This window comes from Astatotilapia calliptera, chromosome 14, assembly GCF_900246225.1.
Source record: "Astatotilapia calliptera chromosome 14, fAstCal1.2, whole genome shotgun sequence".
Taxonomy (NCBI): domain Eukaryota; kingdom Metazoa; phylum Chordata; class Actinopteri; order Cichliformes; family Cichlidae; genus Astatotilapia; species Astatotilapia calliptera.
The window spans coordinates 15,302,867-15,574,664 of record NC_039315.1 but is presented as its reverse complement, the minus strand read 5'-3'; the positions used below and the strand labels follow the sequence as shown (position 1 = coordinate 15,574,664).

At 41.1% G+C, this 271,798-nt stretch overlaps 14 protein-coding genes across 30 annotated transcripts; 9 read left to right on the top strand and 5 right to left on the bottom strand.

Annotated features, from left to right (window-relative positions):
- The first annotated feature begins 19,593 nt into the window (after positions 1-19,593).
- Positions 19,594-35,899, top strand: relb (v-rel avian reticuloendotheliosis viral oncogene homolog B). 2 transcript variants are annotated; one of them, XM_026192089.1, is made up of 11 exons: positions 19,594-21,191; positions 21,285-21,359; positions 22,107-22,276; positions 25,704-25,979; positions 26,749-26,915; positions 27,014-27,105; positions 27,506-27,637; positions 27,760-27,864; positions 29,209-29,424; positions 31,820-31,891; positions 33,449-35,899. In XM_026192089.1, the coding sequence occupies exons 1-11, from the start codon at positions 21,158-21,160 to the stop codon at positions 33,871-33,873; spliced, it is 1,764 nt and encodes a 587-aa protein (XP_026047874.1). In that variant the 5' UTR covers positions 19,594-21,157; the 3' UTR covers positions 33,874-35,899. The 2 variants fall into 2 exon arrangements, with proteins under 2 accessions (XP_026047874.1, XP_026047875.1); XM_026192090.1 differs by having other exon boundaries at positions 19,884-21,191; positions 21,288-21,359.
- A 6,688-nt stretch (positions 35,900-42,587) lies between these two features.
- On the top strand, positions 42,588-51,535 carry rabgef1l (RAB guanine nucleotide exchange factor (GEF) 1, like). Of its 6 annotated transcripts, none has more exons than XM_026192289.1 (9): positions 42,588-42,734; positions 43,555-43,743; positions 43,910-44,082; positions 45,688-45,866; positions 46,497-46,578; positions 46,692-46,824; positions 46,980-47,071; positions 48,045-48,301; positions 49,147-51,535. In XM_026192289.1, the coding sequence occupies exons 2-9, from the start codon at positions 43,571-43,573 to the stop codon at positions 49,570-49,572; spliced, it is 1,515 nt and encodes a 504-aa protein (XP_026048074.1). In that variant the 5' UTR covers positions 42,588-42,734; positions 43,555-43,570; the 3' UTR covers positions 49,573-51,535. The 6 variants fall into 6 exon arrangements, with proteins under 6 accessions (XP_026048074.1, XP_026048071.1, XP_026048072.1 ...); XM_026192286.1 differs by having other exon boundaries at positions 43,552-43,743; XM_026192287.1 differs by having other exon boundaries at positions 42,588-42,751.
- A 1,948-nt stretch (positions 51,536-53,483) lies between these two features.
- On the top strand, positions 53,484-56,668 carry LOC113036158 (low affinity immunoglobulin gamma Fc region receptor III-B-like). Its single transcript, XM_026192293.1, has 6 exons — positions 53,484-53,530; positions 53,622-53,657; positions 53,784-54,074; positions 54,589-54,861; positions 55,155-55,421; positions 55,519-56,668. The coding sequence occupies exons 1-6, from the start codon at positions 53,506-53,508 to the stop codon at positions 55,548-55,550; spliced, it is 924 nt and encodes a 307-aa protein (XP_026048078.1). The 5' UTR covers positions 53,484-53,505; the 3' UTR covers positions 55,551-56,668.
- An 11,735-nt stretch (positions 56,669-68,403) lies between these two features.
- LOC113036157 (low affinity immunoglobulin gamma Fc region receptor III-B-like) lies at positions 68,404-71,027 on the top strand. 2 transcript variants are annotated; one of them, XM_026192291.1, is made up of 6 exons: positions 68,404-68,450; positions 68,542-68,577; positions 68,704-68,994; positions 69,506-69,778; positions 70,070-70,342; positions 70,480-71,027. In XM_026192291.1, the coding sequence occupies exons 1-6, from the start codon at positions 68,426-68,428 to the stop codon at positions 70,782-70,784; spliced, it is 1,203 nt and encodes a 400-aa protein (XP_026048076.1). In that variant the 5' UTR covers positions 68,404-68,425; the 3' UTR covers positions 70,785-71,027. The 2 variants fall into 2 exon arrangements, with proteins under 2 accessions (XP_026048076.1, XP_026048077.1); XM_026192292.1 differs by having other exon boundaries at positions 70,440-70,547.
- A 17-nt stretch (positions 71,028-71,044) lies between these two features.
- On the bottom strand, positions 71,045-77,269 carry otol1b (otolin 1b). The gene is made up of 6 exons (XM_026192284.1): positions 77,243-77,269; positions 75,819-75,952; positions 74,932-75,347; positions 74,754-74,843; positions 72,958-73,029; positions 71,045-72,880 (listed from the first exon to the last, which is right to left on the bottom strand). Exons 3-6 carry the CDS (start codon positions 75,332-75,334, stop codon positions 71,976-71,978), a joined length of 1,470 nt encoding a protein of 489 aa, XP_026048069.1. The 5' UTR covers positions 75,335-75,347; positions 75,819-75,952; positions 77,243-77,269; the 3' UTR covers positions 71,045-71,975.
- An 8,906-nt stretch (positions 77,270-86,175) lies between these two features.
- sptssb (serine palmitoyltransferase, small subunit B) lies at positions 86,176-89,534 on the bottom strand. 5 transcript variants are annotated; one of them, XM_026192391.1, is made up of 3 exons: positions 89,285-89,534; positions 88,043-88,309; positions 86,176-87,972 (listed from the first exon to the last, which is right to left on the bottom strand). In XM_026192391.1, exons 1-2 carry the CDS (start codon positions 89,416-89,418, stop codon positions 88,066-88,068), a joined length of 378 nt encoding a protein of 125 aa, XP_026048176.1. In that variant the 5' UTR covers positions 89,419-89,534; the 3' UTR covers positions 86,176-87,972; positions 88,043-88,065. The 5 variants fall into 5 exon arrangements, with proteins under 5 accessions (XP_026048176.1, XP_026048179.1, XP_026048175.1 ...); XM_026192394.1 differs by adding an exon at positions 88,859-88,922 and having other exon boundaries at positions 86,176-88,309; positions 89,100-89,337; XM_026192390.1 differs by having other exon boundaries at positions 86,176-88,309.
- A 1,974-nt stretch (positions 89,535-91,508) lies between these two features.
- Positions 91,509-108,921, bottom strand: nmd3 (NMD3 ribosome export adaptor). Of its 2 annotated transcripts, none has more exons than XM_026192775.1 (16): positions 108,840-108,921; positions 107,440-107,523; positions 103,985-104,119; positions 103,725-103,821; positions 103,177-103,257; positions 102,534-102,662; positions 101,694-101,784; positions 99,024-99,102; positions 98,505-98,601; positions 97,890-98,007; positions 95,282-95,427; positions 94,782-94,894; positions 94,613-94,685; positions 94,339-94,445; positions 92,236-92,306; positions 91,509-92,028 (listed from the first exon to the last, which is right to left on the bottom strand). In XM_026192775.1, exons 2-16 carry the CDS (start codon positions 107,481-107,483, stop codon positions 91,895-91,897), a joined length of 1,515 nt encoding a protein of 504 aa, XP_026048560.1. In that variant the 5' UTR covers positions 107,484-107,523; positions 108,840-108,921; the 3' UTR covers positions 91,509-91,894. The 2 variants fall into 2 exon arrangements, with proteins under 2 accessions (XP_026048560.1, XP_026048559.1); XM_026192774.1 differs by lacking the exon at positions 108,840-108,921 and adding an exon at positions 107,876-108,014.
- Positions 108,922-109,422: 501 nt separating this feature from the next.
- Positions 109,423-163,061, top strand: ppm1lb (protein phosphatase, Mg2+/Mn2+ dependent, 1Lb). The gene is made up of 4 exons (XM_026191499.1): positions 109,423-110,390; positions 151,946-152,162; positions 160,135-160,296; positions 162,384-163,061. The coding sequence occupies exons 1-4, from the start codon at positions 109,992-109,994 to the stop codon at positions 162,722-162,724; spliced, it is 1,119 nt and encodes a 372-aa protein (XP_026047284.1). The 5' UTR covers positions 109,423-109,991; the 3' UTR covers positions 162,725-163,061.
- Positions 163,062-165,517: 2,456 nt separating this feature from the next.
- Positions 165,518-168,419, top strand: LOC113035784 (ADP-ribosylation factor 6). The gene is made up of 2 exons (XM_026191500.1): positions 165,518-166,194; positions 166,777-168,419. Exons 1-2 carry the CDS (start codon positions 165,880-165,882, stop codon positions 167,083-167,085), a joined length of 624 nt encoding a protein of 207 aa, XP_026047285.1. The 5' UTR covers positions 165,518-165,879; the 3' UTR covers positions 167,086-168,419.
- Positions 168,420-169,760: 1,341 nt separating this feature from the next.
- On the top strand, positions 169,761-185,913 carry kpna4 (karyopherin alpha 4 (importin alpha 3)). The gene is made up of 17 exons (XM_026192163.1): positions 169,761-170,040; positions 171,682-171,726; positions 171,908-171,997; positions 174,747-174,776; positions 174,969-175,021; positions 177,342-177,437; positions 177,673-177,758; positions 178,420-178,506; positions 178,589-178,758; positions 179,882-179,926; positions 180,065-180,196; positions 182,709-182,837; positions 183,410-183,514; positions 183,606-183,677; positions 183,872-184,034; positions 184,120-184,214; positions 184,820-185,913. The coding sequence occupies exons 1-17, from the start codon at positions 169,972-169,974 to the stop codon at positions 184,913-184,915; spliced, it is 1,563 nt and encodes a 520-aa protein (XP_026047948.1). The 5' UTR covers positions 169,761-169,971; the 3' UTR covers positions 184,916-185,913.
- Positions 185,914-187,567: 1,654 nt separating this feature from the next.
- Positions 187,568-193,248, top strand: trim59 (tripartite motif containing 59). 2 transcript variants are annotated; one of them, XM_026192165.1, is made up of 6 exons: positions 187,568-187,659; positions 188,235-188,311; positions 190,385-190,689; positions 190,793-191,014; positions 191,101-191,310; positions 191,494-193,248. In XM_026192165.1, the coding sequence occupies exons 3-6, from the start codon at positions 190,435-190,437 to the stop codon at positions 192,094-192,096; spliced, it is 1,290 nt and encodes a 429-aa protein (XP_026047950.1). In that variant the 5' UTR covers positions 187,568-187,659; positions 188,235-188,311; positions 190,385-190,434; the 3' UTR covers positions 192,097-193,248. The 2 variants fall into 2 exon arrangements, with proteins under 2 accessions (XP_026047950.1, XP_026047949.1); XM_026192164.1 differs by lacking the exon at positions 188,235-188,311.
- Positions 193,249-193,462: 214 nt separating this feature from the next.
- smc4 (structural maintenance of chromosomes 4) lies at positions 193,463-213,055 on the bottom strand. Of its 2 annotated transcripts, none has more exons than XM_026192158.1 (24): positions 212,848-213,055; positions 211,347-211,498; positions 210,144-210,334; positions 209,416-209,607; positions 208,215-208,391; positions 206,040-206,204; positions 205,523-205,650; positions 205,137-205,277; positions 204,497-204,647; positions 202,525-202,689; positions 202,210-202,443; positions 201,923-202,108; positions 201,672-201,833; positions 201,293-201,518; positions 201,091-201,167; positions 200,366-200,518; positions 200,071-200,197; positions 199,609-199,798; positions 196,431-196,575; positions 196,029-196,202; positions 195,575-195,757; positions 195,074-195,306; positions 193,947-194,130; positions 193,463-193,828 (listed from the first exon to the last, which is right to left on the bottom strand). In XM_026192158.1, exons 2-24 carry the CDS (start codon positions 211,486-211,488, stop codon positions 193,664-193,666), a joined length of 3,891 nt encoding a protein of 1,296 aa, XP_026047943.1. In that variant the 5' UTR covers positions 211,489-211,498; positions 212,848-213,055; the 3' UTR covers positions 193,463-193,663. The 2 variants fall into 2 exon arrangements, with proteins under 2 accessions (XP_026047943.1, XP_026047944.1); XM_026192159.1 differs by lacking the exon at positions 212,848-213,055 and adding an exon at positions 212,758-212,838.
- On the top strand, positions 211,497-265,916 carry ift80 (intraflagellar transport 80 homolog (Chlamydomonas)). Of its 3 annotated transcripts, none has more exons than XM_026192161.1 (20): positions 211,497-212,164; positions 213,981-214,041; positions 214,264-214,485; positions 216,278-216,388; positions 216,522-216,590; positions 225,414-225,523; positions 226,520-226,609; positions 226,689-226,826; positions 242,024-242,203; positions 243,614-243,732; positions 244,358-244,432; positions 245,002-245,165; positions 245,256-245,320; positions 258,302-258,437; positions 258,579-258,726; positions 260,361-260,532; positions 262,761-262,850; positions 263,016-263,188; positions 263,416-263,539; positions 265,323-265,916. In XM_026192161.1, exons 2-20 carry the CDS (start codon positions 214,005-214,007, stop codon positions 265,431-265,433), a joined length of 2,334 nt encoding a protein of 777 aa, XP_026047946.1. In that variant the 5' UTR covers positions 211,497-212,164; positions 213,981-214,004; the 3' UTR covers positions 265,434-265,916. The 3 variants fall into 3 exon arrangements, with proteins under 3 accessions (XP_026047946.1, XP_026047947.1, XP_026047945.1); XM_026192162.1 differs by lacking the exon at positions 211,497-212,164 and adding an exon at positions 213,128-213,849 and having other exon boundaries at positions 258,305-258,437; XM_026192160.1 differs by lacking the exon at positions 211,497-212,164 and adding an exon at positions 213,129-213,849.
- A 3,226-nt stretch (positions 265,917-269,142) lies between these two features.
- Positions 269,143-270,352, bottom strand: c15h3orf80 (chromosome 15 C3orf80 homolog). The gene has a single exon (XM_026191814.1). It carries the CDS (start codon positions 269,928-269,930, stop codon positions 269,283-269,285), a length of 648 nt encoding a protein of 215 aa, XP_026047599.1. The 5' UTR covers positions 269,931-270,352; the 3' UTR covers positions 269,143-269,282.
- Positions 270,353-271,798: the final 1,446 nt, after the last annotated feature.

Genomic DNA, 271,798 nt, shown 5'->3' with positions numbered 1-271,798 from the left:
CACACCCCACTTTTCAGTTATTTATTTGTAAGAAATGTTTGGAATCATGTATGATTTTCGTTCCACTTCTCACGTGTACACCACTTTGTGTTGGTCTTTCACGTGGAATTCCAATAAAATTGATTCATGTTTGTGGCTGTAATGTGACAAAATGTGGAAAAGTTCAAGGGGGCCGAATACTTTTGCAAGCCACTGTATGTGGAGTACTGTGCAAAGTCTTTAGCTGCCCTTCATTTCTTCACACATTTTTGTTTTCTCCTCAACTTCTCCAGTTTCCTCAGATTTTTAAGGACTCTCCACACCATGTTGAGATATACCATGTTTTCAGTTGATAGCGCCGAGTCTCATTTTCTATGTACAAAAAAACTGTTTACTGTTTCTACTGTTATCTTTAGCATTTTTATTTTGTAGATTTGGCTAAAGAAAGGAAACTAATTGTGTTTTTGTGACATGCTGCTAGTAACAACGTGCACAAAGACACAATTTGAAGCTGGTTCTCGCTAAGCTGTTATGTATAGACACAGCAGTGGTTCATCCTTGAGTTAGTTTATGTTTACTAGAGTTAGGTCAGTGGTCAGGTAAAGGTCAAAGACTGGGCTGGAAATGAATGAAAAAGCAGCCAATGTCAAAGAAAAACTTTGAAAGATGTTCAGAAAACCCAAAGGACTGTTGCTAAACACAAAAAGTGTAAGCTAGTCCGGCTTTTTGAAAGCAGAACATATAGAAATGAGATCTGGCTTAAGACTTTTGATTGGAAGTAGAAAATATGATTCAAGAGGAGGAAACTTTAAAATGTTAAACATAATTATAAATTAGGCCTAATTATAGAGTTTCTGATCTAAATTAAGGTTTGTAAGGACAAAGTGCCCTTTCTGGCCTCACTGTTATGCATTATGCAAACAGATAAAGCGCCGAGGGTTTGATTTAAAAAAAAGCTCGGTTCGTGCTGTCCCAAGGCGGGTTCCCGTCTGTGAGGACCTTCCGCGCGGAGGGGGATTGCGACGCGTCCAGCAGCCAATCAGCGCGAAGCCTGCTGCAGAAACACAAAAGCGGAGCACACTTAGTTCCACACATGGCTTCGGGACGGTTTGACACTTCTCCCCGGGATCAGACAGACACTCTGAGCCGCTGTGCAGTCTAACTGGTGGTTTAAGGAGCTGTTTCAGAGTTCAGGACGAAGGTCTGGACCGAGACAGGGGAAAAAATCCAGTCATCTGGTTTGGCGAGATCTCAAGGAAGAATTCAAGGACACGGCGGTGGAGTTTAACGTCCTTAAGGTGGTTTAACACTCGACGCGAGCCATGATAGACATGGACATGGTCAACGGTACCCCTGGCGGGTGGTTGTCTTTTGTAAACCTGTTGAATCTTGTGCGTAAAAACGCTGACATCTTCCTGAGGCGACACGACAGACCGCAGCCACTGGTCCCCAAAGATAGGTATATTTACCTGCAGGTAACCACTGCTCTAGATTGACTGTCACTGGTTAAACTAAGGGCTGACTACAGGGCAGGAGGCTTGGGGGGTTTTGGTGCAGTGCTCAAACAACGTACCACAGATTCATCCACCAGTGACAAAAACAAAACAGAGGAAACCAGAGGTGTGGACTCGAGTCACATGACTTGGACTCGAGTCAGACTCGAGTCATTAATTTTATGACTTTAGACTTGACTTGAAAAAATGTTCTAAGACTTGTGACTTGACTTGGACTTTTACACCAATGACTTGGGACTTGAATTGGACTTGAACCGGTTTACTTGAAAAGACTTGACATTTTACCCCAAATATAAAATTTAACATGCATATTATATAGAGATTGAAAATGTGACGTCATTCAGGGGTAAAACCGCAAAGGATTCTGGGAACTCGTGGCAAGAGGTACTAGCGCACACAGCCTTTCAATTGAAATCAGTCACACAGCGATAAAAAGAAACACAAAAATGTCAAGAAGCCTTGTATTATTAACTGCAATAGCCGGTCGCATGACAGCCACGGGAAGCCGACGGGTAAAGAGATCGGTTGTTATCGGATTACGTCGTTGAAGAGAAATTGTTCGAGCCATGTTTCTGAAGTAACAAAGAGGCGACTGGATTGCAGCCATTCAAAGACCAAATATAACGTCCCAGAACCCTCCAGCTCACAGGTTAGTTTTGCTCCAAGCATTTACACAAAGGTCAGTCTTCTGTTGTAGTTAATGCGTCATTTTCATAACATAATTGGTGATATAGGTTACAAGCAAGTCTGGCGCTGAACAGAAATTGTCGCGCTATGCTCCTTTGTTTATTGTGCATAAATAGTGAATTGTCCTGACACAATATTGCGTTTCGCTTCTGTTATTATGGTACACTGACAAAAACATATACTTTTATTCACAGGGTAAAACAGTTGTTTTGTATCACTAATTGCCCAGTGCGATTACAGCATACAATATTATTGTCACTGCTACATTTCTGTAATGCTACCAGAAATTATTTCCACTGCTAATTAATTACCGTTGAGCTCAAAGGTCCTATTAATAAACGGTTAACGAATGTGTATTTATGACGACGATTTGTGAGACTGGTAAACTTATGATACGTACGATGGTCTTTCGTTCTACACGGTGCATTTCAAGGTCCTGCACCCATCCGTCGGTAAACTGTACCTGGGCTTGTTGCAGTGACCTGAAGTTACTAAACTTCACGAGTGTATGCACTCACTCCAAGAAGCGTATAATTATAAATATGTATATAAATATGCTACGATGAGATAGCTGACTTCATCTAACTAGCAAATGTTGTCCAGGCTACGTTGGTGATGCAGTTTTTTTTAATATGTATGATATTTTTGTCATGCGATTTTTAAAGCCGGTCCTACAACCGCATCCAAGAATAACATGCAGCTTATCTCAGAACTGTCGGTGAAAATTATTCTTGGAGCTAGGTTTAATTGAGCTGCATTTTAAAGAGGTGCAATTTCACAATTTGTGTATATTTTCTAAGTTCACTATTTTGTCATGTGTTGAGAAAAACACAGATTTAAAAATTACATGGTCTAATATTTACATTTAGCATATAACTGCAACATGCTTTTTTTCGTTTTTTTTTTAAAGACTCGAAAGGACTTGAAATTCAAAATTTCAGACTTGTGACTTGACTCGGACTTTTACACCAGTGACTTGAGACTCGACTCTGACTTGCCTGACATTACTTGAGACTTGACTTGAGACTTGAGGATAAAGACTTGAGACTTACTTGAGACTTGCAAAACAATGACTTGGTCCCACCTCTGGAGGAAACTGTTCATGTGAGGTGGTAACCGCTCAGATTCTGACACATTGTGTCTTGTGACCCGTGGTCACAAAACGCAAATAAAAAAAGAGATGAGTGATTTTTAAATTTACTTTGACTTGTATTTCATTGCAAACAATATGAACACAAAATATTTCATGTTTTGTCTGGTCAACTTCATTTCATTTGTGAATATACATCCTTTCCTGTCATTCAGACCTGCAACATACTCCAAAAAAGGTTGGGAAAGTATCAATTTAGAGCTAGTAATCGGGTAAATTTGTTAAATAATGATATGATTTGAAACAGGTGATGTTAACAGGTGATTGTAATTATGATTTGGTACAAAAGCAGCATCCAAAAAATGTCAAGTACTTTAAGAGCAAAGATTGGCTGAGGATCGCCAGTTTGCCAACAAATACGTTAGAAAATTATTGAAATGTGTAAAAACAATATTCCTCAAAGAAAGATAGGAAGAGGTTTGAATATTTCACCTTCAACAGTGCATAACATAATTATAATATTCAAGGAACCAGGAGGAATTTCAGTGCGTAAAGGAAAAGGGTGCAAGCCTAAGCTGAACAACCGTGATCTCCGATCCCTCAGGCGGCACTGCATCAAAAATCGTCATTCATCTGTAAGTGATATTACCACATGAGCTCAGGACTACCTTGGCAAACCTTTGTCAAGCACCACAATACGTAGTTACATCCACAAATTCAGTTAAAACTGTACTGTGCCAAAAGGAAGCCCTATGTTAACAGTGTCCAGAAGCGCTGTCAACTTGTCTAGGTTCTGGAAGGCATCTGGGACGGACCATCGCACAGTGGAAACGTACTGTGGTCAGATGAATAAGTATTCTTGGGGAGAAATGTCTGCTTTGTGACTTCAGTCCCTAAACATCTTTTAACTCTCTGGGTTTGTTCAAAATCACTACCCTTTCAGCTTGTTCGTGGCCAAAAATGCCAAAATGTCTGTAATTTTTTATTATTTTTTATGTTTTTTGCTATTTTCTCTGCATAAAGCCTTTAACTAACTTCAGTTCTTTTCATAAATATAAAATAGTTATTACTTTTTACATTTTAACCCTTTAAACACCAGTTTATTTGTCCACTGCATCAGTTGGAAGACAACCTCAAATCTCACAATTTTATATATTTGCATTGCTACTGGAATTTCTTGTATTATTAATAGTAGAGTCTGGGACATGTAATTGATTCACATCAACATTGATTATAATGCATTGTTATTTTTGTGCAGGGAGAGCAAAAACATAAAAACTCCCTCTCAGCTTGTTCGTGCCAAAAATTTACAAAATGCTATAAAATGAATATATATAATATATATGCTATTCACCTCAGGACCAAACTGGATTTAGAGTTTGGTCCTGAGGTGATGCTATAAAATTAATATATATTAAAGCATTTTTCTACTTTCATTGACTTGATTTTTTTGTTCCAATCCTGGAGGTGCACCTTCTTCTCATTTTGTTGGTGGGGTGTGGGTCACACTCTGGTTCAGACTACTGTATCCTGAGATCAATGGCAGAAGTGGCTGAGAATCGGGGACAAGGGTGTCTTGCAGTTGTTGAGGTCACCGGCATGTGCCCCAGCTCTTCCAGAATCACTCTTCATTTCTAGGTTGTAAACTCATTCTAAACTCCTGTGTTGAGTTTAGAATAAAAGCAATCTTACCTAAATTGCATGATTTAGGGCTGTCAATAACAAGTAATCAAAAAAGGTGGTTATAATGGGTTTCAGTCGGCCAAAAATGGCCACAATAGAGCCAAGAGGAACAATTTGATGTGTAATGTATATCAGTGGTCCCCAACCTTTTTTGCGCCATGGACCGGGTTTAATGTCAGACAATATTTTCAATATTTAAGGTGTCGCATGTGAATACAACAAAATAAAATGATACGACCGAAACAAACTCGTAAACATAATAATAAACGTGAATTGACTGTGTAATTGTGTAACTTTATTAGCAGTGTCCTCTGAAATGCGCCAACAACAGAGTAACATCCTCCTCTCTGCCCCTTAATGCTCTCTGGTCGCTATGGTAACGCGTAAATATATCTTTCAAAATAAGACACGACTACAACACGGGAAAAGACCCAGGGAAACCGAGCTAACAATAAAAACCCTGAAAACCATAAATTTCACACCTGAACCTCAACGCTTGCGGCCCGGTACCAAACGACCCACGGACCGGTACTGGTCTGTGGCCCGGGGGTTGGCGACCGCTGGTGTATATTATTGACATATTTAAGGAGCTGAAATTAAAAACAAAAAACCCCATAAAGAAACAGCACAGCTGCTGCCCTAAAGTGGTGTCAGATTTTTATCACATTTGCACTTTCACTTTGGATTCACCATCAGTTTGTATTCATTCACAGACCTGATTCAAGAATCTATCACAGAAAGTGAGCAGGTAGCACCCTCCCTATCTGGACTACCTGGACCACCTCCTCCACCTGCTGGCCTCCCCTGCTCGACACCAACCCCCATCCACAAACCAACGCAGACATCCAAGCTGGTGCTGGTTGCAAGAGGCACCTCTTCTAAGGTGGGTGTTTGTGTTTTGTTTTTTTAGGTGGTGTCAGCTGTAGGCCGTAAAAGTTGCCTGTTTGGGGTTACAGATTCTTGGCAAAGTTTGTGCTCATTACTTCGATCCAGGTTCTATTTAACTAGATAAAGTCTTAATTAGTATACCTGATACTTAATTTATAAGAGCCAGAGAAATAAATGTCAGTACATGCACCTATTTTGTAAATACTCAATCACTTTGGCTGCTATGACTGTATAACAGGTAGGAAACTGGAGTCTAAGCTGTCTGGAGAAAGGTTATGACTAATAAACAATGATAACAATAATGATGGCATTCTTATTTTTAGCCTTTTCTTATCTTAGCTGGGCAACATAAACATTAAAACAGTTAATGGATTCAGCTAAAACTTAAAACATTTTATTTATGAGAAGAAACTGTTAAAATCTGCTTTTGGCTTCTCTGATTGTTTTTTTTTTAGGTTTTCTTATCATTTGTTTATGCAAAGCAGTCACACAGATGGGCAGGTTGTTATGCTCTTCCCTCGGTTTATTATTAGCAACAGTAGTTTTATTTCCCATATTGTCTTTGTGCTATTATTGAAAGGCGGTTGATATAAAACACGTTCAGAGGAAGCGTCTGTTCCTCCTCCTCGGCGGTGGCTGCAGCTCTCATAATGAGGCTGTTGTGAGGATTGAATGTCGGTGGTATGAAGTGCTGCATGATTCATGTGCAGCCTGCAGACGGTTGGCTATTTTGCTGTGTGGCACAGAGCAGCCGTTAGGCAACTCGGCAGGTCAGGCTTCTACCAGAAAGCACGTGGTTTACAGGCAGCGGGAGCTCAGAAAGGCTGTTTGTATTTAGATGGGTAATAATGAAGGGCACTAGAAGACAAGTTTAGCCTTCTCTCAGTGAATGAGCTGCACAGGTTATGTCATGTCTGTTCCGATTATAATCTTTTCATGCTGCCTTTTCTGCCCAACGTTTATGGTGCGAGGTAAATATGTTTAAGCCAGTTTTAAATAATCTTGCTTTTCTCTCTCCCCCCCTCTCCAGGAGCCAGGCCTCCCTGTCCTCTTGTTTGCTGAGCTCGAAGAACTCCGGCATCCCGTCCTCTCAGAACCGGGGCGAGATGGACGTTCTGGACAAGCCCAAGCTCATGATAGTGGAGGAGCCCAGAAAAAGAGGCAGGTTTTGCTATGAATGTGCAGGCTGCCCGGTGGGCAGCATCCTGGGAGTATCCAGCACCAAAACCAGGCAGACTGGGCCTACAATAGAGGTAGGAGTTTTGTTTTCAATTCAGATTCTGAAGAGGGATTTACAAGATCTCAGAGGCAGTTAGGCACTTTTAACCACAGCTGATCCTGTTTACTCTGTTCACTTGACCCCTCCTGTCTGAAATGGGTGGAGACAGAAAAAATGTGGTTTGTCTGAATCAATTAGAAAGTCCCCACAAATCCCAGCTCAAGTGCAGTGAGATACAAGGAGGTATATCCCCCAGCTGCTTACTAACAAACACTCCCACACACATCTACACGCCACGATCATTCACACATCGACTTGGTGGTTACCAGGTTATATAAAGTTTAGTCAAGGAAATGTCCAGTTGCATAATGGATATTAATAGAATTGAACAATGGTGTTAACCTGTCATTATTTTTGGATGAAACTGGTACCTGAGAGGACTTAGTTTTGCTTTTATTTATTTTTTTATTGTAATGCATCAGGAAATCTGTAATGACCTTCTAACTATTGTTAAAAGTCTCACAGGTTGCTCAGATAAAAGACTGACGGAGTTTTTGTGTGTGTTTCAGTGAAAGGTAACTCTCTTATAATATTTGGCGTCCCTTCCTAATATGTTTCTATTGTCTTCAGTCTTTCGCACCTGATTGATAGATCCCCCCCCCCCCGCCAAAGTATTATTATTATTTTACATTTTGTAATTTTATTCATAACTTTATTACTCCTATTTTTATTTAATATTATTATTATTTATATTCTGAATAGAATAAAAACTTTTCATTCATTTACTGTATTTAATCATTAAATACATGTACCCATAGGTATTTATTTATTCGTTGTTTGTATTTGAATTGTGTATTTCCTTATGGGGTTTTTTTTTCTTTTGTTTTTCTTTTCTTTTCTGCTGTCTCACCCATTTAAGTTCTTGCTTAAATCTATTTAAAAAAGAATATTTGGAGCTCATCACAGCGACCGCTCAGGTTGGACGGTTCTGGGACAAAGTAAGAAAGATGAGACTGAGTTTGTTTGGACATGTGCAGTGAAGACGTGCAGGTAGAAAGAGGCTGTCAGAGAAGAAGAAAGCACAAAGAGGTGTGTGGATGTGATGAAAGAGGACTTGTAGGTGGTTTCCAGGTGGTAACGCGCCCTAAAGAAGAAAACTGTTGTGACCTAATTATTTTGTGTCATGATCCTGGTTCATTTTGACCCACTGTTTTGTGTTTATTCTGATTTTGGTATTAGTTCTTAGTAGTGATGTGACGTTCTGTGTCGAGGCGTCAAAGCTTGTGTTGAGTAATGGAGGGGGCGTTTCCGCGATGCGCGTAACGAGGCTTTCTTCGTTTATGGACTGAAGCTGAAAATGATGACGTCCGAAGCCTCGCTGCCCGGCTGTACCACGTGACTGGTTCAGGAAGTTGTTCGAACTTTGCCGCGAGATATGACAGCGATATAAACCCCTCAGACTTCATTCTAAATGTGGGTGTTTGATGGAGAGTTGCGGTTAGTGAGAGTTTGGAGACAGTTTGGAGGTTTAGGAGAGTGAGGAGAGAAAGTCAGGAGAGAATGGAGCCAGCTAAGAAGAGGAGGATGTCCTCCCCTGTGTGGGAACATTTTGATCTTATTTCTCCCAACAAGGTATGTAAATTTCTACAGAAGATGTATTTTCATAATACTGATGGTGCAATACAATTTATGTTAAGCTGTCTTGACTTTTGTACAAGGTGAAGTGTTTGCTATGTGCCAGGGAGCTGGGATATAACAACAACACCTCATCCATGCTTAGGCACTACAGAGCTTTGCATGAGAATAAGGGGAACACCGATTGTGGAGCAAGACCAGGTGAGCCATCAAATGCAATGATAATATAGCATGCAGTAATGTTACTAAATGATATAACAATATTATACAACTGTTATAAGTTACGTGTGATATTTATATTTGTGCTTTATCTTTATTGTCTTTTCTCAGGAGAACAATCTCAAATAGATGAAGACCTGGTCAGCATGGTGATTGAGGACTCCCAGCCATTTAGCATTGTGGAGGACAAAGGATTCAAAGGATTTGTTAAATCATTAAATCCTAGCTATGTTCTCCCCACTAAAAAGGTCATCAAAGCAGTGGAAATTTAGTTTTTACAGAATAAAATGTGAACAGGCAGGACTGAGGCTCAAAGCCTCAGTGTGTAGCTGTCCATACCTCAACGTTACAAAAGCACAACTACTGTCCACACCCCAACCACACCTCACCTCACAGTAAATGATCATTTCCATTTTAAGCATTTCCAAATAATCATTTCCCATACTGCCACTATAAATATACACAGTATACTGCCATCACTACAATATACATGTTTTACACACTCCTTTTGTTGTTGACATTTACAGGCTGTGTGCAAAATGCCACACTCTTCAAATTCATGCCAGCTATTATTTTTACGTCCAGTAGGCGTCCTACTAGAGCAAATCTGTGATCTATGTCTGTGAAGGTTCCTTCACAGACATAGTAGAGCAAATGAAGCTTCAAGACGCTTTGCACTGGGGTGAACCAATTGGATGAAAGGCTTCAGTGCTTCATGAAGCTTCATCTGCCCATCACTAGTTCTTAGGATTTGGTTCTTGTGTTTAGTGCTTGAGTGTTGTATCAGCCCTACCTGTGTCTGTGCTCTGTTTGGGTCCTCAAGTTTTGTGTTGTAAAACAGTCTGTGTGTTTGCTGTTTTACTTTGTAGGTCTGTGTCTCATTATGCCCATTAGTTCCAGCTGTGTCCCCTCCTGTGTGCCATTTCCTGATTGCCTGGTGTGTGTATTTGTAGGGTCTGTCTGCCTGTGCTCCTCGTCGCGTCGTCTGTGTTTCTCTGTGAAGCTTCTGCATTTCTCTGCATCATTTTGGTATATCTCCGTGTCTCTCTGTTCCTCGCCTCGTGTCCTCTGTTTGTGTTAGTTTTCCCAGTTTAGGTTTATGTTCAGTTCTGCCCTCACCTTGGGTTTTTCACTGTAAAAAAATCTCCACCTGCATCTTCACTGCCATCTGCATCTTGGGTCCTCATTCATTCCACCACACGACTGCTGCCCCAGCTGTAATATTTTGAATAAAAGTATTAAAAGTTTTGATTCCTCTAAAAAAGGTTATATTTTTAATCTTTGTATTTTGGATCATTTTGAAACATTTTCTCATCGATTCTTAATTAAGAGGCTTCTTCGCTTCTTAAGGCGAACAGGAAGGTGGCCTTGGAGTCAAATGTCCCATGAGCCTAGGTGCTGACCATTACGGGGTCCCTAATGTAATAAAACCTGGGACTCCCAGAAGTGAAGAAGCTTCTTGTTAAAGACTCCCATGACCTGGATGAATGAGAACACAAACATGTTCTAATGTTTCTTGAATAATAAAGAGCTTTGCGTGTTTGGTCCTCAGACGACATCGAGATCATCTTCAGGCGAGAGTCGTGGAAGGCGAACGGGGAGTTTGCCCAGACAGACGTGCACCGACAGATCGCCATCGTGTTTAAGACTCCGCCCTACGAGGACCAAGACATCACAGAGGAAGTGGAAGTCAACCTGGCCCTGTGTCGCATCTCAGACCAGATGGAGAGCGAGCCCGTTACATTCAAGTACCTGCCTCGCAATCCAGGTCAGTCAGCACTGGACTTCCCTAACATCCTCTTCTGCCACACCAACCATCTGCACGTCCTCCTTCACTACATCCATGAGCCTCCACTGTCTCTACTCCCTGTAGATTCACTTTTCCGCCGGTCTCCCTCCTTCTTCTGGTCATAAAGTCCACTGTCCTCTCTCCTATACATCTCTACACTTCCACACTTATGTCATCAGGACCAGCCACCTTTCTGTTCTTCCTCCTCTTCATAGCTGTCCTCACTTCCTCCTCACTGCACTTTCATGTTCATTAACTGTCCTCTGTCTGTCACCCTCTGTCTTATTTTCTCTCAAAGTACTCCTTCCACCTTCTCTTCACACTCTCCTTACTTGTTAGTACATTTCCATCCTGCTGCACATCTATTCCAGCTCGATCACTTTAATAATAATTCAATTCTGTTTTATTAATTCTGTGTCAAATCACAACAACAGTTGCCTCAAGGCGCTTTATATTGTAAGGTAGAGCCTACAATACAAGTCCATATCTCCTTCCTTACAACTCACTGTAAGGCTCTTTGAATACTTTCCTGTACGTCCTCATTCCACCAAGTCTGCTTGTCCTCTTTCCTCTGTCCACAGGATACTCCAAACACCCTCTTGGCAGTGCCCTTCAGCAGTTAAGTACTTTAGTACTTTCCCAGTAAACTGGTAAGTCATCCTTGAGACTACCATCTGGTGCTGATCAGCTAAATTTGCCAACTTGCAGATGTCATCCTGAGTGCACCTTCCTCCACTTATATACATCACGTTATGGTCCTCCCTCTTCTTAAAGCATTCACCATGGTCCTCTCCATCTTTTTTGGCAGGATCAGGGAAAGTTAATCACTAAAACATTATAATTTTGCTTCCTCATTCAGTGTTCAACGAGCAGCTTTGACTTTGTAGCTTTAAAATGAGTGTTTTTCTGGAAGTGGTTTCAGATTTGCCTCATTGTCTTGCATGGTGGCAGCTAACATGGGTGGTTTTATTGGTTTTTAGCAGTCATTCTCTTGTATCTGGAGAATACTGATCAAAGAGAAAATGTAGAATCACTGTCTCATACTGGAAGATTGTTCCATTTTGGTGGAGTTAGATTTTCATAGTCTAACTCCACCTAGGGTTAACTCACCAGATCTCAGTTTTGAACTTGGTGGGATCAACCTACACACTTTGCAGTTAGGAAGCCTTTAAATAAAATCCCCTGCTTCACAAATTAAACAGCTACCACCTACAGTGTGTGGCCAGCCAGTCAATTAGATGTTAGGTGGGCGACACTAATGTGAATTTTCGTTTGCTGTCTGTGCTAACTTGCTAAGTTGGACACGAAAAAGTGGTTTAGAGCAGCGCTCACATCAGCAAGAAGTCAAGTCAGTAACAACCAAACTGGGAGTAATGATTTGGTTGATATTCGCTTCACTGAGGACACTGATGTTGCTGCTAAGCAGATGATGGAGACCTGTCACATCTCTTTGAAACAACAAAGATGTCAATCATCAGCTCGTGCAGCCAGCTCTTAAACATTTTATCATTTGATTTGTGAAATAATTGGAAAGTGAAAATTAGTGGGGTTAATTTGTGATTCTAAATGTCCCTGGGTGTGTATGTGATAGGGCTGCCACAAACGATTATTTTGATAGTCGACTAATCACCGATTATTTTTGCGATTAGTCGACTAATCAGATCATGCATCCATTGGACGTACAACTTATTACACCAGCAGCATCTGCTCTTATATAACTATCATTAGCTTACAACTTTAAGTGTGTAAGGTATGTGCTAACTAAAAATAAAGACAAGATGATAGTTTATTAAATTTTAATGAAATTTGCAGATTGTTTCAGTGAAGTTTAATAAACTCCTTGCTATCTAAAATATAACAGGACACTGGAGTAAATTCTCCAGCATCTCACACTTCTGATAATCAGCTGTCTGCTTGACATTTATTCAGCTGTGTAAAAACTATAACTTTAATCTCAGCCAAACCGATTTACTCAGGAACAAATAAAATACTGAAAAAAAGCCAAACAATAACATTTTTAAGTTATCTAAGTGACTCATGTTTAACATGTTTAACCTGAGTAGCGAAAGACGGCGGTGGGTTTGAAAGCGATTTGCTGGGAGTCCGGTGTTCTCACCGGCTCTAGTGAGCCTAGCCCCCGGCTAGCTATCGAGCTAGTGGGTAACAGACGTCTCCGAAAACGTCGGAGGGCTTTTGAAAATATGTGGTGTCTTGATAAACTGAGCAGATATTTGAGGTTTACACAGCTACATTCTCGCCTGAAAATATGTTAAACATTTATTTTGACCCAGAAAGAATAATAAGAGTAATATTAAAACTAACCAGCTGCCGCCATTGTTGGAAACTGAGCAGGGCCGCGCTATGAATTCTGGGACACAGCTTCTTCTTCTTCGGGGTTTAACAGCAGCTGGCATCCTTGTACATGCAGTGCTGCCATCTTCTGTTTCAGTCCGTTATTACACTCTTAAATCCCACTACTTATTCCTGCGTCTGTTGTGATCTTACAAAGCTTCAAACGACGCGTCGACTATTAAATCAGTCGTCGACGATTTTGATAGTCGACGTAATCGTGACTAGTCGACTAATTGTGGCAGCCCTAGTATGTGAGTGTGAATGGTTGTCTGTTTAAGTGTGTTAGCCCTGTGACAGGGCTAACACAGGGTGTACCCTGCCTCTGGGAGAGGCTCCAGCTCCCACACAACCCTGATAAGGATAAGAGGAAGAAAACGGATGGAGCGGAAAGATGTATCAAGTATATTCTACACTGAGTGTTGGTGAATTCATATATTCACTTAAACTAGGAGGACAGGTGTGGATTATACTAAGCCCACTGTGTAACTTTGCTATATACTAGATGTACCCATTGAACGTTGCATTTGGACTTTCCAACAAGGGGAATTCTGTATGCAAGAAGGCTTAGTTATCTCTATATCAATTACAACAAAATGAAACTAAACGTTCTCGCTTGTGAGAAGAATAGAAAACTAAGCAGTAATCGACCACAAGGGACGCTTGTACTTAAGATTTCTCACTTTAAAATAACAGGCTGTGGTAATACTGGTCTGTATACATGGGCAGGATGTTGTGCAACTGTTGCTTTAAAAGCATGTAGTAACCAAATCAGGTGACAAGCAAATCTTGTATTTAAAACAAAGACAGATGAGTTTGCACTGCATTGTGAGCATATTTGTTTCTCTAGAAGAGACGGTCTGACTGGACCTCTACTGTACCTGAGCTACAGGGGTGGCTGTAGCTCAGGTGGCAGAGCAGGTCAGCCACTAATCAGAAGGTCGGTGGTTTGATCCCAGGCTGCCTCCTGGCTGCATGCCAAATATCCTTGGGCTGGTGGTGGTCAGAGGGCCCGGTGACGCCAGTGTCCTGCAGCCTCGCCTCTGTCAGTGCGCCCCAGGGCAGCTGTGGCTACAATGTAGCTTGCCATCACCAGTGTGTGAATGTGTGAATGTAGTGTAAAGCGCTTTGGGGTCCTTAGGGACTGAGTAAAGCGCTAGTGAACCATGTTTCACGTTTGACCCTTCGTCTACAAGTCATTGGGTGAATGGGGATGATCTGTGCTTTGTGTGCACATCTTTGTACGAAATCTGCTTACCTGCTCTTTAATCATTTGCTGTTTTAGCTGTTTGCTGGTTTCATGAGCTTTAACCAGAGATTCTGGTGTTTTTTGGCAAAATACATGTATATTTAAAAATTGATTCAGGCTTTAATTAATTGATATTGCATTATTCAAGCTAAAATCAATTTGAATCAGGAAATCGATTTTTATAAACCCACCGCTAGAAACAAGCCAGCAAAATATGTAGAGTACTGTGCAAAGTCTTGAGCTGCCCTTCATTTCTTCACACATTTGTTTCTCCTCAACTTTTTTCAGTTTCCTTAGATTTGTAGATTTGGCTAAAGAAAGGAAACTAATTGTGTTTTTGCGACAGGCTGCTAGTAACAATGTGCACAAAGACACAATTTGAAACTGGTTCTTTGCTAAACTGTTATGTGTAGACACAGCACTGGTTCATCCTTGTGTTAGTGTATGCTTACTAGAGTAGGTCAGTGGTCAGGTATGGTCAATGACTGGGCTAAAAATAAATGTAAAAGCAGCCAATGTCCAAAGAAAAACTTTGAAAGACCTTCAGAAAACCTAAACGACTGTTGCTGAAGAGATTAAAAAAAAAAACATTACAAGAAAGTCTGGGTCTTTGGAAGCAAAATGTATAGAAAGTTTTTTGATTAGAAGTTTAAAAAAATATTATGATTCAAGAGGGCGAAGCCTGAAAGTGATAAACATATAATTAGAAAATAGTGCTAATTATAGTCTGTTCTATATTGAGTCATTAGTTGCTGTGGGTTGATATTTTGGAGTCTAGCCTTATGGGGGTGGCCAGTACACTGAAAATAAAAAAGGGAAGTTTTAAAATTATGCGACAAGAATACTTCAGAGGGAAACTAGGTGTAGGAAGACTAACAGATTAACAGTAAAAAGGGTACCAAATCCTTTGCATAGTTTAAAGACTTAATAGTTCTGTGGACCTAGGCTTTCGGTTTCCACATAATCCAAGACCACCTCTGTGACATGTAAAACTGAGGTCATGTTTGGCCTGCTGCACAAAATATTGGATACAGTAAAACAAATTTACACTGGCAAAAGAGACACTCCAAACCTTTCTTTTAACCCTCAGCTAACCTTTTTTTTCCTAACATCACCTGACCATTTAAATCAGATTCATGTCAGTTTGGCAGGTGTATGATGTTAGTGTAACCAGTTTCTGCTTCACCCTCTGTAACAGGCCGGCCCAAATAAACTCCTTGACTCTGCATTTTGTTGTATTTTTAAAGAAGACAAGGAGTCTCTGGTTTGTCTTGATGCATGCTCAGCCATCCAGGTATGCAAACCGCAAAAGTTTGATTCTGTTCATCTGGACGTAGCATTTTCAGTGGGAGAAAAGTTTCGTCACTCATCCATGTGACTTCTTCAGTCTCAGCTGACTGTAGGTTTCCCCAATCTTATAAATAGTACATTTGCACAATAACTGAAACCAGCACACTGAATGAACAATGGGCTGGGAGGTCAGTTTTTTGATCATTAATATGCAAATTGTGACGTTCATTGCTCAACAAACACTGATCAATGGTCATGAGTACCATTCACAGAGAGTTGGGGAATGGCATTGTAAGATGTCAAAAGATGTACCCTTGGGCCCCTTCCATGATTCAGAGATGTTTTTTCTATTTTTATGTAAATGGCCTCCTTGACTCCGCCCTCAAACCAGCGTTCCTCCCTGTCCAGGATGTGTACTTCCTCATCATTGAAAGAGTGTCCACTGGCCTGTAGGTGTAAATAGACTGCAGAGTCCTGGCCTGACGAGGTAGCTCTTCTGTGTTGTGCCATCTGCTTTGCCAGAGGTTGTTTGGTTTCCACGATGTCTAAATCCTGGCAATCCTCCTGGCACTTAGCAGTGTACACTATATTACTTGTGTCGGGGGACCCGATCCTTGGGGTGGACCAATTTTTGGCACAGCATGTTTTGGGGTTTGCTTAGGCAGCAGTTGTCCTTCTCTCCTAGATGAACTGGAGCTTTCTTTAGGCGCCTTCCCAGATTTGACAAATGTCCAGCTAGGATCACCACATTTACTCAGGCCTTCTTGATGTGATGTTCTTCTGCTTCCCTGGCTGCTGTGTCTATGGGGATGGTGTTCGTTCTATGCTGTGGTGTCCTGATGACACCCGGTTTGTGCTCCAGTGGATGCATATTAATGATCAAGGACCTGACCTCACAACTTATTGTTCATTCAGTGGGCTAGTTTCAGTTATTGTGCAAATGTACTGTTTATAGGGTTGAGGAAACTTGCAGTCAGCAGGGGTCACTGCGTTCAGCAGCTAATGACACTGCGGTCAGCGTTTTGGAAAGCCATAGATGCAGAAGTAGTTATGCCAGAGTTGGTGCGCTACTGCCTTAGCAGACTGATTAAGGCTGATTAGAAAGGCCTGAGCCATCTTTGGAAAGTTGTTTATGACCACAAGCACATCCACTGATTTGTTTGCTGAATCCTCCAAAAATATTTTTGTGCCGTTCCTTGGTGGCCCTGGTGACCTGCTTCATCATGGACACCTTTTAGTACAGCAGGATGCACGGTTGACGGAACAACATACAGGTAGGTCTTAAAGACTCGATCCAGTAAACTATCTCTTATGATCAACTTGTCCCAAGCCTTTAGAAGTTTCTTTGTATCGGCTGCTTCTTTGGCCCACTCTTTCCTTGATGGTCTCCGCCCACATTCCACATAGGAGATCACTCTGCACAGCACATCATCATGTGTCCCACTAGGTCATCTTGTAAGAAGGATTCAGATTCAGACCAGTTCGGTGTAAGCACAGACTGAGAGAATTGAGACAGGAGAAGAGAATGTGGCCACACTTTTGACTCATGTTTACTATGGCCCTGGAGAACAGCTCCCACCTCAGCCTGTGCAACAGCTGCACTGAAAAATGACAAACTGGTCACCGCCTGGGGTCGGAACACTTGTACCCTCTTCCATATAGGGTTGCCTCTACAAGGGATGTAATGGATGACCTTATTCCATCAGCATTGACAATGTGTCCCAGGAATTTCATAGACTGTCTCAGAAAATGGGACTTCTTTGGAGCCAACTTGAGATTGTAAACCTGTGGTCTCTGGAAAACCACTTGCAAGTGCTCCAGTGCCACTTCTTCTGTGGCAGCACAAACCAGGACATCGTCAAGACAACATAGCACACTGAGAAAGGTCTGATCTCTGAAAATGGCTAACGTCATCCTCATGAAGGTCGCTGGACTGTTGCACAATCCTTGTGGCATATGATTATATTCGTATAATCCAAATGGTGACGTAAATTCGGTGTACTTACGGTCCTGCTCATGCAACTCCACATTATAATAACCTGAAGTCAGGTCCATTGTAGAAAATAATGCGTTTCCTCCTATAGCAGCCAACGCATTGGCCAAAAGCGGAAATGGCTGGGCATCTTTGACAGTTGTAGCATTAAGTCAGCGGAAGTCATTACATATTCTCAACTCACCAGAATTCTTCCAAACTAAGACCAATGGTGATGCAAACACACTGCAAGATTTCTGAATAATTCCCCGTTCCTCCATTTCATTCTGTGGTAGTTTGTCATAAATTTGTCTTAGTTGGTGGCACATGTTGGCATGGCAACCGGAATGGTTTGTCATCCACAACTCGAATTCGATGTAGGCAAGCTCGTCTCTTGAGAAGATGGACACAAACTGTGCTATGAAGCCAACTAGTTTCTCTTTGCCAGCTGGTGAAACTGCACGTGAATCAATTTCAATATCAGATAGCCCCAGATTTTGTAGCACTGCATGTAAGGGGCTACCACAACTTGTCACTTCCTGTGAAGATGCATTTTAGGCTCACTGGCTTGTCAAAGGGGTTCAACACTTTTACAGGGACCCATCTATCACTTTTTAGATATGCCACAGTTCTTCCAACCATAACCGATCTTGGCCTGGACCTTGAGCCTGTGGGTTCTATAACTACAGCAAAGACCACCTCCCCACTATTGATTAGCTGCAGCCTGCCCCAAACTAGGTGTTCTGTCGGTGGCTCCAATGTGACAGCTCTCTTTAGCTTGACAGCTCCAATCTAATCACCAACGTGCTCTCGAACCACCACGCCTGATATTGAACTCAACAGATTTTTATTAGCCAGTTCTTCAGCATTCAGGGCCTTACTGTGTTCCTCTCCTAAATATAGGAGAATAAGGTCCTCACTCTGCCCTGCAACCACCAGCATTGCCTCAACAACTTTGCAGCCATACATCTCAACGGTAATGTCACACACACCTGTTGGAACTGTCCTTGAACAACTACAACCAATCAGGACGACATCAGTGGGTTGGAAGGTTGAGGTCTCCAATGCTACATGACATACCCACATAGCAAGCAGGTCTGGCCCGGATCTGGTATCAAGTCGGCACTGCTAGCTAACTTCTGGCATGATAAGACGTATGTCATCCAGATACGGGCCAGGCCTGGTATAGATGGCACTATGTGATGGCATGCCATATCTGGCTTGATTGTGGTTTGGTTTATGTGGCCCAGGCCCACAGAAAACAGGTCTGGCCCTGAAGAAGATCTGGCATCAAGCTGGCACTTCTGACTGACTGGTGTTTTGTCAACCAGATGTGGGCCACGTCTGGCAATGATGGCACTATTTATGTTCCTATTTTCCTATTTAAATTAGAAGACCAAAATGCCATGCTGCAATACTATACTGCTATGGTAGCCAATGTTTCAAATGCAGGTTTGACAGGTTTTTGAGTGTACATTTCATCCAAAACCTAGTGAGGGTTTACTCATCTTTGCCAGTGGGAGGCTGTAGCTCAGGAGGTAGAGCAGGTTACAAACTGATCGGAAGGTATAGTGGTTCGATCCCTGGCTCCTCCAGTCTGCATGTCAAGAGTATGAATGTAGTTAGGAAGCACTCAGTTAAGCGAAAGTGTGTGATTAGGTGAATGTGGCATGTTGTATAGAGCACTTTGAGTAATCTGGGAGAGTAGAAAAGCGCTATATAAGAATCAGTCCATTCACTGTCTGAACAGAGTTCAGCATGTTACTTTTGCACTGTTTTGCATGTTCTGGCACATGTTGTTATTGCATGGCTTGATTAAGTTACACATTAGGCTGACATCTGGGGCCAGAGCTGAAACTGTTCTGGGCCAGCCCAGGGCCAGCATTGTCTCTACAACTGGCCTATGGCTGCACACCACCTACAGATGGCCCACATGCCGCAAAGAATGACGGCCCTTTCGTGGCCCAAATCAGGTTTGCCAGAGGTAATCCACACATGGGCCAGCACAGGACAACCAGTGTGTATGCAACTGGCCTTGTGCTGTGCCCATGTGTGGGCCACCTCTGGCAAACCAGTCCCAAAAAACATATGTATTATACAGTGTTAAACAAATGAAGAGTACACCAACTGGTGTACTAAATACTTCATACACTGTGTTCGTCAGTTGATAAAACAAGTTTTATGTATCGATAAAACATAACTACTCTAGATACAACTCACCTCTCGTATAGCTTTAACAGACTGGGAGTGATTACTGCAGCCAGCCTCAAATAAACGGCCACAACAACAACTGTATAAAAGACTTTTTTCTTCTTTACAGTCATTGTGCCAAACCAGGAGGGAGGGCGCTGTTTCCCCATTGCACTGACAGTTGAGGCAAGTGGAAACACTGTTATGTTAGGAGCACACCGGTGACAGGTGTAGGTGATGCTTGGTGTCATGAAACACTGATGGGTCTACTTTTGACTCAAGTAAAGACATGTGACCTCCAGGAAATGCTGTGTGCCTATAAAGTTTTAGCTAAAAACAGTTAAAAAAACAAACAGCATATTTTGCCTTCAAAATATGAGGACTCGCAGCTTATCCTCTCGTTGCAGAGCTCAGGCTGAAGCGTGTGGGTCATGCCTGCAGCTGGCTTGCTTTATTTTTGTTTTTTAATCTGCTCCCTGCTGAGTCACTGCTTCCCCTAAACGCCCCGCTTTCGATTTCCATTTCCTTTAAATCGTCTGTCTTCTGGGCGACCAGCAGGTGTCGCTGCTGCGCCTCGTAACTTTTCAGCAGTTTGTCAGAGTTTTTAAGTTGAGAGGAGAAGAGGCGCCGTTTCTAATGGGAGGGGGTTTTGTTTTTGTTTTTTTTGAAATTGTAACTTTTACTTTGCTCTTATGAAATTCCCACTTCTCCCTGATTGGAGGAACCGGGAGAAACGTGATAAAGACATGATGTAACCAGGAGAAATGCATCAGAGGGCGTGTGGCTGAGAAAGAGCTGGCTTTTTGACTTCTTTGTGCTAAAAATAGGTGCATTAGCTCTGGGATAGAGGCTAATTTGAATAGTTAAAAACCGATTTGCATATGCGCTGAAGCCGATATGAAAACAAGACGAGCCGCCGATACGTGCGGTCAGTTTACATATATAATGAGGGGGGAAATCGGCTTTTAAGGGTAAAATGCCTTTTCTGGCCTCACTATGATGCATTATGCAAATCAATAAAGCGCCGTTTGATTAAAAGTTTGGTTCGTGCTGTCGCGGGGGGGGTTTCCCATCTGTGAGGTGACGTTACGCGCGGAGGGGGATTTCCACGCGTCTAGCAGCCAATCGCGAAGCCTGCCGGAAACACAAAAGCGGAGCACACTTAGTTCCACGCATGGCTTCGGGACGGTTTGACATTTCTCCTCGGGATCAGACAGACACTCTGAGCCGCTGTGCAGTCTAACTGGTGGTTTAAGGAGCTGTTTCAGAGTTCAGGACGAAGGTTTGGGCCGAGACGGAAAAAACCCAGAGTCATCCGGTTTGGAGAGTTCTCAAGGAAGAATTCAAGGACACGGCGGTGGAGTTTAAGGTCCTCAAAGTGGTCTTAAAGACTGTACGCATGCCATGATAGACATGGACATGGTCAACGGTACCTCTGGTGGGTGGTTGTCTTTTGTAAACCTGTTGAATCTTTGCGTGTGTTTGTGCGTAAAAGCGCTGACATCATCCTGAGGCATGTGATTTTTCACAGCAGAGGAGACAACACCCCTTCCCGGGATTGACCCGCAGGACGACAATTATTCGAGCCTCAACTCTATAGATTTCGGTGAGTGGTGGGTCTTTTTTGTTTTGTTATGTTTTGTTTTGTTTTGGCTCTGCGTGCATCTGCCGGAAGCGGGGAGGCATTACGGTGACCTGAGATGACCTCTGGCAGGAGGCGTGAACCATCATCAGAGTTCCTGCTTGTTTAATCTTAGGTTGTCTTATTTCCGATGTCAGAGAAGGAGAACTCAACATTTGGGACATTAAATTAAACGTGAAAAAAGTCACAACAGCTGATTTCTCTTATCTAACTTTGAAAACTGTGCTGCAGATGCTTGCTTTGTTTAATGTTTCATGATTTCTGACAAAGTGTCAGACATGACAGACCACAACCACCCCAAAAGGTATATTTACCTGCAGATAACCACTGCTCTAGATTCACTTTCACTGGTTAAACTGAGGCTGGCTACATGGCACCAGGCTTGTTTTTTTGTTTTTTTTTATTGGTGCAGTGCTGAAACAACGTGCCACAGATTCATGCACCAGTGACAAAAACAAAACAGAGGAAACGGTTCATGTGAGGTGGTAACCACTCAAATTCTGACACACTGTGTCTTGTGACACGTTGCCACGTCTTAAAATAGATTGCAGTAATATACTATTAGGTTTGAAAGATGTTAATGGAAGTGTTTCTGCTTTCAAATCCAAAAACATAAAGAAACAGCACAGCTGCTGCCCTAAAGTGGTGTCAGATTTTTATCACATTTGCACTTTCACTTTGGATTCACCATCAGTTTGTATTCATTCACAGACCTGATTCAAGAATATATCACAGAAAGTGAGCAGGTAGCACCCTCCCTATCTGGACTACCTGGACCACCTCCTCCACCTGCTGGCCTCCCCTGTTCGACACCAACCCCCATCCACAAACCAACGCAGACATCCAAGCCGGTGCTGGTTGCAAGAGGCACCTCGTCTAAGGTTTGTTTGTTTGTTTTTTGTTGTTGTTTTTAGGTGGTGTCATGCAGGGTGTTGATTTTTCTGGTTTCCAGCTCATTTCACAGTTTCATACGTTACCCAGAAAGACTGCTGGCAACACCCAAGGGTGCCAAGCAGAGAGGTGTTTATATCAGCTGTGGGCTGTGAAAGCTGCCAGCCTGCGGTGAATAGGGGCATAATTTTTTACAGTTGTTTTTTTTTTTACAATTTTTTTTTCTTGGCAAAATTTGTGCTCATTACTTCGATCCAGGTTCTATTGAACTAGATCAAGTCATAATCAATATACCTGATACTTAATTTATAAGAGCCAGAGAAATAAATGTCAGTACATGCACCTATTTTGTAAATACTCAATCACTTTGGCTGCTATGACTGTATAACAGGTAGGAAACTGGAGTCTAAGCTGTCTGGAGAAAGGTTATGACTAATAAACAATGATAACAATAATGATGGCATTCTTATTTTTAGCCTTTTCTTATCTTAGCTGGGCAACATAAACATTAAAACAGTTAATGGATTCAGCTAAAACTTAAAACATTTTATTTATGAGAAGAAACTGTTAAAATCTGCTTTTGGCTTCTCTGATTGTTTTTTTTAGGTTTTCTTATCATTTGTTTATGCAAAGCAGTCACACAGATGGGCAGGTTGTTATGCTCTTCCCTCTGTTTATTATTAGCAACAGTAGTTTTATTTCCCATATTGTCTTTGTGCTATTATTGAAAGGCGGTTGATATAAAACACGTTCAGAGGAAGCGTCTGTTCCTCCTCCTCGGCGGTGGCTGCAGCTCTCATAATGAGGCTGTTGTGAGGATTGAATGTCGGTGGTATGAAGTGCTGCATGATTCATGTGCAGCCTGCAGACGGTTGGCTATTTTGCTGTGTGGCACAGAGCAGCCGTTAGGCAACTCGGCAGGTCAGGCTTCTACCAGAAAGCACGTGGTTTACAGGCAGCGGGAGCTCAGAAAGACTGTAATCTGATAAGAGAGGCACTGTAGTGACCGCACAGATGGGTAATAATGAAGGGCGGTAGAAGAGTAGTTCAGCCTTCTCTTAGTGAATGAGCTGCACAGGTTATGTTGCTGGGTTTGAAGAGGTTTTGCAGCTTGTGAGGGAGCGTGGCACACCTCTTTGTGCTTTTTTTTTTGTTGTTGTTATAGAGGAGGTGGGCTTGGGGAGTGGAGAGGACATTTTGGAAGAGCTGTAATCTGACTCCTGCTTTCAGTTTGCCATCCTTTCTGTTTACAAGCCAAACCCACCGGAGACGAAAGGTTGCATTTTTCACCCCCGTGTCAGTGCTGTGATTGGCTGAAGGGCGTAAGGCTGAGCTGACTTCCTATTTCCGTTTGCTGGCTCGGTGTAGCAGGCTTTTGTTGAAAGGTCCAGTCCTTTTTTTTTTTTCTTTTCTTCTTTTGGGGAGGGGGCTAACACGATTGCAGGGGTGCATACAAACACTTTGACCAAAGACGTCTGGGGCTCGACAGGATATTATGAAACATGATCTCATGCAGAGGTATCACCACATCTCTGCAGCGATGGTTTAATGATTCACAGCAACACGTCTGACAAAGGAGGCGACTTCTTTACTACTTTTCTTACCTGCAGGTTTGATCATTATCATTCTTATCTTCTGTTTTTTTTTTTTTTTTGATTAGCTACAGCAGATAGACTGCAGTGAGTCGGGTGAAACTTGATTTGTGATAACTTTGGGTTCACGGTGATGTAAGAGAAAGCAATCAGGCGCCTCGATGAGCAGAAACAAATGAGCGAGGATGGCACTGCAGAGAAAGAGAGAAACTAAAAGCAGCAAAGACAAAAAAGAGATACAAAGTCTTGAGTGGGAGCGGAAAAAGCTCGGTGGTCTGCGGTGTAACGGAAAAAATAAGACATCATATGCAAGAGGAGGAGTCGCAGAGCACGAGGTTAACTCTGCTCACTGATAGAAAGCACATGTATGGAGAGAAAACAAAAAGAAACACACGCCATGAGTCAGTTCTTTCACTGCATGCTTCATCTGTAGTGTCATCACTGCCCAAGAGACATGAGGTCGTTTTTCTTCATTAAAACTATGAAGATGTCGAGGCGGGGAAAAAAAAGCTCTTTCAGCAGTAAAACCGCAAAACCGTGTAACATCATTAGACTGTTAATACAGACACACTGGTGTGTAAAAAGTACCATTGTAGTATTTTAGCTTGTCAAAGTGGAACTACTTTCAGCTGCTTTATATAGAGTGTCTCAGTTTAACATGGGGGTTCCCAAAATGGGAGCTGAGCTGCTACAAAAAGATGCAAAGTAATCATTTAGAAATATTCTGAGATATTAAATTGCATTTGTTGCCATTTTTGACACTTTTCTCTCATTGTATTTTTTTAATGGTGAAATACTGAAACATCACACTTGGTTTTTAAATTAAATAACCTAGACGTTCGGAAGGGAAACATTTTATTAAAAGGATTTTATGAAGTTGTGCTTTGAAAGTGAGTCAGTGCTTCGAAACTGTAGATATTCTTATAGGTTGTAACTGGTTGCGAATGCCTGCGTATTTGACTTGGTGACTTCATCTCCTTTACACATCGAGTGAATGAAATGTGACTTGTCAGGTCTTTACTCCTCAGCCGTAAAAGGCTGATCATGTATTGTCGTCACCTCACCGAGGCCGGTGACGTGGGCACCTAAGTTTGTGAATGCGATAACTTGAGGACAAGATGACGTAGGATTTTGTAATTGATACCACAGGTGCGTCTGCTGGGAGTCTGAGGGGTAGCACTGGCAGTTGCCAGTACTTTTATTTTACTGCAGAAGTTCAGTTTTTCTTCTTGGAAGAGTGTTGAGAAAGGTCGATAGTTGATGATCGGAAATCTAAAGGCATAGTTCAACTGGAGAGATGTTTCATGCTGTCAGCAAACTGACTCACCGCATTTGTACATCCAAAGCAAGAAAACCTCTGAGTGTAAATTAAGTTTTCATGAGAAACATCAAGTCGAGCCATCTGACTTTTACATTTCCTGCTAAAACAGATGGAATAGGGAAAAGAAACCGTGGGGGCATGAGGTAAGACCAGAGCAGAAATAAAAAGCATCGAGATCACAAACATGATAAAGAAATGGTTAAAACATAAAATAAACACAAACCAGTGGGGGAAAATTAAAAAAACAACAACTATTGTTTCTTCTTTCAGATGCTTTGTGGATTTGCTTTGAAGTCTTTCGAGTACAGAAATTATCTTTACTCATTAGATCAGGTTATAAAAGACTCATCTAATGTGCATCACCAGCCTTTAGGGACAGTCGTGAGGCTTGGTTGGTTGTTGCATGTTGTCTGCATCTTTTCATTTCTGCCAGAAGTTTCTAGTGCGAGGTAAATATGTTTAAGTCAATTTTTTTAAATTGCTTTCTCTTGTCCCCCCCATCAGCCAGTCCTCCCTGTCATGGATATGGCATCGACTCATCCTTCCTCTGGGCGAGGGTCCTCGTGTTTGCTGAACTCGAAGAACTCCGGCATCCCGTCCTCTCAGAACCGAGGCGACACGGACATTCTGGAGCGTGTTCTGGACAAGCCCAAGCTCGCGATAGTGGAGGAGCCCAAAGACAGAGGCATGAGGTTTCGCTATGAATGTGAAGGACGCTCGGCGGGCAGCATCCTGGGAGCATCCAGCACCCACACTGAAAAGACCCTGCCTACGATAGAGGTAGGAGTTTTTGTTTCAGAAGGGGAGTTTACACGACCTCAGAGGCAGTTAGGCACTTTTAACCACAGCTGATCCTGTTTACTCTGTTCACTTGACCCCTCCTGTCTGAAATGGGTGGAGACTGAAAAAAATGTGGTTTGTCTGAATCAATTAGAAAGTCCCCACAAATCCCAGCTCAAGTGCAGTGAGATACAAGGAGGTATATCCCCCAGCTGCTTACTAAAAAACACTGCCACACACATCTACACGTCACGATCATTCACACATTGACTTGGTGGTTACCAGGTTATATAAAGTTTAGTCAAGGAAATGTCCGGTTGCATAATGGATATTAATAGCGGTGAACAATGGTGTTAACCTGTCATTGTTTTTGGATGAAACTGGTACCTGAGAGGACTTAGTTTTGCTTTTATTTATATTTTTATTGTAATACATCAGGAAATCTGTAATGACCTTCTAGAAACCTATTGTTTAAAGTCTGCCCCTGAAAAATGTCTGAGGGGGAAAGAGACAAAAAATCCTGGAGCAACAGATAGAGAAGGTTAATCGGCTTTTATTTCAACTCTTTTCAAGCCAAGTTTCTCAGATGTCAGGGTTATCTGCTTTAGTTTGGCATATTACAACAGCTTTGGTCTGTTGGTCAGGGAAAAAATTAAGAACTTTAGACAACTTTTTCTGTTTTCTATCAAGAAAATCACATTAATAGGCATCACAGCTCTGAACTTATTCTGGATTTTTGCTATAAATCTTGTTCTTTTCTTTCTTTCAGATTCAGGGTTCCATCGACGGCTTAAAGAAAGTCAACGTCACAGTTTCTTTGGTGACCAAAGACCTCCCACACCGGCCTCACCCCCACTGCCTCGTGGGTAAAGACTGTCCAAATGGTACAGGGATCTGTTTTGTCACATTCAACCCTCGCAACAACCGACGTCACAGGTGAGCATTCGCCTTCGATCCCTGCCATTTTGATACCTTAAAATTCGTGGTGTGTCTTTACATTTTATTTGAACAGTTCCCCTTGTTTTTACACCCAGCTTCGCTAACCTTGGTATTCAGTGTGTGAGGCGGAAAGAGCTGGACATTTCACTTCAGAAGCGAAGAAGTCTAAATATCGACCCATTTCAGAGTGAGTGGGAGACGTATGCCAATACACCGCACCTTAATCTCCACGTTATTCTTCATTCAATAATACTAAGTGCAATAATCCTTTCTGTCATCGTTGTATTTTTACTCAGTTGTATATAGTATTTGTATTTGTATTCTATTTTTATCTTATTGTATATTTATTTTATTTTATTCTACTGTATATAGTATTTTATTTTATTCTATTCTGTACAGCTGTGTACTGTATTTATTCTTATTGTATTCTAATTTTTGCCTCATAACTTTTGCACTGTCCACTTCCTGCTGTGACAAAACAAATTTCCCACGTGTGGGACTAATAAAGGTTATCTTATCTTATTCACATATATAAAGGCAGTTTTTTCTGTCCTCACTGACCCATTTTGTCTCTGTTCTCCCCTCAGCCGGGCATTCGAAGGGCATTGAAGACATGGACATGAATTCAGTGCGTCTGTGCTTTCAGTGCGAGCTCGAGTGGCAGGACGGCAGGAAAGACCATCTCAGCCCGGTGGTGTCGAAGCCCATTTATGACAAGAGTAAGACATAACCAGACAAACACACCGAAAAGCCTTGACCGCAGTCAACCAAGCGCGCCAAAAATAAGGCAGCGTACTTCCCTATTCTCACGCTTTGTCGTGCATGTTTTTTTTAATTCCAGAGGCAACAACTACATCACAGCTGAAGATCACCCATTTGAACCTGTATGAAGGTCCCTGCACTGGCAAGACGGAGGTCTACATGTTGTGTGACAAAGTGCAGAAAGGTAACAGGAAAGTTTTTTTGAAGTTAGGTTCCAGGAGTAGATTACATAAAACAAGTCCAGTTTCCACTATTCAGAAACGCGACAAAGAGCCTGATTACAATCTAAGTTTACTTGTAGGGCTTTGGAGCTTTAGTTAACTTTTAAATGAGATTTTTGTGTTTGTGTTATTAAAAAAAACAACCCACACACACCCACATTTTTGTAACTTAAAGTAGAGTCACATTGTGTTTTTCTTGACTAAGAGAAAGCATGTGACGGGGTGCCCAGGAAGGTGGTGCGGTGCTGCATGAGGAAGTCAGGAGTGTTAGAGAGAAGTGTGAGAGCGATGCAGGATATGCATGGGTGCACTGAGACAATAGTGTGTGGTAGGAGCGACAGACTGGTTAAAAGTGAATTTGAGAAGCTGCTTTTGAGAGCTTCTCAAGCTGGCAGATGAGATCTGACTCTGTGGAATATTATGTTTGCGTATGATGTGTCGGTCTACACGGGGAGCTGTGGGGGTTTCCTGTGTAGAGAAAAGGAGTGAAGGTGAGAAGGAGCAAAGTAGAAAATGTGTTTTGGTGAGGATGATGGAGGAGGTGAAGGTGGTTGAGTTTAAATACTTGGGGTCAACCATCCAGAACAACTGGGGTGTGAAAAAGAGGTGAAGAAAAGGGTACTGGGTTGTGACAGAAGGATACCAACATGAAAGTAAAAGTTAAGAAGGCAGCTGAGAGATCAGTTACATTGCATGAAACGTATGAAAAGACCTGGAAGAAGCTGAGTTTGACATGCTGAGATGTTTGGAGCTCATCACAGCGACCGCTCAGGTTGGACGGTTCTGGGACAAAGTAAGAAAGATGAGCCTGAGTTTGTTTGGACATGTGCAGTGAAGACTTGCAGGTAGAAAGATGCCGTCAGAGAAGAAGAAAGCACAAAGAGGAGGTGTGTGGATGTGATGAAGGAGGACTTGTAGGTGGTTTCCAGGTGGTAACGTGCCCTAAAGAAGAAAACTGTTGTGACCTAATTATTTTGAATTAAAGTATTAAAAGTTTTGATTCCTCTAAAAAAAAGGTTTTATTTTTAATCTTCTTTGTATTTTGGATCCTTTTTGAAACATTTTCTCATCGATTCTTAATTAAGAGGCTTCTTCGCTTCTTAAGGCGAACAGGAAGGTGGCCTTGGAGTCAAGGGTCCCATGAGCCTAGGTGCTGACCATTACGGAGTCCCTAATGTAATAAAACCTGGGACTCCCAGAAGTGAAGAAGCTTCTTGTTAAAGACTCCCATGACCTGGATGAATGAGAACACAAACATGTTCTAATGTTTCTTGAATAATAAAGAGCTTTGCGTGTTTGGTCCTCAGACGACATCGAGATCATCTTCAGGCGAGAGTCGTGGAAGGCGAACGGGGAGTTTGCCCAGACAGACGTGCACCGACAGATCGCCATCGTGTTTAAGACTCCGCCCTACGAGGACCAAGACATCACAGAGGAAGTGGAAGTCAACCTGGCCCTGCGTCGCATCTCAGACCAGATGGAGAGCGAGCCCGTTACATTCAAGTACCTGCCTCGCAATCCAGGTCAGTAAGCACTGGACTTCCCTAACATCCTCTTCTGCCACACCAACCCTCTGCACGTCCTCCTTCACTACATCCATGAGCCTCCACTATCTCTACTCCCTGTTAGAGATGGCACGATACCACTTTTTTATGTCCGATACCGATACCGATATCATAAATTTGGATATCTGCCGATACCGATATGAATCCGATATAGTGTTTTTTAATCAACAAAACTGTTTTTTAAAATATCTTGCTGCATTTTGCAAGTCTGCAAGTTCATACTCAAGTTTAAAACAACAACTACACTAAAGCTATTCTGTTATACCTGTATACAAAAAAAATATTTCATAGTTCAGCAATACTGATCAATCTAATAAACTTAAACCTACACCATCCTCCCTATTCTGGTATTTTAAAGAGTACTTAGCATATATATTAAGCAACCTAACTAATAGGGTTCCAACTCCCAGCAACAACAAAAATAAATAAATAAAAAATAGGGAACCACCCCTCACACTCCACCTCATGATGCTTAATCGACGTAATCAACCTTAATTTGATGCAGTGTGAAAAAAAATGCACAGAAATCAATTATTTTTCAAGAAATATTAAATAGATTCAACATCTTTCTTCAACAAAATTGCAGACTGCACAGATGGTACCTTCCCAAAGGAAAAAGTACTATAGCTTACTAGGGTATATATATTAGACTTAATAGTCACTATATACAGTAATTGACTTTTATTCATTTTACATCAAATTAAAACTTTGTGTGTCAGATAATTATTTATTAAAAGCTAGACATTTTAAATGAGAATAAGAAAGAAAAGTATGTCTTTGTGCCCCCTTTTCCCTGTTAATGCCCTATCGGCCCCCCTGGCTAAACTTTGCTAGATCCGCCCCTGCACAGTTACCAGCCGTCAGCTACGTAGAAAAAGATCCTGGTGTAGAAAGTAATATTAAATAAATTCTAACAACAGCTGATCAAGCTTAAACGTGCTGCTGTTGTTCAGCCGCTGGTTTCCTCTTTCTGGTGCAAAGTGGGCCAAAAACAAACAAGAGAGACGGACTCGCGACAGAAAAGCCGATCAGCTGATCATTTAAGCAGTTTCACGATTGAAGTAGCAGCCGGAGAGCGAGAGGCAGTCGCTCGTTAAGCTTAACGCAGGAATGCTTTACAAACATTCAGAGATGGACTTACACACTTGCTTTACTTCTCTCGGGATAACTTTGTCGGAGATGAAATGCCGGGTTGCTAGCGAAGCTCCACATGCTATCCAGACCACAGGTCCCGCATGCCACAGCCGCTCTATCACGTGATGCATACTGCTCCGACATGCTAACGTTCTGAGGTGAGTTACGGCGTGTTGCAAGTTTTGTGAGGTGCTTTCGTGATATTTAATGGATCGGATTACATTTTTTATTTTTCTCCGATATCCGATCCAGTAATTTAGGTCAGTATCGGACCGATACCGATACGTAATATCGAATCGGTCCATCTCTACTCCCTATAGATTCACTTTTCCGCCGGTCTCCCTCCTTCTTCTGGTCATAAAGTCCACTGTCCTCTCTCCTATACATCTCTACACTTCCACACTTATGTCATCAGGACCAGCCACCTTTCTGTTCTTCCTCCTCTTCATAGCTGTCCTCACTTCCTCCTCACTGCACTTTCATGTTCATTAACTGTCCTCTGTCTTTTTTCTCTCTCAAAGTACTCCTTCCACCTTCTCTGCACACTCTCCTTACTCATTAGTACATTTCCATCCTGCTGCAAATCCTTTCCAGCTCGATCACTCTGTTTAACCAATCAAAACAAACCTTTATCTCCTTTCTTGGTGTCCAGCCTCACATACAACTCACTGTAAGCCTCTTTGAATACTTTCCTGTACGTCCTCATTCCACCATTACGTCACCGGCCACCACCATCTTTCCTTCGGCATTCCTTGATACCATTCCTACTCAACACTTCCTCATCACCTCTCTTCCCATCATCTACATGTCCATTGAAGTCTGTCCTACTCTTTCCCCCCTTGGGGACACTCTCTGCCACTTGATCCAACTTGCTCCAGAACTCCCCTCTCTTTTCTAAATGACATCCAACCTGTGGGGCATACGCACAGATAACAATGAAAACCACCCCTCTGATTTCCACCGTCACACCCATGATCCTGTCTGACACTCTCTGCGCGTCCACAGCACTATGTACACCACAATAGAACATTTTGAATCCACCTCCAGCGCTCCTGGCCTTTCCACGTGGTCTCCTGCACACGCAATACAGCCACCTTCTTTCTCTCCATCATGTCAGCCAGTTCTCTCTCCTCTTTACCAGTCATAGTGCTCACAAATTAAAAAAACAGATGCAGCAGATTATTGCTAAACACTGACAGCGTTTCATTTCTCATTTCAGACCCGTACGAGGTGAAGCGGAAGACAAGGCTAAAGTCAGAGGTGAACCTCAAGGAGAAGCCCTGTGTGACAGGTGAGGTTCAGACTGTCAGTTTGATCTTTGTGTTTTTACAATTCAGCATGTGAACTGTTTGACTGGGGTGTGCCACCTCTCTGGCTCCATGTTTACATATTCTCACTCAAAATATTGTGACTTAATACAACAGGAAAAGCACAGCAAACCAACATTTTAAATCTAAACTTTTTGGATTTCATCATGCAAAAAGCATAAAGTGCCTTTAAGTGAATACAATTATTTTTATTTTAACTTGACACTCAGTCCAGATTAAAGCTATTCACAATCATGTTCAAACTGCTTGTTAAATGATAGCCAGTCTTCTCAAAATCCAGGTTTAAACTGTAGTCTATCTGCCTGACTTCAAGAACCGCAAAGCCCCTTTTCCACTGATGCAGGACCAGTCCATAATCTAGAACCTGTTCCACATATTTCCCCTGAAAAAGGGCCGGTGGCATTGTGGCCCAGGTTGGTGCCACAGAATTGCTGACACCAAAACTGAAACAAAATTAAGTGTGCAGGAATTTCACCCATGACTAGCAGATGCATTTTTTATTTATTTTTTTGCATGGAAATTACTCCAACACCTGCTAGTAGCGTTTGGGTCTCAAAGCTTTTTTTTTCCTGAGAAAGCCCCCCACACCAGCTCCACACCAGCACTGCATTGGTGGAAACGAGGTGCAAGTGAGCCATTCATTTATTTTCCTCTGGAAAAAAAGGGCGTCTTGGTCATGCTCACTTGGGTAAATTACAGAAACCTCAGTGGAACAGTTGAGTTGGTGTTTGTGCCATTAACCACACCTACTAAGAGTCAACACGTCTGCTGTGAAGATGCACTATTAGACACATGGCAGCTTCTGTAATTGGGACGAATCACAATGCCCTTCAAAAAAAAAATCACACTTAATCATTTTCTGTCTACTCATCACTGCATGATGAAGAACAGATCACATGCTAACATGACATTTGCCAAAAATGCCAAACTCGACCACTGGAATACACAGACATGACAAAAGAGGAAGTGGTCAGCCACAAATACTCCTTATGTGACATGTCATTTCTATGACTGATTATCACATGAAGATAGACTAGTTTTATGTGTTATACATATATAGATACACCAAACAAGATAAAGATGGTGTGTAATAAAAGCAACAGGGTAAACTGTACAAAAGGTTAAAACTAAAGAGCAGCAAGTTCCACCTTCATGAAGGCTAGTTTTGGTTGATGTCGACTCAGCTGTGGGGTTGTTTTGGAGGTTTTTCACACAGTTATTTCCATTTCATAGCCTGGTCTGACTGATATAAACAAGGCAAAACAGTCCTTGTGGCATAAAGTACTACAGATTAACAATGAGACAAACACCTTTCAAAATGATCACACAGCTGGCTCTGCACTTCTCCTCCCGTAATCTCAGTGAAGACCTTTTTCAAGACTGGCAGCTGTGTGTGTGTGCTTTTTAAAAAAGGTTGAGAATCACATGTCACAATCCAGGTACAAAGACCTCCGTCTAATAACTGACCATTCATCATGTTTCTAACAGCTTTGTTTTCTCTGTAACGTAATCTGTTTCAGCCAAGAGCGCACCTGCCTCAGATCAGGTCATCCAGTTCCTCCCAGAGGCCCAAAACATGATGTCGCCACAAGAGCGGTCGCACCCTGTCCTGCCCGGCACACCTGCTGCGGCGGAACCGCGTTACTGCAATCCAGTCGATTCAAACACAGACGAGGCGGCCGTTTACAACCAGTTGGTAGACATGCCTGAATTTTGGGAGGTCTTCAATAACCCAAACTTCTCCTCACTCGTGCCTGGCAACTTGGACATCACTGCCTCCCCCTTTGCTAATGTGGATATGAACTTCAACCAGAACTCCGGCTTCCTGCAGGACTTTTCCCATTACAGTGACTTGCAATTCAACATGCTCGTCAGCGAGAGCCAGAACCCGCAGTTGGAGCCCCAGGATAGCACGGTTCAGGTGAAAACGGAAGAGGAACTTTGAGGATCGTGTAGCACAGTTTACAGCTGTTTCTGTCATCTTTTAACATCTTGGTCACTTCCTTGCTGACAGTTTTATGTCACTGCCATGTGAGCACATTAAGCTAGTTTACCGCTTCCCCTTGTTTCTAGAACTTGTGCTAAGCTAACAAGCTATCGCCTGCTTTGTTTTTAGTATGAGACTGGTACTGATTAGCGCAGCAGAAAACTGAAACCATCCTTCAAAAGTGGATACAAGTGCCAAAATGCATATGCTTGTCTCTCTAGAGTCAAGTTTGAAAAATCCCATCAGCCACTTGAACTTTCATCACAGAATATCATCCATTTAATACATTTCAGAGGTTTTCTCTTGATTTTTAATGGATTTGACTTTAAGTCAAAGGTATAACTCCTACTTAAGCAAAATAACACGTTACATGCTGCTCCGCTGGTCTGATGACAGTTAAGGCTGCGCATAGCTCTGCAGGCCGAGAGATTCCACTTTAACCCCTTTGATGGCACTGGTTCAGAGCTCCTTTATCCTTGGCTCAGTGCTCTCATGCTGGCACACGTATCCAGTTCATCCCAGACAATGGGTGAGAGGTGGGGCTCGCCATTTACCGTCACACCACTTTAGAATCGCCGGAGACCCACGCACAACTGTGCTGCTAAGCTGTTTGTTTTATTGGCTTACTCATGTCTAAACACAACAAGTTAGTCAGTACTAAACACTTAGCTAAGTTTCACACCAGTGATCATCAGTGTCTGATCTTCTGTGACAACTTACAATTTATTTTTTTCCATCTGAGTGTTTTCTGTTTGAGCTGGCACTCAAAGCAGTTTTTTCACTGTAAGCCACACACACACGTCAGATTCTATTAAAAGTGGTCCAAGGAAGGAACAATGGTGATGCTGTGGCCTCTTTCAGCAGGATAATACACCTTGCCACAAGTAAAAAAAGGTTCAGGAACATTTTAAGCCATTGACTTGGCCTCCAGATTTCCCAGATCTCAGTCTAATCGAGGATATGTGGGAGCTGCTGGAGGTCTGCGCCTCGATGGGTCAGGGCTATTTTGGCAGCAAAAGGGGAACCAACACAGCATTAGGCAGGTGGTCATAATATTGGGCCTGATCAGCAAGCTGTTTGTTCAGCTTTTTCAGTTCGTTCACTTCTCATTAGCACACAGGGACCTCCCACCACCAGTCCCCTATATTATGTCGTCTGTCATTATCAACTTGAAATGCTGTCAAATGTAAATACAAACTAGTGAATATAAAAATAACAAACGCTTCGGCTATCTTGAATCAGAGAAGAATATATGTGGCATTTTTGGTGCTTGTATCCACTTGTGAACAATCTTCCTGTAGTGAGTTATCTGCTGCGCTTGCTCTGCTAGACTGCAAAACCATTATGGAGCAGAGTGCCTTCTTTCCTGCTGCTGCTTTGCACTTTGTTGCCCTGTATTTAACCCCGTACCTTTTTTTTTCTTTTGCTCCCAAAGCCTTGCTGGTCAAGTCTTCGGGAACAAGTTGGCATTCCTTATTTTCCATAAGTGCTGCAAGCATTAATTTAAAGCCTACATTCAGTGTGGAGTTTAAAAGGAGAACTCAAACTTCTCCACAAAAGCTGTAAACTTCCATAATTGCAGTCTGTTTTAATTGCAAGGTGAGACTAAAATGGCACGTATTAAATGTTTGTGCGACATTTGTTTTGTTTGCTTAGCTGAAGCTGCCGGCAGCATAAAAGGGTTTGGTTTTTTTCTTTTAATCACCAAAAGTCTCAAGTACAGTAGTTGGGGATCAATTCTTCTTTGTCCCTGTCTGTTATTGCTCTCTGTTGGCTGCCACAGCCACTGGCTTGTTTAATATTTAATCAACATAAATGTAATAGAAAACAGCCCTTTTCCTATTTCTGGCTTTCTTTGTGTCAGTTCCTTTTGTTTGTCAGTTTCGCTCTTGTGCTAAGCATTCAAATTTCCAATCGCACCTTATCACATGTCTGCCCACAGTGTAGTGCAGTAGTCGGAGAAAAATAAAATGTCTGTGTGTAACTTTTGTTGTGTCATTACTTCCTGTTGAGGCAGAGTGAGAGGCAGAAATAAAAGATTAGAGTGCGTTAAAGGGGATGTAGGCGCTGCGATTCAGCTGCCGCCCACACACATTCCTGAGCTGCTCTCTCACTTATAAAAACAATGATTCTTGGCAGCTTCGACATCTCCGAGATGCTTTTCGGCTTGTCACGTCGTAGTTTTAAATATCTTCAATGCCTCAAGAGAACCTTGAAGTACTTGTTTGTCCAACCCATTAGACAGAAGCCCAGAGGATATAAATCACCCTATTGTTTATGGCTGTGAGACACCTTGAGGTCGCTTTAGTCACAGCCTCTCAAAAGAAACAATAGTTATTTTTTTCCCTTTCTTTTCTGCCTAAAACATGACTATCACTTCTCACAGTAATCCAGTCTGGGAACATGCCCTATTTGTGCTTTCCTCTTTAGTTTTTGTGGACTCTGGTGAAACACCCACTCTTTTGTAACTCCGTTGCTTTTGGGGAAACTTGGCGATTGAGACACACAGGGATGTTAACCTTACTCATTTTATTATTAATACATCTGCTGCGTGATGACAGTGAGCGGAGATATACTTAACATGTTCACAGAGGCCGAGGGGCTTCACAAAGATCCAGTATATGATAAATAAGGAATTATTGATTTTGAGCTGTCATGCAAACAAACTCAGGTAGAGTCCAAGAATAAAAATGTGGAGCATAAGTATGCCAGAGAACTAAGGCTTTACATTTTGGGACATAATAACAATAATCTTGGCCTTACCACGTCCTAAAACACGGTTAATACACCGAAAAATGATTGACACAGCATTAAGTATTACACAGATTCATTACTTAACAAAAGCCAAGATGCCAAAGCAGTGCGAGGAAAGACTAAGTACACCCTTACTGCCTCCGTAGGGATTAAAAGGAAAGGATTCGCCAAGTGCTGCTAATAAAATAAACTCAATTAATTGTGAGGACCTCTATGAACCTCTATGTCAGTTTGCTGGTCTGCAGCATTCAGATGTGTGTTAATACACCACTGAGAGGAGGATAGACATCAGCAATGATCGTAGAGAAGCAAATGTTGCTTCCCATCAGTTTGGGGATGGTTGTAAGGCCATTTCTAAATAATCTAAACTCCATCATTCAGTCCCCCAAAGTCAGACTGTGGAGGAAAACTGCAAAAAATGCGGAAGGGTTACATCTCAGACTCTCTGTTAGTATGTTTAGGTCACGTTTAAGCCTTAGGTCACGAACAGTGGTCCAAACTGATTTATTTATTTAAAGTTATTGCTACTAAAAGCGGATTTCCAGGCTTTAAATCCTGGGGTGTACTCAGTTCTTCTCACTCTGCCCCTGCATTTGATCAAATAAGTAAGGGTGCAGTGTAACTCATTCATTGGAGTTTGTATTTGCCTAATTTTAAGACTTATTAAGCACCAGCGATTTTTATTAATGTTCCAATAGAACTGACAGCGGGTGTCCTTTTTTTAAAAAGTACTAATATTTTCTTAAATCAAGCCTAGAAGGCTTTTTCAGCAGTAGCATTTAATATGAATATTTAGTTTTCATCCCTTTATAAAGTGGTTCCCATTGTTGCTTTCAGTGTCTGCCCTTTTTAAATGATCATGACACAAGTTATTAAGACATTTTTATACACTTGTGTTTGCTGAGTGGTAAAGAGATCGTTGTAGCTGTGCTTTAATATCCGTATTTGACTGTGTGCATCCGTTTTCTTCAGGTTAAGTAAAGCAGAAGTTAACGTTTGTTGGCCCCATCCATCACCCTGGAGCATACTCCAGTTACAGCCTCTGGGAAACTCCACACTGAGCTCATCTCTAAGACCTTTGATCCTATGTAAACAGAGAGAGATGCACTTTATTTCCTGTGAAAGGGTGCTGTATAACCAGCTGCTAAGACCTGTCTAGACTTGTCCACTGGATCTGTTTGCCTTAGACAGTAAGGGCTTTTTAAGATTTTCATCTTGTATGAAGGAAAAGCTTTTTTGCTTAAACCCAGGATTGATCAGGCAGCTTCCTTTGGAGGATGAATTCAATTTTAATCAGTTCATCTTTAGGTGATTTTTTTCTAATAATCACATAATTGTTTGTTTTAATGTCTGAATTCACACAGCCGAGAATTATAATCTCGAATCTGAGAAGAAGAAACCACTTAACGCCTGGCACCTTATCGCTTACTCCTAAAAAACCAAACATGTCCTTATCATCGGCGGTTCTTCTAGTGAATGGCCCCTTTTTAAGCCACCAGTAACTCAAGAAAAAAAAAAGTGCTGATCTTAATCTTCCCTTTTTTCCTCGGCCTAATAAACCACCAGTTTCTGTCTCTGGCTTCAAACAGAAATGGTCTGAACTTTACATTTCTGGGACATGCAGATATCTCAGTATGTCTGTGGAGTATCTGGTGAGTGCTGAGCTGAGAGAGTGAGTCATGTGTTGTGGAAAGACGAAAAAGAGGAGGCTGAAGAGCTTCAAGTTTAAACTTTCAGTGGTATCTCTCAGATGAACTCATGCTGACTTTCCATTTAATTGACTTTTTTTTCCCTCCTGTAGTTACGCCACAGCAATTAGATGTACACAACTGATTACGAGAAACTGATGCAATGCGTTCCTGTAAGTGAAAAATCCGTTCAGTTTCATTTATATAAGGCCAAATCACAGGAATGAGTTTCTCAGTGTGCTTTTCACAATATTAGAGAGAAAACTCAACAATCAGACCTGTGAGCAAGTGTTTGATGACAGAAGTCTGGGGGGGAACTCGTTTTTAGATCAAGGTCAAGTTTACTTGTGTAGCACATTTCAAACGACACAGCTTGGCCATAATGTTTCCCAGGCAGCCAATAATAAAATGACAAAAAACAAAACCAATTACCTGATGTCAAGGTTTAGCTCAACTTAAAGGCCAGAGATTAGAAATGAGTCTTGTGCAAAGAGTTAAAAAACAGTTCTAACATGAAACGGTGAGACAATCGGAGACAAAAAGCTCAGTCACTTCTATTATATCTCTATAAGCCTAGCTTTTGGAATATAGAGGATCTGGTCTGATCAGTAGATAGGAGTGTGAACATGAGTGAGATCAGACAAATACACAGGTGCCACCCACTCAGAATTTAAGAAATCTCTGCTGACAAGACGAAACCCTCCCCCTCACAGAAGCATCTAGAGCATTTAAAATATGCTGAGTGACAAAAATGACAGACTGTGACTCTGAGAAGAGCCTGATTTTATACAGATGCTGAAAGTCACTAAAAGAATGCCAATAGCGAAGACAAAGAAGCTGTGAACACCTGCTTGTTGTGTGAGAAACATGCAAGAAAGTCTCTGTCAGAGGTCCAACACAAGTCACATCCCGGCACCACCCCCAGGCAGCACAGGTACCCCGAAAGTGGGAGCCTTAAGTTAGACACCCCTGCTGTAATGTTTTTAGCACCATGTCAATCAGCTTCAGTCGCTCGTTTTGAAGTTTAAAGAGTTATTTTGCCAATAATGATTTGAAATCGCTGAATATGACTGACTTTCTGTATTTAGGCACATCACTTCCTGTGTGGAAACCTTATGGGCAGCAGGGGTCGACTCCTCGGCTGTAGAAACAAGTCAGACTGTAAAGACATCCATGAGAAAATTACCAAACTATGACATCAATCAGCAGCTTCAACTCTTATTAAATACAACACTGTTTTTTCATGGTTAAATTTGGAGTAAAATACCATGGAGCAGTTTATAGCACATCTGGCTAATTTTATCTGGGTTGTTCCACCCTCTAAGGTTAAGGTCACCAAACCAGAAAATCTTAGGAAATGAAAGCACTTAGTCAACAAAAACAGAGCTAAATTACTTCCTTAAAAACAACCGTCAGATTTCCCTTTCACAAAAAGCATCTGCATTTGGAATAAAATACAAATACAGTGCTGAATACTCAGGTCACTGCACTACAGATAGCAAATCCGGTCAAAGTTGATGACCCCAACTCGTATTCATTGTTTTAGACGTGAGAATAAAACACTTTCTGGGGGAAAATGTAGTTTTGATGCCTCACAGTAAGAATTATTCTGATCACTATTTTGTCCAGTGATTACCAGGACTTGGGAGAACATAATATATCATGCAGTTATGGTGAGGACTTAAGGCTTAGACATCACAGGTTTAATCACGGATGATGCACCATGCTGCCCCACGTATGTGAAGGAAATACTGGTCACACCAATTTAATTAATCAAGGACCGGCCGTGAGTTTGATCCAGATCCAGCTGGTGATGCGGAGTTTTATGGTCAAACATCCATAACTTCAATGTCTGGTTTAGCTTAAAGTGAGTGAAGCTGAATGTGACGGATGCTCCTGTGTGACAGCCTACCAAAAAAGGAAAAAATACCGAATATGGCACTTTGTGCCTCACTTTCAGACCTTGTTTTGTCACTTTGCCTCTCCTGAATATGCATCAGGGGGTAATTCCAGGCAGATGCTGCATAAGCACCGAACCTTTCTGTTTACAGCTGGCAGGCATCGTCTCTGTTGCCTGGTTACAACACCCACGGGAGTCCCCACACTAGTAGGGACTCGCCACCTTTCCCACAACAGCACATTTCAACCACAAAGCTACTGAAAGCTACTGAAAGCGAAACCAGGCGAGAAACGGCTGCTAATGTTTTCAAAATTCTGACATCTTTTTTTCCACTGGTCACCTCGAGCTCCATAAAAGGACCTTTGCTCCCCCCTGATGCTTTGACAGAGAGACGTGCGGTTTGTTGCATCACTTGTTTTGATAGTAGCACTTGTCAAAGTCTTCAAGAATAAAACCCCGAGAAATAAACAGTTTTTTTAACAGACTGTCAGACTGTCAACGTTTAAGAGCTTTTTTCGGGGGAAGGGGGGGGGGGGGGGGGGACGTAAAAACATTTTTTTAAAGGATGGAAATGATTAAATTAACTGTAAGGGGATTATAATAAAGAAACAATTGGCTCCGTATGTCCCAACGTCAAGTAATTTGAGTCACTTTGGCGCCATCTAGTGGAACATGTCTACATTTTGAGAAAAGTGTCTTTCATTCAAATTGTTTCTGTAGAGGCTTCAGATGAAATACAAAACACTTTCAGTGAATGAAATACAGTCATTTTAAAAAGAAATGTCTCCACGCAGAGCACAGCTGATATTTGTACTTGTTTTACAGCCACATGACCTGGACACCTTCTAGTCACTAGACTGATGCAAACTGCTGTACATACCATAGTAGTATAGCGTCCAATGTGAGACCACCTGTCTGACATCTAAATCCTGGCTGAAATTGGGTCAGAAAACAGCAAATATACAGCAGTAAAAGAAAAGAAACACGGTGCTTTGGTTTCCCAGAGTTCAGATCTCTGCCTGATTTAAATTCTGTGATTCTTTACAGATATTTACAAATTCTTTACAAATATTTTTGGTCTTAAGGCCTGAAGTCTTAAGGAATTTATTTCCTATTAAGTTTCATGGGAAACTGATTCTTATCAACTGTGACTGTAAGGATTATATATTATATGTCATCCTTTAAGAAGATTATTTTACACTGTAAGAAATAACAAACAGCACTCAACATTCAGAGGGCGATTGATCACCAGTGATTGTGTCATTTTAGATGAACAGCTTGTGCCGTTCACAGGGAGGTGCAAGTTTCTACAATGCATGCCAAACAAGTATGGCCTAAAGATCTTCTGAGTTTATGATGCATGCATCCCCTATGGAATATAATTATATGGGGAGACAGCAAGGGGAAGAAGTTCAGAAGAATCTGGGGGAAAATCTTGTTCTGCAGTTGTCCAGTAGATTCAGGAACACAAATCACAACATCGCCACAGACAATTTTTTCTCTTTGCGAGAATAGAAATGAGGTGAAAGCCCTTTTTCATGCTTGCTGGAGGCTGTTAACCATTTTATTCACTCAGTGATTTTTCTTTTCCTGAAATAACTCAATACCAATGAAGCCACTCTGAGGCTGAAGTAGGAGTATTGCTTTGCTGACTCATTCTTAAACAGACCAACAAATTATACAGCTTTCAAACAACAAGCCCGAGCACATGCAAGCTACTTGAAGGCACTCTAAACAAGGAAAGGTAATTGACATGCACAAACCAAAGGAACTGTTACTGACCTGTTGTACTTAAAATTTAGAAAGCTAGCATCCTTTATTTTAAACCCATTGTGGTAGTTCACAGAATTATAAAAACAGCCTCAACTGATAAATATTTCTGAAAAGACTAGCACTCAGAGAGAACCCTCAAAGTCACAGGAAGAACATGCAAATTGGATTTGAACCCAGGACCTTCTTACTCTGTAGTATTAGTACTAATCACTGCAGTCATAAAGGACTAAACCTATTCACACGACTGTCTGCTCTCCCTCTGGCATGAAGATTAAGAAATTATGAATCAATATTGTTTTCACAAGTCAAGAATATTGAATAAATAACACACAACAGACATATACTAATGCAAATACCTTTGTGTGCTTTTTAGGTAGGCCTATAGTATTGCTGCTGTTATTTTAAATTATTTCAAATGCTTTACTATTTTATTTTATTTTATTTTATTTTTTTTATTTTTTTTATTTTTTTATTTATTTTTTATTTTATTTTCCTTCATACGGAGGTAAACTTCTTGAATGTTTACTCTAGGTGGCGCTAAGCTGTTTAAAGTTATTTGTATACTATGTTTTTTTAAAAAGCGGAGAAGAAGAAATAACAGCTAGAAAATGGGTTTGGGGCGAAGCTAGCTGTTAGGCTAATGTAAATATTCACCAAGAGGAGACTGGAGAGCAACTGAAGATAGCGTTACAAGAAAGCTTTGCGTACGTTGACACGAAATGTACGTAGTAACGTAACGTTGACCTGGCTTGCAGTCTTAGCGATCTATGATAGCTCAGTAATTAGCTTGTGTTATCACTGGTTACATTGCTGGCTATAGATTAGCTTATTGAATTGTCATTCTGGACCGTAACATAGGCTAAAAGGGTCTGTTAGAAACTCCAGGAAACATTTGTCGCTAAGAGACAGCGGTGTTTGGAAAGGGTAAGCTTCAGAGTCCTACACCGACTATTAGCGTGCTAATCACAGCTTAGCTCATAGCTGGGGGCATTCCTTTAGTACAACCCAGCAGTCGGCAAACTTTAATGTCAGAAGAATTATTTTTTTAAAAGTTTCTGACCAAAATAAAAGTCGGTTTGAATCCTTAGTACACATTTAAGGCGTATAATGAAGCTGTCGCGGCTTGTTAAGCAGAAATTCGCCTCTCAGCATTACTAATAGGAGTAATGTATTATCAACAAAACACAACGATTATGAAATGAAGGGAAGAACATTAGCATATACAGAGCTGCTTTGAAATAGAGTAGCCTTAAAGCTTTGCAGGCCTCTTGGAGTGTTATGTGTTTGTGCAGTTGACTCAAATTAAAGCTCGTCTTCACTAATAATTATAAGTAAAACGTATACTACAGTAAGTTTCACAGTAGTAAAAATAAATATAAAGGAGTTTAAGTCCAGCTGCAACGACTGAATGACGTTCTCAGCCTTTGTGTATAAAAGAATGTATTTGTAGTATATTTAGATTCAGCAAAGCACAGTGGCTGTTCAACTTTTTAAAGTTTTATCACTTCTGTCTCCACTCAGTAGTCCTTCCTTTTAAAGAATGATGAGCCAGCGGCGTGGGATCCATCTGGACCAATCAGAGCTGCTATGCAAAAAAGGATGTGGTTTTTATGGCAACACTGCTTGGCAAGGCCTGTGCTCAAAGTGCTGGCGAGAAGAAAATCAGCGAGAAAAGCAAAAACAGATTCAGGAGGACTGGGCACTCGCTGAAAGGTTTGTTTACCTTCTTGTCTCCTATGTGAGACTACTCAGACAAACAAATTTGTTAGAAGCTGTTCTGTTCTCTTACCGCTAGATGTACTCAGCTTCCTCTTACAGTAGGCTGTCCAGCTGCGCAGTATTACAGTTCTATTATTCTTTTTAATTTTTTTCCTCACAGGTTGCAGAGAGAGGAAGAGGAAGCCTATGCAAGTCGACAACAGAAGACCCAATCACAGCCTTCCATTACACCTTTTAGCAAGTTTGAGGAGAGAAAGACTAAAGAAAAGTCCAGCAAAGTCAACACGGTCACAAAGTTTTTTATTCCGTCCACAAAAACACCACCAAAAAAAGGTACGTACTGTAGCAAACAGGCAGCTGCTAGAAACTCTGGTAGGGCTTTATGTTGCAGCTCAGTAATAACATCCCGATAAGATAAAATAAATCCAAAAAAGGATAAATATTCTACATTTAATATCTGCTACAAAAATAAAATATTTAGCACAGAGACTAAGAATCAATCCTTAACAGGAGTCCTTTGATTTTATGCAATCCATGTTTTTGTTGTTACTGTATTCTTAAACATCTGGTTGGTTAGCATTAATTAGCTGCCCCACTCACAGAGAGCAGCATGATCAGAAATTAAGTAAAAGGAGTCATTTTTAAAGCTGAGGAATTAAGAAAAAAAGAAAAGAAAAAAAAACAGGAGAAAAAGAAGAAATTTCCAAACAGCAGACAAAGCTCCTCCATCGGTCGGTCACAAGTTATTTTGCTGCGACTCTGGTCTCGTTTCTTCATTCCACATTTGTCTTTACTGTTCTTTCACGTAGTAATGCTGCTCCTCCCAGCTGTTGTGCTACGTGGCATGCTAGCATTACCCAGCATGTGGTTTGACAGTGTAATTTTGTAAATGTGTCATTATTTGTCACAGCGGTTTGTGCGTTATGTCTGCCCTGTTGAAGAGAGTTAATGTTAAAGTATTAATGGTTTTCTTTATGTTAAATTTAGTGGAAAATGTTTAGAAACTTCAGTGAGAAGAATATTCCCTCAGCAAGTATAAAGCTATTCAGTTAATAGAGTTTCCCTCTCAATACGCGCTTCAGCACTCTTTAACAGTCAATAATATGTTATATATGCATGAAAATATACTGCCAAGCATTATATTGAGGCAAAATCATAAAGTAAAACTTTGGTTGTAAATACAATAACAACTATTTCAGCTTCTCCTCTTTCAAGAGTTGCCACAAAATCTGATTAAAATATCTGAAAAACATGTGCAGTGTTTGGATTAAAATGTTAATATAGTTAATTTAATTATTGAAGTAGGCTGATAATAATGAGGTAAATTTGGCAGATGTTTTCATATTATGCTGTTATAAGCCACCTTCAAGATTACTTTAAAGTTCTTGAAGGTAATAATGTAAAAATTATGTTTAATCCTTTAATTAGTGGATGTGCATTTTCTCTAATAATGAAAGTAGAAGCTTATAAAACCAAACATCAAGATGCATGTTTTGTTTTTTTTTATCTGGAAGCACTTTCTAGTTTCTGTAATAAATTGATACCACAGTATTACCATGTTGTTACTGAGCTGCATTATGAAGTGCTATTATAGTTTTAATCTATATTTTGTATCTTTATAGTGTTAAAAGTTTACAATGCTGTTGAGAAAATGAGGATATAATGAAAATGAGTTTGTTTCAGTAAAAGTATTTCTTTGCCTTAATGCTTTACAATTTACCCGTTTAGCTGGAAAATCACTACACGCACAGATTTGTGTGTGGTGATCTTTGCCTTGTTGAAGAGACCTGTTTAGTTTAACCTAAATACAATCTGGTTGGATAAATGTGTTCTTTTTCTGGTACAGCACTAGCTGCTGTATGTGGTTTTGAGCTATTAAGAATACATGCTTGAAGTATCTGTAACTGATTAAAGTGACAATAAATTATCATTCTGCAGATGCTGCACCTTTTGACCCGCAGTCCAGCCCGAGCCCCAGCTCATCCACAAGCCGAAAGTCATCTGTGGACAGTGATATCGCGACACGAGAGTTTATTGATTTTCTTAAGCCTCTGAAGTCTGGCAGGGAGATCTTCAAACAGTGTCGGGCCTTCACTGAGACCATGGTCTACAAGCGGGTGGGTTTTGATTAGATATACAAGACTCAAATAACTCAAAACTGTTTGTGAAAATTCAGTTTTCATTTCATGTTCATACTCAAATTCACACAACACTGGTGTAGCAGTTATAGTTAACCACTTCAAATTGGCTTCAAATCAAATGATAAAGGCAGTATTTTGGTGTTGTAAGGAAAGATTTACTTTTTTTTTAAACCCAAAAGTTGGGAAATCCCTGCGTTACAGCAGGTAAAACATGAAAAACAAATACAATGTTCTAAATCAAAGAAGCTCAGATTGGTATGAAGAATGAGCTCGATTAAATAGAAAATACAAAAAAGTGAATCTAAATGAAATACAGGTTAGAAAAAAAATTGAAGGTCTTTTGTGAGAATCTTGAGAGTTGATTCAAACTGAAGTGAAATGGCAGCAGCGATGATGGGAGCAGCAGATAAAACAGTCACGCTCCCGTGGCAAGTAGTTTGAAGTTCAAGCAGAACTGCTAGTAAATGTTGTTGATCAGATGTATTATGAATGTATCCATTTAATATGCCCTTGTGTTTTCTGCAGGTAATATCTTCAAGACTATCAAAGTTTTACACTCCAGTTATATCAAGGCTGAATTTATATTATTTCTTATTCCTAATTCAGGACATCGGAGCTGATGAGCTGTCAGAGTGCGTGCAGGACTTCTACCAGAACCTTTCAGAGCGCCTCCAGACCCAGTTCAAAGGTGCTGCGTCACTCTTACACCCAACAAAAATCTGCTTTAAATGAAAAATATTAACAGTATTACTGGGTATGATTTTGATTTAATATCTCTATTCTCTGGGCTTCTTTTTGTAGGTTCGTCTGATGAAGTAGAGTGTATTATGGATGAAGTCGAAAAGTACATAATGACTCGTCTCTACAAGGAAGCCTTCTGTCCAGAAACAACTGATGATGAGAAGAAAGACCTGGCAATTCAGAAGAGGATCAGGTTCGCAGACAAAAGTCGTCACAACACTTAAAAGACTTTTTTTTTTGTTTTAAATAAATGTATTTTTTGATAATAACAAGGAAATACTGCTGCAGGTAAAAACACAGCATATTGCATACTACTCTGGGACTGAAGTACTGAATGATTTATTACAGAGCCCTGCACTGGGTCACCATTGAGATGCTGTGTGTTCCTGTAGATGAGGAGATCCCTGAGGTTTCTGACAGCGTAGTCAAAGCCATCACAGGTTTGTCTCATACTCGGTTTTGTTTAAGAACAAAACAGGACATCTCGCGCTCTCACAGGAACATTGTGACACCTGGCTGATTATGCAGTCGGGGATAGAGGGTTAGGAGCAGTGCTGTGCACACATTAGAAGAAGGACAGTACTTTTATTTTCCACTTACAGCGGAAAGAGAAAGGAACTTGTGTGTTAACCCTCTGAAGTAGTCTGACACACCGTTGCGTCCAGATCACACGACTGATTTAAGATGATGTAGAAGCAAGACAAAGCTTTGCTGAGTCTCAGTTTCAGCTTGTTTCTTAAGTGTGGACAGAGATAAATAATTTATGCCATGCTTTTTATCCCTTAGCTATAAAAGGCTGATGGGGTATTGTCGTCACCCTGCTGGGAGGGTGGGCGATGTGGACACCCAAGTTTGTAATTATCGTAACTATTTATGTATGTAACTATTTCCTACTTTTTAAAAATGTATTTTATTTTTATTTATTGATTGATTTGTTTTTTGTGATTTTTAGTTCAGTTGTGTTAACACAGTAAATCGAAAAGAGAAAATAACTGTGAAGTTGTGCTGAAAAGAATGATACCAAACAAGGAAAGCTAAACAGTTTATACATTTGAAATATAAAGGTGAAATCAAAAGTAGTCTGAAATGGTCAGTTATACACTAGACTCCAGAGTGTTAAACTACGTTGAGTGGTGGACATAAGTCAGAAAATAATATTTATTCTTCTTTTAATTTTTACTTCTGTGTAATTTTTTTTTCAGACTACTTTTGCATGTGTTAAAAATAAACTTGAACAGAGGGCTGATACGATACATCATCTAACCTAATGCTTGTAGCTTTTGTCCAAAGATGCTACTGATGCTTAGGACCTGCAGGATGCTGAGCTTGTAGTACGCTGGTAGAAACCTTCCTTATAGTGCTGCTAGGACAAAACTTTCAGATTAATGCTCTGTTTGTCTTCTCTTGTTTCAGACGTGATTGAAATGGATTCGAAGCGCGTTCCCAAGAACAAGCTGGGATGCATTACTCGTTGCAGCAAGCACATCTTCAATGCCATCAAAGTCAGCAAGAAAGAGGCTGCGTCTGCAGACGACTTCCTCCCCACACTGATCTACATCGTGCTGAAAGCAAACCCACCGCGACTGCACTCCAACATCCAATACATCACCCGTTTCTGCAACCCCAGCAGACTCATGACTGGAGAGGACGGCTACTATTTCACCAATCTGGTGAGGAAATTAGTACAACAAGTGCATTTATGTGGCTTATCGGTGTTTGTCTGTAGCAGCTCTGAAATTGGTTGCCAATTCCTGGCAACCAATTTCTTACTCGACTAAATGAGGGGAAAAAATCAGGCTAACCAACTAGTAAAACTAAGAATCCCTCAGTAAGTTAAATTTGAGAACTGCTTAATGGAAAAATTAATATACCGCTTGTGCGTCTGTGCTTCACCTCGCATTGTGCATTATCAAGATTGTGTCGTGCATTATGAATGACGCATGCTGTTCTAAAATTCACAACAGCCACTTGAATAAAAGCTAAAATTTAACAAAAAACAAGCTCCAAGTTCCCTCTCGCCACCTCCTCCAGCTTATCTGGGAAACATCGAGCCTTTCCCAGGTGAGCCAATAGATGTAATCTCTCCAGCGTGTTTTGGGTCGCTGGGACCTTCTCCGATAGGACATGTCAGAACACCTTGTCCAGGAGACGACAGCCTTAGCCATCTCCTTATGATGTGGAGGAGCAGCGGTATACTCTGAACTCCTCGTGATTGATTGATCTCCACACCCCATCACTAAGGCAGAGCACATCCACCTTTCGAAAAAGGCTAATTTCCACCGCTTGTATCGAAATGTCATTCTAATACTGCATTCTAAGGCCTGCATTAATAGATTTATGACTTAGGACACAATCATTTAACACCATTGGGCATCAATTAAAATTTTAACAATCAGATTAAAGGACTAGTAAGTCTGTTACCGACTAGTGACATTTAAACCACGGATGACATCCATGGTTGAGATTTCTTTTTCTTTTTTTTTTTTTAAATCACTCTTACTTCCTGTCTTCCCAGTGCTGCGCAGTGGCCTTCATTGAGAAGTTGGATGGCCAGTCTCTGAACCTGAGCTCTGAGGAGTTTGAGCTTTACATGTCGGGCCAGGCGTCCCCAAACTGGCCACTCACTTCCGGAGCCGCCTCCTCCTCCAGCAACAGCGCTCTCAGTCAGGTCCACAAAAGGCTGGATCTGCTGACGGGGCTCGGGGAAAGGCAGGAGCGCGTCATTGAGAAGGCTCGCCAGCTGGAGAGTGACCTCATTGACTGGACCGATGAAGTGGAGCAGAAAGTGCAGAGCGTTCTGGAGAGTTTTCCACCCGACATGCAAAACCCCCCTGCACCCACAGCGAGTGGGGCTGCAGCAGCTTCATCAGCAATCGACTCTGATAATGTTGAGAATGAGCTCCTGCCACCACCACTGCAGCCACAAGTGTTTGCTGGTTGATATAAAGCTTTACTCCACCCTGACCCTTTTCCCTCCAGCTGTCTGATACAGATCCCAGTCAACACTCCCAGAATCTTTGCTCCATCCACCCTTTTCTTGTAGAAGCCATGAAGCTAGACCTTATAGCAATGTCACTTTCAAATGGAAAAAAAAAAGTTTGTTATTTTTGGGTTGTGCGTTTATTTGCTTTCTTGGAGAGAGTAAGATGAGAAGCTTGATGCCACTCTCGTGTTTGAACACTGCGAAATATTTTGTTGTAAATTAGTTTGTAGAAAAACCAAAGCGTAGAAGCTTTCGTACAGATCAGCAGTTCATTGGTGGTGGATTTCTGTCACCTGTGGACACGGCTAGGCTGGTTGCAGCTGTCAGAGTGGTATGAATGCTCCTGACTCTCCACCAGGAAGCAAATAAGAGCATTTACTAAAGTTTGAGATTATTTTGAACACCAGGCACCACTAGGTGGAGTCCTGGAGTCCAGCAACACTCAGTCAGGGGTCTGTTACTGTTACAGTCTGCTCCTGTTAAAGTGTTAGACTTGCTGATATCCTCAATCCAGCTGAGCAGTGGAAAGAGAGTGACTCCATTCCAAGTTCTTCCGAAACACATCCGCTTGTCACCCACTGTGGCATCTTCAGTACCTCAGCTATTCTTCACCCTTTATGTACAGAGAGGGTAAAATGGACGATATTTAAACATGTATAATAACTCTCAAACTATCAGATGAGGATTTATTTTAAGCGTATGTCTCCGGGCTATGTTGGCCCTTAATTCCCAAGTTGTATCTAACAAACAATAATTTTCATTACACTTTACATAACACTTTAGATGGGCGGGGTGGGGGTAAACGAGGTGGTAGGGAACTCCCAATGATGCAATAACCAACTTGCCGCTCTTTAAAACTCTGAAACTCCAGCTCATGTTTGTAATGTGTGCTGTGTTTAGTGTGCGTTTCACAACCCTTCACAGAAATAGCCAGAAAAAAGAAGTGTGTGCGTGAGTTGAGAAACTGTGTGTGTGTGTTGCATGTTCTAGTAATGTTGACAAATCCTCCAGTTACACCTGTAGAAATACTTTTTTTTTTTTCCATGGCTGACCTCATTCTAGTCACAAGCTGAATGTACAGAAGTGATTTTATTTTTCTATACGGTGTTGGTTAATCCTCCCTCTGGATGCAGTAGGAGATGATAATCCTGTAATATTTACAGTAGATTAAAAAAAAAAAAAACTTTGCTTGAAGATGTATAAATTTTAATGATCGGGTCGTTGACGATTTAAGAGAGCATTATGAGCAGGTCTGCTGAAAGAAGGTGAATGAATTGGGCACAAAAACCAGCACGATGCCGTTTCCCTGTAAGAATGAGGCAGAATCACTCCAGAGGCTCATGGAGAATTTAGAAAACCAGTTTAATTTATTTTATGGCACTTTTGTTTGCTTTTAAAGCACTTCATTCAATAATGAAGGTCATTGCGCAGATTAGTTGATAGTATAGTAGTTAAAAGCGTCTTTGTTGCACAGATTTAGTTCAACTGTCTTCTTTAAATTTCTCAGTCTTGAAGTGGAGGAAGCTTTTTAGGAAAGTTTGTTTGAATTATGTGAGGCACATTTTTCTTTTCTCGCGAGCTAAAGTTTCCCTTTCCAACCAGGTTTAATTTTTGTTGTTGTTGAGAATTTGCAACAGTGCAGTCAGTGTGCGGCTGCTGTCAAAATTCACTTTGAGAAAAAGCTCTTAATGCAGACATAAACTAACAGCTTGAATAAATTCTTATTGCACTGTATGCAGAAGCCATTTATCAGGTATTTCAAAACATTTTAAACCGCGTCTTTGTTACCTTATAGGTTTGTTGTTGTGTGACATGGGAGAAATGAACAGAATACTGTCTTTTATTTAAATGTAACTTATTGGGGCAGTATTGGTATATTTGCATCTATGGGTGTGTGGTTAATAAAAATAGAAAAGTAAAATGGACTGTTGTGGTTCCTTTTAATTTTTTTCACATGACTGTGATGGTCAAGATTTTGCATGTCAGGAATGAAGTTCCTGACATGCAAAATCAGGAAAAATGAACCCAGAATTTTAGCTGTGTCTACTGTTCTGGGAAAGGGGGGGGGGATACTTTAAGGGTGGCTTCTTGGCAGCATATCTTAAGGATGTGTTTTTCATGACGTGGCTGGTAATCTGCTGTTGATAGCGTTTTAGGCCTCTTCTGCTTTCACCGTGCACTTGTCCAATTTCCTTAAATTTGTAAAAACACACTCCATGCCCTACTGAGGTTTAATAACAAAATGCCTAAAGATACAATTTAAAAATGGTCCTTAGTTATGTTGTCTGTAACACAAAAAGAAAAAAACCACATTCCCGTGAACATGGTCAGGTGTAAGGAGTGGACTAGAAACCAAAAGCGAAACCTAGAAAGCCTCGAGAACTGTTGCTTAAGACCTCTTGGCTCAAAGAAAAAAACCAAAGAAAAGAAAAAGAGAACAAGAAAACACACCCTTCCAGTGAAAAGCTCTGCGGTTCATTTTCACTGGAAGGGTTCAAATGAGCTAGAAAGAATAATGCAACAAATAATATTTCACAGTTCGGGAGTACAGCTCAACAGTGCAGTGAATCAGTGGATTGTATAAAAACCTGATGGAGTTTCATTCTATTAATTATACACTTATCAATAATGTAGGTGTGGTCTTCTGCTGCTATAGACCATCTGCTTCGAGGTTTTTGGTCACAGATGCTCTTCTGCATGACTTGGTTGTAAAGAGTGGTTATTTGAGTTACTGTTGCCTTTCTATCAGTTCAAAGCATTCCTCTGACCTCTGAAATCAGCAAAGCATTTTTACTTGGAGAACTGCCCTGATATGAACTCTTCTTTTTTTTTTTTTTTTTTTTAAACTAACCTCGGTAAACTCTAGAGATGGTTGTGCTGGGAAAATCCCAGCAGATTAGTAACTTGGAAAATGCAATGGTAAATGTTTTTTTTCACTCTTCACTGCACTATCTATAATGCCAGAAAAAGCCCCCAAAAATATATTTAAAAGAATGTAGGAGGATACAACAGTGAGTGGCTACATGCATCTAAAAAAAAAAACATGTTGGAGGCTCCGTCATGGCCACTATCTGGAAAATAACTGATTGGCAGCAGCTTAATATTGTCACGCTGCCAATTCAGTAAGACCATACCTGGATTTTAAAAAAAAAAGAAAAAAAAAGAAACCACACACAATGTGACACTATCAGTCTTTGACGATAGTGTCCTTCCAGAAGCCTGGAGAACTATTCCTCAAGACTACTCAAAGAAATTAAAAGAAAACTGCTTCAGACAGTTTTGACTGTGTTAAAGAATAAAGGTCATAACAAATATTAACTGTCAAGCTTGTTAGAATTGTACAAATTTTATTTTTGCCTCATGTGCTGTATTACCGTGTACATTTCCACATTTCAATAAATTGCTGGACCTATTTCCCATTTTCCTGGCAAAATATAAAGGCACGAGGGGTGACTCATGGCTTTTACACAGTGCTGTAAGAGAAAAAAGCTCATAGCAGACTACTGCATCAGTACTACAATAATAAAGTGTAAAATTTGCATTATTTCAATTGGCTTGATACAACAAATAAACAGAACAACTGTGTTTGCTAAATCTGGAAAATATCAACTTTCCACATTAATCAGAAGAAGAAAAAAAGTGTTGTTGGGGAGAACTGTGCAACATATCAGAGCTATTTAACAGGGGTCAGATACAGGAGGGAAATTCTTTAATTTGCCACATGATGTGGTTTACCATGAAACTAATTTTAGCCTACGGTAGAAAATTGTTTGGAAAAGATGAAGTCCTCATGTGTTACACCCCGAGGGGGGGAAGAAGCATTTTCACTTCTCCTTTTAGTGAAAATGAATAAATACTCGATCGGCTTCTGTTTCTTGAAGAGTCTCCAAAATGGACAAGCTCATCTCTCTCTTTGGTGAGTTTTCTTCAGCTCATTTAATGAAAATGTACTTTTACATACTGACCTGATGTAACTGTCATTTAAACTTGATTATTTTCTCTTTCAGTTTTTTCAGCACTCTCACAGATTGTAGTGTCTCATGGTATGGACCAAATATTCTTTACAAATATACTTTCAATTTGCACAGATATTATTTTAGAAGTGATCTCAGGATTTACACTCATTACCAAAATAGATCCTTTAAACGTATTCTTCTTTTTTTCTGCAGTTCCCACTGAGACGTCTTTCAGAGCCAACATCGAGTTGGTGTCAGGACATTCAAGGATCTTCTCGGGGGAGAGAGCACACTTGAGATGCAGTATTCCTGATGTGCACAGGTCTAACTGGACCTACCTGTGGTTCAGGGGCTCTGAGGAGCTCTCACAGACTGGGCAGGAATTAAATCTGTTGAATACCAAAGTTCAAGAGAGCGGGAAATACTACTGCCAAGGAACAAGAAACACGAAGGTGGGAAAGATTCGCACCCAGCAAAGTGTCCCTGTGGAGCTCAAGGTGGACGGTAAGATCTGTTTGTCTGCATGAAAGAAATAAAATTGCTTTGCACGTTAGGCTTCTTTCTTCCTGTGTAATCCTAACACTGGAGCATTGAACATCTATAAGCTTCTTTTCAACTTTAGGTTTTCTGTGCAGCTCATCTAAGACATGCTGTGAGTGATGGCAGCACTTCTTAATACAGCCTGCAACTTATACTGTGACTTTCTAGGGTTTAACATATAAATCTTCTTCTATAATTCTACTTAAAATGTCAATTTGGTACAACAAGGACTTGTTTTGTTTGGGGTTTTTTGTACTTATGTGGTATCTTTTCCCCACCTTATGTTATAACTAGACAGTATATCAGGGGTGCAGGCTGTATTATAGAGTACCTTAACCTCCCCTTCTTGCATTGTAGCATTACGCATTATTGTTAGATGTTGTTACATTAAATGTTAGGAAATTAGTGAATTTCTCCCATTGCTTTACTAATGTAAGATTGGAAGTTATTCAGAGGTAACTCTGTGGTGTTTCCGTAGGTGGCTGGGCGATTCTGCAAGTCCCACGACATCCTCAACTTGTCGGGAGCACATTGGAGGTGACATGTCGTGTCAGAGGGAACCCCCGACTTGAAGACATTATTTTGTACAAAGATGGCGTTGAAGTAATGAGACAAAACGGTCACGAGCCAGATTTCTATCTGACCAACTTGAGCCTTGAGGACCTAGGAGTATATTCTTGCAGGGCTTCCTGGGATGTGATGGGACAAACACACTCTGTCATTTCTGCTGGTGCTCATGTACAGATCTTAGGTGAGATTACACAGAATTGTGTGTTCTTATCTTAGGTGTGGTGTAGTTAAAGGAATGACAGCATGCTTTGAGAGATGTGCTAATCGAGATAGTGTTCTTATAAGTGATCCATTTTTACACCTAGTGCTAAACTTGGTGTGTATAGACCTTCTCCTTTAATGCTGAGCAAGAAAGCCCATATTTCCCACAATGTTAAGTTATTCCTGTTAGTACAATTGAACATAAATATTCTTAGCCTCATGACCTACCACTTGTTTTTTTCCCTTAAATTAAATCAATGTCTTCTGTCACAGAGGTTCTGTCACAGCCAGTTTTGAAGATCATCCCCAACTATGATACTCAGCTAAAGAGGATGAAGCTCATTTGCCATGTGCAGTACAACGCCCCTGCCCCTCCGATAGACTTCTATTTCTACAAAAATAACAGGCGACTGGGACCTGCAACCTCTGACAACTATAATGTAGTGAAACAGACTCCAGGGCTGTACAGCTGCAAGGCAAAGGTGTCTCAGTTGGACCTCTCGAAGTCCAGTGAACCCAAAAACTTTGGACAAATAAGAGGTATTTAAATTTTAATTTACCCCAGCATTTGTTCTACACCGATAAGCCCCAAAGTTCCTAATGGATTGCTAAAAATGTGATACTTTGTGTCTAACAGTTGCACAGCCTCAGAGGCCATCTCATCTCTGACCCAACAGAACCTGAGAGGATGCCACCTCTTCATCCTGGACAAAGGCCAGTATTTCGCCTTGCTTCAGCCACAGATGACTTCCCACCTGCTGCTGCTTCATTACCAACCTCCCCTAACCTCTCCTCTCACCAGCCGATTCAGTTCACTCCAGAAAAGAGCACACCATCACAAGCGCCTCCACTGAAGACTTCACAAGCAGTCCCAACCACTTTGCTGACTACAGACCAGGATTTTGACTCAGCTACAACTCAAGATCAGGCAAATTGATTGGAGGAACCTGGTAACATGTCTGGGGACATAAACATAGTAACTAATTGACAATAAACCAGTAAACCAGTCACCAGTAAACATCCACAACATAAGATGTACTGGCTGGTTTACCAAAACATTTCTTATAACTTTCACTGAAACCAGCTAATTGTTTTCTATCATATTTCTGATGAAACAACACAGTTACAGGCTAATGCAGGAGAGAAACATCATTTAGCTAGCGCACCCACGTTACTAGCGTTACCCAAGGATAACCTGAATTAACCCCCTTATTTGGTCACGTTACTTTAAATAAGTATCAATTTTACATAAATGTATATACTGCTCGTCTACCGCTCTCACCTGAAACGCAGCAAAACAGCAGTTGTGTGTTACTGATGGTAACTGATTACTACTTTTATAAGGGATTACTTTGTCAGTCACTCATTTGTGTGATCCGCCACTGCCACCTACTGGCGGAACTAAATATCGCCTTAGCATCAAATCAGGTGGGAGGAAATGAGCTTTTCACTCTGTGTTATGATGTCAACTATTGTCACAACAAAAGCAAAAAAAAAAAAAGTGATTGGGGGGGCACATTAAAAGAAGTTCATCAAATTCTGAGACTTTTTTAACACTTAAAATACTCAGGGTGCCACACAGCCTCTCTGTGACAACGTAGCATACATTACAAACCAAACCCCTCTACTAATCACGCTGCGTCATTGTCACAGTTCTGTACAGAACTGTGCAATTTTTATCTTTTTGAATTATTTCCAGTTAACAAACATCAAGCGCTGTACCAGAATTGTTGGAGATATCTAACACATACATGTTAAAATCAAATAAAGCATTTTAAAAAATGTTATGTACTGCTGGATTTTATTTTCTGTGAACACAATTTCTTTTTACTGCTCCATATTTGAGCAGAACTTCTTATATATTACAATCACTGGTTTCATAAGACACAGGGGTGCAGTCATTTTTTGACAGATTTACATTAAGATGCAGCTGTCGGTGATGACTATTTTGAACACATTTGTCTTTTCTATTTAACACTTTTTGCATGCATGTTCACACAACTTAGGTCATTATAGGTGAAAACAACTAAAAAGGAAGCAGCAGTTAAATCGTGAGAAAAAAGTAGGACCCAAAAGGAAGGAGCTTTTTCATTTCATGCAAATGAGGCAAGGGTGACACTGGGTCAGGGCATTGACTTGAAGGTTAACTGAAGGAATCAGTAGAGGAACACAGTAATCTTGCTGACAAATAGATAAACAGCACTGATCATATTTTTGTGCTTTATCTTTTGCGTTGGTAGCTGAATAATAAACTTCTGCACGATCTCTCACTTACTGCTGCTACTTTTAATTAGGATGCTTTAACATAAGGAGGCACTGCATGTGCACAAAAATGTTGGATAAATTATACATTTTTTATGCTAAATATTGAACTTTTACACTTTTATCATTTTAAAAAAAACTTAGTTTCTTCTGTCTGGATAACAGGAGATTCATTTATTTACTACTTGTGAATGCCATCTTCCAATAATTAACTCAGTGGTATTTCTTGGGATGCTTTACTCACTATCTTAAAAAAAATTGGACTGTATTTAACCATTATATTTAATTAGGGTGGTGTCAATCAAAACTTTGGAGCACTAATCTGCAGCAGCATTATTGTGTGGCGAGTACTATCCCTTCTTAAGAAGAGGCTAGGCAATAATAGAAGACGTGCAGACCAGCATGTACACTAGCACCACCAGTATTCAGACTTTGTGATAGTAAACACAAAGTGTGCATCACGGCTTGTCTGAGTAAAGCAGAAATCCAGAGAAGATGCTGTCGTCCTCACTGCTGGCATACGCTCCATTCCAGTCTCTGAGCGTCTCCATCCACAATCATTCCTCAGCACCTGATTGGAAAACTAGGCCTGCTGCGCCTGAACACCTCCCTCTGCAACTGGATCCTGGACTTTCTGACAGAGAGACCTCAGACAGTCCGGATCAGTAACAGCACCTCCAACACCACCACACTGAGCACTGGAGCCCCTCAGGGATGTGTGCTCAGCCCACTGCTGTTCACTCTGTTGTGGGCAGAGGGGGAGAAATTTTGTCTGGGATAACTACCTTGGCACAACACCTGGTTTGGCAGCATGTGGCGAGGCTCCAAATGCTTTCAGTATGAACTCCAGACCGCTGACAGGTCTCGCACTCAACAGCCGCTTTATCAGATGACGCATAATGCTCCGACGTGCTAAGGTCACTACATGGGTTACTCCATGTCTCAAGTTTTTTGAGGTGCTTTTGTGATATTTAATGGATCGGATTACTTTTTTTTTTCTCCCCGATATACGATCTAGTAATTTAGGTCAGGGTCAGACCGATATCGATACTGTATATCGGCTCGGTCCATCCCTAGGTTTTACTGTCATTGTTTCTAAAGAACCGGTGTGTAAAAACCGTCTGTCCGTCCGTCCGTACATACGTATGTATATATGTATGTATGTATAATGTCACAAAAGTCAAATCATCCCAAACTGGTTTCTAGAACCTGACATTAAGTACTTTTCAAGAAATCTGCAGCAACTGTGTGTCTGTCTGTGGCTGTCTTGTCAACATGGACCAAAATATCTGAGAAATGTTTCCAGCACCTTGTTGAATCAATGACATGAAGAATAAGGACAATTCTGAATGCAAAAGGAGATCCAACCCAGATTACCAGTATAGTCTTCTGCTGTTGTAGACCATCTGCTTCGAGGTTTGATGTGTTGTGAACTCAGAGAAACTCTTCTGCGTACCTTGGTTGTTACAAGTGGTTATTTCGCACATGTGGCACTAATAATCATGCCATGCTTAAAGTCACTTAAATCGTTTTTTCCCCATTCTGATGCTCAGCTTGAAGTTCAGCAGGTTGTCTTGACTATGTTTGCATACCTAAATAATAAAGTGGCCAATGAGTAAATAGCATAATAAAATATTCCTTTCTTAGGCTGAGGGTCGCAGATGCCAACAGACTTAATAAACTGATCCGTAAGGCCAGCAATGTTGTGGGGATGGAGCTGGACTCCCTCAAGGTGGTGTCGGAGAGGCGGATGCTGTCCAAGATAAAGACAATGTTGGATAACACCTCCCACCCACTCCATGACATGTTGGTCAGTCACAGGAGCTCGTTCAGTGAGAGACTGAGATTACCGAAAAGCACCACTGAACGACACAGGAAATCATTCCTGCCTGTGGCCATCTCCCTGTACAACGCATCCACTTAACACACTGTTTGCTGCTACAGCTACACATGTTTCTTTTCCAACTATTTATCTATGAGTGACTTATGTATGTATGTATGTATATATATGTATATATTGTACTATTCTTAGTTAGCGTATTGTCTGTCTTGTCTTAATGTTGGTTTAAAATGGAGCACTGTAACAAAAATAATTTCCCCCAGGGATCAATAAAGTATTCTGATTCTGATTCTGATTCTGATTCTTATAAAGTCATTTTAAAGTGCATACCATTTTCTCCCTTTAAGCCCATAGATGAAGCCCATAGCCCACTGATGCAAGGTGGCCCAGGTAAACCAGTTCTTCCTGCATGGCCTTTTTCTCCAAATGGCTCTGTGTAAAATAAGTGTGAGTGGAAAATCTGTCAGGCCTCTGTGCACCGTGATCTGAGGGCCGGGTTTCTTGGTGTACTGGTACTTTGGCTTCGGAGTAGACTTAGCTTCAGTGTAGTACACCACAATGAGAGCAACCGCAACTACGTCCAGTCAACTGACCGACCGACAGTGTTTATAATGAAACAGTTCGAGAGGCCAACTGCGGGGCAAAGCAGGTCCGGAGACCGACCATGGGGAAAGTGGCGATGGCAAAGCGGGCACAGGCGATGACCCTCGGGCGGCTTGGCACGCTGGACGTGGCTTGGCAGGGGCAGGCCTGACAGTGGCTAGTCCAAACAACGCATTGACCTCAGCCTGAGGCATGGCGGGACCAGGCGAGGTGGAACCAGGTGTGGCAGGACCAGGCATGGGCGTAGAAATGGCAGACGGTGATGGTGTATTCAGATGGAAGAGCTGCAGGCGACGGTGTGGATGCCACGGCCGGTTGAGCAGATGACGGCATGGCAGATGCAGGCAGTTGAGCTGGTGGCGTAGCAGCTGCAGGTGGTTTTGTAGGTGGTAGCGTGACAGGATGCAGGACATGCTGGGCTACGACTCCAGCTGATGTGGGAAACCCAGGTGGCTGTGAGGGCTCTCTGGAGCTCCCAGTGGAGACAGGTGATGGCTGTATGGATTCAGCTGATGGAGCAGGATGCTGGGCGGGCTTAGCTGAGCCTCCAGCTGTCACAGCAAACTGATGGCTGAGTTCTCCTGAGCCACCTCTTTCCTATCGGTGGACGAATGTACCATGTCGACCAATTAAAAAAAACAGTCAACACGTGGGATTTGGTTGTTTAGGAAGAGGGAAAAGTTTTGGGAGTGACGGTAACGGCAGCGAGACAGAGCGAGCGAGTGAGAGAGAGAGTTTTTAGATGTGGGAGATTTGTGACGTTTAGTGTGGAGTGTTTACTTAGTGTGTTGTGTGGTCTTGTGTAGTTGTTCTGTTGTGTAGTCGTTTTGTTTTGTGTGTCAGTGAGGGCACGAATGAATGTCACAAAGGCACATTGCAGTGTAAACACTGTCACTAAGTAGAAAACCAGCGGAGTGATACACCTGTTGTCAGGCCTGCAGATTTATCCGTGCTGCTCTCCTGTCTTTTGGTGGACAAACTTTTTTTTACTGGCACACATCATTTGTGGGGCATCTTATTGCGAAACCTGATTGTTCTCTCATTTTAGTTTTAGTAATATTTTTAAATGGTTGTACAAAATGAAGAAAAAAAACAGCAGGTGTATTGGCTGCATTTTTAGATAAATAGTTGTATATGTTTACAAAATGTACAATTTATATTTGCATTTCAAGTTATAAACATTTACTGTTTTTTTTTTTACAGAAAAAAAATACTACTAGGATTTTAAGTTATTTGTGTGATTTCAGATCAGTAATACTAATGCAGTATGTCAGTGAAAAAAACAACTAAATTCAGTTGAGCTGAAAAGAATGACACCAAACAAGGCAAGGGGGAAAAAATAAAATGAAACACTTTGAGGGTGAAATACAAACGTAAACTCAAAAGGAGTCAAAAACGGCTGTTGTATTACAGACCTCTGTGGGTTGATCCAACAAATCATGAAAAATTAGGTTTACATTTTTGTTCATGACAGTGCAGATTTCTGACATATTGTGTAATTTAAGTATCTAACAATGTGATTGTTTTCTAACAAAAAACAGTGTGAAACTTAAGTTAGACTTGTGTTTGTAAATGAACCGCCCCATGTTGTGTAGCTTTCTGGATTTTATACTTGTTGGGCTACATATTTATTTATTATACAGGCTATACAGTACATACAATCAAAACTCACATGTTTTATGTAACTAAAGTGTTTAATTATGTGGACTACAGAGAATAATTAAATTCTAGACTATATTTATATGAAAAACGTGTATACTTACTGCATTTGAATTATTCTAACCATATGTAACCACCTGCATATGTGTTTGGAAAAAAAAAAGGCTTTGATTTTGCCACCCCATTTGATTCCTTTGCCACCCTCATGCCACCCTAAGAAAATTTCTCTAGATCCGCCCCGCTCTAGCGTAGATGACTGGCTCTGCCATGTTTTTTTTGTTTTGTTTTTTTTTTTTTTGCCTGTCCCGTTTGGCTCTTTTGCCATCAGAATTATTGTCTAAAGGCAAAGAAAGATGCCCAACGGATTTACTTTACCAAACTGACCATCCCAGCCTTGCCGTAATGGTCCATTTGATTCACCTCTTATTGTTTATTTTATTTTCACTTACTGAATACGGGACAGACTTGACTGGGGGAAAGAAGGGGAGAAAGAAAGAGGGAAAGAGAAACAAGCTGAGAAGAGGGACGGGGGAGAAGGGCAAAAACCAAAAACCAAAAGAACGGGCAGAAAAAGAAAAAAAAGAAGAAAAAAAGAAAAAAAAATGCATATATCAATCACCTGGGTCACCTGCTGAGAAAGAAAAAAGAAAGCAAGCAGAAGAGAACAAGAGTAACAGAATAAACAACATCACAATGATATATGGGAATATGACAGTAAATACTAAATGTTAAACATTATTGTGCAGCACATAAGATCAACAGAACACAGTGTGCTTTGAGGTAGGAGCCAAAAAGGGTGTAGTTTGTGGGTGTGATCACCCGTGTGTACACCTGTGAGCATGGACGCGTTTGTTTTTTTAAAAGGTTCCTTCATGTAATGATCTGCTAGAGGGTGTGGGGGGGCCACAGCCCCGTCCTCCAGGGCATGAAGCAGGTGTGGAGGAGATCAAAACTCCAGACATCCAGAGGCCCCCAGAACACAAGAGACCAAGGAAGACCAACAGAGGGGCAGCCGCGCCTGAGTGACCGAGCCCCAGGCCGAGAGGCCGGGGGCACCCCACCTCCGAAGTGGCCCGACCGAGCCCCAGGCTCCAGGCCCCGATAAACGGCCGCCAAGGAGTGAGCCGGTGTGTACCTGGACGCCCATCCCCAGACACAAAGAACAACCAACGCACCGATGTCTGAGGGAGTCCGCCACTGGCAGGGGGAGTGGTGGGGGGAGATAGGCCTCCAAACCTTGGAGGGCCTGAGATGTCCCCAGAGAGGTGGCGTCTGACACCCAACCTGACATATAGACACAGACATACAGGCACACACAGATACAAACATCCATTCCCACCCTCATGCTCTCATATGCACTTACTCCACACTCAACCAACGTGGAGACAGACATAAAGAGACGCTGTACACACGATCACACTCCCCAAGCGTACTCTAAGCCCCGGGTCTAGGTACCCTTGCCCCTGGAGGGGGGGAACTGCACCCAGACCCAGGTGGTGTTACCCTTTTCCCTGCGGTGGGGTGAGGCAGACCGCCCCGACTCCGCAGCAGCAGGGAGGCCCCACACTCCAGACCGCAGTCGGACGGCCAACTCCTCCTAGCCCCCCCGCTCCAACAGGCAGCAGAGAACGGGGGTGTGTGAAGACTCTAAACCTCCCTCCACCCACTCATATGTAGTGTTGATGCATGTGTGTTCTAAGGTGCATTTAAAACCCAGGAGGGCATGGAGCTACCTGCCAGAGAGCAGCAGGTAAGCGCATAGTCCCTCCTGCTAGCCCTCAATGTCTACGTGTATTTAAAATTGAGAGGTGGGCAACGACGCCAGGGGCGAGGTGTACACCCTGATGGTACTTTGGATTCCGTGTATCGTGCCCACCCCCAAGATCCTATATGTATGTGTAATGAGAGTGTGAGTAATGTGAATGTCTAAGTTGTGGGATAAAATTGAGGCAGAGGCAGCCAGAAGGGGACAGAGGGGGGGTAGCCTCCTCTGCACCCTGGTGACATACCCCTACTCCAAGGTCCTGCATGTGTGGGTGGTTGTGGTGGAGCGGGAAGAGGGAGGCAGCTGAAGATGGGGAGGGAAAGCTCTGCCATGCTTTTAATGTTTCTTCTTTCTGTGTGTCCGCTACTTTGAAACGCTTGGGTCTCTCTGCCCGCCACAGTTTCAAACTGGTCATGTGACTGCGTGGCCACATCTGATTGGTAAAAAAGTTACCGGAAACTCCACTGGTGGCATGTTATCTAATGTGTTAAACTAATTATTTTTTAAAAAGTAACGAGTCAAATTTTGCAAATGTAGCGGAGTAAAAGTACCGTTTCTTCTTCACAAATGTACTCAAGTAAAAGTAAAAAGTATCGTGCAAAAAAGGTACTTTAAAAGTACATTTTTTTCAAAAACTTACTCAAGTAAATGTAACGGAGTAAATGTAACTCGTTACTACCCACCTCTGCCGAGGGTGACGCGTTTCCCTTTGTTTTTCTTTTCCTTTCTTTTTTGTTAACTGTATCCACAATTGTTCTATAAAAATATTTTGAGTAAAAACCTGCATTCTATCAGAAAGCCACCAGATGGCGATAGCTCTGATTATAGAAATGCACATGAAAAGCTTTCATTCTTGACCTCTTTGAACACTGCTGAGTTTGACAAGTTTGTTATTTTTGGGTTGTGCGTTTATTTGCTTTCTTGGAGAGAGTAAGATGAGAAGCTTAATGCCACTCTCGTCTCTGAACAATAAATGTAAAACTGCTAAATGTTTTGTTGTAAATTAGTACGCAGAAAAACCAAAGCGTAGAAGCTTTCTGTCACCTGTGGATACGGCTAGGCTGGCTGCAGCTGCCAGAGTGGTATGAATGCTCCTGACTCTGCACCAGAAAGCAAATAAGAGTGTTTACTAAAATTTCAGATAATTTTGAACCACAGGAATCACAAGGTAGATTCCTGGAGGCCAGCAACACTCAGTTAGGGGTCTGTTACTGTTACAGTCTGGACCTGTTAAAGTTTTAGACTTGCTGATATCCTCAATCCAGCTGTGCAGTGGAAACAGAGCGGCTCCATTCAAAGTTTTTCTGAAACACATCTGCTTGTCACCCACTGTGGCATCTTCTGTACCTCAGCTATTGTTCGCCCTTTTATGTACAGAGAGGATAAAACAGACAATATCCGGATGGAACTATCAGATGAGGATTTATTTTAAGTGTATGTCTCCGGGGTATGTAGGCCCTTAATTCCCAAGTTGTATCTAACAAAGTAATGGGTAGGGTGAAGTTAGTGAGGTAGTGGGGGACTCCCAGTGGTTGTTTGTAATCTGTGCTGTGTGTTGCATATTCCATTTATGTCGAGAAATCCTCCAGTTACACCTGCAGAAATACTCCTTTTTTTCATGGCTGACCTCCAGTCACAAGCTGAATGTACAGAAGTGATTTTATTTTTCTATACGGTGTTGGTTAATCCTCCCTCTGGATGAAGTCGGAGACGATAATCCTGTAATATTTACAGGAGATTAAAAAAAACATTGAATGCTGCTCGAATGTATGCAGAAGCCATTTATCAGGTTTTTAAAAAACATGTTAAACTGCATCTTTTTTACCTTATAGGTTTATTGTTGTGTGACATGGGAGAAATGAACAGAATATGTCTTTTATTTAAATGTAACTTATTGGGGCAGTATTAGTATATTTGCATCTATGGGTGCGTGATTAATAAAAATAGAAAAGTCAGATGGACTGTTGTGGTTCCTTTTATGTTTCACATGACTGTGATTGTCACGATTTTGCAAGTCAGGAATGAAGTGGAATTAACCCAGAATTTTAGCTGTGTCTACTGTTCTGTATGGTATCCAGTAGGGGAACACTTTAAGGGTGGCTTCTTGGCAGCATATCTTAAGGATGTGTTTTTCATGACGTGGCTGGTGATCTGCTGTTGATAGCATTTTAGGCCTCTCACTTCTTCTTTTGCTCTACATTTGTCCAATTTACTTAAATTTGTAAGGACACACTTCATACCCTGCTGAGGTTTCAATCACCTTTTTGGTGCTAAACTAGTATTTAGTGGCTTTCAAACTGTTTTATCTTAAATATTTTTCCAATATTTTCACTGATTGAACCACAAAATATGTTTCTGTGACAGGCTGCTAATAAAAAAATGCCTGAAGATACAATTTAAAAATGGTCCTTAGTTATATTGTCTGTAACAAATAAAGACAAAAAAAACCCAAAAAAAACACATTCCCATGAATATTGTCAGGTATAAGGAGTCGACTAAAAAACAAGAAAAACAAAAGAGAAGCCAAGAAAGCCTCAAGAACTATTGCTCAAGACCTCTTGACTCAAGGAAAAATCAGAGAAAAGAAAAAGAGAACAAGAAAACACACCCTTCCTGTGAAAAACCCCCAGTGATTAATTTTCACTAAAAGGGTTCAAATGAGCTCGAAAGAATAATGCAACAAATAATATTTTACATTTTGTGAGTACAGCTCAACAAAAGCTTATTTTAAACGTGTGCAATGAGGTTGTGGTATTTTTGGCAGTGAATTTTATAAAAACATGGAGTGTCATTCCATTTATTTATATATCTTATAATATCTTAATGTAGATAAACTGCTTTAGGCTCAATCTAAGTTAAACCCATGTGAACTGCAGCCTCGGTCTCCTGTTTTTAACTAAGTGGTACCTGGTGTGGTCTTCTGCTGCCACAGACCATCTGCTTCGAGGTTTGATGTGGTCACAGATGCTCTTCTGCCGAAGAGTAAGTGTCTACAGCCATCTGAAAAACACGGTGGAGGCTCTGCCATGGCCACTATCTGGAAAATGACTGATTGGCAGCTGAATATATTCACACTGCGGTTCAATGAAAGCATACCTGGATTTAAACAACACACACACACAATGGGACACTGTCAGTCATGGATTGGCCTCCCCACAGCCTGAACCTCAGCATTACTAAATCTAAATGCTAAGCTAAAGAGCTTTAAGTGTCCTTCCAAAAGCCTGGAGAAATATTCCGGAAGACTTCTTCTTAAAGAAATTAAAAGAAAACTGCCTCAGACAGTTTGGACTGTGTACAAGAATAACAGTCATCATTCCAAATATTGATCGTCAAGCTTGTTAGAATTATACAAATTTTATTTTTGCCTGATATGCTGTTTTTTCACATTTCAATAAATCGCTGCACCTATTTCTCATTTCCCTGGTAAAATATAAAGACACGAGGGGTGACTCATGACATTTTGCACAGTGCCGTAAGAAAAACAGCTTATAGCAGGCTGCGAGCTGTTTTTGCATCGGTACTACAATAATAAAGTGTAAAATGTGTATTATTTCAATTAGCTTGATTTAACTGTAACTACAGGGGTCCAACAAACAATGGCGACGCATCATCACGCATCTGTTTTTAAGAACAGGCTCAAGACCCACCTTTTTAATTTAGCTTTTACTTAATGTTTATTTATTTTATGCTTATTTATTCTATCCGGTTATTCTATTATTAATTTAGGCTTTACCTAATATTTATTGATTTTATTCTTATTAATTTTTTAATCTTCTTACTCTATTTATATTTATATTGTATCCCGTTCTTATTTATTTTATCGTTTTACCCTGTACATATCCTATTGTGTCATGTCTCCAGTGTTTCCTCGGAGGGCGCTCTCTGCACCGGGGCTGTGATCGACCGTGGCTGCTGGGGCTCTGGGGGTCCTCTCAGCCTGGTTGGGGGGCTCCTTTGCCTCCCTCCTGCTGTGTGCCCAGCCTGGAGGCTGCGGTCTGTGATTGGCTCCCGGTGCAGACGGCTCCCTGTTATAGTGTTTCCTCACTTGGCACATGCGTACCCAGCCCAATTTTACTCTTTAAGTGTGCGTGTGTGTGTGTGTGTGTGTGGGGGGGGTATGTGTGTATTCACATTGTTTATGTTAATGAGAGTGTGGGGAGTGAGTTGGAGGGTGGGGTGGAGTGGGCTGCTTTTAACCATGTAAAGCACTTTGTGCTACTTTTTTTTTTGTATGAAAAGTGCTTTATAAATAAAGATTGATTGATTGATATTGACGTCTTCGGAAGATTATTTCTCTCTCTCTCTTTCTCATTTTCTTCAGACACCGTGAAAACTACAGAAAACACAGTTTACAACGTAAATATCTCTGAAACCCATTAAAGTCTCTCATGTTAGTGTCAATAAACAGTCTCGAGCTAGCGGAACAGGAAAAATGCGACATAACGGATATTACTGAAAATATCCTCTTATCGCCAATATAAAACATTTATACAACATGATATATACAATATACTGTACATGAAAACCATTACCATGTGCGCTTCTTAGACCACATGCACAATAACATTACTGTTGTGGCTGTAGCTCTGTATCCATGCTAGTTCTGACCCACAATGCCATGGATGTGCTCTCAGCTAAACTCTGGTCACGTGACCATCACAAACTCTACCTCAAACAAACTTTACAGCACTTTACACTTTATAACACTTTTAACAAACCCTTCTTTTGTAATCACATATTTTAGACACGTTTTTAATCAATGCTAGCTACACTTTTGTTTTATCCAATCCATTTTTAACCCTTTCCAACAAATATATGAACTAAATGAAATGTGAATCTATCATAGAAACATATAAAACAAACACCTTCATTTTACAATAACAAATAAACAGAACAACTGTGTTTGCTAATTCTAGAAAATATCAAGTTTCCACATTAAACAGATGAAGAAAAATAGTGTTGTTGGGGAGGACTGTGCAACACATCAGTCCAAAACCTCCCACAGGGGGGTCAGATAACAGGTGACTGTGGGGGAAATAAAACACGATCCACATGGTTTTCATTCTCATCAAGCGATTCAGTGACTCCTTGTGGTCTCTTGATGAAGGAAGAGATCCCTGCTATCAGGATAGAAATGTTTCCTGTGTTAAAAACGGTCAGTTCCCATTTACTTGTAATTATTCTTCCTGTGATGTGACCATGTCAAAAAAATGCCTTCACAGCATAAAAGACAATTTGCCACAAGATGTGGTTTACCATGAAATTAATTTTAGCCTAGGGTAGAAATCTTTTTGGTAAGAAGGATGTCCTGATATGGCGCACCCCTAGGGGGGGAAGAAGCATTTTCACTTCTCCTTTTAGTGAAAATGAATAAATACTCGATCGGTTTCTGTTTCTTGAAGAGTCTCCAAAATGGACAAGCTCATCTCTCTCTTTGGTGAGTTTTCTTCAGCTCATTTAATGAAAATGTACTTTTACATACTGACCTGATGTAACTGTCATTTAAACTTGATTATTTTCTCTTTCAGTTTTTTCAGCACTCTCACAGATTGTAGTGTCTCATGGTATGGACCAAATATTCTTTACAAATATACTTTAAATTTGCACAGATATTATTTTAGAAGTGATCTCAGGATTTACACTCATTACCAAAATAGATCCTTTAAACGTATTCTTCTTTTTTTCTGCAGTTCCCACTGAGACGTCTTTCAGAGCCAACATCGAGTTGGTGTCAGGACATTCAAGGATCTTCTCGGGGGAGAGAGCACACTTGAGATGCAGTATTCCTGATGTGCACAGGTCTAACTGGACCTACCTGTGGTTCAGGGGCTCTGAGGAGCTCTCACAGACTGGGGGGGAATTAAAACTCTGGAATTCCAAAGTTCAAGAGAGCGGGAAATACTACTGCCAAGGAATAAGAAACACGAAGGTGGGAAAGATTCGCACCCAGCAAAGTGTCCCTGTGGAGCTCAAGGTGGACGGTAAGATCTGTTTGTCTGCATGAAAGAAATAAAATTGCTTTGCACGTTAGGCTTCTTTCTTCCTGTGTAATCCTAACACTGGAGCATTGAACATCTATAAGCTTCTTTTCAACTTTAGGTTTTCTGTGCAGCTCATCTAAGACATGCTGTGAGTGATGGCAGCACTTCTTAATACAGCCTGCAACTTATACTGTGACTTTCTAGGGTTTAACATATAAATCTTCTATAATTCTACTTAAAATGTCAATTTGGTACAACAAGGACTTGTTTTGTTTGGGGTTTTTTGTACTTATGTGGTATCTTTTCCCCACCTTATGTTATAACTAGACAGTATATCAGGGGTGCAGGCTGTATTATAGAGTACCTTAACCTCCCCTTCTTGCATTGTAGCATTACGCATTATTGTTAGATGTTGTTACATTAAATGTTAGGAAATTAGTGAATTTCTCCCATTGCTTTACTAATGTAAGATTGGAAGTTATTCAGAGGTAACTCTGTGGTGTTTCCGTAGGTGGCTGGGCGATTCTGCAAGTCCCACGACATCCTCAACTTGTCGGGAGCACATTGGAGGTGACATGTCGTGTCAGAGGGAACCCCCGACTTGAAGACATTATTTTGTACAAAGATGGCGTTGAAGTAATGAGACAAAACGGTCACGAGCCAGATTTCTATCTGACCAACTTGAGCCTTGAGGACCTAGGAGTATATTCTTGCAGGGCTTCCTGGGATGTGAGGAGACAAACACACTCTGTCATTTCTGCTGGTGCTCATGTACAGATCTTAGGTGAGATTACACAGAATTGTGTGTTCTTATCTTAGGTGTGGTGTAGTTAAAGGAATGACAGCATGCTTTGAGAGATGTGCTAATCTAGATAGTGTTCTTATAAGTGATCCATTTTTACACCTAGTGCTAAACTTGGTGTGTATAGACCTTCTCCTTTAATGCTGAGCAAGAAAGCCCATATTTCCCACAATGTTAAGTTATTCCTGTTAGTACAATTGAACATAAATATTCTTAGCCTCATGACCTACCACTTTTTTTTTTCTTAAATTAAATCAATGTCTTCTGTCACAGAGGTTCTGTCACAGCCAATTTTGGAGATCATCCCCAACTATGATACTCAGCTAAAGAGGATGAAGCTCATTTGCCATGTGCAGTACAACGCCCCTGCTCCTGCCCCTCCGATAGACTTCTATTTCTACAAAAATAACAGGCGACTGGGAGCTGCAACCTCTGACAACTATAATGTAGTGAAACAGACTCCAGGGCTGTACAGCTGCAAGGCCAGGGTGCCTCAGTTGGGCCTCTCGAAGTCCAGTGAACCCAAAAACTTTGGACAAATAAGAGGTATTTTAATTTTAATTTACCCCAGCATTTGTTCTACACCGATAAGCCCCAAAGTTCCTAATGGATTGCTAAAAATGTGATACTTTGTGTCTAACAGTTGCACAGCCTCAGAGGCCATCTCATCTCTGACCCAACAGAACCTGAGAAGATGCCACCTCTTCATCCTGGACAAAGGCCAGTATTTCGCCTTGCTTCAGCCACAGATGACTTCCCACCTGCTGCTGCTTCATTACCAACCTCCCCTAACCTCTCCTCTCACCAGCCGATTCAGTTCACTCCAGAAAAGAGCACACCATCACAAGCGCCTCCACTGACTTCACAAGCAGTCCCAACCACTTTGCTGACTACAGACCAGGATTTTGACTCAGCTACAACTCAAGATCAGGCAAATCCATTTGAGGAATCCGGTGACATGTCTGGGGACTCTGCAGATTCTCTTTGATAACTTAGCATACATTACACACAATCTCTCTACTAATCACGCTGGGTCATTGTCACACTTCTGTATTTAACTGTGCAATTTTTCATCTTTTGTATTTGTACTTTGTACAACTAGAAATCTCATATATGAGGTCCTGCACCTGAAATTCTGATATCTCCAGTTAACAAACATCAAGCGCTGTACCAGAATTGTTGGAGATATCTAACACATACATGTTAAAATCAAATAAAGCATTTCACAAAATGTTATGTACTGCTGGATTTTATTTTCTGTGAACACAATTTCTTTTTACTGCTCCATATTTGAGCAGGACTTCTTATATATTACAATCACTGGTTTAATAAGACACAGGGGTGCAGTCATTTTTTGACAGGTTTACATTAAGATTAATGATGCAGCTATCAGTGGTGACTATTTTGAACACATTTGTCTTTTCTATTGATCGCTTTTTGCATACATGTTCACACAGCTTAGGTCATTATGGGTGAAAACAACTAAAAAGGAAGCAGCAGTTAAATCGTGAGAAAAAAGTGGGACCCAAAACGAAGGAGCTTTTTTTTTCGTTTCATGCAAATGAGGCAAGGGTGACACTGGGTCAGGGCATTGACTTGAAGGTTAACTGAAGGAATCAGTAGAGGAACACAGTAATCTTGCTGACAAATAGATAAACAGCACTGATCATATTTTTGTGCTTTATCTTTTGCGTTGGTAGCTGAATAATAAACTTCTGCACGATCTCTCACTTACTGCTGCTACTTTTAATTAGGATGCTTTAACATAAGGAGGCACTGCATGTGCACAAAAATGTTGGATAAATTATACATTTTTTATGCTAAATATTGAACTTTTACACTTTTATCATTTAAAAAAACTTTCTTCTGTCTGGATAACAGGAGATTAGTTTATGATCTTTTACTACTTGTGAACGCCATCTTCCAATAATTACCTCAGGGGTATTTCTTGGGATGCTTTACTCACTGTGTTTTGTGAATTGGACTGTATTTAACCATTATATTTAATTAGGGTGGTGTCAATCAAAACTTTGGAGCACTACTCTGCAGCAGCATTATTGTGTGGCGAGTACTATCCCTTCTTAAGAAGAGGCTAGGCAATAATAGAAGACGTGCAGACCAGCATGTACACTAGCACCACCAGTATTCAGACTTTGTGATAGTAAACACAAAGTGTGCATCACGGCTTGTCTGAGTAAAGCAGAAATCCAGAGAAGATGCTGTCATCCTCACTGCTGGCATACGCTCCATTCCAGTCTCTGAGCGTCTCCATCCACACCTGATCGCCTGCAGCCAACCGCAGCACCACCAGAGTGGAGGCCTGGTCGATGTCTTGACCGTACAGAGAATCCCGTGTCCTCACTCTCCGTGACCCGTTCACCACCAGCGTGGCTCGCAGCGGCTGATTGCGCACGGTGATGTGGAAGGAGAAGACATAAACTCCAGGGTAGACACATGTAAAGCTGTTGGAAGTTATGTTGAAGTGGTTCTCTTCATTGTAGAAGACTTTGTCGAAGCGGATCGGGAAGCCTGAAGGAGGGAAAGACTTTCTCGGAGAGATACCTACGCTGAAGGCAGAGTGTTTCTGGGGAACCCCTGATCCAGAACCCTTAGCACCTTTGAATCCACGAAAACCCCGCTCACCTCTCATCCCAGGGTAACCTCTTTCCCCTCTCGGTCCTGGAATCCCTCTTATACCTTGTGGTCCTTCTAGCCCCCTCACCCCTGGTTCTCCTTGTGGTCCAGGAGCTCCCGGATCCCCTCGGACACCTATAGGGCCTGGGGAGCCATGCTTGCCATTCTGTCCTGGAATTCCCATCGCTCCTGGGATTCCAGGAGCTCCAGGTTCACCTGGTTCACCTTTGTGTCCTTTCTCTCCATATGAGGCACACTCCCCTCTATCCCCCTTATCTCCTTTTGGTCCATGTACTGTAGCCACTCCTGGAGGCCCAGCTGGCCCCTCTTTTCCAGGTTCTCCTTTCTCACCAGCAGTCCCATTCTTGCCAGGTTCTCCTTTCTGCCCTTTTTCTCCTTTGAGACCTTGCAGTCCTACTTCACCCTTTTCCCCTTTGTAGCCAACATCACCTGTAAGGTAAGGAAAACTGTGTAAAAATAAATGAAGTCAGGTAACAATGAAAAATATAGCCATGAGATTTTTATACCTTTTGGTCCTGGTTTTCCTGGAATGCCTAGTGGCCCACTTGGCCCACTGTTTCCTCTGTCACCTTTGTCCCCTAGAAAATTTGCGAAATACAAATATATTAATTATATTTAAAATATAAATTTATTTTAAAAGAAATTCTCTTAGATGAGGAAAGACAATATATAGATAAATCAACCACTTCATTAGGTATGCCTGAATGCCTGTTAACACAGATATGTAATCAGCCAATCATGTGACAGCATCCTAATGCATTTGGGAATGTAGATGTGCTCAAGAATAGCTGCTGAAGTTCAAGCTGAGCATCAGAATGGGGGAAAAAGTGATTTAAGGGACTTTGAACATGGTCGTTATTGCCAGACAAGCTGGTCAGAGTATCTGCAGATCTGCTGGGATTTCCCCACAAAATCTCTAAGATTTACAGAGAAAAAAAAAAGAGAAAATTTCCAGTGAGCAGAAGTTTTGTATGTGAAAAAGTCTTGTCAGTGGTTAGAGGATAATGACCAAGCTGAGTGGATGGAAGGCAACAGTAACTCACAGTAACAGTACCTAAATAATCACTCCTTGTAAGCGCCATTTATAGTTACTTCATGTTCTTATTTGAGGTAACTTGCTTCATGCACATTCTAAAATTTGATGTTTGAAAATAATGTATATTGTTATTATTTCAGTTTATTTTGAAAAATGTCAACAGGATCTTGTGCTTTATTGTAAAAGGTTTATGTGGAAAATAAACTAAACGGCTGAGCCACACGATGGTTTTACTCGTCGTTGCAAACCAACCAACGCGTAAAAACTGTCGCTTGTCCGTCAGCAGTGTGGTTATTTTAAATATAAGAGAAAGAGAACTCTAACAAATTAATATAGCCACTACACTCCTTACAAAAAAGATATGCACAAGAGCATCTCTGAACACATCAAACCTTTAAGCAGGAGATTACACAAGTGCCACTACTGGCAGCTAAAAACAGGAAACTACAATTTGAATAGGATTTCCAAAATTGGTCAACAGAAAGTTAAAAAAATGTTGCCTGGTCTGATGAGTCACAAGTTTCGAAACGAGCTGTTTTAGAAGATCAGAATTTGGCACAAACAACATAAAACATAACAGCACGACTCTGTCCTGCCTTGTATCAATGGTTCAGGTTGATGTGATGGTGCGGGGGATAGTTTCTTGGCATACTAAAGTCTCCTTAGTACCAAATGAGCAACGTTTAAACACCGAAACCTACCTGAGTGTTGTTGCTGATCACGTCCATCCCTATTCTCTCCTGACTGCTTTCAGCAGGATTACAAATCATGTCACAAAACTCAAATCATCCCAAACTGCTTTCTAGAACCTGACATTCAGTCATGTTCAAGAAATCTGCAGTAACTGTGTGATGCTGTCTTGTCAACATGGACCAAAATCTCTGAGAAATGTTTCAAGCACATTGTTGAATCTATGACATGAAGAATAAAGACAGTTCTGAAGGCAAAAGGAGATCCAACCCAAATTACCAGTACGGTCTTCTGCTGCTGTGGAACATTTACTTCGAGGTTTGATGTGTTGTGAATTCAGAGAAGCTCTTCTGAATACCTTGGTTGTTACAAGTGGTTATTTGGGTTACTCTCACACATGTGGCACTAATAAGTACACCATGCTTAGTCACTTAATCCTTTTGTCCCCATTCTGATGCTCAGTTTGAACTTCAGCAGGTGTCTTGACTATGTCTACATACCTAAATAATAAAGTAGCCAGTGAGTAAATAACATAATACAATATATCATTTTAATAAGTAATTTTTAAGTGTGTACCTTTTTCTCCCTTTAAGCCAATAGGACCACTGATGCCAGGTGGCCCAGGTAAACCAGCTGCTCCTGTAAGGCCTTTTTCTCCAGGTGCCCCTGAGTAAAATAAGTGTGAGTGGAAAATCTGAAGCCAAACAAACCAAACAATAATTAATAACATTAAAACATATCAGTGAGTCTATACCTGTCAGGCCTCTTTCTCCTTTCAGGCCCCTGGGCCCTCTCTCCGGTGGGCAGCATTCACAAAAGTTAAAGTAACACTCGTTGTAATCCAGAGTGTAGTTCTCAGGACCAACACCAGGTGGCCCGGTGCCGTCAGGGTAGTGCTGTGGAAAGACATGACTTGGGTTGGTGGTCCTCACTGGGTTGGGCGGGGGATGGGGCTTCACAGGATTTGCAGTTGGGACTATTTTAAGAGTCTTGGGCACGCTGGTGGTTACAGGGCTGTGGACCGTGATCTGAGGGACGGGTTTCTTGGTGTACTGGTACTTTGGCTTCGGAGTAGTCTTAGCTTCAGTGTAGTATACCACAATGAGAGCAACCGCAACTACAGCCACAAGAGTCGACTGGCAGGAAATAATCCTCATGGTTGTCGGGGATCTGAGAGTGCATCGAGACGTTATTCTGATATTTGTCAGACTTTGTTTAATCTTCCATATAATTAAACTTTAAACAAATAAGAAGTTTAAAAAAAGCACATGCTAGCACTTCACTCACAAACGTAGAACAGACTGTACCTCTCAAATTTCTATTGTTTCCATGCATCTATTCCATGTTTATGTTTTTCCTCTTTCCTTTTCTGTATTTTAACTTTTCCTAAAATGCCAGTCACAGGTTAGCTCTACTTTTTATTTATTTATTTATTGCTGCAGTCTGATATTCAGTCAACACTGGTTTCTGTTAGTTAGTCAGTTATTTCAGATTTGTTTGAACAAAGCTGGAATCACACTATCAATTTCAGTAATCTACACACAAGCAAAAATATCAAATAAACTTGTACTCTCACTAGTTTAAACTAGGTGACTTAAAAGCTTCTGAGTATATTTGTTCAACCAAGTTATAAGCACTTACCCAGTTATGCATAAGTGTTATGGTCATTTATCCTCTCTAGCAGTGTCTTGGAGGCTGCACCAGGAGCTTCAGGTCCCTCTGATATCTCTGCCAGGCGTGAGTAAAGGGCCATCTCCTCCAATGAGGGGGTTTTGCTGGAAGCATAGGGGGAGGTCTGAAATCTCACTATGGTGGGCTGGAGCCAACCCAAGGAGAACCACTGTGCTGTGGCCTATTCTCTGTACCCCTGTTGTGTAGAAAGGTGCTTTTGTGACACGGGATACATCATCCGCCGGGAGCACTCTCTCGCTGCTAGCTAGCAAGGAGCAAAGGCCGTGGGGCAGTAGTTCACCTGATATGGGAGGCATTCCTCCAAGCAGCCCACCTACTACCCAGGCTCTTAATGGGACAAAGCCAAGCAAGGAGGAATCTCTGACACTGGCTTTTAGAGCAGCCACTTTTGGAGACTGCACTGCATGTATGCATGTGTGACACTTTGTATGCACAAAGCTGCAAGTATATTTTCTTGCATGATCTTGTACTTTGACCTGTGGCAAAAAATCTGCGACAATTAATTAAACTGGCTTAACACTAGATCTGAAAACTGGCACGTAGCACAGAGAGCTCAGTATTTACAATCTAACCGTACTTGGTGAACATCCAGGGGAAAGCTTTAGCTTTTAACGAGCACACATAATCACTCAGCAGCAGCTAAACCTGAGCTGTTTGTCAAAAGAACCAGCTTATCTCCTTAAATCGATGCACTTGCAATGCTTGCCCGATCACTGGGACTGACTTTTTTAGCACATGAACCCTCAGGTCAGCTGACGGAGACATTTGTTAACTATGATTCAAACTGTGCAGCTGGACAATGATTCATTCTTGTGGTGTAACAAGAGAGCATCAGGTTTTTGTAGAAAAGTGATTTTCTGGTAGCTGTGCAGTCGAAACTCTCGACTTGCCATTGACAATGAATGTTTGAGAAGCGGACATGCCTCAGTTGCTGAAGACCTCACGTCCGCAGAGAGATCCATGACCGGCTGTGAGTGAGCAGGAAAGACGGGAAATGAAATTTGGGAAATGGAGAGCACTGATGGCAGGATTGAGGGATGAAGAGCACGCTATTAAAAATTAGACGATTGGGTGTATTTAAACCATTTAATCTTATTACGTAAACCTTTTTCCATGTCTTGACCTACATTTACATGCTCTTCATCTCCATCTTTCCCAGCAGCTCAGGTAATGGCCCAACCGGCCCTTCTATAAAAGGCAAGTAGATGGAGTGTAAGATACGCAGTTGATTCCTGCGAGAGAGAGGAGTTCCTCTGGGGTTCTCCTTGCCTGACCTCAACAACATCGTCTCTCAGCTCTATTCAGACCACACACAACAGCGGCGGTCATTTTACAGCGCCCAGCTGGTCACAGAGGACCCAGACGCTGCTCACCTGCTGGTTCTTTTAACAGCCTCCATCTTCCGTCCATGCCCTTATCCGCCATCCACATACACTATGGAGAAAGGGATCACAAAGAGTTAACTTACTCACACCGGTGCAGCAGAGCAGAGAGAGCACCAAAGATGACCTGAATGGACGGAGGAGTATTGCCTTACATTAACTCTATTCATGTAAAAGAGGCGGTCAAGCTGCAGTGAATGTGTGAAATAAGTTTGGAGAGACAGAGACCTGTTTAGCAATCAGCCGCTCTGACCCCGGCATGCTCACGGGTACAATCAATGCCATAAATTTTATTTTTTTTTGTTCTTATCGAAGGCAATCTAGACCCTGCAGAATTAGCAGCTAATGACCTTGGCAGGAGGTATACTGGCAGTGAAGACACAGCTCATATGGCCAGAGCACAATTAAACACTTTCTCCTGCCACACTTTCCCTGACAAGCCCCTCTAATGTTCGGTTTCTAATGCATTAGACGGTGGTTGTGGAAACACGATAGCCTTCATCACAGCAGTTTGTGGTGAAAGCTACATTTCTTTCAATCTGCTGGTTTTCACAGATATTTCATATGTTTTGATGAACGCTGATGTTTTATTTATGCAAGAGATGGGAGGTGATAAAAAATTACATAATTTGGGGTTGGTAGTGAATTAGTGTTAAGAGTTAAATAAGGTTGTTTTTCAGATGTTTAATATTTAAAATGAGTTTGTGGGATTCATTTAAAGAGTTGCAACCTAAAGTACATTTTGAGAAATGGGTGTCCAAATATTATTAGTACTTTTAAAATGTCCGTTGTACACTAACTAGACACTTTATTAGTTACAGCTTTCAAGCACCAGATTGGACACTTTTGTGTTTTCTTAAATGTCTTAATTTGTGACACAGATTCATCAAGATCCCTGAAACATTCCTCTGAGAGTGGCACGACAGCATCGCAGAGTTGCTGCACATCCGTGATGTGAATCTCCTGTCCCAACACATCTCAAAGGTGCTCTACTGGATCGAGATCTGGTGACTGCGCAGGCCATTTGATTGCAGTGATTTCATTGTTGTGTTCAAGAAACCAGTTTGAAGTGATTTGAGTTTTGGGACATGGTGGAAACAGCTGTCCGTGTATACACTGTCATCATAAAGGGATGGATGTAATCAGCAACAATACAACAAGATGCTCAGTTGGAACTTTGGGTCCCAAAGTGTGCCAAGACAATAACAATACCCCCCCCCCCCCCCCCCCCCCCACACACACACACACACACACACCAGCAGCAGCTAAAAACGTTGATAAAGGACTGAACGGACCCGTTCTTTCATGTTGCTGTTTTCTGACCCAAAATTGAGATTCAGAGCAGACAACCCTTTTCTAATCTTCTGTCTTCCAATTTTGGAGAGCTTGTGTGAATTGGAGCCTCAGTTTCCTGTTATTAGCTGACAGAAGTGGCACCTGGTGGGGTCTTCTGCTGCTGCTTTAAGATGTGAGATGTTGTCATTCAGAGAGGCTCTTCTGTATACATTTGTTGTAATTAGTGGTTATTTGAGTTACTGTTGCTTTCCTATCAGCTTAAAGTAAGCTGACTTTCCTTCTCTGACCTGTGAAATCAACGAGGCATTTCCACACAACATTTTCTCTGCTGCCATGTGATTGGCTGATTAGATATTTTAGCCAACAAGCAGTTGAACAGGCGTACCTAAGCTACAGCTGACTGCACAGAAAAACAATCTACATTCCTCCGGTGAATGGCAACAAAAACACTTAAAGCCCGACAGCTTCACAGAGATCGGAAGACCGGATGAAGGGACTTCAGTTCTGCATTCACCTGCCCATAAACCTTTGGAGGATTACTAGATTTTCAGACCATTTTCAGTCTTTATGTTGTGAATTTTATATTTAACTATAATTTAATCTTTTCTTTCTTTCTTTCTTTCTTTCTTTCTTTCTTTCTTTCTTTCTTTCTTTCTTTCTTTCTTTCTTTCTTTCTTTCTTTCTTTCTTTCTTTCTTTCTTTCTTTAATTGTTTCCAGAGTCTTGGCTATCAGAAGACAACAAAATGATTCTGACACTGAAAAACTCTTGTGTTCTGAAAATAGTACTTTTTGCTTGTCTCATCAATCTCTTTGTGTCAAATGAAGGTGTTTCACAAAATGCCGTACTACTGACAGAGGTTTTTGTTTTCACTTGCCTGCGCAGTAAATACCAAACTTCTGCAGGCATTTAGGGGAATTTGGTTACAGGTGCAACCAGCAGAGGTTCGTCTGACACAGAACTTTTAACCAAAGAGGGCAGTAAAGCACTGTGCAAAGCTTTATGCGCCTTCTTCATTCATGCAGTAAACATAATGTGCGGTCAACTGACTCTTGGCCAGCTGGCTCAGGTAGGCTGTTGACTAGACAAAGCAGGGAAAGGTTGTTGGATGTGTGCATTTATGGAAATCTTGAAAGCGTGTGCTCCTTAATCTCCCCTTTTTGAATCCTCAGAACCACCACCACCACAAAATCATTCCCTCTACACTCGCTGCCTTAATATGTCCCTACTTCAGAAGACACCCTTAAAAAGTGAGGTAAAATAAGAAGCAGTCTTGGCTTCATTTCCACGGCACTCTATTGTCGTCCTAACTTGCAAACTTTCCTCAGATTTGTTTTAGCTAAACTAACAGACTCCACAACCCTGCAGAGAGTATGTATGTAGCCGGCGTATCAGAGAAACTCAGGGGAGTTTTCTCCAAGCACGACATCCCAGTGTATTTCAGACCCAGCAACACGCTCAGACAGAAACTGGTTCACCCGAAAGACAAAACGCCAAAACACAAACTTAACAATGTGGTGTATGCTGTACAGTGCAGCGAGGAATGCTCAGACCTCTACATTGGAGAGACCAAACAGCCACTTCACAAGCGCATGGCACAACATAGAAGAGCCACCTCCACAGGACAAGACTCAGCAGTCCATCTGCATCTTAAGGATAAAGGACACTCTTTCGAGGATGCCAATGTTCACATTTTGGACAGAGAGGACAGATGGTTTGAAAGAGGAGTGAAAGAAGCCATCTATGTCCACTGTGAGCGACCATCTTTGAACAGAGGCGGGGGTTTACGACACCAACTCTCTGCCATCTATAATCCAGTTTTGAGATCCCTTCCCAGACGCCTTAACGCCCACTCACATCCTGGGCCATCTGACCTCAGGAATTCGCATGATAAGGTGGGGTCAGGTTTCACAATGAACACACCCGAAACTCTGACTGATTGGGACCCACGCCCAGTTTCACACCTTGGCTCAGGCGATTAGAGGATCATCAGGGGGTCCTTTTGTCCCTCTGTGGGGGGAAACTCCCACTAGGTTTATATCTGGGACTCCCCACCATTTGACCTTAGAACTGAAGAAGCTTCTCGGATGAGAGGTGAAACATCTTCAAGCAACTTAAAGAAGTCCAGACGCTTTTCTTTGCAAGCTCCTTTGACCCTGCAGAGAGCACACAGGTGTGGGATTAACCAAGAAAAAACAAACTGCGAACTTCTGTCTCACTCCCTCGCCTCTGGGTCTCAGATTCTTGGTTCCCTGTCAAATATTCCTCCACAGTGGCTTGCACACGTTGATGAATTTCCATGTTTCCATGAACTCCAAGCAGCCTACTCTGAAATTCACCATCAGGACCAGATACTGCATATTAATCGCATGTACTCGACTGCTTTGTGTGCCAGACTCAGACTCAGAGCTTTGTGATGATTTTACTGCACAGACAGTCTAATTTTTCAGCATCTATATTACATTAAGGAGACAGTTGTTTCCTATATGACCACTTGGTGGCAGTCCTTTTCCTTTTGTCTTTACGGGGCATAAAGTGCACCTTATCAAACACAAACACGCACATGCGTGTCATAAATCCAAAATAAATATTTTAGGTGAGATTATGCCCTAGCGATTAGGATATTAGGAGCACACACTACTGTTTTCTTTCAAACTTAGAACAACATAACAGTAGTTGTAGTGTAAGCCCTTTGACCATTTGGAAGTTTGGCCAAAGTTTAACGCCTTGCTGGACTGTTCTTTTCTTGTTTCGTTTCTTTACTATCAGGCCAGCAGCCACTCCTAGGTTCATATCAACTGATTATTAATAGCCCACATGCAGGGCTGAGAGCTGTGCCATGACGCACATGTAATAATTGTCCAGGGTCTTTAAATGACAGCACTAAGCTTGTAAAATTGCACCGACAGGCCTAGAGGTTTAAAGGGTGTTCGTTTAAACAAGATATTAACTTCACCTGTATGTCGAGTTTAGGTCCTCGAATTATAGCCACAACGTTAAAAGCACCGTCCTGTTTGGCAGGTCTGTCATGCAGCCGAAAGTGGTCTGACCCTAAGTACAGGGTCTGATACCCAGACCATGACAGCAGATCCGGGTCCAGTGGGTTGGCAGTCGGCCTTCATGGATCGGGCTTGTTCCAGCACATTGTACCGGGTTTTATTGTGAGTGATAGGCGATGTTTTTGCTTGTCGTAATCTGGCTCATCTCATTCATGCATGTTGTTTTGTGAATGAATATTTTACCACTAATGTGTTTAAAAAAAAACTAATTAAATTAAAAATGAGGTCTTTAAAAAAGAAAAGAGAGGAGTGAGAGTGTAGAAGCTGGCAAGGTAAATAACAGTGTTTCAGGATTTTGTTTTTATGGGCAAATTAATTTTTATGAACAACATCAACAAAAAAACACGTTATTTTTTTCTGCCCTGGATATTACAGCTGAATGATTAGGCTACAAGAGAAGGTCCAGTTACACAGAGCATGTTTACCCAGAACTCCACCTAAAACCCTACAGAACAATAAATGTAGAGACAACACACACAAACCCAGACACACACACCCAACTGAGCAAACAATATTCCCTCAAAACAATCTCAGTGAATGTCACTAAAATACATTATAACCGCAGGTTATTGTCTTGTTTCCTCTTTGATAGTAGGCGGCACATGTTGACTCAAGTGACTTTATAAAATGTTTTCACAGTAAATCACAAGGCTTAGTCTTCGAGAGTTAACCGGAAAAAAGTTCGATCTGTTGGGCACTCTCAAAGTGATCCCAATTCCTTTCCACCAAGTTTCCTGAAATTCAGCTTGGTGGCTTTTGAATTTTGCTGACTGACAAACAAACGGTTACAGACAAGGACGACTGTGAATGATTTCACATGATTAAAATTAAAGCTACAGAATGAAGCGGATGATAATGGTGCGATAAATTTAATTGCTAACGAACAAGCGGTTCCAAAGTTCTTGTTTACCTTTAAGACCTACATTAAAGAATATATGGTAACAAACTGAAGGAACAATTTGCCATCCTTTAAGGAGAAGTCCTTATTTTTTGCACAGGAAGACAAACAAATGAAATACAACTGTTTGCATTGTCTATTCAAATAGCTGCACTGGAAAGTAACCCATAGGTTACATATGCCGAGGTATGCAGCTTGTTACTATGTTTCTGTTCCTAATGAATACAAAGGCATTTTTATTGGAGGAAAAATGTGCATGTTCTCTTTCTGACTAACATAAAGTGTAACAGATGTCATTCAAAGGTCATGCAAAGCAGTACATTGTGTGTATTTTGTGTATTTCATCAATGTCTGTCACAGGCTGTGACCAAAGAGCTGTCTTAGATTATATCCTTGGAGACATTTGTTGTGATGGCACGCACCTAATGGAGGCTGTCTCAATGGGTGCATGTGCGACTCAGTGTACAAGGTGGTATCACATGTTGGAAGTAATATTGATATTTGAATACTTTCTGGGGTTTCCTTGTTAACTGAAACCTGCTGCTGCTGCTGCTGGTGCTGTTGGTGGTGGCAGCACTGGCATGTATGCATGTGTTATTCTCACTTTTATGCTCATCTCAGTCTTTGCATTCAGCAGTCGCTAGGAGTTCTCATTTTTCACGTGGCCTGTGAGTGAATGTCACACTCACAGGCCACGTGCACACACGACGGAAACAATACATCAGCTTTCAGAGAGCTTTGAGAAAAAAAGCTTGAGTCTACAGAAAGCTTTGTTTACACCTTGTCATTATGGAGATAACCACTAACCTTGTCCTCCATGGGACTCAAATTAACAAGGGTAGTGTAAACAGAGGACACGTCTCCAAAGACCCCGAGGCAGAAGCTAAACTTACCTCACAGGGTGGCATAACAGTGTTTAGTGCTTGGCCTTATTTTTCCATAGGAGAGAAGAGAAAAGAAAGCACCAAGGGCAGGGGACAAAGGGTGAAAACGGTTTTGAGTTGGGTTTGTAGGTTAACAGCTGATGGTGTTGCAGCTATTTTGTTCCAACATCCTGGGGGAAAAAAACAACAGAACAAGGTGGAGGTGTTTGGTTATAACACATAAACCTTGGCAGACTCTCGAGGTCTTGCTTAACTGATAACCAAAACAATTGCCAGAACCTACATCCGCTCTCCAGATGAAATGTGCAGTGATATTTGTATTCAGCCCCATTCATCTCACATTCTTCCACAAGAATGCCCCAAATATGGTGAATGTGGCAGGCTTGATGTTACTAGAGCTTTGGAGGAATGCACAGGATATAGTATCTGAAGGATGGCCCAGGGCATTCATTCCTGCTCCTTAGAGAGAGAACAAGTTTGGTGGCTTTGCCTGTTATTGTTTGAATTTGTTTTATGTGGTACAGTCTGTTGGGTCCAAAATGTTCTTCCTGTAGGCTTTTCTTTTCCTTGTTTAATTTTCCTAAGTAACTGCTCTGATCCACTGACGTGAAGCTGTGTGAATAAATACAGTTGTGGCCAGGAGTTCATTCTGACTCATCATAAAAAAATGTTGTGGTACTTTTGTGGCCTTTAATGTTTTCTTTGAACTTTTACAGGGTCGACTGTTGATTGTACAGCGTATATCTTTAAAGACCTTTAAAAACAAGAAATGCGTGTCCAAGTTTGAATATATTTTGTATTTTTTCTACTACACACAGGCTCAAATACATACGGACAAACTCACACTTGATGAGGATGGTGATTTGGGAAGATCATTCCAGAAACTCAATGTTAGCCTGCACTATATAAAATCAGTTATGGATTTTTAAAGTACAGCTCACTAGATATCCTCGCTTATATCAGTTTTATTTCTTTTATTTTTATAAACTTTTCTTCTTTAAACTTAATTGCCTTTGAAGATGGATGTTATCTGAGGTTGATATGATAGTGTGGTCTATTTCTTCTCTTGTCTTTGATTGGTTGGTGGAGTTTTTCACTGTTCAGTTGGTTCCTGCCTTCTGCTTCACTCCCTGATGAAGGCTTGTGTGCTGAAACACGTTGGCGTTTCACCATTGCATGAGAAAAGGTATTTTGAATTATATATGAAAAGAGAGTGCTGTGGAGCTCTTTGATGTGTTTTGGCTTATTGTCCTCTTGGAGCACCCAACTGCATCCAAGTTTCAAACATCTTCATGTGGCTCTGAGGCGAAGCTTTGAGGTAGTCCTCCTTCTTCATGTTCCATCACTTTGTGCAACGTACCAGTCATACATGCAAACCCTCCCGATTTTCCGGGAGAATCACGAATTTCAGTGCCCCTCCCGAAAATCTCCTGGAGCCACCATTCTCCTGAATGTCTCCTGATTTTCCACCTGGACAACAAAAATGAAAAACCATATCCCAGAATTCATAGCATTGCCCAGCCAATTCCAGTTTCCAACAATGGTGGCAGCTACTTAGTTTCGATATCAGTCTTATTACTCTTTCTGGGTCGCAAAATAAACTTTTAGCATATTTTCAGGTGAGAATGTAGCTGTGTAAACATAAAATATCTGAGCCGACGAGAACAGCGAACTCCCAACACATCGTTTTCAAACCCCCACGGTCTTTCGCTACTCAGGTTAAACATGATATATAAGTCACTTAGATAACTTAAAAATTTTATAGTTTTACTTTTTTCAGTGTTTTATTTGTTCCTGAGTAAATCGGTTTGGCTGCCTACCCGGCTTTTGGAGGACCCGGCCCAAAGGCCTGGTCCTCAGATGGATGCAGCCTCTGAATTTGGACAGCCCGGCTCAGGGACAGCAATAACTGTGACATTTAACTCACTGTAAAATTCAAGATCTTTGTATATGTCTATGTATATGTAACCCCCCCCCCCCCCCCCCCCCCCCTTTTTTTTTGAATGTCTCCCTAACTCTGAGGTGTCAAGGTTGGCAAGTATGGTACCAGTACCACTGGCAGCAAAACAATCCCAGAGCATGATGCTACCACCACCATGCTTCACAGCTGGTACAGAGTTCTTTACTCCTCCAAACATACCCAGTCATTGTGGACAAATAGCTCAATAGCTGTCCCGTCGGAACATCGACGTTTGCTTCAGATGGCTTCTGGCTTTTCCATGTGGGCAGCTGCAAAGTTCTATAGAACTTTATGATGTTTTATTCATTTAGATATAAATAAATAAATATTTACGAATAAATAAATAAAACACAAAATAAATGGTTTTCATTTTGGAGCAGGGGTTTCTTTCTTGGTTGTCACCCTCTCGGTCCTCAGCGGTGTAAAACTCAGTTCACTGTGGACAGAGATGCTGGTTTTCCAGGTTTTAGTGAACGCTGGTTTGAGCCTAAGTGGTTCCTAGAGCATTTCTGAACATCCTAAAAATTTCCTACCTTCACTAAGGAGAAGTTATTAAGCCTCGGCTTTGTCAAGTTGAAAGACATTATAGAAGCTTCAGCGCCACTTAGTAAAAGATTTATATGTGAGTATATGTATATTTGAGCTTGTATGTGTATGTGTGCTATACAATCATTTTATTCCGGAAAGATAACTGTCCGAAGAATTCATTATGAGCCCAAAATTACAGTGATAATCATGCTGATGAATATACATAAATTTCTGACCACAATATTTAAATTGCATTTAAAACTATAAGTATGTATAAATAACCACACAGAATGAGAAGAGTTGTCCAAGAATCTTCAGATGCATTTTTATTTTCTGATTACTGGAGCGATGTGTCACCATCATGTATAAATAAAACATTCATTTTGTGCACAGTGGGAAAAAAAAAAGAAGATTTTTCAGAGAACGCGTCATTGTCTGAGCTGGAAACGTCTGAGACTTCAGCAAATGTTTATCCAAAGTGAAATGAAATGATACAACAATATAAAAAGCACTTTAAGGTAGAGAAACAGAGCAAATAACAAAAGTATGGCCACAGGAGAACACAGATATAAATAATCACAAACATTTGGTAATTGACATTGTAACCAGCCAAGCATTTACCAGTGTATATAAATATATAAATCCATATAAATAAAATTAACTCATTGTTACTTATGCTTGAACTATAACCAGTGAGCCCCTCACCCAAAGCACAAATAGCTAAAAATGATCCAACGCACAATGCTCATCGCAGCTACCAGACACACTAAAACTCACTTTCTATCTATAGATCAACTATAGATAAGGAAGACTTTGGTCAGCCATGTCATTGTTTTTCATTTGGGTTAATTTGCCTACAGTATCTTTGCATTCTGTATGAAACATCAAACAGTTCTTTTTTGATTTCAGGGGTTTGTGAAGTAGAGTTACGTAATTACCAAAGCCAAGCCTACAACACAAAGGTGTGTTGTATCAATATTTGCTCAAGCTCAGAGCTGAGTACACCTACCAGAAATGCCAACAGTTAATAAACTAGAGATAAAGCAGGGCTCGGCACGTATCTCTTCTGTTATTTTGGCTTAATATTACTCACACTGACTGGGAAAATCTGTTTAACAGAGTCTTAACACGAACGTTTTAAGACTCATTGCATAGGTTGGGCTTTTTATCAGTCCTCTCTGTTAAGATCAGCTAAATGACATCTACGTGAAATGTGTAATGTGCCCTGCCAGTCAGTATTGCAGCTCATAAAGGCAACTAAAAACAAACAAACACCAAAACAAAAAAACAAAACCCAGTGATAGCGGTTCTGATGCAAAACTACAGATTAACCACCCAGAGTGAGTGCACGAGATAACATGGCATCACAGATACATCAGATAAACGAACATACACACACTTAAAAAGGAAACGTCACTGATGTTGCATTGCAAGTTTAGTTTACCTGTTGCATTAAGTCCCACAGAGCCTGACATATAATGCCTTCCACGGCTCTGAAGGAAATTTGGGCTGTGTCTAAAATCATCTCGAACTCACGTAGTCGCCTCTCACTGTGTAACACTTGAAACGTGACAGCTTGCTCTGTAGTGAGCTGTAAATTCAGAATGCCAGACATAAATTTTACAGACTGGATTCAGACGCTATAAAATGATCGGTCTGCTTTTTTGTAAATAGTGAGTCTGGAGCTTAAAAGGCAATAAAAAAGAAGCAAGTCTAGTAGTATTTCATAGTGAGATGAGCATGCAAATCGACTGCCCATATATGACCCTATCATGCAAAACACATATGTGGTATGCACTCACACAGGACATATGGTGATAAACACAACAAAAAAACAAAAACAAACAAAAAATCAATAAGGACAAACAACATATCATAAGACATCTCACAGGACATGTGTGAAAGCACTGTTCTGCTGCCTGTCTAATACCATGGGGTAAGGCTGGAGGGTTTGGGATGTAAAGAAGATAGTAAGGCTCTGATTTCCACATCGTTCCATTAAGATCTTCATGTTTTCAGTCGTGATTCGCAGAGGTGGCTGATTGCCTGGTTTAGGGCGAGCTTGTTGTAAAAGGAGGGCTCAAGGTGCTCTAGGATCTAAGGAGGTGAGTTATAAGAAAATATGATGACAGATTCATGCTCATCCACACATTTTCTGTCTCTTTACCTTCATGTTTTGTTTTGTTTCTTTTAGGTCATGAGTGCCATGGTGCTCTCCGGCTGGCCGCCAAAGATGCCTAAGAAAAACTCCAGCGCCAGGCGCACGTGGATGGGTACAAAGACGTATGAGGTGTAGACGACCATGGCGATGGCAGAGAAGAGGATGGAGTTGAAGATGGATTTTTCCCACGGCTCCAGGACATAGATGCCGGTGATGAGCAGGTATTGGTAGTATAACCAAGCCAGGTACTCCCTCAAGTTCTTGAAGTTCATTCTGCAGAAGTAGTAGTAGAAGAAAAAAAATACAAGGCTCAACAGAAAGTGTCGTAAGTACTCATAAGCTGGAAATAACATTGGTTGTGCAATTTTTACTGTTACACAGCTACACATTTTTTATACTTTACATTTATCTACTGCATCTATCTTTGACAATTATGAAATAATAAGAAGCATAAAGTAGAAGCCGCATCACAGACCAACGAGCTGAATTTATGGACAAAAATAACGTTTTAGATTTAAAACCAAGACCGTGATGTTATCAGACTACGTCTTATCAAATATGATAAATGATATACGCTGAAGCGGTGGCAGGCAGTGATAGATCCTTCTAGACAGGTAGGGGGCGGGGCCAGCAGGTGCGTTACAGGTGCACTCTTCTAAATGTCGTGCAATTTATTAGAATATGAAAAACAACGTTTCCTTCCCAGTACAGACCCGCTATCATCAGCCGTGTGCAATCAAATTAACTTTCCTTGTTACAAAAAGGGGTCTAATAGGACTGTTGTCCTGAAGCCTCCACGAGGTAGTTTCCTGTGATAGTTACCTTTCTTTTTTTCATTAGTGTTAGGATGGTGCCTTGCTTAAAATGCCAAGTTTGACCCAGAAACCTGCAAGAATTTGCGCAAAAGTTATAAATTGTGCCCAAATGACATAAACAAGTGAAACTAGAGTTAGTTATCAACCCACAGCAATGATTACTGAATTTAGATTTTAATACATGTGTATGGACTATATATTAGAAGGCGTGTGCGCTTATTAGCTCTTCAGCCTGTGCCGTCACTCACCTCGGCAGCCGACGTGAGATTCCTTCGTTATACTGCGATTATGAGACCAGAGGAGTCCCCCTGCCGCTGCTGCTGCTCCGCTGCTTTGTGTGAACCAAAAAGCTGCTTCACCAGTTCACCACCAGCCTATATGTGGTACACACATGACACCACACCCACTACCCGTGCTTAGACTCGCGACTCACCTGGCTCGCAGATCACGCAGGTGGAGTGTCCGAGAGATGCGATGCATAGGCCGGTGTTTGTTTATGCAGAGAAAAAGAAAACAGTCCTTGCATAAGAGGCACGGGGGAGAGGGCCGGACCTCTATCCCAGCCATGTGTGGTGTGCTGCTGCTTTGTGCGGCATCTTTAAACTTTGTTCAGTCGGTGTCGCATCGCCTCTGTCCCACCATGCTGCTGCAGCCCGACACTGCGCCACCTCTGACGTAGACAGCAGCGAGCAATCAAGCACCAGCAGCAGCAGCAGGAGCAGCAGGAGGAGGATGGAAAACGGAAAAACAAGCAGAGACCACACTGGTGTACCACAACTCCGGCATGCTGTAGTTTGCATTTCATTAGAGGAAACCAAATTATTAAAGCGACAAGATATCATACACAGAACGGCAAGAAGCGCGTTCAGCTGAATGCAGCTCACAAAGCATTTCCAAAGCAGCCTCCTCCTCCTCTCCATCCCCTTCTCCGTGATAATACTAGATGAAGTAATAACAGGCTACAACACCTAATGCCTCTTTAATTATATTTTGCAACTCACACTGAGTGTTTCTGGGATGTCTGGGAATGCAGCCTTAAACATTCTCCAAAGTGTTTTGAAAACAAATCAGGAGTCCTCACATCTCCTTCTGGACTTGATCATTTCAGTCTATGGATTCATAGCCTGCATACAGCTGTGGGACAACCAAGGGAGCTCAGACACGCCTGTGGAAGAAACTCTCTCTCTCATATACACACAGAGCAGGGTGTCTTTCTGTAAGCACACATACAGCTGAGAAATCTTATCTCCTAACTGTGAGCTTTGCTGACCAGCTCACTTCTTATACTGCATTATTGATGTGTAAACACGGGTAGCGCACCGGTGACGCATAGATGCACCGTCAAGCCCGCAGTTAGCGTCAGGACGATGGATACTGGTCTGAAATGTCAGGCACAGCTCACGAAGGCGCTTCTTCACACCGGACACATGTTTGTAAAGGAGCTGCAGTGAAACCACCGACTGCTGCTGCTGCCTGCGACAAGCACTGGGGAAATCATCATTCAAATCGGACATCCACAGTCTTAAGCCTTTAGGGACTTTGTAGTCTGTAAACAGGGAAACTACAGGTGAATTAGGCCAACACACAAAAGAGAGAGAAAGAGCAAGGGGGATTCGCTTCATTCGTTTTCCCAAGTAGATCTGATTACCGTTAACAACCTGCTCAGGTTTGTGAAAAACAAGGGCTGCCCCCTCCCCTCCCTGAGTCAAAATGTGAAACTAACACACCCTGTGATACACACATTCCTCTGTTTTATATTACATAAAGCTGGCTAGTGGCGGGCTGAACTGTTCCAGCAAACATGGTGGCATGTTTAACCACAGTTCCAGTATGGTTTGCTTTAATGCATTCACATACAAAAAAAGAAATCAGATTTAATAGAGTTAATTAACCCCCCTGTTAAATACATTCCAAGTTTTTATTGTTCTACTTCATTTATTGCTTCTAAACAACTGATTTAGGATGTTGTCACCGTGTTTATATATTTACATTCGAAATCCCACAAGCCTGACATTTATCATAATACATTGCTATATTATCCTGCATATTATCAGAATATCAAGCAACATAATCCAAAAATGTTAAAGTCTTGAATTTTACTGGTCCAAAAGCCTTAAATTTGAGTGTTCATGTGAGAAAAATTGTTCCGAGGAGCATTTCTGGTAAAAGAGTCGGCTTTAATGTGCAGTGGAATCCAAAATTTGTTTGGATCTTTACATTTTTGCACCTTTTCAGTAAGCTGGAGCTAGGAGCTTGTCATAAATGTGCCATTAGTGGCACAATGGGTTAAGCATAGACTTGAGAGCATGATTTGAATGAACTGTGAAGGCACAAATAAGTGCTGACTTAAATGTATTGCATTTAAAGCACATGCTGGTGCGACAGGCTTCAAACAGAGAGGGGAATGCCCATTTTTACACTTTCGTTTTTAAATCAGCTCGCCTCACAGAGACTGTACGCTCGCTGGCTGAAGGTGTTGCAGCTGGACAGCATTTGCATTTTGCCCACAGTAGCCAAATTACACCATTAACAGACTTTGCTCAGCTTGCTGCCAGCCTCCTTTAAATGAGTTACTTCCCATATCTTCCTAGCACAAAGCTCCCTCTGGTGGATAAATAAAGCAAAGCACTTCACAACATGAGCCTCTAAACCAGCAGAAAATGTGTGGGTAAGGATTTATTTCGATAAAGCAGCTGTAACTGCTTCATTTTCATATTATTCTGATATGACAAAGAGGATCATATAAAGACAGGAAATGTGATCTGAAGACCCAGTTTGGATAAAATCCACTGAGACCATGGAGATAAATTATCATGTTTCATATGACTGAGTGCCATTATGACTCACAGTTGGTACGTTTTAACCATCATAAACCAGTACACCACTGGATTTGTTTGCACCAACATATCATCTGTCCGTGTTTGAAACGGTCCCCAATTTGCAGACAGTTCTAAATCCGGTGTGCAATTGCACCGTTGTATTGTAAACGGGCCTTTATTTGATAAATCGGCTGTCGGCGTCACAATGTCAGAACGCCGACTGGTTAGTCCGTCATCATGTCGGCACCCTCTCCTCCTGTGGCGTCCGTTAGACTCAACTCCTCCAGCATCTCCGCCAGGGAAACGCGTGGTGCTCCGTCATCATCAGTGTCGCTCTCCACCGGGATCTTTGACGCATCTGAAATTGAAAAATCAGCATCTGCTCATTAAGTGTCTCATGCATCATCTGTAATGAACGTGTGACACAACTTCCATCAGAACCTCAAGCAGCCGTTGACGGTAAATGAGCCGTAACCTGACAATAGAAACCTAAACAAAGGCTCTGAAATCTCTCTCGTGATGCTGCTGCGGGAGTAAGTCTGTGCTGCGGTCATCAGCTGCTCACCTCTGAAGATATTGACGTTCTTCCTCAGTGCCTCATCTTCCTCCAGGTCCTCCAGGAAGTCCTGATATTGCCTGAAGACAGAAAAGTAAGTTGAGAGCAAAACCAGTCTGGTTACTTTACAGATAACAAAAGACAAACCACATGACACTCTGCGCTCTTAGTACACTTAACAACTATTAACTCCCTTGAGTCCTCGTTTCAGGTATCGAAGTGTTTTTCCTATGTGGTCTACACCAGAGATGTGCGTGCTGGAAGTAACGGCTTTAATCTTAAAATGATAATAAGACCCTTTGGTTATTTAATCTCACCTCAAAGGGAGGGAGTAAGTAATCAGTTCTGATTGTTAGCGGTCTATCAACCAGTTTTTAACATGTAATTTTCACATTTTGTGCGTTGATAGCTCAAGCCGACTTAATTTTGGTGAAAAATTGGGTCGAGGTCATAGAAAATGTTAAAGTTGAAAAAACAGCTTAAAACGTTATATTAGGCACAATTTTTATGGATCATCTAAAACTTCACAATAATTTACTGGGCCTTCCAGGACACGAGTACCTAGGTTGGCTAAGCATTTGACCTTCATTGCTAGCTCCAAAGTAAAGTTGACCTTGGGGGGAAAGAAATGTCAAGAAACCATATTGAGTAATACATCATATCACAGGGAGCGAGCTGTAAGAGACACTTTTTATGTTTTCTACACAACGCCCTTCGATGTCACAATGAGACCATAACAGGCAGACGCCAGCGTGACTTGACATCATAAAACATAAAAGTTTTAGCATAGCCTTTTACCTCTGGGAGAGTTGTGCCCTCTGACGGCTCTTTTTTAAGGGATATTTCCAAGGCGTTTCAAATTTATGCTAATTTTTTAATACTTCATGAGGAGCACCCCCGACCCCCACTTTTTGATTAGATATTTTTTTATTCACCTGACTATTAATTCATAATATTTAGTCCTGTCAAAAGATTAAAAATTTTTTTCTGTAATTAATCGTGATTAATTACAATTACTTGATCAATAGCCTGGTTGCAATTACATTTTTCAACTTTATATTTAAGCTTGTAACAGACATTTATGGAATATAATGAAGTAAATGCAGAATAAACAAAGAATGTTAAATGCTTAAATTCAAAGAGAATTTGAAGAGTGTTCTTCAATCTTTTAACACAGGATCTCTCCTGTGAAATACAACTTACCGTAAAAAAAATGAAACTATATACTAATAGGTAAGCATACAAAAATATATAATATATATTAGTGCTTGTCAAACAATTAAAATGTTTAATCTGATTCGTCACAGGGTTACTGTGGATTAATTTTCATTCACATTTCATTTTGCGTGAGCAAACGGACTCAAGAAAAAAGGGAAAATATACACATTTAACATGTTTATTGAACATTTATGTTAGCAAAAAAACTGTAAATATTTATCCACTCCCTCTCTGTCACTCTTGGGGAGGCACGAGGAACCACAGTTATGTAAAGCGCGTGTCCTCAACTATATTAACAGCTCTGCAGTTCCACTTGGCAACTGTGTCTGTCAGTATGTTTAGAAATTGTATGAAAAGCTTAAAACTAATAATGAATCATTTTAAGAAGTATTTTCTGTGTATCTGAGTCTGAAGCAGCTCATTCATCTGTTACGCCTCCACTGTCGTCCAAAAACACACATCAGTGAGCTACAGCGCTATACTGGTTGAAACAAATCATTCACACCAATAAACCTGATTTTTTTTTTTCAAGTGAAAACTATACAACTTCAGGTTGACCCTACAATAATGGAAGGAAAACTCCAACAATTAGATGACCCCTATGTGGGAGCACTAAGCGACAGTGGGAAGGAAAATCTCTGGCAGAACCAGGGTCAGGGAGGGGAGCCACAATCAGCTGGGAGTGAAGGGAGGACGACAGGAATACAAAAAACCCCCAAAAAAACCAAACCACTGTACAAACATCTGAACATAGTCCCAAACAAAAGTGCTTTTTAAACTTTTAAGTCCTTAATCTTAGCCTAAAAACAAAAAAACAAAACATTCCCAAGACAGCTTAGAGGTAAATGCTTGTAAGCCATACATCATTCATCTCAATGAGCTGAGCAGTCTTACCTCTCATCATCTGTGTCCATGCCTTCACGGTCTCTGGCCATCTCCTGCAGTTTCCAGTTCCTGCGCTTCACCCTCCTGCTGCGGTCGTAGCTCTTCTTGATCAGCACCTTTGAATGTACAAATGCTCAAATTCAACAACACACGGCATTTTTGTTCCCATGCGATTTAACGAAGGGATGAACGTTCAGAACTCCATGCAGGGTTTTAGTTTGCCACTAGAGGTCAGTGTTAATCAAGTCAACAAATCCTGTCGCTGAGTGCAGGTGACACTTACCACATCAGGAACATGGTGAGGGTTCATCTTATTAAGGTACTCATCATTGATGTTGGAATTGGCAAAGTCAAACCTACAAGATAAGAAGAAAATTAACCACTGACCATTATTTCATTATTTATTATTACTCTTATTTATTCATTGTTATCCGACTGTTCTGCGTACGTACCCCAGCACCAGGTCTCCAATATTGAGAAGGTGGCCCAGGAATGTACGGCAGTGGTACTGCTGACTGGTATTCATCTCTGATGTTTTCTGAACCCACACCTCAGCCAGGGTGTGCTGTATACACACAAACACAAAGAGGGAAGGGAAAATCCAAAATGTTTAAAGCAATCAAACAACATTACTCCTGTTCTTTCGTCCAAGTTTGCTCACTCAGGTGCATCAATAATAATGCAACACTCACACACACACACACACACACACACACACACACACACACACACACACACACACACACACACACACTCTCAAAAGAGCGACGGGAAACTACACACCGCACTCGCCTCAAAAGAAACACTCCTGACTGTTTGTGTCGATTTGGCTCGAATCCAACATACAGGTTCAGGGATAATGTAATGGTTTGCTATTGATTTTACTTCTAAGGGAAGAGCAATGTTCCCCCATAATGCAATCTGTTCTGCACCAACACACACGCGCCCTTACTTTGTTGGACCTCATGCCAGCTCCAGCACCCAGCTTCTGGTCTCTGATGATGTCAGTGTCCATGACTATGAACTCCTCCAGCTGGCTTGGGTTGAAGAGACCGTTGAAGGGGTTTCGCCAGTATGTGTTCCCGTCCACCTCGGCAACTAGAAAGATACTTTTGATTATTTAGAGTAATTAATTAAAAAAAACAAAAAACAAAAAAAAACCCCACACACTTAACTTTCCGGATATTTAAATAATTTTTTCTGGAAAAAATACATACACTACTCAAAAAATATGAAAATAACACTTTTGAATCTGAGTATAGCATCAAGTCAGTTAAAGTTCTGGGATTTTGACCCAATATAAAGAAAAATTTGGACCCTACAGAGGTTACACAGGTAGGTCCGAGGCACGACACATCCATCGAGTGGTGAACAGACCTCTACAGGTGAGGCAGCAGCAACCTGACTGCCAAACTGGGAAGAAATCCTTGAACCTGTCAAACCCTGCTGCAGGGTTCCTGGGCACCTCCTGGTGCTCGACAATGGCCGGCCACATGTGATGACAGTTTGAAACCAGCTCATGCAAGGAACTGATATCACTGCCTGCCCCCCCCCCATGCTCGCCTGACATAAATCGAACAGAACACCACTGGGACATATGTTTCAGTCCTTCTGACAGGTTGCACCTGAGACCGCCCAGGAGCTCAGTGATGCCCTGGTCCAAATGTGGGAGGAGATCCCCAAGGACACCATCCATCATCAAGCACAAGGAGGCCATACAAACTACTGAGCACCATTTGGATTTGCTGTAATGAAATTTCAGTAAAATGGACTAGTCCTTTTCACTTTGATTTTTGGGCTGTATTTGAATTCAGCCCACTGTCTGTAGATTAATTTCTTTTCCGTGAAAAGATGTGGCAAGTTGAGCCTTTCAATCCTAACAAATTACCCAGCCTATATCAGTATAGATATTCAGCGTGTGTTTTCTAAATCTTCCTTTCATTTTTCTAAGCAGAGTATTAAAAATATTTCAAGTCTGATTTATCCATAAGTGCTTTTTCTTTCTGTTCGTACTGTAAACAAACTAGACAGGAAGATTGTCTTCCTGTCTATACTGCAACCAAACTGTACAAGCAGAAAAACAGAAACAGATACTTCTGATACATGAGTTAATTGCCTTGTGCCGCTGAATCTGCTCGACAGCCTTGAGGCTGTTTGTGCTTTTCAACCAGCTAAAAAACTTTCTGCTCCAAATATAGCCTGCTCTTTGAAGAGTAATTAAAAACGTGTGTGCTGCTTCAAGATGTGGAGGACCATCCAGCCTCTCACAAAATGAGCGATTACGCCACACGCAGAGGAAGCAACCCATCACTAATTGTCTCCGTGCTTGTATTGGTAATAAGTCCCCCTAAATCAGATAACTTGGCTTTGATAGAATAAATAATGCAATCTGAAATATGTTTTGCTCTCTGGGAGCACGTCTAATCTCGTGCTGTGACTGGAGAAGAGAGAAGCAGCCGAGTAAAATGACTGCGTGGAACATGTGGTCACCAAACTGGGGTCAGTCTAGTGCGGTTTAGAAGGGTGTCGACCAAGCAGCGATTCTCTGTAATGCAGGAAATACTTCTGGTGTTATGAACAATACAAGAGTGAAAAATAAGCAACCTGTGGTAATGTTTCTAAAAGTGCAGATACTGAAAGAGGCTAAACCGAGTGCACAGAGGCAACAACTGGTTTAACAAAGTCATACAATGAGAAACTACTCAGATGAATATTTAAACATTCAGCTAGTCGACTGTGATGATCGGCTTCTTATGTAATTACACAATTTCAGTTTCTGAGCAAATGTATTAAGTGCTAAAATCAACAGCTTCTTTTCCAACAATGCTAATAACCATTGGTAACAGACTTAAAGAAATCAGAAGACATTTAAATCTAGTGAATGAATTCGCCTGTTAATTAAAATGTCCATTATTTTTGAGCCATCAGCTGTCAAACGGTTTATAAAATGTAAACGTAAAATGTCCTGCTAAACGTCTCATAACACAAAACTGCTACTGTTAATTACAAATAAATTACTGGACAATTTTCTGTTGAATATCTGCAGCTTAACACTAAAAGGCCACTACTAATTGTGTTTACTATGAGATCATTCATAGGAATTCAAAATAGGCATGGGCACTTTAAACAAACAAAAAATAATAATAATAACAAAAATGAAATTACAAGTTAAATACACCGTTTGTCCAATTCAAGGAGATGAGCAGGGTGGATAGAGTCACGTGTGTTATGCGTGTTATAGGACTGTCACAGGAGGCCAGAGCACACAAAAAGCAGCCACACAGACACAGCTACAACATCTAAACTCCACACAAGAAAGGCCGGCCCGGCCAGCAGGTTCGAGCTCAAAAGCTACTTGCTGTTAGGTTTTATTACAATTTTTTTTTTCTTTTTAAAAGGACGACAATTATTTGCTGCACTTATCCCCGACTTAAACTACATCTCTGCTGACTGCAAGCCAACACAAATACGTGAGAAATGCTTCTACAACTAACCAGGTGAGCTGCAGACAGCGTGAGCCGTGCTGTCAGCTAAACGTGTCAAAACTCCTCCGTACTCACTCTGCAGGGTGCGGGGGTCGATCAGATGGATGGTGCTGGTGACACGGATGCACACGCAGACTTGACCCATGTTCCCCAGGCTCTGCGCCAGCCGAGGTGAAAGGCACACGACGTTGTCCTGGCAACCAGACAACCAGAAAACCGGGGGTCAAACTGAGGTCACGTGGGGTAAAAAGGCTTTGAACTTGTGCTGAACAGCTTGTTTGCTCAAAAAATAAAAATAAAAAATATTTTATTTTCATTTAAGAAAACAAGTGTCCCTCCATGGAGCCCCTAGTACTGAAATATGAGGTGTTAACAAACCCAGTATATGTCATGATATTAAAGCATTCAACTGCACTGGGCAGCTAATCAACTACTGAAAATGACACCTGACAGGGATCAGTTAATCCCTACCTTCATCTTAATGTCATTGCTTTCCAGTTTAATCTAACCTGTCACCGTTAAACACAAATTCAACCTTTTTTATAAACTAACAGAAATATGTATAATGTGTAGGCCGTAGGAGTGACGAGGACAGTCGGGTGGGTCTCACTGCTAACAATGAATCATGGGATAAAACCTAGATTCAACTAAAATGAGTTCCAAATATAAACGCAACTGTTTGCTGGATACCTTGCAGACCGGTACGATCTCCATGGAGAAGGTGCTCTTGTAGTTGTATGTGTTTGAGTGGATGTCGTGAGAGATGAGGCGCTGAGATGCCTTTGACCTTTAAAGTTAAAAAGAAAGTATTAATTTTTATTAGTAATATTAAAACATTCACCAACACATGAAAGCTTGTTAAGTGTCAGTCGGACAAATGGTACAACAAAAGGGCCTAAAAGCACTGAGATGTTGTGCACACATGGAAAGGAAACATCCTGTGTAGATCATGATTATATAAACAGTTTCTGCCATGCAGACACAACACTTGCACACGGTTTCAAATTAATTAAAAACTTTAATATATTCCCTTTCTTTTTAAGGGGTTACATTCTCTTCCGATTCAGATGTATTACCGACAGGCTAGATTTCGCTAACACCTGCTAGCTAATCATCTCCACTTCCACATACAAACTGAACCCTGACAGACGCCATCACTGAACGCTGTGAAGGTCGTGCTGTGTGTTTTCAAAGGCAAGCAATGTTTACCTGCAGGGCACGGTGCACTGCAAGAAGTCCACCATCTTCTGAGCGTGCTGCTTGGAGCCGTAGTAGAAATCAATGCCCTCTGCGAGAAAAAGCAATACCATCAAATACACTTCACAGATATATTTATCACAGGCGTGCTTCGCAGGTCATCCCCACGCCAAAGAACATATGCATGAAAACGGCACATACCACAGAGCAGATGAAGAGGAAAGAAAAATATGGCAGCCACATGTAACCTTCTTAAAGCTTTCAAGTCCTGCCGAGACATGGAGATGATTTAAACAACCCCATCGGGCCAAAACTCTGCTTAACAGTCCCATCCAAGAATACAGAGGACTGCTGCTGCGATGTCACTCAATGCACAGCATGTGAGCCTCTGTGCATATAAGTATGTATGAAGTAGCACTTAGCATCCATAAGTAGGGTAAGAAACAAGCTTGCTCTGCAGGCAGCTGGTAAGGAACGCCCGCTCTGATTAGAGCGCACTGATTAGATGTACAACGTGTGCCCCTGAGAGGCCCACGCGAGGACAGCTGCATGGAGTTATTGGTGCCAGTGATATGCATGCATGACTGGTTGTCTGGTACGGGAAGAGGTAATTAACACTCGACACATCATTATGCTCTCCTTCGCTCTAACCCACATTAGTTCCGCTGGTGACAACTAGGGCAAGTTTCCCACTTTGCAGTGTAATTTGGGTAAAAGTCCCCACAGCAGAGACGAGGCATTTCCCCTTTAACCCTCGGCACCCCATACCAGCCGCGGCAGGCTGGCAGGTTTCCACTACTGCCTGTGTATAAACACATTATTGCACACACAACACTTTAATATATTTAAACAATATGTGCACATTAAAAAGAAACAAGTGTCAATTAAATATTTGTAATATTTTCAGTTTTTTCCCCTCATTCATCAGTAGTAAATCTAGACTCTCAGTCCACTGTTTATGTCAGCTGTCAACATGCCTGATGTGAAGCGTCCGTGTCTATGTACTCTTGAGGACGCTGTAGAACGTCGTCGAAGGAGTCTGATACGAGTTGACCGAGCCAGCGAAGCTCATTTCTGACTGATGACAGTGACGCTGACTTATGCTGCGGCTATCCCGAACATTTCTGTGAGTAAGAGCAGCCGTTTTTGTTGGTGTTAGCCGCTGTTACTGAAGTAGATCTAATGCCGTCAGACTCAGGCAATTGGAGTATAAACTTTCATAAGATGCAAGAATATAAATCAACTGTTTATCATAGGGAAAGTGAGATTTTTAGGACACTCAAACCTAAGGTTAGCGTCCATAACATTATCTTTTAACCAGCTGCTGCAGTTACAGCCAGCTTATTGTCAGTGTTGGGAAGGTTACTTTTAAAATGTATTCCGTTACAGAATACATGCCCCAAAATGTATTCTGTAACGTATTCCGTTACGTTACTCAATGAGAGTAACGTATTCTGAATACTTTGGATTACTTAATATATTATCGTGCTTTTTACAACAACGTGAATGTACTATTGCTGTGTGATTTATTACTATTACTGAACGTCCGCGACTCCGAACTGTAGTAAAGGGACCTCTGACTAATACGGCGGGGTCCCTGTCGGCTTGTAGCCGAAAAATAGCTTTACTTTGTTGTGTGGGTCAACTTTTCTTGCGACAGACAGAGAGAGGCGTAGAAAGGCTGCTCCAACGGAACTTATTGTTTTCGGAGGAAAACACGAACACGGTGTACAGTCGAGTCTTAATAGCTTACTTACAACTGGGCTCGTCAGGCACTCTTCTTGGCTGCAGTGGTTATTATTATATTTACATGTTTCCAGCTCCCGTTTTTCCTCGATGACAACTCGTACCTTTCCACTCTCCTTTTTCTCCCTCCTCGCGCTCACAGACACATAACGTGTATGGCAGTCCATTCTCCCTGCAACACGGACTACACTGCCCATGATGCTACATTCTTTAGAGCTATGCTTGTAGCATTCTGCCTGTTAGCTTAGCACAACAACAACAACGAAAAGGCGCTCTCTCATCCAGGAAACACACAGTCACAGAAAGAGAGAGAGAGAGCGTCGCCCTGTAACCATGGCAACCGTAACGCTGCCGCCTGGAACAACAGAACACAGCTGTCAAACAAAACCCAAACAGTCCTGACCCGCGACAAAATGAAACAGGAAAGTACCGCAGTGTAATCCATTTATTTCAACAAAGTAACTGTATTCTGAATACCACCTTTTTAAACGGTAACTGTAACGGAATACAGTTACTCATATTTTGTATTCTAAATACGTAACGGCGGTACATGTATTCCGTTACTCCCCAACACTGCTTATTGTTAGAAATGGGAGGTCTGCACATTTAATCTGCTGACAATATAAACTGGGAATAAAGCAGCATTTTTAATGCACATTCTCTCAGGTAAGAACTCTGACTTCTGGAGACGCGGCTTCAGCTGAGGAGGAAGAGGATGAGGTGGAGATGAGGGAGGAGAGAACAGCGGTGGAGGTGGCAGATGAAGAAGAGGAGCAGACAGAGATGATGAAAAGATAAATAAATATTTTGAAAGATAAATTCATTTATCGTTTGTGTTTATCAGCTTCTCTCTCATTCTTAGGAACCTGGAACATTATTATAGAATTCTATTGGCGTACACAGCGTTGTGCACATAATCATATATCATTGACCTACCATGTATTTCTTTAATGTTGAGGGCATTCTGGTGGAGTTTATGCTTCAGGATCAGTTGCTCCAAATAGTAGAAAGTCTTTTTGTGTACAGTCTGATGGACAAAAGAGAAATCTTCATCACAGAGAAACTCATACTCATCCCTTTAAACAGCACAAACCTCGATAAGTAGCTTTGCATTTGCCTGCGAACACTCAACTTAATGGCATTCAATACAGCTGGGTTTTTTCCACGTCTGAGCAAGCTGTTTATTTCATGCATCTACGATCTGCTGAGCCTTTTCTGTCATGCATCTACAGAGCAAAAGCTTTTTCAGTGACTGGCTTTTATTATGAAGTGGCTGAGTTATATAATAACATAGCTTAGCTTCACAGTAACATAACTATTAATCACTGAACTGCTAGTCTACTGTCTCTGCAGCAGTAAAGTTCAGTACGTCAGTACAGAGTGTCTTGAGTTGTATTTCCCAACAAGGACTCAGAGAGGTATGTTTGTATGTTTATATGATACACTAACAGCGCTAAGAGAAACAGTCAATGACCCAAAAAAACCGTAAAAAGTAAACATTACTCTTCTGAATGAAATTTGACGTCTAAAGTCGAGTCAGTGCTAGTGGAAAAAGAGGCTTTGCACACATTTTTCAGCTTTGACCACAAGCTTTACTTTTTAACCCTTTACTATGACAACCAATTTTACAAATGTGCTAAAATATAACCATTCACCATCCACTTCAATAACTGATAAAATGGTTCATGGTTTATTTAAAAGTGCTTTTAAAAAGCTTGAAAACAGCCAGAATGGGAAAATAGTTTGTACTTATTAGAGTGTAAGACCACAGGTCACCTTCTGACGAACTTGAACGACGGCCTTCCAGAAGTCTTTGGCCTCCACACGGTGGCAGTCGTCACACATCTGGGACTGGATGACAAACTCGACCACAAATACCTGTTGTAGGATGGCGCCATTCATCACCTGGAGAAGACAACAACAAGTCACACCATATGCTCCAACTCCATGGGAAACAATGACAAAAACTTGTGGCTGAAATTCATTAAACAAGCTGTTCAGGGAGAGCATATTTGAATTGTTATGCTTGAATTTTTATGTGAACAGGGAGAACTGCTGGCAGAATTATAAAGACCCTCCAACTGCACAAAAAAAAAACAACAAAAAAAACACAAGGCTCAGGTTCTCACTAAAGGTCAAGGAGATGCGATGACAGCCAATGGCGAGGCTCGCTACTCTCACTTAACTCTCTGAAGAACAGACAGATCGCTTGTTCTTCTGATAAAACAACCTCAGGGTCACTTTGTAGTGGATGCACGTCCTACAACTTGTCACCACTTCTATGAATATTCTTAAGATTATAAAAAAAATTAAAAGATTTTGTTTTAAACGTTCTGGACAAAAAGCACCTTGCTCATCTCATATTGTTAATTACAAATAGAATTTTCCCACACGTAGCAACGTCCCCCTGTTTTCTAACCTCTTTCTGGATGGTCAGTTTCATCTTAATCCTTTTGGAGTGCGGCTCTGTCCACAGGAATCCAGCATCAATAAGTCGCACCTGTGAAGAGAGATGTTTTAGATCTGCGAGCACTGTCTGAGTATTGAGAAGTACAATAGTGAACGTGGTGCACATCATAATAAAAAAAGAGATAGATGGGAAGGATGCTGTAATGTAATAATGTATCACAGAGTACCTGCACAGAACATTAAACTAGAAGGGTTTTAAGAGGACAGCATTAAGGTTTTGATTAAACTTTACTGTCATTAAAAATGTAATATATACTTAAGGATATGAATTCTTAGCTTGCATATGTCTAAGATGGTCCCTCTCCTCACACAACCCAAAAACACAACAAAAAGAAAATGTGCTCAATAAAAAGGCAGGACTGAAACAAGCAGCTTGTGAATCTAATGTTACAAACTGGCACTGGACACCCCCTTATATTTAATTTATTCTAGAAATTTTTCACTTATGTAGAAATATGCTATTCGTCTTTAGTGACACTGAGTAAGAAAGAGGCTTACTTTAGACATGGAGCTCTTTAGTTTTTTCAAGCAAAGAGCAAGCAGCTCCCTGGACTCCAGAGCACACTGTACCCAGGTCGCTGGAGGCTGCAAGTACCTGCGTAAAAGAGGAAATGCATTTAAATAAAAACACACCGTTCTGACTGCTACATTTCACCTGTAAATGCCTTCTAAAGAGAAACAGTGATATAATGGGTGCACTGCAGTGTACAAAACAAATACAACTGTTATGTGTTTGTTATTAAATGCATGAAACGCACCGTTCACACTGCTTGCAGAAATGCACTGTGACTTGCTTGGGGATTCCCTCTGAGATGTCGACCTGAGTGCGCAGGCAGGCCACACACATGTTGGCTGGGTTAGGAGCAATGGGGACACCACAGGTACAGCAGAGGCTGGAGGGGAGAGACGCCAAAGTCAATGAAACACATATAAATGATGGGTTGTTTCAGACCCTTTTGTTGATGATATATATTTATATAATAGGTTTCAGCCTCTTCACTAAAGACAGCATGTACAGTACAATACAATGGGAGATTTTACAAAGCAGGTCGCAGCTTATGTTGTCGCGTTTTTCCCATATTTTTCTCATCACCTGAGCATTTTCTGAAAATAAACAGTCACGACGTTCACTTTACTTGATGACATAATTCATCTCAGTGGTTCTGGCAAAACTACACTTACAGTGCGCCATAATCAATTTAAAATCAAAAGCTACTGCTAGTTGTTATATTGGACTGAAGACAGCTGCAGCCCCTTTACCGCCTAGGGACATGTATTCAGATCAAGCCTATTATTTGACTAATAAATAAAATATTAATTATTTCAATTTTAAGTCTTAACAAAGACTGCTCCATGATCTGTATTCCACTAGTGATGTGTCGGGGCAGAGAAATGCTATCTTCTGAAAACTTTCCCACTTTTTGACAGGTTTGAGATCCAAGTGTTCTGAAGCTTTAAGAGCAGAAGTAATTTACATGAGAACAAGATATAACATAGTTATCAGAATCTGTGGGCTGCTAATCATTAGGGAATTTCTTTTGGTAACCCCTCACATACCGTATTTCCCGGACTACAAAGCGCACCTGAATATTAGCCGCACAAGCTAAAATCAGGGGAAAATCCTGTTTTGTACATACATTAGCCGCACCTGACCAAAAGCCACAGGTGTTTCAAGGTTGACTTATCATATGTAAGAGAATATGCACAAAGGGAATTGTCAGGAAAGAGATGGCTGTTTGGAGACACACCCCTTTTATTAATATTTTGAAAAACAAGTTATGGGTACATATTTGCATAACTTTTTAGGTATATGAAGTGACACGGCTTTAACAAGAAGAAAAGTCAGTCATTCACCACCATCTTCCTGCGCACTAAAACCACCAAACTCCTCTTCTCCAGTGTCGGAAACGAACAGGCTCAGGGTGGCTTCGTCATCCACTCTCAACTTCTCTCCTTCGTTGTCACTTTCAAAACCAAAGAAATCCTCGTTGTCAGTGTCAGAGTCGAACACCCTCTGAAGGGCCGTGGCGGTGTCCTCCTCTCCATGCAGCAATCCAGCCCTTTGAAATCCGTTGGTGAGCGTGGATGTTTTCACACTTTTCCACGCTGTCAGAATCCACCGGTGGAGTTGAGCATAACTTGCTTTTCGCAAGTTTATCACCGCTCATCATCCACGCCTCCCGCTGAACGCGTAGCGCTACTTTGAAGTTTGTTTTTCGCGCTACTTGTACGGCACTATGTTGCTTGGCGGATGGACATGTGATCAACATACCACTCTTGATCCCCGATACTGTGTGTCTGATCACATGCCCTTCCACCAGGCAACGTAGTGCCGTACAACAGCGGAACAAACAAAACAAATCGTCTTACGATATCACAAAAATCCTGGACAATCCATAGAAAAGCCGCACCTGACTAAAAGCCGCAGGGTTCAAAGCTGGTGCAAAAAGTAGCGGCTTATAGCCCGACAATTACGGTAGTTACTGATACCAGAAATTCTGTGGTGTCCTACTGGTGTCAGCTTTATGGCACTGGTAACCAGTTTTATTTGGTTAAAACATGTAGAACTGGTTCGAGATTGGCTAATAGCACTGGATCGGTGGAAAAGGATTTGAACCAAGTTTGTCAACAGGGCTCTTAATTAGGAACTTTTGGTCCAAATCAGCAACACACCCACTGAAAAGATGGTATATTTTATTTTACTGCAGTTGTGCTTTATGGATGATTTAATGAAAAAACAAACAAACAAAAAACCCAATCATTGTCCCCCACATGACTCCATCAGAATCTATTTTTTTTTTTGGTTTTTGGTACAATAACTAACGGAAGAAATTATGTATAAGCGATAAGCCTGATTTAAAAATGTTGGTTTAAGAAAAAAAGAAAAGAAAGGAAATTTCTTATGCTACAACTGACCAGCCGCCTATGCCATGTAGTGATATTACCCCTGAAAGTTAACCAAAAATGCACTTTTTGATTCTTTTTTCCAGTGAATTATAACAAAGCAGATCAAACATCCAGAGTACCAGTGCTTCTTCCCATTACGTTACATTACAAACATGACCACTGGTGCAGTTTTGCTATTGAAGCCATGACTATACTGCTGCTCAAAGTTGATTACTAAAACAAATATACAAATATATACAAATATAATATACAAATATTTTGGTTGATTTGCTTGCAGTTTTAAAACAGAGCTTACATGTGTCCAGCCCTAAATTTTTCATGTGTCTATCGACTGTACTTATGTTATAACATTACAATGTTATGAGGGCTCAAAAATGCTGGAAGCCCAACATTTCAAACCACCCTGAATGTATACACTTTGCATATGATGGGGGGCCAAATCCACTTGAGTAATGGACACTTGAAAGAAACAAAAAATTTTTTTCATTCCATTTCCTGCTGATTGAGTAAATATTACAAGTTGTACTACATAAAGAATAATATCATTAGATGTCTAACCTGAATAGAACAAAATCCTGTAGTTTCCATATGGCACTCAAATTATAAGTGAGAAAATAACTTTGTTTAAGAATTGCATATTTCTTTATCCCCAAATCACAGATTCTGGTTCACTTTTATGGTATGGGACGCCAAGGAAAATGTCAAGCTTTTATCTTTAATAGTTTTTAAAGATATTTACATTGAAATGTTACCATGGTCGAGCAGAAAACTTTATGACTCAGGCTGCTGCTGCTATGTAGTTGATTATTCTGCTTGCTGATAGATAGCAAGCCAAATATCGGTCAATATATCCTGTGTCCTTGCCTCCTATTGGTAGTTTAATACCACCATTAAAGGAAATATAGGCTTTATAGTTAATAATGGATTGGATTTATATAGCGCTTTTCAAGGCACCCAAAGCGCTTTACAATGCCACTATTCATTCACTCTCACATTCACACACTGGTGGAGGCAGCTACAGTTGTAGCCACAGCTGCCCTGGGGCAGACTGACAGAAGCGAGGCTGCCATATCGCGCCATCGGCCCCTCTGGCCAACACCAGTAGGCAAGTAGGGTAAAGTGTCTTGCCCAAGGACACAACGACCAGGACAGAGAGCCCAGGGATCGAACCGGCGACCTTCCGGTTACAGATGCGATTCCCAACCCCCTGAGCCACGGTCGCCAGTTAGAGGCAGAGATGCTATCCACAGTCTGGAGAACGAGCTTTGCTGTTAAAACTCACACAGTGCTAAAGGGCTGCACTTACATGTTCCCCTGGCTGCTTGAGGCAGGAGCCTGCATGTACTCCATCCTTGCCAAGCTGAGTGGGTCTCAGGTGGTCCAGTTATCTCTGAGGACACAAACATGACAGATGTAAAGTGGCCCTGTCAACGCTGAAGCACAACACAGGCGACTGGGAAAAGAAAGGGTTAATAAACGTTAACCCAGACAGGCTTATTTCGTTTCCAAGCGTTCATTTAGAAACGGAGATACAGATATCTAAACAACGCTAAAGCTGCCCTAAGTACAGTTAGCACTGCTAGCCTGGCTGATGCTCTTGATACAGTGTGTTAGCACTGGAGGCTAAACTGCTAACTCTTCTGAGTGATTCTCAAAAGTTTTCGCGGAGAAACAAACACACAGAGTCGACTGAAAGTATTCAGTAACTACAGCTAAAGCGACCGAGTGTTGACAAAACTTACTGATCTTATTTTGATGAGAAATCAACAGCACACAGTAAACGAGGTAGCCCCACGTTTTACCCACAGAGGACCGAGAGAGGCTCGATGGCGTCAGGCAGGACTCAAGGACCCCGGGACTGTCTTTGTTTGCCTGAATACATTTCCTCATAAAAATTTAAATAAAATAAAAATGCCACTTAAATACCAAATAGATAAGAAATTATTACTTGTTTTTCCAATTTAAATCTTGTATTAGATAATCTGAAACGCTGATGGTGGTATATATAATCATATATCTTAAAAGGTAAAGTAAAAGTATAAGATTATTACCAGAAGCGTTTTAGGCAATTAGTTAAAGATCATTTTAATGTATTGTTGTGAAGAGGAGTTTAACATTTAACTGACTGAATTAAAATTAGAAAATCTAATTTAGTAGGTAAACAGGCATGCATAGCATAGCGAAGCTATTTATATTTATAACAATACATCAAAGCTCAGTTGATAAACTTTAACTTTTGTGCCCTTTCTCTTTGTTTTTCTTTAGTAAATATGGTAAAAACAGAGTCATTTAAACTTTCCACCAAAACTCCTGCTAACATCTTTTTTTTGATTCATTCGTTTGCCATTTTATTGTACGTTAACAAATAGAGGGGCTAAACTGAGGACGTGTTGATCTCACATTTCCCTCCTGGTGCGACTGATATTATAGTTCTAAAAACAATAATTTTACAAGTTTTCTCAGTTTGTTTGGGTTTGTTTGTTTGTTTGTTTGTTTGTTTTTTAGTGGTGGTGGGGGGGGGGGGCTGAGAAGAACTTCTGACATTAATACAGGAACTCCCCTTTTGTCCTATAACATGACAATTCTACCTTGCCACAAACACACTGGGCCTAATGAAAGGTTATTTATCTGATTTAATTTTATAATGAAATGCTGCGTGTTAGCATGTGTTTAAAATTATTGATTCACGGAGGTCTTCAGACTCACCTGTGGTATGACTGGTCCTTGGACGCCTTCGAGTTCTATCGTAAATCTCCTGTGCGGTTTCTCTCTTGGTGTCTTGCTTAACCCCTGGTGAGATTTTAGGCATGGCTGATATATAATTGAGCAGTAGAATTTATAACATTTGGATGAAATAACATAATGCTGCAATAATTTAATTTTTGTAAACAGTCTGCAGTTTTCTTATTGGTTTCTCTACTGAATTTTAAGCCAGTGAATGCGACAACTTATTAAGTTTTAGCCACAACACAACTGTTCTTTTCTTTCAAGTGATTACATTAATTAACTTATTTATTTATTTATCTAAATGTATCTAAATTATTTATCTAAACGGCTGTAGATTACATTTCTTTGCATCGCCTAATCACCTTGTTTTCAGACGTAACCAGCTGCAGTTGAATAGGTTTTTATTTTATTTTATTTTATTTTATTTGTTTGTTTGTTTGTTTTGGGGGGGGGGGGGTCGGGTCCCTTATTTAAACGGTATCACTATGCGTTGTCTGTGGGTAAGTGTTGATATTTTAAATGCAATTATTTCCTACAATTTTGAAGGCGAACTTTACGAGCTGCACGTGAAAGCAGCACGGCCGTTTAGGAAAGCAGCAGCGGGGGCTTCGCAGCCAGTGTGGCAGCTGGGAATGTGAGGGTTTCAGCACAGGCTGCTATTTCAGGACTGGAAACAGTAGCAGGGCTGGCCGGGGAGGGACAGGCTCTGCCCACAACTTTACTCTAGCCAACACACTGGCTTAACCTCAAGTCCAAACGGAGGGGAGAAGCTGCTGTTTCCCGCCTGGAGTGTCCGTGTTCTCGGACCGCGGCAGATGGTCAGCGGACAGCCGTTGGTGGTGGCTCACTGCTGGGCTGAATGCTAGAGGGAACCAGCCGGTGCACCGCGCTTCTCCTTCTTTATCTCCCCTCGGTCGCTGATACGTCCCAGTGAAGTGTCACTCGTTGGTCCAGTACAACCTGAATGTTTCCCGGCGTGAGTAGCTCGGTTAAATGTGTATGTTTCGCCGCTAACCAAACCAAACACGGTAACATCATCAACAACAAAAACAGCGACGATGGAGTGAAATCTGCGGCGGGGGGGGCGAGCGACACACAACCTGCCGCGATTTCCTGCGCGTGAATAAATAAATGATAGAGGATACAATGACCCTGCTGTCTCTATTAGGTCGGATCATGCGTTATTTTCTGCTCAGACCGGAGACCTTGTTCTTGCTGTGCATCAGCCTGGCTCTGTGGAGTTACTTCTTCCACACGGACGAAGTGAAGACCATCGTCAAGTCCAGCCGAGATGCGGTCAAGATGGTCAAGGGGAAAGTGGCGGAGATGATGCAGAACGAGCGCTTCGGTGGGCTGGACGTCCTGGACGCGGAGTTCTCCAAGACCTGGGAGTTCAAGAGTAACAACGTGGCCGTGTACTCCATCCAAGGCCGGCGAGATCACATGGAGGACAGGTTCGAGGTGCTCACCGACATCGTCAACAAGAGTCACCCGTCAATCTTTGGGGTTTTTGATGGCCACGGAGGAGAGGTGAGTAGGGCACCCAGGGGGACATTAAAGTGATCTCCAGGGGGGCTAAAGTGTGGGTTTGAATGAGTTATGTCTGGTCCTTTTCTTAGACCTGCTTTTATTTCTTTATTAAAAGCACGAATGAGACTAAATAAAGCAGAGATCTTATTCTGTATTTCAACCAAAGCTGTCCTCGTTGTACTTTTAAATAAAGTATAAATATGAGGGATAAAAATCTACTTTCTATACACCTAAAATAACTTCTAACGGATAAAGCGATGTAGTCCACCCCATTTATTACAGTGTATTAAGTTACATAGAGTTAATGTGTAGTGATGAAGGGGATATTTTCCTTCCTCAGTTTGAACCCTGTGTATTTTTTTTTGTCTCTGTGGTAATTTAATAAAACACAAACTAATTCAGGATTATGCAATTCGGGGGAAGGAGAAACTGAACTAATGAATGTCTTGAATGTGTTAACACGGAGACTCTTTAAGACAGGGACTCGAGGTCGAGTAATTAGGCAGGATTCACTTTGACGTCCCGTGTCATTGATGGGTGCAAGTTATGACTTTAATTAGGACAAACCAAGTGACACACACACACACACACACACACACACACAGAGGCACAGCGACACTGGGGCTTCTGGGTTGTCTCGTTACAGCCCTGCAAACACACTCACCCTCCCTGTGAGAGAGTCTTCTTTTAGAACGCATGCTCTTTATTTCCAGCTTATTTCTCTCCAAAAACAATCTCTCTTTGGTTTGTTTGTCCAAAGCAGGGATGCATCCCCCATAGTCTAACACAATTATAGCTGGAAGGAGAAGGATAAACTCAGATTTTTTTCAGATTCTATCCGGGGCCCCATACTGTGAGGAAAAACACAGATGACATCGATCACTAGTCCGCTGGTTACAGCCGTTCTCCTTTGCTTTCTGCTTCCTTGGTGCGAATTAATGTCAGGGCATCGAGGCAACAGCCTGACAAAGCAGCTCACAATGAGACCCTTAAAAAGTGCTGTCAGTTAAAGGGACAAAGAGCATTTGACATGATGCCACAGTCAGGTGGGAACATGAAAACACTGATTTATTATGAAGTCGAAGCATGCCTCTGCTCGGGCATTGTTTTCTGAGGCTTCGACTGTGCCCTCAGCTGACAGTGCTGATGCAACAGAGCCACCAAATAGAAAGAAGAAGAAGAAACATAAACTCCAATAGACTCTTCCCTTCTCTTCCCTTCCCTTCTCTTCTCTTCTCTTCTCTTCTCTTCTCTTCTCTTCTCTTCTCTTCTCTTCTCTTCTCTTCTCTTCTCTTCTCTTCATTCTGATGAGCCACTTCTGGTGGAGCTCAGTGCTTTTTTAAAATTTTTTTATTGTCTCACTGCAACAATCTTCACTCCTGAGGTTGACTGCTGTACTCTGATTGAGGCTAAATGATAACATACTAAAAATAGGCAGCTAAAGGCATCGAGGTGGCTTTTCTACTGGGGGAAATTAAATTTTAGGCCGCAACGCTGGATGCTGCAGCTTTTTGACCAAAAGTGGTCATTGGATTGGGTTTCCCCTCATGGCTTCCTTCCCTCCTCTGTGGAGTTCATTTTTAGCGATCAGTGGCCTAACCTGTTAGCGCTGCCACAGCTCACCATACATGTGTTTAAGAAAAATAAGTAGGAGATATGTTTGTTGATCTGCCAAGGGAAAAAAAGAGAGAAAACGGGTGGGAGAGCATCGGTGGCGAGTGGGAAGAGCGAGAAGAGATGCTTAGGATTTGCCTTTGGATGTGAGAGTCTGCTTTATCGTTGCATGTCCATGGGCATCGGTTTATTCCCACGCCCTCTTTTGAAGTGTGGAAAATGGTTTCCAGTCAGCAGCCTTCGGAAAATAAATAAATAAATAAACATAAAAAACTTCCTCTCTTTGGTGGATGTAGATATTTTTATACTTATTTATTTAGCCAGAGGGCATTAAGCGGAGTGATGCTGTGTGGCCCAAGGCAGCGTCAGGATACTGGCTGTCTCAGCTGGCTTGTTAGTGAGGTGTCAAATGCTTCAATTTCTTTACACACGCACGTATGCGCACACACTCTGCTCATCCAGGCCACATATACACAGTCATTAAAGCAATGTCGGACTTGTGCCAGCATCTTTTTAGCATCCAAGACTTTAGCCCTTCTTGGATGTTTACAAATCCCATAATGGACAAAAATGTAAAGTCCACTTTCACTGGGGTGTGAGCATGCTAAAATAGAGAAATACAATCAACTCAGAGGAGGAAATTGTAGTTTAAACTACAATAAAGGCTGCCACCAGTGGTTATGTTATATAATTGATTAATGTTAACTGATAACTATTTAATTACAGGAAATTAAAAAAAAAGTGGCCTGTGTTGATGTCCAAGTCAGGTAAAAAACGTGATAATTCCATAACATAAAGAAAAGCAGCCAATGCCCATTACTAAGAGGCTACATGTGTGTGATGTCTGTCTTTTTAAAGAAAAAGGACATTGAAGGATTTATCAGAACAGCTGACAGTTTACCTGCATACCAGCTCTGGTTAGTATTTATAATATTGATTCATCATCTTGGCTTCACAAAGCTTTCAATTTCTTCCTGCAATCCGTTATTGTTAATGCATGTACCGGTGCTGTGAGTGAGGGCAGGCACTAAACGCTCTTGTAATTACTGTATCCTATTATTGACAGGCAAACAGATGCTTTCTTGCCAAGAAATTGATCAGTACAAGATTGGTATCTTTCTCATTCCTGCTTTTAGTGATGTAGCTGGAAAAGGCAGGCAGTAAGCTTCAAACAGCTTGCATAGCTGTTCTCCAAAAAGTCAAACTGAATTAAAAAGCTGCATCCATAATTGCTCTTTATTTACAGTCATGTAAAATGGTTTTCACCTGACATGATAGAGTCCTGTGGAGAAACTGCTTCTTATCTATACCTTGTGATTAGCTCACAGAACCACTATTTAGCAGCATTAACTTGAACCAGTTGTTTTTTGCATGACTTTATCAGTGTCTCACATCATTGTGGAGGATTTTTTTTCCCCAGTCTTATTTGCAGGATTGCTTCAGTTCATTGAGGTTTGTAGGCATTTGTTTATACGCAGCTCTCTTAAAGCCCCACCACAACATTTCAGTCAGGTTGAGGTCTGGACTTTTTTACTGGCTCATTGCAACATTTTTATTCTTTTCTTTTTCAAATATTCTGTTGCAGATTTGCTGGTGTGCTTGGGATAATTGTCGTGCTAGCACAACCTTTATCTGTGAGAAATATGGTCTCACGAGAAACTCTAGAATACTTTAGTATACAGAGGAGTTCATGTTCAGACTTGGTGACTGCAAGGTGGCAATCGTAGCTCCTCTACTACCATGCTTGACAGCTGGTATGAGGTGTTTGTGCTCACATGCTGTGTTTGGTTTTCTCCAAATCAGACATTCTGCATTACAGCAAACGTCTCCAAGTTGGTCTCAGCTGTCCAAAGGATGTTGCTCCAGATACAGTATCTTGTGGTTTAATCAGATGCAGCTTTGTAAACCTATGCCAGGGTGCCATGTTCTTTTTAGAGAAGCTGTCCAAACAAGCCACACTTGTTCAGTCTTTTTCTGATTCTGCTGTCATGAACTTTAAACATGCCCTCTGAACATTGCACGGTCTGAGTTTTTGGGGATGCCCATTCCTGGGAAGATTGTAGCTTAGTTTTAACCGTAAACTAAATGCTCCAGAACAGCAAGCTTACCAAACCTTCCACTTTTCTAGAGGTGCAGTTTACCTGGCTGCAGTATGGATGTACTTTGTTTCTCTCAGGAGTCCGGTGAGAAACTTTACTTTTCACATGACTGGATCTGTGTAGTGAATTACTTAGGCCGTTTCAGTAGACGCAAAGTATGGTACAAGGCCTCACAAGAAGTAGCGTACAACTGATGGTCATTACCCAAGCATGGAATAGAAAGAAAACCATAAAAACATAGACAGGTGAGAGGAAGAAGATTGGTGCATCCAAATGTAAATGGCTGCAAAATTTGTTTTTATATTACCAAACTGCGCTGTCCAAGTGTCCAATAGTTTTTGTGTTTAGCCAAAGAGCTCACAATACAAGACTTTCATAGAATTGCCTGAATGCAAGTAGTGAATGAGTGCATGATTTGATACAATAAAAGGTCTGCCCACCCGTGATAACATGATTACTTGTGCATATGGCTGCCCGAATATAAAGCTGATAACTTCCACTCAAGGCAGTGTTTACTTCCTGTTTTTGCTCTGATTTTTATTCTAAAAGTTCTGAGTCAAAGTGGCGGTTCACATCATCATCGCTCTGATTACTCTTTCAGGATGTTGACAAGCTCACTGCCGTTCTTTGTCTGCCATCTTTTTCCCAGTTACAGAACCTCCAAGTCTTCCTTTGTGCTTTTTCTCACTTCATGATAAATTAAGTTTAGAGCGTGAGCCGTTTCTTTAATGTTGCTATCTGTGCATTCTTCTGAAAAGCACATCATATGCCAAATTAAGATGAATTCAGATGGCCAGCCTGTACTGCGGTTCGTTTTCAGCCGGTTGGAGGATAGAAGGTAGCAACAGAAGATGGATGTCTTCATTCGTTTGACTCTGTTGATGTTCTGCCAATTCACTGGAACCAATCAGTTTACTACCAGATAAATAAATTATCAGTGAGCGATTGATAACATCTGGAAATCTCCTTTTTTCTTTCATTATCTTTTTGCATCACACACACACACACACACACACACACACACACACACACACACACACACACACACACACACACAATGCAAATTCAATTTCCAAAGTGTTAAAAATCGGTGTTTAATGTGAGCATACCTTCGGCTGTCCCAGTCATATTAGATACTGGCTCAGTGAGGAGATTTATCAGTTAAATGGAGATTGATTTTTAGCTGACACGTGGGAATAACCTGCATGAAAGTGATAACCCTGGGCTCTCTGTCCATTTAATGGCAACATGAGCCATTTGTTCCTTTACCAGGATGTAGAGAGTGAGCCATACTTCACTCCTCCCCGTCTCACTCTCAGGTTGTGGCTTCAGGCAGTGCAAAATTACCTTAACTGTAGAGCATAGAGAAGACATTAACTATAAGCCTGTTTAACCTGAATGCGGGGGCTTTCTCTTGCCGTCTGTTTCCCTATCCTTTTAAGTTTTTGTTCTGTGGATTTCCATCACAGCTCGCTCTCTCATGCTGTTTCGATCAGTGGAGTTTGTGAGTGGGTTGTGATAGATACGGCTCCTAACTGTGAAGGAGGTGACTGCGGCGAGTTCAGAGCAAAGAAGCACAAATAACGTCGAAACCACAGGGACAGTGATCATTTTTAGAGGACTCCTTTCAGTCTTAGCTTGTCCTGAGTTTACCTTTGCTTCAGTTTAAGGCTAAACTTGCTTTCAAGTTTAGTGCAGTTCCTTGAGTTGCAAAGAAGACAAGACTTTTAAAAGGGATCGATGATGGTTCACCTTTTAAACCCCAAGGACACGTTATAGTCAGACAAGCTGTTGTTTGAATTTGAGGTATTTTAATGCGGCTATGTACATGTTTGTGTTTTACCCCAGAAGGGTAGATACCGAGCCGTTTGAATTTCTCCTGAGCTCACTCTCACTGGAGAGATGAAAGAAGACTCGGCATGTGACTAATTGCACTGTTGGCTTTACAGGATTAGAGAGAGAGAGAGCAAATAGAGAGAGCGAGAAGGAGTAGCAAGACCAAGGACACCAACATGTGCCTGGGCGTATGAATATTAATGTGTGTGTTGCAAGCTTGCAGAGGACGCAGTTGGAGAGAGGGGCAGTTTGATGTTAGAGAGAGAGAAGACTTGAGCAAGAAGCTCAAATTCACCAAAAACCTATTAAGAAGAACCGCCTGCTTCACATCAAGTACACTCAGAAAGTTTATATAACACACTAAGCATGCTCCAGTGTCACATGAATAATGCTGAATGCAAACAATCAAAAGGTTGTAATCAGCTATATTAAGTATTATTATGTTAAAGGAATTGCACAAGTGTTTTATTCACCTCTGCTCTTCTGAGCTTTTAATAGTTCAACTTTTTGGTTCACTTACACTGCTCTCATCAGTGGTGCTTTTGGGCAAACAAAAAAAGCCCTAACTGGACAGTACAGCTGATGTCTAGCAGCTAAGGAAAGCAGCATTTTCTTCAGGATTTTGCCCAAAACAGCTCTAAAGCAAGAGTAAATGGAAACTAGTGTGTGAAAATAGTGCCAACGCTGACAATAAATCAGTCATTGCAGACTTCAGATATAAGTTTGTCTCATGTGGTGCACCGGTTCTGCCAGCCAGCCCATTGCCCACTGTGCTGTTTGCATGCTGGAACACACTATTGAGAGTCATGTGGATTTCAGATACAATTTGCTGTGCTTGCTCCTGGGTTCGGTACGCTGGGGAAGCCAGAGCTGAGCAAAACAGGGAAACATTTGAAAAACCCTCATGCTCGTCTTCTAAATACAAGTTGCAATGATAAAATTCTGTTACTTTGCACATAAAAAAACCCAAAAACCATACTGTATTTAAATTTGGCTGTTCTCTCCTCGAAGGTCGTCTCCTCGGACTGCTTGTAGCCGACTTGTAGACCTCAAACTTGTTCAGAAAGGGAAACCTTTAGTGTCAAATTAACAGACCTTCAAATCAATGACCATGACAGCTGATGACAGCTAGGTTATGCCGAGAAGGAAATGCTAATCTCTTTTAAACGTCAAATCAGTCATGGAGTTGTGCACTGAGAATTCACTCCAGATGGTAAGATGGTGCAAAGCTCTTCTGTAATGTCCTAAAATTTTATGCTGTTTTGGCCACATGAGTATAGTCTTTGATCACCACCCGCCCTACACGGTAGATTTGGCTCGCTGCGATTTTGTAGTCTCTCCAAAATGAAATTTAACTTGAAGGTTTGTTGTTTTATAACCACTCCTCCATAAGCGAAGAAGTCTGAACAGTGTTGTCACATCAAACACTCAGTTTTTTTAGCTTTTAAGAAAACTTTAAACTATAGAGCTACTGAGCTACATACAAACAAGCTTAAGTTGTCTCTAAATAAAAAGATTGCCTACCATCAACAAGCAACCTGACATCTTTAAAACATCTTTCCAAGATGGGACTTTACTAACAGGGTTTAAAAAATAAAGCAAACCAGTGCAGTTTAATTCAGGGAATTCAGGCACACAATATCAGCTTTTCTCCACTTTGGTCTATTGACGTCCAACTGGAAGCCTTGTTTCTATTGACCGCTTGGGTATTAGTCACAGCGCGCAGTGGTCAAAGTTCAACTAGCCCTTTGATCAGTGCACTGACAGACCATCGTAGCCCAGTGCAAGCCATTGGAAATAATTGGATTCAGAGTGCAGTGGTGCTGCTGTAGTCTTTTCTGGAAGTCCGATGAGGCTAAAGCATTAGCAGCAGCTCTTAAACTGCATCATAAACTGCTTTTATTAAACTTTTTTTTGTTTTTTTTAAAAAGAGAGAAATGGATCTAATTCTAATCAGTATGACTGCTCATTATTACTCTTACCCTGTTGTACCCAGTTCTGTCACTTGTGATGAAAGCTGACACGCAACATTTCAGCCCCTCCTTGAATTCAAGTGAAGCAGAAAGTGGAGAGTACAGGGAGGTCATGCTCTCTCGGAAAATACTTGTGCAGCAGTGGAGAGAACAGACAGCCAGAGAGTTCTGCCGAAAAGTCTTCTGACCTTTTGGTAATTTGTCCCGGGTAGTCAGGTTCGCCTTATTTGTGGTGACAAGACTGTCAGGGAGCGACTGAGGAGTGGATTCAAGGAGTGAAACGCAGCAAATAAATGAATGAATGAGGCTGCTGCCTGTCAGCTAGCCTAAATGTTTGGCCCTGGAGTAAACATCTGTAATCTCCTCTTGTCCTCTGTCATCATTTTACATGAAATAAATGTTAGTACAGTCTTTCAATTGTACTAACATTTTCTTTGCCTCTGCATAGCCTTAAACCCTTCCACTCTCTTTAAAAGATAAGAGCATTTAGTAAAATATTAAAAAATATATTTCTCAGGTTTGATGGGTGTGTGTACTTGTGTGTCAGGACTGTGCGTGTGTGTATGTGTTTGCCAACAGCATGTAGCACCAGATAAGAGGACCTTCTTCAGCCTCAGTGTGCCATCCTTCCCTGCTGGCACTGACTACTCAATAATTTAACACCCTTGCTGTCAAACACTTCAGCTAAACCCCACCAACTAAATATACAGCTTCCTCCAAGCAGAAAGAGGCCACAAGGTCACCTTTCACACGAACACGTCACATGACATCACGCTGTGCGTGTGGTGCTTCTTAGAGGAGGTCTCAACTTGAGAGTCATTTGCAGAGTTTTAGCTTTGCGATGCTCGCCTTTTCTTTGTCCCCCACCCACTCTTAATCAGGCAGGGCTAGTCTGAGCTGTGATGTTGCTATATGGTGGGTTTGGTAATAGAGCTGTTGTGTTTTGGTGACAGCCCCCCCCCAACCACCCGTCTGTCACCCTGTTTTCCCTTTATCACCCTTTCAATCCCCTCTTTCCAACTCCTCCTGTCTCCGAGGGGGGTTGGCAGTGAGTGAAAGCCGCACAAGCTCTTCGTCTTCAAGGCCATGTCAACCTGTCCCTCCCGCTGCCATGCCAGCTGCTTTCCACGCTCATGGTGAGCAAGAATGCTACCCTATGTGATGCTTTCCCCTAGTTTTAAATACCAAAAGATGCATTCAAAGTATAGCTTTAAAATCCAGTTTCAAACATAGCAAAGCTACAAATCTTGCTCTGAATGCACAATGGTCACCTACAGCAGCACTCAAAAGAAAATGCTATTAGACTGTCTTATGTGTGTTTCTAGGTGATTAACAGTCTCTAAATCTAATCACATGGTTGGAACCCGGCTGCTGCATTTTGTTTTTGAGAGGGGCTGCGTTCATGTGGATGGCTGTTATATAAAGCGCTGAAGTGAAAAAATGCTCACACAGCATTGTCTACAATTTGAATCCAGCTCCAGAAGCCTAACCCTGTATGCGAGCGCCAGCTACTCAATTGTTTGTTTGTCTGCGTGTGATTGGGAAAATAGACGAGTCAGTTGGAGTTTGCCTGCTCGCTGGCAGTGAAGGATGGCGGGAGAAGAATGTTGGCTAAGAGGAGGTAGCGAGCTGCAGCTGTTCAGAGTTAGCAACATTGGTGTGATTGTGTGCGCAAAGAGCCTGAGCCATGATATTTGTATAGCTCACAGTTGTGACTCTTCCTCCAATTGGACCTGCGGGTAGGGCAGGTGCATCCTCCTAAAAAGAAAACAGGCCTGCTGGATGTGTGCCACTGCCTCTTATCAGTATAAATGCCCAGATGTGGAGTGAGCCAACTTAGATAATTTTTAAGCTTCCAAGGTCACTCATAACAAACTGTCAAACCATTAAGCAATTTTCTTAACCAGCTCAGGGTTGCAGGAAGGCTGGATCTACCCATTTGGGTGAAATAGGGCGACAGGCCACCGCACACTCTCACATCCACCAATTTACCTGGGATGAAATTAGCTTACCTGGAAGAAACCCACAGGGAGAACATGCAAACTCCACACAGAAAGGCCCCAGCCTTGTTGCTGTGAGGCAACACAGAGTTAACCACTTAATCCTTGTTGCCCATAAAAGACTGAATGGTTTGTTTTTTTTATTTATAAAATGAGATTTCTCCCCTATCTCAATTTGAATTGTTTTTTTCTTTTTCTGTCGGTGTGTGTATATTTAAAGTTAGCATGCTGCAGACGGTCTGCCAAACACATGTGCTGCACACATACTGGATCTACCCAGACAAAAGGAATGCAGCTGATATGAATGCTTGATTATTACACATGGTTTCTATTCAGGGGAAGAACGGTGAGCTACAAACCTTGGAATAAACCCGGCGGTGAACCAATCCTGAGCCAGGTTGTCTTTAATTTATGCTATAAGAAAAGCTCATGGGATATGATAAAAAAGACCAGACTCCACAGAATGTCATTAACTTGTGCTTGTGATTAAAATTGGGAGGCAGAGGGACGTTATGCACACATTTGTGTGTGTGTGTGATGTCCATTCATTCCCAGGCAGACGATCTATGTTTGTATATCAGGGTCTTGCTGGATCTCTGCCATGAAATCTTGATTATGGCCCTTTGAGATTCATGATCGTAGGATTTTTTTCCCCTCATTCCCCCTGCACAACGCTCCTCAATGAGTTTCCTGTTTAAAAAAAAGAAAAAAAAGAAAAGGAGGCACTAATCTAAAACTAGTAAGGCTTTTGGGTGAACAATCTGCTCTGCAATCTTTAGATGAAGTTGTTTATTCTAAAGAGCAAACAGATGAGGTTGAAGATATAATTGGAAGGGAAAAATGAAGACGGTGTAGAAGGGTAAAGAAGCAGATTGAGGCTTTTTTGTAAACAGACTGGGGAAACGTGTACATGTTCATTAGAGTAACTGCAATAAATAAACGTAATCTTCCAATAGGATTGCGAGTTAATTCCAATCTTTATTGGTCTGACCTTTTTTGTTTGTGTAATCTTAAAGCATGCCAGCAGGGACTGAAGGGCACTGCAAGTTTAGAGCAAGGCCTGCACGTAGCCTGTCTGTGGAAGTGTGAGCTACTGAGTGCATATATGAAGCCTCATGAGGTGTTGTTGGTCTCATTCAGAGAGTCTGAAACAGGTTGGTGATATCCTCTAACCCTAGTGACCTAAATTAGCTTCATTTTTTATAACAGCACTAAGTGCTTTCTGTTATAAAAAATGTCATGGCTTTTTTCTTGTTTAAAACTATCATTGCTTTACATCTCAGTATGTACCAGCATTTAATACTAATGTGGAACTGAAAACATCCATCTATTACTTTCTTCCTCTTTTCCTGTTCAGGGTCGCAGGGGGCAGCTGGAGCCTATTCCAGTTGCCGTAGTTCAAGAGGCAGTGTACACCCTGGACAGGTCACCAGTTGGTAGCAGGGCTAACACAGAAAGACAGACAACCATTTGCGCTCACATTCACACCTGCAGCCAATTTATTATCACCAGTTAACCTAACCCTGCTAACTGCATGCCTTTGGACTGTGGGGAAGCCATGGGGACATGGGGAGAACACGCAAACTCCACGCAGAAAGACCCAGGCCAAGAGGTGGATTCAAACCCACTGTGGGATCCAGCAGTGCTAACTACTGTGCTGCCCTGAAATTGCAACATACAGCTTTCAAATGGATAACATGTTGATTGATGACGCAGACTTAATAAGTAAAGCTACAAGTTTGAAAACAATGAATATTAAAAAGTGTGAAGGCGTACACTTCAGCCAATGTACCCAAATGGAAAAATGAAAGGGTTACAAATGTTCAAAGGTTTTGATATTGCTTCGTTTATTTTACCACCCAAGTAATCATTCAGATTTAAAAACAACAGATCTTCACAGTGAAGGACCTTGATCCAGAGTGTTTGTGTCTTTCTGATTTTTAGTGTGGTTTTGGCGAGTCATTGGCCCCAAAATAGTTATTGGAATAATATAAATTAAACTGTGGCAATGTGATGACTGCATACTGCCACATCCACTGGTACACTGCCAAACAGGACAAACATTTCACTGTTGTTGGAAAGTTTAGTTTTCTTGCCCTTGATTTATGTGACACAATCAGAGAGGCGTCTGATCACTCTCAGATTCATTCTGTGGCCAGTTTTCTGAAATCCTTGGAACAATCATGTACTGCTGCCTCACTCTGATGATTGACCGAGAGCAAATCTGTTATGCAAAATATAACTTCAAATCCTTTTTTATTTAACATACTATTTATGGTCTTTTAAGTCTCATTTTAGTAGTTTGCCTAAAAAGTTTTGCAGAATGCTATTCAAACACATCACATCCTGTGTGTCGGTTAAAGGATCTTTCCTTCCCTGTGCTCTGGATCATGGGCTGGTGATGGCTTTGGATGGATGGGTAGTTTTAGAGGCAGATAAGCAGGAATAGTAATTGATTACTGTGGTGCAGAGGAACCTTATAGGGATAATGCTAACACCTCAAGGCTCACAGGATCCCTGCACTCTTCAACTCTGAGCTGAGGCTATAAGGAGCAGAAGAGACAGCAGGGCAGGTTAGATTTACCATAATCCCACTGGGGATAGTGGGATTAAATTCTCTCTGTGGATTCTTATTCTTTTTTTACATCATCCACATCCTGATCATTTGTATGTGTTTAATTGTTCAATTAAGCTATCTTTTTCCTTTCTGGGGGGCCTTTTTTTTTAGATTTCTCTAACCCTGTATCTGCTTAACCGTCCAGTACCTTCATCTTACCCAGAGAAATATGTATGTTGCCTTCTTCCTGAGTTGATTTAATGAGTTTATCCAGAAGCAGAGCTGGTAGCTATACTAATGCTGCTCAGAAGGGGAGAGATGCTTTATTGAGAGTGAGAGAAAAAAGGGGAAAATAATGGCTTGGTTGAAATGTGCCTTTATTTAGGGAAGGAGAGAGAAGGAGGACAGAAAGAGAGGGAGAGAGTTGCGGAGATGAGAGGGACTGACAGACAAATAAAAATGCTCCTGGCTTACAGAAGTATAAGTGAAGATAGTGGAAGAGGGAGCTTAAAGCTGCTGTTTGGAGGTGGAGAAAAGGCGGGCAAGAAACTATTTCTTTCAAAGGAGATGAGGATAAAACCGGATGGGCTGAAAGGCAGTGCCTTGCTCGGAGCCTAAAGATTTTCCAGGACGGCAGCAAAACTCCTGTTTGCACCATGTCTATGTAGGTTCACAGACTTAAGGAATCTGTCTGAAGCAAAGAGCTGACAGAAGCTAAACATAGCAAGTTACAAGGCTGAAGTGCCAGTGGAGCTTTATCATCTTTTGATCATGAGTCTGCCAGACCGAAGGCCACGGCACCATGGGGCAGTTCCTCCCCCTCAAGAAAGCATGCCGTACTTTTCCACCTCTTTCGGCCTGTTTTTCATCTCCTCTCTCACACTTGCTCTGTGCCTCTGTTGACCTTTCCCTACAGTAACTGTCTCTGTTTTCTCTCCCTCTCGTCCCCTCCCTTCCATCGCTGCATCCACTCCCCCCCTTCCTTCCGCCTCACCTACTCATCTCTTCTCACTTTTGGATCCCCTCGTGATCCCTTTTGTCCGCAGAAACAGAAATCAAAGTCTGTCATTCGCCCCGAGTGTCTCCAGCTTCGTGCTGGAGGTGCAGCTGGAGGTTGTGTGTGAGGGAGGAATTGGGAACAGTGAAGGACAGGGTTTCTTCGTCTGCATCACAGACTTGATTGATCTGTTGAACTATTTTAGGTGCGATTGTCTATTACATACTCGCTGTATGCTGAAATGTTTAAAGTAGGTTTTAAAGCAGATATTCCCCTCTTCTTCTGTTTTTTTGCCAGTGATGTCTCGTTTTTCTTTTGTGTTTTCCCCATTGCTATTCCACCTGTCTTCTCATTTTTTGCTCTATTACCTGGTGTATCTCTCGCCACCTTGCTATATCTATTTCCCCCCTTCCCTTTGCTTTTATACCTCTGTCCCCCTCCTCGTCATCCTCCCTGCACCCCCTCGCCCCAGCCCACAGAGTCACCTTATCTGTCTGCAGTCTGTCTGACTTATTTATCACTGCTCTGAAATATTAAAGAGTCTGCTTCCTCTAGTCTTGAGGGGAGTCCACCTTACTTGCAACACGTGCATGCGCACACACATACACACAATGTAAATTATAGTGTTTCCAAAGACAGCACAGCGCTACGCATCCTGTCTTTTCAGAGTCTCCTCTTGGCTTTTAGAGACTGACAGACTGCACATGGCATGCTGACAAATTCTGCTCCTTTGAGACCTCTTAGGTACATGTATGCTGTCAGAAAGACTTTTGGCATTTGGGCTTGAGTGACTGCAAGCCAGTGGTACATATGCCTGTTCCTGAACACCAATTAGCATGAGCTGATATCACCATACAAGGGAGTCCTGACTCATGTGAACAAGTAGGATAATTGCTGCTGGTCGCTTTATGGAAACTACAGACTTGTGTTCAAGAGCTGGAAAAAGCTCCGCTTCCGTCACTCACCACTGTAATTCTCAAGAAGTAAAAAGCATCAGCGTGAGGTGCTCCATGGATAGTCAAACAACAGATGTAACCTTTCCCTCTGCACTTTCTGTCTTTCTTTTATTTTGTTCACATCACTATTAATATCCCTGAAATGTTAGCGCAACACCACGAAAGCCTCAGAGAAGAGACTGTCTGAAGGCACGAGGTACTTCCAAATTTGTGTCAAGAAAGCATGAAGCATCAAGCCACGAAGTCTTACAAGCGTATTTTATTTGTTGTTGAACTTGTGAAAGAGCCACATCTGTGTTCCTAACCCTAACAATAAAAGACTAAACATGGTGCCACATCTGGTCAGACACCCAGACTTTTTCCCTCATTCTGCCTTAAGGCACTGTAAACCTGCACGTTTTTTATGTTTTGATCTTCTATGTTGAGTACATTGAGTTTACATGTCATGAAATGTGCTTTTTAAAAAAATGCCATTGCCATACTCCAAATACATTGGACACTAACTGCTTCCATGTTCCTCCTGCTTGTCAAACTCCATGCAAGCAAGCTTGGGAAGCCTGAGAGTGACATAAGACTTTTAAAACACTGCTTAGAATCACTGAGATGTGTAATGTGTCTTTTTTTTTTCTGGGTCATCGTTTCAGTCCAGTCACTGTTTCAGTAAGGCTCAGGTGATGTCACAGTTGTTTTAAGCATGTCTTTCTGCAATTTGTAGTATGTGCAGCATGAGCAGCCTGAAGGATATGCATGTCTACACACACCGACACATGGAGAAGGACAGAGGCTCATGGTGGCTTCTATTCTTAGCAGGCAGTCCCATGGGGGTGCAGCGGTGTCTAAGGCTGGAAATGGTGAGCAGGCCAAAGCGGTGTGGGTCTGCTCCATGATGGTTCTGCACCTGCTGTGGAAACTGGGCTACCTCGAAGCCCGGTGGCCCAGCGCCTGCTGGCTTTGTCACTACGCCCACAGCTCTCTCTTTCTCCAGGCATGACAACAAATACGCAAAAAGTCAAAAGGTTGCAAACCAAAAATTAACAAAAATGATTAGAAGCTTGTTCATCCAGAATTATTCTCCATGAGGCAAGCTTATGAGGATCAAGTTAATTTATCAGCTGGGCCATAAGCAGATATTTTGGACGCTTTCCACGCAGAGCTTATTGAACATGGCTGGTCCAAATGGCAACAGTATAGTTTTTGAGCTGTAATGGGCAACATTTAGGATTGTTTTGGAAATTGGGCACCGAGTTCAGAGTTTGGCTACGCATCTTGTCCTCATTATTTTGGACGGGAACTTGGCTATGCTGAAGTTTTGAGCCATCGTGGAGCTGCATGTGTCATCGTCACAACCCCTTCATCTGTCATTAAACTGTTTACCTCTTAAATCAGTGTGACCTGAGGGAATAAGTCATGTTTAAGCTACAAATAAAGGGAAAACATTAGCATCGGTGGGGTCACTGAGTCAGGGAGAAATTAGTTTTGTTGCTTCCAGACTGTAACAGATTCAGTCTTGGTTTTTTTCTCCAGATTGAAGAACACTAGTGTTGAATGACACACTGATCCTGAATCAGACTTTTGGTTCTCCCCCGGCATTTGTTCCTCTCAGCAAGAATATCCTGTGCCAGTATGTGGGAGGGGATGCCCCACAAGACTGTCATTCAGACTAATATGATGCACAATCTACCTGCGTCTCCCTCCTCGTATTTGGCATGACTCACAAAAGTGGGCACTTCTCTTCAGTTTATGTATCTCTCTAAGTTCCTTTCCGCTTTATTGGTCCCGTATTCTTAACTTTACAGTGCAGTCGTGTCTCATTATGCGCAAAACAATCCTCATATTCAAAGTCCACTGAATTTAGTCAGTGTTCAGATTAATAGGGGCCTACATTCCTCACAATGTGATGCATACAACCACGCGCATAAAGGCTTTTATTTCCATCAGCAAGCTTTGTGAGAGTTGCAGCAGATGGAGTAGATGAGTATTGATTTTTTTTTTCTTTTTCTTTTTTTCTATATGAACATCGGTATGTTTATCAGCTAGTCCAGTTTTGTTTTTGAGAGACACACACACACACACACACACACACACACACACACACACACACACACACACACACAGGCATCGCATTGATCACTGTTTTTGTTTTTTCTTTCTAATGAATGTGAGCGCAGAGCTGAGGAGGCACTTGGAAGCAATTCTTTGGACTTTTGTAAAGGAAAGTCAAATGCTTGGCATTGCACTGAATTATGAACAGGACAGAGGTTAGGACTGGTGTTGTTTGATAACTTTTAACTGTGAGTATATTTGTCACATGTACATGTTTCAGATGAGCAAACACATTTTAATATTTAAAAAATATATATGTTTATCAATGTTTTATTTCATTTTAAAGGAGCAAATCTATCAAAAGCCTACCTGGCCCCCATGAGAAGAGGTAATTACCCCTTAAACATAATAACTGGTTGTTCCACTCTTGGCAGCAAAACACTTTATGCAGTCGGTGTGGCACTAATCTCCTCTCGGCTCGGGTGTGGCTAGTGAAATTGAACTCATCTTTCAATAAAATGTGGTAAATCACGGGTAATTTGATATTTAATGAGGGGGGCAATTACTTTTTTTACACAGGGCCAAGTAGGTTTGGCTAACTTTTTTTTTCCCCTTAATAAATGAAATTGTCATTTAAAAACATTTTGTATTTATACCCATTACCTTTGTCAGATATTAAGCTTATTTGATTTGTAACATAAGTGTGACAAATATGAACAAAAAAACAAATAAGAAATCAATTAGGGGCAACATCGTACTCAGAGCACTGTATACCTACACTGGTGTAGGACGATGCTGTCTTCAGTGGCTTTTTTCTTTCTGTCACTAGTCAGACTGAGATAGAGGAGAGAGACAGTTTCTTGCATCTGCCACATTTAAAATATTCTGAATCTAGAGAAAGTTGAGAAGGAAAAGCAGACCGAATCTCTGGAATTAGAGTGCGAAGAAGTTATTTAAAGGTGAAAGAAGGCGAGATGACACCAGCAGAGTACAGCGTTATTAAAATGAAATGCCACCAGTTTATTTACACATGCATCTCCTGCAAAACAAATCAGCAGAAATCCAGGTGTTGCTCTCTATCTTATTTATGGGTGCCCCAATTATAAGCCTACTGCCTGCTGGTTCTCAGTGTGCCGTATGTGCATGAAAATTAGGTGCACATGAAATATGGAAATAGTTAGTTTGCACCACGGACCCACTGTTGGGTTGTTTTCTGCATTGTTGTTTAATTGAAAGAGTTGTTGTGCCAAAAAAGCCAGCTGTATGGAGATGAGAGCAGTCATGAATGGATGGACACAGGAAGGGATGAATGGAGTCCAGGAAGCTGTTGACTCAGGATGGCGGAAGCAGCACTTGGCATTTGGAGCGTGCTGCAGTGTGCCTTGTGGTGACAAAAGTCTTTCAGAATGAAAACGACTTCAACAACTCAACCTGCATTTCAATAATCACTGAATGTCAGAGATGTTATGTTTAGAGCTGAATCAGTGGGTCAAATCATCTGTTAATGAATTTTTTTATAGTTTTTTTAAAAATCCTGATTATACAATTTGAAAATAGGTTTAACTTCATTTTACATTAATATAAAAATCCAAAAGGGTCTGACACAATTAATATTATTTTGCACAACTGTAAAAGTAAAAATCTATTCAAAACACACTTAAAAAAAATAAGGTTCAGGTGGGCACTGTTGCAAAAGCTCTGTCATTTTTAGTTCTCTGCCTTACATGATCTCAGGGTCTTGCTGGGGATAATGTTGATGTAAAAGTTCATTGATGTATGCTGGTGCTTGTCCATGAGGTGCTCTAAATGTCAAAACCAGAATCTTACACAGGACGGTGAAGTTCATGGGGAGCCAATACAACAGTACAACATCTGTGTGACATGTGGACATGTAGAAAACTATCTGGGAACCCGCAAACATTACAAGGAGTTTCTGTTAAGACAAGTGAACAGAGAATTACAGTAATCAGAATACAATGAAATGAAGGCATTAACAACAATCTTCATTTCAGACCAAGTGAGTTCAAGTGAGTAAAAACAAGAATGTAGCAGAGATTTAATATGAACATCCAAGGTAAAAATAGTCACCTCCAATGTTCCTCGTGGAAGACTTGGCAACAATTGCAAAAGGACCTAGAGTGTCATTACACTAGGCATAAATCTGTTTGGGGCCCAAAGAAGGGTTTCTGTTTTTGTCATTAATTTGGAGAAAATGGTGTGCTATCCAACTTTTTAATAGATTCTAAGCACCCACAGAGGATCTGTAGCTTAGAAACATCTTAAAATACAGTAGATGCATTAAAAATGAACTGAAGAAGAAACAGGTGGAACAGAAACAATACAGGCCCCAAAACTGAACCCTGCTGCACACCGTAGGCAGCAGAAGTGGAAGAAGCAGCCACAGAATAAGATCGTTCGGATAGGAGAACCACATCAGCAGATAAAGCACAATATAAGGCACTATTTAGGTTTTTAACTTTCATGAAGAGTTTAGCTTTATAATTTCCACAGAGCCCTTTCACAATACATCTCAGTCAGCCAACCAAACACATACCATTCATACAAGAACATCAGAAAACTCACTTTAGCACCTGGGTCACAGACGTTGGACAATCATATCAGTTTGTTCCTTTCCATGATCTAAATTCTCCACATGGCTGCTGAAATGAGCTTGTTCTAATTTTACTGGAGTCGTATTTTGCATAGTGGTGTTATTTTGACTAGATTCTGTGATAACAAACTCCCTCCATTGCCCTGTTTGCTGGCTCACGCTGTGTGCAGCATTAAATCAGCATAGAATTGTTTGGAGACTGATGGAAAAAGGCCAATTACTGCCCGATTTCTTCTATTAAAGCTTCTTTTATTATTGATTTGCTTTCCCCACAATTCATAAATCTGCATTTAGTGTTTATACTACTACCAAACAAATAAACCAGGAATGAAATGTTAAAGCAACCTTTCTTTCTGTTTATTTTTGACATAAAACAGACAGTGTGCACAAAAACTCTTTTCATCGTTTCAAAATACATGCCAAAGAAGAAACTAAACCAGAGACTGCTATTATATTTATGTCCTACTTGCTATAAACTAATTAGAGGCAACTTTGGATCGAGTGGAATTTCTTTAGAGATGCATTTCTCTGAACTTGTCCCCGTTCCCTTATTCTCTGTGCATTTCGTGCATATGCTGGCATATTTTATTATAGCGATTTAACCTGATTTACGTGATTATTGGTGTATTAGTCTGGGGCATATCGTCAGTCTGAGTGTGAGCCTCAACACTAACATATTTCCAATCTTCTGGTGATATTCCACTTTCCATGCATTTAATGATGCCTAGACTGTTTTCATTTGAACATAGTATTGTTTTAACTTTTTAATATTTTATTTGAGTGTAACATTGCACTTTGAGTGCCTTCTTTTCTATAACAAAACAGTTTTCTCTCTGGGATTAATAAAGTATTCTGATTCTGATGTGAACTCTGTGGCTAACAGGGTGTAAACAGATTTTTTTTTTAAGTATTTCCGCAGATGTTTGTGGGGGTAAGTGGATTATGTGCTCTTAAAAAATTTCCCAACAGTAGAAATGTAAATAATTTCCACTCAGATAACAGTTCATGCATCAGTTCTGCACTTAAACCTTATTGTAGAATGACCAATAAACATTTGACATTTGCAGTTCAGTGTGAAAATCTGTATGATAGTGTAGTTGTAGGTTGTTAAAGCGCAGTTAAATATTAGATGCATGGTTGGATTTATAGATGGCATTCATCTTTGGCTGGATGAAGCAACATAAATTTAAAGAGGAGATGGAGGAACAGTTGGTTTGTGTGTGTGTGTGTGTGTGTGTGTGTGTGTGTGTGTGTGTGTGTGTGTGTGTGTGTGTGTGTGTGTGTGTGTGTGTGTGTGTGTGTGTGTGTGTGTGTGTACTCTAACAGCTTCTTCCTTCCTTCCTTTTATCACGTTTCCCTCAGGTCCCCAGTGAAAGCATTGTCCTTTGATAACATGGTGATTTTCTGTAAACAATAAACACTTTGGTATATTAACACAGGAAATTCTTTTATCTCACATTTGCTTTTTTCATCTCTAAATCATTGTGTTTGCTCCTCTGGTAATGTGATGGGGCTGGCTTTGTACTCCATCACTTTGTGGTCTGATAAAAGCAGAGCATGTATCAACGTGGGGGTGGGGGGGGGGGGGTTGTAGAGGAGTAACTCAAGAGTTTTAACTTCAGGTTTCACTTTATGGCGGCCACGTGCATAATCATCCATTCAATCTAAGCAGGAGAAAGTGAGACTGAAAAGAACAAGGACAAGGTCTCCCTGAGCGTGAGTTACATGGTAACGTGTATAAATGTGCATCGTGCTGGTTGTGAATTTTAGATAAATGCAAATTGATATTTCCGATCAGACGAGATGGTGGTAATATATCTGCGTGCGTGCGTGCGTGCGTGCGTGCGTGCGTGCGTGCGTGTGTGTGTGTGTGTGTGTGTGTGTGTGTGTGTGTGTGTGTGTGTGTGTGTGTGTGTGTGTGTGTGTGTGTGTGAGAGAGAAAGAGATTAAGCTTGGGAGCAATGAGCCATGAAGATGTAGGGAAGAAAGTTAGTGAGTGGAGATGACAAACGCACACTGACAAAGATCTTGAATGGTCTGTCTAACAGCAGCACCTTAATGAATCCTATCCACAAAATAAGGGGGTGTTGTTCTTATCCCATTCTAATGAAGTCGCATCAGCATCCAACTAAAAGTCGAATAAGTCTTTATGGAGAAACGTGACTACAGCTATAGTCTTGTAAATAATTTAGGCTTTAGCTCATACTGGGTTCCACCTAATGTCCTGGTTTCAGTCTCCTCAGTGACGCTAATCAAACAAAGTCTCTCACACAGATGTGATTAATTCGCCAGTAGAGCCGCTCCACCAATTAATCAACCAGGAAATGATTGATAAGTGGCTTCAATCACAGGAAGAAAGAGACACACATCTTATAAGACATGAACATGTGTGTGTGTGTGTGTGTGTGTGTGTGTGTGTGTGTGTGTGTGTGTGTGTGTGTGTGTGTGTGTGTGTGTGTGTGTGTGTGTGTGTGTGTGTGAGCACATGAGGTGACAGACTTGACGTGGTTCATTAGCTTGTGATGAAAGACCCCGCTGTGGGGTTCAGTGTTCGCTCACTGTACGGGTGCATGTGCAAGGTTGGTATTGTTTAGGAATGCTTCACCATAGTGCACGACGAGTGTGTGTTCGTGTGTCTGTGTGTTCGTGTGCAATCACACTTGCACAAAGAGAGGAGGCTGATGAAGCTTGCCACTCTGACTAGTGTATGAATATTTATGCAATTGATATATCAGTGTCTGCCAGAGAACACAGGCTCCAGATAGCAGGAATACAAATAAGAACACATGCCAAGTGTGTGTGTCTGTGAGTGTGTGTCTGTGCATGTGTGTGCGTGTGAGTGGGCACAGTGGTATATTATAAGCCCAGGAGTACATGAGCTATTGGTAGGGTGTGAGATTGTGATAGACGTGTGCATGTGTGTGCGTCAGAGAGAGAGAGGGGAAAAAAGGCGTAGCTGACATTTACTTAGCTCTTCTCCTCTAGGCTTTTTGTGCCCCACATTCACAGAGGAAGAATAACACTCACTCTTGTTTTTTAAAACTTTTTGCTGCTGTCTTCACATCTTAGCCTCTGTCACTACATTACATTTTGCTGCTTGTTCCAAATGGAAGAGGAAGGATGGGGGAAACTCCACTGTTAGAGAGCATCTTGCTTTGTTTCAGTCAGATGACTAGGCTGATTTAAATGAGGAATTCATATCTGCTTTGTTAGAGTGAAAAAATAGTACATGCCTATATCTACATTAGCAGCACATTATATTAAAACAACAGCAAGACTTTCTAATGCAACTCCAACAGATGGGGAGTGAAATGTACAAAATTAGTGTGAAATCTGCAAACACTGTATTTACATCAGGGCCCAATCCCACTGCAGAACAGTGAGGAAAATACTGCAACCAACCGTTTATACTGAAGGCTGTAATGACATACCTGTTTAATTCAATAACTCAGACCACGGACTTCTGGATGATTTTAAATTCATATCATGCACATAATTCACCGACAGAGAGAGAGAAAAAACTGCAGTTGCAGTCATCAAATCATGTTTTATTTCATCACAAAAATTACAGGTTATTTTACCACTCGCTCTTAAAAATCAGCTTCTTGTATTATATTTGCCAGGCGTCTCTCTGGAGCTCGGCAAATAAAATCTGCTATGAAACTAGTTCCCTTCCTGAAGCATAACACGAGTTTTTAATAATCATTCAGCCAAGAGAAATTGGCATAAACGTACTTTTCACACTTGAAGCAGGACGGTAAAACCAAAAAAAATGAATTAATCTCCTTTTTATTTTCAGTCATTTGTATTTTTAAGTGCCACGGTTTCAGCACTGATTACAAAACAATGTGGCCTGATTTTTACTTACAGCGACAATCTGATCAGACTAATAACACCTACTTTGTCATGCCTGTAACACACACTGAGTAATCATCCAAAATCCAGGCTTAAAATGTGTGCTAATCTAGGTGTGCTAATTATTTCATTGATAAGCTGCTTGGACTCCAGTGGTAAAGATAATGGCCCAGACAATACCCCATTGCCTGTAAATGAAGACATTAGGTGTTTGGTTACTGCCAAAGTATGCTATTCTATACAAAGATGAATTTGTATGAACCGATGCTGTGATCACAACAATGTGTACAGCACAAAGAAGCGTTTGAGAGACTGCTGCAGTCCTTCTATGTCCAAATTTCACTGCAGTCTTTAAACTTTAGGTGATGTGGCTTCAGTTTACCGATGTTCCCAAAAGCCTCACATGAAGACAGTCAGTATTTGTAAATGGTAACCAAAAACAACAATAAACCAACATCTGAGTTCAGCTAATCTAGATGAGTTCAAATTAAACCTCCTCTTTTGGGCAAGCAAAAATTGCCAAGTTTAACTTGGATGGGATTAAAAATGACAGTATTCACAGCTATGGAGCCTGGTGGATTGAACTATGTGGGGCTGTTTTATTGTCCCCAGACTGCAATGAATTAAAAATTGCATCAAGTTGTGTTATACGGCCGCAGTCCATGACCTAATCCTTTAGAGAGGATGGGCAGTACATCAAGATGATGACCAAAAGCAGAAAAGTAAAACCGGAGTGGTTGAAAAAGAATTAGATTCATATCCCCAGACGGTTAAGTGAGAGTTGTGACCTTAACTGATGGGATACTTTTTTTTTTTTTTTTTAAAGCACTGGGACTGCTTTTAAATCAGTGTCAGTTTCACTGTTTCTGTTTCTCAGCATTACAGTTTTGACATTGCTCTGGTATGTGGGCGTACGATCAAGGCTAATTGTAAAGTTGGACAAAAAGTAAATGTTATGCGTCCCACAGATACTGGGAGTGTGTGAAGACAGCAGTGTTTCCTCTTGCCGCCAGCAACAGAACAGAACAACTCTTTGCTCGAGTTAGCTAAAGCAGCCCTGGGAGGAAATAATGGTGACCTTGGCAGCTTCTCATTCAGGTGCTCGGTGAACATTTTGCAGAAGTGGTCAATTATAACATAGATGAGCAATGGAAGAAAATCCTGCACTGCAAACAAGGCGCAGTGGTTTCCATGAGAGAGAATAACTCTCTCTGGCCTGGCCTCTGGAGTTTGTAACCTTTTGCAAAATGTTATTGGTCAAGATAATAGGTGGTGATAATCACCTCTAATACCCAGTACACTTGGACCTCTTAACCCAAAGGAAGATGCTACAACGGCCCCTGAAGAAAGGTTTATTGGCAGGGAACTTGGTTGTCTGTGCAAACCTTTTCTTCTTAATCCTGTGAGCACTAAAAAGACTGAAACGAATCACAAAGCAAATGAAAAAGACGCATGGGAATACAAGGTTTCTGCGTGTGAAGAACATTGCTACTGAGTCGTGCAGTATGGTGCAAAAGTCTTGAATCACCTGTCAAAGCCAGACTTTCTTGTCATTTTTAAATCAGTCTTGAGTAGCAGTTCTCCAAGCTTTCTAAAGGTCTTTTCAGATTCAGCTATCGTAGCTGATCATTTTCAGAGGAATGTCTTTATTCGCTATATTGGAGACAATTGAACAAAGAACGAATTTTAAATTGTGGCTTTAGGCACTTTGTTACTAACCTTTTGTAAAAACATGTCATTTATTCACATTTCTTTAGGTGAATCCATGAAAAAAAATGCCAAAGTGTGACAGGCATAAAATAATATTTTTGCACTAACAAGGTGATTCTAGAAGGGCTATTAGCCAGAAACTGGGCAAATCCCAGCATGGTGTGCAATGTGTCCTTAAAGTGAGAAAATTGGACAACTGGAGGAGAAAAGAAGTGACAGGTCTAAAAAATAAAAAACAAAAAAATTCCCTAAAACAATTTAAAGCAGATTAATAGTATCTGAAACTCATATCCTTAAGAAATAGGTGGAAAAATCCATCAAAAACACATGACCTGAGAGATGCATCTGGATCTTCAGTTGATCCATCTACTGCTCACTGAAGCTTCATCCAAAATGGTCTCAGTGGAAGGGTGGCTGTCAGGAAGCCATTCTGAAGGAAGGTTTTACAGAGTCATCTATTCTAAATTTTCATTAAAATTGTTGTCAGTATATACAGAGGATGCCACGAGAGAGGTACAACAGTGAGAGTCTACAGACATCTATAAAGCACAGTGGAGGCTTTGGAGTTGACCGGGGAACACAACCAAGATACAGCCAGAGGTTGGCCATAACATTGACTTTACATCTTCAGCAGCACAAAAAAAAACTCTTGATGAAAATATAAACGGACCGTCTGTGGTGAAAGGCAGAAGAAGCCGTCCTTCAAAAAGAAAGATTCCCTCTGCTACGTTTGAGGAGTTGTCACCAGTGTTAGACACACTTCAAAAACACAATAAAGCAGTGTTGACCGTAATTCCACCGGTGGTGTTGGGGATCTTGTCAAAATTAATGAAATTATGAACGCAGAAAACTACCATCAGATTTTGTTTCACCATGGAATACTGTCTGGAAAGGACTATTCCTTAAAAAATTACAAGAAAGCTTGCCTATGTAAGTTCAGGTGTTGTTAGATAAAATAAAGGGGGTCATACAAAATATTGACTTTCAGTGGTTAATAATGTGAACTATTTTGCCTTGTTTACATGTTTCACGTATGCTTGCACATGAATGGAAATCATTTTCTATTTTCCCAGCAAAACAAATGAAGAGTGGCTTGAGACTTTTGCTCAGTGCTTCCCCCCCCCTTTTTCCACAAATCAAAGGAAAGTAAATCAGCAGTATCCGGTTGTTCAGTCTGACGTCACTAGCCATGTCTGGGCCTAAACTCCGCTGCAGGTCCATATGATCACTATGGCGTTACTGAGAGTTGAAAAACTGTCTAAAGTCTTTCATCTTTAATAAAATGATCAGCGTTCTGCTCTACCAGGTGTAACAATTGAGTTTAACATCCAGGCATCCATGAAAACAGAATTTATGACATTTAACGGAGTTAGAAGTTAGCAGGGAGTTAGCTCGCTAGCTTCTATCTAAATACAATATAGCATGTCCTGACTGCGGGGTTTTGGAAACAAATTAAAACGTACAGCTCTGTTATCACTTCCAACATAAATGAAGACAGAAAACTAAACAGCAGTGACGTTTGTAGGGTTACTGAAGTTTGGCTAGCTGGTATATAATGATGTGCTACGTGACCGCTAGCGACACATCTATGTTAACATAATATAAACAAGCTAACTTTTTTTCCACTCGATAAAAGTTAACGTGAGTTTTCTCGGTGGTCAGGAACAAATGTAATCACATGGCAGGATACTGTAAAAGGACCAAACTTCAGCCAGGAGAACAACTGAGATAATCCATCCATAATACGAGGTTAGTCATTCATATACTGCTGCATGGGCTGGGCTGTAGTTACATCCTAAGGTTTTAAAAACTGAGCTTAAATAAATGATTAGCGGTAATAAAAGCCGAGGGAGGTCAACAGTGATCACTGACTGTTTTAGGAGCTTTTTGAGATCAAATAGAAGAAAATACATAACATTAAACATGTTAACAACACAAAAGCCATATTAAACGCAGACTACTTTAGACCCGGAAGTAGGATTCGTCGTGTCATCCCTGAACAACCGGATACTCAACACAAAGAAGTCACGCAGAGGTGTGTGTTTGCATAAAAATAGAACAAAGCTAGGTGTGGGGCTCTGAAGGACAAATGCAATTCTAATAGATGCTAAAAGACAGGCCTATGAAGACACCAAGCTCTTCTCTTCTTTTCTCTTCTCTCTTCTGCAGCCTTGAGTGGTCTGTATGGGCCTTTTTTTATTATATACAAATACATCTTACAAAGTTTTAATAGTGCTGCCTTCGTCCTCAGCACAAGGGCATCTGTGAGCTGATGGATATCTGAGAAGTGCTTACCCAAATCCCCTGGGTCCTGAACGGAAACAGTCATCGTTCTTGGCTTACATCTGTTCGTTTAAGGAAAAACTGCAAATTTGCAATAATTTAGTCCACTTGCTGACATATTACTGCATGATAAGCGGGAAACAAAACTGTTGGACCTATGGTTTTTGCATCATTAGAAGTAACAAATGGCTATAATATAATATTATGGGTTACTCTGACATTTTTTAATTACTTGTTTGTGTGTGCACAAAACCCCAAAGAGTCCCAACCAAAATGGTTTCTTTTGTTAGCCCTCATTAATCACCCTATGTGTTTCGAATATTATTTGAAAGGAAAAAAAAACAATAAATCTTTATAAGCTGTGCTTATTTGCACTGTTGAGGGATGTTGAGATTATTTTTGCCACTTTAAAAATGTCTAGATTTAAAAACTATTTGTTCACCTTTTTTAACATGAGATGTCTACTCAACTGCTCATTAACACAGTTTTCTGATGAGCCAGTCACATTGGCAGCAACTCAATGTATTTAGTAGGGATGGGTACCGGTGTCCGGTTCTGACATAAACGGTAGTAACCAGACCGAAAAGCAGCGCACATTTCGGTGCTTTATTTCGGTGCTTTTTTTTTCCTGAGCTGTGATACACTTCTAGCCAATCATTTTACGTTTCCGAGGATAGTAGGCGGGGCCAGGTACGTACGTTCTTTTATGCAGAGCTACAGATTAAAAATGCCCAAGGCGAAGCAGTCAAAAGTCTGGCTGTACTTCACAGCAAAAGATGCAAACTCAGCAGCCTGCAACAAGTGCTTTAAGCTGATACTGTCAAAGGAGGTAACTCCTCAAATCCGATGAAACACCTAGCGACGCATAGCGTTTTTTTTCTCTCCAAAAACCAAGAATGCGCCGTATTTGATAGCTTGCTGCGAGACCTCACACCGAGCGCATCTACTGCGGTGTGGTGCCTGTTATCGGACCCGGAGTTAGCAACATACCTAAAAACACGAAGAAGAGAGTCCTGGCCCCTAGCCCTGCCAGTGTAGCAGAAATGATGACGGATGATGATGGCAGCAGCAGCAGCCGTTCTTCTCTGCGTGAGTAATTTACGTTGAGTAGGCTAACCACGTTATTAAATTAATGCATGTAAGGTGAACTAGCAAACATCATCATATCTACATGCGGCTGTCTTCTTGTTTGATGGCAGCTACTCCCTTCACCCTGGCCAAAAAGGCTAAAATGACCAAAGAAAAAGAGGGAAACAGCTGAACATGAGCGGTTTTTGGACAAAGTTTGTGTTTTTTTCCATTGATTAAGCACTGCTTCCAGCCAAGAGTGATACCATATATGCCCTATAGCTGCAGAAAAGGCTAACATTGTTATCTTTTTACAAAAACCAAATCAAATCAAATCACTTTTATTGTCACATCACATGTGCAGGTACATTGGTACAGCACATGTGAGTGAAATTCTTGTGTGCGAGCTTCACAAGCAACAGAGTTGTGCAAAATACAAGAATGGCTACATCTGAAACTAATAAATATATGTACAATATATAATAGTATATGCATTTCTGGATGTGTATAGTAAATATTTTCCTACGTGTGTGTGTGTGTGTGTGTGTGTGTGTGTGTGTGTGTACACATATTTTACAAATTAAATAGAGTAAACAATAAATAAAATATATAAAATATACAGAGTTGAGACATGTGCAAAACAGTGGCATTACTGTACAGTATGGAGTGCATAATGTTAAAGTTCCAGTAGTGAAGCTGAGGTGTCTATGACGTGTTCAGCAGTCTGATGGCCTGGTGAACCAGCTGAACATGAGAGGTTTTTGGACCAATTTTGTGTTCTCCATTCTTTAAGCACCGGTTCGAGCACCGTTTAAGCACCGGCACCGTTTCAAAAGTACCGATTTGGCACCGGTATCGGATAAAACCTAAACGATACCCATCCCTAGTATTTAGGCATGTAGGCATGCAACCTGATGAAGTCCAAACTGAGTATCAGAATGGGGTAAAAAAGGTAATTTAAGTAACTTTGGGGCATGGTTGTTGATGCCAGGTGGGCTGGTCTCTGGAGTTAACAGAGAATGGTCTGAAAATGAAAATAACATGTGAGGTGAAAATGTTAATTTCAGAAATCAGAAGCCGACCAGGTTGCTTAGAGCTGATAGGAAGGCAACGGTAACTCAAATAACCGCTTGTTATAACGACAGTATGCAGAAGAGCATCTATGAATGCACAACACATCGAACCTTTAGCAGATGGACCACAGCAGCAGAAGACCACATTGCGTGCCACTCCTGTCAGCTAAGAACAGGAAAACAAGGTTAAGTTCAATGTGGTGGAACAGGAGATTGGCATCAAGCATGTAAAGCTGACAAATCTGCAGCAGTTGCGTGATCCTATCATGTCATGTGCTGAATGACAGTTGACTAAATAATAAGCTGAATAATTAATGCACTTGAGCTCTAAATGGGCCACTACCCATCACAAAACACAGTCACCACTATGTCTGAATGCAGCTGTATTATATGATAGACAGGACTGCCATTCACGGTGCATATTGTCTGTGATTGCACTAAGTAATCAATAAGGCATTTTGCTTGCCTAAAAGAAAGAAATTCACCCGCACAGTGGACATGTTGACTCTGCAGCTTGGTGACACAGCTCTCATTTATTTCTAACCCACCCCCCACCCCCGTTCACTCTTTTTAGCTAATCCGATCAGAGTGTACTTTCCTACAGAGACTTGGAAGAAGAGGCCTGTGGGAAGTCTTCCCTGCTCAGTTGTGTCGTAGGACTGTGCGATATTTATTCAGAATCATCATTTGTTTTCTTGCAGCAGTAGTAAAAGCGTGGGATTGCGTGTGGTTGTTGCTGGCTCTTGGTAATAATAGACTTACTGAAGGTGGAGGATGAGAAAGTATTCAAAGTGCTGTCAGTGGTGCAGGCACAACACAAAAGTACCACTTTCTTACGGTAATACCTATTCTAACACATATACCTATAATCATGACTAAAGGGTTGCTTTGCTGAAAACATCTTCCTTTCATTTTAGAAAATGGGCTCCCAACCTAGAATTCCTGTTTCCTGCACTTCTAAAACCCAACTTCAGTGCTATTTGTGGTCAGTCACGGCTTCTTTGGGTTATTTGCGTCTGTTGAAAGTTAAGAAAAGGAACATTTTATTCTGTGCAAAGCCAGCTGTGTGAGAAAAAGCCTATCAATTAGGCTTGAAAGTGTTATGTGTGTGGTTTTGTTTAATCAGTCCCACACCTGCAAGAAATGTGGCAACACATCCAAACTGTAAGTGATTCTCTACACTTATTCTTTCTCTGTCTCTCACTCGGCTCATTTTTCCTCACCTGAACGCTCGTCTAAAATGGATTTTCACCTCTTCTCTTTCTCTCATCTCTTTATTTCTTTTTTCTTTTCTTTTTTTTGCATCACTCTCACATCCTCATCGTTGTGTTTGTGGCCCATTCTGATTTTATGCCAGTTGGAATCATTTTAATTGCCACCTCTCTCTGTTTTGAAAGACAGGTTTGTGGCATCTGGAGGCCCTAGGCCAAAGGCTGTTTCTATCTGTCATTGACATGCAGGCATGAATATTGGCACCTGCACTATGGTGCACATAAGCTAACGGGCTACGCTTTCACGCTGCTGCTTAGCACTCAGATTCATGTTGCTAATAACTCAAGAAATTACAGGGCTGCAGTGTTACTTTTCATGAGTGCCACTTTCACACTATGGCAGCTGTTTGTGTGTTCGTGCAGTGTGTAACGTGTGTTGTACGTATGTCAAAGAGAGCAGCAAGATGAAAGTCTAAAATGTTATTTACAGCCATGTTGGAGATGTGGGCATCAGCGCCTCTGCACCATTCGCTTAATATTCCCCGTGATCTCCTGTCATTTGCTATTTAAGTAGCTGCACTTTTCTTGCTGTTGAATGTGGGAGGAAAACAATGTTACTCGCACTTAAAAGCAGACCCAATGTGCCAGATATTATTGGCTGACTTTCTCTCTGTTGATGAGTAACATATCATTTGAGCTTAGAGAAGCCAAAGATGTCATTTAGACCAAGTATTGTTCTTGAATGGTCCTCCTGCCTAAAAGCAAAGCATGCGATGTTTGTTGATCGACATAACAGGACCTGCAGAACAGTGACACCTTTGAGAAGAGTTTGTGGGTCTCTTAAGTGGTCATGTCACAGCAAGGTTGTAATTTTCTTGTGAAATGTCATGTTTTTGCTTTGTGGTGAAGTCATTGATTTTTTTTTTTAAGCCACAGCAGTGGAGTAGTGTATGGGGAGAGGAGAGCTGGCAGACAATGAGACAAGAGATGTAGAACTTGACACACAACAAAAGGTTCTCAGCAGGCTTCAGAGATCCCAAGGACCAACCCTCGTCAACTGATCGTTTGATTTACTTGCCTTTATTCGTGTTACCAGTCAATCAAAATAACTTTTGTTTACCATTCATTTATAGAATTTACAAAACCAAACTAAGCCAAACATTGTTTTATTGCGTAGTCAGCAAGAATGAGAAAGTGGTAGAGATTAACTGAAAACACGCAATTTAACTTGTCAGCGTAACACTGCCAGCCATCATATCGTGCCTCCTTGTAGTGATTCTGTTTTTACATAGTGCTTCTATGTCCACTAACCAAACAAACCAACCGAATATCCACTGATCAAGACCAACATGAATGACAACAAGTCAGCTATGAAGTGGTATGAATCTCAGAGCACGATCTGTGGATACTGAGGTGCATGATGCGCAGAGGACGCCAACCTTCTGCAGAGTCAATCACTTCAAACATCCAAACTTCGTGTGACCTTCAAATTAGATCAAGAACAGTGCTTAGAGAGCTTCGTGGAATGGGTTTCCAAGGCCAAGCAGCTGCATCAAAGTCTTACATCGTCAAGCACAATGCAATGCGTCAGATGCAGTGGTGTAAAGCACGGCACCACTGTACTCTGAAGGTCACAAATCAAGCTTGTCTGTCTGGTAATCTGATTGAGGAGTCTGGGTTTGGCAGTTGCCAGGAGACATGTCTGACACTTGTTGTGACATGTGGAGCGTTTGGTAGATAAGGGATTATGGTGTGGGGTTGTGTTTCAGGAGCTGGGTCCGGCCCCTTAGTTCCAGTGAAAGGAACTCTTAATGCTTCAGCCATTTTGGGCTATTTCACGCTCCTAACTTTGTGACACAGTTTGGGTGTGGCCCCTTCCTGTTCCAACATGACTGCACACCAGCGCACAAAGCAAGGTCCACATTGATGTGGATGATCGAGTTTGGTGTAAAGAACTTGACTGGCTTGACTTGCATGAGTCCTGACATCAACCCCCAGAACACCTTTGGGATGAATTAGAGCAGACACTGTGAGCCAGCCCTTCTTATCCAACATCATGTTTGACCTCACAAAGAATGGTCAAAAATTCCCATAAACAGACTCTTAAACCTTGAGGGAAGACTTCCCAGTGTTGAAACTGTTACAGCTGTAAAAGGTGGGCTGACATCATGTTAAACCCCATGAATTAAGAATGGGAAGGCAAAATAATGTATCTTCAATATAGTCATCTCAATTGCATAGCTCCGACTTCTTTTAAAACGTTCTGTTTGCAAGAGGGAGCCAATCGGAAGACTGTCCTACAGGGAGAGTTTAATCAGGTTGTGTCAGAGTATAAACTGAGGGACTGCCCAGTGTAAGATAAATAAGGATAATTCTGAACGCTAAATAATTCAAAGCCACTCTGGATGAGAGAATAAAAATATGGAGGTTAAGTGGACATAATAGGTCCTCTTTAACTCTCAAATATTAATCAGTATCATCAGCACATATCCAGTATCAGTCAGGCTGTAACACAAGCAGTTGAAATGCAAGCATACTTCAGCAGTTTTGTGAATCCTTTCTTGCAAGTACAGAGTTTTGAAAATGCGTGCAAGCCTTCTTTTATATAAACCAAACATGAGACCACTGTTGAGTCTGTATCAAGATCATAGACACTAACACGGTTGTCTTATTACCAGGTGAGGCTATATGAAGTGATGGATCAACTAGGCTGCTTGCTTCTAATAGACTCTTTAGGTTTTATATGTGTCTTCATCTCCTTTAATGGACTTGGCTGTCACAGGAAGGACACACGATGAGATCTTACTCTGAGATGTGTGTGTTGCGAGCAGAGACCGGAAAGGCAGACTGATGACTCCGAGTCTGTTTACTCGCTAAATGCGAATCACTTCCATGAGATTTCACTTTATGAGCAAGATCTCCCTCTGCAGTGTGATGGCTGGTTATAAGTGTGCAACTGTGTGCCTGTGTGTGTTTATGGTGGTAGATTTGGATTCGCAGGACGGTCACCTTTGCAGTAAAATCTTTATTGGAGACAGAACGGGCCAACAACCTGCTGTCTGTTGTCCACGGGCGCAGGTATTTGTGTGCTGCCAAACATTTGAGGGGACGTGCTGTCAGATGACTGGCGAGGTGGGATGTCCCGCCAATCCGAGACTTTGGCAGCTGTGACTGCGGTTACCAGATGTTCCTATCTTACTAATGTTGCCCCTCTTATTCAGTCACAGTCAGAAATAGAAAAGAGATGAGGCTAACTGTGTTTAGCCAAGAGGCAGTATTTCATGGCGATGTGTTTTTCTCTCTGTGAATGCTGAAGGCAGTGAAGCATTTCCTGCCACTTTTAATGGACTTCTATTCAACTTTCCAGTCCTCATCCATTTTTATAGCGCTGCCTTTTCCCTCTGAAATCCTCATTCACTGCAGATTTCTGTCCTCTTTACGCTGTCGGCTCTCTGTTGGCCCTTACGTATACCCTCTGCGACATGGCTGGTATTTGAATATGAAAGTTGCTCTGAGTGGTTTATTTTTAAATATTTCTTTAGCTCAAGTTGTCACAATGTGCAGAACTGTATGAGCTTTGTAGGTCCCTAAAGGGGATTTGTGGCTCACAGTGCCATCGCCCCACCCTCAGCCTCCCTGAGTCCATCTGTGCTCAGGATGTTTGTTGTGGTTTTGGGAGAGATTTAACGGCTGGAAGAGTGGAATGGTTTCAGATTTTTTGGTCTGGGCAAAAGTCTGTGTGTTGGGCACAAGGGTGTGTTTTCAAGGCCACACAAACACTTCCAGTCTGGCCCCAGGCTCACACCGCACAGGAAGCAAGTTATTGAGTTGTAATACTCAGGTTTACGATAGCTTTTCAATAGATTCCCTGCCCTTACTTACGACTCCTTTCTTTCTAGATTAATATCACAGCTGCGGTAGAAAAAGCTGTTACAGGATAATGATTATTTCAACAATCACATCTCATGGGATTCAGCAGATGGCTGTTATGGTAAAACAAGTCAAATGGATCCAGTGTAGATAAGTGAGGTGAATCAATAGATGTTCTGATAGAAGAAAAAATGTGATGTGATTAAAGTTAGAAAGCTACTGAGCAGTAGAAACATTGACTGTATATCACGGGTGTCAAACATAAAGCCCAGGGGCCAAAATCGGCCCAGCAAAGACTCCAATCTGGATCACAGGACAGCTATGGGAAATGTGAGGGAAGGCATAAATTTTGCACTTTTTTAAGTTTTACACCTTTTCCTGCTAATAAAGACGTCCCACATGGCCTTTCATATTATACCAAAGTAAAAGATAAACAATTAAATGACAGAAACAGAAACCTTCCTTTTCTCACTATCTACTATAGAAATTTATGGGGGGATTTTTGCGGGTTCACAGTTTAAAAAACAAACAAACAAACAAAGGGACATATTCATATTCTCTTTCTTTTTTTTAAATTAAAGGGCAGCCTAGGTATTGTTGTTGAAATATTACACATTTAAGTCTTACAATTTAAGCCCAACATTTCCACCAGTTTGGCGAAAAAACTGAGAGCTGTTGAAATTGCACTTCTTTTTCTAATACAAAGATGTCTCAGGGATTAAGTGTAGTTAAACTTCTTTACACTGATGGAGTGGAAAGAGGAGTTTCACTTGGCTGGCCCACTCAAGATCAAAGTGGGCTGCATGTGCCCCACAGTGTAAAATGATTTTGACATGCCTGCTGTATAGAGAAGATGAAGGTAGCTTCAGGGTCTAAAACTTGAAGTCAATGTGGAACCACAGGGTGACTCGTGTGGTTGCAAAAAGAAGTCTGATTGTATAGAAATCTTTGAAAAAGCAGCTCTTGACTCCCTTAACTCTTTCCTCGTAAGTTTATGATTTTATTCACTAGTGTCATGCTCACCTCCAGAAGAGCTAAAAATGAGGATAAACTGGGGTTTTCTTTTAGAATGAGCATAACATGACCTTCATAAGAGTCCTCTTTGGTTTCTCAGCCTGATCCACCTCTTTTTGATGACATCTGGCATTGAAACACGAAGATGCCCACATGCCTAAAGGCTGAGCTCGAAGCTTCCAAACTAGACTTTATGAGCCAGTGGGTAATGTCACGATGGCTGTGTACATCTTTAATAAATAGCCTATGAGTAGATTCAAGTGTATGATTTAGTTTTATTTAATTTTAGTCTTGCCAAACACATCTAAGCTCACGTCTGAGCATAAAGCCTTAACGTTAGTGCATTAAAGTGCAGAAAAACAGGCTTATAAATAGCAAACCACAAAGTCCATTTAACAGCTTCTGCTTGTATCACACGGGAGTTTATCAGAGCACTTAGGAACTTTGTCTTGACTGAGCTCCAAAAAGCTCCTAAATGGATCTTGCAGTGAAATTGTTTTCCTGTTTCAACTTTTCAAATGATGACTCTGTGCAAGTACAAAAGAGCTTCTTTTTTTGTTACAGAGACAATGTCATACCAAACTAACACACACTCACATCCTACAGTATACTTGGCAAACCTTCAGCACATACAAAGCTCTGGTGTGCAGTCATGAAATTAGACCTTCATGCTCATGCTCTTCTAGACCCTGTGGACCGACTGAGCTCCGCAATGTCATTCTGAGGAGAAACATGCTACACCTCTGCAGTGGACACACACGGTCCCACTCAGCAACAAGCCCTCCTTTCTCCCTTTAATTAAATCCTTTGAATTATTCATTGATTTACGCTAAACATAAGTTATATCCTTTGCAGTGTCCATAGAACTAGATTGATGAACATTATATAGTCATTGCTTACTATAGTCAGATTGGACCTTTGATCACTGTCGTTATCTCCTCTATGACATGTTTTATGACTGTAATTTAAAAAGATTCAAATTGGAAATAAAAACAACAAAGGAAAATATTCTGGATCCCTTTTTCCAGACTTTTTTTAGTTCCCGCTGCTTTTGCTTTTATTATACCACTTTGATGGTTTTCTGTCACTTATCACAGGTTCCGTATTAAAGCTGGAGTCTCCCATGCTCCCCCTCTTCCTTGCTCTCTTTCTCTCCCCTCTCTTTAATGATGTGCTTGAGTGATGCTAATGAATGGTTCTCACACTGCTCCTCAGCCTCTCCCCCTTCATCCCCTTTCTTCTTCTTCTTCTCTCCATCTGCCTACTTGATCTGTCAGAAAAAGATTTCTCTTCTTGGGTTATGAGTCTCCCTCAGGGTGATTCTACAGGAAAACTCTGATGACTTCCCTCATTTTTGGGCAGCCTCGTGATATAATGGATGGAAGGTCTGACTATTTCTGGTGGACTGTGCATCGGAGAGGCTCACTGTTGCAGTCAGCAGGGAGTGTTTGGGTAACAGGGTGGATGATGCGCAGTGTGTAGGTGGCCCTGCTGACACATGAAGGTGTGTTTGTGTATAGACGTATAGCTTTGTGCTCTCTTGATGCACAAAGCAGAAGGAGAGCCGTGTGTGATGCTCTGCACCACCATGACTGATGTCGGGACTCACAGTTATAATGATCATTTTTAGCAGTGCAAAAATTCTATCTGGACCCATTTATTAACAAATCAATACTTTCATTCAGAGACTGTTTTATTTATCAAATACTGAAGTTCATTATCAGGCGAAAACATTTTTAGCAACTTTGACTGACGAGGACCCAACATTGGCTCCTCGTCATAGACCTCAGGCTCGACGTTGGCCAACGGCGACAGGTGAGAACCAACACCGATGAGAAGATCAAGTGGTGGCGTGCGCCCAAATGCAAGCGGAACCTCGCGGTGGCGCTGGGTGCAACCGCTCTTGACATTGACCCAAACCAGCCAGTGGAGGCCACCTGGAACAATATAGCCGACCAAATCCGAGAAGCAGCAACCAGCGTCCTGGGGAAGAGCAAGCCAGGAAAGCGCTTTATTGACAAGCAAATATGGTGGTGGAACCCAGAAGTCCAAATTTCCATGAAAGAGAAGAAGTCCGCGCTGAAAAAGTGGCACCAGTCCAGACACGACAAGGACTACAAACGGCACAAGATCCTGAAGGTGAAAGCGAAGAAAGCGGTGGCAAAGGCGGCGCATTACGACCAGCTGTACCACGACCTTGCTACCCCTGGAGGAGCGAACAAAATTTATCGTCTGGTCAACAGCCGGCATCGCTCCACACAGGCCATCGTCAGGTGTAACACGTCAAAAAGACACTTTACCCTACTTGCCTACTGGTGTTGGCCAGAGGGGCCGATGGCGCAATATGGCAGCCTCGCTTCTGTCGGTCTGCCCCAGGGCAGCTGTGGCTACAACCGTAGCTTGCCTCCACCAGTGTGTGAATGAATAGTGGCATTGTAAAGCGCTTTGGGTGCCTTGAAAAGCGCTATATAAATCCAATCCATTATTAAAGATTCGAATCAGCAAGTCCTGCACGACCCGCCCGCCATCCTCAATCGCTGGAGCGAGCAACCAAGAATTTCCACACCCCCCAATCCTCAGCGCCGCACCCGTCCATGGCCCAGAACCACCGAATACACCAGCAGAGGTCAAAGATGCCATAAAGAAAATGAAGAATGGGAAAGCACCTGGCCCAGACAATATCCCTGCTGAAGCCTGGAAGCTCCTTGGTTTGCGGGGCGCGCTGCCCTCAACACACTATTCAATGCTATCACCCAGGAAGGCAAACCCCCAACGGCCTGGAGCACCAGAATCACAGTCCCAATCCGAAAAGCCAAAGGCAACGTGGCTGACTGCACCAACTACCACCCAATACGCCTCCTGTGCCATGCTATGAAGATCTTTGAGCGGATCCTGGATGCCCGCCTAAGGCAAATCTCCACCATTACGGCAAACCAGTGCGGTTTTGTCAAGGGGTCTGGCACTACTGACGCCATTCATGCTGCAAGGCTGCTTGTGGAGAAACATCGGGAGAAGAAATCGACAGTCCACATGGCCTTCCTTGACCTGGAGAAGGCGTTCGACAGAGTACCACACGATCTTATTTGGCATGCCCTACGTTCTCATGGAGCCCAGAAGCTTATGTCAACTGGATCAAACTATTATACACAAACATCACCAGCGTCGTCAGGTGCCCTGTGAGGGTGCTACCCTTCACTATCAATGTAGGTGTACACCAAGGCTCGGCACTTTTGCCTCTTCTGTTTATACTATGCATGGACACCGTGACCGCTGATCTCCAACAACCTCACCCATGGTCACTCTTATATGCTGACGACGTATTCCTAGTGGATCAATCTAGAAGTGAGCTGCAACAGCACACACAACAATGGAAGACGCGCCTGGCCGATCATGGTTTGAGACTCAACATCAAGAAGACAGAGTACATGGAAGCTGGCCCCCAAACTGATGGCACCATTAACACGACAACCTGAAGAAGCCCGACCAATTCAAGTACTTGGGATCGATGATCGGTGGCGATGGGGATATCCTTCCAGACGTGCGAGGAAGGGTCGAATGCCAGACCATCTCAAGGTGAAGATTTACAAGACTGTAATCCGCCCAGTTGCCCTGTATGGATCGGAGTGTTGGCCAGCCACCGCCGAGCACGAACAGGCCCTGCACACGATGGAAATGCGAATGCTCAGGTGGTATTTCTCAGAGGAAGCAATTCAGTTGAGATTTCTGGTCATCTCTCAACATGAGCATCATCATCTGATCGATCTTTAATGAATTCCTGCTTTAAGAAAGGTAAAAGGGGATTGCAACAAATATAATTTTAATCTCAAACTCCTTAAAGTGTGTTTAAATAGAACAAATAAAACAACATGAATATATACAAAGTACAATACTGTTCCCTTAAAAGTAAATGCTGCCCAAGGCAGCTCACTCTCCATTCAGAGCCATTTTCAGCAAAAATGCACATCAATCAGTTCATTTAGCTGTAGGATCAAGGAAAATACACAAGGAAACACATCTCAGTGCACACATGCCAAAAGATTTAGCAGTTCAGCGACATGAGTCACATAGCTTTAAATAATGCACAATTAAAAATTATAATTTTACTGATCATGAGTGTTTTCTATCTGAAACAGGCCTTTATACCACTTGTTCATTCACTTTTTCATGAACTCATCTTCATCACCTCCCACTTTTAGTTTCTAATTTTCTCATAATTTTAGTTCTTGCCCCCTCTCTCTCTCTCTCTCTCTCTCTCTCTCTCTCTCTCTCTCTCTCTCTCTCTCTCTCTCTCTCTCTCTCTCTCTCTCTCTCTCTCTCTCTCTCTCTCTCTCTCTCTCTCTCTCTCTCTCTCTCTATGAAAACAACCTCAGATAGCCAGCTCTGTTTACTTCATTTATTCTGGCTCCACCCTCTTATTTTTTTTTTTAGCCCTCCCTGCATTCCTTCTGTGCTCTTATGCTGTTTGCTGTTCTCATTCTTAATTTTGTTCCCTTGTGTTTTGTTATTCTTGATTCTTGTCTTTTTTATTCTGTTCCAGTAGTCTCTATCCTCACCCTGCTCTACACCCATCCAACCTTTTCTCCCTTTATCCACTAAGCTGGCATCAGATGTGCCATTGTGGATCAGATAATCAAGTCTTGGCTTCCCTGCACGCACTGACTGGTGCATGTGCACATGCAGTTAAATAGTTAAAAGGAATGTAGCTGGAGAAACGGTTTGTGGCCCCAGTGCTTTGTTAAGGACTGGCAGACAAACAATTAAACTGCACACTAATTGACTTAGCGTAACCCAAGCTGACAAAAGACTTCCTGTTCTATGTTTGACCTTTGAACTCGGTTTGTGACTCCTACCCCCTTCATGCTAGCCACGGGATGAGAATATGTCATCAGGGATTGTTCTCAGAAAAGATTCATGGTGATTTTGGAATGAACCTCACTTTGGGAGTAGAGCAAAGTGACTGTGGGAAATGGAAAATGAAAGACAGATTCATGCACATCCACACATGAATAACAGTGTTTTGGTTTCATTGGAGAAGATAGGGGTGGATTGACAGAGCTTGCAGAGCAAAGCTTCAACTATGCTGACAAGATATAACAAGAGAGGAGTGGAAGAATTGTTTTCATGTGTGGAGAAAAAGCAGAGGAGGCAGTGTTATCTAAGTCCTTGAAAGCAATTTCCCAGAGCAGAATGAGATATAGATGGAGAGTGAAAGAGAGGGAGGTATGGATAGAAGAGAGAGCTAAATGGGGACAGTGTATGAGCACTCGAGACATCAGGTTCATCTGAGCTTCTCTGTCATACGACCTCTAATCATTATATCCAATGCCTGGAAATTGCAATCCTTTTCCCTCGTTCTGTTTTCTTAATTGACTGCTCTTCAATCACCGCAAGTGTTAGGAGGGGAAACCACATGAAATATGAGCTTTATGAATCTGGGATCATGCAGACCAGAAGCAAGTTAGCAGTATATTATCTGACATTTGTACCTCATGACCTTGGCTTGGCCTGCTTTCTCTGAAGCCCGGGCCTGAGGAGGCAGGCATTATTTGCTCTGGACCTGCGATGGGAATCTGTACAGAATCTGTTGATGTCCTTAGAGTAAAATAGATAGTGGTGAGGATAAAGTTTCTCTAGCTCAGCTCAATCCCACAGCATTAGCCTGTGTACACTTGATTGGCGGTGCACTTTTCTTTCTTTATCTCTGTTTATCTGTGATTTATCTGCTTCAGCAAAACCGAAAGAACAAGCGGGTTACTACTAGTCCAGCCTGCCAAAGTCACCGTGTACGTATCTGTACTTACTGCACTTGCAATTCTGTCTCCAAAATAGGAAAAGTTTTTGGAACATGTTGGGAAATCAGCTTATTTACTTTATTGCTGGTAAGGCAGCTTTAAATCTTAACATGATGACTAAACTCTGGGGAGCTGCTGGCAAAAAATAGTTCCACCATGTATCACTCCACATGGCCTCAACATCTTGTTTTTACATTCTGGGTTTTGTAAGGATTTAACAAATAAAAGATGCTAATCTGTGAGTGTTAGATGTGCCAGTTGGCAGTTTTGGGATATTTTCCACTGAGGTATGCTAGCGTTTCTCCACCTTGTCTGATCCCCCAACTGTGAATAACTCTGCTTCTTGTTCCTGGGTTCGGAGTTCATGCAAACAAATGCATATGTTAGATTTATTGGCCAACCTAAACTGAATACACAGAAGAAGTTATGGCACTCAGAAAAAAAAGGATTCTCTACCCTCAATAAACACGAAGCCATAATTTTGTGCAAAGTGCAACTAAAATATACAAAGTCAAAGATTTATTTATTCAAATAATTAATCAGTGAGGAAAATGTGCTTAAAATAAACTGAATGTATACCAGTCTAGTAAATTTGATTTGTTACAATGATTACATTGTAACGCATGTAACAAAATTACATGGAAAATGTATATGCAAATAAATTAAAGTCACCATTTTGGGCAGGATTTATTGTGTGGCTGGTTGCTTGTTTGATTTTCCTAAACCTTAAGTGTATATATATCCTCAGAACTGAGAAGCTGCCTTTAGTGCTGAAAAATGATAAATCACCTCTGCTCATTATAACCCTTAAGTATTCCATGCATTTGAAAATGGAGACCTACGCATCCTATGCTTCTGCTTAAACATAACCAATTAAAAGAAAAGCACCCTCATCAACATGTCAGAATTTATTCTCTTCTAGCACCAAATTTTTTTTTTTTTTTATCTGCAGTCATCTAATTCTACTTGTCTCCCTCTGCTCTCCATTATCAGGCTGCTGCTGAGTTTGCTAAGACCCACCTACCAGAGGCTCTGCGCCAGCAGCTACTGACCTATGAACGGGAGAAAGAGCGAGACAGGGAAAAAGACAAGGAGAAAGATGAAAAAAGGGAGAGGATAAGCCTCTCCTACCCCTCCATCCTGGAGCAGCAGATACTGACGCTGGACAGAGAAATACTGGAAAAGCTCTCTGCCGCTTACAACGAAGCAGGTGCGTATTTGCCCGTTCACGTAACTTCACACATGATACGTTCTGCAAATATGCCAACTTTCTGCCCTTTTTTGTTGTTGTTGTTTAGATGCTACATTTGTTCGGTAGCTAGCAACTATCAAAATACACGCATACAGTATTTCCGCCTACACGTGCAACCACAAAACTAAAGAGCATACAGATAGCGCAAGATGGAAGCAAAAGGTGTTTTGCTGCAGTGTCCCCTGTAATGCTGCACACAAATTATTTTCTTCTCCACTATTTCATTTGACGGTTGTTGAATAGTGACTGTCAGCACCCCAAGGCCTTGCTTATTCAGCTGTTTAAATACAAGTTGATCTTCACAAGGCTTGTAGTAATTATCTCGGGAGGCATGCAAGGAGAGAGTGGTAATGCAAGAGAGAGAGATGGATAGAAAGAGGTAGGAAAAGGCTCAGAGGAGTGGATTCATGTGTTGGAAGTGTGTTTTCTTTTGTTTTTTTTATTTATTGGTTAAAGCTATACAGTATAGGGAAATGGAAGCTCAGAACCACAGGCAGAATAAAACGAGAACAACAAATACAAAACAGAAAGACACACAAAGGGTCGATGGCAAAGTCCAATCTAAGTGCAGCTAAACAACCTCAGGAAAGAGGAGGAGAAGGAGGAGAACGATGTGGACATATTCATGAACATGAGTGATTTTGTTTGAGTTTCATAGCAAGTCTTCCTTCTGTGCTGCCTTTATTGGATTATTGAACACAAAGTCAAGAGAGTTTAAATATGGATCGTAAGATTATTTCCTGGTCTCACTGCAGTGACTTTCTGCAACCTCAACAATTCAGCATTTCTGTGGGAAGGTCAGTTTTCCTTCCAGTGCCCCGGTTAAAGTGAAGGTGAGAGAGTAAATGCAGGAGGAAGGAGTCTCGAGTAGGTCTTTATTTACAGAATCTGTCTTCAGAGTTGTAACTGCAAAGTTTTGTTTGTATGGACGATTTTCTTCAAGTGCAGTTAATTGCAAAGTTACTGAAAGCAGCTGTAAAGAACTCACATGGGGCAAGAAGAAAAAAAAAAAAAGCACGTGGCCTTCATTAATAATTGTAAACATGCATCACAGTTCAAGGGCCGAGCCTCTCACTTGTAATAGACCTGTGAGGTCAGCTGTCACTTGAGACGTGCTCTTTTGAAGTGGGTTTTGGGGGGGTTTTGTTTTTCTGCACATTTTTGGGGGTGGTGATCATCATGTTGCCGTGTTCTCAGGTCTTCGGTTATTTTAGCGATGCGGTGACTACATACAGTTTCACCGCCGCCTGCTGCAATGCTGATTCAGACAGATCTGCCTTCCAGATGCAGCTGAATTACCTGCTTTTGTTTCCGCAATTAAAGCAAAATCCATTTAAACGGTAATCAAGGCCGAGCAGACAAAGCAATTAATGCGTGCGTAGCTAATACACACACTCCATACTCGCCAACCTTCTGTGATGTAAACAGGTGAATTTTTCATCATTTCAACACCTCCGGCACCCACACCTGTGTAACATGCATGTTAACTGTAAGCCCTAGACATGCTGTGGAATATGAAATATAATCCTTTATTTTATGGCGAGTTTACTCTTTCTGTAACGAGCAGGAATGAAGGTCAAATCTGTGAAAAATTAGTTATAGCACATGGGAATTCTCTCATTCAACCGATGACATGAGGGTAAAGAGAAAGCATAGAGGCTAAATGAAAACCTGCATCAACAGTGACATGTGAATCACATCTAAGGTGGCGAGGCGGTCACGGGTATGAAAGAGCCCCTGAGAAAGCCTCACATCCTTCTGTGAATGCTTGACATGTGACAAAGGATGTTAACGAGGTCAATTAAAAACAGAGTTGGAGCTTTCAGTCTTTCAGTCTTTCAGCTGATCCTTCCTTCTCGAAGGTTTGGTTTTGCAGCTGAAGTCACCTGCTCTTCGATGCTTTATCCTCCACCTCCTTTGCTGCCTCTCCATCTGGAGATAATCATCGGCTTTCTGATCTGTCACTCCCAAAAGGGGCCAAAAGTAAATCTCCTCTCCTGATCCCGCTGCCTTCTTCTGTTCTTAAGTGGACCTGTTGCATTGAGTTTTAAAGATACTTTCCACACATCCATCTGCTCGTATCTTTTTCTTATGCCCCATCCTTCTTTTTGGACAGCACAGCGAGACAGACTGACATGATGCTTCTAGATAAACTTGCAATCTCCATTACAATAAATGGGCTCCTGTGTTGTCTAGTTCAGGGATTGAATTTGCTGTGGCATTTGTTGTGGCTTTCTTGCAGGTGTCTCGGGGGAATCTGCTGATCAGGTAATTGTGCATTCTTGTCCTTGTATCTGATTCCACAATCGCATCGTTTAGGGCGCGCAGCTCCCTGCTTTCTGTAGTAATCGGGGGGCCTAAATTGAGCTAGCAGGGGAGGGAGTGAGGCAGAATAGAGATACACACTCTCAATTCAGCTCCCCGTCCCCAGGACAACAGCGTATCAGATTTATCCCCCTGTTCATTCATCCCTGTGTTGTTTATCAGCGAACACAAGCGCCTCAAAGAAAGATAAGGAAGATGGGACTTTGATGCAGTGCCCAGGAGCTTAGAGTCTATTATGGAAACAGTCTTCTTAATGCTGTATGGTATTCTGCTTGTACCAATCTTTATGTGGCTGGGTGACATGTCTGCATGCAACAACAGAAAAATGGACTGTTTTGCTTTCGTCCAATAATCTGCAGTCAGCAGAGGCCACGCTGACCCGTTAGCCATGTCATCTTAAAAAAAAAAAAAAAGGCGTCTGTCTATTCTATTAAACAACTATTTAGGTTGGGAATGTAAGATTTAAATTTGTGCAGAAATATTATGTGCACCATAGTCTGTCTCCAGGAAGATGAAAATATGTATAACAAAAACAAATTAACTTTTTTGCACAGCGGAAATTAAACATTCATGTACCAACCTCACCCTACACGGCATCATTTTGTTCACATCCTCTCCGGTTTCTGACCTCTAAGAGACACTGTAAGGGTTCCCGGAGGTCACCGGTCTTTATTCATTTTCATCTTCAAATCTCTCAAGAATGAAGCTCCACTTAGTGAGGCACTACTCGTTGTGTTTTTGCTCTCATGCGTATGTTTTTGTGTTTCTTTATTGCCATTAATCATTGAATTTTAGTATGTTCTGTGTGCCACATATTCCCCTTCAGGCAAATATTTGTTTATACCAAATGTGTTCGGTGCAGTTTTTTTAAACCTACAGTGCGTGTGGAACGAGGCTGTGTAAACTGTGGCAGATCCAGTCCTTTTTTTCTTTTCTTTTTCATAATAATGCCAGTTACATATATAAAGTGAGGTCAGTTGCTTTTTCATTAGATCATTCTGAAAGTTTTTTAATTAAATGTATTTATTTGCAATAACAAAAAGTCAAATAAGCGTGTCATATTTAAGGTTGTCAAACCTAGGCCGTAACCTGACGTGCACCTCCCCAGAAATCTAACTACACATCACCATCGATAGAGACCACCCAGGCTTAAATGCAGTAATTTGCTCAAATTTACTCAGTTGATCAAAGTGGAATGGTTTGAAAAGATCATTTGAGCTACGGTGTCATGATCAAAATCTGACCATGAACTCGGTCTGCTACCACCTAATACTACAGCTAGAGTGGTTGTTGAAGTTGTTCGAAAATGTCGGCTCTTATAAATTATTTTTGATCATAATCGGACAAAACTCAGCCTCCTGACTGTGTCTGTGCTGCTACTTAAACAGAAACAGTTACAGCTGACTAAGTATGACTGATGGCTGTTGTTACTTTAAAATGCACTTTAACTAAATGTTTGTTCAAACAAAGTCAGCTTGCAGCAGTTTGTTTCAAACTCTGCAGCCACTTTGTTTATGGGGCAGAAGAAGAAACAGTTTGAATTTTGGTGCCAGTAACTATGAAGGCCAGCAGGGTGTTATGATCCCAACTAATCACTGTGAAGGCGCTTTCGAGCATGTCATCAATGTCATCAATGCCTACCCTGTGACCTGAAACTGATGGATATTTGGTGGCTGCACATCAGTCTGTAGTGTTTAAAGCATGGAGAACATTATTTCTGGGATTAGGTAAATAAAGTGAGAATAGGACACAGCAAAGATTAAAACCTTTTTCCAGTATAAGGTTTTATAAATGTTCAGGCTAGAGAAAAGTAGTTTACACTGGTTGCTGTGACATCAGCTTTTTTTGGCCAACAATATCTTTCATTGAATAATTGCCCAGTGTGAAGTAGTCAGACTCGAACGCCAAGGAAGGTGGTAGGGAAGTGAGCAATTTATTTACAGTGAATTTAATTTCATGAAGACTGAAAAGAAAAACAAAGTAAGTATGAACAAATGACTTAATCTGTAACATAATAAAATATAAAGAAACGTGACTGAGTATTTGCCTTAATTTGCAGAATGTTTGATTTGCCGGCAACAAAACGCTTACACAACAAACCCGGGAAAAAAATGGAGAGCATTGCAACTGCTACTCCACTTTGTCACAACCAGTCACAGCATTATATATCTGTATAAAGAGGAAAAACAAACAAAAATCCTTATGTGAATGGATTATTTATAGGGTATTAGATATTCAGATGTTACCAACATCGAAGTCAGAACAATTCTCTCTAGATAACTTAAGAGAGGGCCCTAAGGGCTCTGAAAGGCCTGATAAAATTAGTGGCTTTTTTCAACTGGCAGTGTTGAAGCTGAGGTAGAATACCATCCCTTCATTTTAAAAAGTCAACTTTTTGCAAATGAGCCTCAGAGCATGCCATCATATAAGCCCTCTCTTCATGCTTCCAGTCTCTTTACAGCAGATTCAGAGGAATCCTCCAGTAATACGTGATGTAATTTAGGAGCAGACCTCAAGCATTCCTCTTTCTGTTGTGGTCAAAGGGAGGAATAGATTATGACTGATCAGTTTGTAAGTATTTAAAAACAGACTGAATGGTAGGAAAAGCTGTAACATCAGCTTAACACTGAAGAAAGCTAGTATCGAACACGTTTGATGGGCTCCAACGTCAGACATACGTCACAGTTGCACCTCCGTTGTCCTGAACTCACCATGGAGACTTTTTAAAGTAGCTGCTGCCCACTGCAGGACTGTACAACCTTTGGATAGATTGTAAGCTGTGTGTGTGTGTGTGTGTGTGTGTGTGTGTGTGTGTGTGTGTGTGTGTGTGTGTGTGTGTGTGTGTGAGGAATTCGCTCTCACCTTAGAATTCAGGTTTTAAGTCTTTGCAAGATTGATGTTATTTCTAAAAGAGTTGTTAAGGTCTGTAAGGCCTCGGGGCGTTAAGCTTTTTATTTTTTCTGCACCCTCTTGTTTGTGGGAAGGGAAAAGAAACTGGAAGATTAATTATATTAAAGGTTAACTCTACCAACATTCAGGTCTCGAGGTCTACTACACAAGTTGTATAAAGATCAATTAATGAGTGCAGCATTAGAGAGAAGGCTTTGCTGGCTTCTACTCATTTCTGCTGGACGCGAAACTGAAGTTTGGGCAGATAAATTGCGTGGAGGGTAAGGTGGCCACTGGGTTTTGACCAAGAAAGGAGAGCATTTTCCTCCCCTTACCCTCAACTTCTTCCTGTTGAGAGGGTGTTTTTCCTTCCCACTGTCGCCAAAGTGCTTGCTCGATCATGGGGATTTTCACTGTGTTTTTGCAAGGTTTTTACCTTACAAAATAAAGCGGCTTGAGGCGAATGCTGTTTTGATTTGGAGCTATGTAAATAACATTGAAGTGAATTGAATACCTCTGTTTGTGCTGTTTATATTAAGCATGCATTCCAGCTTTAGGGGAGGAACGTTAAAGCAGATTAAGGTTTGACTTTGACAACCAAACTCCCTGAACTAGACTAACTAGAATAGATATGGTCATAGCCCAGTTAAATCAAATCTTCTGCTACTCTCCTATTTTGCCAAGAACGAGAGAGTGGAGAAATGATAGGTTGGTTCGGCTTTGCACACTAAAGCCAAAGCTAAATCTTACACAGGGCTCCAGAAAGGCTGGGACTGACCCCGAGGAAGCTGCTGTAGTTATTTAGGGGTGAAAAAAAATGAATGGAATGAAAATAAAAACCTGAGACGGTCTGAGAGGCGTGATATGCAAATCCAGAGTGTTGCTCTGACTTTATAAAGCAGGTCGAAATGATCCACATTCTAAAAATAATATACTGCTCTAAATGTTAACAGTTCAAGTCCAAGGAAGTAAGGCAGGATGGCAGCTCTTAAGGGATAAAATTACTGTGGATGTGCTAATGGGCAGGTAGTGTTTTTAGAAAGGCTTTGAAGAAGACCGCGAGGTAGGGCGAGCGCGATGGTGGCAGTCCTGACCCCACATTTTTCACCTAAATGCCAAGCAGGTTGGCTAAGTGCATAAATCCATTCGGGTGCTGTGGATACACTTAGACTGAACTCTCCAGATGTATTTGAGAGCATAAATAGAGCCCGTCAGAGTTTGCTAACTGAAAGAGTGAATTAGTGCAGTGTTGCAAATTGAAGTGAGAGACTAACTGGGGTTAAGATGTTAATGGTATTGGAGTGTTGAAGGTGTGCCTGGCCAAGCTAAGCCCATAATTAGCATGAGCACAGGGTGCATATGGGCCATGGTGCCATTTTAATAGGGAATGCTGAATGTGTGCACTGAGAGGCTGGGCTAATTGGGGAAGGGTGTGCTAGGAAGGCACCTCAGTCCATTATCTCTATCACCATGGGAACTAGATAAGGATAATTAGCTGGACAGCATGGCACAGTGCAGTGACAGCTATAGGCACAAGGATTAGGGATGCATAACGTGGTGAAACTAATAGAAATAGATTTTTCACAAGGTCTGTGAGATTTACAATTAAGCGGCATCAATTTTCACTTCACTTCACTTCAGACTAGTTACTTTCCGCCTCTAGTTTCACCCCAAATCTTTCCTCAAAGGGGAATAATAAAATCACTGTCCTGCTGAGGAATTGTCTCTGTCCTCCAGCTCTATGCCCATCTCACACTTGTTTTATTTCATCTGCATCATGCACTGCAGCCTTTTCTTTACCGTTTCACTGCTCACCAAGCGACTGCGTCAGGTCTGGGACAGAATAACTGCAAACTGATGGAAGAAGCCTTCATGGAGAAGAGATTTATTCCATTGGGTTCAATGAGAAACAGCTGAAACATACATTTTCAGTCAGCATCGGCACAAATATGTGAAACTTAAAAGAAAAGTTTGAAATGTTAGTAGGTCATCCACATACTTGTAGTGGCATTTAAACCTGCTTAGTTTTTAGCCCTTTTTTGTCTCCTTTGGCATTTTTCTACCCTAAAATCCTGACTGTGACTTGACTCTACCCCCTCTCTCGCTGTCCGGGTGGTCCAGAACTTTCTTTTCCCTCTTTCCTGTGTCCCTCTCTCTCTGTCCACTTTTGTCTTCGCTCGGTGTGAGCAGATGGCCAAACAGGCAGATCTGTTCTTTCTCTACAGGACTTTGGATCTCATACAATAGGCCTCAGATCCTGAGTACATACACTGTTCTGCCTGGCTGGGAAGCTAAACAAAGAGAGGAAGGAGAAAAAGAGTGGAAGAAAGAGAAGTTGCGTCAAAGAGCGTTTGAATTGTTTGCACGTGGCTTCAGGACGGACGTGCGTGTCTTGGAAGAGCGCTGTGTTTTTATACTGTACTGTAAAACATTGTGTGTCTGTCACTGGATCAAGTTTTCAATCACACATACTAAGGTTTAAGAATTGGGGATATAATGAGCTGACATAAATTTATCAGCTGTCACATTGTTTTTAATAAACACTGATTAATAACAGCATGGTATTTTTGAACCACATGAATGCTGTTTTTCCATCACTCTGGTAAAGACAGAAATATCTCAGCAGCTGTTTGATGGACTGCTATGAAATTCATGTCCAGCTACCGTGATTATCATCTCCTTGCTTCTCCTCTACCCTTCCCCTCCTCTGTTTCAGGAACTACATGTCTGGTGGCCCTGCTGTCTGATAAGGAGCTGACAGTGGCTAATGTTGGAGACTCACGCGGAGTTCTTTGCGATAAAGACGGCAATGCCATTCCTCTATCGCACGACCACAAACCTTACCAGCTCAAGGAGCGTAAGAGGATCAAGAAGGCCGGTGAGAAAATGGGCTGCGATCCAGACCCATACGCAGTTCTCATTATATTCAGAGCAACAGAAAAGACTTCAGTTAAAACTTGAGGGAGCATCCAAACTCACATTGTTGCTATGAAAGCATGAAATGAGTCTTCTTATGATCAAAGCTAAAAGCCATTGCACAGTCCTCCCCCCTCATACATCTCAGTCTCAGGCTGACATCGAAACCTACTGACTGATAACACTATCTGCTTCTAAAGCAGCATGTTATCAAAACCAGCCAGACGGTGTTCAGTGTTTAAGGTGTAATCGTAGGCGCAATTCTCCCTCCAACCCAATCTGCATACTCTCTGCGTGAGGAGAGTTTGATGGCAAATTTCCAGATTAGTCAGTGTGATCGGCAGAAGGATAGCCCACTATCGCCATCTAGTGGTCCAATTTGGTACTGAAGATGAAAGATTTTGTTGACTGATAAGAGAAGCATGTTTTCAGTGGAGAAATTTCATACAGTTTTTTAGCAGCCTTTAGTGAGAAGTGCACCCAAAGCTTCAATCATAAACTGTGATGTGCAGAATGACTGTTGTACTGATCTCTTCTGAAGAGCCTTTACTCCAACACCAGCCTTAAAACGCCAGCACTCTCCTGAGGAGAGCTGATGATCTCTTTGCATTATGGAGCATCTGGCTGAGTAAATTTATGGTCTGATAATAGAAAAGTAAATTTATGTGAATGCTGTAAACCTTGCCTGTGCATTGTCGATGTAAAAGCCCAACAAGGGACAAGGGCAGGAAATTAGCAACAATTATAAACTGTAAACTGTTTAATGCTCTGCACTGGAACTACGTCAAACTGCACTGTCACTTTTAAATAAAAACATAGAAATAAAAATATTTTTAACTCCTCAATAATAAATCAAGTACCGAACAGCAAATTCACATTTAAGATTTAAGACTAATTTATTTAAAAAAATACAAAACACAGTAAATCAGAGGCCTTTTCCCCTAAAATTTGCACACTAATAATAAAATATGTTTACATTTATATTAAAGCTTTATAATAATATTAATTAGGTATATTCTTAACAGTCTGTGCTGTTCTGTGGAAAAGTCTTGAACTTGTCCTCATTCCTTTATATTGTGCTGGGAAATGATAACCAATTTGTATTTAATCATAAACTTAAACCTTGCTGGGATTTTTACATTTTTATTAACAAAAAAAGGACGGAGACTGCACCAAGAGACAAAAAAGATAAAAGACTGAGACTAGAGAAGAAAAAAACGGGCGAATTTTTTCTATTATAACATCAACAACAAAAAGAAAAGATGTAATAAAGCTTCATGAGCCAAACAAGCTCATTTAGCGGCTGAATTATCCATAAATGGTCCACAGTGAGTTTGGTGCCTCCTGAGGGTTAGTGTAACATGCTGTCAGCAGCAATGATGCTAAAATACTGAAATTAATGGGGAAAAAACACAATTCATGGGCTTCTTGAATACAAATATAACGATAAATGCCTGAAGATGCATTTACAAGCTTAACTTTTAATACCTCACAGAAGCTGAAGAATCAGTGGCTGCTAAAGCGAGGACAGAGAGACCAAGTCCTCTGCTTTTTCTGGGAATTTTTGCAGGAATTTTGGACCTTTTTTATTAGTCAGAGTTACACATAATTAGATTTTTTTATAGCCATGGCCTGAACTTTTAACCTCAGTACTTTTTAACATCCTGCATATGGCCTTGCTCACTGCAAATTCGGAAGTCTTCATGGCCTAGTATCCAGTAATTTCCAGTATAATTCCCTGTCTGCATATCTGTGGAAGCCATAGTGGACTCACAGCTGTACATGCAGGATGTGAAATGAATTTAAATGTTTCTAACAAAAACAGTGCTGCACTGGGTCAGTGGCAAAGAGCCATGTTTACGTTTTGATGTCATTTCTTAGTTGATGAAACATCCTGTCATTTAATCTGTCAGAATATTTTACATTTTAATGGTTAAGTAGCTATACAGCTATACACGTGTGTCTCCTCCCACCTTTGTTTTTGTAATTTCTGTCTTATTATCCTGGTTTCTTACATTTTTTTCTAATATCCTACCCACGCATCCTCAGGCGGTTTCATCAGTTTCAATGGCTCGTGGCGCGTCCAGGGCATCCTGGCCATGTCCCGCTCTCTGGGCGATTACCCTCTGAAAAACCTCAACGTGGTCATTCCCGATCCCGACGTCATGTCCTTTGACCTGAACAAGCTGCAGCCCGAGTTCATGATCCTGGCGTCGGACGGCCTGTGGGACACCTTCAGCAACGAGGAGGCGGTTCGCTTCATCAGGGAACGACTGGACGAGCCGCACTTTGGCGCCAAGAGCATCGTCCTTCAGTCCTTCTACCGCGGTTGCCCTGACAACATCACCGTCATGGTGGTCAAGTTCAAAGGCAAGGCCAGCGAAAAGTAGACCGCACGTCTTCTGCGCACAGTATCTATTTTGTGTCTGAATATAAATAAGAATATACTTAAGATGAAATAAGCGCTTTTTGAGCGAGAACTATTTCTATCACACATATTTACAGCAGTTTGTCCCTCAGTGCATCCGACCCCCACCCCGTCATGCCCCCCTCGCCTGCTTTACTTTGCGATAAAAGTGACCCAATAAAAATGTCCTTCATTTAGTCTTAGCCATATCTCTGAGGCACCGTAAAGCGAGCTGGATCACTGTTATGCAAATAATCTGATTAAGCTTTGTGCAGCTGTGTGTGTGTGTGTGTGTGTGTGTGTGTGTGTGTGTGTGTGTGTGTGTGTGTGTGTGTGTGTGTGTGTGTGTGTGTGTGTGTGAGGTGACAGTCATTGATGTCTCTTTGTGATGAACTTGCACACATGTCTGACACTAACATCTGATTCGTTGCCCCATTGTAATGTCCCTTTTAAATGACAGCATGATGTTTCCAGTAATTTCCAAACTATGTCTTTCCCTCACTGTCTGTGACCTCCAAATTCTTTCTTCCACCTTGTCTGTGTTTATCGATTAAGAAATCTGTTGTTCAGCACGGTGGCGGGTTTTCTACACGACCAACACAAATGAAAACACGTTACTGCTCATACTGTACAGCAATAGCACTTACCACTTTGTTACATCACACTTGCTGGATGTGAGGAAACCTTCATGTTTTGGCTTGAGTTGCCCCGTTTTCTAATGTGTCTTTAATTAAAACGATCGCTAAGAGTTTCTGTTCCACCGAAGCGTTTCACCCTCACGTTTGACCTCTCCTGCTTTTTTCTGGCCCAACTCATCAGGATGTGTAACTACTAATAATGTAATAACTGTTGGATAATATTGTAGCTTGTAAAAGTGTAATTAAATGTTTGGAGTAACAACAAAGTAACATCTCATTATGACTAACTGCTAAGTTTTAATTCAAAAAGGTTAATGTGTTATCTCATATAATAGCTGACCGCTAACCTGGAGAGGTATGAAGAAGGTAAACGGTTCTATCATAATAATAAATGGCAGTTTTAAGCATTATGTTATGTAGGATTTTATATTACACCCTTTAAAAGACTTATTTCACAGATATTGACATCCCCTTCCTTTATGTGACTTTTGTTACATCATCATTTATTACAATCTACCTGATGAACTTAAACCGACAGCATACAGTTATGTTTTCATCTTTTCACAGCGTCTCATCTCACTAAGGCAAAAGTCGTGGATCTGAATCGCATCGCTTTTGATTTACTCTGAACTTAATCTTAACGAGCCTTTGAATGAGATCAGTTATCGTTGCCTTATTTTCTAGCTGTTCATATCCTGTTATCGAGTCCGCTGCCAACACGACTTCTCGGTTTTTTGATGTAACGCAGTCGACCACACGGCGCACAGTGCACGACCTCAGCGTCATCCCTCCTTAAATCAAATGTGGAAAAGCAATGATGAAAACATGTCTCCGAGAGACAAATTGTAAGATGAATGTACATACTGTCCTCGTGTATCACTCCTCCAATGTTTAACGCAGCGGGGCGCCTGTTACCTGAGCTGTTTCACTTCAGAGATATATACCCAATGAAACTGTCTGTGCTTTTTTCAGTTCACATTTTTCCTCTAACGTATGTTACGGGATGTTTGTGTGGCATTTGTACTTGTTTTTGTTGGATTTCATAAACTGTAAAAAAGAGAAAATTCAGAAATTTTAAGGTGTAAATCACAAAGGTAAGATTAAAACGATAAAAGATCGCATCATTATTGTGTGTGGAGTTTTTTATTTTAATGTATTCTGTACAGATGTAGGTTACAGTACTGTGCAAAAGTCTTGAACCACCTCTTATTTCTTTGTAAAAATAAATGAGAAACAGCAGCACCGGGTTAAATGCAGACCATATCTGGTGAGGCTTCAGTGAAGCGTAGCTGGATCGACTTACAGATCAGATGATTCTCTCAGTTCCTGTTTCAGGTCTTTGCTTATTTTTTTTCTGTTTCTTAAGGACAGATACTGTTCATCTGCTACAGTTTTTATTAGACCTGCCACTTCTTTTGCCCTCCGCTTGTCCTGTTTCCTCAGATTTTTTTTTTTTTTTTTTAAGATCTCTTTGGAAGATCTTCAGAAAACCTGGAGAACTGTTGCTGAAGGCCACTTTAAAAAATGACAAGAAAGTCTGGGTCCCTGGATGAATTTCAAATAAATGAGGTGTACTATCAACACTCATCATACTAAAATGTGATCAAATTCTATTTTGTGCCTTATTTTCATTATTTAAAAAGAAGCTGTGGCAAAATCAACTGATGATCTCTGACTTTTCAAAGTTTTAGATTTGAGTCTGTTTATTCCACCTGCTGGAGGATATCTGAAGATGTTAATTAACATAAGTTGCCATTTGTGGTTTTGTTAGCGCGGGTCAGTTCATTCTGCTGCTGACATTATAAACAAGTCCACAGTTGATTACACCAATTAAACCTGACAGCCAGATAAAAGGTCTGTAAAGAGCTGCAACAAACAGTGACATGAAACCTAAAATGCAGTCAGGAGATCCAATAATAAGTATCCAGAATCACTGGTAATTAAATATGACAAGTAAATTGTGTAGTTAATCCTTTTTGTATTCACTAATAAAAACAGGACTCTGTTTAATCTCAAATGTATTTGAGATTAATGTTACATTTTGAGATTGGCTCAGAGGCTTCTGGAAGCTGCACTTTGACCAAACACGTTAGACAGAATTTGCCCATCTGCTACGGCTATCAAACTTTAGCTGTGATGTCACTGGTATGAGGCCAGCAGTGACCAGCCAGCCAGGAGGTAACACAATCTTCCCCGTTGTGCCAAACATGGACTTCCTTGCTGCTGGTGTGTATGATGATCCGGGGCAGGTGTGATGTGACTCCACTGACTGTGCTTTGGTAACCAGAGAACTGCATGCTGCCCCACTCAGCTGCACCGTCAGTTCACATATAAATAGCTTTACTGAAAGCTACGCAAGGCCAGAAGGAATCTGGACACAATAGAGGGGAGGGATTACTCGTTCTTCATAAGACAGCAGACACACTGAGTGCACTCAGCGTAGTTTACACAGTTGCACAAAGAGAGAAAGCTCCACAGACACGGACTGCATTCTTAGGACATGGGTATTCATGGATCCAAGTATCAGAAACAAGCACAAGTCCTGATGCTGGGCCTGGATGGATCAGGAAAGACCACGCTGCTTTACAAGCTGAAGTACAACGAGAGTGTGGTGACAGTGCCCACTGTGGGTTTCAATGTGGAGACACTGGAGACGGACAGGAGCAGCCCGGCACTGATTGTGTGGGACGTCGGGGGCCAGAAAAAGATGAGGCCCCACTGGAGGCATCACTATACCGACACAGCTGGAGTGGTGTTTGTGGTGGATAGCAGGGACCTGAAACGGTTGGACGAGGCCCGCAAGGAACTCCATCGGGTAAATAAACCAACGAATATTTTATTGTTGAGCATGCACCTTCACTGTGCAGGCTTTGATGCTACAAATCTGTTTCCAAAACTGCCTTCGAAAGGGGAAATGTTGAAAGCATGTAGGGTATTTATGAGCAGGGATTTGTGGCACTGCAACTAGTTTCGAATCTAGCAACTCAAGAAACTTCAAGGTACTGTATTTAAACTTCTGAGGTCATTTGAAGGCATTGTTTTTGTGGACAAAACAATAAAACATGCAAATTAATCTTACAGGTGCTTTATTTTGTGTTCCTGTTTATATCTTTAATAAATTATCTATCACGCATTATAATGTAGTTGTAGGAGGGTGGTTTTTAATGTGTTCATATGTTAAAGGTATTAAGAGGTCATTAGGATTATCAGTTTAAAGTCTTCACAAAAAACCTTCTAATTGTTGATAAATGCATAATAAATGCCAAGATATTCTTCTATTTTTAATTTTAATGTGTTGTAAACCATATAGTTATAGTAAACCTGGAAGCAAGCACAAAACTCAGGCTTTTCTAAAAAGTTTGTAGTGCCGGCCCTCACTGTGTTCTCTGCTTACCAGATTCTGAGGTACGAGAGTCTCAGGGAGGTTCCTCTCTTGGTCCTCGCCAACAAACAGGACCTACCCGGAGCTCTGAGCCCAGAAGAGCTTTGCCTGAAACTTCATTTGAGAAAAGTGTGCGAAGGCAGGGCCTGGTACATCCAGCCGTGCTCGGCCACAACTGGGATGGGACTCGAGGAAGGTTTCAGGAGGATAGTGTATCTCATGAAGACCCCACTGAAACGGACTCAAGAGGACATTAAGGTGAAGATGAGGTCTAAAGGCTTCAGTGTCACGGCTATGAAACAATCCTTGCTCTGCGGCAGCTGATGGATGAAGACTTTCTTTAGTTTTATTCATGCGCCGTGCAGGATTTCCCCCTGCCTGCCTCTGCAACACATCACTGAACGGCCTGAGTCACAGACAGAGTGCAATAGTCAGAGATAAGAATGTGTATCACACTGAGGGCAGAGTGTCCTCAGACTGTGACTGCAGACCACTAGTATTCTGTGAAAAATCTTGGATTAGCAGATTATGGGAAAACAGTCTCAAGCTGTCATAGGCAAATATTTAGCCTGATAATACGTAAAAAAGCTGATAGCGGTTGGTGGTTGTGCAAGTTTTCTCGCCTCAGCTGTGCACTTAACTTGTTTATCTTTTAATCTGTTATTTGTGTTATTGTTATTGTCACAATATTACAATATTCAGAGTTAGTGGTAGATTATCTTCAGGGACACAAATGTGAATACAAATCATATCTACTGTATATCTAAGGTTTGAATTGTGTATTTTCATTTGTCCTGTATTTTTTTCTAATTAAATAAAAGTATTTGAATCAGGCAGGTTTGTGGAAAAGTGGTACTGCAGTACTGCAAAATGAGCATGTTAGGGTAGCCAATGACAGCAGGAATAGCCTCCTTGGTTTTGCCTTTCAGGATGTGTTCACAACAAGTTTTTTTGTTAATTGTAATTTGTTCAAACTTGTTGCATTCAGGGAATGTAAAAATAATTGAAATGATTGAAATGAAATTCTCCAAAGCTTCCTCCTCCTAGTTTACACGTCAAAGGCAAACAGATGCTCCGTGTTACCTCATGGACTAATCCTCGCCCTCCCTCTCTCGGTTGCTCATAGAGCCTCAGGGTGCTGGACTTTGGGTGGAGATCTCTGTGAGTTTTTATGTCTGACTTTTCAGTGCTTGTCTTAACTTCTGGAGTTATTCCTGATCTTTATCATGGCTCCAGTCGGCCTGTGGGCCTGATTTGACCACACTTATCCAGACCAAGTGACAGTATTTAACCCTCTAAAGCCTCTTCTATAATATTTGATTCATGTTTTTTGGGAGTTTTTGAGGATTCTTCAACATCAGTATGGCATTTCCCCCCTGAAAAGGTCAAATAAATTGCACAACACATTTTTAAGCAAGAAAACAAACAAACAAACAAACAAAATAAACAAAAAACAACATTTTTTAGTTGTCAGAAGTTTCAATAAACGTTTCATTTTCAAAAACAATCTCAATTTTCTGGCAATTATTTTGTGGTTTGGGCTTTGAATGATAAAGTCCAGACTTTATTCAGTTTGAGGTGCTTGTGCGTGACCCTAAACACGCCATTTATAGTCAAAGTGGTCAAATGTGGTTGAATTAAAACAATTCTGCAAAGAAGTGGGGGCCAAAATTCCTCCACAGTGATGTGAAACACTCACTGCCAGTTATCACAAACACTTGAGTGCAGTTCTTGGTGCCAAAGGTGGCATTCCTCAATAAAAGAAATCATCATTTTAAAAATGCATTTTGTATTTACTCAGGTTATGTTTAACTAATATTAAAATTGTTTGATGATCTGAAACATGGGTATTACTTTACAGCAAGAAGGTCGTGGGTTTGAATCCTGCCTGTGGCTTCCACCCACAGTCCAAAGCCATGCATGTAGGGTTGGTGATTTTAAACTCACTGTAGGTGTTAATGTGAGTGTTTCTCTGTCCAGTGTGTACCCTGCCTCTCATAACCCTGAATTCATGACCCTATACCAGTTAAGCAGAAGAAAATGGACGATCTGAAACATGTAAGTGTGCCAAATACTTTTTCACAGTACAGACAGGAGAAACTCCCCTTTAACTTTAAGTTTAATGTAAGATTAACTACATATTTAATCCCCTGAGACCTTAATTATAAGAAAAGCAACTACAATTTCAGTAACACGTCTCAGGTTTTCTACATAACAAAGAAGTGCTGCTGTAGTAACAGAAAAATCTGTCAGCACGACACTTTGGGCTTAAATTGTAACAAATTAATGTGTAAAATTATGAGAAAAGTTCTGATATCTCGTTTCCAGAGTATTTTGTAATTTAAAAATTACGTCTTTGTAAATGTGTATCCATCCATTCATTCATCAACATTTCTTTAATACATATAGTAAAAAAAGCTGATCTATTACTCAGTTACTTTGGCATAGTATAATTGGCCTCGAGGAGGTCTTCAATAGTAGAAAAAGCTGTAAAAGTTATGAAAATTACGTTAAAAGTGAAAAATGTTTGCCCTCCTTCACAATTTTTAAAGCCCTCCAGTGGCTGGATTTGGACTCTTTATCGGACCTAAGTTTTACTATTCAATATACATTATTATTTAGTGTTTATTTTTAAATAGGGTATTTGTCAGTGACATATTTTAACATAATCGTCTTAGGGCCTTTTTATATGTTTATTTCAATTTATTTAATTTCGTTTGCGACAATAAAATTTGTTTTTATTCATTTATTTTAACAACTAAAAACACGTCTTTTTAGAATTGCATTTTGTTAACCTTTGTCTGTTTTTGTTTTATACCTTGTGAAGCACTTTGTGATTTTTTTTTTTATCTAGAAATGTGCTATATAAATAAAATTATACTTACTCACTTACTATTTTTTTATCAGTTGGCGCTAACACTGTGTGCAGTTCGTACCTCTGACGGTGCATATATATAAATATAAATTAGATATAATGATTAAGTAACTTGTAGTGAGCCCTCCACCAATGAGCGTGTCGGGGAATTCCCCACCCTTCCGCTACGCCAGATCGAGGCTGCCCTCCACCACCGGCATTCCCAGTATGCACCGCGGACTGAGCTGCGAAAAATAGTCCGCTAACGAAAGGCTGAGAAAAGGGAACCAGAAAAGGGGTAGCTCACAGCTAAATCCACGAGTTCATCTGTATTTAACGTAACCAGAAGCGATAACATGGCTGACAACGAGAAACTGGACAACCAGCGGCTGAAGAATTTCAAGAATAAAGGCCGTGATTTGGAGGTAAAAGTTGTGCCGATTGGTGTCGAGGATCTCTCTTTTCCACAGCGTCCGCCGCTCTGTTTGCCTCCAGCTTCGCTGCTCCGCTTCCCTGTGACGTCGTTTCTAATTTCTAACGATGGGAACTTTGTACCCAGAGCCCCGGCCAGGGTCTTTACATAAAGCTTATTTTAAATATTTGGCCGGGGCCGGACGACTCCCTGTCGGGTCTCACTGGTTTCGTTAACCCATGGGCCGCTTTGGCTATAAAACGCGTCAGAAACGCTAGCCTGAGTTCATCTGCTAGCCCGCTGCTAGCCAGGCCCACGGGGTACATGCTAGTTCAACTGAAGACTATCACCCCACAGATAGATTTAGCTCGGCGTGTTAGTCACCGTCTCGTCGAAAAGTTCACACACATGGCTTTCGAGCTGTTCTTTAGAACTATATAATTTATTGCTAAGACAACATGGCGGCATTTTATCGTTATTTTGATACTGCAGTTAGCTAGCCTATGCTAGCTTGGTGATTGGGGTTTGATGGTGGTACTGCTGGCTGCAGTTCCACCCATCCCCCGTCTTTATAATCAAAAACAATGGCGGAAACCAGTTAGCTTCTTTACTGGCCGGTCGCCTGAGTGTTTTAATCAAAGCTTGGAGTTGATTTTCTGTTTGTTTGCATTCTTGTATTTCGTTAATGCTAACGTTACACGTTCCGTGAAAACAGCGCGCATAGCTAAGATAACATGATTACATGAGCTGCAGATCAAAGCTACACGTTAGCTAACGTCGGATCGATAAGTTACCAGGGGAGTTGGAGTCGGGTCAGAGTGTCAGTAATGTTACCCGGCTGATATTGTTTTCAGGCGGGCTTAGTTAAGATGTATAATCAGGATATACTCATACATCCTGTTTGACAAGTCTGTGGCGCGGTAGGCCTCCGGACACGAGCTTCTCGCTTCACAACCTGCTGAAAACTTCAGTTACAAAAGCACGGTGCAGGTTTGTTATTGAAGAACACACGATTTCGCGAGCAGCAACCACAACTTATTTTCTCTTCCGCGTAGGACGGCTACTGTCGTTAGATTCAACAATCCTACTTTAAAATGTCTCTTTATGAAGATTTTATTTTAAATAAAACCCGTCCAGCTCTTAGTCATTACTTTACTATGAAGAAATATTTAAACTGCTCTCCCAAGTCTTGGCCATCAGAGGACCGAAAATAAACATTATAACCAATGTACTATTCAACAAAACGTTCCTCTTTTAGCTTTTCTCCATAAACAGTGAGTAAGACTACCGTGCATTTCTTACAAATTATGCAGTCCATGAATATTAATACAGTAGTGCAGGTTTGATCATAAAGCAGTACAACACAGCATCACAAATATTAATTACCTTTTGCAGAACTGCAGTGTTTTCATATGATGATAAAATGTTGGTTAAGTGTACCTCATCGTGTTTGTTCCTTAAAGGGAAGATCATTAATAAAATATTGTCTTTGTCAAAGAATAGAAGAATTATCTGTGTTGTTAGGGTCTTAAAGCTAAGTAATATTAGGTCAGTCACTCATTTGTAGTTTGTATGATTTGAATTGATAGAAGACAGTATAGGCTTATTAAAGCTCTCCTTCTGTATAATCTTCCCGTGCCATCTTTCCTCACAGACTATGAGAAGACAGAGGACTGAAGTAGTGGTGGAACTCAGAAAGGTAATCACATTTGTATTTTTTAAATATATTTTCCACCAATTTCAAACACTAACTTTAAGGTACATTATGTTATGGTCTGCTCTTTTATCTGCAAATCTGTGTGACATAGCATGTATGCTAAATTTCTAATTTATTTATGATGAAATTCTGTTTGAGCTTATATGAAGTATTATTTCTACAGAACAAAAGAGATGAGCATCTTCTGAAGAGGAGAAATGTTCCCCATGAGGACATCTGTGAGGACTCTGATGTTGATGGAGATTTCAGATCGGTATGTTTGTTTGTTTTTTGTTTTGTTTTGTTTTTTAGTTTCCCACTCAAGTCTCCTGTCATTGGGAAGTCAGGTAAACATCTTTTTTAGTTTTTGTGCGTTTTTTTTGTTTGTTTGTTTGTTTGTTTTTTAAAAGGTGGGGTGTTGTCCAAGCAGTGGGAATGACAGTCTGGGAGGAAGGTTGTCATGACTGTTTGTTCAAGGGGTTTTTGCACATGCAGGTCATCACAGTGATGAAACACTCCAGAGGTTTAGAACCTGCTGACATCTTGTTCATGTGATGCTGCCTCATTGGCTCTCCGTGCTTTACGTCACCTCGGTGTGGCATTAGTGTGAAAAAACATGCAGTTTGTCTAGCTGTCTGCTTGTTGATGGGTTCTTCCCGAAGGAAGATACTCAGTCGGTAGAATGTGTTCAACATACCTTATTTTCAGATATTTAGTTTGCTTTTTACTAAACAGTAATGCCACATTTTTATTTTATTTTTATTATGTTAACTGTGCAGTGAACACCTATTCTGTTTCCTAAAATGTATTCTAGGTAAGAAAAGGCAACATAAAAATATATGTAGTACTGTTTCAGCTGCCCCAAATCATTTTTCCCCAAGTGTCTCAGACCTGACATTATATGCTTTTTAATCTTCAGGTTAGGGGTTGGGGTCAATTTAAACAATGTGTAAATGCATGCACAGTCAAGTTAATCAGTGAAGTAAAATATCATGGTATTGGAGCCTATTAAATGACCTACATCCTTTTACTCTGTAATCAGAATCAGAATACTTTATTCATCCCGAGGGAAATTAGGGGTTACAGCAGGCAGCACGCTAATGGCGCATGCGCACTCACAAAGGAACCTTCTGACCAACTTTACACAAACATCACATTGGGCAGACATGTCAGAAGGTAGGCTGATAGGAAAAAAACAACGAAAATACACTACATGAGGTAAGAGGAGGAGAAAAAAAACTCCACTGACCCATTTCAAGTGGTACAGTGTTTTTGTTGGGTGATACACTAGCTGTTTGTATTTAGCTATAATGTTTTTAAGTTCAAAATACTCATCACTTTCTGGAGTGATGACAAGGAGGCAGAGAGGGCCTATCTGGACATTTCATGGTTGATTTAAAGAAATGTCATCAGCCCACTTCAGTCTCTATGGCTGTGTTTTAATAATGTTACTTCCACACAACAAAGGAGCTCTGAGACAAAGGTGACCAACAAAGCCACCTTCCTTAAATGTAAAGGGTCAGCTGATAACAAGAATATTGCTCTCGCTTAAATTTTTGCTGCTCTCATCAGTGGGCCTTGGGTCTTTTCTCTCATTGGACAGCCCTGAAATCTGATTAAACACAGAAGACATCGGGCATTTCAAGGTGGACTTTATTTTCAACAACATATTTTTCTTAACATATGTCACAAGGTGCTTTTCTGGATGTGCAAGAAGTTGGATCATCAGTTTTAAACCTTACATCAGGGGTCCCCAACCCCAGTCCACGAGGGCCAGTGTCCCTGCAGGTTTAAGATCTCACCCTGGGTCAACACACCTGAATCACATGATTAGTTCATTGCCAGGCCTCTGGAGAACTTCAAGACATGTTGAGAAGGTAATTTATCCATTTAAGTCAGCTGTGATGGATCGAGGACACATCTAAAACCTGCAGGGACACCAGCCCATGTGGACTGAGATTGGGGACTCCGCCTTACACCCTGAGAAGCTTGAAACTACCGGTATCTGCAATTGTCTCAGTAACCATCTTGTTGTATAGGCAGTGTTGGCTCACGCTTCATGTTTTGTGCTAACGGTGTCACACAAAATGGATCCATCATGTCTGGATTTGGTGGCATCGCTGGATTAAAATGGCCACTCAGCAGTTCAAAATTGCAATCACTCTGACGACCTCATAGTGTTGAGAAAGCTAACTCGGAGTGAGCTGCTTAGCAGTAGATCAACAGTGACATGCTGCTCTGACTCACTGCAAAACATTACACTGGCCTTTGTGAAAGTCTGCTTTAACTACTCATCACACCAGTGATAGTGGTTTTAAGGTTTATTTAATTGTTTCCTTAAGGATGCTTTTTGTTAGCTTCTGCAGAATAAGTAGTTTGGACCTTACGACTGAATCCTCTTTCCCTCAGCTGTTCCTTTCATTATTCTTGTCTCAAGTATTTTTAATATCTCTAGGTTGGAGTTGCCTCTTTAATCATCTGCCCAGACATCGAATGTAAATACAACATCATAAATCTGCTTCACTCAGAGATGCTAGGATTTTTTTTTTCTGGTTTCCACTCGTGCTGCATAAATTAATCAGAGGTATCTTCCAATAAGTTCAGCCACTCAGGGCCTACGTTTGACTCTGAACTTCATGTAGGGTGAGGGTGCCAATTGGCATTTTGTCATGGTGAATGACGGCCTGCACGTCCAGCTTGCTGACTGTTACACCGTAACACCAGACTGGTTCAAGCGAGACTCCTGACGGCATTTCTCAATCCTCCAGCCTCCTCTCGCTGTGTCAGCTGGTGCTTTAGACTCTTTCCTGTCTAACAGTTTTCACATATAAAAACAAGAAGCTAACAGATGTCTGCTCGCTGTCCTTCTGATAACTCACTACATGCCTTTAATAGTGCTGTTTGTTTTTTTACACATTGGGTTTAAAATGTTTTCTTTTTCTGTTACACAACCTGTATGTTTTTGTACTTTTGGGTTTATGTGTTTAACAGAGTCCTAATCTTTCTGAAATCTTCTTCTTCAGCAAAACACCTCTCTTGAAGCAATAGTACAAGTAAGTGCTATATTTCCTTTCCTGTTATTTGAATGATTAATTACAAATAACAAATGTCCTTTAAAGTCTGCTTAATGTCTTATAATATACTCCCTCTAACTAAAAATATTTTGGAAAACACACATTGTTGCTATAAAATAAATATGTTGATTGTTGTATTGTGCGTGATTCATTTGTATTTTCTTTTTTTAGAATGCTACCAGTGATAACCAGGGCGTCCAGCTGAGCGCTGTTCAGGCCGCCAGGTAAAAACACACACACACACTTGGCCTGCCTCAGGACGGACCCTGATAACTATTCTTTCTTTTACATCATGTTGCAAATAGAAACCACTGCACATCAACATCTAGGGGGAAAAATGCTGTCCCCTACTACTGTTTGTGGAGTTTTCACAATAAGTGAACTTCACCGACTGACAGAGCTCTGTCTTGGCGGTCTTTCTGGTTGAAATTGCTGGTTCTTTGCAAAATACAACTTCAGTGTTTTGTTTTCTGGGGCGAAGTGTTTGTTTTTTGGTGATCGTGGCTCAAGAGTTGTGAGTTTGCCTTGTAATCGGAAGGTTGCCGGTTCGAGCCCTGGCTTGGACAGTCTCGGTCGTTGTGTCCTTGGGCAAGACACTTCACCCGTTGGTCAGAGGGCCCGGTGGCGCCAGTGTTCGGCAGCCTCGCCTCTGTCAGTGCGCCCCAGAGTGGCTGTGGCTACAATGTAGCTTGCCATCACCAGTGTGTGAATGGGTGGATGACTGGTTTAGGGCTGCCACGATTTGTCGACTAGTCACGATTACGTCGACTATCAAAATCGTCGACGACTGATTTAATAGTCGACGCGTCGTTTGAAACTTTGTACGATCACAAAAGACGCAGGAATAAGTGGCAGGATTTAAGAGTGTAATAACGGACTGAAACAGAAGATGGCAGCATTGCATGTACAAGGATGTCAGCTACCGTTAAACCCCGAAGAAGAAGAAGAAGAAGCAGCTGTGTCCCAGAATTCATAGCGCGGCCCAGCGCAGTTTCCAACAATGGCGGCAGCTAGTTAGTTTTAATATTACTCTTATTATTCTTTCTGGGTCACAAAATAAACGTTTAACATATTTTCAGGCGAGAATGTAGCTGTGTAAACCTCAAATATCTGCTCAGTTTATCAGGACACCACATATTTTCAAAAGCGCTCCGACGTTTTCAGAGACGTCTGTTACCCACTAGCTCGTTAGCGAGCCGGGGGCTAGGCTCACTAACGCCGTGAGAACACCGGACTCCCCGCAAATCGTTTTCAAACCCACCGCCGTCTTTCGCTACTCAGGTTAAATATATATGAGTCACTTAGATAACTTAAAATGTTATTGTTTGGCTTTTTTTTTTTTTTTAGTATTTTATTTGTTCCTGAGTAAATCAGTTTGTCTGAGATTAAAGTTATAGTTTTTACACAGCTGAATAAACGTCAAGCAGACAGCTGATTATCAGAAGTGTGAGATGCTCCAGAATATACTCCAGTGTCCTGTTATATTTTAGATAGCAAGGAGTTTATTAAACTTCACCGAAACAATCTGCAAATTTCATTAAAATTTAATAAACTATCATCTTGTCTTTATTTTTAGTTAGCACCTTAAACACTTAAAGCTGTAAGCTAATGATAGTTATATAAGAGCAGATGCTGCTGGTGCAATAAGCTGTAGTTTTACGTCCAATGGATGATGATCTGATTAGTCGACTAATCGCAAAAATAATCGGTGACTAGTCGACTATCAAAATAATCGTTTGTGGCAGCCCTAGACTGGTTGTGTAAAGCGCTTTGGGGTCCTTAGGGACTAGAAAAGCGCTATACAAATACAGGCCATTTGCCATTTTTAGTTTGTTTTTGTTTGTTTTTTTTTCTTCCAGCTTTGCTTGACAGATGCGATTCAAGAATAAGCCAGCTCTGTCTAATTAATGGACATTGTAAATGGCTCTGCAGCCCAGTCATGCAGCATAAGGTAGCTGAAACAAATTCACGTGCTGGGAATCTTTTTATTTTTTGTTTGCTCGATGTTAGACGTGCCGGGAAATGCATCGATTTTGTTTTCAGTTTTGTTTTTGACTTTCAACTAATATGAAAACAAGATAAGATATCGAGATAAAATTGTTACGGTGCCACATTCTGTTTCACAATACCGCTTTTCGGTTTCGCCACAAATCTACAGCACCACGTGCTGTTACAGACGTCAGAGCTGTGAAGCGTTTAATTCAGCTTGCATTAACAGTGTTCTTAAAATATTAAAGAAATTAAAACGGCACCCCCCCCCCCCCCCCTTTGTCTTTAAAACAACAACAACCCAGATGCATGATAAGAGTACACGTGTTAGCTTTCAAAATAACGTTGATTATTTTAGGTGATAATCGGGGTGACGTCTCCTTGGAGTCACTGATATTGTGATTGACTTGCATTCTCAAGATACTTGAAATTCTTGAGCTGTTTCTCTCTGTGCTCAGTCGCTTCAGCTTGGTGTTTGTGTGTGGGGTTTTTTTTGTGTGTGTGGTTGTGTGAGAGAGAGAGTAATTGTCTTTTGTTTTCTCTTTGTTTTTGTAGAAAATTGTTGTCCAGTGACCGTAATCCTCCCATAGATGACCTGATTAAGTCTGGGATCCTTCCTATCCTGGTGCATTGCCTGGACAGAGATGACAAGTAAGCCAGCTGTAGCTCTTGTTTGCCTGCATGTAGCGTTGAGTTTGTGTTTTAGCGCACCCTACATCCAAACAACGTCACAGATGTGCAAATACATTTTAGTTTTCACTTTCCAGGAATGGTGGAACATAATCGGCTCATTAGTATTCTTTCTGTTCATTAGTACTCTTACTGTTAAACACACTGACACAATTATGCTCACTCCTATAATTGCCTCTTCTGCACCTTTCCACAGCCCCTCTCTCCAGTTTGAGGCCGCCTGGGCTCTAACCAACATAGCCTCTGGGACCTCAGAGCAGACTCAAGCTGTGGTCCAGTCTAGTAAGTTTCACTTCTCTTTCTTAGCTTTATCTTGCTTTACTCTGTAATGTGTCTTTCTTAATCTAAATTTAGCCTGGGAGATAATAAGGTGGTAAAATTAACTTTTGAGAAATCAAGATTTTTATTGCAGTTAAAGACTTTTGACGAGGTGACTTGTGCAAATTTCTGTAATATAAAATACTAGTATAAGTACTAGCGACCTCAGTAATTTGGAAAACACAGACTGTAATGGGTAATTCCGCATTTGTAAAGATTTACTTTGTGATATTGGTTTAATTCTACTTGTAAAAGTGGAATTGTGCTGTTTTCCTTAGGCCTGAGATCGGTTGGAGGTGCCCTAACAACCATTAGTCGCTAGGAAAAATGTGTAGCCCCTGACTGGTTTCATGGCCTGTGTGACCCGGGCCTTATCAAAGCCGCCTTCTTAACCACGTTCTTTGTTTCTTGGTGTCATGACCTGTTTGTGGTTGATCACATTAAACGGCAGTGCTTATCATTACAGTACATACAGTCCCAATCATTGATGCATTATGCAGTCTTAACAGCAACATTTAGTCATCTTAATCAGGTTTAAAAGTGCTTTCTTAGTTAAGATCTTACAAATTTCTTTGTTTAGTCAGTGATTTGTTTATTTTTTTATAATCTGTTTTCCTTTGTTTAGACGCTGTGCCGCTCTTCTTGAGGCTGCTTCACTCTCCTCACCAGAATGTGTGTGAACAGGCCGTCTGGGCTCTGGGAAACATCATAGGTGAGCTGCAATGAACAGAATGAACGGGACTGCGTTAGAAATTAATCCTCATTCGGTCCTAAAATCTGTGTGTTCTTTCCAGGTGATGGCCCTCAGTGCAGAGATTATGTGATCAGCTTGGGTGTGGTGAAGCCCTTGCTCTCCTTCATCAGTCCCTCCATCCCCATAACCTTCCTCCGCAATGTCACTTGGGTCATGGTCAACCTTTGCCGTCACAAGGATCCTCCACCACCCATGGAGACAATCCAGGAGGTATGTGGAGAGAGTGCATGTGCTTAGGGGTGTAGGAATGCACTGTCATCATTTGGTTTGCGTTTTTATTCCCTCATTTATACCAAGAGCAAAAAACATTTGAGGGTCTTTGAATTTTAACATTGAGACGGTGCAAAATAAACTTGAACCATCGACCGCTTCATTTATGGACGTCTTAACTTATTTGTGTTTCTATTTGCTGGCTGTACCTTTATGTAGAAAAGCAACCTCACCTATGTCCTTGATGTTACCACAGTTAATGCTTTGCTTGTGGGTTTAAAAACACCTTCAATAGTTTGAAGTCTTGTTGAAGAAAAACATGATGACCATTTAGTAAGTTATGGGTCATAAACTGGAGACAAAAAGGGGGCGATAAATAGCAGGCAGCTCGAGACTTCAATAACATACAGGTGATGTCACAGTGGTTATGTCCATCCTTTATATACAGTTTGCAGTATGTGCAGTTACAAGTCCTGAAAAATGGGTTGAAAATATTAAGGTGTAAGGGAAGCCAGCATTTATATAGACCAGGTTGGGGGAACTCCAGGCCTCAAGGGCCGGTGTCCTGCAGGTTTTAGATATCACGCTGGGTCAACACACCTGAACCAAATGATTAGTTCATTACCAGGCCTCTGGGGAACCTCAAGACATGTTTAGGGGGTAATTTAGCCATTACAATCAGCTGTGTTGGATCAAGGACACATCTAAAACTTGCAGCCCTGGAGTTCCCCACCCCAGGTATAGACATTTGAACTGTCTGATCCATCTAAATGTATCAGGGAGTATCAAGTTGGACGTTGGGACAGTATGTCAGCAATGGATTGTGGCAGATAAACTGATTTAAGTCCGCATCTGTGAGACTTCATGTCCTGTTCAAGTGTTAGATGCAAGGCACACAGTGCAGAATTCAGTGAACCTGTGGTTAGGTGAGGCCAGTCAAAGGACAGCAGCTTTGTTTTAGTTATGTGTTTTAATCAGGTGATTCAGAGAAGAGTTGTCAGAAATTATAGTGGTTAATTACGTCAACGCTGCAGCTATGATCAAACTTGAATCATGCCAGGAACTTTACTTGTGTTTTCACTCTCATTTTATCCACCTCGTAACAGTTTATTTTCTTTCTCAGATATTGCCAGCTCTCTGCGTTCTGATCCACCACACTGACGTCAGTGTAAGTACCCAGAACTGTCCTACGTAACCACGATGCACACTGGCTTCCCAGTTCCAGCTAAATTATCCCTGTCGAATCAAGTTTACACAGAAAGCAAAATGTATTCATTTGAATCTTTTCTTTCTTTGCTACCTCCAGATCTTGGTAGACACAGTGTGGGCTCTGTCCTACCTGACAGATGCTGGGAACGAGCAGATCCAAATGGTTATTGACTCCGGCATTGTCCCACATCTGGTACCTCTGCTCAGTCACCAGGAGGTTAAAGTTCAGGTATGGGAAAAGGGCATGGGGGCGTTTTTATGTCTAATTAAACCTAAATTGGGTATTGTTTTTAAAAACCCCATTGATGCAGAAGAATTAACCAACATCATGTGAAGATTAGCGCTGCATTCAACCAAAAAATATCTTGGTTGACTGAAATTTTACCCACTCTTCAAGTTATTAAACAGTTGCACAGAGAAGTAAACTTTCACATCACGTTTACATTAAATAAATCCGACTCAGTTGTCTGTGTTCCCTCTAAAGCTCCTTTCGAGTGCTCCCTTATTCACTCAAGTTTTACATCGGATGCTTTTCCTGACACAACCACTCTAAGTGTTGTTATAACTTATGAACAAAGATTAAAAAACAAGATTTGTGATACATTAAATCACTCTTACCAAGTTATCTAAAATGATGACAGATTGGGATCCAACCAGTACTCATCCATCTGAAAATAGACCTGCATTAACTGGTAATCCTAGAAGAACAGACTTTGGACTTCATGTCCAGAACAAACTGTTAGACTATTGCTGTTGTGATTTCTCGTTTACATGAGAGAGGAGGCTTTAAGTCCTGCTTGGTCTGTGTGTCGCTGAGACATTGAAACAGTGATGCTGACCAAACGCACTAAAAGATGTCAGTTCTGAGCATTAAATAAGAAGTTAGCAGAAACTAACCCACATAGGTTAGCATGCTGCATTAAAGCTATGTGCTTTGTTGCTTGTCAACAACCCAAAACATCTTTGACATGTTATCAGTTACTCTGAAACAGCATAAACAGCCTGCACTTTTAAAAGTATTTGGCAGTATCTAGGTTCGGGTTGGTTTCAAAACGCATAGCTTGTTATTAGAGATGGCACGATGCCACTGTTTTATGTCCGATACCGATATCATAAATTTGGATATCTGCCGATACCGATATGAATCCGATATAGTGTTTTTTTTAAATCAATAAAACTGTTTTTTTTTTTTTTATATCCTGCTGCTTTTTGTATAAGTTCATACTAAAGTAAAAAAACAAACACTAAAGCTATTCTGTTATACCTGTATGTAAAAAAATACACTGCACCCAAAATATTTCATAGTTCAGCAACACTGATCAATCTAATAAACTTAAACCTGCACCATCCTCCCTATTCTGGTATTTTAAAGAGTACTTAGCAGAAATATTAAGCAACCTAACTAATAGCAAGAAAGAAAAAAAAAATAGGGAACCACCCCCCACTCTCCACCTCATGATGCTTAATCGACGTAATAAGCTTTAATTTGATGCAGTGTGGAAAAAAAAATGCACAGAAATCAATTCTTTTTCAAGAGTAATTTAATAGATTCAACATCTTTCTTCAACAGAACTGCAGACTGCACAGATGGTACCTCCCCAAAGGAAAAAGTACTATAGCTTACTAGGGTATATTAGACTTAATAGTTATTATATACAGTAATGGACTTCTATACATTTTACATCACATTAAAACTTTGGGTGTAAGATTCAGATAATTATTTATTAAAAGCAAGACATTTTAAATGAGAATAAGAAAGAAAAGTATGTCTTTGTGCCCCCTTTTCCCTGTTCATGCCCTATCGGCCCCCCTGGCTAAACTTTGCTAGATCCGCCCCTGCACAGTTACCAGCGTCAGCTACGTAGAAAAGGATCCTGGTGTAGAAAGTAATATTAAATAAATTCTAACAACAGCTTATCAAGCTTAAATGTGCTGCTGTTGTTCAGCCGCTGGTTTCCTCTTTCTGGTGCAAAGTGGGCCAAAAACAAACAAGAGAGACGGACTCGCGACAGAAAAGCCGATCAGCTGATCATTGATCAGTTTCATGATTGAAGTAGCAGCAGGAGAGGGAGGGAGAGAGAGGCAGTCGCTCCATATATCGCTTGTTAAGCTTAACGCGGGAATGCTTTACAAACATTCAGAGATGAACTTGCACACCTGCTTTACTTCTCTCTGGGATAACTTCCTTGGAGATGAAATGCCGGATTGCTAGCGAGGCTACAAATACACACAGCCCTCTATCACGTGAGCACACTGCTCCGACGTGCTACGGTTATGAGCTGAGTTACACCATGTCGCAAGTTTTTTGAGGTGCTTTTTTTGATATTTAATGGATCGGATTACATTTTTTATTTCCCTCCGATATCCGATCCAGTAATTTACGTCAGTATCGGACCGATACGTAATATTGGATCGGTCCATCTCTACTTTTTATAGACCACCAATGGCAGCTTGGGTTGCGTGGGATTATATTGACCAACCAAGCAATATGGACGATCCAGCCAGAGTACCTAAAATGTAAAAATCATAAAATACTACTTCTGTTATCTCAACACTGGAAACATTAATAATTGTACTAAGTGAAGCAAAAATGTGGTGATAATTCTTCTTTTTAACTGCTCTTACTGTTTAACTCCAGTGAGATTTGTCTTAGTTTCTTTGTGCTACAAGCATATTGAGTATTACGAAAGAAATCTTCTTTGTATGTGTCATCATCAAACACGCTTCCTCTCCACATGCAGACCGCTGCCCTGAGGGCTGTTGGGAACATTGTGACCGGCACAGATGAACAGACCCAGGTGGTGCTCAACTGTGACGCCCTCAGCCATTTCCCTGCGCTCCTCACCCACCCAAAGGAGAAAATCAACAAGGTAACGTTCTCCGACTGTTTGTAAGAAACACACAAACTTTGTCAGTCATCTGGAAGTGATGAAAACAGAGACGTTGTGCAAGTGAGTACTGCGTGAAAGGAAATAGATGGGGCAGATAGCTGAGAGCAGGAATTTAAAAGGTGCAGAACCACAAAGACGAAGAACCGAAGAGGACGCCAACAACTTTATACCTTCAATTAGTAGCATAGATTAGGGGTTTGATAAGGGGTAGTAGTGTGTGTGTGTGTGCGCGTGTGTGATACATGGGTTGGTGGAGAAAGGGTGCTGAAGACCAAGCGTCTCTGCTGATATCGGAGTGCATCTGAGACCAGTTACGTAAAAAAAGAGGCCTCCTTTTTGTGACTGGTCGATGATTAGAGCCTCAAAGTCACCCTCTCCCCGCCCACTGCACTGTCTCAGCCGGGGGTCAAAACTCTGTTTCGACCCCTGGGTTCTGATCCAGCTCTCACTTGCTTTGTGATCAAACATACACTGAATCTCTGTGACACAGCACATCATTCTCATGAGAGAAAATCATCACTAACTCTTGTGTTTATGCTTTTGTCCTGTAGGAGGCAGTGTGGTTCCTGTCCAACATCACAGCAGGTAACCAGCAACAGGTGCAGGCCGTCATTGACGCCAAGCTGGTTCCCATGATCATTCACCTGCTCGATAAGGTTTGTATCCATCTTAAATTGATCCTGTTTAATTACTTTCAGAGAGCTTCTGGGTGATGGATGGGTTGCTTACATTGAATGTATGTTTTAGGGTGACTTTGGCACTCAGAAAGAAGCAGCCTGGGCCATCAGTAACCTGACAATAAGCGGGAGGAAAGATCAGGTAAGCCTCTCCCAAACACATGAAAAGTGTACAAGAAATGGGAAGTCAGTGGTATGGAAGTTCTGTAAACATAGAACTGAAATGACTTCATAATATTTGCTGCTTTAAGCTTAATCATTTTCATTGATGTGTAAAATGCTCATCCTTTTTTAACGCGGTGAGTTATTGATAGTGCATCTCTGTGTCGTCTTCAGGTGGCACACCTGATCGAGAAGCAGGTGATCCCTCCATTCTGCAACCTGCTCACAGTGAAGGACGCTCAGGTTGTGCAGGTTGTTCTCGATGGCCTCAGCAATATCCTAAAAATGGCTGACGATGAGGCAGAAACTATTGCTAACCTCATTGAGGAATGCGGAGGTCAGTGTCACCTTTACCATCACAATTGTTGGTCTTAACTTGTTAACATCAGGTGTTAATGTGTAATTGTTTTTTTGTTTCACAGGTCTGGAAAAGGTGGAGCAACTGCAGAATCATGAAAATGAAGATATCTACAAATTGGCATACGAAATTATTGATCAGTTCTTCTCATCTGATGATGTAAGTTACTTAGGATATCTGCAGTTTTTGTTTTTTTTTTGTTTAGGCTTTCAAGTGATTTAAAAAAAAGTCTTCACACTGATCAAATGAAGATGAACAGGTTAGCTCTGAGTTGTCACAAATGGGGCTCCAGTTTCGCCCTTTCCACTGTACTTTGAGCCACAAATCATAGTGTAAGTCTGAAAATGGATCCTGCCCAGTGTGGCTGTCCAAACTGCTAATTTGATTCGGGTCAGCGGTCTGAATCACTGTCAGCTTTAGGTCGTTACCATGGTGCTGTCATACCACAAAGCAAGGTGGTTAATCCAAGGAGAAGTGCCAAAGTGATTGTTTGTATTGACAGTTCTTCTATTTAGGATGTAGATAAACTTTAATATCCCTGAGGAGCAAGTTGGCAAGACAGCCCACTTCCAGAAACCCAGAATCACATACCAGAATTCACAAAGTTAACTTCAATAGGTAGAGCTACGTAGACCCACTTTCTTTAGAAAGCTGCTGATGGTCCCTGGCTCAGGAACAGCGGCTGGCTATCGTCTTGACCCTAACGCCTCGTCTGCTGACTGTCCGCGCAGTGTTAATGCTCCTTTTACTCGTCTGTCTTTCAGATCGATGAAGACACCAACCTGGTCCCGGAGGCCATCCAGGGCGGAACTTACGGCTTCAACTCAGCCAACGTGCCAGCCGAGGGATTCCAGTTCTAGACGGCATCTGGGGTATTCTGGAGTTTTGTTCACGATGCAGCACTCTGTTCAACATATAAAAAATTAGGAGAGAAAGGGCGAGAGAGAGCGAGTGTGAGAAATTTGATCCATTGTGCTTGGCTCGTGGGATCCATGGCTGCATCTTATCTGAAAGAAAAATATGTGGATTTCATTTGGCATTCCAGGGGAACCAGCCCAAATGAAGTTTGAGATGGCGAGTGGGTGCGAGTGAGAATGAGTGGCTACATGTTGCAAAAAAAAGCAAAACATCTACATCGAATGTGTTGAGAGACATGCCGACATAACTTGTGTTATTGGAGCTGTCGTCCTCGGAAAACTACTTCAAATGACAAGAAAAACGAAAATAAGAAAAACTCCATGTCTGCCCAGGGAGAACCAAGGACATTAAAAAAAAAAAGAAAATCAAGTGATCTTGAAATATTACAATACAGCAAAATGCAGAAATGATTATAACTATGATTATGAACTGAGATGAACAACGAACCATCACAATTCTGCGGTCCTCCGACTAGAGAGGGCGCCAGCCTCAATGTGCCCCTCCCCCAATCGGCCACGCTATCAGACATGTGTGTGAATGGACCCATTGTGTACGAATGTCTGGACTCAGCGCTGAGGAGCCAGGTTCATCTCCTCCAACGAGACGCCCCCCCACGCGGGGCGCAGTCCTCTCCCCCTGGTGGGCGGGGCCAGGAGTCCGGCTGCGCGTGTTCGCATGTTGCGAGAGAGTGGACGGATGAGTCGTGTGTGCTTGGCTGCGTGCGTGAACTGGGAGTGTGCGAGACTGGGTGAGAACGCATGCAGAGATGAGGAAAAATGAAAAAACAACCAACAACAACAAAAAAAGATACAAAAACATCTGAAGAGAAAAGAAAATTGCAACAATGAGGTTCGCAAAGGTTTCAGGAAGAAATTCTGCCTTTGAGAGGCTGATCTGCGAAATCCCTGAAAGAAGGAACTGTGGATATGAGAAAACCATCGTCGTCACCAGGATTTTGTTTTTGATTTATTAAGTTAGTATTAATTGACACTGGACAATGTTATTGGCAGGTGTGGAGCAGCAGTGCATTGTATTAAGATGCATTTGGTGGCTTTTGGGCTTTTTTTTTTTTTTTTTTTTTGCCTCCAGTGTATTTTCTTTTTCTTTCTTTTCCTTTTTTATGACTTTGTTTTCCAGCTTTTAGTTTCATATCGCTTCTGTAAAGGTGATTGATGACCATCGTACTCCATCCTCACACCACATCCCTAACCTACACACCAGATATGGGCTTGATGCTGTGAAATTGTTGACACCTTCACTTTATAATCAACCAAATGACCTGTTCCTCCTTGTAACTCCTTTATTTTCCCCCACCCCTTTTCCCTTCAATTAACAGCAAAATCACTGCTTTGCAGTACTGTTGCCATAGCTTTGATTGTCACCAAGGGAGAAGAGGACAATGGCCATTTCACGTAGGATTGTGAATCATAACCTTTGCATGTACTAAACTATAGCACAGTTATTTTTTTAGGGTATTTTAGTTTCCTTAGGCTGTGGATACAGTGTAATTTTCATTTTAAGTAAAACTGTGCTTAAATGTTACATGTTTCTCCTTCCCCTTTTCCCTCACTAGTGTCTGATTTGCTAAATAATCTATATGGTTTTTGCACATGTATTGCAAAGTGAGGCCTGACGTCTTTCTGAAGGTGTGCTGGCAGGTTTTTATAGGTTTTGACCTGCCAGCAAAATCTCAATATGCATCACTCACTCAACCACAATCTGTTGTCTTTCAAGAGTAATCCAAGGATACTTTTTAGTGAGAAATTGAGTTTATTTCAGGTGGTTTAACCTCCCCCACTTTTTTTTTTCCTCAAGGTCAGAGGGTGTCCCACACATCAGACTGGAGTATGTGGGTTTTCCTGAATAATATATAAACCCATGAACAAGTTTGCTGTAACTTTAGTACCTGAGTCCTTTAGCCCCATTACTCCCCTTTCCTCTTTCTGCCAGCTAGGTGTACTACCCCTTTAATTTTTTTTTTTTTTTTTGTGTTAACTTCAAACACTGTAGTAATGATTACACATTGTGCTCATAAATAAGCCTTCTGTTTGAACATAGGGGTATTTTTTTTTTTTTGCAGCATTCCTTGTTAGCAAACGTGGTTTCAAATTTAAAATTACGACTGGGAAAGAAAAAATAAATAAATGAATGAGGTGGCTTCCCCCCCAAAAGCAAACTCATTTTTCGGGGGAGATAGGCTACAGGATAGGTTGTCTTCGAGAAAATAAATAGTGAAACCCAAATCGAGAGACTGCGTGTGTGTGTGTGTGTGTGATCTGTTGTGTGTCCCTGATAATGTCTTCGCTTCTCCTAACGGTTACAATTTTTCAAATTAGGGGAAAATCGAGTCCTGATTGGCCAGAGAGGCACCTTCTGCTCGTGCGTGGTACGGAAATAGCGGCGCCTCTGGGAGCTTTCGGAAAAATGGATGACCGTGAAAAGGGGTTTTAAAAAATGCATAATTGCGAAAAAAATAGCTACCGCTTATAGTTATTATTTATTTGGGGTTTTTTTTACTCGCAGTCTTTACTATACGAGCATGCGCTCTAGAAGTCTAGCGCCTTTTCCCGTTTTCTTTCTTTCATCGCTAACAGGATTTGCGGGAGTGCACGTGAACGCAACACGCGTAGGAGCTGACAGGAAGTGAAAGCTCTGTTGTTGGACAGACGCTTTCTCCCAGCTGACGGTGAGTTTGGTCTTGTTTTGTTTCTTTTGAACAGGAGATTTCTACACGAAAAGTGGTGCTTAAGTTGTTAAAGTTGGTGGGGTTTCTTCTTTTTACGTCAAAACTAGAATCAGCAGATGAGGAAAACTGCTATTAAAGTAGTGACCGCAACTGCTGTGTGGCTAGCACAGTTAAAAAGTTGAAAACATTCGGGTAAAGAGCACATTTTAATAATGTACACTGTTTTTAACGTGTTACTACTTTTTCCACACACATTAAGAATGTAAAATATGACGCATGAGTGAAAACTGAACTGTAGCAGTCTCTGCCGCTACTTTACACCTCGGTGTAGATGGGATTTAAAGTAATGCTTTTGGATGTACACTTCCATACGTGGAGGAGACCACGTTTGGCTTGATGCCGATTCGCCGCGGGCAGCTGGACATCGGTCACCTGTTTGAATCTGGGCGCCAAATTGGCCCCAGTCAGACTCCGTGTATGGATCAGGTTATGTAGGGGACAGATGAACAGCGTGTCCTCACAACAAACTTTCTCTCTCGCTGTGTGTGTGTGTTGGACTGGGTGGGTGCTGGCAGAGGGCCTCCTATTGTCGCTGCGGTCCTGGCTGTAACAGGAGGAGAGAGCACACGAACACTACAATATAACCGATCCGGTAATAAGAGCTGAGCCCTTTTTTGGCTGTTCTCATGTTTTTCAGTGAATGATCAGCTCTTTCTCACATTGGTTAGATTTGAACGTGTTTATAGGATAAGTATACACCCAGATTACTTTATCAGGTAATCTGAGGCACTCTAACACATAATGTTCAACTTTTTTTTTTTTTTTTTTTTAAATGTCAATAAATTATTTAACACTAAGACTGTAGTTAGGACTGTTTTACTAACCTGTGTCATCTCCAGTGACACTGCAGCAGTGTGGCAAACCCTTCTCAGTGATCTGAAAATGCATTCTGAGCTAGATCTTCAGGTAAAGGTTTTGGCTGGTTGCCTTTAGACCCACCAATAAAGGAATTGTCCCTAACCAGAGTGTTTTCATAGGTATTCTTATGAAATGCTAGCAGGGGAGACTGTTAGTATCAGTGCTGAGCTATCAGGCGAGGTAATAATGCCTTTTTAATATGATAGCCTAACTAAGGATCAATATGGGCGCTAAGAGAACTGTGGGACTGTATCAGGGGGTCAGGAGTGGCATAGAAGTATGTGAGGTGTGTGGTAGGAGTGGCAGATGGCTTCAAAGTGGAGGTGGGATTATGTCCAGGATCTGCTCTGAGCCCCTTCTTGTTTGCAGTGGTGATGGTCAGGCTGACAGATCTCTGTGGATTGTGATGTTTGCAGACAACATTGTGATCTGTAGTGGGAGCATGGAGCAGGTAAGACAACCTCGGTGGAGGTGTTCTCTGGATAGAAGAAGAACGCAAGATATAACATGCATATGAATGAGAGCTAGACAGGTGTAACAGTGAAGGTGGATGAGTTTACATACCTGGAATCAACCATCTAAAGTAACAGACAGTGTACAAAAGAGGTGGAGATGAGCGTTTGGTTGATGTTACGATATCATAGCAATGAGAATGAAAGGAAAAGTTTATGAGATGGTAGTGAGACCTGCTGTGATGGTTTGGAGACAGTGGCAGTGATTAAAAAGACAGCATTTGGAGGTGGCAGAGCTGAATATCCTCAGATTTTCATTACGAGGCACAGGATTAGAGATGAGCATATTTGTCACACTTGCATTTTTCAGATCATCAAACACATTTTCACATTTTAATATTAGACAAATATAACAAAGGTAAATGCAAAATGCAGTTTTTAAATAATGATTTCATTGATTAAGAGAGGAAAGGTTATCCAAACCTGCCTGGTCCTGTGTGAAAACCGAATTGCCCCTCTTGTTAAATCATGGATTAACTGTGATTAACCACATAGTTTGGAAAGCTATATTCAGTTTCACTAAACACACTCAGGCCTGATTACAGGCAGACTTGTTGAATCAAGAAATCCCGTAAAATTGAACATGAATGACGAAGTGAAGCAGACTAAAAGATCTCAAAAAGCAACACATGCCAAGAGCTAAAGAAACACCTGGGATACAAAGTCACTGACATATATCAGTCTAGAGTCAAAGGTTACAAAGCCATTTCTAGGGCTTTGGGACTCCAGCAAACCACAACGAGAGCCATTATCCACAACCCGGAACAGCGGTGAAGCTTCCCAGGAGTGACTGGCCTACCAAAATTACTCCGAGACCTCATCAACGACTCATCCAAGAGGTCACAAAAGAACCCAGAACAACATTAACAACATCTGTTCGTGACCTCAAGCTGAAGTGCACTTGGGTTCTGCAGCAGGACAATGATCCAAATCACACCAGCAATTTCACCTCTGAATGGCTAAAGAAAGGCAAAAATAAGGACTTTGAAGTGGCCTAGTCAAAGTCCTGAGCTGATTCCGATTTTCAAACGATTCATTCTCAAAATCCCTCCAATGTTGCTGAATTACAATAATTCTGCAAAGAAAAGTGGGCAGAAATTCCTCCACACCTGACACACCAGTTCTTGCTGGTAAAGGAGGCCCAACCAGTTATTTGGTTTTTCACACCAGCCTTGTAGGTTAATAACTCGATCCTCACAATAGATTTCAGTTTAAGTCTAAATTAAGCCCCATATTCACTAACACTTCATTTATTTCTCTAAACATGTGCAACAACTGTTTTTATATCCTGCCAGATTTCCTCTCCCCAAACCCTCACCCCTCCACCTGAGCGCCAGTCTCCATCATGGACAACCTAGAGGAGGACCTGACGTGCTCAGTGTGCTACTCTCTGTTCTCCGACCCACGAGTCCTGCCCTGTTCACACACTTTCTGCAAGACCTGCCTGGACAACCTCCTCCAGGTGTCGACTAACTACTCCATCTGGCGTCCGCTCCGCCTGCCGCTAAAATGCCCCAACTGTCGCAGTGTGGTGGAGCTGCCCCCTGCGGGTGTAGATGCTCTGCCCACCAACGTGTCTCTGCGGGCTATTGTCGAGAAAGTAGGAAAGAGTGACTGAGATGAAGTGTAACATGCAGTCAGAGCTTTTCTCTCTGTTTGTCTTCATTGGTCTCACATCTGTTTTGCCTGTGTGCCGTCCTCAGTATCAGATGGACAGTGAGCCGCGACCACCTTCCTGTCCGGAGCACCACAGGCAGCCTCTGAATATGTACTGTATCCAGGACCGGCAGCTAATCTGCGGGCTGTGCCTGACGGTGGGGCAGCACCACGGCCATCCCGTAGACGACCTGCAGGCAGCTTTTATCCGAGAAAAACTGACGCCGTCACAGCTTCTGAAAAGGCTCTCTGAGGAGAGATGGGCACAGGTGGAGATGACTCTCAATTTTGCAACACTCAAAAGTTCCCCAGTTATTAAAGTTTAGATGTAAATGAATCTTCTCTCCTCTGCCAGGTGTGTGAGCTGGGGGAACAGCTGGAGCAGGAGAAGGCCTGCTGTGAGGGTGTGGTGAGGCAGGACCGACAGGAAGTCAACCAGTTTTTTCAAACACTGGAGGTGGTGCTGGCCGGGAAGAGGCAAGCCTGCCTGGACGCTCTAGATAAAGCTGGAGCTGAGGTGTCGCGCGCGTATGACCCTCTCATCCACCAAGTAAAGGAGCTACAGGTGTGTACATACACCAGAACTATAAAACCAGTCATCAGACAGAATTATTTAATCTAAAATAAATCTGGAAAGCAGAAGCAGAAAAGGTTTGTTATTTTTAGTCAGTTTTTTTCCAATCATATTATTTTCTGTTTTTGCTCCTGTGGCATGAACCTGAGCCAATAACAGTCCTGTTTCCTGCAGGAAGAACAGCTGGATCTGGTGTCCTTGGGTTCGTCAGTAGAGGATGAAGACTCGCCCCTGGTCTTCTTGGAGAAGGTGCATTTGTTCAGAGAGCGGGTGGAGGAGTTCATTAAAACCCCTCTGCCCTCTGTGATGACCCTGTCCGTCACTCCGCGGGCAGCAGAGTACCTCCAGCAGCACTGGCCTGTCGTGACCATCGGGAGCTTGGAGGAGGCACCTGTTCCTAAGGTGCGCTGCTGTGCCAGATGTGGCGGTGCTGGGAGTGAAGCTGGAGGGGGTCGCTCCAGCAGAGGGGTTCAGGACGTGTGGGGTGAGCTACAACCTACTACGTCGGTGGTGCTGCTGGGGCTGCTGCTGCTGTTGGCGGTGCTGTGGGTGAACCCGGTCGGAGGGGCGTCACTCGGCTTCTCCCTCATGTCTCGGCTCAGCCACTTGGTCCACAGCCTGAGCAGCGAACTCATCACCTGCGTGTGGGACACAGTGGGGAGGGCATATACCGCGGCGGGGGTGGCTGTAGATAGATGGAGTTCACAGCTCTCTGCGGTGGGTGTTAGGGTGTTTGAGCACCTGGCTGCCTTATTTAAAACTCTGACGTCTCGATAAGAACGGCCAAGCAGGTTCAGAAAACCTTTAAATGTGTTTAGATTTTTTTTTAAGTCTCACTTCCCTGTTAGTGTAGAGATGGAAAGAATCCACCCTAAAACAGTTTGTAAACAGCTGCTACTCGCGATTTTACGTTCCCGTTTTGTTTAACAAAACGAGAGCCACAATGGTGAATTAGATTTTGCTGACGTCTGCACAGCGAGGGTTTGGGACAGTGACCTTTTTCATGAACAGGAAAACTTGAGGTCCTTCTAAACAATAACAAAAAGTCAGCCAATAGATGCAAAGACTGAACAAAAAACATTAATAAGATTCATTAGAAATGCCTTAACCACAAGTATACCTTTAGTCACACTCAAAAGGTTACATGTATGTATGTATGTTTTCTCTAATGTGATTGTTCTGCACAAACATTTCAAAAGCTTCCTGTAACCTTCTGTAGGTGCACTTTGTGTAGCTTTATATCCTTTTTCCTCTATTATTGTGTTATTGATTTTGCTCTTCTTTGGACGCATGTTACTCTAAATAATGTTCAGAACATCAAACACTAATCCATCTTGAACCGTTCGGTCATTCTCTGTCCAGTCTTGCTATGGGACATTTCAGTAGCTTTTCTGCAGTTTCTATACATGGGACACAAGTGCAGCAGGCTACACGTAGAAGCCCTCACACGGAGCGATTTACAGTGACTGGTGCAGTATGTGAAATTTAGAGCCTGGTGAGTGGAAGCAGACACTCATTGGACCTGAGTTAAAGCCACCACAGATCATGTTGCAGTGATGCCGAGCGCCTCCCTGACTGTGCCTTTAGCCATCATGCCTTCAGCTCGCCTCGCTTAATAGCTTTACAGTAATTCCACCAGGACCAATACATCGTTCCCAGGACAGAGCTTACCTTAAAAAAAAAAAAAAGAAAAACAAAGAGCCCCTAAAATGCTGCCCTGATTTACAGTCAACTTTTAAAAGTTGTTACTTTATTTTACTGAGTATCCAGCAGATATCTGTGCAGTGATGCAGACTCTGCACAGGCATGATACAAACCAGGATTTTATATGCTGCTGAAATCAGACTGAACTAATATAGTCACACCTGTTGTAGTGTTTGTACTTTTATAAACTTCAGCTCATGTATTGAAAATAAATTTAAATACTTGTGTCGTGCTCAGTTTTTCCAAAGGTGAGATGAAACATTTTGTGCTGCAATGAGAACGATTACTAAGTGAGCTCCCTTTAATGAGCCAGTAGTGTCAAATATATCTGCAGTTTAAGTTGTAAAGGGAAAAGCTTGCTAAGGTATAATCAAACTCCCTACATCGTTGGCTGAACCAGCAAAACTCCAGTATCACTGTAAAGACATTTAACTACACATTTAATATAAAAAGGATTTAATTTTAATAGTACATCTCAGATTTTACACAGACAGCTGCTGTAACAAATGCAAAACATTTGTCAGCACATGAGAAAACTTTCTTTAAAAAAAAAAAAAAATAGCAGCATTTCATCATAAAGAACACAATATTTACATGATGTGTGAAAGGTAAAGTAAAAGAGCAAACAGGGTTCTTGGGTTTAGGCAGTGATGGCGTCGTGCTCTTTAAAGACGATGGTCTTTGGGTTGATTCCCACACTCTTGGTGGTGTTGTTAGTTTTGTAGATGCCGATGAGACGATCAGCGATCTCGAACATGTTGTTCCTCAGGGAAATGATGATGAACTGTGCGTTCTTTGTTTGCTCCTGAAAGAAAAATATATTTCCTTTAGTTTTACACCACCTTGCTGCTTTTTAAAGTAGCACTACTACTCAAAAGGGTGAATGTTTGAGGCATTAACAGAATCAACCGCTCCATACTCACATAAATGTAACAGGCCACAATGGAGACGTTCTTGAAATCAAGGGCAGCATCAATCTCGTCCATGAAATAGAGTGGTGTGGGCTTATAGTGGTGTAGCGCAAACACCAGAGCCAAGGAGCTGAGGGTCTTTTCTCCTCCCGACAGGTTAAAGATCTTCTTCCAGCTTTTCTTGGGAGGACGAACACTTTAAAAAAAAAAAAAAAAGTTTGTTTGTCTAGCAAATGCATCATCACCCAAAAAAAACAAAACAAAAAAATACTCATGTTTCGACTGTGTGAGATCTTAGAAAGACGCTATGTCATTCATCTCCAGAAATTGAACACACTCCATATTTTAATCTGCCTTCATGCACAGCCTGAACCTGCTCTCAGTGCTCGAGCTCACACATTTCAGCAAACGCTGCTTAACACAGTCCAACAGCTGTGTGCAGCTGTAACTGTGCTATTTTAAACTTCATGAGTAAAAGTACATCACATGCTTACACCTGACCATGTGCAGGTCAGGGCATTAGTGATGTGTGTTGTTCAGTACTGTTACTTGTTTTTAACAACAGTATCCTTCATTTGAGTCCCGTAAATGTTAAAAGGAAGATTTGGGATCAGTTTTAATAATAGAAGAAAACAGACGTACACTAAAAGAACAGTTTCACTGTGCTTGGCAGAAAGTTCAGAACATTTTAGGAAGAGGTCAGAGTGACGTAAGAAAAAAAAAAATCATAAAGCCAGTTCTACAAAATCTGAGGAACATAATTATAATGAAATGAATGAATCTCAGACTTTTAAATGCCAAAAAGATAACAGCATTTGGAAAAAGGCAAATAATAAATTATTTTTATCCCTCTAATGTGAAAGACAAACTAGATCTCTCAAAAGGTCTGAGAGCTTTTTTTTGTGTTAAAGAATTTAGATTTTTACAATAAGTCTGCCTGAACATTTGTTTAATTCGATGCAGGTAGAATTTAGTTTGGTTGTTAGTTTATTTGGATTGTTGGGATGTAAACAAGTGTTTGGTTTTTCTATCAGATGTCCTCGACATTAATGAAAAAACTGAATTGATTCAAAAGCAAGCGATGAAATCTCTGCACTGATGAACCTCACAGTGATCACCTACAGTCACTCATGCTTTACCTGAACATGATGCCCTCAGAGAAGGGGTCCAAACTGTCCACGAGCTCCAGCTCTGCATCACCACCCAGTGTAAGCATCTGGTAGTTTTCCTTCAGCTTGTTTGTGATCATGTTGAATCCAGTCATGAACTCATTGAGGCGCTGTTTGCGCAGGTCCTCGTAGCCACGTTTGAATTTGTCCCTCTCTGTAGTGATCTCATCAAGCTGGGCGACACGCTGCAAGTAAAGCTCCTCCTGAGAACACGAACACGCAGATTGAAATTAAAATTAGGCTGTGAGCTCATTTCCGTTTTGATAAATTCTAAACAGAGCTGCTTAAAATAAAGCTATAAATGGACCAAGAGAGTACCACTAAACATGCTCCACACATTGGCTGAACCAGCATTAGATGAGCCAACAGATCCAGAAAAAACAAAATAAAACAGCAGTATTAACAACAGTCACTGAGTTTCAGCAACAGCGAGTTGTTAGGTAGCAGGCTGCCTGTCACGCCTGTGCATACCTTCTTCTTGTACTCTGCGATGGCCCCGAGGTTGGGCTTCATCTGAGCACACTGGGTCTCTAATGTGATCATCTTGTTGATAATGATGTTGGGATCTGAGATTTCATCGAGTTCAGCCGGAGTGAGCACAGGGAGTTCCTCTGCTGGCTTGTCCTCGATGGTATGAAGGGACAGCTTGGAGGCCTGTGGAATAGAAACAATAGTTTTTACTATTTTACACCATCATCCTGTAGAGCAAGCAAAGATACAAATCAAAGGGCCTCAGATATGATTAAAGCATTCACAATTAGAAAATGAAAAAAAAGTATCAATATAAAACAAAGTGGGTCTGATATCACTGGACTATTTTTGTCCCTTGCTTTAAGTTTGCTGAGTAAATCTTCATTAATGTTATTGTTACAAGAATAAAACTATAGTAGTACATCAATTCACAGCAACACCTTTCCTCTCCCACCTCTTTCTGCCAGTGTTTGATTTTGTTATTTTGTTCGGTAATGGTGGCCTCGATCTGCTCGATGCGGAGCCGGACGCCTAGGGACTCCTCCTGCAGAGCGTGCTCCTGCTGCTGCAGCGCCTTTATCTCCTTCAGCACCCCCTGATACTGCTCCTGCACATCTGGCAATGCAGCCTGGAAGAAACAGAAAAAAAAACAACTAACATCAGCCCTTCACACGTTAATTTTTTTTTCTTACAAAGTGCAAGTGGGACAGCAAGGTTTTAAAACAACTTGCTAAAAATGTAAAATCCTTCTGAGAAAAAAAAAATCAGTGCAAAAACAACAAAAAAACAAACAAACAAACTTTTTTTTCTCCTGTGAAGAAATATAAAACAACCAAAGTGGATGAAAAGTTCCAACCTCAGCCTCCTGACAGTCTTTCATGATCTCTCCAGCCTCGTCTTCCAGTTTCTTCAGCTGTTCTGTGAGTTCAGCTATTGACTTCTCATTCTCCTCCAGCTCACGCTGCACACAAGCCACACTCTCCTCAAACTTCTTCAGGTTGCTACAGAGGGAACGGCAACAGTCAGAGTTGGTGACAGACACATGATATTAGAAAGATTACTGCTGATGATCAGTAGTGGATCAAAAACATTACAGAATGACTGCTGAAGAGCTAATATATTTGTCTACACAAGGATCTTACTCTAACCCAGGCCATCATCCTGCCTGCACAGGAGGCCAGCTGTAAATTGAGCAATGTTATAGCAGCAGCTTCATCCGTCTACACTGGATGCGTTAAGACAACTGAAGTAAAGGTCAGCGCCATTCTGGGAACAATTCAAAGCCTGAAACACAACTGAACGTATGTGCATATAAATATCAAACAAATCAAATAAATCGTGAAGCACAAAAACAAAAAACAAACAAAAAACACCCCACTGAGTACACAAACTGACACAACCAAAGTAATTTAACATTTTATCCACATCATCTCTCTCCTTATCAGTTTGTCGTCAACAGTATTTAAAAAAAAACTTAATAAAAAAAATTGTGTATTATAGGGCTGCCACAAACGATTATTTTGATAGTCGACTAGTCACCGATTATTTTTGCGATTAGTCGACTAATCAGATCATCATCCATTAGACATAAAACTACAGCTTATTGCACCAGCAGCATCTGCTCTTATATAACTATCATTAGCTTACAGCTTTAAGTGTTTAAGGTCTGTGCTAACTAAAAATAAAGACAAGATGATAGTTTATTAAATTTTAATGAAATTTGCAGATTGTTTCGGTGAAGTTTAATAAACTCCTTGCTATCTAAAATATAACAGGACACTGGAGTATATTCTGGAGCATCTCACACTTCTGATAATCAGCTGTCTGCTTGATGTTTATTCAGCTGTGTAAAAACTATAACTTTAATCTCAGACAAACTGATTTACTCAGGAACAAATAAAATACTAAAAAAAAAAAAAAGCCAAACAATAACATTTTAAGTTATCTAAGTGACTCATATATATTTAACCTGAGTAGCGAAGGTTTGAAAACGATTTGCGGGGAGTCCGGTGTTCTCACGGCGCTAGTGAGCCTAGCCCCCGGCTCGCTAACGAGCTAGTGGGTAACAGATGTCTCCGAAAACGTCGGAGCGCTTTTGAAAATATGTGGTGTCCTGATAAACTGAGCAGATATTTGAGGTTTACACAGCTACATTCTCGCCTGAAAATATGTTAAACGTTTATTTTGTGACCCAGAAAGAATAATAAGAGTAACATTAAAACTAACTAGATGCCGCCATTGTTGGAAACTGCGCTGGGCCGCGCTATGAATTCTGGGACACAGCTGCTTCTTCTTCTTCTTCTTCGGGGTTTAACGGTAGCTGACATCCTTGTACATGCAATGCTGCCATCTTCTGTTTCAGTCCGTTATTACACTCTTAAATCCTGCCACTTATTCCTGCGTCTTTTGTGATCGTACAAAGTTTCAAACGACGCGTCGACTATTAAATCAGTCGTCGACGATTTTGATAGTCGACGTAATCGTGACTAGTCGACAAATCGTGGCAGCCCTAGTGTATTAGTTATTGTCTGGTAATGAACTACTGTCAGACAAAACACTTGTCTGACAACTCGTTTTAAAAGGCAAATATATATCCCAGGTGTCCTACCTGACTATTCTTTTTGTGCCGTGAGGGTTAAAAAAAAAAAAAAGAACAAAAGTGATTTGACACGGCTCATAAATACTACTTGTTAAAACAAAAGTAATCCCTGCACTGCTGCACTCTGAGGCCGTCATTCACATTAATATGGCGCGTCTGTACAGTCAAATCTCATACTTTGCATATTACAGAGTGAAATTCAAGGTTAGAAACTTGGCTCGGATCTTAGAATAAAATCTACTGTGGTTAGATGCAGTGCTACCCAAACACAGATTCACTTAAACTGCAGTCACAACGGCTTCTAAAAGATTAAAATCTCTTTCATACACAAAGTGTGTAACTGTGGTGGTAGGTTCATTTGTCTAAGTAAATGTTTTTGGCTTTCAGACCTGCTTCCGTGTGTCAGTTCATAAGCTCCCACTTTGTTCGTAATCGACTCAACAGCTTGTCATGCCAGACAAACCACATCACACACAGACCAAGTGTGTGTTTTTGCTACAGCGCGCTGCCAGGCTGTCCTGCCTACATGATCAATCTTAATGTTCCAGCCACAGACACCAAAGACTAGACACCCAACACACTCACCACTGCCACAACACTGATTAATTCAAAGAAACCAATGACAACAACAGGAGACAGGAATTTAGTGACAGAAACCCAATGCTACTTACATGTGATATTAGTATTGAATAGTCGTAAGAAAAAAAGAACAAAGGAAAAACAAACAGTATAGGGTGTCCCCCCTTTAGATAAAAGGGAGAGATACCTGCTCTTTCATTACAAAATAAACTACTCTGAGAAAAAAAACAACAAAAAAAACAAACATTCCCCAGTCTCTCAGAAGGAGCTGATTCAATACAAAAACTTCCATGAAGCCATGCAAAAAAACAAAACAAAAACACTTTTATACCTTTCATAGTCCATCAGGCGGCATTTTGGTAAAATTTTGGTGGCAGCCTTCAGCCCCCAAAATGTCATGTGGCCATCTGTGGTACTTATGAAGTCACAGAGGCTCAAAAAGTGCCAAAATTTCAACCCATTCCTGTGTATTCTGCACACTCCTAACTCTGAAAATTTTCACTATTTATTATAATAATGTTTCTGTAAAATAAATAAATAAATAAAACCACCTGATTTTGAGGGGCTTGGGTGGGAGGTACTGAATGACTTCATGGAATCAACCATCTGTCCAGCTGCATGGATAATTCAGAATATTCCTGCATATTGTAATATTACTGAGGGGCATGATACCAGGTACAGATAACTTTTATGTTCTTTGTATAATTTAGGTATTTAACCTGTTATGTACGAGCAGAGACTCATACACATGTCAGAATTATAAATAACAGGCTTCACAGTGATTTCACCAGTAGCCACTCGTCTACGATCAGTGGATGCACATGTAAATGAGTTTAAACAAGCATAATTTCCTCACCGGCCAGCTGTCTTTATGGCCACTTGGGCTTTGGTTATGGTAGAGGAGCACTCATCTAGCTCCTTGTTGATCTTGTCAAGCTTGTCCTGCTGAGCTTTAAGCTTGTGGCTGTTGATGTCTACAATCAGATTGTGGAGCCTTTTCACCTCATTTTCCACCTTCCCAGCCTTACTGGATGCTGCCTCGTAGTCTGATTGAACAAAAAGGAACAGCATATAGGAGAAAAACAAAAAACAAGACAAAGATATTTGTATTAATAGATTTAGAAGGATTCAAGAATTAAATTCATGTATACACAAAAGCTAATCTGGTTATTAAGAGCAATAATGTGACAAGATTTTTTTAAAACAAAATTACACTACCAAGTGATTATATATTTTTTTAAACATCTCAAGAGAGTGAACATTACCATATTTAAATGATTAACAACAGTATTTCTCTTTAGTGTTTACAGGACATTACCTTGTTTGAAGGCCTCCAGGCTCTTTTCCATCTGTTTCTGTTTGGCCTTGTCTGGGGCAGCTGCCAGCACATTGGCTTCAAGTTCCTTGATCTGAAGTTTCAAGTGAGTCTCTTGGTCAGCTAAACTCTGAGAGAAGCAAAGAAAAAGAAATAATTCAGATTTGCAAACACAAAAAATGTTTTAATCAGTCAAAACTGTCCTATTTGATGGCTTACTAATAGCAGGGGTTATTAATTAGATCAAAAACACAGCCAAATGAGTGTGAGAGGAGCAGAATGAATGAAAATTATGTACAGTCATGCTGTTGGTGTATTTTTCCAAGGTGTTCTTCATGTCCCGGAGCTGTGGCCGCAGGCGCTGGATGTTCTCTTCTAGCTGCAGCTTTCTCTCTTGGCATCCCTGCAGCTTCGACACTTTCTCATTTAGCTTGCTCTCCATGCGGTCAAGCTGCAGAAAACAAATGAAAATCATCATGTCCTATACACAAATGCCTAGCTGTGATTATGTTTTCTACTATCCATCACTCCTGGGAAATGTGTATAAAGTAAAATCTCATGGCAAGAATTATTATTTTAAAAGTTCACATCACTCATGTGGATTAAGGAATAGTTATTCACTCTGAAAGGAGACCTTTCAGAGTGAATAACTAAGAACTCCAAGCTCCTGTCTTGAAGTTTTGGTTTGCAATAAACACTAAACAGACAGTCCGACAGATACAGTAGTCTGGTGACTAAAAATGGACTCAAAGATAATGTTTCACTTTAATGACCAGTTAGTTCGAAACCAAGAGAGAGTTTCACACACTTTTAAATGTTTATTGAATTCTCACATTGCATTTTGTGGTGCCCATTATTATTGATACTTGTGCAACTAGTACTGAGAAGCTTAGGCACCATCTGCTCTCATAGTCCAGATTTATCTGTGGACCATTTGGTTGCAGAGGCAAAGATCATGTATGTGTATGCTATGTTCAATTAAAATACAAGTTGTATTAAACATTATAGCTTCAAACAATTTACCTCCACCTGGGAGACTTCAGTGCCAATAGAAGAGCCCATTCTGCCCTTCATGACTCTTCCTCCTCCAGTCATGGTTCCTGTGAAACATTGGAAAATTATTCAAGCTTTTTAAAAAATGTAACCAAATGATCTATTTGAGAGGGTCATAAGTATATATATTTTTTATTGCGAGCAAGATAGACAGAAAAGATAAATCACCCACCCGCCATCTCTATTATCTCTCCCTTCAGGGTGACCACTCTCCAGCGTTTGTCTTTTTGGTAGGCTATCCTTGTGGCCTGCTCCAAGTTTTGGGCCACCAGCGTGTCCCTCAGGGCAAAGTAGAAAGCTGGTCGCACACTGTCATCGTTCACTCGCACCATGTCAAAAAGACGAGGGCTGTCTTCTGGGGTGCGAATGGAAGCCATGCTCTTCTCCCATACTTTCATCTGTGCAAAGGAAGTTTAGATGAATGAGAAGGAGCAGCAAGATATGGAGGCCATCTGAAGGCACAATATTTCACAAAAAATATAACTAAAGTCGTTAAGACTTAAAAAATTATATTTCGCCTGACTGAAGTTCTTTAAATCCTTCATATTTACCTTGTCAAGACCAATGAAGGTAGCAACCCCAATGTTCTGTTCTTTTAGGAATGTGACGCATTTCTGAGCCGTGTCAATGGTATCAACTACAATGTTGTCTAGAGCACCACAGCTAGATGAAATGGCCACATCATACTTCTCATCTATGGCTCCCAGATCTCCCTACAGGCATAAATATATTTAGAATCATTAATCAATAGAAACAAGCGAAGGAAAGTTGTTGAGTTCTGCAATTTTTGTATTTTCTTTACCAATCGTCCATAGATGCCGGGGATTCTGCCACTTTTCTTCTGCTGCATGAGGGCATCCAGGACTTTTCCACGACTGCGGTTCGAGGACAGGGAGCTCTTGGCTTCATCTACTTTCTGCCTCAATTCCCTCACCACCTCCCTTGTCTCATTATCAGTCTTCATCAGTTGCTCCAACTCTTCCTCATCCTGCAGAGAAACAGAAGGCAAAAACTCAAAACACATGATGGCTGTAACACAAATTATCCACAAAATGTTATCTAACTGACAGTGCTGATGTTTGGTTCTACCTTCTTTAGCTCCCGTTCTCTTTCAGGTATTTTGACCTCCAGGTCTTTGATGGCGGCACGGCGCTCCCGCAGTGTGTCAGAGGTCGTCTGCAGTGTCTGCTTGGCTGTGTTCAGCTGTGTCAGAGCTGTGTTGTGGCGGCTAAGGTAGATGTCAAGCTCCGACTGAGCGAGGTCCATACGAGAACGGGTCTCATTTACAGCCTTGTTGAGCTCCATGAGCTCCTTTTCTTTTTTCTGGATTATACAAGAAGATTGTTTGTTTTAAAAACAAAGTTTCAGTGAGCACACAACAAAAACCATGATGTATACAGATACCTCTTTGTCCTGCTGCAAGCCGCTGGTCTCTTCCTTCAAACTCTCCATCACATCTTTAAGTTTTTCTTCTTCTTTCACCTTCTGCTGCTCCAGTTCTTCTTTGCGAGCTGTTGCCTCAGAGATGGCCTTTTCACTGCTGGCTGGTATACCACGCACTTCCTCCAGCTGAAAGATGAGCCAGACAGGACAATGTGCAAAAGCATATGAAATGTGTCCAACTCCAAAATCTAAGCAACAGTTGCTAGATTCCCTCCCTCCAGGTTAACTTGACAACATCAGTAGTAAACACCTCTACCACCCACCGAGAAACAGCCGTTTACTTCCTAAATTAGAAAAGATGAAACAAGAGAAGAGTGTGGGAGATAGGAGGTGCAAGTTTGTTGTTTTGGGTTTTTTGACAGCGACAGTTACAAAGAAACTGTGCTACGCATCCAGACACAGGCCAAAACACACAACTGTAATCAACTATAAACACATATTCAGGACTGAGCAAGCTCTGGTTAAGACTGGCACAACAATCTGCCACTTGGCAGAGCTGAAACAAGCCAAGGAGTGGTACGTGTGTATAGTCTATGTTTTGTAGGGTTAACTGCGGGTGAAATGTGAATGTAGCTGCTGGGAGCGTTACACAAGCCAGGCCATAGTTGACTACCATACAGCAGAACACTGCTCCCCAGAGGTCTGCCTGCCTCTGCCCAGCTCCCCCTCTGACCAAGATGTTTCCAGAGCACAGCCATTGTGGGTGGAGCAGATTGGCTTTTAGAGCAGAGGTAAATGAGAATATTCTGACAGTCATGAGACAACTCTTGGTTACTGTTAAAAAAAACAAAAAAACTCTTAAGTTCGTGTTTAAGCGACAAAAAAACGTGAGTCTAAGAGACAGGACGACCGAGAACTGTGAAACAGAGCACACACACTATCAACTTGTGCTACTTCGCAGCCCCCTAGTGGCTACTTTAAGACAGCTAGCCCTTCCGGACTCATATAGGGCTTTATTTTTTTCCTGTGAATAATGTCAGTTAATTTATAAAAATACAGAAACTTGACTTTACCCAAAGAAAGAAGACACACACACACATACATACATACATATATATAAAATTAAAGCAAAGCCCCTATACACACTTGGATACAAAATTATCTTTCAGTATCATATGGCATTTGTGCTTCAGACTAAAAATGTGTCAGCAACATTCAAACACTTGTGTACCAAGTTTCAATATAGAAAGTTTTGCTTTGTGTTGCTATGGCTGTCATACATCCTCTGCCAGCAGTCAGACCTCACTTTGTTCTGTTCACACAAATATGTATCATCCTTAAAAGATGACAGAAAAAAAACAAAAAAGAAACCAAAAAAAAAAAAACATAAAAATAAAAGAAATTATTAAAATATACAAACTAAGGCTAGTTTTATATTTTGCATTTAGTATGATTGGTAATCACTCTGTAAGCCCAAGTTTAAAACAACACTGCTGACAACTGTAAAACATGAAGCCGTGTGTACTCGGTGGAAAACTTCTCAGCCTACAAATGATTTTAGTAAATGAAACACTGAACAAAAATGCTAAAATGTAGTTTCTGTCATATATTTATTTTAAGTAAGTTGCTGTAAAAGGGTTACAAACATTTTTTTCCTCTCTCTGCTTCAAAACTGTAGCCATGGTGTTTATTGACAAGCAAAAGAAAATTTATTTTTAGTGCCCACGTTTCTGTCTTGGCCTTCATACAAATTAAATACAGTAACTCATAGGGTAACCATGCCACTGGTTACTTTGTGTAACCTTGTATTTGCAGATGGATTTGTATGCTAAATATCAATTAAATAAAAAAAGGGACAAAACTACACCATACTGACAGATTGTGTGTCTGTACCTCTGAATCACATGTGAATGCCCACTGTGATTATCAGAGTGGCTCTAATTACTCTGAAACAATTGTGTAAAAGTTGTCTGCAATTTAAAGTCCAACACACCTTTTCTTTGTCCTTCTCCAGCTGCTTCTGCAGTTTCTTGTTCTTGCTCTTTGAGTGTTTAATCTTCTCACGCACTTCAACATCCTGCAAATCCAGCTGGGTGAACTTCTCCTTCTGGGTTTCAATGTACTTGTTGAGCTTATTTTGTTTCCTGGTGGAGGAATAGCTTTTTTACTGGGTACATTCAAGTCCATCTACTGAAATATTATATAAACTGAAAAAATATACAAAATACATACATTAAGCGCATGTATATGTATGTATGTATGTATATATATAAAAAATACAGTATACTTATTATTAATGTTCTTCCAGTTTTCAGTTCCTGCACATTATTTTAGAGATGATTTGTCAGTTTAAAAATTATCTATGGTCACCAACCCAAAAATTATGAGAATTATTGCATATATAAATTTCAAGCACATACGCTTCTTTGTGTAAACATTTTTGTGTGTGTAAATAAATTAGACCCATGTTTGTTACACTTGATACACCTTCCAGATAAGAGATGCTTAAGCAACCAAGAAAAATAAATAAATAAAACAAACAAATACAAAATGTTACTAAGTCATAAAAAAACTGAGTAATGTGGTAAAAGTTATATTGGTTAACAGAAGGAGAAGAAATGCAAATGCCTCACTTTTCCACATTTTTGAGTTCTTGGTTCATTTTCTCCATCTCTTCTGATAACTTGGCATTTTTCTCAGTGAGCTCCTTTGTGTCCTCCGAGATCTTTTGCTTTTCCTGCTCTTTATCAACCACACGTTTCTGCAGATCATGACTAATGACAAAGAGAAAACAGAGAGAGGGAGAAGGAAAAAAAGAGGGGAAAAAAGTCTGATAAAACTTTATCATTTACATGGAAAGCAAAAGACTATGATGTTTGACAGCAGAGAAGCATGCCCAGCTGTTCTTTTGAGTATTTGAAATGGAGAAGTCTTTTCTGTACAACTGCTGGGTCTGCATTTTTATATTATTGATGAAATTTTTCCATGTACAAAACAGAGGTGGTATTGGTGTACTCACATGTAATACTGACAGAGCTGACACTTGTGTTTGAAGATGTCATTTTCCAGGGTGAGGAACTCCACAGCTTTATTCTTTTCTCCCTCCAAAGCATTCTTCTCTTTTTCCACCATCTTTACTCTGTTTAGCTTAGGTAAACAAAATAACAGTATTTTATGTCTGGTGATAAAACTTAGTTACTTGCATAGTATAAAAAAAAAATTAAAAAAAAATCAAATAACAACTTTAAGAAAAAAAAAAGATAAAAAGCTTGTCAACATGGTAACACAGTACAATCAACAAAAAATAATTTTCAATAAAACCCAATTATTAAATCTACTGTATGCTTCATAGTTTCCTGTCAGTGCATCATTTTCATCTCAGACATGTGTACTGAAAGTACCCCAAAACATACACACACATAAGAAAGCCTCATGAGCCTCAGACTACTGAATAGATGCTCAACAATTGTAGTCCATACACAGGAAGGAAAGTTGGTTAGCTAAACTGTGTGAACAGACAGTATTTGAGTTGTCACCTTCTCTCCCCTCTGCTCATTGAGTAGCTCAATGCGGCGAGCCAGAGTTTGGATGGGTTCCTTGAGACGGCAGGAGCCAATAATGTCCTCCAGGTACTCCAGCATGCCCTCATCATGCTCTGTCTGACCTTTAGGCTTCATCATGGCAATCTGCTCCACCTCACCCTAGGCAAAGTCCACAACAGCACATTGGCAAAAATACTGCTTGCACCCATTCACAGAAAGCCAAAATGAAAATGGGTAATAATAATTTGTAAAAAAAATAAAAAAAATCTTATTTTTAAATTATCCACATGTTTAACCATTAGGGTGTGGCCAGCTGAACTTATGGCTCTAAACTTGACTTAACACTAGTTTGCCACACACACACACACACACACACACACACACATACACAAATCCTGTGCAAAATAATAATAATAATTTTTTAAGTTACAAATCATGAGTATTTTTTTTACTACCTTTACTCAAAGAAGCTGAAAACAAAGAGTGTAATTAAAATTCAACTACTTAACTGACTAAAAAAATAAAATAAAAAATAAAAACAGATGAAATCTGTTAAATGATTAATTTCTGTAATCACATGCTTAACACGCTTCAGAAATACTAGTGCTAAAATAAAAACATTGCCTCACAGCAATCACCGCACATTAAAAGATGCAAAATTTATCATATCCAAATTTAAGGTGGTTGAAAAACAAATGCTGGTGTAAACATGCAAATTCTGATTTCGGGTAACTACACCAGTTACATTTTCACATTACTGTACATGTACTACTTGGCCCAAAGTTAGGGACAACTCTACAGTATAATTATATTTGTCAGAACATGTGTTCATTTTTATTTATTTATCTTAAATAGGCTGGCTAGAAAAATATTGCCAGGTAAGAAATTTCAAGTCAAACAAAAAATAGATCTAGTTGTAGTAAAAACAAACCAAGTCTCAAATTGGGCTTTTATTTATGTCTAGGGTGGGAAAAAAAGCAGCTCTTTTTTATTACTTTTTATGTATGAAAGAAAGGAGAAGCCAGTTAGAGGAAGGAGGGGGAAATCCCACGTCATCCTCTGCTCTGACCAGTGCACAAAATAGACAGCTTTCCCTTTGCCAGAGGCCTGGAAAAGTGACCTTGGAAAACAAACTCAAGCCTCTTCCCATAGTCATGCAGCCATATCACTGACAAGAGACATAGGAGTGTAGAAATGGACATGCACACATAAATACAAAAATATCGAGCAGAGCAGGTTTAAGTGTTCACCTGAAACTATCCCATTAAAAAAAAAAAAACTTAATGGATAAATAAAACTGCGAAAACAATTTTTTTTTTAAATCAGCTATTCTGCTTTACTCAGTTGTAATCCTACATGTCTCTGAGTTCATCAGTAACAACAGGCAATAATAAGAAGAAGAAGAGAAGTAGAAGTATAACAAGTGAAATGATTTAAAAGTCAGAGCAACACAGAGCTAAATAAAATATAAATAAAAACGTAAAATTATGCAAATAAAATAATAAAAAAATATTCAGGACTGCATTCCATTCACAGTTGAGGTAAATTGAAATAAATACATTAAAAAAACTAAACAAACAACATGTTGAACCAATAATAAAGCCATGGTAATGAAGGGTGTTTGATCCAGCCACACTGAAGCAGCACTGCTAATATTGGGGTTGGGGTCTATTCTCACACGCCAATATTTACGTGCTGCTAAAGCGTGGCAGGTACATGGGAAAGGGAGGGCGGGGGCTAACCTGTCCCCACTGGTGGGTCAGCCTCAAAGATTCCCCCCACAAGAAAATCTTAGTGACTTATCCAACTACAGCCACTCACATGCCGGTCCAAGTGTGGATAAATCTGTATCTTTTCCTTAAAATCCTAAAGCAGCAAATTATGGTTCGCACCTTTTCCACATTGTTTCAAACCATGATGCGCTGCTATAGTAGTCTAAGGGCTGGCAGAGGGCACATCTATTTTCCAAATCCAGTGCAACAGGTTATTCCCAAAGACAGTCATGGTTTAAGTTATATGAAACACTTTGACTCAAAGTGGACTAAGACATGGGTAGAGAACAGAGAGCAGGAAATCTTACAAAATGGGATGGTCACAGCAGGGGGAAAAAACTAAACTAAAACAAAAAGCAAAGCTAGAACTGGAAGAGGAAATTGCATAAAAAATTACCTGTAAGATCAGAAATCTGTTGTGGTCTAGGTCAATACCATGGCTTCGCAGTAAGGCACCCACTTCTTTGAATGTGGCTTTCTTGCCATTGATATGGTAGGCTGAGGAATTGTCTTTGTTGGCAGTCCTGGAAACGTAGAACTTGCTGTTGGGGATGACTTCGTAGTCATCTCCTTGCTGATGGGGGAGGGGCAGAGGACAGAGAGCAGCTTAGAAGAGCAGTTAAGAAGAAATTCAAACAGCTCCACACAGCAAATTGCAATATTTATAACATTTATAACACTAACAAATACATTAGGATGGCTAGGGCAAAAAACACACTACATTAAAAACAAAATAAGAAAAAATGGCTTCTTTAAAAAGTATATAAAGCTGGCCAGAGTAACATGCAAATACACCCTATACATACTGGAGTGTATAGAGTGCAACATATGAAGAGAATTAAAACAGTTTATTAGATAAAATAATGACAGTGAAAATACAGCATAAAACAGAAAATTAAGTACTTTTAGAAGAAAGTTTAAAACTTTTTGTTTATACTACTTCTGATTTTTTGTTTTTGTTTTAGATAATAGTTTAAAGCTGATATAGCACACAAAATTTGACCATCAGTTTAAAAACTTGATTTAAATTTACTTGGAGCTAATGAAGCAAAGAGAAAGGCTCAGACACATTTATGAGTACACAAGGCAAAACACTTTCTCACACCCCCTGTGGCAGATCAAATATAGAAACGTGTTTAATTCTTTGAACTACAGTTCAGTCGTTTTTCAATGTAATCTGTCATCTTATCCACCCTACTGAAGTTCTCTCTCAATACAAAAGCCACTTTTTTTTTTTTTACTTTTCACAGTACAGTTAAATGAGTAGAGGCTAATTACTGAACTGCAATTAAAAAAAATATATTTAAAAATAGAGGGATCAACTCTAGCACAATATGAACTGACTATGGCATGTGTGGGTGTTAGCTGTAACTTTCATGACTGATTTGAGTCTTTGTTTAGTCACTGTTGTGATCACTATGCAGCAATATTATACAGAGAACAGAAAAAAAAATATTTTTTTAATTCAACAAACACCACTATCCTTCAGAAAATATTTCTTCTCATCTTTCTGCATTTGGGCTACCCATTTATTAATTCAGAGTGAGTGCAGCATGCATATGTGTGACAGAGAGATAGATATATATACACATATATACCTTATCAATAATCTTTTGAAAGTGCACCTCCACAGTACAGCTTTGCACATCTTTGTGTTGATCAGAGCTGTGAATCAGCACTGAGAGCTTTTTCGACCTGATCTTTTGAGCTCTGTATCCAAACACAAAGAGCATTGAGTCTATCACATTGGACTTCCCACTTCCATTTGGACCAATGATGCAGGAAAAGCGCTAAGAAAAAGGTAGAGAAAATAGAAAAAAATAAAATAAAATCAATAATGTAAAAACAGAGTATATCCTGTAGAGTTAAACAGTAACATTTTATTTCAGCAAGACTGCAAATTTGAATGTATTCCATGGGAGTGTAGTTAAAGTTGTTTTTAACATAGATAAATTATTTAGTAACAAAGAAACAGGAAAAGGTATGAAGAGAAAGTTTACAGAAACTCATAATTTTCAAGAGAAGTTAGCACCCCACTAGATCACTACCTCTTGTGAGATACTCACTAAATCAAAATGGAGTCTGACTTTTTCCACTTTGATTTTATTTAAGGCAATGATGCTAAAATATAGCAGAATAAATTATTCTGTGACATGTTCTCTTTTCTACTACACGAGGCAAAAATCTATGGGTTTTTATCATATGAAATTAAACGGGAAAAAAATAAATTAAGAGTGGGATACACAACAAGTGATGTTAAATCTGTGACACATCAGAAGAGTATTTCCCAGGCAGGGATTACATGTGTAACCATGTTTGGTCGTACCTTGTGAAAAGGCCCCAGAATCTGCTCGCCTGCATATGATTTAAAGTTTCGATTAACTAAATGTGTTATCATCAGGCGAGGGGCGCCCGGTTCATTGGTCATTGCTGGGGGCGGAGGTGGAGGGATGCTACCGACAATCTCCTCCAAACTTCTATTATCAACGGTCTCGGTACCTTCCCCGTGAGACGAATCTGTGGCACACAAAAAGTACAACTTTTATTCTTCTGTTCGAGTCGTTTCAGGTGGGGGGGGGGGGGGGGGGGAGACAGTTGTACGTGGGGGAGGGGTAGAGAAGCATACTCGCGCACGCACACACACACAAAAAAACAAAAACAAACAAACAAAACACACGCACCAAGTTACAAGAGCAGTCAAAGTACGACTCCAGAAAGAAAAGTTGACAGGCGTTATTTTCCTTTGTTCTGCAAACAAGAGCCAACCCCAAAAAAGAAAGAGACCATGGCCGCTTATGAACGAACCCACATTATAATCCAAACGCTCTCCACCAGAAGCGTTTGTACGTACTCAGATGCGCCACATTGTCGATGACAAATAACTAAAGTGGAAATCTCAGCCATCAGCGTCACATTTTCACTCATGCCTGTCTGTGCTCAAACAGAAACAGGAAAACTGGTGTTTTGTGATAATAATGTGTAACGCAGAAACGATTATGTTGCCATCACACAAAGCCACAACGACCTGTCCAAAATCTATTGTGCTCACATAAGCATAAACAAGCCAAGATGTCGATGTTTGTCAATTAAAACCTCGCAGCCAGACACTCAGTGAAGCATTTCAACATATTCTACAAAATACAGACATCACCCACTGCTTATGTGCATCTTATAGGGTTCGCATACAAATCAGTAAATATCAAGCTTACAAGAATTAAGTCAAACACCGCTCTGATCTACTACACAAAGCACCTCATTTTTCGAAATAAATTACCTCGTCTGCTGAGAAGATTCGGGGAAGAAGTACACTCGGCGTTATCAAAATCATCTCCAAAATCATTTTATTGATGACTGGCACTTTAGTCAAAAATATATCAGCCATTCTAACTCCGTGTTGTTTAAGCAAGAAGAGAAAAAAAAGCTTTACAGCTGTGCCAATTGGCCCCTACCAATACAGCAATACACGCAAAGGCTTTGACTGAACAACTTATTTAGATTCACAGACACCAAAACACCCTTTGTTACTTGCCAGTTTTCGGCGGTGCCTCCTCTTGGCCATTGGAGTTAGTTTCTTGAGGGGGTACATCTAGCTCGTCTTCGGAGTCAGACTGCGACCCTTTCCCTCTTGGCTTGGCGGAGGCAGTTGAGCTCTTTGCAGTTTTAGATGGCATGACTTGAAATCTGAAGGGGTCATTGGTAAAAAGGGAATATCCATGAGTGGTTTTTGTGCCTGTCAATCTCTCAACTCCACTTTTAGTCGGTTACACGCAGCTTCTCTGTCAGCCTCTAATCATTACCACAGTCAGATCCTATTGACGCCCAGCTAACTGTTAATCGGTATATTTTGCATATCTTAACATTGCTGTTACAACAATGAGTCCAGCATAACACGAGTTACTCCTGCTGAAAACGTTAAAATGAGATAGCACCAATCCGATGACTGCACAGAATCATAATCTATTTCAAGTTTAAAATTAAGCATCATTTGTCTTTAAAATAATTAAAATAATAATCCCATCCTTTCACAGAACAATTCTAGTAGGCATCTATATCACGCATTTTATTTTGCCTCGCGAACCTAGGCGGTAAATAACGCAGCAAAAATAAGGTTAACGTCACAGCAAGTGAAAAACGACTCAGTTAATGTGCAAATAGCCTAATTATTTTCCTCCTTAGCTCTCTTAGCCTAGCCTGCGTTACACAGCCGCTGCTAATGTGGCTGAAGTTGGTGGTGAAGACCCAACGTCCTAAATTGATCGAGGTTTCAAACCGACACTAATATTAACTTTCATCCCCACAACGTTTTTGTTGGGGCGGAGGCGTAGACGAGCCAACCTAACTCGCTAGGTAATTGGTACGCACATTCAAACAACTAATGCAACGTTACCCGTGTTAGCATAACGTTATAATTACATTCACGTTTGCCAAATAAGTAACTTGGCAATGGCAGCGCAAACTCTGCCACGCTGTTTTTACTTGCTAACGTTACCGTTAAGTTAGCTGTACTACTACTACTTCTGCTAAGTGATTGGCTAACTATATGAAATGAAATATCGCTGCGACGCTAAAGCTAACATAGTGGCTAACTTAAACTATAAAAGGTATGAGTTGCTGGGCTCTATAAAGTCAAATGCAGTGTCGGCATAAACGTAACGCAAATCCTATCCAACGTCAACGTGTTATCTGATATGAAAGAAGTTGTTAACCCTAGTATTAAAGTTAAACGAGTAAATACATTAGAGCCCGCCGGTTATGAGCTATTTGCAATGCGAGCATTACTTTAACGAGTCGGAAATGTCGCTATTAGGAGTGAGTGTCACTGTGGGTTTAATATAAGTTAAGACGAAACGTGATTAGGTCTCATTATTTCTCTTAGAATGTGTAATAATGGTCTGCTCGCTTTCAATCAGAAGCTAACGTTAAACCTTAGTTTAACTTGCCGTTACTGTTAAGTCCCTCTTCAAACGTAATACATTTCAGCAAGTAGACGGAACCCAGTCGTTACTTTCCGCTAAAATACTTCCATGTACCTTCCACAGTATAACCACGATCTGTCAAGAGTCTTCCTTTCAGACCACAGTCGCTATTACGCAAAAAATAATCGTCAATCCAAAGTTTGGCAAATATAATCCAAAAAATTTACTCCCGTGTCACTCCGACTCGCTCTCCTTAGTTGACAACTCAAACTTGTAAATGGCGCCTAAACCTCGCTGTCGAACCAAATTCGTTACAAACTGACGCAAGGCACCATGGAACGTTCAAAGGGCGGGGGTGGGGGGACGAAATTCAAAAAAGGGGACGAAGCCAACTCCGTCTCACTCCAAACAAACCGCATTCACATGACTATAAAGAACAAACGAAAAGGAATAAAAGCCATGCAATGCTTTTACAGCAAATTGTTCATATTATTCAAGTTTATTCTCATAAAATGCCTAATGTTGTTCCTACGTCTTCAAACGGTTGTCTGTAGTACGATAAAGGACCTGCTCCGAGCAATAGTTTATACTTGAGGGAATATAGCTCGATAGATCAACTGTTAGTGTTGGTTGATCCCGATTCTAACGACTTGCATAAATACATTTATTTAACAGATGTCGTTTTTGAACTTAGAAATATTTCGAAATTTCCGTTGTCAAGGAAGTGGAGATGCAACTCTCGCGATAATTTGTTTTTCAAGCTGTTTTTGACCCAGATTAAATGGCTACCAAAATGCAGGTTTTATACGTTGGGGGCATAAATTGCTGATTGGTGATAGATAAGACTTTTGCGTATTCTAATAGCGCTTCATAGTAGAGTAAATTACACGCACGCTTTGCTGACACTCGCTTAGCACACTCGGCAACGAGAAAACGATGTCCATTTTAAACAAGAGAACAAGTTAACGTTAGCATTCAAGTCACAGACGAGACTCAGGGGATAACTGAGGACTTCCGTTAGCAACAGTAGCAGGTACCGTAGCAACAGCGGACGCTTGTTTGTTTCATCGTTACAGCTAACGGAGAATGCAAACGGCTGCTTTACATAGTTTACGGGTAAGCTGTATACACCCATGCTTCAGGTCTTCTGTACTATTATTTTTTGTGTTGGTTTGACAACAGTGTTATATAGAGAGCTTTAACATAACAGTTACGTTACTGTCTCTGACATTTTTCTGTTCGTTTAGTGATCAACAGAACGAACATCCACCATGAGACTGAAAACGTCGCTCCTAAAGGAATCCAAACATATCCTTTTTGTAGTTATGGAACACATGTAATTCTGTGACACAGTTCCAAAACTTTAAATCATAATTATTAGTGGTGCTATTTGAGGCAGTGGTAATATTTCCCATCATTGTGTTGCTCTAGCCTCTGTCCATTTTTCAGAAAACCCAATTTATTGCAGAGGTTACCACAAAAAGGGTTTTAGAATCAGTTCATTACTATAACTCCTTAACAGCTGATCACATAAAGAACTTGTGAGCTGCGTTGGCTGGACCACAGCAGATGAGCTGTACTCGTGCAGTGAGGATCATCAGATTCTCAAGTGGAACCTGCTGACCAGTGAGACCAGTCTGATTGTCAAACTGCCAGAGGAAATTTACCCTACTGACCTACACTGGTTCCCCAAAACTGTTGGTGTGAAGAAACAGGCCCAGGCTGAAATCTTTGTCCTTACCAGCACTGATGGCAAGTCTTTGTATTCTCTAAAATTTGACCAGAATGCTAAAGGGTTTATTTCAGAGTTCACTCATAAAATCAGTGGGAGTGGCTGTTTTTAGTCATATCTATGCATTTATTAGTTAAAGACATTCTCATGAAATAAATAAATTAAGTAACAGAATTGGCTATCTACAGGATGGCAATGTCTTCCTTAATTTTTGATATTTATTTTAGAAGACATAGGGACAATTCAAGAGTTGTTATTTATATTTAAGGGAAATAATCTCTACCAATTTGATACTTGTAGGATCCAGTAGAGTCCATCTGAATTCTTCTTTTTATGAAGCTTTCAGTATAAATCTAAAACTCAATTTTTGTTTTGTAGGTTTCTAATACCGACCCTTGGTGACACAATTTGTGTGACATGAATCTGCCGTACATGTCTCTTCTTTGGCCTGTGTTAGATACAACACACAGAATATGGATGTACTGTTATGGCAAGGCAATGTGTGGTCACAACACTAATGGCAGTGTAGGGTTGCATAAACACACCCACAAACTGAAGCAGCAATTTTCTCTGGCAGACCAGAGACTAGTGAAAAGTGTTACGATCCATTTTGCAACTTTCCTCTGCTTCTTGTCTTGTTACGGTTAAAAATATTAGTATTGCAAAAGTTATTGGTTCTGCAATGGGAATAGAAACAGAGTTTTATTCATTTATTTTGACTTCACTGTTAACTTAAACACTGAAAGTTTTCTTTTGCTCCAGATTAAAGTTTTTAATCTGGATTCTTTGTTGGATTTCCTATTAGATTGTATAATATACTTGAAGAGAAAACAGTCCACCTGGGTTTTATTAGTTTTGAAGACTTGACATCTTTGGGATTTCCTAACCTTTTTTGATTAGTTGGCCTTCTTTTCCTTTTACAAGTTTATTTATGATTTTTTTTTTAAATTTTTAAATTTAAATTTTTTTTAAATGTATGATGCTAAGCAGTTTTAGCGTTTTAAATTACAAGCACACATGGTATTGGAGTTTGTATAATATTTCATTCCTATTAAAAATATTTATATATATTATATTTTTTTATAAGAAATCTGAAAATGAGGCTTTCCAGATAACAGGCAAACAAACAATTAAGCATTTCCAATGTAGAATGTGGCTTTCTAGTGTGCTTTTCATTTAAGAGAGTCATTCAGCTGTACATGCCTGTTAAACTGACTACCTGCTGGATCAGTTACATCTACTTTTGTTGGGATGTCCAAATTTAGAAATGAGAGAGCACTGCAGCATGCTGATTTGCAGTTTTAGGTCACCAGAAATTACATAGAACATTCAGAATTTTTAATATGCACTGCCACAAAGTATATGGTAGGCTACCGTCTTCAATAACTCTCCATGGCTGATCACCCTTTCGTGTCTACCGCATAGAAAATTGCCCTAATTTACCCGACAGAAGCCTTTTTAGTTTCACTCATTTGCTTCAAACCAGAAGTTTGTAATTTACTTGACTGTAGAGAATATAAATTTGTCTGTATTTGTGTGTTAGGAGATGGATTGGTAGTTATTGTGTGTTTTGATTAAAATACGTATTTATTTATATATTTTTACTATTTTGTCTTGGCCAGTAAAACTTGTTTTCCGTTACACAGTAACTAGAATTCCACAGATTTATGAAACTTTACTGAGTGAATTACAACGCTCAGTTCTGTATTTGAGTTATAAACAACTGAAAACGCCTACATCACCCCAGGCCTAGTGTGTGGAATGGCTTTACACCATCTATGTGGGGGGGGTTTTTTTGTAAATTTGTTGCAGGAAAGTTCCACTTAACCTCAAAGATGGGTCGCATTGAGAAGAGTGTTGAGGCGCACAAAGGAGCTGTTTTGGCTGGAAGATGGAACTATGACGGGACTGCTCTTATCACTGGTAAAGATGACTAGGACTCATTTCCTCTGTTATCTGACAACTACTCATCTAATCAGCCTTTTTTCTTTTTAAATCAAAATGAGAATCTAATCAAGATGTCTTTATGGCCTATTCTGGTTGTTTTTCTAATTAGCTGGAGAAGATGGGCAGATTAAAATCTGGTCAAAAAGTGGGATGCTACGCTCGACACTAGCCAGCCAAGGTAAGACTTAAAACCTTAATTTCACTGAAGCAGAACTGCAAATGTGTATCTAGTGCATGTGTAAAACTGCATACTTTTCATTTATTATTTAAGCGCTAACATGTTAATTAGCAAAGCAAAACGCAGATCAAACTGATCAGGAAAACAGTTGCATCTGTAAAATTTTTATAGTTAACAAAATGCCCAACTTTTCCTGATGTCTGAATTGGTCCGGCCTCACTTGAAAAAAGACTTTAATCTCAATCAGATTTTTACCTGAATAACAGATGATAATTAATAAAATTATTTGCATCTGGGAAAAATCTGATTTGTTGGAGGGAAAAAAGCAACGCTATACAGTTAGTTCCATATGGTTTTGGGCAATGGCACTTTTCTTTTTGCCATTTTGGCTCCATGCACCATCACAGTGGATTCCAAATCAATCAATAAACTTGTGAATGAGTTTAGAGAGCATGGACATTACTAAATGCTGTTTCTTCCCTTGAGATACACTGCAGACCTTTAGTACTGCCATCTTCAGTCCTGCTTGTTTTTGGGTCACTCTGTGGGTCAAACATGCTCTGTTGAGTTTAGATCAGGTGACAAACTTGGCCACTGAAGAATATCCTGTTTCGTTGCCTTTAGAAACTCTTGGGTACTGTTTGCAGTATGTTTCAGGTCATTTTCCCTTTGCACTGCAAAGTGCTGTCTAATTTGTTTTGGGTAATTTTGTTTTATCTGAGCAGACACTACATCCCTGCACACTTAACACCTCATTGTGGTACTTCTATCAGCAGTCGCATGATCTATAAAGACTAGAGACACAATTGCACTACCAGCCATACATGCCAATGCCATAACACTGCCTCCACCATGTTTGACATAATATGGTACATTTTGGATCATAAGCTGTTTCTCTCCTTCTCTGTACTTGACTAGGTCCATCAGCCTGGTAAAAGTTGATTTTGGTTTCATCTGTCCAAAGAATATTTCACAGAACTTTGTTTAGATGTTTTCTAGCAGTCTTATTTAGGCTTCTTGTTTTTGAGTGTAACCAGTGGTTTAAACTTTGTTGTAAACTCTCTGTATTTACATTTATAAAAAACTTCTCGTGATTTTAGACCTTGACAATGATACGGCAAAATTTTTGAGAGTATTGACTTGAAGTTGAACTTATTGTGAAGGACAAGGTTTTTTGTTTATTTGCTTTTGTAACAAATGAAAGAATTTGCAATCTTTTCCTTTAGTTGTGTTCTGTAGTCTTTCAGCTGACCAGTGCATTACTTTTTTTTTTTAACTTTTTTTTAAAGAAAATAACAGATTGTTGATTTGTCCAGTATTAAATTTTTGCTATTTGTCGAATAGATTTATTTAGATTTTTCAGTTCAATGATGGCCTCCCTCACATCCATCAACAGCTCTGTGGCCCTTACATGAAGGGTTCAAGTGAGTCCACCTCACTTGAGGTGAGGTGCAAACTATTTAGTTTGCATGATATAATAAGGGAGCAGACCTCACCTGGGTATGTCACTGCTTGTCAGTCAGTTGTCCATTTTCTTTTGAGCATCTGAAAATGAGGAATGATATTAAAAAAACTGCAATGCCCAAAGAGTTTATGCAGTAATTTCAATTTAATACATTTAATCATGTATTATCTTACAAAATACACTGTGGTGGTATACAGAGCTAAAATTACAAAAAAAAGTATAATTGTTCAAAACCTTATTGACCTAACTGTAGCCCTTCTCAGACATGAGATAGCTGTCATTGCTTGTGTAAACAGTGTTTTAAAGACATAAAGGGACTCCAGTAATATTATTATGTGTTATGTACAAGATTTGGCAGCAAAATAAGTAATATAAAATATAGTAGTTCAGAATGCGCATTAATGTCTAGAGCTCTTTTGATTTGGAAAAGCTTCTGCATTGATTCTGCTGTCGTTTGATGCTACAAGTATGCAATAATCTCAGAAGAAACAAGTGAAAACAGTAAACTAACTTTTAATCTTAGTCTCTTGCTTCTGTTAGAACTCAAGTTAATTCATCACTGACAAAACTTGTTAAGCTGACATGTCGCAGACTCTGTCCTCATCACATTTGTTAATGTGATTGCAGACTTGTTCCTTGTTGTGAGTGATACCAACAGATGTGGTCAAACATTTACATATACCCATCATGAGCATGAATGTCATAGTAATTTTGGTCTTTTAATGATTTCTCTGAAATGTTCTTTTTCCAGGTGGGAGTCATTGTACAACATATGTGTTTATTGACTTAAAACAAAAGAATTGGGGAATTGGTTGCACAAGTTTGAACTAATGATGGATTTTCCCTCATCCATGCAGGGTTAAAAGTATACATTTAGGCTCAAATGTATAAATACACTCACTTAAATCTTTTACTGGTGATAAGTGGTACTGAAGGTTCTGCAATGTCTACAATATTAACCTCTCATTAGTTTTTATGATTGAATACACTTGGTAGTTTCTCTCTGCCAACATAAAGATAATTTGTTTAACAGCCCTCATTGCTTTGACCATTCCTCAGAATAATGGGAAAGTCTAAGAAAGTAAGTGAAGACTTAAGAAGGATAACTGTATATTTACACAAGTTGGGAAGGTTTCTTGGAGCCATCTCTAAACAACTGCAGAGTCCAAGATTATCAGTTCAACCAATTGTGTGGAAATGCAAGTTATTTGGATACATCACCACTTTGCCAAGGTCTGGAAAAAGATCAAAAATCATCCCCCTCAGATGATTGGAAATTGTTCAGGATGTTCAGGAGCAACCTAGGAACCACCAGGGTTCATCCTAACATGAACTCAAAACTGCTAGAACACCAGGGTCTCTGTCCACAGTGAATCAAGTTTTACGTTGCCATGGACTGACAAGTGACAAATAAGAAAAAAGCCCCTGCTCCAAAATCCACATCTTTAAACTCAACAGGAATTTTACAATACGGAAAATTGGTCAGACAGGATGAACAGTGTACGAACAATGTACAAACTGTCAAACATGGTGGTGGTAGCATCATGCTCTGGCGTTGTTTTGCTGTCAGTGCTACTGATACATTGCACAAAGTAGACTGAATAATGAAGAAGCAGAACTACCTCCAAGTTCTTCATGTCACCTCAGATAAACAGCTACACTTGGGAAGAATTGGCTCTTCCAACAGTACAATGATCACACACATCAAAACTGGTTTAGGAATGGATAAAGCAGGCTAACATTAGCTTCTGGAATTGCCTTTCTAAATCCTGGACCTCAACCATATTGAAAATTTGTGGACTATGTTCAAAAGCTGGATCCATGGCAGGAAACAAACCAATTTAAATGAACTTAAATTAACCCAATTTTTCAAAGAAGAGTGGTCAGCCAGAATTAGACCAGAAGCTTGTTAATGGCTACCAAAAGCATCTGGTTGAGGGCCAACTTGCTAAGGAACATTTAACAAAATCTTAGTGGTGGTATATAACCTCACCACAATGTGTAGTGCCTCATGTTTGATAGATTTTTAGAGTTTCTCCTCCAAGACCATCTTAGAGAGGCAGAGTTTCTCAGAATTAAAGGCACAGGTTTATCTGCAGAAAACTACATCTAAAAATTCTGTAACAAATTCAGAATTTTCAAGGTAAAATTGTGAAGAATGAATGAATTTGTCGTCATCTATAGTACATAATGAACATGATCTGCACCATCATCTCTGATATGGTAGCCCACTTTTTGTCCATCCAGACTCAATGGCTTAATTGTAGAAAGATATGGTTGGTAAACTGGGCTTTCTGCAATTGAAAGCATTTGGTTCATTATAAAATGCAACAAATGAAGTAGACTACAAAGAAAACCCAGGACTGCTGAACAGCTAGGATCCTGTATCAGACAAGAATGGGACAAGATTCCTCTCCCAAAAGTCCAGCAGCTGGTCTCCTCAGCTCCCACATGTTTATAGACTGCTGTTAAAGGGAAGATGGGATGTCAGACTGTGGAAAACATGCCTACCTATTTTTAGTGACTGTGTGGACAAATTAATAGAGAATTTACATTATAATACACTAACTACTCATGTTGCAAAGGTGACGGACTTCAAGCGGAGTTGAAAGAAGTGTGAAACCAGGATGCCTATTTGGCTCTGCTGTCCGTTTTCAAAACACAGTATAATCAAGGCTTAAGAAGATAATCATGCTTAGTACTGCCAAAAGTCCGTTTTCAGGTATAAGTAAAAAAAATAAATAATTAGAGGCACTCTCTCTCTCTCTCTCTCTCTCTCTCTCTCTCTCTCTCTCTCTCTCTCTCTCTCTCTCTCTCTCTCTCTCTCTCTCTCTCTCTCTCTCTCTCTCTCTCTCTCTCTCTCTCTCTCTCTATATATATATATATATATATATATATATATATATATATATATATATATATATATATATATATATGGCAGTTGTCAGCCACCATATATATATGGTGGCTGACAACTGCCTCAAGCTCCCAGGCCTCTGGTAGAGGACCCGAGCTTGAAGGATAAAACCGCCCGCAGGGGCGTGCTGGGTGTTTTTGTTTTTTATATATATATATTACATACAACATCTACAATACGGCAGCAGTGATCAGTGAGATGCTTGGCTACAAGTTGAACAGCCACAAGGGGCAGTACCCTCCATGGAGAAGGAGGCTAGAGGGCAAGATCAAAGTAGCACGGAGGGAGGTTAGCCAACTAACGGAGTTGAAGAAAGGTACGACAAAGAAGGTGCATAAGAAATACAGCAAGCTGTCCATACCTGAGGCCTTGGAAACTGCCAAGCAAAGACTCATAGCCTTGGCCAGCCGCTTGAGGAGGTACACCAGAGAGATAGAAGGCAGGAGAATAAACCAGCTGTTCTCCACAGAACCAGCAAAGGTGTACTCTCGCAAAACACCAGCTACTGGTAGACAGAACAGTCAGCCGAGACTGCAAGACCAGACTGACCAACCTGTGCACTGCCTGGATTGATTACAAGAAGGCCTATGACTCAATGCCCCACAGCTGGATACTGGAATGCTTAGAATTGTACAAGATCAATGGGACCCTAAGAGCCTTCATCAGGAACTCAATGGGGATGTGGCGTACAACACTAGAGGCCAACTCCAAGCCCACAGCACAAGTCACCATCAAGTGCGGGATCTACCAAGGAGATGCTCTGTCCCCACTGCTGTTCTGCATAGGCCTGAACCCCCTCAGTGAGATCATTAACAAGACTGGCTACGGATACCGACTACGGAACGGAGCAGTTGTCAGCCACCTCCTGTACATGGATGACATCAAGCTGTATGCCAAGAGTGAACGAGACATCGATTCACTGATCCACACTACCAGGCTATACAGCAATGACATTGGAATGTCATTCGGACTGGAGAAGTGTAGTCGGATGGTAACAAAGAGAGGGAAGTTAGTCAGAACTGAGGGGATTGAACTACCAGAAGGCAACATTGCAGACATAGAGGACAGGTACAAGTACCTGGGGATCCCGCAGGCAAATGGGAACCATGAAGAGGCCGCTAGAAAAGCTGCAACCACCAAGTACCTGCAGAGGGTCAGGCAAGTCCTGAGGAGTCAGCTGAATGGTAAGAACAAGATCCGGGCCATCAACACGTACGCCCTGCCCGTGATCAGGTACCCTGCTGGGGTAATAGGCTGGCCAAAGGAGGAGATAGAAGCCACTGACATAAAGACAAGAAAGCTCCTTACCATGCATGGAGGGTTTCACCCCAAGTCCAGCACCCTGAGGCTGTACGCTAAGCGCAAGGAAGGGGGCCGGGGACTGGTGAGTGTCAGCACCACAGTCCAGGATGAGACAACGAACATCCAAGAATACATTGGGAAGATGGCCCCAACTGACCGAGTGCTCAGTGAATACCTCAGGCAGCAGAAACCCAAGAAAGAGGAGGGAGACGAGGAACCATCATGGAAGGACAGGCCCCTGCACGGTATGTACCACCGGCAGATAGAGGAGGTGGCTGATATCCAGAAATCCTACCAGTGGCTGGACAAAGCTGGACTGAAAGACAGCACAGAGGCACTAATCATGGCAGCACAAGAACAAACTCTGAGTACAAGATCCATAGAGGCTGGGGTCTATCACACCAGGCAAGACCCCAGGTGCAGGCTGTGTAAAGATGCCCCAGAGACAATCCAGCACATAACAGCAGGGTGCAAGATGCTAGCAGGCAAGGCATACATGGAACGCCATAACCAAGTGACCGGCATAGTGTACAGGAACATCTGTGCCGAGTATAATCTGGAAGTCCCGAGGTCAAAATGGGAGATGCCCCCAAGGGTGGTGGAGAATGACCGAGCTAAGATCCTGTGGGACTTCCAGATAGAGACGGACAAAATGGTGGTGGCTAACCAACCATAGTGGTGGTAGACAAACAGAAGAAGACGGCCGTAGTGATCGATGTAGCGGTTCCGAATGACAGCAATATCAGGAAGAAGGAACACGAGAAGCTGGAGAAATACCAAGGGCTCAGAGAAGAGCTTGAGAGGATGTGGAGGGTGAAGGTAACGGTGGTCCCCGTGGTAATCGGAGCACTAGGTGCGGTGACTCCCAAGCTAGGCGAGTGGCTCCAGCAGATCCCGGGAATAACATCGGCGATCTCTGTCCAGAAGAGCGCAGTCCTGGGAACAGCTAAGATAGGGCTTTGGAGCGTGATGTCACGGGGGTGGGCGTGGAAAGGATTTTGGCCCGATCCGCCATTTTGGGGGTCTAAGTAAGGAGCGAAAGCATAGCCATGGTTCGTACTTGCTGTGTGCTTGGCTGCAATGTTCGATCTTACGACCGGCACGGGAATAAGTTTCAATTGTTTTTTTATGCTTTCCCAACCTGGAAGCAACATGAAGGAGCTCATGTATCGGATATTACCAAACGAAGGCGTCTAGCCTGGATAGCAGCCGTGAGACGAGCTGATATCAAGTTCTGTTACGTCTCCAGATATCAGCTGGTGTGCTCAAGACATTTTCATTCCGGTAAGTTCTAAATATGTTCACATCACACTTTATAGCTGAATAATATTATCGTTGGTGGTCTCGGAAGTTATAGAAATTGCGATCAAACATCAAATGGAGTGACTTTGCAGACATATGTGCTATGTAAAGATTCGCAGGAGGAGACAGGGAGGACACAAATTGGCGTTAATAATTTGCCCGATTATCAATGTGTTAATTTGCATCTACTTTACAATTATGGGCACATAATATGATAACGATATTTTAGCAGTTTACTGATAAATGTATAACATTAATTATGGTGGGGGGTGGAAAATGGCTATTTCACTCGATGCACTCCAGCTGACTTACTTTGACGACGTACTCAAGAGTTTGGCGGCTTGAAAATAGCCAAATCTTGCACCCAGCCATTTGTAAATTGGATGTGCGCCTCCAGTGACTTGTAATTACGAAACTGGTTCGCTGTGTAAGCGCTTACTCCACAAACAAGATGCGTGAAGATATCGGGGTAGGACAGTGGCGGGAAGTCGTCTGGGTCTTTACTCCACTGCCGTATTTCATATGGGTCCAGATTTGCGATGCACTCTATTTTTTTTCAAATACCGCTGCTTCGCCTCTGGACGCAATCGGTCTCTATACCGTCCGTTTTCTTTTGAGCTGCTTTTAAACATGTTTCTTGTCGTCGTCGCCGTTCCAACAGTGAGTTTGTTTGGATCGTAGACCCCGAAAATGGCGCCGCACTCCCACAATGCATTGCGGCATGACGTCAACTCCAAAGCCCTATACTGCGCAGGACCCTCAAGCTCCCAGGCCTCTGGTAGAGGACCCGAGCTTGAAGGACAAACCGCCCGCAGGGGCGTGCTGGGTGTTTTTTATATATATATTTATTTATTTATTTATTTAGAAGTGGAGTTTTACTAAAAGCCATAAAAATCTCAAGTAAGACTGATGCTAAAGTTCTTTCTTTAGCATTCAGATCTTACTTATTAATCACTGTGCAGTTGATGTCAGATGTAACTGTTTTGGGGGGTAAAAATTGGCTTCTTGGTGAAACTGATTGTATGCCACTCCTGAATGATGCTGTGTAAAACCTGGCTGGGGACTGGTGATTGAGGCCAGTATGTAGTAATGTTTTTTCTTAGTGTTTGGGGATTGAGCTGTACATTTGTGCAACACCTGGATTTAGTAGTATTTCTACAGATACACATGGCACCCAGATCACTGCAGGTGTTGATTCTCTTTTGTGGCTACAGCTTCACAAACACACACTCACACAAACTCTCTCTCACACATGCACATATATGCACAAATTACAGGAGCACACTGTTCTTTTTGGATACTATGACCCATTTTACGAGAGAGCTCTAGGAAGAGGTTGGAACAGAGTGAGAGCGAGGAAAAAGGAACTTGTCTGAACCCCTCTCATCGCCTTCGTCAGATTTGGATCATTTGGCATTTGTGAGAAACCCCATGCACCTGGAGTAGGGTTAAATGTCACCCCCCCCCCCCCCCCCACACACACACACACACACACACACACACACACAGATTCACAGGCACAGCTCAACACACGCTCTTGCTCACAGAGACACACACTTGTGCTTATGCAGTAGAAGTTAGACTGATTTTCTCAGCTGGTTTTCTTGTAAGTGAAGCAAAGTGCTGTTACGTAGACTAAATGAGGTGAGATTTCTGATTGAGTATGATATCTTTTGAGAGGAGGAATTGGGTCTGCTTCATCCTCTAGCTATTGTTCACAGCAAATTCTGATTTGTAAATGAGAGAGGGCGCATTTGTACACAACTCTGTGCTCTTGGCTCATGATTAATAGAAGATTGCTGCTTTCTTCATCCTATGCTTTTGGATGTCTTTCCAGGATCTCCTGTATATTCTGTGGCCTGGGGTCCGGACTCGGACAGAATTCTCTACACTTCAGGAAGACAGCTAATTATCAAGCCTTTACAGCCCAGCGCCAAAATCATACAGGTAAACAAACTTTTTCTGAGTAAGCCGACAGACTAAACTCTCTCTGTTACTCACACATGTTGCTTGAGTGCAAATTCACACTTGGGGATATTCGTTTTCATTTTACTGACATTTACAAAGGCTTGTAGGATTTAGACATCAAAATATGCTATTTCATATGTATATGAAAACCAGTTCCAGACCATATGACCTCTCAGTATAGTATAGTTTGTAGTGAATTATTAACTTGAAATTATTATGTCAAACAGAAGCAAAATTGAGTTCTCCATTTAAATGAGTCAGCGAGGCCATTAATTTCATAAAAGACACTGAAACAAGAGAAGATTTTTTTCTCACCTCTGCTACACTATACTTAAAGGCTTATAAGAAAACTATTACTAAGCTATTACTGCACATAAATTCATATACAAGCACAATGTCCCAACTTTATTATCTCCCTCTGAGATCCCCTGAAGACCAACACAATGAACTAAACAAATGAACTCCCCTCCCCCCTCCCCCACAGACCCCCTAACATCATCCTCTTTGACCTTTGCAGTCCCTTATACAGACAGCAATACAGAATATCTACCTGTGTCTTCCTTGGGTACATGGAATAAGTAACCAGTGTACAAAAAATAAAATTTTTATACAGATTAGGAACAGAATGGTACATTAGGTCTGGTGAGATAAGGCTGGGAACAGGCTCTCTGTTCTGTGTTACACTGTAACACATAATGTTAAAAGTAAGCTCTCAGTTTGGCTAAGATGAAACAATTCATAAACTTGTAACTGTGGTCGTGACCAAAAAATAAATTCCATACGGGTGCTTATTCCAGCCAGCTTATTTTTATCCTCCTTTTGGACAAAGGAAAAGTATAGGAATTTGTTAGAGATCTCTTCAAACCAAAATGTTATGTGTTGATGACGTTATTATGTTTCTTAACCTAACTTTTTCTTTTTTCCCCCCATTCTTTCCATTACGTGTATGCTTTCTCTCTATCTTTCTCTCCCTAGTGGAAGGCTCATGATGGGGTCATTCTGAAGGTAGACTGGAATTCAGTCAATGACCTAATCCTGTCAGGTGGGGAAGATTGTAAATATAAGGTCAGTGGCTTTTTAGTATATTTGTTGATGTCTTAATAATTACTGAATACCTTTTTAAAACCATTTGCCTCTTCAACAGGTATGGGACAGCTTTGGACATCTGCTTCACTGCTCACTGTCTCATGACTACCCAGTCACATCTTTGTCCTGGGCTCCAGATGGAGAGGTGTTTGCTGTGGGCTCTTTCAACACCCTGCGGCTCTGTGATAAGACTGGAGTAAGTGAACCCATTATAACCTCCATGTATTTTTATTTTTTAAATGTTGAACATAGTATAATGTAAATGGGATGTCTGGTATTAGCTATAGAAGTGAAATAGAGGTTAATAATAGACACAGTTTTGGCAAAAGGGTTCAAAACAGCAAATTTTCTTTGTTTTTTTTTTTTGTTTTTTTTTTCCACTTACTCAGGCTTTCATAAACATAATTTTGTCCCGGTGTATTTTAATATGCCTGGAATGACATAAAGTGAACTTAATTTGAGATTTCTGGCACCTCTTACACATTCATCATCGACTGTCTTACCCATGTATCCAACAAGAAGTGCTGGAGGTAGGGTATGGGCAGGACTACAGTCCGTCAGTGAACCACAATTTAGTTCAGTTCAATTCAGTTTTATTTCTATAGCAACAAATCACAACATCAGTTGCCTTAAGGCGCTTTATATTGTCAGGTAAAGACCTTACAATTTCAACCTGATACATTAATTTACTAATATTTAATAATAAAAAAACTTGTGTAACATTTTTGCTTTTTTGAAAATAAAATGTGGAAGTTGATTTTTTTTTTTTTTCCCCACAGCCAGTAACTAGCTAATCTCAACACAACCCTGGCACACGAACACACTCAAATGACCACTCAGTCTAATCTAATCTTTTACACCTGACCAGGAACTGTTTTAATAAGGATGATAATCATTTGCCATATGTAATCTTTTTACAAAAAGTCTACCTAAGGTTGAATTTTCAGTAATACATGTCTCCTCTCTGGTTACACATGTAGTCAGTAAGTAAGTACACGCAGTCCTACAGGAAAAAAACAACAACTTTGTCGCAGTAATCTCATGAAAAAGTATATATATTGAGTAAAAAAAATCAAAGTATGTTAGCATGTGCTTAAGTTAATTCCAGGTTTTTGATCACTTTTTGAGGATATCATAAAATTCATCATTTTAAACGAACGACTTGTTCCTCAAAAACAATTTAACTATTACCTTTCAGTGACATACTCTAAAAGGGGGTTGTTCATGAAATCAGACTGACCTCAGTTATATGCAGCTGTTGCTGGAAAAAAAGAGCAGAAGCTGTACATCATCAGGGCCATGTACTTTCCACATATTTTTAGCTTTTTTGTGTACTTTTTCCTTTAGTTTATGTACATCTCCCCGTGTAGCATTTATTTGTAGTGTGTGAAGTCCTGTTCCTCGAAACATACAGTGTCTATAGCACAGTGTCAGCTTTTCCAATGCAGTATGGTTTACAGTGTGTAGCTCATTACAGGCCACGTGTTTTCTATACATCATTCATCTCTTTAAATCACATTAGGCTGCATGCCACATGTTCTTGTTACCTGGTGCTGATGGTAACTTCAGTAATGAGAAAGGAAATGAGAGAATGATGAATGGTAATTGTTGTTTCATTATTGCTGAACACTTGGCAGAGAGCAATATTACCAGTTCCCTCATGGGACGTTTAGGGCTTCTTTGAGTTTATGTTCAGATGTCACTGTACTGCTGCATCAGATCGCAGTAATCAAAACAAACAACCTGGGCTGGGATTTTTGTGTCCTGATCATCGGGCATTTCATGCTTCATTTTGATTTAATTAGGATCAAATGTCTTTCTTTTTTTTTCTTGGGGTACTAAATCATATGTGCTAGAGAGAGGTCGGGACCAACCAGTATGTCTTCTCTACAGGAGTAAGGTGTGTGTTTGTATCTGCGTTGCGAGACAGATTTGGTATAGTTACTTTTGCTCTTCTGAACCAGCGATTTCAGTTGTTTTGGAGTAACCTGCCAGATTATTGCTGCAGCTTGAGGAAGTGATTCAAATTAAGCCAGCTCATATCCATTTTGCCCGTGTAAACAAAACTAAAAATAATGTACTATTAAAATTACAACTTGCTCCTTTATTTTTTGTAATGACCCGAGTAACCTTATGTCCTCCCATTATGGGTTTGTTTACGTGGTTGGTTTGTTCCATTGTTTCATCATTGCACCACTTGCTTTGCTGTGGTGTGTCTTGGTTAAGGCAGTGTGATGATGATGATAATTATGATGATTATGGTTCTGCCCTGCTCTGACTGGAGGAAGGGTATGCATGCCTTCTCCTCCCTAAGCCCCTCAGAGACAGTGTGTGCTGTAGCATGGTGTGGGAGGCTTGCTCAAGAAGAGAAGCGGAGTGGGGGTGCAGGGAATAAGGGGGGGAAAAGAGTTTAGAAAAAGAAAATCCCCCTCAAAAGGTCACTCCGTCCGAGTCGCGTTCTATGTGTGAATTCAGACAGAAGGTTCTTTCATGCATCAGAGAAAAAGTTCAAGTTTTGCTTACATGTGCACCCTCGACCAGTGTTGTATATTTATTATAATGTCATTGTGCATGAGAAGTTGCAGACAGAAACCATTAGCTGCTTACAAGTGCTTTACCTGTGTTGTTGCTGTGGTTTGTTTGCAGCACAGCAAGGGTTAAACAGCGTGAAGAGCCTTTTCAGTTACTAGCGTGACTAATGGGAAGGAGTTTCATTCTGTATCTGCTACAATGAAACCTTGCACTTTAACGTACTGCTGCTGGCTCAGCAGGATCAGTCCTGCAGATTTAACCCTTTCACCCTTTTCCAGCTTGGCTCTCCTCTCCTTCTAAACTATCAGCTCTCGTCTACGTTTTTACTTTCTCTCCTCCATGCCTTAGGGCAGATGTAGTGAATTACCCCTCTCCATTATCGCTGGAAAGGCTGGGTGGACACACGCAAATACAAAAGTAGCAAAAAAATAAATAAATTAGTCTTGCAGTTCCAGCAAGTCACCCATGGACTGATTGTAGCATTTTTTTCTTAACAATTAAAAGATAACTGATTTATTAATACATATTTATTTCTTTTATTTAGACTTTTATGGTGCTTAGAGTTCTTTTGTGTAGAGCGCTTTTTGTGTAAAGCACTTTTTACAGGAGGTTTAACATCACACAAGACACAAAGAGGCTCACTGTCCCTTTTACAAGATTTGGGAGACACAATAAGTCAGTGTCTGTCTGTGTGCCTGCCATAGTATATGCATGTGCCCACATGCCTGTGTGTGCACATTTGTGTGCAACCATTGCCGTGCAAATGTGCCTGCGAGACAGCAGTCTATTTACGAGGCGCTGCAGCTGGTGTCTAGCGTCTGGACCCTGTCACGATCCCTGACACTGTCACTAGCTAACAAGTAGGACTCATTGTGCCAGGCAAGCACCCTCTCGCTTCTTGCTCTCCACCCCTTCTCCCCCTTCTCTTCTGTACACTTGTTTTTTCTCTCTCTCTTTGCTGTACAACCGTGCTCACATGCATAAATGTTAAAGCTGCCTGGTTTTGCTATTCTAATTCCCTGGAAGAATATTGTGAAGGAATAAGAATAATATTTGTTTATCTATTTAAACTTTCAATAGATTCATTAAAAAAATATGATTTTATCTTTTTGCTTTTGTTATTTGGTCATGAAGAGCAAGTTCTTCTTCTGCTGTAGGAGACACAGAGCACAGGACATCATCCCAAGTTCAGAGGCTGGTCAAAGGCACGTAAGCAGAGTCAGATCAAGAAGGCATAACTGTTTTTGCTGAAAATCTGAGTGTTTACCAGAATGACCTCATTTAAACGAATAATCAGCCTGTGATTGTTCATGCAGGGCTTGGTGTCAATCTGAAAGTGGCTGTAGATGTATACCTCATTGAACCTAATGGTTGCTGCTCCTGTCTCTCCTCTGGTCTCATTTAACTGAGGTATTACTAAAAATATGGTTGACCTGGAATGATCCAGGTTTCTCTCATGCTCCCACCAATAATCTCAAGTGCATATCTTACTCTTCCACTCTCCTTTCCACCATCTCTTTTCTAATCCCCTTCTGTTAAATTATACTTGTGCACAGGAGACTAGCTTAGTCTGAATACTCGTAAAGTTGGCGTAAGGGTGAGCCCTATTTCTTATGAATATCTTTGTCATTTATAGTTAAAAATCCCCTTCCTTCGGGTGTTGCAGTTGTTGGTACACAAAGAACTAACAGTTGTTAACCTCACACAGTTTTGAGAAAATGATCTGTTAATGTTATACCTCATAATAGTAGCATTGCTTTCAAAGGCAGAGAATGTAAAAGTGTTAAACCACTGTTATACCCTTTTTGATTTTTCTATTTGATTGAAAAGCCGAAATGGTCTTCACTCATAACAATCAGTGATTATCCATGATTTTCTGCTAGCTACATTGTCTTTAGAACGAACTGAATATTTTATTCATCCACTTCGTGTCAGTTTTGGGTAAAATTATGCAGGAGACTGAGCTCCTAATTGTTTCTTTCTCTTGCATGTTTTTACTTTTTCTTTCTTTCTTTTTTTTAAACATAGAATTACCTCATTTGTCTAAATCTTCCTCTATCATTCTTTTTTTTGCTTCTCATGCCTCCCTACTCCCTTTGGGTATGTTTGGCTACCTTGCACTTATCAGTGCTCCCCCTCTTGGCTCCGTCTCCCTTGTTCCTTCCTCGAGGCCCTCTTTACCTCTCTTTTTCTGGATGAGTCTAGGGGTCCCCTTAGGGCTTTGCTCAGCATTGCCACTTTTGGAATTGGTCCATGTTTAACTTTCTTCATTATCCCTTGCGTCTTCATCTGCACCCGCTTTGTCTGTAGGATCTTTGTCCACCCGTCCTTAACACAGCTAGCTATTGTTTATGTCCCCAGAAAGTGTATTCCTCTTGACTGTCTGTTAGCCTGCCACACTTGTTGTTGTCTTTATTTTCCCTCTGAGCCGTAGACTCTTATTTGCTAGGCATCAGTCATCACCGGCTTATCAATTAGTCCCTTTAACAGGTCTCCCCCTTTACCACTGGGGAGCATATACCTGAGCGTGTGCTGGCAAGTTTGCTACCAGCCATTGGCCAGCCAACATCTGGAAAGTGCCGCTGTTGGAAAAGAATGAAATGGCCAAGAGTTCTGGTCCTGATTGTGAACCACTGTTAGTGGAGCATGAAAAAGCAAAAGAAACCACTGTAGATTTATTACAGTGCAAACCTTTATCTGTTTTCATCACAAGAAACTGGGGCGTTCAGTACAGTATGTTTTTAGGCAGCAGAAGTAAAAGAGAAACACACACACACACGTTGAGGATAGGGAGTAGAAAAACAGCAGAGACTGAGTGAAATTAATGGTGTAGCTTTGACAAAGAAAGACCATGTGCACATTAAAAAACATGGTGTCTTAGTATTTGAAAAAAGACAAGTAAGTTTGTGAGTGTGTCAGGGAGAGAGAGAGAGGGAGAGCTAGGGAGCGTTGTCAAACAAAGAGAGTCCTGAGTCAGCAGCAGAGCAGTTTTCTCCCCAGGCAACTGGGTAGGGCTACCCCTCTCTCTTTCTCTCTCTCCCTCCTCCTCCCACTTGCGCTCTCTGTCCCTCACTCTCTTCTTTCTCACTCTCTCCCTCCCCTTAAAAATCTGTGCTTTTGCATGCTATTTCTTGCTCTCTCCACTCTGCACTTTTCCTTTATGCACACTCTCTCTCGCTCGCTGTAGTAAGAACAGAAAGCTTCCTCCATATTACTGTGAAGTGGTAGAAAAAGAACTCCAGTTCTGAATCTGAGGTCTGCCCGTCCTCTCTCAGCTCTCTCCCTCTACAGTTTATCCTTGTTTTCATAGGAATAATTTCACTCATTTCTTTTAACAGATTTTAATGAGGTTACCAGTCTTGATGAAACCTTTGCGAGCATGAATAGTGTAAGACTATTAGATGCAATACTTACATGTAGACTTAATCTGTCATCCCAAGGAGCTCATTAGTTTCCCCTACCAGAATGTGAGGATAATGATTTCTCCTTTGTATTCGAGGCCCTTTGTGTCGAACAGGCTTTGGTTTTCTGTGTTGCTGAACTCATTCTGGCACACTCTGTGGAACAGTGTATACTTAGGTCCATCTTGCAGATGATTGACCCCAATTTTTTTTCTTTTTTGTGTATGTGTGTGTGTGTGAGAGAGAGAGAGTCAGTGCTTGTGTGCGTAAAGTGGGTTAGAGTAAAAGGCACTTGTTGACATGGTATTACTTTTACACCTCTCCCGAGTTCGGCTAAAGGCTTGCCTTGTTGGAAACCAAAAAGGAGGGGAGCATGAAAAGCTGAGAAAAGAGAGCAGTTGGAGGGGTGGGGGGTGGGGTAGTGTGGAACTGTCCAATATATCCTTTAAAGTTGGCCTAGGCAGTGAGGCTTGGAGGATTGGTCTCCATAAAAGACGGTGGTTTCTCTCTCTCTCTCTCTCTCTCTCTCTCTCTCTCTCTCTCTCTCTCTCTCTCTCTCTCTCTCTCTCTCTCTCTCTCTCTCTCTCTCTCTCTCTCTCTCTCTCTCTCTCTCTCTCTCTCTCTCTTTTTTTTTTTTCTTTTCTTTTTTCTCTTTACTTCTCAAACCCTCCTTCCCTCCCCCCAAAGCTGGAGTAAGAGTACGACAGTAAGACAGTGCCCTGCCAGCCGCTCTGGCAGAGTCATCATTCTTAGCAACGCTAAATCACTACCTCCACTAGCTAGACAAACATGTCACACTCATAGACAGAAAGAGAGGAAAGAGGGATAAAGCCATGAGGGTGATACTTGGTGACGAAGGCAGGGAGCAAATAACGGGCTTTGGTTGTGCACACAAGTAGGGGAGAGCCTAGTATGTGTGGAACTGGGGGTATCACTTTGAGATTTTTTGCCAGCCCAGAGTTCATTAAGGACCGTTATTGAGGGCTAGGGCTGGGCTGGAGGCACTGGACCAACTTCCAGAAGAGGATGATTTGAAAGGGTTTAATTTTGGCTGCACCCCAGGGTTCCCTCCCCCTCTCTGCTGGCCTCCACATGGAGCAGAATGATGCTGAGTAATTTAATGACTGCTTCCTTCATTTGTTCAAATTTGTTATATATGTTTGCTTCAACAGAGGAATAATGCTTTGTCCTGTCATATGTAGTTTACTTTGTGTATGCTCCACTGTGTGGATACTTTGACAGTAGAAGAGATCTGCCATGGTATAATGATGGAAGTAAGATTAGCAGGTATCAACAAGTGTTCTACACAGACAGGGCTGGATACATTCTCAAAGCCTTAGTCTGTGCTGCTCATACGATGACCAAAATAAACCTGTCTGTTCTTAAATTGTCATCACTGATATAGTGGGGTCTTGTGCATTCTGCCATTTGTAGCATGCCAAATGCTTTTAAACACCCAAATTACCTGTGTGGGTGCGTGTCTGTGCGCGTGTGTGTTTGCAAGTGCATATGTGCATAGTTGGTGCTAATAGAATTCTGCTGTCCAGCTCACAGCTGTGTCCTGCTGATGAGTCCCAGGAGGCCCCAGCATGTGTCTATGGTTACTATGTTGAGGCTTCAGCATGAAACCATGTGTAGATCATTACTCTCCCCTTCTCTCTCTCTCTCTCTCTCTCTCTCTCTCTCTCTCTCTCTCTCTCTCTCTCTCTCTCTCTCTCTCTCTCTCTCGCTATCTTCTAGCTTGTCTTGACCCCCCCCCCCCCCCCCCCCCCCCCTTGCCGTCCCTCTCCCGTCTCTCTCCACTTCCCTTTGCTCTGCCAAAGCTCCAACTTATGCCACACTATGCTTGTCTACGGCCCAGCCTCTGTATCTCGTTAGCCAAGCCAAATGGCTATTTCAATACAGAGATTTGTGGAGCTCTAGCCTATGTTTACAAATGGGCTTATAAGATAACTATAGTGTGTTATTGCAGAGTCAGGAAATGCAAATGGTTTACTTTGTCATTGCACAGTAAATACTGAAACCTTTACTTTGATTGTATTGTATGTTTTGCATACACTCACACGCACACACAGCGATTCTTTACAAGGCCGATTTTGAATAAAAGCAGACAAGATGACAATAGATTGAAGGACAACTTTTTAGAATAACACTGTGTTTTGCAGTGATATTGTTAAACTGAAGGACTCTGACAGTGGTCAGAGTTAAATTAAATCTTTAACAAACAATACAGTTATCGGTTGAATTTTATGTATTTCTTCTTCATAAGTTGCATCTTTAATGCATTTCACGTGCACAGTTTTTTTACTTCTGTCTTGCCATGCCCCACTTGTAGACTTACGTGTGTGTGTGTGTGTGTGCGTGCGTGTATGCGTGTGCACACTTGTTACCAAAGCAACTAATATTATCACTTTGTATACTAGTGATTACTTACACAGAAACATGAAATACATGCAGCATGAAATACAAACAGTGTGGAATTGCAATACATAGATGATGTACAGTTAAATAACACTATAATGATGTTGCAGTTGCACACAAATGTTTATTTAAAAAGTTATTTGGTTTAAAGTAACATAACCATCTCGAGAAAAGGTGTGGGTATTTGGAACGTAGAATCCATCTTGGAAGTCAGCTCCCAGCCTGAGACATTCCCACACACAGGTCTGACCAGTCCTGGACATAGGCCCAGCTGTCCTTATCCTAATAGTCAACCCCATCCCCCATGGAGGGTTCACTGCAAGCTGACGTTTACAAGGTCTCCTAATCTGCTGAGAGATTGATGAGCCCTAATCCAAAACGACCTTCTTGTTTTTTCCCCAAAGCAAATTGCTTTGTTTTTAGTTTCACTCTTGAGCATTTTTTTAAATATATACTTCATAGTGGGTTTAGCTCAGGTTTGGTCCTGAACATTGGTGTCAGCATTTTCAGACATGTACACCCTATGTCTGTTTAGGGCTTTATACTTGCCTGTATATGTCTAGTGTCCATTACACTGAGATATTTTGTGTTTATTATGTGCAGGGAGTTACTCTGTACCTGCACTGCCAGGTCCTGTCCTACACATAGACACACAGGCAAACTAAAGCCAGCTGGCTTTGCAGATAGTCTGCCATCTGTTCTGATTTATGTAAGACTGTTAACCCCGGACTAGGTCAGCTCCCACTAGCTCACTAGCACAGTGTTAAACTAACAGAGAATAGCTCTCCTTTCACCTGTTTAAAAATTGTGGAGAAAATTGTAGGTTTGAACTGTGTGGGTTTTTTTCCCCCACAGTTTATGTTATGTAATGATGAGATAAACTTTTTTTCACACTTTGAGCAATATTTTTAATTTCAAGTTGAAAACATAACTAAACAATGGCATATGGTCTGAAGTACGACTGTAAAGTATTAGAGATACATAATTATATGCTTATGTTTATGAAAAAAGTATGTGCATTGTGTGCTCTATATAACAAGGCCAAATAGGGTTGTAACTGCATTAAATACAAGTTTGTTAATGGGTCACAGAGTCTGTTTGACCCATTAACACATGTGGCAGTTACAAGTTTTTTTCTAAACGCTTGCTGCAAATGTGTCAGGACCGTCCAAGATGAAGGGCTAGAAAAGCACAGAGAGTCTGAAACTCTCATGCCCCCCTTCTGATTAGCATGTTGTTGACTTGCGTTAGGGCTGGGGGGGGAGCAGAGAGCGGTCAGAGCAGATATATTTAATGCTTGTGAAGTAATGGGGCTGAATCAGCAGATAGCTCCACTGGGAGCCATTAGCCCAGACATGTGTCATTAACCCTTTCCCTACACTTTCAGGTACTGTAGAGAGACAGAAATTCAGTGGCACAGAGTCGTACTTTAATTTTTTCCTTTGACTTAGTTTCTACTGTTTTATTTTTTATTTTATTTTATTTTAGCTTTTATGTTTTATTAGTATTATCATATTAATTTATTTTAAATATATATAGGGCAACTTTTGCATATAGCTCAGGAGCGATGTGATAATTTCTGGCCTTTGCTACATGCTAATAAATATATATTTTTGCTTTATTAGTCATACACTGCATGGTTTCAAGAGTAGATGTAAAAGATTGAGTATGTATGCCTGGTCTGGTTCATTTCAGTTACAGTGAAACATAATGGTTTTCAAAAAGAAAAATGTATCAATGCGTTGGGGGGGTTTTCCACTCTAGTTTTGCCAGACAAGCCACTTTTTTTGTGCAAACACTCACATTTTAACCAGGACACATGTAAATATGCAACTTACTTTTGCAGTTGTGATAATTAGTTGCTAATAACAAATAGAAATATCTCCCCATGCAGAGTAACCTTGATATTTTGACTTTTCTTTCTGCCACAAAGCTGTCGTTGTTAGAAAGCATGGTAGCCAGCTTAATTCAAGCTGAACACCGGCAGTGTTTCAACAGCCTCCTTTCAAGCCTACAGGGAATAAGTATTTGTCATTAAAATAATGAGCTACTAATTTGTGGGAGGATGGTTTTTTGTGTTTTTTTTTTAAAGGCAAGAAACTGCTTCAAAAAAGTAACAGGACAGAGTTAGTTATGCCTATTTAGAAAGAAAGACATATAGAAAAGGCATATGCAAAATGGTTACTTTAACAGAACGTTTGCTCCAAGGCAGGAATGTCCTGACTTTTAGAAGGCCCAACATTATTACCCAAACTTGTGCCTTTAGAAACAAGTTTGAGTCTGCCTTGAATCTAATTTTCTCTTAAAATAACCTTTTTGCAGTCGTCCCCGTGCCGGCTGCAGCTACAGGGCAACAATAGAGAGAAGGGGCAGGCCCACAACACCTGCCAGTCTTAATGGTAAACATATGTCAAGAAATGCCGAACGTGAGGAGGAAGAGAGGAGGAGGAGAGCAAGCGCACGCTCCTCGAAGAGGCCGTGCATCAAAAGAGTGTGTGCAGTCTTGTGTGCACTTACAGGTGGTTGCATGCTGCAAGCTAGGGTCTGCGCATCATCGCTTAAATAAAAATAGCCCCAAGTAGTAACACCAGCCAGCTAAATATGGTAAAGGTTAGTACATACTAAGTGTTGGAGCCAAGTCCTGGCCAATATTTTACTCAGTTACATCATGCCATATTTAAGTATTTGTCATGATCTTTAAGTTTTTATTATAATCTTGATCATTTTAGGTTATAATGTAATATGCTGTGATCCATAAATTAATCCTGCTTTGTTAGTCTGTTGTTGTTGTAAAGTGTTGGTAGATGTCGTAAAGGGGGTGTGTATTTATTTTCCTGTGAGATGTATCTGGCCCTTCAGTTTGCCAGAGCTTCAGGGGAAGGTGGCTGTCAAGAAGCCATTTTCAAGGAAGGGAAACCAGCAGAATAGGCTGAGGTATGCCAAATTACACAAGACCTGGGCTTAAAATCAGTGGCAACAGGTCTCATGGAGTGACAAATCCAAATGTGAAACTTTTTGTTCAAATTATTGTCAGTATTTACAGCGGAGGTACAACAGTGAGTGTCTACAGTCATCTGTAAAATGTTGTGTAGGCTCTCTCATGGTTTGGAACTGCATTTCAGCATCAGATTTCGATCCATCGTGCAATACTACCTGGAAAGCAACTGATTAGCAATAGCTTCATTTTTCAGCGTGACACTGATCCCAAACACACTGTAAATGCAGTAAAAGCATAACTGTATAGACAAACACACAGGTGAACAAACTGGAATCAGTCATGGACTGACCTCTGCGAGTCCTCAAAAGTTGAAGCAGTGTGAAAGCATCTAACTAGAGAATGGAACCAAAGATAACTAACATCCAAAGAATGTCCTTCAAGTATTCTTGAAGGCTGATTAAAAAGATTACAAGAAAGCTTGCTTAAGAGAGTTCAGGTTGTTTTTAAAAAAAAAAAAAGTTGGTCACACCAAATACTGACTTCGAAGTGCATTAGAATTGCAGAAACTCTGTTTTTGCTTTATAGACTGTATATCCATTCATGATTCCACATGTTTAAATAAGTTGCTGCACTTTATTTTCCATTTTCCTGCATCTGTTTCATAAATACACAGCAGTTTTTCTTTTAATTCAAAATATTTTTATTGAGTATTTGTGGATATAGTTTACAAAGAAAAAAAGAAGACGGAAACACAAACTGTTTACAATGAATACAAAACAAAACTTCTCACGTTGGTACACAGCAGTTTTTAACTGCTTAACTTTAATTTGTGTGAGTGTGTTTTCATCTGCATTGGAGTACACACCTAGACTTGCATACATAGCATTGCTGCTATGTGTAAAGTGTTTCATCTTTTTTTTTTTTTTTTGTATAAGCTCATTGTGACTTTCAGGGGTCTCACCCTCTCTCCCCCAAACCTCAGCTGAGAACTAAACGTCATGTCTGTCACCTTCCCTCTGACCACAAAGCTGCCCATTATGGATATACGGTGTTCAATGACCAGAGTGGACTCTGGCTAGATGACGGCCGAAACTCACCTTCCACATCCCACAGCCAAATCTTTATTTTGGCCTCTATACAGACCATGTCCTTGTCTGCGTGTTCTCTCTTGATGCTGTTTAACATCTCTCTGCACTAATCTTAAATCTCCTTGCAACCTTGTCAAGTAGAATTCTCAAGTATCCAGCAGAGTTCCACCCCTCTGGGCTGCAGTAAAACCATTTGCCAAATGTATTGCCACAGACTGATTCACCTTCCCTTGCTGCGCTCCCCCTTAATTGGGCTCCCCCATCTCTACTGTTCTTGTAGTAGTCAGTGATCTGCTCTCCTCTGTTTATTACCAGTCTCACATCCTCTTTAAAATCGGAGCACACCAGTCTGACTTTGCAGTGTATTTTAAAAAAAAAGAAAAGGGGGGGGGGGGGGGTTGAACGTTTAGAAGTCAAATATCTATCGACTCTAAATTTCTGTGATTCTGTGACACTCTGAGACAATATAATTGAGTATGAGGTTAAACCTACTGCAGCCAAGCTAAGTCATCAATCAGACTGTGCCTGTCTTTCTTCCTTTTGCTGTATACAAACAACAGCACAGGATGCAGAAGGAGAGTTGTTCTTCTAGATAACCTCCTGCCTTGCCTTTAAGTCAGCTGGTTTTATTATTCTCGTATGGTCATTTTTAATGCAGGACTTTCTGTTCTTCTAACCAGTTTCTTGTTAAGCAGCCAAGTGTCAGAATTATTCAACTCTTTTCCAATAAGGAGAGAGGGAATAAATGAAAGAAAGGTAGATGAAGGAGATAAAGATGGAGTGAGAGAGTGAGCTTTCCTCTGAGTGCTGCTCTGGAAAAGATTTTTGTATCCCTGGTCCTCCAGGCACAGTCCGCTCATCTCAGGAGAGCAATAGGAGTCTCCCCTTGTGTCCCATAGTCAGACACTGGCTGACAACTCTTGACAAACCAGAGGATTTTCACCTCTTTTACACACATGTACACATTAGAGCAACATGTGAACTCACACTAAATTTCTGTTGTCTTATTTCCTGCATTCGTATATTCATTTTGTTTAAACTTTTTTTCATTTCCTTTGCACTTTTACTCACACGCAAACTCAAACTTAGGTGCACACATGCCGTGTATTGCACACATATAAAAGCAACTCCCTCTTTCCACACACACACACACACACGCACGCACGCACGCGCGCGCTCACTGGCTCCAGAAAGAGTCAAATGGCTCAATGTGTTAAAAGCATTAGGTAAGCATGGATCCAGCAGTGCTCCTCAGGCCGATATCACATGTCCTGCTTCATTACAATCTGTTGTATACATTCGGCTTGATCTCTGACCCTCCATCTATCCATCGCTCTGTCTTCCATTCCCCCCCCCCTCGTTTACCCCTGGTGTGCTTTAACACAGAGTGGGTCATCTCAAGATGTTAGCAGAAGAATAAATGAGTTCTGTTGTTATTGTAAATGCTGGCCCAAGCTGCTCTGCTTTGGAGCTCAAGCAAGAACACTTTCACTCTTTTGGAAGAGAGGAAAACAAAAAAAATCTATATGTAAAAAGTATGTTGATTTAAAGAAAATGTAATTAATGTAATGCATAAAGGAAGTTGAAGCTGCTGAAATTAAAGGAAGAAGGGAGGGGAGAAAAAGATAAATATAAATTAATCTCACTTTAACAAACTAGCCTTTGTCCACATGGGAAAGGTCCTTTTTCCTAAAGCTATTTTGGGTCCTGATATGACATTAACTGCTGGGAGGGTGCTGACCAAAACCATCTGAGTGGTGGGTGTATGAGGCAGACGGGACCAGGAGAAGGAGAGAGATCAAAGCAGCTGCCCAGAAACCTGTAGCTTTCTGACTTTACCTCTACTCCTGTCAGAGGCAACGAAGAGGAAATAACGATACACCTCACATCCCGCAGCTGCGTGTGTGTTAGGCAGTGAACACACTGAGGCCTTTGCTCCAAGGTTCACCGCAGCACTTGGCCCACTGCACCACACCTGTCTCTCCATTGCAGGCAAGCAGGCAGGGCTAGGTTAACATTAGCACTTTTCTTCCCTAATAAGCAGGTTACAGTGTGAATGCATGCGTTTGTGTGGAAGACTGCAGCTAAGAAACTCGGGTCAGCCAGCTACTTGCGCTCAAGGCAAGAGAGGAGGTCAGGCACAGCTGTGGAGGATGAGGAAGGGGAACTCTAGTGGCAGAAGGGCTTATTGTGTGAGGAAAATTGGCTCTAGTTATTGTAGATGATGGATAATAGCAACAATTTCGATGTCACAAAACATATTCATTGTGCCTTTACCTACTACTCCATGGCCTTCAGAGAGATCATTCTGGAAAATAACAAACTGGATTTTTTTTGTCTGTTAGTTTATTCATTGTCTCAACAGAATCTTGCTGAATCAAAACATAATGGCCTTAGCCTTTGCTCTTATGTTCTATGCCAGAGTAGAAAAACAGGGGAGGTGGGCAGTATGAGGGGTGCCTTGACTTGGATAGTAAGGAGTTCCTTATCTCACAGTTGTGTCTTTTGCCATTCTTTACTATCAGACAGACTGTCTGATGCAGCACAGCAGACAAGAAAAAGTGTCATTATTTCTTTCTTTGCTCCTCTTTTCCCCATCCTTCTCAGCCCTGACTTTACTGAACCTATTCTCATATAAAGAAGGAAGAGATTTTGTTAATTAGCTTTAGTTCAGAGACACCCATAAACCCTCCCTCTTCTCCCAGCCCCCCATCAGTGTAGTCGATGAAAATAGCAGTGTATGTTTATGAGCGGTGCAGAGCTAAGTTCTCTGTCTGTGTCTCACGGTTCATCACTGCTCAATGACTGACTGGGCCTATGTCTTTCTGGCAGAGTTTATATTATGTGCACATACACACATATAAGCACTCACATGTGTGTTGACTTACTGCTTCTGCTCGCTAAACTTCACATTGTCAGTAGTTCCTAAACTGCCCCACAGGTAATTGTTTAACATTGTTTATTACTATCACCAACAATTTACCATTTCATTCTTCATCTCGCCCCTCTCCAGTGGTCCTATGCGTTGGAGAAGCCCAACACAGGAAGTGTGTTCAGCTTGGCCTGGTCTGCGGATGGCACCCAGCTGGCCGGGGCCTGCGGCAACGGACATGTCATCTTTGCCCATGTGGTGGAGCAGCACTGGGAGTGGAAGAATTTTGTGATCACTCTTACAAAGAGGAGAACCATGCAGGTAGAAAGATTACCTCATACAAATGAGTTTGTGTTTGCATCAAATTAGTTTTCCTTTCTAATTTAACAAAGAAGGTGATAAAAGACTGACGGAATCTAAAGTAAACCAAAAGACCAATATGTTTCAGTAACTTGTGCATAAATAAATGGTGTAATCATATACGTGTCCAAAAGAATCATAGTAAAAATCATTTTGTTTCTGGTCTATAATAAAAGTTGCTTTTCTGCTCTTCAGAGCTGTCTGTGTTTAAACCAAAATCATTGAAAATAAGCTTGCCTGTTAGGGAAAAGGAGTATGGATATTTACTCAAACACTTAACAGAGCCAACTCCGTTATGTTGGTGTAGCAAGAGAATTGAAAAATAGTGCAATGCTATCAGCAAACTATACAGAGGCGAGTAAATATGCTATACAGCGACGCAAATGCCTCCCAGGCCTTGGCTAGCTGTGGCCATATATTATAGGAGGACCCTCCCAATGTGCCAGTGTGCAGCCCTGCAATGACAATGACCAGCCTGTCTCGCCGCCTCCCTCGCTTCACCATTCTCTACTCTTTAAACTTGCACTCACCACAAGGTAGCGTTTACATGCGGTTAACACACCCAAGTGTACACACACACACACTCGTTTATTTTCAGGCAGGGACGCACACACACCTACAGAAGCAGGGTTACACACGTGTGCCAACACACATGTGCACCCATAGACAACTCTACCAAGTGCAGTTTGTGTAAACCAAACAAAGTTGGGTCATCAGCCATTTATTTTCAGCCTCGCAGGCGCTTCTCTGTCTCCCTCCTCCCTCTCTCCTCCTCGAAGTCCGTTTTAAAACTGCACATCTGCCAGTGGTTTGTGAATCAGCCAGCTAAATTTACCACCTTGCGGTCAAATGTTTTTTATTCCTGGTTGTGTTGCATGTAAATTTGGATTGCTGGAGGGAGCAGAGGAGGAAGATTTGTAAAGCTGTAAAAATAACCCCACCTTTCACCTGGTGCTGGAAAAGGCTCCTTCATTCATTCACACAGAGAGCTGGAGGGAAGTATTTATCTACGCAGGTGAAAAAATTAGTACCGACCGCTGCACGCACACACTTAAAACAGTAAGAACTGCTTTCCCTGTGTCCACAGCTGACCTACGTATACTTGGATTTACTGTATATAGTTTCCTGTGTATATTACGAATAACTACACTCCAATGTGTACGTGACTGTGTTCAGCCCTCTGCTAGTGAAGCTAGCGTCTTTCCTTTTTGTTGGGGTTTCTTTTTTTTTTGCATTTTAAATGAGAATTGTTTGCTCAGTAATATAAAGTTTGTGCCTGTGTCATACTTTCTGCAAAGTCAAGTCATCCCTACACTTTTTTTTCCACTTTTAAGTCCCCCTCTCTCCTCTCCTTTCCTCTCTTTTCCACAGGTGAGGAATGTGCTGAACGATGCAGTGGACTTATTGGAGTTTAGAGATCGAGTCATCAAAGCATCTCTGGCACACGGTCACCTAGTGGTTGCGACTTCCCTCCAGTGCTATGTCTACAAGTGAGTAGTGCTCTTTTTTGTCTTTTTTTTTTATCTTCTCATCCTCTATTCAAAGTCATAGTTTCTCATCATGTGCTTTCAGTATATTTTGTTGTTGTACAAAACATGCTCCTCTTTTACTGAGCAAAGCATGAGAAAAGTCTTTTGATTCAACCAGAATATACTGAAATCTCATGCCGTGTAGCTAGAAAAACCTACAAAAATAAAACATAACCACACAGAAAAAAATGGTTCTGATGGGAGGGAAAAACAACCAAATCTTACCAAGTTGCTGATTCATTTCAGGCTATTGTTACTTCATGATCTGTGTGTTTTGTAAAATATGGAGATGTTTTTTTTTTTTTGTTTCACTTCATGGAAAAATAATAGGATTAGGAACAAGGGAACATGTTCTGCAGACTTCATCCTATAATGATTGTTTTCAGGCCTGCACTCTTTATGCTCACTCTGCAGATTTATCTCCTCTCCATTCATTGATATTGTCTAAATATTGTGTCTTTTATTGCTTTTTACCCTTTTGCTTTGGGTCATATTTTTGCTTCTTTTTTTTTTCCTCATCTCTGCAGTTGTGCCAGATGTAGCACAGTTATTTAATGTCTGCGACTGTGCTGTTTATTTTTGCCAGCTCAAGAAACTGGAATACTCCTCTCATCTTTGACCTAAAGGAGGGAACAGTCAGCCTCATCCTACAAGCAGAGAAGTGAGTCTTTTTATTCCAGGAGCAAAGCAGCAGGAGAGAGAACAGGCTGTTGGATCATCTATCAGCTTCTCTAATGCTTCATTACTCTGCACTGGCCACTCATCAAGCAGCAGCCAACCAAGCGCACAAACACACACACACACGCACGGGCACGGGCACATGTACGCACGCACACGTACACACAGTCGGGTTGTGCTCTAGCTCAGCCAGCCCTGTCATACAATAAGGCTGAGAGTGAAACCACTGGGGGAAATTAGATTAATATGGAGTAGCTCTTGTGCAATACTCCAGTGCAGTGTCGCTGACACTCAGCATGGAGCTAAATAGATTACTGGGCATTTTGTAATCGCAGTTTAGATTGATGAGTCATACTGAGTAAGTTAACAGTGTGTTGCTGTTCAGTAAATGTTTAAATTACCTTCTTGTGTCAGTTGATTAACTCTTACCGTCTGTTATGTATTTAATTTTCCTGTTTGCTCCCCTTTATTCCTCACCATGTTACCTCAGTCGTATAATGTGTAATATACAGCATATACAGTAACTTGGCCTCTCTTGTCTCCCCCTCCCAGACATTTTCTACTAGTGGATGGAGCAGGGTTGTATACGTTCTCCTATGAAGGACGATTGATATCGTCCCCAAAGTTCCCGGGTATGAGAGCAGATATTCTAAATGCCCAGAGTGTCTCACTTAGTAACGACACCATAGCCATTCGGGACAAGAGTGATGAAAAAGGTGAGGGGAAAACTCCATGCTTACTATAAAATTTCAAAATCATACGGACTGTGCTTTTACTGTGTCCTCTTTCTCTTTTTCTCTCACAAGTTATCCTTCTCTTTGATGCCCTGACTGGAAAGGCTCTTGGTGATGGGAAGCCCTTGACCCACAAGGTTAGTAACCTGCTTTCTTTCTGACCAAATGTACTTCAGCAACAAGGAAGTTCTCTGACCACATCAGATTATTTATTTATTTATTTATTTATTTATTTATTTATTAAACTTTGATTATACAAAACGAGATAACTTTATGCTCACATGCCACTTTAATAAGTACACAGTGCTAGTACCCGGTTGGACCCCCTTTAATTCTTAGCAGCAAAGATTCAACAAGGTGTTAAAAACATTCATTAGCGATTTTGCTTCCATATTGTCATGATAGCGCCACACAGTTTTTACTGATCCATGATGCTCTTCCACCACACCCCAAAAGGGGAGTGAGACTGGTGACTGTAGAGGTCATTTAAGTACAGTAAAGTCATTATCATGGTCAAGAAATTATTTTGAGGTGCTTTGAGCTTTGTGATATGCCTAAATGCATTGAGTTGCTGCCATCTGATCAGATATCTGTGTTAATGAGCAGTTGAACAGATGTACCCAACACATATCTGCTGTTTGGACCTACATCTCGGAAGATACTTAAAATTATGTTATAATGCAGAGTGTTATGGATAAGCAGATAAGTGTAGAAATGTTTTTGGGTTTTTTGTCAGTGTGACTGGTTAGAATGCGTTAGTATTTGTGTTTTATTATGTGTTGATATGATAGGACATAATAACAGAAGCTGTCTGATGGTGGCTGTTCAAATGTGTGTTTATTTTTTCAACCAAAACACAGAGTCAGAGTGAACACACATTTGTTTAGTTTTAGTATTACACAGTTCAGTTATGTATAACGCAGCCTCCCATTATTGTGTAACAAGCTGTATTTATTATGTTTTCTACAGCCGAGTGAAAAGTGAAAGGTTTTTATGCATGCTTCATCAAACTGAAGCCTTTTGCTGTAGCAATAACAGTAATAACACTAATTGCAATTGTTTTTAATTAGATCATTACTTTAATGTTCACATGGGAACATGTTTTTTTTTAAACTTCTGATTCATTTACATGCCACTACTGCATATCTTGAAGTTTTGTCTTCCTTCCCATGTAGTTTCTGTTTTGGCCTCTCTCTCTCTGCTCCACTTTTCATTATTTTCTTTCTCCTCACCCTCGATCTGGCCACGGTAGATGGCTGCCCATTTCTGAGTTGGGTTCAGCTGGAGGTTTCCTCTCAAAAGGAAGTTCTTCCTCCCCACTGTTGCCAAATGCTTGCTCACAGGGAATTGCCTAATTATTGGGGTTTTCCCTCTTTTTACAGATGCTTATTATAAAATGATGACAAATACTGATTATAAAGTATTTTCATAGCATTAATCCTCATACAGAAAATAATGCCACAAGAGCAATATGTATGTTAATACATCCATGTTGTTCATCACGTCTTCCTTCAAGATATGTTTTCTTTCTGTGAACTGAACTGAATTATAAGTAGTGATATGAGCCTTCTGAATTTACACCTAAAATGCTCTGTCTTTAATTTTGTATTGCCAGCAAAACCTCCTATTATCTTGAGCAGCAGAAGATGAAGTTACATGAAAAAGAAATCTTCCTATTAATAAGATAAACTGTCTCCATGTGCATGAATTGTTCAGTTACAGCTTATGTCACAACCCGGCTCATAGGAAGTGACAAACAAATGGGAGACCACACACAGGCTTTTAAAGACTGTGAGACATATTTAATGAAAATAAGGTAAAGCAACTTAAACACAATTTAAAGGATATAACAGCCATAACTGAAACTTCCTAATGAACATGACAAGTGCCAGAGAGAGCGTCAAAGCCAGCCACCACTGGTTCAGTCAAGGTGTCTTTATATACACTGGGACTGGCCTCTCAGGTGTGCTGCATCAATAATTGGGTCAGCTCCACCTACCTGCAAGAAACGGGTAAAAGAAAAAGCAAAACACAAGACCAGCCCACTGGCTGTCACACTTCCCCCCATAGAACAGGGTCTCACCCTGAATTGGCAACACATTTACATTATGAATATGCAACTAGAAGAACATGCATATATTAAATCCATAACATATACACACACACATGCAACCTCACTTTCAACACCTTTTGTATGCTCAAAAGTCATCTTCAGCTCAACTCCAACCTCAGCAACCTTGGTACTTAGGAGCAATTTAAGAGGAAGGAAAACAATACTGAAGAGGACATACTTCAAAGCATATGAGGCGTGAAGCTGCTGGTTACAAAGGGGCACGGGACAAAGCATCTGCCAAGACATTATCTTTGCCCTTAATGTGCTGGATATCCAAATTGTAAGGCTTCAAAAAGAGAGCCCACCGCATGAGCCTCTGATTTGGGTTCTGCAATGAGTTCAAGAAGGTGAGAGGGTTATGGTCAGAAAATACCTCAATAGTTGGGTTGCGGTCACGTGGTTCTGATGACGTGCGGAGGCAGCGCGATTTTTGAGTGGAGGGCGGAAGTAAACATGGAGGACACTGTGGAGAGTCAGGAGAGCAGCTATTGTGCAACTTTAGACCCCGTTTCTCGGGAGAGATATAAACAGATAGTTAAAAAATATATCGGACGTGATCCGTATTCTTTGAAAATGTCCGAATACACCACAGAAGTAAAGGATTTGCCTACTATCGAGGCTGTGGATATCACCAACTACTTGGTCCTCCAGACTTCTTACTACACTAGGCAGCAAATGAAAGCTTTCAAGAGTCTGGAGGCGTACAATTTTTTTGTCAGCGGGTGGGTCCACAACCTTGGAACAAAACGTCTCCGTGATGGATACAGTTTGGTGTTTGCAAGGGTGAGTGTTTGTTCTTATATTGCTTTATCTTAAACACGCTAACAGTTAGCGGTAGCGGCTTTAACGTCAACAAACATGCCACATCCTTAGGACTTCGTTAGAGTGACAGTTGTTTGCTTCAAGGTAAACCATTCTCAGAGGTCTAACGAGACACCTCTGAAGACTTGGGTAATTGCAAAGGAGGATGGAGAAGTGATTGCAGCTCATTGCAATTGTATGGCAGGGTTAGTAGCCTAATTAAGTACGATGTTATTGCAATGAGAACACACACACACACACACACACACACACACACACACGCATAGGGCACTGCTAGCATTTTGCAGGTGTACTTCAGTAGTAGTGGGGAGAGAGTGTTTTCTTTTAGCTAAGAATTCATCAGCTAAGAATTTGTGTGATTGCCTTAGATCCCTCATGACACTCAGATGCATTTTTCAGATAGAGGGTATATACAAAAAATATATTTATATGTTTCTCACCACAGAAACCTTACATTACGGATATCTTTACTTATCTGTGAAAGGAGACTGTCTGGAATCTGGCAATATAAGAACCATAGCAGTGTACAAAAACCTGTGGTGTGTGCCTGACGGTAATAAGTGCCACTTTTTCTTTTTTTCTGAATAAAATGGTATGGATTTACTCTGTGATTAAAAAATCACAAACATGTAATATGTAACTTGGACCATAATCATTACAGATAATGGCATCTTTTTCTCTTTGACATGATTCTTGTTTGTTTTACATCTCAGCACAATATCTTACCTGGATAAGTGAATGTCTCATTCACACTGAAGTCTTCTGGTTGTGGATTCTCAGCTGGAAGCTGCAGTTCGGGGTTCTCCACTGTCACTAGGCTCAAATCCGGGCTCTCAGCCGTCTGTTGCATATCCAAAATCGCCTCTGCACATCGATGCTGTTCTGCCTTAAGCTTCATTCTTTTCTCTCGTTTGAGAACTGATTCCGATCTGGGTTTTCGTTCGTAGCCGAGATTGACCGTCGGAGCCCAGTCCTCCGACTCTTCGTCATCCAAAGCACTTGGGCAGCCTATAGTCCCAATCAAGTCAATATTAGACTACTAACTTAAAAGCACTAAGTAAACGAGAATTTAACGACAACCTAATGCTAATAAGTTCGTTTGCAAACATAACATTACCTCTGACGAAGTGGTCGCTGCAGACACGGGCATTGGCAGACTCTGCTCCTCCCGACTGTAAACGTAAATTTAAAATCCATTTTTTCCTACGTTTTTCGGTTAGAATTTTCCATTTTTCTCCTCTTCGTTGGGCTATTTTTGGTACCCTAAAATACCGTTTATCAGTTTCTCTGGTCGACCTACTGGAGCATCCGTAAACACAACAGGACATAGGCATTTTGCGTACTGTCTGTCTGTGATTTTGCGCTTATCTTTTTCACTTCCGACCGCCAGTCAAATTTCGCGCTTTACGTTGACGTCACGTCTACGTCAAATGAAACCTAGCTATTGTCCGAGCAGAATCCAAATATACTCTGAAATGCCACAAGACCAAAATTAATTCCAAAGCTTCCTTTTCAATGACTGAATAATTCAGCTGATGGGAGTTGAACTTCTTGGAATAGAAACTAACTGGATGTTCAGTACCTTGCTTGCCAGCTTGGACTAGAACAGCACTTGCACCAATGTGGCTTGCATCCACATACAGCTTGAAGGGCTGATCCAGACGAGGTACTAAGAGCACAAGTTCTGAGCACAGTAAAGCTTTTATGACCAACAAACAAGGGGAAGCCCAGCTTGATGACGACGGCACTGTAATGTTGTTGTCCAACATGTAATGAACTTCCTTATCAATTATTTTCCTCTTTTCCTCAGAGACCCTGTAGGACCTCTGCCGGATTGGTTTTGCATCACCCACATCAATATCATGCTCTATCAAAGTTGTTTTAGAAGGTGTGTCTCTAAACAAGGTTGGATACTGTTACGGCCCTAGCAGGGCCTCCTCCTGAAGGTGCCTGTGTGGGCGTGTCCCACCACCTTCTGCCTGAGGTGCCACCTTTCCCTGTTACACAGCTGACTCACATCAGTAATTAAAAGTATTTAAGCCCAAGGAAAGGTGAGCTCTGGGCCAGAGTGCCAGTAGTGTGGTTACAGCTTGTGAGCTGAGTGGTTGTTGTGGTTTCAGCTAGTGAGCTGTGTTCTTGGTGGTTTTCAGCTAGTGAGCTGCTCTCTTTTTTGGCTTACGTTTTACTTTATCGACCAACGCCTGAGTTTTGTTTGTTTTCTTAAATGGTGATAGCGGCTTGTCCATCTCTTTTAGTTGAGCTACTTTAATAAAACTCTTTAATTGAACCGTTTTGCCTCCCTGACTCCTTTTTCTGACCTGGACACTTTTTGTTACTTCCCCCTCACCGCCTAGACCCCTCAGGGGAATGTAACAATACCTTTTAATTAATGCAGACAGTTCTGCACATTTGTCAGCAGGCAAATGGCCCAACAGCACATCCAAGTTCTGAAGAGTTTCTGAATTCTTCAGACGACCAAGCAATAAAGGATCATCAGGTGCTGCCACATCCTCCCCCCCACAAACTTACTGCGCTATTGTACAAGCAGTCAACCCTGGACTCGATGCGGAAAGAGAAATGAGAGAGCCTGACAGACCGACGGATAAAGGACGAACATGATATGGTTTCAACAAATTAACATGGCAAAGTTGATTTCTTTTCCGGCGATCTGGGGTAGCAATCAGATAATTCTGTTCACACAGTTTCTGTACCACGGTGTAAGGCCCAGCAAACCGTGCCTGGAACGGTGACCCTGCAATTGGCAGTAAAGCTAAAACCTGGTCACCCTACTAAACTGCTGCTCTTCAGAACGCCGGTCATAAAAATATTTCATCTTCTGTTTGGCCAACTGACCTGCCACATACAGTCTGTGCCGAAAACCATTAACATAATCTATCAAGTTCACTGGTGGTTCACCTGACAACCACTTATCGCACAGCACTGTCAACGGTCCCCGAACTTTGTGGCCAAAGACCAAGTCATTTGGGCTAAACCCAGTACTCTCCTGGCACACTTCACACGCTGCCAACAGAAGCCACGGTAAACCTTCCTCCCAGTCACTCCTCATTTCGGTGCAATAGGCACGTAACAAGGACTTCAGTGTTTGATGGAAGCGCTCTAAAGCACCTTGGCTCTTTGGATGATAAGGAGAGGCTTTATCATGTACAATATTCAACAGCTTAAGAACTTGTGCAAATAGATGTGACGAAAAGTTTGATCCCTGGTCACTCCCACAGACTTAGCTGTGATGGTACGCAACGGATATGCAGCAGGATAAAGCGTAACCTGGCAGATTACAGTTAACAGATACTCCGAACCAGATTTTGATCTAGGAAGCGGGCCCACACAGTCAATGATCAAATGTTCAAATGGGTTACTCACAGCAGGGATGGGACAAAGTGGAGCAGGTTTAATAGACTGATTTGGCTTACCTACAATTTGGCAAGTATGGCAGGTCTTAATGTAAGCTGAAACATCACGCTTAAGACGTGGCCAAAAGAAGTAGCGCAAGATGTAATTATAAGTCTTCGTCACTCCCAAATGCCCATATTTGTCATGAGAACACTTCAACACCTCGTCACGGTATTTAGTTGGAACCACAATCTGGATAACTGGACTCCCAACACAGTCCAACCCTTGCGGAATCCACCTACGGACTAGTACCTGCTTCTGCAGAAAATAACCAGAGGCTGCACTTCTAGCGTCATCACTAGGTTGCACTTTGTGAAACAGCTCAGTCAGTGAAGCATCAGCACGCTGTGCCTGAATTAACTCTTGCTGGGAAATTGACAAATGTTCAGGAACAATCAAATCTGGTTCAACCTGACACTCTTCTGCTTGAGTTACAGGCTCTGCATCCCTTTTAGCTGCAGCCCTCGTAACAGCACAAGCTGCAAAGTCAGAAAAACCCTGTTCACACTCATGGGACTCATTCAGAACTCTAGATTTAACAGGTAAAGAATTGTCAGCCCAGACTCGATTTTCAGCCAAATCATTCCCCAAAATCACATGTACGCCCTCAAGTGGGAAAGCAGGACGAACACCAAGGCAGATGATATCATCCACAAAACTGCATGACAGCCTGACTTTATGCAATGGAGCACAGATAGTGGTTAAACCCATGCCTTGAACAAGCACACACTCACCAGTATCAGTAACCTGTGAAAATGGCAACACTGAAGCTAAGATAAAAGAATCCTTCGCTCCTGTGTCACGCAAAATCTTTACAGGAACTTTATGAACATCACCCGGGAGTGATACAAACCCATCGGACACAAAATCCTCAAACCCCGAATAGCTCTCCAAGTCAGACTTGGGCGAAACTGGCGTCTCCCAAGAGAGTACTGAAGTTTCCCGTGCAGGAATTGTAAGAGCCGCAGGCTTAACCTGTTTGCCTGTACGCGCCAACTTGCTTTTCAACAAGGGACATTCTGCTTTCCAGTGTCCATCGCCATGGCAGTAGTTGCATGCTTGACCAAACTTACTGGGCTTCACACCACCAATGGCCTTCGCAGGGTCCGATGACATAAACTTAGTTTGACCAAAAGCTCTAGCGGGAGCACCAACTGAAAAACAGTTTCTACCAACCTGCCTCTTATGTGCCAAGATATATTCATCTGCCAATTTAGCAGCGTCAGAAACGGTAGTCACTTCCCGTTCAGCAATATAAGTGGCAACCACAGGAGGAACACACTCTTTAAACTGCTCCAATACCATCAACTCACATAAATCCTGAAAAGTTGTCACTCTCAGTGCCGAACACCATCTGTTGAAGTGTTTAGTTAAATCCCTCACAAACTCTATATGCGACTGCTTATCAGACTTCCTCCATGATCTGAAACGTTGACGGTAAGCTTCTGGTACCAACTCATACGCCTTCAGAACTGCATCTTTAACAGTAGCAAAACTCCAATCAACTGCACTGAGTGCTGAATAAGCTTCCTGAGCCTTTCCAGTCACAACAGACTAACATAATCACACAGTCAGCTTCTGGCCATCCTCTCAATTCGGCAATGCGTTCAAAAAGGGAGAAAAAGGCATCTGGCTCTCTTTCATCAAATTTCGGCACCAAGCGCAAATTATGCACGACATCAAAAGTTTCAACTCCTTGTGGAGAAGACTCTTTAGCCTCAACACCACCTGATAACTTGCCCGCCCTGATTAGGTCTAGCTGATACTGCTCTAGCTCCAACTTTTCCTTTTCTAAAGAATGCCTTACACAGTCTTTCTCAATGCTCAGCTTGTCTCTTTCCATTTGTAAGAGTAACAACTCCTTTTGCTGCTCAAAAGACAAAGCAACGGCAGTTGAGACCACAGACTGATCAACCTCAGCCGCTAAGGTTTTCATTTTACCTGGCAACACGCCTTTCTTTACTAATGCAGCCTTCAACACTCCTTTAATCTCATCTTTCAACCGTTTATCTCCAACGTCGACATCATAATGTTCAGCAAGTTTCAAGAGTTGTTCTTTAGTACAACTATTCAAGAGTTCCTCCGATGGAGACTGAACAAAAGCATCAACAGTAGCCATAACAGCAAAGTATTGATTCTCGACATGCAATTGAAAACAGCACTTTCCCACTAACTGCCTAACCAAAATCTACTTAACTAAAGCCTAGTCTTCATGCAGTTACTTACGGTGGGTACTTATGCACTAAAAACCGCCAGAAAGAGAAAGGCAACTGCACAAACAGCGACCCCCTCAATCCTGGGGACGTGCTCCCGAGACAACTGCTCTAACCGTGTTCACCGCAACAGAAATTTCAGTGAATGATTCTCGAGAGAAACACTCCTTCAACATAACAGGGAAAGCACTGATTTTAATGATTCAATAATCAACACAGCTCATACGCTCCAAAGTTGACACAAGACAGCACATCAACACTAACTCCAGTAAACTTAAGTCTACAGCAAACAACAGTATTAACATGACTGCCTCCACTCAATCTGCCTAACCAAATGGCCTCCCAAACACAATACACAGCAGACCCAGAATATCAAAGCACCACAAATAACCAAACTGATCAGCAATCAACTCAATAATTGCCTACAAGGCAAGTCCTAGCCAAGACACAACTAGACAAGCAGCTGCAAACAGACCAGCTCTCAATCAAATGTTAGAAAGCTTACCAAACCAGGATAATTGCACAGACGATCCCGGACGAGCCGCCATTTGTCACAACCTGGCTCATAGGAAGTGACAAACAAATGGGAGACCACACACAGGTTTTTAAAGACTGTAAGACATATTTAATGAAAATAAGGTAAAGCAACTTAAACACAATTTAAAGGACATAACAGCCATAACTGAAACTTCCTAATGAACATGACAAGTGCCAGAGAGAGCGTCAAAGCCAGCCACCACTGGTTCAGTCAAGGTGTCTTTATATACACTGGGACTGGCCTCTCAGGTGTGCTGCATCAATAATTGGGTCAGCTCCACCTACCTGCAAGAAACAGGTAAAAGAAAAAGCAAAACACAAGGCCAGCCCACTGGCCGTCACACTTAGTAACAATAAATACCTTTTTTTTAAAACATGGCCTTATCATGTTAAAGGGGCAGAATTTAGTGCATGATCTGATCAAAAAGGGATATAGTGAAATTTATGTGTCCTTGTCAGTGCTGCTGCGACCTTGGTGACAAACAGTTGTGGTTGGAAGTTTCCATACAGCTTCCGGTTCCTTGGCGTACACCTGGCTGAGGATCTTACGTGGTCAGTACACACAAACAAAACAGTGAAGAAGGCCCAGCAGCGCCTCTTCTTTCTCAGGAGACTGAAAAGATTCGGCATGAGCCCCCGCATCCTCAGGACCTTCTATCACTGTGCCATTGAGAGCATCCTCACTGGATGCATCACCACCTGGTATGGCAACAGCACCGCCTACAACTGCAAAGCTCTCCAGCGAGTAGTGCGGTGCTCTGAACGGATAATTGGAGGTGAGCTTCCCTCCCTCCAAGACATCTACAGGAAGCGGTGCCTGAGGAAAGCGGGGAGGATCATCAAGGACTCCAGTCACCCCAGCCATAAACTGTTCAGACTGCTTCCATCAGGAAGGAGGTTCTGCAGCATCCGGTCCCGTACCAGCAGACTGAGAGACAGCTTTTTCCATCAGGCCATCAGACTGCTGAACACGTCATAGACACCTCAGCTTCACTACTGGAACTTCAACATTATGCACTCCACACTGTATATAAATGCCACTTGTTTTGCACATATTCAACTCTGTATATTTTATATATTTTATTATTATTATTATTATTATTATTTTATTTTATTTTTTTACTATTTAATTTGTAAAAATGTGTATACACACACACACACACACACACACACACACACACACACACACACACACACACACACACACGTAGGAAAATATTTAGTATACACATCCAGAAATGCATACACTATTATATATTGTACATATATTTATTAGTTTCAGGTTGGCCATTCTTGTATTTTGCTCGTTTGTGTTGTTGTGTTTGCACATCTCTGTTGCTTGTGGGGCTCGCACACAAGAATTTCACTCGCATGTGCTGTGCCAGTGTGCCTGCACATGTGATGTGACAATAAAAAGTGATTTGATTTGATTTGATTTGATACACTCATCATGGGCATAAAAGTCATGGTAATTCGGGGCTTTTAATGATTTCTTTGAAGTGTTCTTTTTCCAGAATGCGATGATTGTAAAGCATACAACTTTATTGACATTATTTAGGATTTTCTCTAATACACATGGTCAAGTATACATAGAGGCTCAAATGTATACATACACTCACTTAAATTGTTTATTAAGTGCTGTGAAAAGTTCTACAATGTATTTTAACTTGATCTATCTATCGAGGCCTATTATGTCTGGTAGTTTCTCTTTGTCAGCATTAAAATAATTTGTTTGACAGCATTCATTGGACTGACCAATACTCAAAAGAATTGGAAGGTCCAAGGAATTCAATGAAGGTCTAAGAAGGATAATTGCAGATTTACACAATTTGGGAAGATTCTTTGTAGCCATTTCTAAACAACTGCAGATTCCAATGTCATTATTACAAATAGTTGTACTTACTCACAAGTTATTCTGATGTCTCACGTCTTTAACGAGGTCTGGTAGAAGACCACAAGCGTCACCCTCAGATGAGAGGAAATTAGTTGGGATGTTCAGAAACAACCCAGATTCAAGCCTACCATGAACTTTATACTGATGGAACACCCGGGAATCTGACCAGTTGTTAGAAGCTTGTTAATGGCTACCAACAATATCTGATGAAGGTGTAACTAGTTAACGGACATTTAACATTACTGGGGCTACACAGTGGCGCAAAAAAGTATTTAGTCAGCCATCAATTGTGCAAGTTCTCCCACTTAAAAAGATGAGAGAGGCCTGTAATTTTCATCATAGGTATACCTCAACTGTGAGAAACAAAATGAGGAAAGAAAATCCAGAAAATCACATTGTCTGATTTGCAAAGAAATTCTTTAAAAATCACACAATGTGATTTTCTGAAATTTTTTCCCTCATTTTGTCTCTCACAGTTGAGGTATACCTATGATGATGATGATGATGGTGAAGCCTTTATTTGTCACTTGCAGTTGCCTGCAGCAAAATTGGACCTCTCCCGACCATACATACAATACACAAACATCACATCAGGGAGACAGGTCAAAACAGGTAGTGTAAAGAAAAACAATGAAATATACAACACAATAGAGGATGATATGATAAAAATTACAGGCCTCTCTCAACTTTTTAAGTGGGAGAACTTGCAAAATTGGTGGCTGACTAAATACTTTTTTGCCCCACTGGATCTATGTATTTGAGCCTGTATGCATGTTTTTTGTCCTGTGTGGATTAGAGAAAATCCAAAATAAATTCAGACTTGTTCACCCAATTCTAGTGTTTTAAAGCCATTAAAGATGCATGCTGTTTAATCATTCTGCTCTGGAAAAAGAACATTTCAAAGAAATCATAAGATCAAAACTACTCGGACGTTTGTGTCCAGGATGAGTGTATGGAAACTTCTGACCACAACTGTATTTGTACCATTATATGGTTTTTAGCCAGGATAGCAGCCTCTTTTAGCTTCCTCATCAAAAGTTACGATCTATAGCTCATCAGCAGGGAGAATTTGCAGACTTACCTCAGCTAGTGATTACTGTGATTAGGCCAAATTAATTTTAATATAAATGCTGCAGTGATCACTTTATCTAGAACTTTGAATGCTATTGTTTTCCATGAGTAGAGGTGTGCTAACGGGTCTTGCTAAATAGCATTTTACAGTGTAGTTTGATAGATTATTTTGTGGAATAACAGGTTACATTACACATACACCCTGACCCTGTGAAAGTCATTGACCAAAAGGAAAAGAAAAAAAGTTTGAAACTGCTGACTGTAAATCTTTGTCCTGGCATTTTTTTTTCCATTGCTGTAATTGTTGAAATGGGGCTGTGTTAAAAGCATTTTTCCCTGAAATATCGATCATGTTGATAATTTAGGCTGGCAATATCCATCTACACTCCTTATTTTCCGCAACCTTAGGATCACCTGCTGAGGAGGTTGACTTTTTTCTTGCAACCTTCAAGCTTTAGTGAAATTCAGTGATGATTCTAATTGCTAATTTCCATCTATACATACACACAGTTTGTTGAAATTTTAGTTTTGGACAGTCTGATTTAGAAAATATAGAAAATCCCAAAAGATTAGAGACAATAAAGACAAAAGAAAAAAAATAGAAGATGGGGTTTGGAATCAAAGTGAGAGTGAGAGAGAGAAAAAAGAAGAAAAGAATTAGAAAAGAGGGAAAAGAAGTAGAAGTAGCAGTAGTCACTGTTTGTCAGCATGGCTTTGTCTGCCAGCACGATGCAGCTCCAAGATACTGGACCAAAGCCAGCTAATTCTGGCCAGAAACACACACAGGTTCTCTCGCTCTCTCACTCACTCACTCACTCTCTCTCTCACACACACACACACACACACACACACACACACACACACACACACACACACACACACAGACTCTCTCTCTCTCTCCCTCACTCTACAAGCACACACATTTGGCAGAAAGACTGTTGGGTCACGGTATAAACTGCCTCTCCCTCTTCCTTTCTTTTCCTGATCTTTTGTCCTTTCCTATTCCCACTTACCTATTTACTTGTTTGTGTGTATGTGTGTGTGCATTTCCATGTAGCAGGAGGTGTTGGAGATAGCTTTGGATCAGTGTGGCCCATCTACTGACAGGAAAATTGCCCTGATAGACAAGAACCGTGACCTTTATTTGACCACCGTGCGTCATCTTGGACGAGAACCCAAAATCTGCAAAATTGGTGAGACATGGAGGGAATGCACTTAACAAGATCGGTGATGACTTTCTTTGTTTTGTGTGTGTGTGTGCGTGTGTGTGTGTGTGTGTGCATGCAACTAAGGTTAGATTACTGTAATAGCTGCATGCATCTTCTATCTTTTAGGTAGCATGGTTCATAGTATGGCCTGGAATGATGCTGCTAACATCCTGTGTGGAATCCAAGACAACCAGCTGACAGTGTGGTACTACCCAAGTGTTGTCTTCACTGACAAGGAATTATTACCGAAGACACTGTGCATAAAAGATGGCAGGTAATTTCCCTGGGCTTTCGCAAAGCCCCTGGTGTGACTAATTAATAAACAATTAGTGTCTATGCTTTGACACACTGGGTAATGCATTAGTGAGAGTGATTGGTCATAGGCCAATGAGTTGTTTTTCAAAAAGAAAGGTTATTGTTGTTACAGGTAGATGCAAGTGGATGTAAAAGGAAAACAAAATTAAGGTTCCAGTAGGATGTGAACCAGCATCTCCTGGCTGTTAATTCTAATAGATGTCACACCACCAATCCTCCAACCTCCTTATGAGGACTTGACACTTCTGTAAAATGATCCTGTTAATACTCAGTTGCCAATTTAACCATGTCTGGTGCGTCAAAGCACCAACTCTAAAAACCACCTTACGTGGGGAGATTCTAGAGGTTCTGACAGAGAGGTATTATGCAGTACAAGAAATGGGGATGAGAATTAATTGGTGACTTTAGCATGTAACAGCTGATACCATTCACCAGAATGGCGAGTAAGTTCCTATTACAAAAGCAGCAAAAGGTTATATTCAAGTTTAAAGTTGGCCAGAGTAGATAGAAGTATATAAGAGAACCTCTCAGTGCCCTTGCATTTTCATCTGAGAGGTTTCTGGAAAAGATGTCAAATATGAACTAAGAGCAGAAATGGAGGCAGCTTTTCTGTACCTTTTAACTCATTCTCCAAAGCAAAATGCATATGGCCAACATCTATCAGACTGTGCAAAGCTTTCTGGCCAGAACTCCCCAGCGTTAGCCAGCATTGAAGGCAGAGTGCCTGCACTGTCAGTACAGGCAATTGTAAACTATACTTGTGTCTGCTACACTAATCTGAACACTTGGTTGTAAACTTTTTGTGCACATTTTGGACTCACTCACTGGTTTTATTATTGCTGTTTAGTGCTCAAGCAGGCAGAAATTTGAGGAACACCAAAGTCTAAGTGGCAAAAGCTAATAAATCATCAGAAACTGCAAATTTCTGAAAGTTTCTCTTTAGGTTTGTTGGATATACACCAGCCACTTTATTAGATATACCTGTTCAACTGCTGATTAACACGAATGTCAAATTGGCCAGTCACGTGGCAGCAACCCAGTGCATTTACATATTTAGACATGGTCAAGGTGACCAGCTGAAGTTCAAGCTTAGCATTGAGAATGGGGAGAAAAGTGGTTTAAGTGACTCTGAATGTGGCATGGTTGCTGGTGCCAGGCAGGATGAGTATTTTAAAAGCTACTGAGATGTGTCAGATACTATCATGTCAACATGTACCAAACTCTCAGAAGAATGTTTCCAGCACCTTTGAATCTGTGCCATGAAGAATTAAGCAGATCTGAAAGCAAAATGGGACCTAACCCAGCACTAGCAAGGTGTATCTAAAAAAATGACCAATGATGGTGTTCTACAGGAAGCAGGATGCCCTAAGAACAGTACAGGTTACAGTGGTACCATGGCTGTTGGGCCATTTTATCAGGTTTACATATGCCGTGCTTGTAGAGGAAACTGGTAAAATCTGCACTATTAATGAGTCTGTCGAAGCAGCGTCAGGAATCATTTATATGTTATTTATGCATAACAAACTCATTTTTTCCCTCTGCCCTCTGTCAATGCAGTATTTACTGTAACAAACTGTGTGTGTCTTTGCAAAGTGAATTCAGACGTGCACCCCAAGTTCTAAACTACATTGGCACCAAAGTGACATTACGCCAAGGAGATGGTTCATTGGTGTACAGCAGTGTACTACCCTTTCCTGCCCTCCTGCATGAATACAGCATCTCTGCGCGCTGGGAGGATGCACTGCGTCTCTGCTGCTATGCAAAAGTAAGATACTGGAAATGTCTTTTACTCTTTTCTACTTGTGTCAGTGATTTCTATATGTGCTTAATGTAAGTGATGTGACATCATTGTACAATTGGTCTCAGTGTTTGTAGAACTGTGTATGTCCTTGCATTAGCTGTACAAGCAAAGCCATAGTGAGCATTAAGCTTTCGCATTGATTACTACATTTCTTTCACGTTGTATTTATGTTAGCAGTTTTGTGGTAGTGTTAAATATCCTCCAGTCTTGGGGCTCTGGTACAGTTCAGCTTCCCATGGCGTATGTCACGTGTATGCATGGATAATATGTCTGAACCAGAAAGTAGTAGACAGGTTTATGGGACCTGACCAGCAGGCTTTAATTAGCTTCAATTAGCCTGGTGACTCCATTTACCAGATTAACCCCCCAGACCTCACTCATAAATACACACTCTGCTGCATGCATGTGTGGATTTTCCAAACATATTACTCACACACACTGAGCACAGTGTGAGACTGTGTCTTTGCTTAGGCAATGATGCAATAACCACAAGCTTGGAGAAACGGACAACAAGTAGCAAAGGGTGGTTGGAACAAAAGGGATGGAGAGAGGCACCAGTTTTAAGAGCTTTTTCCTTGACCCCATCCTCTCGGCTTCTGGTAAGCGTTTGGTGGCTTTTCCCAGAACCACAGTTGTTGTCAGTAAGTGCTCACCTGACAGGAGTCAACAGAAACATGTTATAAATTAAGGCAAGAAGCACAGACCTAACATACAGTGACTAAAGTTTATAACCTAACAATTAAGTAGGCAAAAAAAGGTTTATTTCACGTGAAATTGTTTCACGTGAAGTTGTGTTGTCATGTTTACGATCGCTGGCAAGTCCTGCCGATGATATTTGTTGTTTGCAGGAGTGGTTTCTAATTGGAGCTGTTTTTCTTAGTGATGGATACTGAAAAACGCAGGAGATTACAGAGTGGTGACTCTGGAGTTCAGTTTGCTCAACTGCTGGCCCATTTGTGGTCAAATTTTAATTAATCCAGCTGCAGGAAATAAAGTGGCGACACATTTGTTTACATTTATAGTTGTTTTGTACTGCAAATACCTCCTGTTTTTGTGTGTGTCATGCATGTTTAAAGACTTGGTTAAAGTATGAGTAAAGTTTACCAGAATGCATTGAAGATACAGTCGTACTCTATCCTTATGCCCACTGATACATCCTCTTTTCATTAAGTGCTTTTTTGCTAAATATGTCATTTGTGAATGTGGCCAAAGGACTGAATTTTTACTTCATCTCTCCATAGCAATTGGTTTCTAAAACTAAGTAAGTAACAGCTCAGCTGTTACTTGGTTTATGTCCACCAAGATGAGATTTACAACATACAGTACTAGGCAAAAGTCCCCCCCCACCACCACCACCACTTCTTTATATTTTGTTGGGAAAATTGGAAATGCAGTGCAGTGATTCATTGAAACATGTGCAAAGGTGCATGAAAATGCAGGATTAAAGGGAGTTTTTGCAATTCTAACCAGCTTAAAAGTCAGTATGTGGTATGACCACTTTATTCTTTGACACTCTTGGTCAAACTTTCTTGTCTAGTCTTCAGGAATAGTTCTTCAGGCTTCTTGAAGGACATTCAAAGCTCTTCTTTGGCTGTTGGCTGCCTTTTATTTTATCGTCTATCTAGATGATCCCACGCTGCTTCAGTAATGTTGATGTCTGGCTTTAAAGAGACCAATCCATGACTGATAGTGTTTCATCTGTGTTTTTCTATCCCAGTGTGTTTTTATTGCATTGGCATTGTTATGATGAATAATTAAGCTGCTGCCAATAAGCTTTCCAGACTCTTTCAGATATTTTCAGATGTTGCTCATCTGCTGTAGATGGTTTTTTTTAGGCCTGCAAGTTATTTTGTCCTCCACTTGTCCAGTTTCCTTTTTTTTTTCTAAAGCACACTCTGCAGAGATGCCAAGTTTTTGGCTAATAGCTCTTTGGGATTCACTTTGGTGGTGCAATTATACTATTTTATGTTTGCCAAATTGTGTTATCTTTGGCATTTTTCATAGATTCAGCAACAGAAAATGGAACAAATTATGTGTTATTATTACAGGCTGCTGATAGCAAAGGGTGTAAACACCACACCGTTTCCTCCCTTGAGTTAGGTGCCTTTTTTATGCCATAGGTCGATATTAATTAAAGAAAAAAAATGGTTTCATTAAAAGATGCTCTCTGCTGTTGTTCCCTTTATCCCTAGGACCAATCTTTGTGGGCATGTCTTGCTGGCATGGCAATGGCAAACAGAGAGCTGACTACTGCAGAGATGGCTTATGCTGCCATTGGAGAGGTAAGAGCACTGCTTATTGGCTAGTTCAGCTAAACACAAGTGTTGTAAACCACCAGAAAACCATAAAAAAGAAAATTCAGTGAAACTTCAGTGAATCTGTCAGTGAAAAGAGATACTGTATTTCTAGCTTCTCTCTTTGCATATCTGCTGCTTCACCTCTTTCAGTTACCTAGAGTTCAATACATCAACTTTCTAAGGGAGCAGCCATCTAAGGAGTCATCGTTGGCCCACATGCTGCTGTTCAGTGGTCAGGTCCAGGAAGCTGAGGCTGCTTTCTTACAAGCTGGTCTCATCTACCAGGCCATACAAGTCAACATTGACCTTTATAACTGGGAAAGGTATAATTCTGTATATATGTGTTCATGTTGGAAATGTACAGCTAGTAAAGAGACAGTATAAGCAGTTTTGGGAGATTTTTATTCATGTATGTATTTTTTGTATTTTTGGCTGTGTAAGGATTTTGTTTTATGGAGGTAGTCTAAACTTAGGTTTTAAAGAGTTAAGGTGAAGCATATTTGTTCACAGAGGATGCATGTCTGTCTGCATCATGTCATCTTGTGTCCAGGGCATTGGAGCTGGCAGTTAAACACAAGACCCATGTGGACACTGTGCTGGCCTATAGGGAGAAGTTCCTACAGAAATTTGGCAGGAAGGAGACCAATAAGAGATTCCTGCAGTACTCTGAAGGGGTACGTTATGGTGGCCTGTCTTGCTGCACTGTATAAACTGACTTGGTCAGCAACACACTGGAAACATTTTTAGCTGTGGATGGTGTCTATTTCTAATTATTTCCCATGGGTTATCAACTTTGTTTGCTCTGCTAATACACTCTAAGTGGCCTTAAAAAAAGTTGGTTTAGGGAAAAACTATGTTACCTTAGCATTTCTGTTTACCATCCAATCAGAAAAGCCTACAGCATTAAACTGCAAAAGGAGGCAAATCTCTAGTTGCACCTGACCTATTTAATCCCAAATATTGCTTGCAGTAGTGTTACTGGAGTGCTTATCACTGCAACAATGCCTAATATTATAATTATAGTCTCAAAGTACAAATACAATAAAAAAAGTTCCATATAACAAAAAGAATCACAGAGACTCTGTTGGTTTTAAAAGATGGTTGAGATGGTTAAAACCTTCTTGTAAACTGGTTAAAGGAAAGAAAAATCCATTCTGATTACCGTTTGACTTTGTTCTTTCTACACTTGCCGTCATGCCAAAAATGTTTAGGTATATATATGTACAGTTTTTGTTTTGCCTCTGTTCACAACCACAGTGGAGTTTGGCCCCATTGTCAGAGGCTCAGAGTTAATTTAGACAGACGAACAGTTAGACGAGGCCTGTTTCCCTGATATTTCATTACAAATGAGGCAGGCATAACATCTGAAGCTGAATCAAAGTGCAGTCCCTCTCTCAAGACTCTTCATGCAAGTATTAAAAATGCTTAAAATAACATAATATGTAAAATCATGTTAGTCTGATCAGTTAATTTTGAGCCTCTAAAAAATGGGGACCATCTGTAAAAATGGCTGTAATTTATAATAAACTGATGAATAAACTGTTAACACCAAACTTATTTGTTAACCCCTTGAATTAAAGCTGAAAGTCTGAACTTCAATTACATATAGTTTTATTTAAAATCCACTGTGGTAGTATAGTGAGGCAAAACTATAAAAATAGTGTCCTTTTCCAAGAAATTATGGACCTAACAGTGTCTACTCTTCCCAAAAATGCTAGCTTCCAAGATGAACTGATCTTCTGTGGACAGTTTGTTTTTAATCCAACTCTTAAAAAATTGAGAGCGACACAATAATGGAAACTACTGGACTGTACAGATGGTAAATATCCATCTTTAATAGGATGATCAAACATGTGCCAAAGAGATAAGAGAGTTGTTTTGGGGTTTTTTTACACATCTAAAACTCTTCCAGTTTATAGTGTTGGCGCATACAATAACCAGACCGTACTAAATCATATCCCATGTAAACAGCTGACCCCGAAAAACTCAGCAGTAGGTAGGATTTCAGCCAGACTGCAAGGAAAAATGTGTGCATGTGACTTCAACCCATGTGATCACCACTGGAGGTTAAAAAGCACCATTATCATCCTACACGACCTTCCCAACTCCTGTAAATTGTTCAGTAAACATTTCTAATTTTAAAAGTGTTTGCAGTACTTACACTAATTACTCTTAAACAGAAAGAACCTACTCTAATGCATTACAAGTTGCTTTCTACTACCCGAGCTCAGCCAGCCTTACAGTTTGGAGGGATTTACAGACGATCTAGCAGCGTCTTTCTTAGCGTATCCGAGGCTAACATTTGAAAGCCAGTGTTTTAAGACGCTTACTATAACTTGTTTTCCTTCTCTTTTAATGGGGGATAACTCCCATTACCAAATGCTTCCCGGAACTGTTTATCAGTTAAAATAGTGTTTCTTACTTTCTCATTTCATCTCATCTTACTGTGTCTTCCAGGTTGAAGTGGACTGGGAAAAAATCCAAGCAAAGATAGAGATGGAGTTGTCTAAAGAGAGAGAGCGAGCTGCTAACACCTCTGTGAGGAGCAGCGTGGCCTCACGCCGTTGATTTCTAAAAATGTTTTTTATTTTTTTAAGAGGGTCATGTCCACAATAAGTACAGCAAGTACGATTACCTTCATGTAAAAACCAAAACTGAACAATTTTGAGATTTTGTGATGTCTGTGATGCCTGACTTACACTACACACATAGTCTTGTCAAGTTACATATAAAGCTTTAAACAAAATCGCTTATGTTACTGTTACTGTGGGTGGCTGATAACAGTTTTTTAAGGCTGTCTGTATTTCTGACCAACAGACCTGTGGCCTTCCTGTTGTAGTGACTGATTTTGAGTGAATCAAGTTTAAAGTTAATCTGTTTTCATTAACAGTTAAATAGGTATACGCGTTCATCTGTAAATTTGTATAAGTGTTATTTTTGTCATGTTTCAGTTTGTTTTTTTACATTAAAATATATTTTTATAGTTTACACATTTATAGTGTTGCCTTGTGGAAATGCGAGAATGTCCATTAATAAAGCATGTGAACCATACTGTATGTATTGATCCAAAATGTCCTGTTTCTTTGTTTTCCCCTTTGTGTCGTGACACTTTACTGGTTTTATACAAGGATCAGGGACTGTCTTTGAGGTCTGAGATTTATTTTAAGCTTTGCACATGCACCCTGAAGGTATTTCTGTGTGCATGCGTGTTTTCACAGTCTTAAAATAATGCAGGGCTTCTCTTTTTAAATTGTTCTTGTATTTCCTCCGCTGCTGAGGTGTGAAACAGACCGCTTGCCACGGAGCTCCACCCCCTGGTTGGCAGAGGGCCACTACATCAGCAGAGGGTAATAGCCTATTCATCTCCACTAGTGGTCCAGGAGGATGAACATCTTTCTCAGGGCTCTTCAGAAAGGACTCCTATACTATGTCATGAAGATGCAGATGGATATGGTAGAAAGTGAACAAGATGAAACAGTGAGTGGCAACAGACACACATCACAGAAAACAGTAGGAAAATCTCTCTCTTGGGTTGGGTATCTCTTGCTGCTTATTTTTTTTTCTTAGCAGTTTTCCTGTAGTTTTGGTCACTTCACTTCTAAAAGCCTTTTTTTATTTCTGTCTTTCCACCAACTATCTATCTGAACTAATGTATTTTTAAGAGCAGACAAAATAAATCATTAATTAGTCATTGAGGTTAAAGCTAGTTGGGTTCACTGAACATCTTCCGTGTTCAAATTCCACATAATACAAGAGTAGTGACGATTTTCCTGTAATTTAACACAAAGCAAGTGAGCATCATGTGCTTGGCGTCAAGCACGCTTTATCCAAACAACTCCTTCACCTCAAACCATATAGATGTGAGAAAACAGCTAAATGGTGGAACTGGATGACCACGTTTCACATCCATTACTGGGAGTGGCCACACACAACAAACAGCAACATGTGAAATCAGTTCATGCTTTCTCTTAAACCATGCATTGCGTGATATACCTGATTCACTCAATTCCACGCCTCTACCTTCAGCCATATCTTAATGTTAAGAATATAAAAGTCACATTTAGATTAGACTTTCTATAGTTTTGAGTCCCAGTGGCAAATATCTTACAATGAAATGGCCAGTGTAAATATTTCATATTTTTGAAGCTACACAGCACACAGTGCCAAACAGATGCTCTTCTTTTATTAAACCATAGAAGTGTATATCTATATTCAAAGACTGGCTGGTTCTCATATATTAAATTGATAGCCAAGCTCTCCCAAAAATACACTTCCCGGATGTAATGCAGAATTTATGAGGAGGATAGAGAAGGATAATGCTCATTGATTTGACATTTTGAAGTTTGTCTGTTCTTTATACCAGAGAGCTATACGATAACTGAATTATGGGCTCTGATTCAAAACCCACTGAGTGTACCAATACTGTATTTATCCCTGTGTTTTTATAGATTTGCATCTCCCATGAGCGTATATAACTATCCTCTCCCCTGAGAGAAGACATACAGCTTTACTGTTGATGTTTACAAATGGAAGTCAGTATATAGTGAACTACACTGACTAGGAAGGAGAAAATGAAACGCAACAATCACACTTCTCATGGGTTCATTAGCCCTCAAACATGGCCTCATGCCGCTCAGGGTCTCAGATCCTTTACCTCATCTACCCATCAGTGGTTGTTTTAGTCTGGATTTAATGCTTTTAAGTCCAAACTCCAGCCGCCCACAAATGTCCCTCAGGAAAAGAAAGCCATCAGTGATCACTACTGGCTCTGCCATTATGGTCAGGCGATATTGGTTTACAAAAGCCACCACAATCACACTCAGACTTTTAGAGTTGGGATCAACTCAGGGTCTCTAATTGTAAAGGCTAGCTTTACAGATACGGTTCTGCATTGTTCGGAATGATGAAAGATGAGCACTTTGGAGCTTCTGGGATAAATCAGTTTAGTTGATTTGATAAGCTGATGGTTATTATCTGCTTTACACCTGCTCTTGTATCTTTAATGGGATTTAATTTGGTGCACTGTTTATATGCAAACACCTCCTTTTCATTTCTGCACAACAAACTGAAAACATTCGTCCATCTTGAAGTTGACGGGCAAATAAATTGAAAAGTGTTTTTTCTTTCAGTTCATATGTAAAAAAATGCAGATCTTTCAGAACCTTCCATTATTGTGAATTCAAAATGATCCAATACTGTTCGTACAACAAAAGACGTTTGGCTGGCTTACATCCAGCAGTAATGCAGATTCTCATTAGAATTTTTGGCCTGGCCCTAAAGATAAGACAATACGATATGGAGAGTGTGACTATTTACCAGACACCCAGTCAATCACAAGGTAAAGAAATACTAAATGAACAAAATTGCCTTTTCAGTATTATGGCATTAATTCACAGAAAGCATGTTTTCTCAAAATCTTCTTAGTTTTCAGATGAGCTAAAGTGTAACTTCTTGTTTCTTTAGGACAGTTAGCATCTGCAAAAGCAGACTTGAATGTATTCTCATCTGGCATCTTCAAATCCTTCTGCTTTAACAAAGAAAGAACATTTTCTTCAATGCCGCGTGTGAGCTAGTATTTTTCTGTTTTGCTCCTTGGGACAGCAGCTATCTTCTCTGACATGCCTTCATAAAAGTGCAACTTTAGCTCTTATCAGTCTGGAAGCTGTAATCTCATTCATATTTTTCTTCTTCTTGAGTTCATAAGCTGGGACCTGGGGCAGTAAGGCTTCACTCACAGGAGAGATGTCAAGCATTGAGCAGGTCATTTATATAATGCTCATCTATCAGCTCCCAGTGAAGTGTGTATGTGGGGGTAGATTGCTGCCTTCATGCTGATAAGCTAGACTCCAGGGCTGGCTGGTTTAAAAAAAAGTGTCTCAGAAAGAATTATAACAGATATTTCCCTAATCCTTTCTCTCTTTCAGTCCATGTCTAAGGGGACTGAAAAAACTATTTTCTTTTTTTGGATGCAAATTTAATAAAGAAAAGGCTCTACAAAATAGTATGAGAATTTTTCAGGTTCGGCAGTATATTAAGCACTAAGAGAGGACCTCAGTTTGACAGGAAATCTGTTTCATGCTGCCGTTAAATTGAGGTGCTGAAGTTTGAAAAAAGCTTAATGCGATTGTACTGGAGCCAATTTAGCTATTCCCAACACAAAGCGCCTCAATTTCAGCCTCCTCCGCTTACTTTATAATCTGCTTTTCATAACCCAAGCGGTCATTTGCATACAAAAGGAAAGCAGGTTCCTGTTATCTCAGAAAACACGTAGTCCTGCATTTTTCTCAGCCTTCTCTTTTATTCTTTACATTCAGGAGTATAATTGCACTTGTTCGTTGTATCTCTGCAAGATTTTTTTTTACCCTGACTATATTAAAATAAGAATAACAATGTTTCTGTAGTCTTGCCCAGTCTCCGTCAAACAGAGTTGGATGTCCTTGGGCTCTGAGGTCCTGAGACCTCCAGGGCAGCCAGCCTCTGGTCTCCGGATCTCGGTCCTGTTGCTCTCCCTCTGCCCTGGCCGCCACTCTCGTTTTCGGACAACAAGTTCTCACCGGACCGGTCTCTGTGCATGTCTTGCATGCTTTCCTCATAGGTGGGCAAATACTTAACTTCGTCATAGGCCGGCAGGTTTGGAGAGGCAAAGCCCCCGAGGTTGTATTCGGGGTACCGCTCCAGCAGGGAATCCTGGGACGCTGATGTGTGTCCGTGAAAGAGGGACGGCTCCTCGCCGCGGTCGTGGTGCGGGTGCCGCCGGGGCCGAGGGCAGATGATCCGCTGGATGAAGTAGCCCATGGCAAAGAGCAGCAACAGGATCAGGATGCCGGACAGCTTCCGCGTGAACCAGCCGACGTTGTCGAAAAATGCGTGGATGGAGAGCTGGCAGCAGCTCACCTTCGAGCTGGCACTGGTGTTCCCTGTGACGGTGGGCGGACAGCAGTGCTGGTTGACGCCGCACTGGACCTCCCCACAGCTCTGGGCGGCTTGACATGCAGAGATCAGGCATGCCGACAGAAATGTGCCAGTGTATGCTGTCCGGCCGCCGCCCGGCACACGGGGCATCATTTCGGGATCCCCCAGGATGGAGCAGCTATCGGCGCGTCTCCAGTACGCACGACGTCGTATCGTTAAGCCCGCTCAGGTGTTGCAGGACTGCCTTTCCTTCCAGCTGTTCGCGAAATATGTGCTGTCACAGCTTCTGCAGCGAGGAGCGGGACAGCAGGTGCCCCCCCTCCCCCTGCTGAGGACGACCTGTCTGCTTTAGTATGGGCGATCGGAGTGGAGCCACCTCAGTGTCTGAAGGCAGCAGGGATGAGATTCATGAATAATCTTACATCATTATTAGGTGAAGATATCTTTATTGGGTCCTAGCATGTCCTTACACCAGTGAAACCCGCAGATAGCCAGCCTGTGCTCCTGGTTACATATTCTGCCTTAACCTGAAGTCTCCTGCACAAAGACACATGCAATCTCACCAGTTTTCAGACATCAGCAGCCCCCCTCTCTGATCACTACGTGCAATGTTTGCTGCAGAGCATCATGATTTATACTTTAAAGATCCAATAAAGAATGCTGTAGATGTAGGAGGAGGGGTGACAAGAGGAAGGAGTGAAGATATTGTGCCTTAGTACCTTGTAAAATTTAAACAAGTCTTTGTTCTATAGTGATAGATTGAGAGCAGAGGTCCTTAAGCCAAGGAACAGCAGCAATACTGCAATACAGAATTAATTAACTGCAAGTAAACATCCTGCATTGGAAATGTAGGATAGTGCAGATTATGTACAAATTCACTTAACAGTAATATGAATGATAGAAGATACTATGAAGTATTTGTGGATGAGTAGGATATCAGTGTTGGCTTTGGTTAAGGTGGAGCTAATGTTTCCCATATTGTCCCAAGATCATCATATGTTTCTGAACTCTTTAGGCTAGTATAAATTAATAGAAACCTTTTATAATGTAGAGAGGTAAACAGCTGTAATATCTGAGACTGACACGTCCCCAGATGCCACTTTATGATCCATTGCACCCGAAAGACTTTAAAACTGTCCCATCACTGAATTCTGAACCAGGTAAAAACCAGCACTGGTGAATGTCCCTGACACAAGGCGCCAACAGCTCCAACCGTCTCATTAAAAATGCAATGTGGATTGTAATGGCCCCCATTAGATGAGTGTCTGGATTCCCATTAGTTCAGTATCACCCTAGAGAACCATGTGTCTGCAGCATTGAAGAACATAACCATAAAACTAATTCCTTGCTTTAAACGATAGTCTCTGTGCCCCGTGTGTTAATTTATGCTAAAGATGTCCCTTTGGATAACATCCAAGAACAGCGGGCTCACTAAGCTGCTCCTCAAGTCCTGAATATTAACTGATTAATTAAACCACTCTGCTTAATTTGTTGTCTTGCAATGAATTAGCGACTTGAATAATTTTCCGCCGTGGTTGTATAGATCGACCAGCATCATTTTTCAAAGGCCTGTTGTCCTTTTCTTTTTCTCTCTCTTTCTGCGGTGAATAGCATTTATGATATTAAGACATTACAGGGAAGACTACAGCCTCTGATTCTATTTTAAAAGACAGGGTTGTACTGATAAATATAAGGACTTTAGAGTCTTTTGCAAAGTCTACATTGTTTAAATTGTGGTGAATCCTTTTAAATTACAGGAACATTTCACCCTGTCTTCATGTTACTGTTTGTTACTGATAGTCAGTCTGTATTCGTCTCTTTCCTAAACAAGGCCTAATGCACAATACACCAAATCCAATTACTGGACCATTATGACATGAAATTCAGTAGAAGAAGAGCACCATGCAACCTAATTTATGCAGCATCGTATTTCTTTCTGTAATCTACCTCAATTAGGGAAATGTGATCACAGGGCAACTTTCCAACCAAATAAACAATCAATAGCCTGTGGACCATGGCTC

Excerpts from the sequence above, each read along its gene's own strand:
- trim59 (XM_026192164.1), top strand. The coding sequence starts at position 190,435 with ATGGACAACCTAGAGGAGGACCTGACGTGCTCAGTGTGCTACTCTCTG. Across the intron at positions 191,015-191,100 it reads CTGAGGAGAGATGGGCACAG|GTGTGTGAGCTGGGGGAACA; the intron begins GTGGAGATGACT and ends CTCCTCTGCCAG. Across the intron at positions 191,311-191,493 it reads ACCAAGTAAAGGAGCTACAG|GAAGAACAGCTGGATCTGGT; the intron begins GTGTGTACATAC and ends TGTTTCCTGCAG.
- kpna4 (XM_026192163.1), top strand. The coding sequence starts at position 169,972 with ATGGCTGACAACGAGAAACTGGACAACCAGCGGCTGAAGAATTTCAAG. Across the intron at positions 170,041-171,681 it reads ATAAAGGCCGTGATTTGGAG|ACTATGAGAAGACAGAGGAC; the intron begins GTAAAAGTTGTG and ends CTTTCCTCACAG. Across the intron at positions 180,197-182,708 it reads ACCAGGAGGTTAAAGTTCAG|ACCGCTGCCCTGAGGGCTGT; the intron begins GTATGGGAAAAG and ends CTCCACATGCAG.
- relb (XM_026192089.1), top strand. The coding sequence starts at position 21,158 with ATGATAGACATGGACATGGTCAACGGTACCTCTG. Across the intron at positions 22,277-25,703 it reads CAAGAGGCACCTCGTCTAAG|CCAGTCCTCCCTGTCATGGA; the intron begins GTTTGTTTGTTT and ends CCCCCCCATCAG. Across the intron at positions 25,980-26,748 it reads AGACCCTGCCTACGATAGAG|ATTCAGGGTTCCATCGACGG; the intron begins GTAGGAGTTTTT and ends TCTTTCTTTCAG.
- ppm1lb (XM_026191499.1), top strand. The coding sequence starts at position 109,992 with ATGATAGAGGATACAATGACCCTGCTGTCTCTATTAGGTCGGATCATG. Across the intron at positions 110,391-151,945 it reads TTGATGGCCACGGAGGAGAG|GCTGCTGCTGAGTTTGCTAA; the intron begins GTGAGTAGGGCA and ends CTCCATTATCAG. Across the intron at positions 152,163-160,134 it reads TGCCGCTTACAACGAAGCAG|GAACTACATGTCTGGTGGCC; the intron begins GTGCGTATTTGC and ends CCTCTGTTTCAG.
- nmd3 (XM_026192775.1), bottom strand. The coding sequence starts at position 107,483 with ATGGAGTACATGCAGGCTCCTGCCTCAAGCAGCCAGGGGAACAT. Across the intron at positions 101,785-102,533 it reads TCGTTCAAGTTCGTCAGAAG|ACTGTACACAAAAAGACTTT; the intron begins GTGACCTGTGGT and ends TTTGTCCATCAG. Across the intron at positions 94,446-94,612 it reads CTCACCATGTTCCTGATGTG|GTGCTGATCAAGAAGAGCTA; the intron begins GTAAGTGTCACC and ends GTACATTCAAAG.
- LOC113035784 (XM_026191500.1), top strand. The coding sequence starts at position 165,880 with ATGGGTATTCATGGATCCAAGTATCAGAAACAAGCACAAGTCCTGATG. Across the intron at positions 166,195-166,776 it reads CCCGCAAGGAACTCCATCGG|ATTCTGAGGTACGAGAGTCT; the intron begins GTAAATAAACCA and ends TCTGCTTACCAG.
- otol1b (XM_026192284.1), bottom strand. The coding sequence starts at position 75,334 with ATGAGGATTATTTCCTGCCAGTCGACTCTTGTGGCTGTAGTTGCGGTT. Across the intron at positions 73,030-74,753 it reads TGGCTTAAAGGGAGAAAAAG|GGGACAAAGGTGACAGAGGA; the intron begins GTACACACTTAA and ends CAAATTTTCTAG. Across the intron at positions 72,881-72,957 it reads AGGAAAACCAGGACCAAAAG|GTGATGTTGGCTACAAAGGG; the intron begins GTATAAAAATCT and ends CTTACCTTACAG.
- rabgef1l (XM_026192289.1), top strand. The coding sequence starts at position 43,571 with ATGATGAGCCAGCGGCGTGGGATCCATCTGGACCAATCAGAGCTGCTA. Across the intron at positions 45,867-46,496 it reads AGACCATGGTCTACAAGCGG|GACATCGGAGCTGATGAGCT; the intron begins GTGGGTTTTGAT and ends TTCCTAATTCAG. Across the intron at positions 47,072-48,044 it reads CGTAGTCAAAGCCATCACAG|ACGTGATTGAAATGGATTCG; the intron begins GTTTGTCTCATA and ends CTCTTGTTTCAG.
- c15h3orf80 (XM_026191814.1), bottom strand. The coding sequence starts at position 269,930 with ATGATGCCCCGTGTGCCGGGCGGCGGCCGGACAGCATACACTGGCACA.
- smc4 (XM_026192158.1), bottom strand. The coding sequence starts at position 211,488 with ATGCCATCTAAAACTGCAAAGAGCTCAACTGCCTCCGCCAAGCCAAGA. Across the intron at positions 200,198-200,365 it reads AATACACCAACAGCATGACT|AGTTTAGCTGACCAAGAGAC; the intron begins GTACATAATTTT and ends TGCTTCTCTCAG. Across the intron at positions 196,203-196,430 it reads AAGACTGTCAGGAGGCTGAG|GCTGCATTGCCAGATGTGCA; the intron begins GTTGGAACTTTT and ends TGTTTCTTCCAG.
- LOC113036158 (XM_026192293.1), top strand. The coding sequence starts at position 53,506 with ATGGACAAGCTCATCTCTCTCTTTG. Across the intron at positions 53,531-53,621 it reads CAAGCTCATCTCTCTCTTTG|TTTTTTCAGCACTCTCACAG; the intron begins GTGAGTTTTCTT and ends TTTCTCTTTCAG. Across the intron at positions 54,075-54,588 it reads TGTGGAGCTCAAGGTGGACG|GTGGCTGGGCGATTCTGCAA; the intron begins GTAAGATCTGTT and ends GTGTTTCCGTAG.
- LOC113036157 (XM_026192291.1), top strand. The coding sequence starts at position 68,426 with ATGGACAAGCTCATCTCTCTCTTTG. Across the intron at positions 68,578-68,703 it reads ACAGATTGTAGTGTCTCATG|TTCCCACTGAGACGTCTTTC; the intron begins GTATGGACCAAA and ends TTTTTTCTGCAG. Across the intron at positions 69,779-70,069 it reads TGCTCATGTACAGATCTTAG|AGGTTCTGTCACAGCCAATT; the intron begins GTGAGATTACAC and ends CTTCTGTCACAG.
- ift80 (XM_026192161.1), top strand. The coding sequence starts at position 214,005 with ATGAGACTGAAAACGTCGCTCCTAAAGGAATCCAAAC. Across the intron at positions 216,389-216,521 it reads CGGGACTGCTCTTATCACTG|CTGGAGAAGATGGGCAGATT; the intron begins GTAAAGATGACT and ends TTTTCTAATTAG. Across the intron at positions 245,166-245,255 it reads GGACAAGAGTGATGAAAAAG|TTATCCTTCTCTTTGATGCC; the intron begins GTGAGGGGAAAA and ends TTCTCTCACAAG.
- sptssb (XM_026192390.1), bottom strand. The coding sequence starts at position 89,418 with ATGGCTGGGATAGAGGTCCGGCCCTCTCCCCCGTGCCTCTTATGCAAG. Across the intron at positions 88,310-89,284 it reads CTGCGTGATCTGCGAGCCAG|AATGAACTTCAAGAACTTGA; the intron begins GTGAGTCGCGAG and ends CTACTTCTGCAG.